This window comes from Podarcis raffonei, chromosome 5 (assembly GCF_027172205.1).
Source record: "Podarcis raffonei isolate rPodRaf1 chromosome 5, rPodRaf1.pri, whole genome shotgun sequence".
Taxonomy (NCBI): domain Eukaryota; kingdom Metazoa; phylum Chordata; class Lepidosauria; order Squamata; family Lacertidae; genus Podarcis; species Podarcis raffonei.
The window spans coordinates 4,702,195-4,990,552 of NC_070606.1; the positions used below are offsets into that span (position 1 = coordinate 4,702,195).

Here is a 288,358-nt window from a genome sequence, read left to right on the forward strand (position 1 = left end):
GACCCTCTGAATCCCCTCCTCTGTATTTTTTTTATAAAAAGAGCTACATTTTATCAATAGTTCAGTAATCTAGCCAATTCGATATGTCCTTGCTAAAATCGTCATCAACAACAACAACGTTGTCACTTGACATTGCAGGAAATTAAAATACCCAAGAAAAGGGAGGGGAGTCCTTTTAGCTCTGTTCAAACGTTATGGAAATCTAGTGGCTGGTATTAATGGTAATGACCTGAAGGGAGTGGAAAAGGCAGAACTAAGGGTTAGATGAGCCTGAAGGGAAAGGGGAAAAAAGGCACATACAAAAAGTTTTCTTTTAGTCTGTGCCCAAGGAGGGGGGGTGAATCCCTCTTAGTGGTTGTCAAGGAGATCTGCTGTTGCGTTTGCTGGACTGTGGGCTTCAAAGATTCCTGCCTTTAGCTTGAAGGGAACCATTTCTTTGCAAATCAGGCAGTCAAATCCTTGCAGCTCTGAAAATGTTGGAGGCTGCAATCTGAGGCACATTTTCTAGGAACGGCGTCCCAATGACCACAGCAAACACGCCTAGGCCAGGCTATAAGGCTCATTGAAATATGCCGGCTGTGCACCTGAGGAGGGAAGGGGGAAATTATAATAATAATAATAATTTATTATTTGTACCCCGCCCATCTGGCTAGGTTTCCCCAGCCACTCTGGACGGCTTCCAACAAAGATGAAAGATACACTAAAATGTCACATATTAAAAACTTCCCTGAACAGGGCTGCCTTAAGATGTCTTCTGAATGTCAGGTAGATGTTTATCGCTTTGACATCTGATGGGAGGGCGTTCCACAGGGCGGGCGCCACTACCGAGAAGGCCCTCTGCCTGGTTCCCTGTAGCTTTGCTTCTCGCAATGAGTGAACCGCCAGAAGGCCCTCGGCGCTGGACCTCAGTGTCCGGGCAGAACGATGGGGGAGAAGACGCTCCTTCAGATATACTGGACCGAGGCCGTTTAGGGCTTTAAAGGTCAGCACCAACATTTTGAATTGTGCTCGGAAACGTACTGGGAGCCAATGTAGGTCTTTCAAGAGATGGGGGTCAAACTTTTCGCCTCAGGAAGCAAGAAAAATAAAAACGGCAGTTGCTGGAGACGGCAGCCACTCTCTGCCTACACAAGGGACCTTTAAGGCTGTGCACCTAAGCCAGCTTCCAAGTTTGGTTAGGGTGGCACAGCCAAGTGTCCACAGCCATCCAGAGATTATGACCTTGAATGTTTGGTAAACATTGTCACCGAGACCCACCTGATTTAGAGAAGCTGTCCCAGTTTCTGATTTGATCCCGGAATGTCTTGCTTTTCCTTAGGATGTCCCTATTTTTATTAGAGAAATGTTGGAGGGTATGGAGTTATCTGACCCCCGAGCTGTCTGAAGGCAACCCTGTATAGGGAAGGCTTTTTAATGTTTTATTATGTTTTTATATATGTGGGAAGCTGCCTAGAGTGGCTGGGGCAACCCAGTCAGATGTATGGGGTATAAATAGTAAAATTATCATTATGGAATGGGACGTCACTATTTTCACTGGAGAAATGTTGGAGGGTATGCATGTTTCTTTCTGCCTTTATTGGCATTTTGGTACTGTTTCCGCCACTGCTAACAACAACTTTATTTGTACCTCGCCCATCTGACTGGGTTGCTCCAGCCAATCTGGTCGGCTATTATTATTTATTAAATTTGTTAGTTGATTTGTCTTGCCTGAGGCAACCCAAAGCAAGTTACAACCAACTACTGTAGGTGATCAACTCTGCACCAAGGACGCTTGGCAGTTATCAGGTGGCTGTGCAAAAGGCATTGGGGGGGGTGGACAGCAAGACTAGCTGACCAGTTGGCGACCCCATTCGTGCACATTATCTAATGCAACCTCTGCAAACCGTCGGGTAAGGCAGCCAGCCACTCTTACCCTCTGACTGCAGGTCAAGGGGCAAAAATGAAGAGCAGGGTCTGCCAGTGAAGGGAGTTTTCTTGGGAAGGAAAGCAAGAGAGTGTTAACGGCTGATACTAATAATTTTAATTGGTGGTTTGCATTTGAGAGAGAAAGAGGTAGGGAAACTTCCTTTTCATTTCACTTCTTATTTGTATACCGCCTTTCTGTGTCGCTGTGCGCAAGGAGGTTGACAAACCGGAGCAGCGACAGAATGATCCACAAAGACGACGCACCTGAGAACAACCCGACCCAGACGAGTCACACTTCACACGAGCAACTTGCATCGAATCAAGCCGTACTGAGCAGCCCATGAGAACAGAGTAATAGCACAATATAGAATATCTGAAGATATTCAGATATCTGAATATCTGAAGAAGTGTGCATGCACACGAAAGCTCATACCAAGAACTAACTTAGTTGGTCTTTAAGGTGCTACTGGAAGGAAAAAAAATTTTTATTATTATTTTCACAATATAGAAATAACTCTCGGAACATCAGCGGATAACGCTGAGGCAGAAATTGCAACCCACCGTTACGCGAATATAATCCATTAAAAATAACATTGCAATGCATTAAAAAAAGATTCAAAAAGAGCCAAGTGAGCAGCAAGGTCACAGAACTTTTCCGAATAACGTTCTCGGAGATATTTTCCGGCGGAGGTGGCAGCGGCGGCAGCAGCGCCCCTCCGCCGCCCAGCCCGGCCTCTGGCCCCTCTGCCCGCCCCGGCGCTGCCCGGAGCCCCATATCCCGAGCCGGCGCCCCTCCCCCGGCCGGGCGATTGGCCCCGCTCCCCGCCCGTCCCGCCCCCCGCGCGGCGCCCCCGCGAATCAGCGGGGCGCTGTGGGCGCGTCCGTTCCTGCGGCGGCGAGTCGGCCAGCGCCGAGCGCGCCCCGGGCACAGCCGCGCACGCCCCACCTCGCGCCGGGTCGCCGCATTGCCATGGGGACTGTGCGCCTGGCGTGGCACTTGGGCTTGGCGCTCGCCCTCCTGCACCCGCGCAGGTTCGCCCCCGCCGCCGCCAGCGGCGTCCCAGGTAAGGGCAGCCGGAGGAGGAGGAGGAGGAGGAGGCGCCGGCTCTCCCCTCGCTCGGGGGCTCAGGTTGGCGGCGGGGAGAGGGGAGGCGGCGGAGGGAAAGCGGCTTCTCCCGGGATGGAGCAGGAGCTCCGCCGCCCAAGAGGGAGAAGTTGCGGGGGGGCGGGGGAGGGTGTTTTCGGTGCAGGACTTTCTTTCCAGCTTTGTTTCGCGCCTCTCAGACTCCCGGCTCCTCTTTAAAGTTGTTTTCCCCGAAGCGGGAGATGCAAAGCCCCCAGTTCGCGGTGTCCGGGGTCAACCTGTCTAGACAGAGAAGTTGAGCCAGTTGCCATATAGCAGCAGCAGCAGCGCAAAAAGGTTAATTATAGGATTTCTTAACTTCACCTTGTGCTTCCTCGCCCCTCCCAGCCAGGCTCCTGCTCCAGCCAAATTTTCACAGGATCCTTCTATTGTGCTTCGAATAGTTGCCTGACCCTTCTTTGACTTGGGTTCTTTGTATTGGGGGGGGGGGAGGGTTCAATATAATGTGGCAAATACCTTAAAGCTATAGGGTTTCTTCTCTGGCCCTCCGCAGATTTCCAGATAGCCTGAACCTGCAGCTGTAGGTGTTAACATGCAAGAAAAATATATCCCTTCTCTTTCAGCAGAAATTTAGAGCATCTTGGTGGTTCTGTTTATGTTTTGTGAGATTTTAACTGGAGATATAATATGTGGAGACCAGCTGTGTCTGTCCTTTGCCTAACAAGTCAGTGATGCTCCTAGAACAGCAGTTTGCAAACAGTGTCCTGCTACTGCGCTGGGAGAAATAACTTCGTTAAATAATTAAATGCTGCTTTGATCATCCAGGTACTCATGGAGGGTGCTGTCCACTGTGTCTCTGCATGATTCACTGCTCTGGCCTTGCCCCTTTTCAGCCAACTTCTGTGGGGGGTGGGGAGTAGGTAGGTGATTCTGCCCCTCTGAATTGTGCATGGAGCTGAGTATTCAATCACTTCTGATCCAGAGGGATGCTGTAGAATTCCCTGACCTTGGAGGTGGCTCAGCCGGGATTGTGATACTGCACACAAACACACAGGGACCCTCTCACATTCAAAAAAGCAGACCTTTTTTTGGGGGGGTGCACTTCAGTTTTACTATTTTTTTAATGTTCTTCTGTCAGAAGTATCGGGAAGATTAAGACAGACCTAGGAATCTAGTTGCATTAATCTTTCCCTATAAGCCAGCATTGTCCCTAAAAATGGCGAGGGGTCAGGGATTAAAAATATAATGCCTAAGCAGCCTAGCAGGAGCTGTGCAGCAGAGGAAGTTTCGCCGTTGGATCTGCCCTTTCCATTTGACTCATTGGCATTCACACGCCTGACTCTCAGGCATCCTCGGTTTGCTGTGAAATGTCCCCTTTGGGCTCAGCGCAGTTTGAGTTTTTTGACGGCATTAGAAAGGAGCCCAGCTGTCACTTCTGCTGAGCTGCTTGCCCCTTTTAATGAGTCAAAAGTATGAACTTAGGCACTTGAAACAAAAGCGCCACCTCCTACTTTATCCCCTGCCTGACTGAATGCATAGTGGCATGTGTATGTGATCTGAACTGTGCCCTGGAAAATTTACTGAAACCTGCCCCCCAACTTTTTAAAAAATAAAAAACCCCACAGCTAGTTCTGAACTGCTTGAGCAGTTGAAATAAATCAAAAGAAAGAAACCAATTAAGCCGCCATTCAGTCGTGGAGAGCAAACTTCTTTCTTTCTTCGCTTTGTTCCGAGCACACCAGCGCGGAAGGGACCTTGCCTGTCTGTGTTTTAAGAATTTTACTTCTTAGAAGGTTCGCCCGAAATAACAGTTCCTCTCTCTGCTTTTTATTCCTTCCCCTTGCAAAGTTCTCTGATGTGTGCCTGGCCACAATATCTGATTATTCCTGCTGCCCCTTAGCAGCCCCCTCCTCTCCCCTCCTCTGTGACTTTGAAGAATCCTTGTTTTATCACTGGAGATGGCTGAGTGAGCATTTCTGAAACAATTAGCGTTAGGATTTCAAGCTAACAATCAAAGTCTTTTTCACTTTGGTGCACCTTTTCTTAGGATCTGTTAATCTAATTGGCATGAAACAAACTGCACATGGATGGTAGAGGAGTCTTTTTCTGCTCTCCCCGTGCCCCCCCCCATATTATAAATTTAAAACTTCACACTTATTGGCTCATGATTTTAGGCAGTTAATTGTTAGCCATATCATTATTACTGGTGGAGGCTATGCAGCCAATAAGATAAAGAGCCCCAGATGGGCCTCTGGCATTAAATTATGAGGAAATCCATTTAAAGGCTCTTCTCGCTATAAGGCAGAGTTGCCTGATTGACATTTAGACAGTAATCAATAGCCTTGGGCCACTTTCTTCCGTGAGCACCAAGGTCTCCCAAGGCCTGGTTCTCAAAGACAAAGTTCTTCCAAAGGGACAGCTGATTCCCAGCGCCTTCCCCCTTATGCAGGGATTGCTGTTTCTCTTGACAATATCTCTCCCTTGCCTGAATTAATGCTGTAAAACAGCATGGATTGTGGATTGATGGGTTTCCTCTTACTCCTTTTTCTGAGTATTTATGTTTAGCTCTTTCTTCCATCAATTTTCTCAGCATTTCGTATCCCTTTTAAAAAAAAGTAGTTGGGGGGCATGGAAATAATAATACACTAGACATCCATTGTATGCCGCTAGTTGTGGAAAATGTTCAGAAGGGCTGCTCACTTGAAAGGCAGTTGGCCCCTTTGGAAATAGACTTTTACACCTGACCCTTTTAAGGGTACAATACTATGCACACTTACTTCAGAGTAAGTTCCATGGATCTCCGTGGGGCCTGCTTTTGAGTAGTTGTGTATCTGATTGGGCGGCATCCTACTACACCCTACTGAGAGTAGTCAGATTGAAATCAAGGAGCTTACGTTAGTTTTGCTCCTTAGTATGAGCCGTCATTGCATCTCTTCATAGAGAGCAGGCTATTCAGCTGGATTAAACTTCACTTTGTGGCAGGTTTCACAGGCTTCTGCAGTCACTTGTCTGCATTGTTCACCTGTTAGAAAGGCTGGCCCAACCATTAGCTAAGAATGAGATGGCTGCTTCAGGTGACAGGTGCCCCTGCTGCTCTTCCTGAGCCTCACAGCCTTGTCGCCTTGTCCTGTGCCTGCTAAGCTAGCCTACTGGTGTGATTTCTGCTTGCATCTATTTTAAAGGGACACACCCGCTAAAAGACACTGCAGGCACATGTCTCGCTTGATGGAGTTGCGTGCATTTTGTACTTGGTTATGCATTCTTCATTGCCAAAAATAATGCAAGAAGTGGTCCCCAGTTTCACGTGATGAATATGGGCAACGTTAGTGTGTTTCTAAGGCAGAAACCTAGTTTGGATTTTGGTCTTCATTCTGTTTCAGTGGCAGGCAACTAGTCAAACATTGCAAGTCATGGCACTGGATAGCTATGCACATTCCAATGGCTTCAAAAGATGCCCAACTATTTTACGGAGAGCCAGGTTATCTTTTAAAAAATCAATTCATGAGGGTTGTTTTCTTTTGCCTACAGCTCTTTTGTTTATGGTATGTATGTTGCAGTGGTGACATCTAAATAATTCTGGGTTGCCTTTGGTGACACTTGGAGCAAACTCAGGTGAACAGATTTTCCAAGTGGAATCTCTCAAAAGTTTTTATGAAATCCCTTGTTTTTCTTTTTTTATATGTTCTGTGATGCAGATGCTGATGAATGCACAGAAGGGACAGACGACTGTCACATTGATGCAATTTGTCAAAACACGCCTAAGTCATACAAATGCATTTGCAAACCAGGTTATAAAGGAGAAGGAAAACAATGTGAAGGTAAGGTTAGCTGCTCTCTTATTTATGTCAAACTTATCCCAACCCCCACCCCATTTTATTTACTCTGCTAGTGCTTCTGTAAATAGTGGAATTCCTGAAACAATTAATGCAGATTTACAGCTGCTTATCCTCAGATCGTGGTGTTTATTGGAAAGAAGCTCCTGCTGCTTCTGTTAATTGTTCTGTATCTAAACTGCAGCATCCTACACTCTGAAGTTACTTCTGGGAAGCCCAAGGTGGCTTTTGTTTAGAATTAGTATGTTTGTACAGACACATGCACACACCAAAGTTCTGCATGCATCATGTGGCTAATTTTCCTTGCCATATACTTGCTTCTGTTTGAGGCTTAGTTGAACCTCTCAGAAATAGTGCCCAGCTAATGGGCTACTTCGAGACAGGCTTTTAATCTGTGAGATTAGAGCGGGGCTATACACTGAAATATGAGCCAATGTTTTGTCATACTTTTTTTTTTGCACTCTACGAAATCGAGGGACAGAACGTGGCAATGGGTGCATACTCCAGCTTCTTAAGAAACACAATTTCTTTTCTTGAATAAAACCAAAAATCAAAACACTTTCTAGATTTTATGGCTACAGAGTTAGGCTAGCACTGTGCCTTCTACAGTCTCAGAAGCCAGAGAGGTGTCTGCAGTGCTCCTTACCTCCCCCATGGCTAGCAGAACTACGACAAATTTTGCAGAATAGAATATATTCTGCAGAGTCGCTTAACGTGTGTTATTCGTATGGTCACAACTTAATTTTTTTACTGCAGAATGCACACAGCTTTGCTGATAAGTAGGATAAAGTAAAATAGTTTTGTTTTAATTAACTTCTAGGAAAGCTTTAATTAACACTAGGAAAACTAAGATAATACTGAATACACGAGATTAGCTTATTGTTGTATTGAAAGCCAGTACAGTAAGCCTGTGTCTTACATGCTTTTAACTTGTGCACATTCAGCTTTATGTGTTTGCCAATTTTATTTTATTTTTATTTAATTAAAAAAGGGGCAGGTGTCCAGGGGAAACGACATTGGCAATCCCACCTGCTGTTGCACCCAATGTGTTTTGAATCATACACTGTTCTGGCTTTAGGTGTGATCCCTGGAACATAACCCCTGTGTAAGTTGAGGGCTTTCTGCAAAGGAGAACACCGAACAGCAGTGTTGGCAATTTTCATTTTTCTGAAGCAAAGTCAAAATGATCCACTCTTGATCGGGACAAAAAGACGTTCTATTTTTGTAAAGAAAGAAAAAAGGCTCATTAAAAATTAAAGGTGGGGAATCAGAAAAATAGTGCTCTTACTAGAATTTACTTCTGGAAGCAATTGTTTTGCATTGCTTCACTGTCCTGCCTATTTTCTCTGCCTCAGCCATTTGTAGCTCCTTCCTAGTGCCCTCCATGCACTATGGATAGTTGCAGATGCTCCTTGTGCCTGCATAAGCAGCAGCAGTGTACAAAATTGAAATAAGTGAGGGGTCCTCTAGAGCGGATCCTGTGTTGGATTCTGAGACATATCTGCTATTTAAAAAAAAATATTGAAAGAGTTGGATTAAAGTGCATTGTCAAAATGACATCCTTGTGATTGTTAACTGAAACCAAGAGTGAGTGGGCTATTGGGATGAAACAGGCATATTTTGTCCTTGGTGAAAATATTAATCCTGTCAGGGTGGCCCTGAAATCTCTACCATTTGTACTGCAAATCAGTAGTACTGTATTTTTCGCACCATAGGGCGCACCGGACCATAGGGCGCACCTAGTTTTGGGAGGCGAAAAACTAGAAAAAATTATTCTGAACCCCAGAAGCCAGAACAGCAAAAGGGATCTGGCTTCTGGGATACCGTGTGGCTGTTCTGGCTTCTGGGATAACCGCGCCAAGCCTCTTCAGGGCAGCGGGATGAAGGTTCCCCCTGCCCAAAGAGGCTGCGCAGGGCTAAAGCAGAAGCCAGGACAGGCGCGTCGCTGAAGGGGCGCTGCACAGTTCTCCCTCTCTGCGCAGCACCTCTCCTTCACAGGAGAGGGAGAAGGCGCATCGCCCCTTTAGCAAAGCTGGAGGCCTCTGGCTTCCAGGTCAGGCGCGTCGCCGCGAAGCCAAGGAGCCTACATTCGCTCCATAGGACGCACACACATTTCCCCTTCATTTTTGGAGGGGGAAAAGTATGTCCTATAGAGCGAAAAATACGGTAAGTAGGTTTATTTGTTTAGACACAACAAAATTACGATTAAACAAATGACAAGTACACCTTCCTTTCTCAATTAGCTATACACTACATTAGTTTCAAAATATTTCAGCCATACAGGCACTACCACAAAAGCAAAAGTAGCCAGCTTTTTTATTATATTACCATCTAAATTACCAAGACACGATCAGGTGTCCTGATTTTACTAGTAGCTGTTTCAGTAACATCTGAACACAAGGGGGGGGGAAATAACCTTGGCATCTGCTTATGACGTGATAGATACTATTGATCAGATTTTTATCACCTTCTTATAAATGGAAACAATAACACCAATGTCCCAATCTTATGGAAATTTTAGATAAGCAGGGAGAATCATGAGCCAGTGTAGAACTGACATACGGTGTGGGCAGCAGGTGGAAAGTGTCAGATTCCCATCTGGCCCTCTTTTCAGTAATGTTATGTCAGAAGTACAGGTGAAGAAATAATTTCTTCTTAGCAGCTTGGCGATTCCTCATAAAATCCAAAAGTGGTAAGAAATTAGACAGTTGGAATATTCTAAGGGTCCCTCCAGACTCAGTATTTTTCAAGAGATTTAACTTCATACAAGAACTCTATGTTTGTACTGAAATGAATTAAAGCACTTTGTTGCCCTGGCACAATAAATCAAGAGGTCCTCTTCCTGGTTTCTAATTCTGCCTGTAAGCTTTGCCATCTGGACGTCGTTCATCAGTTTTGTCTGCCCCTCTTCTTTGGTGGGAGTTGTAGACCCTTAGGAACATCTAGTCCAACCCCCTGCAAAACTCAGTCAGTCGCAGCCAAAGCAGCATGGCTTCAGCAGTACCGGATTTCTGTATAAGCAAAATCCCTTATTTTGGCTGCTGATCCCTTATTTTCGAGGCTGCTGGTTCCCTATTTTCAAATCTGTAAGTTGACAGCTATGGCCCAGAGCAAGGCTTAATGGGGAGTGGGGAGACTCTTCGTCCATCAGTTTAGCTGCCTGCTTGGTGAAGCTCCCTCATCTGCAGCAAGGTTTAATGGAGAGGTAGAGAGACCTCTCTCACCCAACCTGCACCCCCCCTTTCATTAAATCTTGCTTCAGAGGTTTTCAGGTATTGAGTTGGATCGGCATATATTTTGGTAGATCTGTGAAGATTTCAGTGGAGCTGGCAACATTGGAACAGGTTCAGGGCACCAGCTTGCATCTCCCTGTCTTTCAGTTCGCCTGGAGGCCTTGTGTGGCCTTCAGCCTTCCCAGCTCATTCTGCCGAGCTGTTAGGAGCTGTCAGTCTGGGAGTATCTCTGCCCTTACGCTGCAGCTGCTATAAATTGAGAGAAGGCTGGCTGGAGAAGGAAGGATGAGGAACCTGCAGGCTCCGAAGGAATAACTGGGACCTGCCCTGGGATCTATTTCTGAATGGAGAGAAAACTAACAGTGCATCATCTTCAAGACGACGATCAAAGGCAGATGAAAACTGTAGCTGCTGGAATTACTTTTTGGAGTTCCTTCCTGGCTAGGACAAGTGCAAGCCAAGGTCTGGCACTGCGCCAATGATTTCAGTCAGCAATAAGGATAATAATAATAATAATAATAATAATAATAATAATAATAATAATAATAATTTATTATTTGTACCCCGCCCAGCCACTCTGGGCGGCTTCCACAGAAACCAAAAATACACTAAAATATCACACATTAAAAACTTCTCCTGCTCATCCTGCTTTCTTTCACCCCTGAGCCCACAAAACCCCCAAACAATGATACCTTATGGTTTCAGGCGTTTCCCTGTTACCTCTGTGGGCTTAACAGTAGTCAGTAGTCTTGACAGTCTGCACTGCATGACCTGCAGACCATAGTGCAAAATGGACCATCACCAGGTAAGTTGTGCTTAAGGGGCAATATTAGTGAAAGCTGGTGGAGCACAGGGTTTGAGAGGTACCAGTTGTGGCAGCACGAGTTTGATGAGGCAGGAAGGATAGATAACTTTCAGGATGATGCAGTCACTCTTGCACCAGTGTAAGTGAAAATGGGTTGGGATTTACACTGGTGCAAGAGCCATTGGATTTTCCTGTTAGTTCTTTTTTTCCTCCCATGGGAGGATAGAAGTGCAAAGAATGCTTTGTGTGTTTGTGTTTCCCCCCACTGTGGGCATCTGATGGAAATCTACTTTAAAAAAACCAAACTGGTTATTGTTGGTGTTGCAGTGGTACCTTGGTTTACAACCATAATCTGTTCCGGAGGTCTGGTTGTAAACCAAAACAGGTTGTAACCCAAGGCGCGCTTTTGCCATTGGGGCGTCCCAGAAAAAGAAAAAGGGGTTATAATAAAAAAAATGGGTTGTAATCCAAAAAAAGGGACACGCACTGCCGGGTTTGACGTGGTTGTAATCCAAAATGGTTGTAATCCAAAACGGTTGCAAACCAAGGTACCACTGTGGTTGTGATTATGGCACATGTCAAGAAGTTCACTGGGAATTCCCTATGGAGAGGGAAAGGAACAGATGCTTCTGATCTCTTGGCTTCAGATAAGGAGCGCGTTGTGCCGACTCCGAGTAGGCCATATGGTTAGAGAGTAAGTTTTGCAGTTGTCGTTTCTGTTCTAATTTGAGTGGTGGTTATGATGAGAGTTTCAGCAGTTACTGTACAACCATGTTTGGATTTCACTGAGTCCGAAAACCATGTAGGCAAATTTAAAGAGGACATCAGATGTTGGGTCTATCTGCCCTTTTGTAGTTTCGCGTTAGTAGCTTGTTAGGCATTCCCAGCCAATATTCTTCTTGTGGATGAAATGTTTCTACCTTTTGCATTTGACTACTATGATGGAGGGACGCAGATGGTGTTGTAGGTTAAACCACAGAGCCTAGGGCTTGCTGATCAGAAGGTCAGTAGTTTGAATCCCCGTGACGGGGTGAGCTCCTGTGGTTCAGTCCCAGCTCCTGCCAACCTGTGAAAGCATGAAGTGCAAGTAGAGAAATAGGTACCGCTCCGGTGGGAAGGTAAACGGCGTTTCCGTGCACTGCTCTGGTTCACCAGAAGCGGCTTAGTCATGCAGGCCACATGACCCGGAAGCTGTACGCTGGCTCCCTCGGCCATTAAAGCGAGATGAGCACCACAACTCCAGAGTCGTCCACGACTCGACCTAATGGTCAGGGGTCCCTTTACCTTTACTATGATGGTAATTTTTCACAATGTTGGTAAGGTGGACAAAACGGGCTGTGGGGGAGATAATGGAATGTGTCCCCTGGCCAGACTCCTGTTCTCCCACCCCTCACTACAGCTAGTTCTGTTTATTGAGTTTCCTACTGCTTCAATTCTGAATGCAATGTTTTTGGCAAATTTAATGTTCAGCCGCACCAGAACCTAAATCGATAATCTTAAGGTTTGTTCAAGATCTTTATATCTTTATTTATAGGTGCTTCATAAATTACTATTTCAGACTGTGTACGAGTTCCCTTCCCAAACACCTTTTACACAGATTTATCTGCCTGTTGGCAAACACTAATATCAAGGGTGCCACACGACAGTGCCTTGTAAATACGACATGTGGCTTTTCTTTGCTTGTAAATGCTGTTAGTGCTTCTATAAATGTCTTTCTCCTCAGAGGCTGAAACCGTATTGAAATGTTTAGCACAATATAAGATCAGTCTATTAAAAAGTTTAAAGACCTGAAGATTGCTTGCTTGAAGTCCACAAAATAAAATTTTTGAAACTTCATATTCTCCAAGTCAACTGAAAATGTTTGATCAAGTGCCCTTGTACAACATTTTTGTGGTCATCATATTATTTCTGTCTTGCACTCCAACCTGACAAGACATATTTTTTTGAATGTCCACTTCTCAGTGTTCAAGAATCTTCGAACTTCTGTTCTTTTGGAGCCTTGCTACCCTCTCTCACAGAGAACAAAGGCAGAATATTTATGCAGCCTTGCTTACCCACCCACCTCACCCCAGTGTCTTCAAAGGAATGGATTCTACACTCTGGGAAAACCTATTTAAGGCAATAGCTACATGAGGCCGTGTTCCCAGCGTTGAGCAGTGTAGCTGGGCTGGCTGGCCACATCAAAAGATTCCTTGCATCTTAAAACTACCCATATTTTAGAAGTTGATTTCTGTTTAATGGTAGACCTGGCTGCAATCCATGCTTATTTAATGCATACCTTTATTTCTGTCCCAACATACCTTGGCTTACTCAAAATAAGAGGGCTCTGTGAGGATTTAAAGTAAGAGATTACCCTGCAGAAATCTATGTATGAAATGGAATTTGCATGACTAATTTTAAACTTTCACGCAGGATGGCATTTAGCATTGGCTAGTGAATAGGTAAGAGAAGTTGAGCAAACTTGAACACATTCTATATCTGAGATCTTGATTTTAATAGCCTTCTAGGGATTTTTTTGCACGTGTGTGTGAGATGTGTCAGCTTTGTGTTAATTAGGTTACTGCAACATTTCATAGGCGGAGCTGCCTCTGAAAACAATTCAGAAATTTCAGCTGGTAAAGAAGTATATAACGCCAATCCTAGCCCAACTGCACTGGCTGCCAATCAGTTTTTGGGCCCATTTCAAAGCATTATACAGCTCAGGACTGCAATACCTCAAGGACTTCCTCTCCCCAGTAGGAACCATCCAGGACCCTGCAACCATCATCTGAAGCCCTTCTTCATGTGCCCCCTCCATGAGAGGTCTGGAGGGTGGCACTTGAGAACAGGCCTTTTCTGTGGTGGCTCCCTGTTTGTGGAATGCTCTCCCCAAGGAGACTTGACTGACACCTTCATTACATATATTTAGGCGCCAGGCAAAAACATTTTGTATGTACAGTGGTACCTCGGGTTAAATACGCTTCAGGTTACAGACTCCGTCAACCCAGAAATATTACCTCGGGTTAAGAACTTTGCTTCAGGATGAGAACAGAAATTGTGCTCCGACGGCATGGCAGCAGCGGGGAGGCCCCATTAGCTAAAGTGGTGCTTCAGGTTAAGAACAGTTTCAGGTTAAGAACAGACCTCCAGAACGAATTAAGTACTTAACCAGAGGTACCACTGTAGTTGGATTCACACATAACTGTAAGCCGTTGTTAATGTAAACAAGGTTTACGAACCAATAACAAACGATCTCTGTCAAATCAAAAAATAACTTCTGGTTATGTTAAAACACGTGTAGCCCAATCCTGCTGTAATGGCCAGATCTCCCCTCTCCCCTCCCTGCTCTCTGCCCAAAGGCATCTTCCATCCACAGGTGCTCCTATGAACCCTCTAGGAAGCTCAGTGTTTATGCATCATTCCACATAGAATGTCTGGGAGAGAAGGGAAAGGTCTTCTCTCTTACGCCTTTTAAAGCCTCTTCCAGAACTTCAGGTATGTGCCAGACATTTCAGTCAGTGTGCATGTGGGAAAACTGATGCAGTCTGAATCTTATGTGATTGCACCCCTTTTTTCTCCTCTGTCACCCTATAAAAATAGCACAAATTTTTTTTGGGGGGGGGACTTATTTGCAGATGTGCATAGGATTTCAGCATTAATTTAAAGAGAAATTATATTCTCAAATGTGTTCCTGCAATCCTTTTGATGTAGGGCTACTGATGGCTCTGCTCTGCTTCCACAGCTGGAAACCCCAGGAGGGGCGAGTGCTGCTCTAGTGCTCGAATCCTGCTTGCTGGTTTGCCACTGACATCTGGTTGGCCACTGTGGCTACAGGATTCTCGTCTAGATGGGCCATTGGCCGGACCTAGCAGGCTCTTCTTGCGTTCTTAAAATGTACGTTGAGGAGCAAGGAGAGAAGGTCACAAAGCAGGCTGGTGGGAATGGGGGAAGGCCGCCTTTGCTCCACGAGAGAAGACTAAAATTGTGGCCAGGTGGTTGAATTTACCAAACCACAGACAAAAATTGCATGGCAGTATTGATTTCTGCTTAATGCTGTATTTTAAGACACAGACACTTTAGAACCATTTTGTAAGTTGTGGTTATACCTCCGAAAGCACAAAAGAATTCGTTTGGTGTGCCCTTCCAAGTAGGTATCTAAATGCCTCTTAAACCAGAACTTCTGTAAATGAATCATACTGTCTGATTGAGCAGGATTGTTCCAAATGGCTTTCTGGTTTGTTTCCTGTTTTCCATCTAAACTTATGAAAGAAGCAATATAGTGTGACTGGCCAAAGCTTCTTTTCTGTTGCCCATTGTGTTCTGCTGTAGATCCTGAGTGATGTTTAAAGGGTGCATATAGCTGTATAACCTTCCTGGAGGGAGAATTTTCTCTCCACAAAACAAGCCTCCAACAGATTTGTAGTAGTCCGCCTCACCCCCCCCCCCCCGATGATGAATTGCAAGGTTTAGAATTTGTTTAACCAGAGGTAAAGTTTTTACTGAATTTGAGCGGAGAATGTTCACAATAACAACTGCTTGGGCCCTCTTACACTTCTTTTTCAAAAAAAGATGCTGTGTGACATTTGTGGTGAAAGGGGCAGTAAAAATAAGAACATAGCCAACTGTTGAACTTAGTAGAAAATTGTCACCAAACCTACACTGTAACGAGCTAAGGTGTTTTGTGAAGCCCATGGCAGTGATTGGCTGAGTTGCCTGCCTGTCACATGGGGACTCTGCAGGGTGGAGCCTCTGCCTGCTACTGCCTCCTTTAATCTTCACGGTTGCTGGTTGCTGTCAGCTAAGCTGCTCTGATCCTTGGTAGCGGATCTTCTGCCGTTCCCCATCTTAATTGTGGTTAAGTCAACCAGGGTTCTGCCTGCTTAGTCAGGTTAAGGTTGCCCTTAACCATGGTTAGTGTAATTGCTGATGCTAGAGCTGTGCAGCGGCGGAGCAGGCCTCCATGCCGTCTGGGGTGGGGGCGGGGTGCACGCAGCAACCTCACATGAGGCTGGGGTCAAAGGGCACACGGTTGTTGTGTCCCCACATAATAATAATAATAATAAATTTTATTTATATCCCACCCTCCCCAGCCGAAGCCGGGCTCAGGGCGGCTAACAACAATAAAACAATACAAAAGTACAACACAAACAACACTCTAAAATCATTCATTATAAAATTAATTAAATTCAAGCCACTGGCCACCATTGGGCCAGAGCTCCGCAAAGATTGCCGAGGGAGGGAGTCAGGCTGTGCCCTGACCAAAGGCCTGGCGGAACAGCTCTGTCTTGCAGGCCCTGCGGAAAGATGTCAAGTCCCGCAGGGCCCTAGTCTCTTGTGACAGAGTGTTCCACCAGGTCGGAGCCACAGCCGAAAAAGCCCTGGCTCTAGTTGAGGCCAGCCTAACTTCTCTGTGGCCTGGGACCTTCAAGATGCTTTTATTTGAAGACCGTAAGTTTCTCTGTGGGGCATACCAGGAGAGGCGGTCCCGTAGGTACGAGGGTCCTAGGCCGTATAGGGCTTTAAAGGTTAAAACCAGCACCTTAAACCTGATCCTGTACTCCACCGGGAGCCAGTGCAGTTGATATAGCACCGGATGAATGTGATCTCGCAGCGAAGACCCCGTAAGGAGTCTCGCTGCAGCATTCTGCACCCGCTGGAGTTTCTGGGTCAGTCTTAAGGGCAGCCCCACGTAGAGCGAGTTACAATAATCCGGTCTGGAGGTGACCGTCGCGTGGATCACAGTGGCTAGGTCAGGGCGAGAGAGGTAAGGAGCCAACTGCTTAGCTTGGTGGAGATGGAAAAATGCCGCCTTTGTTATAGCTGCAATCTGCGCCTCCATGGAAAGGGAGGTGTCCCCAAGCAGCCTTGCAAGGCTCGGATCCGGGGAGTGTGACGTGAGAAGGGTACGGCAGACTCACACCCCTTGATCCTAGTCTCACCAGCTAAGGTGAGGCTGGGATTGAATGGTGCATGGCTCCCGCGCCCCTCCCCCCTCCCAGTAGCCTTGCAAGGTTCGGATCTGAGGAGGGCAGCACAAGGACACAACAACCACGCCCCCTCTCATGCCACCCTCCCTGAGTGGTCTTGCAAAGCAGTACAGGATTGCTTAGAGAGGGCAGGAGGAGCAATGTGCCCGGGGCAATCACCCTGGCAGTCCCCCCTCCCACTATGCCCCCAATGCTGTGTTAAGGGGGGGCGGGGAGGATTTTGCTCTGGGGTTGGGGTACCCCATGGTCCATTCCTGAGCACTCTAAACTGCTGTGAGGTTAGGCTCTTCCAGTATGTCTGCACAAGATATTTATCTTTGCTGTTGCAACAGTGGCTGCAGGTTCTGCAACTTTTGGAATAATACTGCAATAGCTCTCGTTAGGCTTCCTATTCTAGTGGTGTCTTTTCTAAGAGAAGGTCTTCCTTTGTGATTTCAATTGACGTGTTTGATCTAAATCGGATTTCCCCATCCTGGTGCCCTCAGGGTGCTTTAGATCAGAGCCTGCTGGTGGGGCCTAATGAGAGTTGCTTCAGAGGGCATCCAGTTGGGGAAGGCTGATTTGTTTGATGCCATGGATACAGTAGGAATTCTCAGGTGGCTGGAACCTCCATCTTGGGCTAAAAATATACTTTGCGTATTGATAAGCTTTTTTCTCTTGCTGGAAATTTTGTTTCCATAGAAAATTCCTAGACTTCCTTTAGATGTTATTATGTAGCTGGTTTGAGTTACCTCTTCCTGTACAAGGTCAACATTTTTTAACTGTGGACTGATGATGGACTTAGGACACCTTTTGACACAAGCTGCACTGAGAAAATTTCTGTGTGTACTCTGGAGTCCATGAAGGTTTTTTTAAATGACTTCCGCTTTCCCAAATGGGAGTTATGCAGAAGTCAGAAAGTTGTGAATGAGCACCATGAATCATACAAAAAAGAGTTTTGTTAGCTGGTAATGGCTCAGGGTCCCCACTCCAATCACAACAAAAAATGTGAGTCTACTTTAGTTATTTGAAGTGGAGGCAGACTGATAACACTTATATACAAACAAAATATATACAGTGGTACCTCGGTTTACGAACTTAATCTGTTCCAGAAGTCTGTTCTAAAACCAAAGCCGTTCTTAAACCGAGGTGCGCTTTCCCTAATGAGGCCTTCCGCAGCCAGTGCCCTTCCACCGTTTGGCTTCCGTTTGTAGACCGAGGTAAAGTTCACTAACCGGGACACTACTTCCGGTTTTGCGGAGTTCATATACTGAATAGTTCGTAAACAGGGCTGTTCTTAAACCGAGGTACCACTTCACAGAGTAAGCTCTGAAACCAGGGGTTCCGCACAGTGCTTTTTTCTGGAAGATGGTGGGGGAACTCACCAAGAAGTTTCTTTGTTTCCTGCGTTCCCAGTCACAGTGCCATATCCCCCTCCCCTGGCAGTGGCTAAATGTAACGCAGGCGGACAAAGATCTGAATTAGAAATGGCCACAATTTTATTGATTACAGATATAGGTAGGCATTTGTGTATATCAGTTCCAGCCCCCACAAACAATTTATTTATTTAATGTAAGAAAAAAGGTAAGGGAGCTCAATTCCCCTCAGTTCCTGCTCAAAGAAACTCCTGGTTCTGCAGATTTTCCTTGTGGTTTTGGAACAACGAATCCTCCTTTGTTATGTTACAGGGGCAGTAGGTACCAACTGGCTAGTTCCAATGACACTACTCCATGGATTTGCTTCTAATCTCTGAAATGGGAGATGAATATGAATGTGCATAAATGACTTCACTTAAAAACAAACAAACAGCTCAGATAGTGCACCTGATACATGAAGTGAAAGGCAAGACTGAGGACCATTACACTCACAGATCCGATGTTTCAGTGTGTGAATGTATGCACCCCCATTGCAAAGCTGGGTTCATGCTGCAGCTGGATCTGTCTGTTCAAGAATAGCACATGTGTTTTCAGCTATAATGACATAACCAGTTATAGTTGCTTGTATGTACTGATGAACCCCATGTAGTGATGATGCATGTAAAATCTTAAACGGGGTGGGTTTTTGATGGTAGGGTTCCTGGCGTTTGTAGACATCCAATTAGAACTGGATCCAGGCCATTCTGCAGTCTGGGAACTTCCGCATTGGTTCGTTTCACACACACGGCTAAGAAACGGGTGTGTTTCTCTGTTTGGGGTTGGCACTGTTGGGCAGTTGCTGATGGCCCAAGCAACTCTGGATGATCTATCAATTTTGGTGATATGCTTTTTTTTTTTAATCCACAGGAAAATCTGCCAGCATTTCTCTTAATGCACACATTTTTGTATGCAGTTTTGACTAATGTGCATATTTTTCAATGTTAAGCATTTGTGTATACAGTATAGCATGTGGAATTATGAATACATTTTTTTACCTTTAAGAGCGCTATATTTCTAGAACGTAAAAAAGCTAGGATTTCCTAAACTTCATTGCTTTGCCTTAACATGTCTTGTAGTCCATCACTTTTTCATATTTTACTGTTATCACATGGGAGAACCCTTGTCCAGTCTGTTTCTGGCTCACTGTCCTACTTGCCTCTGAAACTTCTTTTACGTTTCCACTGTGGCACAGCAGAAGAGGCAAACAGCATTTCAGGTTAAATTCTAAGCTTGGCACTAAAAAGCAGACTTTTCTCTCTTCAGGGTGCAGTAGAAACTTTGAAGAACACTTTGGTTCCTCAGCATATACAGGCACCCACAGTACTGCTATTTTAAATGCTTGCTTAAAACACATTATTTGACCCAGGTTTTCCATGAGGGATGATCCAACTATGTTGATACATTAATCTGGCCTACTGGTTTGCAGTGCACTTTGCAACTGTTTTATGAATGTGATTTCATTGTTGATTTCATGTTGTCCTCTGCCATATGATGTTTTTGCTTAATGTTGGCAGCAAACTCCCCCCCTCACATTAATATATGAATGGTTTCTTTTGTTTTTATGAAGATATTGCTTGGGGGGGGGCACCTGTAAATGCAGTGTTTAAGAACCAGTGCAATAAAGTATACCAAATGTGGAATAGCTTAATCACTTCATAAAGCTAATGCCATTTTGCTTTGCTCTTAAGCTAATAATTTACATGAGGTAATAAAACTGCAGGTATAGATTTCAGGGGAGCAAGACCCAAGTACAATTAAGGGGCTGATAATAGGTCTCTTTTGTATGATTACATCTTTGCCCAAATTGATGTTCTTTAGAACATCTAGTTTACAAATATGCTAGTCTTCAGTGAACATTAAATGCAACCCTGTTATTAACAGGGAAACACAAACTTGTTTGAAACATGTGTCTTCTGTTCTGAATTAGTCCCTGACATATCCTCCCCTACTATTATAGTACAGGAGGTGGAAGAGAACCTTAAGTGCCTTGACCCATTTAACCTTAATTGCTTTGTTTTTAATAGAGGATTACTAACTAAAAGAACCAAATTATTGCTTGAATTAGGCTGTTCTAATCTTAATTAAAAGCTTTCCTTTATAATCGGAAACGACCTACAATTTTTTTTAGAAAAAACAAACAACCAGTAAGCCTTTCTTAAATGGGTTGTTTGAAAGCTCAAATACCTTTTAGATAATAATTTAGTCTCCATACAGCTACTCATTACCATAGATGTATTCCAGTTAATTAAAATTTTAAAAAGCCTTCTCTATGTGGTTTTGTCCTGCTTTTCAATTACTTGTTTATTTAGAGGGGCTGTGAGCAACAGATTCTCAAAATGGTTTGTAGTTCGGGTACTTACAGGTTCCTCAATCAGCACAGGAAGCATTCAGCTCTCTGCTTGCTTTTTTAAAAATTGTCCAAGATTATTTGATTATTTACAAATAAAATTAAATTGAAAATGAATGTGAATCTTGTGAATTCACAAGATTACCATAGAAGCTTTTAGCAAGAGAGCCTTGCCTCAGCCCCAAATTCCAGGTTTTTAGAAAAGCAGACAAGATGTTTTTGTTTTCACAAGCTTTTCGATAGCCTGCAGATAATTTCTTTCATGTTTTGAATGAAAATATTGCCTCTCGGTTAGTTATTGATTTGGTAATATTTTGGGCTTGTTTTGTGTGAATCTGGTTTCCAGGGAACGTATTAGAATCTCTTAGCTATGGTCAACCCTCTAAGGCAGGGCCAGTATTAACATCATGATATTTCAGATGTGAAGTGTCTTGAGTTCGAAAGGAATGAGATAGTTGTCTTAGGTCATCTCAGGCCATCTAGGGCAGTAGTTCCAAAACTCCACACTACCACCCCCCCGGACCATTTGAAAACTGCTGAGGGTCTTTGTGGACCACTTAAATTATTTTTCTGCCTGTAGCAAGTGTAAATGCAGTGTGCGAGATGCTGCATGATTTTTTATCGTATTATTGCTGCTTCTTTTATTTCTTATATTTTTAGTGTATTATGATTCGAATTCTATAGAATTATAATGCAATAAATCACAATCCGTAAGAAATAAAAGAAGCAATTAAAATGCAATTAAAAATCAAAATGAATACAGGCAGCAACTGTTTTAGGCGCACCCAGTATGTGTGTGACTGCACACATGGGCATCATGCACAACCCAGAAGTGACCTGATAATGTCACAAACGTCACACATGGGGCAGGGTGGGGCAGGGGTGGAATGCGGTGTTTGCTGGTTTTTTTCAATGGTGTTGCAAATATACACAATTTCACTTAAATGCACGGTGCCTTGGAACTTAACCCCCATGTAAATCAGGAGTTGCCTGTATGTAATGCGATGGATTGTTGCATCTCTCATCTTCAACCACAAATCTACAGCCATGCTGAGGACCACTTGAACGAAGCTTGGTGACCAGTGGTGGCCCATGGACCACAGTTTGAGAACCCCTGACCTAGGGAATTCATGCCAAGGCTTAGCCTTCACAGCTTAGCCACTTACAATACATTCCCTTAAAATGTTAGTTATTTAAGAGACTAGGCTCAGTGTGTCTGCACTGGCTCGAGGGAACATAGAATGCAAGCAAAAATCTCAACTTTGTGCAGTGATCTCAGTGATCTTTACTGTGTTCTTTTGGGCTTAATGCTGCATAAAAGTATGTATGGATTATGTCAGTATATTTTTGTGAGGGAGAAAGTTTTGGTCTTTAAAAACACTGACATATTTGAAATAAGCATGTAATGATCTGTTAAAGTTAGCATTTATGAAATCAGAAGTTGCATCCTAGCTTTGTTTCCTGCATAATTGTGACCTTTAGAAGAACTAAATTTTCAGTCCTATACACATTTACCTGGCAGCAAGCCCTGTCGCACTCAGTGGAACTTACTTTTGAGTAGACAAGCATAATAATATGCTATAAGCGATCAAGGCTGAGATAACACAATGGAAAATTTAGTGCTTGATGTTAGAGGCCTAAAAGACTCGTGGGACATAACTGGAGAATTGTTGTCCTCTTCCATTTGTAATTTTGCACCAGAACTGGCATGCACCTGTGCTTTTTGAATATAATCCTGCAGCCCCCAAAGAGAGAAAGAATAAATGCATGATGGATAGATTAAAAGAGAGCAGGAAGAAGAAGAGAGAGGGGGTGGGTGCTTATGTGTCTTTAGGGTGTGTGTGTGTGTGTGTGTGTGTGTGTGTGTGTGTGTGTAACGAAGTATAGATAATTTTAACCCAAGCATGCATTTGGGCAGGACTTTTTTTCAGCTGGAACTCACCAGAAATCAGTTCTGGCACCTCTCAAGTGGGCACCATTGCCATTCTAAGAGAACAAGGGAGGTGTTTATGGTGAATTCCGGCACTTCTTTTTCTATAAAAATAGCACTGCATTTGGGGACCCATTTGATAATCATTTACCATATATTTGCATGGTGGTGCTCCTGTTGCAACCCAGCTTGGATCAGGTCCAGACCCACCAGCTGAAGACCACTGCTGTATCCAGATGGCAAAGATTCATAGACTCATAGAATTGGAGAGTTGTAAGGGACCACAAGAGTCATCTAGCCCAACCCCCAGCAGTGCAGGAATCTTTTTGCTGAACTTGGGGTTTGAACCCACAACCCTGAGATTAAGAGTCTCACACTTTATTGACTTGGGTCCCAGCTGAACCCACTTTAGGTAAAGGTAAAGGGACCCCTCCAGTCACGAACGACTCTGGGGTTGTGCGCTTATCTCTCTCTATAGACCGAGGGAGCCGGCGTTTGTTCGCAGACAGCTTCCGGGTCATGTGGCCAGCATGACTAAGCCGCTTCTGGCGAACCAGAGCAGCGCACAGAAATGCCATTCACCTTCCCGCTGGAGTCGTACCTATTAATCTACTTGCACTTTGACATGCTTTTGAACTGCTAGGTTGGCAGAAGCAGGGACCGAGCAACGGGAGCTCAGCCCGTCGCGGGGATTTGAACCACCGCCCTTTTGATCGGCAAGCCCAAAGGCTCAGTGGTTTAGACCACAGTGTCACCCACGTCCCACTTTAATGTGTTACAAATTGCAGCTATTTAGTAACAACTATAAGCATTTATGTGTATTTATTTTTAAAGGAAACTGGTACAGTCTCTCTGAGAAGGCAGAGCAGAACATGCTTATTCCCGAATAAAGAAATACTGAGCACTTCACATAGGAAAAAGCTTTCAGCCATTACAGCTGGATAATGGGAGCTCAGGCACAATGTGCTTTGTTCTGTTGGTTTATTTCATTTTATTTCATTTATTTTGTGAGAATGTAGTATGCCATTTCCTAGCGCTCAAAGTAGCTTACATCAGAGATAAACTTTAAACATATTAAAATCAGAGTTATTAGCAACAATAGAAACTAAGATAACAGCGTTCATACAATTCAAAAGTTACCTAACAAAATTCCTAAGTGGTCAATCCAGAAGCAGCTGAAAAAGACTGATCTTGCAGGCAATTCTGAAACCAAATAAGGAAGAAGTGCAACTTGGTCCTTGTTGTGAGAGTACAGAGTGGCACCATTATTCAAGTGTCCCTCTTTTCATCTGTGAAATGCTGGAATTGAGGAAGTCCTTAAAAAACCCTCTGGCTTAGAGAGCTCAATAGAGGCGATGCAACTGCATTAGAATATTAAGTGTTAATTGCAAAAACAATTGTGTATAATGCTCTACAAGAGTATGGTTTGTTTTTATTTTATTTTAGGATTTTGTAGGGCATGTGGTGCATAAAGGCCTTCCCTTGCAAGAGAATATGAGATAGCTTTGCTCTAACTCTGATAATGGGAATACTGGCTAAGAAGAACAGCAGTAGTTTAATCCCCTCTGAAGCAGCAGTGCAAACAGTATAGAGACAAAGTACTTAGCTGCACAAGTTAATGACAGTGTAAACTACTGTTGTTTGGGAAGTCAAATGCAAATGAACACGGAGGTACAAAGAACATTGCAGAGTAAGGAAGGAAAGCTGTAGCTAGGAATAAAGTACTGTACAGTTATTGGTGAATGTTCATTTCCCTTTTGCAGCTCCTTTGTTAAATTCTACCTTACAGGGATGCAGGGAGAGAAGAATGTTTTGGTGCAACTACTAGCCCATCCCTTCAAGTCTATTACACTTTCAGGTTTTCTGTTGAATGAACATGAACATCAAAGCAGAGCTTTTTTGTTAGAAACACTGAAGCATGAAGCGCTGTTTGGAATTTAAGGTTACTTCAGTTTTTGTTGTAAGAAAATAAGTGTGTAAATCAGTATGGTTGAAGTAATCAGAAGTTATCTCCCTATATATGTGGTTAGGGTACCAATCAGTAGCAGGACAGAGTAGCAGTTTTATTTAGTTATTATAAAAAAACTCTTAAAACTGCTTTGTGTTTAAAGTTCTCTGAGTGGTAAATAAAAATATTACTTGTATATGGTTGTTGTTTTGTTTATAAGATTCATACTCATGTCTGGTTAAAGAAGATGTATACTATATTTGTTGTATAAGATTGTCAATAAAGTAATAAAAAAAAGAGGAAAGCTAGCGTTGTATGTCACTGTTCCCAAGTCCCGGGATCTTTACCCATAGAGGCACCCAGTACATTCTCCTGGAACCAACTGCAGCTGTTGCTGAGAAATGATTTCTGATCCAATGAATGTGCCTTCGCATTAAAATCTTCAGATGGGGCACTGCTCTGGTTGTCTTCTCTGTTGCAAGTTGGGGCCAAATTAAACATGATATAATTAAACATGATATAATTTAACATACAGGTTGTTTTTTTCCAAGGGCACACATAGCATCAGATAGAATGGCTGATAATTGTTTTCTGCAAAGGAAAGGCCAGTTCTAGATGAAGGGGAAGGAACAGTTTAATCCACCCCTTAACTGGAAATGCACATTTTATTTCATGTCTAGTTTCACCCTCAGATTGGCATTTGCTGAGAAGAGGAGAGCCTTCTTTGCTTTGGCACCTGACTTGTGGACTCCTCTTCCTCAGCAGCTGTTAATCTCTAATTTCTTCCTGCTTATTCCACCAGGGTTTGGGCCTGTAATGTGGTTTGATTTTTTGGTGTTGTAAACTATGATTCTATATATATTGACTTTTAAATAATTGGTGCTCTTTGTTTTAAAATATTATACAGTAATGATTTTATGTTACTTTATTGTTGGAAGCCAGGGGGTTGCCAAAATGGGGCTGTGGGCGCATGTGTGCCCACAGAAACTTTTCCAGGGGCACACAGGGTCCCCTTTCCTTCCTCTGCTAGTGTTTGGCTTGAGAACTACATCCTATTGTAGCCAATGTAATAGGTTTCAGTGTGTCCTGGTGTGTGTGGCACCCACAACAGCTCCTCCATTTGCAATTCATGTGCCTATTGGCCCCCCAAAGTTGGTGGCCTCTGTTGTAAACCATCTCAAGGGCTTCTGCAGTTAGAGACTGAGTTGATCTCCATGTTAGGTTAAAGGATTACCCACATTGTCCTTGATTGTACCGGCTTGCTTTCTCTAACCTAAGTAACCTAAGTTGTTGTTGTTGTTGTTGTTGTTGTTGTTGTTGTTGTTGTTGTTGTTGTTGAGTGTTTGCCATTAATTCCTGTGGGGAAAATTTAAGTGTTGCTCTTGAAGTAAGATACCATCTGCCATCCATTACTGATGCTGAATGGTCCAGCCCTCTTTTCCCAGCCCTTGGGATCTCCCTCAAAAATCATCTTTGCTTATCAACAGAGTTGGGCATCTTGTTTGATTTTTTTGTTGTATAAATTTATACCCTGTGTTTCAGGAAAATTTCTGACATTTAATATTGGGGAGTTGGGCTTGGAAATTGTTTTCCTTTAGGCATACGGAAGCTGGAGTAGTTCTTTTATCTATTTTTCTATTCTTTTAGTTATTTTTCCTTTGTTCTTTTTTCTCTTTCTCTTTTTTATATAATTTTGTTTTGTGAGGGTTATGAGTATTGTATTCTATTTAATATTTTCTTTCTCTTTATTATTCTTCCTTTTTGATATATTGCTTTTTATTATCTTTTTATAAATGTGTTTGGATTTTAGTGCTCAACATGTTAAAAACCTTCACTAGAATTGTTCTTTAAAAAGAAATTGTTTTCCTTTCTTTTTTTACTCTTCTGCTGTTGATTTTAATTATCTATATATGTTTGTTCTTAACTGTTTTTATGCATAATTTTTATATCTCTTGTGTAAATTGTTTTATTACAATTGTTTTATTACAGTTGTTTTATTACAAGTGGAATAAAAATTTGGTCAGTTAATTAATTAAATATCTTGCCAGTCACACATGTGGGAAGAATGTGGAGAGAAAGCAGGAAAAGCAACAAAGATTCTGTGGCACCTTAAAAACTATGAAATTAATGGTCCCATAAGCTACCATGGCTTATCTGCTTCCTTCGTTTTGAAAAATTCATATGCCACTTAGTCATGAATCTCTCTAAGGAATTTATGCAATAAAATTAGCAAAACTGTTAAAATAATTGTGCATATGATAATCATAAAAGGAAAAAAATAAAATCAGTAAAATAATTTTTTTTAAAAAAGGTTTATTTGAGGCTGGCTGCAATGAAGCATGGGAAGGGAACCTGCCCTCATCAGATGCCTTGGTCTTCTCAGCCGGAAGCTGTGTTTGTAAACACAAACTCACACAAGGAAAGAACCGGCCAAAGGGCCTTGAAATGCACAGCTTGTCTTGTATTAGATAACCTTGCAGAACTACAGAATAATAATAATAATAATAATAATAATAATAATAATAATAATAATCACAAAAACGAGTTCACAAAAGGTTAGTATGCAAAGCAAAACAGTCCTTATTTAGAAATGTGCCTGGCCTTTTGACAGGGTCATATTTACCTCCTGGGACATTTATGCCTCCTTTTCTAACACAACCTCTGCAAGAAGTAAATGGCTTTACTGTCCACTTCACAAGAAGGCCTAGCATGTTGGGGCTTTTAGAGACCCCTCCTGTTCTGATGCAAACTGGATTAAATTGTAGTACAGCATACGGCACAGCAATGTCTTCTTTTATTTGACCTCGGACACAGTGTAACTTTTGTGTCAGTTCAGATGCCCCAACATAGCTTGCTATACCAGCCTTCTCCAGTGGATCCTTCAGGAAGTTTCCAAAAACAAGTCCCAACCATTTTGGGTGCCATGAGATTCTTATAGGCCAGGCATGTCCAACAGTTCAATCGCGATCTACCGGTCAATCGCGGGGGTGTCTTTGATCAATCGCGGTATCAAGTTAGTGATCACCTTTGTGCTCCATTACTGTACCCTCCCCTAAAGAAAGCTCAGCAACTCCTGGCAATGACAATGGGTAGATTACAGCCAGTCTTTTCATACTTGGGAGTTGGACGTCCCTGTTTTATGCTTTGCCTCTCTGTCTGGACCATCGATGGAGCTCCCCAAATACAGTGGTACCTCGGGTTAAGTACTTAATTCGTTCCGGAGGTCTGTTCTTAACCTGAAACTGTTCTTAACCTGAAGCACCACTTTAGCTAATGGGGCCTCCCGCTGCCGCCACGCCGCTGGAGCATGATTTCTGTTCTTATCCTGAAGCAAAGTTCTTAATCTGAAACACTATTTCTGGGTTAGCGGAGTCTGTAACCTGAAGCGTATGTAGCCCGAGGTACCACTGTACATCCTTCTGCCACCCAAAGAACAGTTTGCAATATTCTGAGCAGGGACCATTTGCAAGTGATGGCAACATGGTATCGCGGCGCTGCCATGTTAATTGGCAGGATCTTCTTCTTCTTCTTCTTCTTCTTCTTCTTCTTCTTCTTCTTCTTCTTCTTCCTCCTTTTATCAAAGCAATTCAAGCCCTGGGAAGCACTTGTGCCTTTTCCGCTCGCCCTAATGAAGGCCAGGTTTCCCTTCTCCGACTCTCCCATTTCCATTGCTCACCCTTGACCTTGTCTATAGAAACAGTCCTTAGGCCTTTAAAATTTTTACAGTTTCCTCAGGCACTAGCATCTTGAAAGCATCATGACAACTGGAAGGCAATAAAAAGAAAGAGGCATGTGGCGGGTCTCTAATTGATTTCTTTATAATAATAAAAAAAATCATGTCAGTTGCAAGGCCACAGCGTTTAGAGGCAAAATGCATTCATCTTAACAAAGGCCATGTTTGATATATAGGCCTCTTTCTTGAGCACTGGAAGGAAAGGGAAGCACTGGGTTCGTGCACAGGTTTCTTTGTTTCATGGAAAATCAAATTAACCTTGATATCAAGCAAGTACCTTGTTTATGTCTGAAGGGGGAGGGAATCTCGCATTTAGTACATCAATAAATAAGAGGAAATGATAAACTCTATTTGTCAAGTTGAGAGTGACTGCTTAGCCTGCCAGAATATACTGACTGCTACAGAGGTTCAGGAAATTTGGATATACACAAGGTTGCCTGTTTTTTGTTGCCTGTATTTTGTTCATCTTTGTAGTTAAGGAAAAATCTGCTTAAAATCCTCAGTAAGGTAATTGACATGAGAGGCAGTAGAGTCTCTTCTGTAAGAAAATTAAGTTCTGGTCACCCCATTGCAAAAAAGGATGATTATAGATCTGGGGAAAGTACAAAAACTGCTCAACTCCATAATCCACAGTTGGACAATACCATTAATTGTTTTTGAGGTCTCTAGGACTCTTAACTGGGAAGATGTTACCCAGAGTAGGAAGTGAGGCAGGGGACAGCAAACTTTTTGAGCAGGGGGCCAGTCCACTGTCCCTCAAACCTTGTGGGGGGGGGATGAACAAATTCCTATGCCCCACAAATAACCCAGAGATGCATTTTAAATAAAAGCACACATTCTACTCATGTAAAAACACACTGATTCCCGGACCGTCCGTAGGCCGGATTGAGAAGGCGATTGGGCCGCATCCTGCCCCCAGGCCTTAGTTTGCCTACCCATGAGGTGAGGGGATGTGGGAAGGTACAAAAAATAGGCAGACTGCAACCTGAGCAAGTCTTTCCCAGGTTTCAGAGGCAACAAGTTAGACACCTAGGATTGCTGGATAAAGAAGCAATGGCTGCTCCAGAAAGTGAGGAGGAATTAAAGAACCTTTTAATGAGGGTGAAAGAGGAGAGCGCAAAATATGGTCTGAAGCTCAACATCAAAAAAACGAAGATCATGGCCGCTGGTCCCATCACCTCCTGGCAAATAGAAGGGGAAGAAATGGAGGCAGTGAGAGATTTTACTTTCTTGGGCTCCCATGATCACTGCAGATGGTGACAGCAGCCACGAAATTAAAAGACGCCTGCTTCTTGGGAGAAGGGCAATGACAGGCCTAGATAGCATCTTGAGAAGTAGAGACGTCACCTTGACAACAAAGGTCCGTATAGTTAAAGCCATGGTTTTCCCAGTAGTGATGTATGGAAGTGAGAGCTGGACCATAAAGAAGGCTGATCGCCAAATAATTGATGCTTTTGAATTATGGTGCTGGAGGAGACTCTTGAGAGTCCCATGGACTGCAAGAAGATCAAACGCATCCATTCTTAAGGAAATTAGCCCTGAGTGCTCACTGGAAGGACAGATCGTGAAGCTGAGGCTCCAATACCTTGGCCACCTCATGAGAAGAGAAGACTGCCTGGAAAAGACCCTGATGTTGGGAAAGATTGAGGGCACAAGAAGAAGGGGACGGCAGAGGATGAGATGGTTGGACAGTGTTCTCGAAGCTACAAACATGAGTCTGACCAAACTGCGGGAGGCAGTGGAAGACAGGAGTGCCTGGCGTGCTCTGGTCCATGGGGTCACGAAGAGTCGGACACGACTAAACGACTAAACAACAACAACAAAAGAGAGCAGAAGTAGAGAGAAATGGCAGTCTTTAATTTGGCCAAACCATTCTTTAATGCCACAAATGATCATGCAATTCAAATATCTTTTGATGTTTGGATTCCCCTCATCCTGGGGGGGTGGGGAAAGACAATTTAGGCTGCAATTCACAAGGTATGGTGGGATTTGATGATCATTATTGGCTGTTCTAACTCTTGACTGTCCCTGACCTTCCCGTCCTCAGGTCCTCTAGCACTCAGGACAAGGAGAACAGATTGGTTTCTTACTTTGTGTATTGTTAGAGAAGGCCAGCAGGAAATGTTCCAAGTACCTGTAATGTTTTTCCAACTTTGCTTGTATCACACAATGCAAATGCAAACACCATAATGCTCAAGCATCCCTGTGTTCTGATTTTTTTTCTGAAATGTGGACATCAGACCTCAGTGATATTGATTTATGCTTGCAGAATTACTAAAAGTTGGCAAATGGAGAGGAGTCTTCTGTTATACGGCTTTGGCGCTAATACTTTTTCCCAAATAGTGTTCTTATAAATAGGGGTTTTTAATGGTTTAATCATTTGATTAATTAACCAAAGGTTTGGCAGATAGATGGGAGCCTGGCTTGATCAGTGAGTGCAAATTTGAGGGCTCATTTGTTTTCTCACCAACCCCACTATCATTGTTTATTTTTTAGAATAAACACAGAAAACTCAAATTGTTAGTTGATTCTGCAAATATTCTTCCTTTACACCATAAATTAATTCCATCAGCAACAATGAAGAACAGATTGTCCCCACCTGTAGATTTTAATAGACCTTAAAAAAAGGAAAACAAATCAGGATGAGAGCTTATGCATTGTTTGTAAATTGAGGCTCTTGAGTTCTTTCATCATTCCATTGTTAAATGTCAGTAATTTTCATTTAACTCTGAAGCCAGAGAAAGTTAACTTAAATAAAACCTTTCCAAATAAATAGATCTCGTCTAGTGGCTTGATCTAAATACCGTTATGTGAAAGTCCTTTCTTCTATGTTCTCTCTCTCTCTCTTTTTTTTAAAGAATATTTATTAGATTTTCCAACTTTTTAAACAAACAAACAAAAACAGAGCAAACAAAAACATTATAAAAGACATAAAATTCATAAACCATACTTTTAAATAACAAATTTCTCAGACCTCCTCATACTTCTCCTCCTTGTATCCCAATTAAGGTTATTTGTTCAGCAAATCCTTCATTTAAAGCATTACAGCTTATAACATTACCTTATTTTTCAAACCCTTTTCCCCCCATCTATGTTCCTTTATATCATTACAGCTAGAAACCACTCAATTTCAATCCGACACCATTTAACTTTCCTTAATTTTACAGTATTTCTGTAAATAGTCCTTAAATTTTTTCCAGTCTTCTTCAGCCGACTCTTCTCCCTGGTCACGGATTCTGCTCGTCAATTCTGCCAGTCCCATACAGTCAATCAGTTTCATCTGCCATTCTTCCAGAGTGGGTAGTTCTTGCGTCTTCCCTTTCTTCTATGTTCTCAGGGACAGCAGCATTTGCTGAATGGTTTATCATTTTTGCGCCCCAATACTGTGGCTCCCCCAAACAATACAGCTCTGTTATATTGTTTCTGGAATATTACTGTAACATCTGCTTGTTAAATGATGAATTATTACGTACTTCCAGTATCTCAAAAGATATGGATAGTCTTTTGACTGTACTGATGGTCTCATTGTACATATTGCTATTTAAATTTAATCTATTAATCATTGAATTAGTTTAAGCATTTGACTCGGTTAAAATCTACCACACTGACAATAAAGGAGTTCACTAACTGCTTGCAACATTCTCAGCAACTGCTGCATAATACATATATAAAACAATGGAAAGTTGACCATTTGCAGAGTTTCTTCCCATTCTGAAATACACATGAACTGTGAGCAGGTAGAGGAAAGTCACACTTAATGCAGTTACCCACTTCACAACTAAATGTGAATGAACCACTTCCAAGCCAGGTGTATTGCTTTGCATTTAGACAGGTTTTATTTCTGAAACATCTAGTGCTGAGAACATTGCAGTCAGTTAATGCACTCTTTTATTGTCAGAGGAGAGCCACCATATGCTAGTTAACCTTCAAATACTTTGAAAACATTTTAATTGTACATTTAATTGCTTACATGGTTCTGAGAATCGTTGTATTGTAACAGCATAAAATATGAGCTGCAAAGTGTTTGTTTAAATCTCAAATATAAATGCATTGATTTATATTTTGTTTGCTTTTAATACACATATTTACCAATATATACAGTCGTGCTTGGATGAAGCGTTCCTCCTTCTGTCTCACACAAGGCAGAATGCCTCTTAGAAGAATATATTTATTTTGACTCATGCATGCGTTATCTTTAAGGCAGAAAAATGTGCTTTCTCCCCTCAGAATCATTTTTTATTCATGTTATGTATGCATAACAAATCAATCAGTTAAAATGATTTATCAACTAAAATTTATGGGACAGAATGATAGCCCTAATTATTATTGTTTTAAAGAAAACACACAACATTCTGATGTGTTGTGAGATAAGCATTACAAAATATGGATTATGAAATGCCACATGTTGATAGAACATTTCCAAATCTTTAAGCAACCTTGCTTTATTTCCTCTCCAATACTTCTTCACCGATAGATCATGTAGTTCAAGTTGTGTTCTTTCAACATTATACAGGCATATCTATTCCCTTCAGATGTCTGAATAAATATTTCCATGTAGGCAACTACTGACATATCAGCAATGAAAACATTACATTTTGAGCCATTTTAGTATCCAAACTGTGCTGTATATGATTTCCCCAAGTGCTACGTTTTGCAATTGGATAGCTGATTTAGATGAAAAGATGTTTAAGATTTATGCAGGCAGACAGCTTCCTGATGGCTGTATTTCTACAGAGGTTCAAGAACATAAATTATTGAAAGTCAATTGCAATTTATGCTTCCCAAATTAGTTCCAGATCCAATTGTAAAAAGGCATACTATGAAAGAAAAACATATATTCTGTCCAAATACAGCTCAGGTTTGAAGGTCTGTCATCAGGCAAGCTCAGATACAATTCTTAGGGTAGGGGTGTCTAGACTGTTGTTTAAAGTTATTGTTCTTTATTCTTACGTATGACTCAATTGTAACCATAAAGTGTCCTTAACGTGCATAAAGTTCAAAAACACATGAATTTATACTTCTCCAGCCCATATCTCTAAGCAGCATGTAATAATGGAAAGACATGTTATAATGGCTATATCTTGGTAGGTTCCATCTTGTTTCCCACCTTACCCACCTAATTCCTTTTAGGAGTTCCAGCTTCTACAGTCAACATCTTCAGGGTTTTTTGTTTGGGAATTATTTGCACAGTAATTTTTAAAAGAACATTCTTACTTAACAATGAAAATACAACTCCCCCCCGCTCCGTTTATTAAAGGTAAAGGACCCCTGACAGTTAAATCAAGTCACGAACGACTCTGGGATTGTGGTGCTCATCTCGCTTTAGTGGCCGAGGGCGTTTGTCTGCTCTGCAGACAGTTTTTCCAGGTCATGTGGCCAGCATGACTCAACCGCTTCTGGCGAAACCAGAGCAACGCATGGAAACGCCATTTACCTTCCCGCCGGAGCGGTACCTATTTATCTACTTGCACTTTGTTGTGCTTTTGAACTGCTAGGTTGGGAGGAGCAGGGACCGAGCTGCTCACCTCGTCACGGGGATTCAAACCGCCAACCTTCCGATCAACAAGCCCAAGAGGCTCAGTGGTTTAGACCACAGCACCACCCGCGTGCCGCTCTGTTTATTGCGACTCTGCATCTTTCCTCTTGCTGCCCTTTGTGCTTAAAACTTCTACCCAAAGTACCTATGTGATGCTATTCCTTCGGAACCTTACTCAAAACCTGACTTTTCCACGAAGCCTGTATCAAAACATAATATATCCTCTTCCTAATGAGTAAGGAAGCCAGGCTGGGCAACCCAAGTGGAATTGTGGAACCACAACTGCATACAAAGCCCTGCTACTTGCCTGTTGGTTTTGCTGCATTGGCTCCATGCTGGCACACCTATGGTGTCCACATTCGGCTCTTCTCTAGGGAATGGGAATGGGCCGGCTTACAACCCCAGCAGATCTGTGGCCAGCTTTGCTCCGCCCCTGGCAGTAGCATTTGCTGTGCTTCCGCAGCAGACCGTTAAGGTGGCAGAGGCCTACAGACAGGAATGTCCACTGAATCCTAACCCACTTGACCATCAAGGGTCATTGAGTTAGCATGGCAGCTTCTCTGTGTGTATTTATTTATTTATTTATTTATTTATTTCCCACTTGCGTCTCCTTTCCCTTTGTTTTGTCATCTACTTACTGACATTTAGTTAAGGTCAGGCATCTTTCTTTATGTTTGGTTACTCTGTAAAGTCCCATGTTACTTGGCAGGTTCTAGAGAAAGAAAATAAAAACATTGGCTGCTTGACTTCTGCAGATAAATAGCTAAACACACACACACACACACGGCCTTCAAGGTACATTTTAGAAAACCTGAGGAGCTTGTTACCTAAAATGTAAGCCATGGTTTTCAAGGAAGTGTTCCCACAACGCTCTTTTTCAAGTAGCCAAATGAAGATATCATTTCTCATTAGATTTGCATTAGGGGAATGACTTTATTGCACTCTTGTTAATGGAAATTATAATGTGAGAGGTAACCTAATATTGTAAATCATTTTATTTTTCCCCGCATAAAAGGATGTTTGTCATGCACTCCCCCCCCCAAATTTTTCTTTTTTCTAATCAGAATTGTGGGTTTTTCTCCTCTGTTTTCAGACATTGATGAGTGTGAAAATGACTTCTACAATGGAGGCTGTGTACACGAATGCATCAACATTCCTGGCAACTACAGATGCACGTGTTACGATGGGTTCATGTTGGCTCATGATGGACACAACTGCCTTGGTGAGTTATTGTGAAAGCAAAATGGCTTGGTCAGCGCCTCACCTGCTCAGCCGCATTCAGTATACAGACAAAGCCAGCAATGATGTAGCTATAAGGCTGGGAAAGAGATCAAGATAATTTAATGACTGACCTTCAGCTGAGACCCATTTACTGCATACTGAAGCATCTTCCCCATGTCATTCTGCTTGCAAGGTACTTTCAAGCACAGAGGAGGTGACTTGCTTTATATGAATGGTATTTGTTTATTAAAACAGAATACTACTGAATGGTAATTTAGAGTATTTTGGCAACTACTTCTGTTAGGCATGCCTGCTGTCTACCTTCTGTGGTATGTGCTTGCGTACAACCCTGCAGCTCATTGCTCCACTTAAAAGTCATGCAAATGTTCTAGCAATCACCAACCCTGGTTGTGCAATTGTAGGGTAATATATGTAAAGGACAGCTATCTAGTTCTAGCTGGAAATTGCCCTCCTCTTTCCCTGACTGCTAGATATTTTCTGTAATGATACCTTCAATTACCAAAAGGTTTTGGGTTTTAAAATAGGATGGCACAGAACATTGGCTTGGATCAAAAAATATGCCTGTGCAACTAGTAGGTCATTCCATTTTTCTGCAGGTGTGGATCTCTCACTGATTCCTTCCCACTCTGTCGCCAAAGGTTCCTCAAGATGTCAATCTGCACTCAGTGTGACTGGAGGCAAAGAAGGGATTTCTGGAGTAGATTTTGTATAATTCTTTCAGTTTTGCATTATTTGCTTTGTTTACATTTTAAAGCAAATATTTGTTTAGAGGAACTGCAGAACCCATCCATGTCCAACTTATGATGGGAGCTTTTAAATTTCATTTATCACAGAAGCAAGTACAACTATTAAGCAAGTAGAACTGTTCTTTTAAAAAGTGTTAGAGTTTATGTCATTTCCCTGAAACATATAGAATTGTAAGGGAAAGGGGGGGAAATGTGGTTCAGCAACCTTCAGTAATATCAAGTTGCTGTTTATTTAAGAGAGAATAAAATCCTGTTCCTAGTCATTTTGCATGTGTTCAGTGATCTCAATCTTTGCAGGTTTTATCTACAATGGTAAAAGTATAGAGTGATTTTCTACATCTCCATTGAAATGTATGTATCTAATTATTAATGTTGTGAATGGATGCATATATATTCTACAAAATGTTATCCTTAAAAACCACATAGATTGAAATATTAATGAACATGACTGAAAAGCTGATAAGCTCAATATTTTTTAATGTGGGTTTCAGTCAGATATATTAAATTTATTAGTCATGGTTAGAGATGTGTAAAAACCACTTCCTGGGCTCATCCAAACTTTTTTGGTTTCTCTCTCTTTGGTTTGCCTGTGGAGGAATCTCTATTTATCTTTGAAATGTTGCTGCCTAGAGATTGAAAACCTTAGTTGAACTATGAACAATACCTGAGGTCTGTTGGAGAATATGCACAATCCCAAAAGAATGTGCATAATATGGCCTCTTGGAAATTATTGGAATTGAGCAGGGAATGTAGAAAATGTGGCTGAAATATTTACATGCCCCATGGCCTGTTGAAGAGTATGTATAGAAAACTCTACAAAATTCCCTTTTTATGGACAGATCATGTGCACATTTTCATGAGGCCTGATAAATATGCACAATGAATGGACATTCACATAAATCGCTTAGCTCACATTACCGCCATATACATAGGCTGCAAGTGAAATTGACAACCTTCTCCAAACACTTTCACCAAGTTACCCCCTTTTTACCATAGAGGGAAACTGGAAAGGAATTTAAATCCTATTGTCAGTTTCATTAAAGGATGGAGGAGCTTAGATTTCCTGGAGATCTTGGCCAACTGCTATTCACTTTCACTGCTACTATTTACAGTCTTTCTCTGGGAGTTAGATATGAATTTGTTACATGCTGTCTCAAAACTGGAGGAAAAGCTTCAAAAAGGCTTCCCCTGTTTGTTAGGTTGGAAACCATCTCATGACAATGTGGGCAGAGAAGGGACTCTTCAGTCCATATGCAGCACATTGTGCTTAGACCTCCCAATTCTGTTCAGTTCTCCTTCATCCCAGTCCTGATTCTATCCTTCAAACCCACTTTGACTTGAAATATTTTCCTGCTTTCTTGTGAAACCCAATGAAACAAAACAATAAATACCAGAATGCATATATTCTAAACCCCTTTCTTTAAAAGTTCTGTTCACTATGCCCCCAGGTGATTCAAGACTTCACTTATTATTTTATTCCCTTATTTCACAGATGTTACATCTCACACTACTAAATTGCGATCCCACTCTCACAAGTTTATTTCCCATACATTAAAATCATCTTCTTTTTTCTTCTTCTTTGACGATCACTCATAGCTGAGTAAGATTGTCTTCCATAAACACGGTTTTAACAATGAGTCCATAAGTGACTGTGGAGGCCTATTCTGGATCCACACATCCTTCCACAGTGGGGACATTGGTTTCCGGGAGGGAGTTGATCACGATGTGCATTTGCCAAGCGTGCCTTCCCCTTAGCACGTTTCTCCCTTGTGTCCTGAGTTTGAGTGTCTTCAAAGCCCATGACACTCAAACTACAAGAAAGAAGATTCCACCTAAACATTAGGAAGAACTTCCTGACAGTAAGAGCTGTTCGACAGTGGAATTTGCTGCCAAGGAGTGTGGTGGAGTCTCCTTCTTTGGAGGTCTTTAAGCAGAGGCTTGACAACCATATGTCAGGAGTGCTCTGATGGTGTTTCCTGCTTGGCAGGGGGTTGGACTCGATGGCCCTTGTGGTCTCTTCCAACTCTATGATTCTATGACACCTTTGGTAAAGGCTGTTTTCCAACTGGAGCACTCGCAGGCCAGTGTTTCCCAGTTGGCGGTGTTTATACTACATTTTTCCTTGAGACAGTCTTTAAACCTCTTTTGTTGACCACCAGCATTACGCTTTCCATTTTTAAGCTCGGAATAGAGTAGTTGCTTTGGAAGACGATCATCAGGCATCCGCACAACATGACCAGTCCAACAAAGTTGATGTTGAAGAATCATTGCTTCAACACTGGTGATCTTTGCTTCTTCCAGCACACTGATATTAGTTCGCCTGTCTTCCCAAGTGATGTGTAAAATTTTTCAGAGACACCATTAAAATCATATACACTCGAACGCCGCCAGATTGTTATATTCCCGGGATCGCTTTCTCAGAGGCTATCCTCCATGGAGCCCAGATTGTTTTTCTAAGGTTTCTTCTGCCACCACCTGCTGACTTAGGTAGTAGCAGGACTGTCCTTCGTAGTATTACCCAGTTATCTTTATGCATAAGGTTTGGAGTGAGACACATTGTTCCTTACGATCCAGCTAGACCACAGATCATGAAACATAAAACATTCATTTAGTTTGTGAACATGACAACTGGAACAAGCAGTAATTGTAGAAATGTAAAATTGTAGAGTTGGAAGGGATTCTGAGGGTCATCTCATTCAAACCCCTGCTATGCAGGAATCTCAACTAGATCACCCGTGACAGATGGCCATCCAACCTCTGCTTAAAAACCTCCAAGGAAGGAGAGTCCACAACTTCTTGAGGGAAATGCAGCATTATTCAGGCAGTTGCCTCCCTGCGAGAAGTCAAGTTACAGGGAAGCAGGCCAAGGGCCTTCTCAGTGGTGGCGCCCGCCCTATGGAACGCCCTCCCATCAAATGTCAAGGAAATAAACAATTATCTGACTTTTAGAAGACATCTGAAGGCAGCCCTGTATCAGGAGGTTTTTAATGTTTGATGTTTTATTATGCTTTTATGTTTGTTGGAAGCTGCCCAGAGTGTCTGAGGAAACCCAGTCAGATAGGCGGCATATTATTATTATTATTATTATTATTATTATTATTATTATTATTACATTTTGTAAAGATATGGGTCTCCACATGCATGTGTTGGTGAGTCCCGGGTTTTGAAAATATTGAAGAATGCTGTTTTAAACCATAGTTCATAAGAAATTTGAAATGCTTTCTCCATTTTAATAAGAGGAGTATGGGTTAGAGAAGTTGAGATTGATGGGTCATCTACCCTCTCTTTCCTATTTAAATCTTTTTTCTTTGTACTCTAAATGAGCAAGCTTTCTTTCTGCCCTTTTTGGTTGAGATTCCTTGGCTACACATTTATATTGGAAGAGTTCCAAGTCTGTCCTTAGAGGAACTCAACTCATTTTCTATTTGACATTTTTATTGAGGAATTTCTGAAATATAACAAGAAACGACACAGTGGGGAATTTAAACTATGGTGAGATTCTCATCTGGTTAAATATAATTGCTTTTAGCATTGTAATCACTTGAAATTGCAGTAGTTCTTCGTGAAGATTATTATTTTAAGTTCAGTTCAGTGGACACAAGATTAATATTTAGCCTCATGAAACACGGGTTTCTTTAAGACTTCATTTGAAACCAGTGGTGAAATAAACTTTCTGTTCCTGGGCATGAGGGAAATACTTTGTTTTCTTACAAGCTAGTAGCATGTTTGTCCAGATGTTCTCTTTTGTTTGATTTTCTTTTTCATTGACTTATTGATTAATTGATTTTCCCTCCTTCCTCTCACACTTTGGGGAGTGTGTGTGTGTGTGTGTGTGTGTGTGTGTGTTTGCGTACGTATATGCTGACATTTCCCATCATTCCTTTCCACTGGTGAGGTCAAATATCAGCTGAGCATTGGGGACTCCAGTGCAAAATATGTTAAGCCTTCTTATTTTACACGTAAATGGAAAGACTTAAAAATGCATTCATAAAATCAGCACGATCTGTTGAAGTAGAAAAAAAACAATAGCTCTTCAGTACTGGCTTCTCAGATTTATTTTCCGGGTGCAATCATTTGATGTAGGTTTAATTGATGTCCTTGGGCTGCACAAGCGAACATGTATAGGATTGGACTACATGGCTGCAGTCTTGTGCATATTTGTTAGAGAGAAAGCTCCATTAAGTAACCATGCATAGGACCAGGGTATTATTTCCAAATCGGCAGTTCCGATCAGTCCTTAATATGATTTTTTAAAATTCTCTGCTTATAAAGAGCAAGAGTATTCTGTTGTTGCATTGTTGTCACTGCAGTATAAGAATTGATTGATGCAAACGTTATCATTATTTATTCAGCACTATTGATGTGCATAGTGTGGTAAAGCATGAAAAGGCCAAGGGTCTTAGTCTAAAACAGCCTTTTCCAACCTGACACCACCCATATATTTTGGACCACAACTGCCATCATTCTTGGCCATTGGCCATGCTAACCAGGGATGGTGGGAGTTCTGTTGAGAGCTGTAATGTAAGACATCTGAAGACTGCCACGTTGGGGACTGCAGTAACATAACATTTGTGGGAGGTTTAGATTGCTAAGTATGCTAAAAACCATTGGTTTTAACAGGTAGGGTAGGATCCGCTGTCTTGTCAGAGCCTGAGGAATTGCAACAGCAGCACTATGACCATACAAATATATGGTTAAACAAAAAAAAACTAAGAAACTTTAGTATTCTTTTAGCAGCACATCAACTGCTGGTAACTTTGTCTTCATTATTGTAGTTTATGTGCGCTTCACATCTGTACATGGGAAGGTTATTTGCTGCTTCAAAACCTTTCACAAAATAGGCTTTACCTGACTTCTGGCACTTTTAAAGTGAAGCATTGCAATAATTTCCAAAACATCAATTGAGAGAAGATTTACAGTTTTGTAGGAAATCATTTCATAAACTACCAGATGTGAAATGTCAACAAGTTGTAGCATTAATTGATTTAACATTGCATAATCACTGCTGTGATTAAAGAGAGCAAAGCTTTTTTCTTCCATTTTGACTTTTTTAGCTTTGTTTTTCTTCTTTCTTCGGACAGCTGTGTGCAACGTGTGGGTTATAAGAACCCCAAATGAATGTTTCTGTTGCTGGTGTTTGTTTGTCTTTTTATTATCCAACAGCTCAACTTGGGTTTTTCCCCCTGTGTTAAAACACGGAATGTTGTTAACAAAAACCAAACAACTTTGGGAAAGATTTGTGCGTTGTATAAACATAAAATATTTGTAAGAGGAAATGAAAAAAAGAGGCCTCTTGCTTAATTCTCCTTCTGTACAATACTTTGTTTCTGATTCATTAAACCTGATTGATGAGAATCCCACAACCTAAGTGTGACTGACTAGACTCATGGTTGCCTCAGCTATGGTGTTTTCGAAAGCATGTTTAAATTTCAAAATATGGATGACAAACACACATAAACACTGCTGTGTGCATCCCTGGTCAATTCAGTGCGGTTGGGACTCCCAGGATAATGTTTGAGGAAGTTTGGAGATGTGCCCTTGTCACTGACATTTCACCCTTTGGCCAGGCTTCCCTGTTGATGATTTTATTTCAGAAAATGTCATGTGCGGTGCATAAACGACCCTGGAGTGTTAATGAAAGTCTGAGGTACCCAGTCTCTAAGCATGTTATTAGCAAATGACATTTCTAGATGTACGAGAGAATCCCAACAGTCATTAAACATCAGGTAGTGGTGGGGGTGGCTAGATAAGCTGTTTGCTGCGCATAAGAAGCACCAGAAGCCTCTAAATCAGAGCATGGGGGGCCTGACCTGTGGCCCTCCAAGTGTGGCTGGAGTCCAGCTCCCATCATCCTTGGTCATTGGTTATGCCATCAAGAACTGGAGTCTAACAAGATCTGGAGAGCCACCAGCTCCCCATCCCTGCTCTCTCTATTTGCTTAGATTAAAAATAAAGCCACAGGTTCACACCTCATCCCACTGTGTTAAAGGCTCCCATGCAGGCTGTGCCCCATTGCGAGAAAGATTCTCCAAATCAAGCCTTGCAAGTGTGTTTCTCTTCTCATTCCCAAGAGCCCACTCAGCTAGAGGGGGACATCTAGCAGCCCATTTGCCATCTTATTTCCCAAACTCCCTTCCTTACAGGACTTCCAAGAGTAGACAGGGAGAGGCCAGGTGCACCAGCTGGGCCTCAGGTGAGGCAAGACAATGTCAGCTGGATGGTCTCCGATTATAAACAGGAATGGTTCCCCTGCTCCCTCCTGTTTCACTGACTTCAAAAATTGTAATCCTAATGGTGGCTTTATGAGATACCTTTTAATTAGATATTTCCTTAAGGCAATCACTAAAACCTGTCACACCCTGTCATAACTAAGTAAAGGAATGAGAGGGAAGTAACCGAAACTGAATTAAGCATTTTACCACCTACTCTAGAACCTGAAGTGACACAACTGATTTTTAGCAACTGAAGTCTAAGAAAAGCTGGGCATTCACTATTGTGTTTTAGCCTGTCACATCTTTAAATATAGTTGAAGTAATAAGTTACCTTCTACCTTAAAGATCAGGCTTTACAACTTTTAAAAGTAATCTTTTAAACTTGGCACTTGCTCAGAAAACCATCAGAAGTTTTAGAGGTCATTTGGGGACAATCGGCCATTATTAACTACTTTAAGCCTGTAAACAAGTCCTTCTCCACTGTTTGATACCACATTGACTCATTTACTATTTTCTAAATATTGTTACTCAGTTGAAACTAAAAGGAAATAAGTGGCTAATGTAAAAGAAGGGCTTTGCCAGAAGTACTAGACCAACACTGCAAGCAGTAGTTGTTCTAAAAGTCAAAATATTACCTTGCTGAAGCAGAAGACAAATCTTGGGTTCCTTGCCTTGATCCACATAGTGGCCAAACACAAATAAAAACAGGTTTCTGTTTATGTAGCCTTGGCTGGATGGGGAACTAGAAACCAAAACACCAACACATCTGGAGGGCACCAGTTTGGGGACGCATGCTGCAGAGCAAGGGTGCAACTAAGAACATAAGCAGAGCCCTTCTGCATCAGGTGAAAGACGCATTCATTCTCCAAAGGGGCGAACCACGTGCCTTTAGGAAGCCGGCAAAGAGGACCTGAGTGCAATAAAGCTGACCCCTCTAGTTTCAACTTGATTAATTTTTATTTTTATGATTGAGTTGTGGCAAACATTGTTATAAGAAGCTGGATGTAATTCAAGTGGATGCTAAGCAGACAGACTGAACAGCTTTTACAGTCTGCAAAATGGCAAGAACAAGGTTTTTCATTACTTAGGGCAGTGTCAATATCTGTAAAAAGATGCTTCCATTTATGTATTGATTTTTAAAGTGCTTCAGCAATACCTATGCCTTTTTAGCCAGTGCCTGAATGATCCAGAAAACAATTTGCTTCCTCAAATAGCCTCACTAAGTGAACTTAAATTGCCTAAATTTGAAAGGCTTGGGGTTAGGACTGTGAAAAGAGATGAGTACCCAATTACATTATTGTGACGATGACAGATAATTTCAGGCTAGTAAATTCAATGCACTTTACATTGGATAAGCAATTGGCTACTGCTTTTAACATACCATGGAACTTTGCTTTCCAAAGGTTATTCCAGGTTGTGTAAGTGAAATACATCGTGCTGAGAGCAACTCATGGATGGTCAAGTCCACCCCAAGTTTAAGCATTGTTTGACAAAAAGAAGACACTTAATTTAACACTTAATTTAAAGGCCACCCCAATGTAGTTAATCAAAATCTAGAGGTCAGCATTGGGTTTGAGATTTAATTGGTTTTTAAAATCATCTTAAAATAGGGAAAAATTAAATTATCAGTTTAGGCCTTCCTCCTGTGTTAGGATTGGTCATGCATAGCTACGCATTTGTACTACAAACCTGGACTTCTTCAGTAAATGTGGCACTTTGGGGACTTAGGAGGGGAATGTGTTAGTGGATAACGGCTCTTCATGGTATCTTCTCCATCCTGCCATCCACTTCCTGGCCAAACACAGAAGTCATGCAAATAGTTTTTTAATAGAAGAGCTCGTGTGGCTCTGGGAACATCATCTTCATGCCCAGCTTGTAAATACCAAGTTCTGTTCCATTTGCAGTGCTGAAAGCACAGTGAAGAACTAGGTGGGATTGTGGTCTAATCCAATAACACATTTTTAATCTGTAAGAAAAGTCATTGCTATTTCCATTTTACAAATTGTAGCAGCACTGTAGCTCTGAGTTAAAGGTGGAAGATGTCTGGGAGAAAGGGAAGGCCCCGAATTTCAAAAGAATCATTACTTTATGTATTACTTGAAGATGCCTATCTATATGCCTTCAAATTGATCAGAGTCCTTAGGCCTCACCCACCAACCCTAGGTCTGCTTATCTTACAAAAGAATCTCTCAAACCTTCTGCTCAAGACCTGGTGAATTTTTGGTTCTCCAAGATCAGAAGATTAATTGGGGCTCCTCCCTAAGCAGCCATGTTTTGATCTGATTCTGCCTTTGTATTGAAGAACAACAACAAAAAAGGCTGCATGATTTCCCACTTAGGATGTAGTGTGAAACTGTTGTTTGACAAACCACAATGTTTTGCATTATGACATGGAAGAGAAGGTCGGAGGCACTTGGGCGCAGCACTTGTTCTCACTTTATCAAACCAAGGTTGTTATATCTGAATTGGGCCAGAATGATGATTTGCTGGGTTCTGACTCTAGACATACTCTTTCTCCATGTTTGCTAACACCCCTTATTAAAATACCTTTCTTTAGATGTTGACGAATGTCTGGATAACAATGGTGGCTGCCAGCAGATCTGTGTCAATACTATGGGAAGCTATGAATGCCAGTGCAAAGAAGGCTTTTTCCTAAGTGATAACCAGCACACCTGTATTCACCGCTCCAATGGTAAGTTTCCAGTCAGTGATCCAGGCAACAATTCTGCCAGTCATAATTCAGCCATGGTTGTACACCATACTAAGTTCATTCTGTTGGGTCGTTAAATGTTTGGTATCTCTAGTGACATTTCCCTTTTAAAAATATTGTTATGGACCTTTTTGCAGTAGTGAGGTGTCCACATTTATATACACATGCAGGGCCTGTCTAGGATGACACCTTGTTAAGAGTTGGACAGGTCTGTTTTCCACAAGAAGGTATAGCAGAAATTGCCAATCTCTTCGTATGATCTGACCAAGTTGCATTGTCATGAAAGTGAAGCTTTTTGCAATTAATTGCAGGAACCTAACTGAGAGAAAATCATGCAAAATAGCATGTGGTGAACATATTGTCTGTGTGCTGTTAGTTTCTTACCCTAGATATATCATAACACCATGTTGATTTCTGACAATATATTGTGTTGGTTTTATTTTACCACTCTTAAGAGAGAGTGGGATACTAGTTTATCATACCACCATGGAAACTGGAGGGGGGGAGGAATATGGTGTGTTTAGTGTGTTGGTAGAGTAGTTGTTTAGTTTCCTATCACAGGAGTTTCATGATGCCTTTAAGACAGATGAACTAGATACAATATGATTCTATGAATATTTCAGATGTCTTAGGGACCTTAGGCCGTACTCCACAGCCCTTCCCTGTTGAACCAGCCAGCTTCACATCTGGCCTATCTAATGTCCATTGAAACTGTATGCTTGGCATTGAATTTGGATTGTAAGTATAACATCCAAGAGGCCCTTTCCCTACATTTTAATAGGATGACTTCCTAGGGAGGGGAACTTGGCGGGGGGTGGGGGGGAGTTGACTGGTCAGTATGCAGAAAATTCTTAAGTTAATAGCATCTAGCATTTCAGAGCATCTTTGGTATGGAGTTTTCCATGCATCAGATGTGAGCGGCATCCAAACACACAGAAATACATGGGGAATCATGGTTCCCTGGTGCAGTTCCCCACACATCTGAAGGCAACATCTCCCTTTCATAATTTAGCTGTGTATTGTACCAAACATCAGTGAAATACCATGTAGAATGTGACACAGCTTCAGTTACCTTCAGGATTAAACTGAAGATAAATGCATGAAATTATTATGCAAGAACTGGTTTATGTTATATAGGAAAACTGGGTTTGTGGACCTAATGGATGCGGAAAACATAGAAACATTTGAGTGTGGGAGGTCCAGGTAACTAAGATTTCTTTCTGCCTGCAGGCCTTTGAAAGGTACCAATTAGCAAATAGCGAAATGATGGCTATGAAATAATAAGGGCTGGTAAAACTGCATACAACTTGCATTCAGAGAAAATATATGCTGAGTGTAATAATAATTCAGAGCGAGGTCATGATTATGATAAAATGGGATGTTGATGATAAACACTATGACCGCTGTAAATTTCCACTGGACTTGCAAATAGTGTAATTGTACATCATAAAAACTGAATCGGAGTATTTTGTTGAGTGTACCCCTTATTATAGTTGCCAATCATCATACTGATTGACAACTTCCTGGTAAACAATCTCTCCAGTTTGTATTTTGGGCACTGTATATTTACCTAAATGACATACAATTACGATGTGAATATTTGAAAACTATTATAAAGAGTGGATGAGATCTGTGCTTTGGACTTGTTACTCATCAAACTGAGGTTTTATTATTTTTTAATGACATTTTAAAAAACAGACAAAACTAGGTAAGCAGAAACATTGGTGACCAAAGCCCTAAGCCCTTATTTCTTGTCACCATTGCCAGCTGAACTGCCCTTCACTTGGCTCTGATACCCCCCAAACCTTCTGCCATCTGCTCTAAGATTGCCTCCCTTCTCACCAGGGTCTCCACAGAGATTGGGATGCTGTTGAGGTTTGTGTGGAGATGTTTCGTGGCCAAAGTCAGCCTCCTATTCCAGTGGCTGACTAGGCTATCAACAGAGCAGTCATCAGTATCTTTCAGTAGATCCCTTAGAGCTTTCTGGAACTTAGTTGAATCTCTTGATAATAACTGATCTGTCCCTACAGATAGACTGCAAAAATCTGGACCTTCTCTAGATAATGATTTATCCCTGGGAAAGATAAATCATTACATTCACCATAGCCCTATCTGTCTCCAGGACAGTGCAAACCAAAAAAATAAATCCGTATGTCACGCCTGTATTTCCCAGAAAGAGCCCTACAATTTTTATGGCAGTCAGGAAGTCCTGAATAGCAACCAGTTAGGGAAGCTAGATAGGAAAAGAGCTGGTAGGGAAACAGCTAGCTACTTTAATTGATTTCAAATCTCCAGGGTCTAATGAGCTGCACCCAAGGGTACTAAAGGAGCTTGCAGATATAATATCAGAGCCACTGTATATAACCTTTGATAATTCTTGGAGAACAGGTGAGGTCCCTGCAGACTGGAGGCGAGCAAATGTTGTCCCCATCTTCACAGATGTCTTCTAAAAGTGTATAGTTCTTTATCTCCTTGACATCTGATGGGAGGGTGTTCCACTGGGAGGGCGCCACTGCCAAGAAAGCCCTCTGCCTGGTTCCCTGTAACTTCACTTCTCGGGGGGGGTTAGGGGTATACTGGTCCGAGGCCATTTCAGGCTTTAGATGTCAGCAGCAACACTTCAAATTGTGCTCAGAAACATACTCATAGACGGGGGTGGGGGAGAGAGACCCAGGTAACTACTGACGTCAATACCAGGAAAAGTCCTAGAGCAGATAATTAAAGGGTCACTCTATGAGAACTTAGAAAAGGATGCTGTGATTACTAAGACCCAGCATTAGTTTCTCCAAAACAAGTCATGCTAGATGAGACTACTCTCATTTCTTTTTTCGGTAAAGTTACAATCTTAGTGGATCAGGGGAATGCTGTGGTTCTAGTGTATTTTGATTCAGTAAGACTTTTGACAAAGTCCCTCATAATATTAACAGATTGGAAAGCTAGGCTGAAACTAACCAAATGAATTAGGGTTCTACACCTAGGCAGGAAGAACCAGCTGCACAAATATAAGATGGTGGACACCTGGCTTCCCAGTAGTACATGTGAAAAGGATCTAGGGTTCTTAGTACAGTGGTACCTCGGGTTAAGTACTTAATTCGTTCCAGGGGTCCGTTCTTAACCTGAAACTGTTCTTAACCTGAAGCACCACTTCAGCTAATGGGGCCTCCTGCTGCCGCCGTGCCGCCGGAGCCGGCTGTTCTTATCCTGAAGCAAAGTTCTTCACCTGAAGCACTGTTTCTGGGTTAGCGGAATGTGTAACCCGAAGCGTATGTAACCTGAAGCGTATGTAACCTGAGATACCACTGTATACCACAGATTTAACATGAGTCAACAGTGAGATGCAGCAGCAAAAAAGCTAATGCTATTTTTTGCATCAGCTGGAGTAGCGTGTCCTAATCAAGGGACGTAATAGTCTCACTCTATTCTGCCTTAGTTAGACCACACCTGGAGTCCTGTGTCCAGTTCTGAGCATCACAATTTAAGAAGGATATTGACAAACTGAAACATATGCAGATGATCAGGGGTCTGGAAACCATCCTTAGGAGGAACGGTTGAGGAGAGGGGGGATGTTTAGCATGGATAAGAGGAGTTTGAGAGGCAATGTGATAGTGGTAGACTCTCCTTCCTTGTAGGTTTTTAAGCCGTTTTTCATGCGTGCTTTATTTGAGATTCCTGCTTTGCAGGGGGTTGGACTAGATCTCTACAGTTCTATAATTTTGCGATGTAGGTGTTTGCTCAAAGAGCAACCTGGATTGGATTATAACTCCCACCATCCCACGCCCCATCCTAGCTGGGGCTGGTGGGAATTGTAGTTACATCTGGAGGGCACCAGACTGGGGAAGATTGATTTAAAATATTTATATAGTGCCTTCCAATATAAACATTCATATAAACATTTAAAACCACAAAATATAACTAAAACAATGTGATTTCTAATCCATGGGTTGCACGAAGTCCTCCAAGAGTCAGTTTCTGGAACTTCAGTACTATGTCTGAGCTTACCTCAATATGCTTGGCTGGGGATGGTTTTTGGTACAGTACCAGAATATCTCCTATCTCTGGAATGTGGAGGATGGTACCTACTTTTATCTAACAGATTTGGGGTTACTTATTTATCATGAATTGTTCACATTTTTGTCCTGAATACTAGTAGAAAAATATCCAATAGAACAGGAAATAGTAGATTGGCGTCTTAATGAAAACCACTTGCTGAGTACTGTGATAAAATCATTATCACAATTTATTAAGGTGGACGATGAAGTATTCCTTCATGGCTCTTATAGCTTCCTTAATTTTGGTTGTCACCATACCAACATCCTTATGCCATTGGTTGGGCCTTCGAGCTGAGCTGCTATTGTTGTTGCTTTTGATAACTCCAAAGGATTTGGAGAGATTTGACCCTCTTGACTCGCCCTTTCAGCTCACTTGTTTTAGCAGTCTCCTCATTTTCAAGGAACTTCTTTCCTCTGTAGAAGTTTCTACTTTTGAAGTCAAATTGTTATTGGCACAAATGAGAACTCAGAGCAGGTCTCCTTTGTTAATAAAAATGATGTGGGGTTTTTTAGACATGGAGTTTTTGAGCAAAGAGGAATAAATAAATGTAGAGCCCCAAGTGAATTAGGGCCAAAACACTTGGATATAGCAGACTGGTCTTCTAAACAACATGATAAACAGTTTCTGGATTTTTAAAAGGCGTTTTGACATTCTACTTCTACAGGATATTTGGCAATCTGAAGCCATAGTGCTTAATAGCATGAGGTGCCACATTCTGGCAGCCCCTCTCTGTAGTAAGAGAGAGAGTCCCACTGAAGGCGTAGCATGTTTTCTTTCAACAAATGTTAACACAGTTATAACACCTATGATTCCCTGTAAGCCTGCTAAATTTACTGTACTTACTGATCTGATGGTAGTCGGTGACTACATTCACACCACACTTTAAAGCACACCCAAATCACACACACACCCCCCCCGAATCCTGAGAACCATAGCTTGTTAAGGCTGTTGGGAATTGTGGGTCTGCGGTGGATAAACTACAGTTCCCAGAATTTGGGGAGGGGGCATGTAGTTTGAACGTGCTTTAAAGGTCTGGGATGTATGCAGAGAATGCTTGCATGCCACGTTATTCTAAAAAATCAATTGTAAACAATACTTGGACAATATTAGAAAAAAAAATTGCAATCTTCACGTCCTGCTGCAGTCCTAATTTTTGCAGGAGGTTTCAACGCATGTGTAGGAGTCAGTTTATATGCCCAAAACTACTGGATTTTGGAGTTTGATACTTAGGTCGATTGGAACATTTATTGGTTCCTCAAAGATTCCAAATGCAAACAAGTGGGGCTGCATTTAGCAAAATGTGGAGAGATTTGCAAATAGTAGAACATATACATATACCAAATAATTATTATTTTTAAAAAATCGGAATTAAGGGGTTTTCTCAGGACGGTTGAGAACACTTGCTCTGTAAGTGTGTGCGTGCAAAAATGGGGTCAAGGAGGGTCAGTTGGAGGGACAGAGAAATGTCTCTACTTTCACCTGAGCAGTGTTGGAGGGCATGAAATGAAGGGTCCCTGCTGAAGAATAATAAAGCCACGGGAATAGATTTTATATCACCATCATTTTTGAAATTTATTGTTAGCTTGTGGGCTCCTCTGCTGGTTGCATTTACGTATTACGTATTCAACAGCATTGTAACTGAGGCTCAGAATACGGTGGTAATGGGGCCCCATATTTAAAAGGGTTCTAAAACTGATCCAGCAAACTTATCACCCAGACAGCTTGTTCTATGTAATTGGCAAGCATTGAGCAAAAAAGCCTTCACAATAAACTAACTGACTGGTTGGAAGAGGCAGCCATTTTGCACAACAGCAGCAAGAATACTTATTGCAAAGTACTGGAAGACACAAGATCTACCCACCCGGGAAGAATGGCGGATGAAGGTGATGGACTATATGGAATTGGTGGAAATGACCAGCAGAATCCGAGACCAGGGAGAAGAGTCGGTGGAAGAAGATTGGAAGAAATTTAAAGTTTATTTACAGAAACATTGTAAAATTAAGGAATGTTAGAAGGATGTTGGAATGAAGTTATGTGGTTTTAGCAGAAATGTTATAAAGGATTAAGAAAAAACTGACTGTTAATTGGTGAAAAGAGGGAAAGTAAAGTTACATTATAGTAAGATAAGGACAAAAATTGGAAAAGATGGAAAGGATTTGCTGAAATAGCTAACTGAACTAGAATACAAAAAGGGAGGTGTGAGGAGGTCAAGGAAACAAGTGAATGAAAGATAAGTTATGGGAAGGTTTGTTGTGTTTTTTTAATTGTGTTTATTTTTCTGTTTTTTTCCCTTTTTTTCTCTTTTTTTCTTTTTCATTATTGTGATGTGTTGTTTTGTTTTTGTTTAATATGGTGTTCTCTATTTTTCTCTTTTTGTAACCTTTAAAACTTTAATAAATATTATTTCAAAAAAAAAGGAAGAGGCAGCCATTTTGTCAGATGAACCTGCCGTGTTTAGATAGATTCACTATGAATTATTCTCTGGTTGTAAACAATTTGATTGACAAATAAGCAATAATTTTTTAAAAAAGCAAATATGGGATTGCTTTGTGTGCAGCATAAAGGTAAAGGGACCCCTGACCATTAGGTCCAGTCGTGGCCGACTCTGGGGTTGCTGCGCTCATCTCGCTTTACTGGCCGAGGGAGCCAACATACAGCTTCCGGGTCATGTGGCCAGCATGACTAAGCCGCTTCTGGCGAACCAGAGCAGCGCACGGAAATGTCGAGGCTCAGGAACGGATCCTGGCCGCAAAACGAGGTACGACTGTATATAAATGACATGGCTGAGTTTTTATCGTCTCCAATTAACCATGTCCCCAAGTTGGCTGCAAAAAGTATTTTTTTATGGTTTGAAAATATTGTGACAAAACCAAGGTAATTGTGTTTTTAAAACAATACAGACTTCCAAAATAGTATTTTGATGAACAACTCATCAGACATATGAGAGTTCTTAAATATTTGAGCATAGTTTTTCAATCCTGTACAAACGTGGTCAGCTGAACAAGATGTGGTAGATAAACCAGTAATGAATATTAAAATTTAATGTGTATCTTTACATAATTTCATACCTGCTGTGCTCGAGGTTTCTAAAGCCAAACCTTTAGCTCAACTATTTTATGGATTTTTTTGGTTTGATGCCAGTTTAAGTCCACTGGAAGCTGTCCAGTCTAAATTCCTTAGACAAGTTTTCTCCATACCAAGATGTGTTATGAATGCTTCAATTGGAAGCTTGTTTTCCCTTCCTTTTCACACAAGTCTGGATCAGGACATTTAACTATTGGCTCTGGTTGAATATAACCCTTGCAGGCTTGCTTTCCTTAATTCTTGATTTGCACAAAAGAAGTTGAATGAAAGCCATTAATTTAAGGTTATGCTTTCTTGACTTTCCACCACAACATTTACCTAGTTTAATCCTATACATAGTTTCCTGGGAATAAGCTCTATTGAATTCAGTTCTGCTTGTTTCTGATGGCATATGTTCGACCTTTCAAATCCATTGAGCTTTAACAAAAGGTGACATGCATCCTTTAGCTTTTAACTGGAATTGCAAAGAGACTTGCAAAGTGTCACCACTTAAAACAGCTAGCATGAAGCAGAGGCTCCCATCCAAAGAGAGAGATATCCAGCCTCTGCTTGGATTATTTTCCTGCTGTTACAAACAGCAGTCAAACTTGAAGGCCTCGTCTTTACTTCATTCACTTGTCGGCGCAAGGAGAGTCCCTCAGGTACCGTAGCAGCCTGACGTAATTGCTGCTAATATGAAAAAAGTCCCAAATCTGTGCTCAACCCCATTCCTGCTCTTCTATACCACTGCACATAAGAATTAATGCTTTTCTTTTGGATCTCTAAGCTTTTGGGGGTGTTGCAGATTCTCCTACAAAATGAAAATATCCATTTGTGTGTAACAGAGATTCAGAATCATAGAATTGTAGAGTAGCAAGGGACCCTGGGGGCATCTAGTCCAACCCCCTGCAACTCAGGAATCTCAACTAGATCATATATGACAGAGCAGTTACGGTAAATATAGGAAGGTACAAAAAAATGTAAATCCAGAGGCTGTTCACTGTAATAACTTAAAAGTTGGGTTATTATTGGGAAATAAGATCACTTGGAATTTCAGGAAAAGAATATTTTTCTTTTTTAAAAAAACAAAAACCCCAAACCCTCGAAGTAGATAGTCCCAGATGTTTAGAAATATCATATTTTCCTCTTTATAATGGAGTGTGGTACGTATTAGCTTTTATGTTGGGATTTGGTACTTACCTGTTTGAGTTACAGAGTTCTAAGAACTGGGGGTCAATTTCCAAACCGTTTCCAGATGCTAGAAAGCAAATATCTAATCTTCATTGCCCCAAGTGTAATGTCTGAAATAACAAAAGAAGCTGTAATGGGGCCTTGGCAACAGTATCTCTTAATAAACTCCCAACTAAATATCCCTGCAAACTAATAGGAAGAAGACTGTCAGGATTGAGGAAAGGAAAATCAACCTACCAAGTGATATTTTCCCCATTTCTGAAAGGTTCATTGAAATCCTATAACACTATAGCTACGGAATAATAAAGATGCTGGGGAGAATTTTGTTATTTTAAGGAGATTTTCAGTCCTTGATTTACTGATTTAAATTTACTGTGCCCAGCCTACACATTGAGTGTACTTGTTCAAAATGATTCCTAAATTCAGAGGCTGAATTTTGAAAAAAATAGTTTGATACTTAGGAAGTTAGATTTAAAGATCAGAGTCCAAACCTGAGCTGCCAGTGAGCCTGCCTTTTCATCCTGCTGGAAAAGCTTCTTGAAACACGTGTTCAATTGTTTCTGGAAAATACACATTGTAGGCACCTGTTGTACCTCAACAGGGATATTTTCTGCAGAACACAAGCAGCCACGCTGAAAACCCTGCCCCAAGATGGAGTGGGCTTCTGATATTTTAGGAATTGCAAGGAGCAACTGCACCACAGAATGCAGGATAAGGCAGCTTGACATTTCCAGGGCAGTTCATGGGTGGAAGGATCCTTGGGCCTGATCCTTGATCCTTCAAAAAGGTAAAGACAGTTAAGTCCAGTCGCAGATGATTCTGGGGTTGCGGCGCTCATCCCACTCTATAGGCCAAGGAAGCCGGCACACAGAAACGCTGTTTATCTTCCCGCCGGAGCAGTACCTATTTATCTACTTGTACTCTGATGTGCTTTCGAACTGCTAGGTTGGCAGGAGCTGGGACCAAGCAACAGGAGCTTTCCCCGTCACAGGGATTCGAACCGCCGACCTTTCAATTGGCAAGCCCAAGAGGCTCAGTGGTTTAACCCACAGCACCACACACGTCCCTTGATCCTTCACAGCACCACCCTGTTAAAGTTGGAAGGTGTACTGAAGCTCTGCACCCCAGCTGGATTAAGTAATTAGGGGGGCAGTAGGGGTCATGATGGCCTTATATAGCAGCTGCCTTTAATTTGGTTATGCAGTCTGAGCAGCTAACAACCCAAAGTAGTTGCTCTGCAGGTGCCTGTCCTCTTACCTTATGCCAGTCAACATCATAAACTTTATTTCACTAGCCAAAGGGAACTAAAAGAAAAGCAACAATAACCATAAAAACCATAAAAACATCAGGCACTGCAGATACAATAAACCACAATCACATCTCCTAAAAATTATTTGTTGCATACGATAGAATAGCAAGGGGTTCTCAGGTAGAATGTGCCAGCTTAAATGTCCGAATCACCTTTGCAATTGACCGCTATTTTATCTAGTTCTTTTCTCCTGATCTTCTTAGTTGCCAAGGCATATAGTGCTACTTTATAAGTTATGAAGTCATCAGTATCACTCAGCCATTTCACCCTTTCTGCCCTGTTCGAGTGTGTTCCATTCGTGAGCAGGGGTTTTATAAATCGGTCTCTTGGTTCTATATATAGCGGGCATTGCAATAAATAGTGGTGCAAGGTCCTCTACACGAGGTTGCCCACACAGGCAAAGTCTCTCCTTGTACTGTACTTTGCCGTACCAACCATCCACCACCTCCAAAGGCATCGATTGGAGTCTTACCTTGTGGAGCTCAGGTACCTGCTCACCTGCCCATTGTGGTTGACATCCTTGGCTTTTGGCTCTTTGGTGCTTCAGTTGCAACCTTTGGAGTGTAACCTTCCCTACTACATTACTTGCCTCAAGTGCCTTGGGTTGCTTTATCTGGGGGTTTTGACCCATACCTGCTTTCCTTGTTTCCCTTCGAAACAGTTGAGGCCCCACACTCATGCTTCGTTTGCCCATTGGTATAACTGGCCCAGTTGGGTGTGCCTGCTTTTCCTTACCCTGAAGAAGAAATTGTCGTCAAGGAAGGGGCACATAGGGCTGTATTCAGCTAAGTCCTGCTCAGAATAGAGCCACTGGAATTAACGAACCTAAGTTAATCATGTTCATTAAAACTCCTATGGCTCAACTCTGAATAGAATTAGCATGGAATACCACCCACAGCATTTTGAAAAATTATACAGTAACTGTGAAATCATGGTAGAACATAATACCTGATTATTTCATAATATTTGCATATTTCGTGACTTGAGGAATAGCAGAGGTGGGGTCTCCTACCTTATAAGAGTTAGGTTGGCCCTGACTTGGAGTTTCTGGTGACTGTCTACATTTTGTAATATTAAGACTTACATATCTCAGTCTTCACATAAATTATTTTGAAATTAGCTTTGAAGCAAATGCCATTATTGTAGCATTAAAATCATTTGACTTTGGGGTTTTGCCATCAGTTCTGTCTAAAGCACTTAATTTGGTTAAATGATCTGACATATCTCTGCCTATAGGGGAAATTCAAGGAGTCAAAATACATTAGTTCTTGGGTTTAATGTGTAGGCATAAAGCTATACTTTTGTGTATTCTGGGACATAGTACCTTGAGGCATATCACACTTAAATGGTTTAGAAGAATTTGAGTTTTAGACTGTCAGAAAACCTGACAAAAATATATTGGATATTTAAGTCCAAATACTCAACTTGAAAGGTTATTCAGTACATAGGAAATATTTTAAACTTCTCATCAAAGTTTGTCAACAAAGATGAACCTCTTACAGCTGGAGGAAATCAGGATGCATGAGACATAGACCCTTTCATCTCTTGCCAATGAAATCCCCAATCTTGAGTGGAATAATTCACTAAATAAAATATGGACCAGTGACTTCTAAATTGTGATTAGGTATCACAGGACACCCTGCAAGCTCACTGGGGTTCCTCAGAAATGGTCCTGGTGGATCATCTTCCAGAATGTGCAAACTTGGGGAAGAGTTGGGTGTATTCCGGGGAACGATCTCAATTTTCTAAGCCTATGGCGAGTGTAGGAAATGAAAGTCTGCCAGAGAATCTGACCAGAATCCTCTACAACATGCAAGGGTTCTGCAGAGAATTTCGTTGGAAGAAAGATTGATATGGAGGTAGAAAGTCTGAAAACCACTGATCTCGAAGAAATGACTGGGGGCTTTTTTCTCCTTAGTGAGTTAAAAATGGAGGTAGATGAATGATATGGACATTATGGTACTTTTGCAAGGTTTCAACGTAAAGTACTTCTTATGGAGGAGCTGAAAGAAAGATGTGTCAGAATTCATGCTGCTAAAGATGTTAAGAAGTGTCTTATGAAATGAAGCGCTGTTTAAAACTGTGACCAGGCAGACGTGACAGGCAGACTGCCTGCCAGTGAGAGAGAGAAGGGAAGTCATTTTTTTAAAAAAAAAAATCTCTCCACACCTGTGTTAAAATAAAAATAGTTGAACAGTCTGCAGTTCAACTACAGACTGACTGGCAACACTGACGAGAATAGAAAGCTCTACGCATGGGTGGGAAAATACACTGGAAAACTGTTTTCAAACAAGGGGGAAATATGTAAAATTCTAGGGGAAGGGGGCTTCATGCTCAAGTCACTTAAGACTGGAAAAGTATCAATATTTCCTGTATAATGCATGCTCATGGTTATTTTGAAAGAAGGGACATAAAAGTTTGGAAACCAGCATTTAGAAGCCATCTTTTTCAGATGAAAAATATTCAGCTTTAAACCTGGGTGTCCTTTTCTGCCAAGAAACCTAATTAAATAAACTATTTGTATATGATACAGTAATAATTTTAATGTATAATTCATTTGCAAGAGTGATTTAATTATATACTGCATTTTGCACTTTGAGGCTGCCCCCCAAATTTTACAATGAAAGGGCCTCCCCCCGCCCAAGTTCCATGGCGGCATGCTGATGTCATGCATGTCCCGGGTCATATGACGTCACGCGGTCCCAGGCCACCTCAGTCATGTGGACGAGGTAGAGCGCGTGTTTATCAGAAATATTAATATCACCTTTCATTTAAAGAAAAATGCTTTAGGTGAATTAGAATTTTAAAAGAAAAATGGCCTGCCACATTCCATGGCCTCTGCATCTGAGTCTCAAACGTCTGCTCCTTCTAAATATGGAGGCTTCATTGAGTTGCCATGGCTAATAGCTGCTGTTAGAATCATCCCCCATGAATTTGACTATCCGTTTCAAAAAGCCATTTAAGCTAGTAACAATGACCAGATCCTGTGGCAGTTAAATATGCGCTTCTTGAAAAAGGATTTCCTTTTGCCTCGTCAGTTTTATTAGGTAACCCTGAATCTAAATTCTATGAGAGAGAGAGAGAGATATCTTTCTCCATCCTTCTTTCCATACCATGCATAAACTTGTATAAAAGGTAAAGGTAAAGGTACCCCTGATCGTTAGGTCCAGTCGTGGACAACTCTGGGGTTGTGCGCTTATCTCTCTCTATAGACCAAGGGAGCCGGCGTTTGTTCGCAGACAGCTTCCGGGTCATGTGGCCAGCATGACTAAGCCGCTTCTGGCGAACCAGAGCAGCGCACGGAAACACCGTTTACCTTCCCGCCGGAGCGGTACCTATTTATCTACTTGCACTTTGACGTGCTTTCGAACTGCTAGGTTGGCAGGAGCAGGGGCCGAGCAACAGGAGCTCACCCCGTCGCGGGGATTTGAACTGCCGATGTTCTGATTGGCAAAGCCCTAGGCTCTGTGGTTTAGACCACAGTGCCCCCACGTCCCATAAACTTGTATACAATTTTTTAATCCTATCAGAGAATCTTAGAGTTGGAAGGGACCCAGCGGTCATCTAGTCCAACCCCCTGCAATGCCATCTTTTCTCTAAACTAATACAGTGGTACCTTGGGTTAAGAACTTAATTCGTCCCAGAGGTCTGTTCTTAACCTGAAACGGTTCTTAACCTGAGGCGTGCTTTCGCTAATGGGGCCTCCTGCCACTGCGCCGCTGGTACGCGATTTCCGTTCTTATCCTGGGGCAAAGTTCTTAACCTGGAACAACCACTTCCTGGTTAGCGGAGTTGGTAACCTGAAGCGTCTGTAACCCGAAGCATCTGTACCACTGTAAAATAAAGTGAGCAGCTATCTCGCTGCTTACTCTGACTCCAGATCTTTTAAGTTGAAATGCAGTGGAGCAAGCCCCTGGGGTGTTTCTAGGTGATTATGCACTGTTATTTTGTCATCAATGTCCATTGCAGAATTTCTTCACAGAAATTCATAGGGGGGAAAGCAGCTCATCCCTGTCCCAAATAAGCTTACAAGCTAAATTCCAGCAGTGGGGAAGAGAAAAAAGAGAGGGGAGGAGATTAGTTCAGTTTCATGATTGCAAGGATGTTATATGTTCACACTTGAGGTTTTCTTTAAGTTGGAAGGTGCTGACAGTGAGAAAAGGCAAATGATAATCCTTGAATCAATAATGACTGCTCTTTCTAGGCTATCATTCAGTCCATCTATGAGCCTCAACATAAATGCATGGTCTGCCAATCCTTTTCAGCACCTGAAGCTTACAGGGTAAAACTGCTATTTTGCCTCCTAAATGCTTACAAATTGGGCAGTGTTTCAGAAGAATGGAATATTTTATGACACTGCATTATTTGTGTTCTGTTGAGGGAGACCAAACTACCCCTTCTGTTTGAGACCCAGTTATCGTACAGGGGCACACAAACAACAGTTGACATAATCACATGTGGGGTCTGATTTTAAGGGCCAGCTCCACAGCTCTGTTGAGCTGGTGCAATGCCAAACAACCATCTCAGGTGGCCTAAGTCCAGCAAAACCCAGGCATGAGCTGGACTAGAGTATCTTGAAGAAATCCATTACTCTTCAAAAATAAATTTGAGATGAAGTTATTTTCACTGTATTTGTAGGGGAAGTATACAGATGGATAATGGAGCTACATTAAGTAGTCTTCAGAATGTGCCCTAATGTGCTAACTTTCAATATCTGCTAGTGTCTAAGAGTCAAGTAAAAGGGATAGTATTTATTTTTAATTAGTGTAAAAGGTAAAGGGACCCCTGACCATTAGGTCCAGTCGCGGACGACTCTGGGGTTGCGGCACTCATCTCGCTTTATTGGCCAAGGGAGCCAGCGTACAGCTTCCAGGTCATGTGGCCAGCATGACTAAGCCGCTTCTGGCAAAACCAGAGCAGCGCATGGAAACACTGTTTACCTTCCCGCCAGAGCGGTACCTATTTATCTACTTTGATGTGCTTTCGAACAGCTAGGTTGGCAGGAGCAACCAAACAACGGGAGCTCACCCCGTCGCAGGGATTCAAACTGCTGACCTTCCGCTTGGCAAGCCCTAGGCTCTGTGGTTTAACACACAGCGCCACCCGCGTCCCTTAATTAGTGTAGATCCTGTTAAAATAGCTGGCTCCCTTTTCACCCTCTTTTCACTGGAAGTGGACGTGGCCTGATGTTCTTTCCAGTTCATATCCAAGCTCAGTTTGAGGAGGGAGGATTTGCATGGACAGCTGTGCCTGGGAACTCCCTCTCCTTCCCATGATCTCTGCCTGGGTAGTTGTGGGCTGGTGGCAAGCTCAGCCCAACTCTGCTCTGCAAGAGGGAAGGGGTGGAATGAGTGGTTGGCAGAAGTCCTAGGAACGACTCTTTTGCCACTCAGTGCTTAACTGTTGAGCTACAGTGGCTCCAAGAACAGGCTTCCTTGTACAGGGAAATGAAAATACCCTGCTTTTCAGGAGGTTGTGTAGGAGAGGGAGGGCCTTCAGATTTGCAGCTCTTCATTAAAAGAAGACCATTATACATGTCTGCCGTGTACCATCTGTTTGGCTGCTAGAGACGGAAGTGTTCTGTTCAATGTGTGCATGCACACTAACATGAATTCCTAAAATGCCAAATTAAACTGGAGTACCAGCATATATCCCTGAATTAAAATAAAAACTCTTTGGGTGCATATTTTTTTAATGAAACATCGAACATGATGTGTACACTTTAAGAAAGATTGCCTCATCTTTATATTTCATGTTCTCTCTAGTGCTTCTAGTTTGTTTTGCTTTAATGTTTGCTTCCTAATAGTTTGTAGCTGGTGAAATCTCAGTGCGTACAATGCGATGTATTGTAGGGGTGCTGTTATGCTACTAAATTGAGAACTTGGCAGTTTTCCACCCTTCAGGTAAAAAAGGGGCATGGGATAATAATGGCTCTTCTTGATCCACCTCAGACTGTGAAGTATTAAACAAGCCATGACTAAGAAAACACATTTCCTCTCTTCTTCATTTCTCTGCAAGTGCTCATTTTTCTCAGAGGTCCACATGAGGAGAAAGGGAGTTACTCATTTGAACAGGCATTTGTTTGGAAGTTGAGACCTGGAAAAGCAACTAAAAGCCAAGGCTGGAAGCAATCATAAAAGTGCGTACTGCAACTTAGCACCGAACAGCACATTGCACACAAATGTGGGCATTTCTTTCTATGGGGAAGCAACGTTGGGGAGAGGGCAAGTTGGAATACAGAAATGTGGGGTGGAGATCCTTAACTCTTCCATGTCAGTTTCCCACTAAAAATGATTCCTCTGTAACTACTAAAAATTGGCATCCTTGGTCTTACAGATACCTGTTTCCCTTTAGCTTCTACGAATCCTTGGATTTTCCTTCTACAATAGAATAGGGTATTCTTTTTTACTTATTATATTATTTCATAAAATTATACACCACTTGTCAGGGAACTGCCATCGGCAGAACTGGAGAGGAAGGGGCTCACAGAGGTTGGCAGAGACTTGTCAGCTGAGGAGGGAACCAGCAGGGGGAGAGAAGGAGCTCCAAGGGATAGTGAGTCGGAGGGAAGGCTCAGAGACACCTCCAGCAGTAACAGCGGGGAGGTTTCAGGACCTCCCATAGGGGGGTCCGCCCACTCCTCGCCGGAAACTGTCGCGTCGAGAGTCCAGAAGGCGCATTTCCGTTAAGGAGCTTTTATGCCCACTGTCGGATTCTGCCAGCGACTGACGGAGCCATGCTTAGGGAGCTCCGTTACAGACAGAGGTTTGTGCACTCAGCCAAACTCTGAGGGACTAGGAATTTCACGCACAAGCAGCTAATCATCCCATCACAGCAATCCGACAGTCCCTGAAAGCAGCTTGTGCAGAGCGGCATCATGAGCAACCCAGCCGGAACCGGAGAAGCAGGAAGAGCTGGAGCGGGTCCAAGCCTGGAAGAAAGGTACCGGGTGTTGGAGGTCCAGCTAGCGCTGCAAACGGCGAGGCTCGATGAGAGGAGGGTGCAGGATGCAGAAAAGGCAAAGGCCCCCCCACAAGCAAGAAAGATGCCAGGATTGGTGCAGAAGTTTGGGGGGGATCCCAGGAACTATCAAGCCTTCAGGACAGAGATGCAATATGCTCTCAATCTGCAGTTTGATGACTTTCCCGACGAGGAATCGCGAGTGGCGTTTGTGGTTAGCCATCTCGAAGGGGGGGCGAGAGACTGGGTTAGACCCCTGATGGCAGGGAATAATGAAGTCTTGAAGGACGCAAGGAAGTTTTTTCGCGCCATGGACCTGATGTTTTCCAGTGACATTGAGCAGGGAGTGGTGCGCAGACAGTTGATGGCTTGTAAACAGGGGAGCCGATCTGTCCGTGAGTACTGGACTGAGTTTACCATGTTGATACATAAATTGGGGTGGGATCTATCAGCGGAACCCATTCAAATGCTTTTCGAAGAGGGACTTTCTTCGGCTGTGAAAGACGAACTTTCCCGGGCGCCCAGGGCGGAGTCTATGGACCAGCTGACCAAATCAGCGCTGGCCATTGGAGCGCGCCAGGAGGCGAGAGCCTTGGAGAAGCGGGAAGGGAAAGGGGAGCGTTGGAGGGATTTCCGCATTCCAGAGATTTCGGAGCCAACTTTCCCGCCCGGAGAACCGATGGAAATTGGTACAGCGCGTGCGCGCGCGGTTTCAAATCCCAGTGAAGGGAGGAAGAAGGAGGGGAAGAGCGCCAAGAAATGTTATCTCTGCCAGCAGCCAGGTCACTTTGCCAGAGTCTGTCCACAAAGAAAGGAATGGCAAGGGATGGCGGGAGCTGTTGGGGGAAAGGAGGAGGAAGGGCAGGAGCAAGTAAAAGCCAACGCCTGGCTGCCAACTTCAGGGCACAGCAGCCAGGCCAAGGAGCAGTAAAAGTGCCCACGCCGGAACCTCCAAGACCAGCCCTAGTGATAGAGGTGTTGCTAGAGCTGCCAAACGGACATCCATTAAAGATAAAGGCGCTATTGGACTCAGGCAGTTCCTGCAATTTTATGAGTAAGGAGTTTGCAGCTGAACACCAGATACAGACAATCCCTTTAAGTAACCCCTTGCAGGTGACCACGATTGATGGGAGGGAGCTGTTAGGAGGAGATGTCAGCTTACAGACTGTCCCAATGATAATGAGGGTGGCCAGGCACACCGAAAGAATAGCGTTCAATGTGGCCACCTTGGGAGGGGCTCCCATTATTTTGGGAATGAGCTGGCTAGCGCTGCATGATCCGCTAGTGGGCTGGCATCAGAGAGTGGTCTCCTTTGGGTCAGCACATTGCCTAGAACACTGCAAAGAGGGGAAGGCTCTGGAAGGGGCAAAGGCCTTTCTAGCAGGGACGGAAGTAACGGACAAAGGGAAGGTGCCCAAACAATACGCTGACCTAAGCAATGTCTTCAGCGAAAGGGAAGCAGACAAACTACCGCCGCATAGGCCCTTTGACTGCCAGATCAATCTAGTCCCTGGGGCCCAGCTCCCAGTGGGCAAGCTGTATGCCATGTCAGACAGGGAAATGCAGGAGTTAAGGGAGTTTATTGATAAAAACCTGAAGCGAGGTTTCATCAGAGAGTCCAGAGCGGTGGGGGGCAGCCCAGTGTTTTTTGTGGACAAAAAAACACACGGATAAACCGAGACTTGTAGTGGACTTCTGGGCCTTGAATGCGGTGTCGGAACCAGTGGCTTTCCCCATGCCCAGAATCGATGACATTTTGACCAGGGTGAGGAAGGGAAAATTTTTTACCAAACTGGACCTAAGGGGGGTGTACAACCTGATACGGATAAGGAAGGGGGATGAATGGAAGACAACTATGTTCACCCATCTAGGGGCTTTTGAATATCTCGTTATGCCCTTCGGATTACAAGCAGGCTCAGCATGTTTTCAATCGTTCATGAACCACGTCCTGGAACCTCTGCTCTACAAGAATTGCGTGGCCTTCCTAGATGACGTGTTAGTATATTCAGAGAATGAGGAGCAGCATGTAAAGGACGTCAGGGAGGTGTTAAGCCGACTGCAAGCAAACCAGCTGTGGGTGAAATTGGAGAAGTGTCAGTTTCACACCAAGGAGGTGGAATTCCTGGGGTACCTCTTGTCAGACAAGGGATTAGCCATGGATCCAGGCAAGGTCCAGGCGGTGCTGGAATGGAAAACACCGAAAACGGAAAAGGATGTGCAGAGATTCTTAGGGTTTGGGAACTTTTATCGTAAGTTCATCAAGAACTTTGCCCACTTAACGGCTCCCATTACGGACTGTCTCAGCAGCAAGAAGAAATTTGTTTGGACGGAGGAGGCGCAGCAAGCATTCGAAGATTTGAAAAGGGCATTCGCTTCGGAAGAACAACTCCTGCATGTGGATTTACAAAAACCAATGAGAGTGGAAACTGATGCATCAGACTGGGCGGTGGGGGCGGTGCTTCTTCAGCCGGGAAAGAGTACGTCGGAGTGGAGACCGTGTGCCTTCTTCTCGCGTAAGCTAAACAAATCCGAGAGGAACTACACGGTATATGACCGAGAACTACTCGCCATTCACGAAGCGTTCCGGAGATGGAGACACTTACTAATTGGTGCACAACATAAGGTGCAAGTATGCACGGACCACAAGAATTTAGAGTATTGGAGGACGGCACGAGTGCTCAACCAACGGCAAGTGAGATGGGCACAGGAGTTTTCCAAATTTAATTTTGAAATTTGCTATGTGCCAGGTCCAGAAAACGTCAGGGCGGACGCTCTCTCACGCAAACCTGAATATTTGGAGGGGGAGGGAGCACCCGAAGAGAGACATATCATCCCAGAGGACCACTGGGTGTGTGGGGCGGCGTTGGTGGGGCAAAGGGAACTGGTAGAGGAGACGGAGAATGATGAATACGCCCAGAATAAGCTCAGAGGTCTCAGGAGGGAGGGAGAAAACCCCGGAGGTTTTGAAGAAAGAAACGGGGCATTGTATTACAAAGGGGCACTATATATACCCGAAGGGGAATTGAGAGGGAGAGTTCTCAAACAGCTGCACGACAGCCCCACAGCGGGGCATTTTGGGCAACACAAAACCATGTGGTTGGTTACCAGGGAATTTTGGTGGCCCAAGGTGAGGGAAGATGTAAGGGAGTATGTAAGAGGGTGTGACCAATGCCAGAGAGCCAAGGGAGAAAGGAGGGCGCCGGCGGGGTTATTAGAACCGTTACCCACACCAGAACGACCATGGGAGGCAGTATCGATAGATTTTATGACTGACCTACCTAAATCCAAGGGGAAAACCGCCATCCTGGTCGTAGTAGACCTGTTAACTAAGATGGGCCACTTTGTAGCTTGCTCACATGCAGTCACGGCTGAAGAGACAGCCAAATTGTTTGTAGAACATATTTTCAGGCTGCATGGCGCCCCCTTGAGGGTGGTCTCAGACAGAGGCAAACAATTTACGTCCAGGTTCTGGAGGAAGCTCATGAGCTTGCTGCACGTAGAGGTTAATTTTTCGACGGCCCAGCACCCTGAAACCAACGGGCAGGCGGAAAGAGCAAACGGTATCCTCCAACAATACCTGAGGTGTTATGTCAATGACAGAGAGAACGATTGGGTCGAAAAGTTGGCGCTGGCGGAGTTTGCCTACAATAATGCGGAGAATGTGTCCACCGGGATGAGCCCCTTTTTGGCTAATTATGGGTGCCACCCCAGGGCATTTCCAGGGGGAGGAGGGGAGAGGTGGAGCGTCCCGGCCGCCGAACATTTTGTAGAAGAAATGGAAGCGATCCATCGTCAACTCCAACTCAACTTAGAAAGGGCCAAGGAAGAATATAAGAGGCAGGCCGACAAGAACAGAAGGGAAGGTGAAACCATAAGGGTGGGGGATCAGGTATGGCTGTCAACCCAAGGGTTGCCGTTCAAGGGGGGTTGCAAGAAATTGAGACCCAAAAGATTGGGACCTTTTGAGGTCATTCAACAGGTCAACCCAGTGGCTTTCAGGCTCCGGTTACCGAACCACATGAAACTGCATCCAGTATTCCACAGGTCATTACTGTCACCATATAGGGGGGGGAGTGAAGGGGTTTCCACACGGGGACCAGTCTTAGAAGAAAGGGAAAGCAGCAACCATGTGGCGGAAATCCTCGACTCCAGGTGGAAGGGTAATCAGGTGGAGTATTTGGTAGCGTGGGAAGGGGAACCGGAGTCAGAAAACACCTGGGTGGCGGCAGAGGAGGTGAATGACGAGATCTTGATCGAAACATTCCATCGAAGGTTCCCCAGGAAACCTCAGCCAGTAGCGAGGTTCCGGAGGGAGTACTTTGGCACTACCGACGAGGAGGAGGAACTGGAAGGGTTCGCAGAATCGGAGTTGGAAGAAGGAATAGACTCCGAGGAGGAGGACTACTTAGAAACCAGAAACAGCAACCGGTGGAGGGAAATGTTTGAGGCTTCGGAAGATGAGGGAGGTTCTTTCAGGGGTTTTGCTCCCTCGCCTCCCTCGCCTCCCGCAGAGGAGGGGAGAGGAGGGGTGAAGGGGGCCCTGGAGGGGAGGTGGATGTCAGGGAACTGCCATCGGCAGAACTGGAGAGGAAGGGGCTCACAGAGGTTGGCAGAGACTTGTCAGCTGAGGAGGGAACCAGCAGGGGGAGAGAAGGAGCTCCAAGGGATAGTGAGTCGGAGGGAAGGCTCAGAAACACCTCCAGCAGTAACAGCGGGGAGGTTTCAGGACCTCCCATAGGGACGCCCACTCCTCGCCGGAAACTGTCGCGTCGAGAGTCCAGAAGGCGCGTTTCCGTTAAGGAGCTTTTATGCTGGAAGAAGTTCCGCAAACGCCCACTGTCGGATTCTGCCAGCGACTGACGGAGCCATGCTTAGGGAGCTCCGTTACAGACAGAGGTTTGTGCACTCAGCCAAACTCTGAGGGACTAGGAATTTCACGCACAAGCAGCTAATCATCCCATCACACCACTTGACTGTAAAAAAATGTTTTAAAGTGGTTTACAAAAGGATAAAATAATAAAAAATTATTTAAAACGTACAAAAGTTAAAATACTCAAACAGATTCCCTCAACTTTCTAAGCATCTAGGTAGGTTTCTATCCCACTCTTCTACCAGGAAGTTCTGGCCAACATACATGAGTCCGTACATGTTACCTTTTAAACAAACTCTGGAAGTTGAGTTAGGCTGAGAGAGAGAGAGAGATTGGTGCAAGTGGCTCTCGGTCATTCAACACTCTTTCCAGCTTTTCACCTGGGCCCCTCCAGATGTTTTGAACTACAACTCCCATCCCTCCTAGCAAGCACAGCCAGACTGGGGCTGAAGAGAGCCGTAGTCCAAAACATCCGAAGGGCACCATGTTGGGAAAGGCTGCTCTAGCCTCTAGCCTCTGCCCCACATTGGCTCTAACCACTATGCCACATCGTCACACTGAGTCTTGTCTTATACTGCATTGAAAGCTGAACTTTTATTTAACTACTTGCCTGAAAGATGTTTGTTCTGGCCCCGTCATCTTCCATAACTGAGATTTAATTAAGATTTTGGGAGTCCTTTACTTAATTGTGTGAAAACAAATACATTACTTTCCCAGCTAATATATATGTTCCTTGCTCTGCAAACCAGATGCTTTTACCCATATATACTATGGGAGTGTTTTGGTACATGTCAGCTATCCTTTATATTTGTGTGTTACTTTTAGACCTCTCCATTTAAAACGTGGCTTTCTGTGTGTGCATTTGTCAGTACACTGAGGAAGAGGAAGTGGATCCCACTAAGAGGCGTAGCCATGATTGGTACATACCAGGACAAGCGGAAGAGGGGACAGGGGAGGTTGGGGACTTAGGAGGTCTTGAAGGGACATCAGAGGACATTGAAGGGGCAGCTGCCTCTTCCCAGGAACCAGGACACACATCACCAGAACCAGAGGTGTCCACGTCTCCACAGACTCAGGTTTACACGCCATCTTCCAGTCCAGAAGCCCTTCTCCATAATCCTTAACGCCTGAGAACTTTCTGTAGTTAGTCAGTGATGTGAGGAATGTTCAGTGATTTCTTCTCATTTCTTCTACATATGCTCCAGGGTTCAGTTCTGGCATTGAAAAGAAACAACTGGGCCAAGGAAGAGCCCTGGCACAAATTAAACCCCGCCTATGGAGACACCCAAATTATTTTAATTCGTAGACATTCTTAGGAAAATTTCTTACATTAACACGAGTCCCTAGAGGCTCAAATAATCAGAAAATTCAAGGTAACTGTGGCTCAAAAGTATTTGCTTCGTTTTCTGTGTTCTGGATAGCTAGTGATAAACTTAACCTTTGGCATAATATAACATAGGAGACTTGCAGTCTCGTCCACTTCTGCTTCCCTAACCCTTCACATGAGCAGGATCTACTTGTACAGCTGTAGGCTCTGATTCACATTCAGAATTCCAAATGCAAGCTGGCAACGTAGTTGGGGGCTTATATGGGTGCAACCTAGGTAAAGGTGAGGGTAAAGGACCCTCGGACTGTTAAGTCCAGTCAAAGGTGACTATGGGGTGCGGCGCTTATCTCGCTTTTCAGGCCGAGGGAGCCGGCGTTTGTCCACAGACAGCTTTCCGAGTCATGTGGCCAGCAGGACTAAACTGCTTCTTGTGCAACAGGACACTGACGGAAGCCAGAGCACACAGAAACACCGTTTACCTTCCCATTGCAGTGGTACCTATTTATCTACGTACTTGCACTGGTATGCTTTCAAACTGCTAGGTTGGCAGAAGCTGGAGCAGAGCAACGGGAGCTCACCCCGTCGCGGGGATTTGAACCACTGACCTTCCAATCAGCAAGCCTAAGAGACTCAGTGGTTTAGACCACAGTACCACCTGCTCCCCTGTGCAACCTAGATGCCGGGGCCATGAGTGATGTTGGGAGAGTAGATTTCATCATCATCATCATTATTATTACTACTATTATACCCATGTGGCCCAAGCCACTCTGCACAGCTTTCAACATATATAAAAACATAATAAAACATCAAACATTAAAAACTTCCCAATACAGGGCTGCCTTCAGATGCCTTCTAAAAGTTGTCTTCTTTATATCTGATGCGATCTGATTTAGTCCTCCTTACAAAATGTCAGCATACCATGGGATTTTGGATGGCACTTTGTTAGTGCAAACATCTTGTTGAGTGGTTTCCAATGCTTTTGCCATAAATCAACACGTGCTGATTTAGGTATGTGATAGTTCCGCTTCAGTCACAATAGATGGTTTCATCATTTCAGCAGAGATGTTCCTAATTGGATTTCTGTCTTTGAAAAGTTGGTTGCTACTGATTCCTTCATTCATTAGGTTGGCAAGTTTCTCTGATCATCATGTATCTTGATGGTGTTTCCCATGCTTGGACACGTTAGCTTAGAAGTCTTTTACTGGTTGGCTAGTAGACTTTGTAGCTGTTAAGTTTTTGCTGTGTCTCATCTATGCACTACGATCCCTCTGATAAGGATCTTGCATAAATAAATGTTTTTTGCTGTAAGATCCCAGAATTCTTCGCAGTAACTACTTTCCTAAGTGATATAGGGTAGCCTTTGACATAAATTGGCATAAAAACCTTCTACAAAATCATAAGCAAGTGAGTCATATATGCAGAGGGGGACATGATTGACTGGGAAGTCTATATCAGCAGGTAGCTATCCTGGAAGTTCTTTAGATCAAGCGACCTCAGAGTGATAACAGTAGTTTTGAAGCCCAGGAAGGAGGCTTCAAAGGAGCAAAGGGCAACCTGTGAGTAGGAATTCTACTGAGAGCCTGGGGAGTTTTAGGGTCTGTGTAGACCACAGGTGAAGTATTGTGTTGATTTATACTTGTCAGAAGACCCTCAAACAAAGAGCTTAGTGCAAAAAGATAGCAACAGTTTTTAAAGCTTTGTAGATGTTTTCCAAACTCACGCAATAAATGCTTAGGCACTGAACTGCAGTGGGAGCAGTTTGAATGCACACTTGGTGCCTTCTGAAGTATTTGTTTTCAGAGAAGTGAAGGTGTCTTCAAATCACTTCCACAACTCTTAAGATGTTTCATCTGTGTTCATTTCTACATGCTGTACATAAGATATGTAACAAAGGATCTTCATGAAAATTATCTATATGACACAATCTCAGTATACTGTCTCAGGAAGATTGAAGCATGAGTGACAGGAGAAGATTCTGAAAGAAAAGTCTGCCACCTTCTGGCCAACAGAAAATGGAAAAACAGACAGAACATAAATGATTCCTAATTGATGGGGATTTAGTTCCATCCCTTTTTGAAAATCATATATTTATTTCATAAAATTTATTCATCTCTTGACTGTGAAAAAACCCCAACCTCAAAGTGGTTTACAAAAAGGTAAAACAATAAGATCAAGAAAAGTTTACAACTCTATTTTAAAACATACAAAAAGCTAAACTACTAAAACAGATTAAAATTACCGCCACCTTCTAAGCATCTGGGTAGGCTTATCTAAATAAGAATGTTTTAGCAGGTGCCAGAAAAAGTGCAGTGAAGGTGTCTGTTAGTGACTTAATCATTAACTCCACTGAAATACTAGTGATTAAGGTAATTAATATAATTCATGTTACCTAAAGAAGGTTAAAAGTATTGGGAGATCTGATCTTATCATTAGTTACAGAAGTTTGAAAAAATAGGTGGAAAACATGTATTTGAAAAAAACGCATTGGAAAAAGGCAGGGATTAATGATAATTTCTTGCAGAAATTTGGGAAGAGTTGGAGTTTCATTGAACTGTCGATCAAAATTTACCAAAAATGCTGTTCTTAGGTATTGGATGGCCTTGATAAGCCTTTGTTGTTCTCAGAGACATAGCAATTAAAATGATGGAGTGCTTGAGGTTTATAAAAAATGATGAAATCATATGGATTTCACAGTTCACATTTTATAAATGCACCACCAGAACTAATATATAGATCAGAATGTAATTATTATTTGGATTCCACAGTTAATCCATTTTTGTGATAGAGTTTTTGGCTCAGATAATAATTTTTTAGCATACTGGGGTACATGTCTGCAGAGGCGTAGCGTGGGGGCTGTGGCCCTGGGTGCAATTTTGTGAGGGGGCGCAAACAGGCACTCCCACAGCAGGCTCCTTCATCGGAGCCTGGCTCTGCGCAAGAAGGAGCTGTGCCTTGGCTGCGGCACTTGTGCCTGGTGCAGCTCCACTCCTGGGTCAGGTCTGACCTGGGGGAGGAGAGCAGGTAAATGGGCGGAAGCGCTGGCGCCCACCCTCCTCGGCCGTGGCACACCTTGCGCCCAGCTGCAACAGCTCTGCTGCTGAGTCGGGTCCGACCCAATGGCGGAGAGCAGCTTTCCTCGGCCGAGGAGACCTCTGCTACCGAGTCAGGCCTGGAGGAGAGTGGGTGGCAGTTTTCCCGCTCCTCTCCTACCCTGAACTGTGGCATGCGGAGGGTGCCCTCTGCGCCCCGCCCCACTCAGGGGCATAGTCCGTACACCTGTCCCGAGCAGCGCGGGCATACGCTCTGTCACTGCATGTGTGAGGAACATAATGCTGCCATAAATGAATAAAATTCTCTCTTTGTCATTAGATGGGTTTGTAAAAGAAATCCATTGCCTCCTTCATCACGTATACTTTCTAGTCTTATTTAAATGCTGTTATGCATGGCTAGAAAGAGGGACACAGGTGGTGCTGTGGGTTAAACCACAGAGCCTAGGGCTTGGCGATCAGAAGGTCAGCAGTTCGAATCCCCACTACGGGGTGAGCTCCCGTTGCTTGGTCCCTGCTCCTGCCAACCTACCAGTTTGAAAGCATGCCCAAACGTGCAAGTAGATAAATAGGTACTGCTCTGGCGGGAAGGTAAATGGCGTTTCCGTGCGCTGCTCTGGTTCGCCAGAAGCGGCTTAGTCATGCTGGCCACATGACCCGGAAGCTGTACGCCCGCTCCCTCGGCCAGTAAAGCAAGATGAGAGCCGCAACCCCAGAGTCATCCGTGACTGGACCTAACGGTCAGGGGTCCCTTTACCTTTATGCCTGGCTAGAACAGTTTGAATAATATTAACATCTTTTATGTACAGAATTAGACACATGAGAAATTATCTCTCTTAATTTCAACTACGTTTTGCATATTAATTTCCCCACGTTAAGATAAATCACACCTGTCTGCACCACTCCTCTTTGCTCGTTTACTTCAGGTATTTTCTGTTTCCAACTAAAGGCAGTCATGGTTGGCTTTAAAAGAGAATTGGAAATATTCATGTAGGATAAGCCTATCAGTGACTCCTGGCCATAGTGGCTCTGCTCTGTCTCCACAGTCAGAAGTGGTAGTGCTTTTGAATCCCAGTAGCTGGAAGCCACAGGAGGAGAGAATGCTCTTGCCCTCAGAGCCTACTTGTGGGTTTCCCATGGGGACATCTGGTTGGCCACTGTGAGAACAGGATGCTGGACTAGATAGGCCATTGGCCTGATCTGGCAGACTTTTCTATGTTCGTAAAGGTAAAGGTACCCCTGCCCGTTCGGGCCAGTCTTGACAGACTCTGGGGTTGTGCGCCCATCTCACTCAAGAGGCCGGGGGCCAGCGCTGTCCGGAGAAACTTCCGGGTCACGTGGCCAGTGTGACGAAGCTGCATCTGGCGAGCCAGCGCAGCGCACGGAACACCGTTTACCTTCCCGTTGGTAAGCGGTCCCTATTTATCTACTTGCACCCGGGGGTGCTTTCGAACTGCTAGGTTGGCAGGCGCTGGGACCGAGAAACGGGAGTGCACCCTGCCGCGGGGATTCAAACCGCCGACCTTTCGATCGGCAAGCCCTAGGCGTTGAGGCTTTTACCCACAGCGCCACCCGCGTCCCTATGTTCTATGTTCTTACGTTCTTTCAAATAAGTATTGTATTAGACTTTTGCTTTGATAGTTCTCACTCATGGTTCAAAAATGTGCCACTTTTTTAAAAAGGAAAGGTAGTGTTTTATCGTAAAGTACTTTTTTGTAATGAGTGATAACACACAGCTGTCCTGTGCTTGCTGGGGACCTTCCAGATAATCAAGGCTACCATGAGCAGACATCAGCCACATCCAAGGCCACCCTAAGGTCCAATTCCAGGCAACTAGTGGTTCCAACAAGTGCTCAGGAAAGAGGCAAATCAAGGTCCAAGCAAGCAAGCAAGCAAGCAAGCTGAGGCAAAAGACAAGTCAAGGGGCATCCAACTTTTAGGCGAGCAGAAGGCCAGAATTGCGTATAAGACACAGTAGCAGGACATTGTTACAGCAGCTTTCCTAGCTTTGCATTTTAAGCCAGAGCTGTCAGAACCACACCTGGGCCCACCTGCAGCCTCTTAGGAGTTTCTTCAGAGACTCCTCCTTGTGAAGAGTGCCCTGCTCCCTCATTAGTCCTTAGGAGTCCTCTTCCACAGCTCCTCTTGACAACGAAGGTCTCAGTTTGCCTCTTGAGGGGCTCTTCCCTTGCTTCAGTCACCAAGCTCCCTCTCTGGATCCTTGCCAGTGCCCTCTTCAGCTGTTTCTGAGTTTCTGGGGCTCAAGATCATCCCTGACCAGATCCTCATTGGAAGAGGAATCATCTGGCAGGAGAGGTATGTGTTGTTTGCAGCCAGGCAAGATGGAAGCATCTAGGCTCTTCCTATGCATGAGTTGGAAATATAATGAGTCATAGAATCATAGAATCATAGAATCATAGAATCATAGAATGAGTTGGAAGAGACCACAAGGGCCATCAAGTCCAACCCCCTGCCAAGCAGGAAACACCATCAGAGCACTCCTGACATATGGTTGTCAAGCCTCTGCTTAAAGACCTCCAAAGAAGGAGACTCCACCACACTCCTTGGCAGCAAATTCCACTGTCGAACAGCTCTTACTGTCAGGAAGTTCTTCCTAATGTTTAGGTGGAATCTTCTTTCTTGTAGTTTGGATCCATTGCTCCATGTCCGCTTTTCTGGAGCAGCAGAAAACAACCTTTCTCCCTCCTCTATGTGACATCCTTTTATATATTTGAACATGGCTATCATATCACCCCTTAACCTCCTCTTCTCCAGGCTAAACATGCCCAGCTCCCTTAGCCGTTCCTCATAAGGCATCGTTTCCAGGCCTTTGACCATTTTGGTTGCCCTCCTCTGGACACGTTCCAGTTTGTCAGTGTCCTTCTTGAACTGTGGTGCCCAGAACTGGACACAGTACTCCAGGTGAGGTCTGACCAGGGCAGAATACAGTGGCACTATTACTTCCCTTGATCTAGATGCTATACTCCTATTGATGCAGCCCAGAATTGCATTGGCTTTTTTAGCTGCCGCGTCACACTGTTGGCTCATGTCAAGTTTGTGGTCAACCAAGACTCCTAGATCCTTTTCACATGTACTGCTCTCAAGCCAGGTGTCACCCATCTTGTATTTGTGCCTCTCATTTTTTTTGCCCAAGTGCAATACTTTACATTTCTCCCTGTTAAAATTCATCTTGTTTGTTTTGGCCAAGTTCTCCAATCTGTCAAGGTCGTTTTGAAGTGTGATCCTGTCCTCTGGGGTGTTAGCCACCCCTCCCAGTTTGCTGTCATCTGCAAATTTGATCAGGATGCCCTTGAGTCCATCATCCAAGTCGTTGATAAAGATGTTGAATAAGACCGGGCCCAAGACAGAACCCTGTGGCACCCCACTAGTCACTCTTCTCCAGGATGAAGAGGAACCATTGATGAGCACCCTTTGGGTTCGGTCAGTCAGCCAGTTACAAATCCTCTGAGTGGTAGCATAGTCAAGACTGCATTTTACCAGCTTCTTTACAAGAAGATCATGGGGCACCTTGTCAAATGCCTTGCTGAAATCAAGGTAGGCTACATCCACTGCGTTCCCTTCATCTACCAGGCTTGTAATTCTGTCAAAAAACGAGATCAGGTTAGTCTGACATGACTAATGAGTTTGATGATAGATTGAAAGACATGTTTAATTGCAAATTCAGCATGAATCTAAGGTATTCAAGAATGATATTGTCTGCACCAAAAATCCCTAAATTGCAAGTAGGATTAATACAGGTCTCTATGGGTCAGAACTGTCAGAGGTTAAAAGTGACACTGACAAGTCCTGAAGCAGCAACAAGGCTGGTTGGGCGGGGGACAACTACGGGCTACCTAACTTGAAAATTCTTGCCTAGTGGAGTAAATGGGAGAGACAATCCATGAACAAATGCATGAGAATTTGTCACAGATTAGAAAATAGACTGATTTGCTGATCTCTGCTCATATATAGTTCTCATTCAGATTACTAGACCTGACCAGCTTAGTTTTTTACAGGGTGTGGTGTTTTAAATGTCAAATGACCTTTAATTTGTTGCGTTTATTACAAATACTGGCTCTAATAATGTCCTTGGTTCTCTGCCAGAAGCAAATTTTACCTTCTATTTCCAATTTATAGGTGATTTTAACTGAATATACATTATCTTTCCCCTTATAGGTTTGCTTTTTACAGTTCTATCCTAGTTCGAACCATGCAGAATTTTGTACAATGGTGATAATGAAATTGTACAAAGGTGATATGTTGTGAATAGAGGGATAAATAAGTGTTTTCTGTAATAAGTGAATTAAACATAGACCACGGGGATTCTTGATTTAGAAAGGTCTATTTATTTTACACTTTGGAAAGGCACATAACTATCACATATGTGATGAATATTTCACCACAGCAGCTGGCTCTGAGCAAGCTGATGCTATTTTCTTTTTATGCTGCTAAACCTTCCCAATGAATCACTGTGCTGCAACTGGGCACCAAAGGACTAAAACTTCTGCTTGATAAAGGAGAAACATGGCCTGTAATCATTAGCACAGCTTGGCAAAGGTACCTGTGGGATAGGTCAAATAATTATTCAGTATTAAGCTAGGTAAAACCGTGATCAAAAGCCTTCAGAAAACCAGGAGCTGGGGGGGAAAGAGCAGTGGGCAGGGAGCATGGAATATCTTCCTGGCTCTTATTGGAACCAGAATACTCGGCTATTTGGTCCGATGCAGCAGTTTTACTTTTGTTCTTTTGTGTTCCTTTTTGGTTTACCAATGTCTCACTAGAAAGTTCATCTTCAGAGAGTCATGAGTCTCCTTTTCTCTAAGGAATAGAAATTTACTGACCTGAATTTTTGTTCTGTCCATATTCCTTTAACCAGATTCCTGATATTGCTGGAACACAAGGTGAATGTTGTTGTCTTCCCCTTGCAGTGAATTGGCCAGCTTATCACACATTTCTTTTGGACGCTACTGCAGATACCCAAACAGTTGTAACTCATTGAGGGCCATTTTTTATTAAGTTATCCCAGTTTGGGATTTCTTTTGCTCCTGGAATTTTCTAATGTTCCTGAAGACCCTGTCTTCTTGAATTCCAGGTGCAGTAGCATACTTTTTGAAAGTTTCCCTGTCAATCTAGCAGAACCACTGTGCCTTCCTGGCATACAGCTGCAGGGACGGATTTCAGTAATCTTTTATAACATGGCGCCCTGTGCAAGAGCAAAATTTGGGGCTCCCAAATGGATCATTTCAATTGTGGGACCCCTCAGCTTGGCACACCGCCCTAAATTTGGTTCTGACAGCTATACCTACCAAAATGTTATTAAAACATTCAGGTCTGAAGGCCTTTGAAACCAGCCCCTCCAAATTGGAAAAACTAGCGTGCTGCCATTGTTATGAAGAGATTCCAAATAATGCCCCCACAGGGTTCTTTTCATATGCAGCATTTTAGTTTACCATAGGATTACATGACAATCATTCATCTATATGCGTGTACTTCTGGTGCTTCCTTTTCAGTTTCGACTCATGGGTTTATCAACCCTATGCTGAATCACATTGTGGACCAAATGGGAAACCTAAATGGGGAGACCTAAATTGGCCAAAGGGATGGAAAGGGTCTGTCTGCCTTCATCTCTATCCCAGATTGTATCCTAGAACTTAATGGGAGCCAGTGGGAGGGAAGGCATATCATGCTTTGTATTTCTTGATCACATCCAAGTGTGATGGAATCTTGGGAACTGCTTTTGTATTAATGAGTAATGCTATAGTTGCTTCTACTTTTCTTTCATTTGAAAGTTTATTTCATCACAAACCTACGCTCGTCCCCAAAGAGCTCAAAAAAAGCTTGGTGGGTAATTGGAATATTGGCTCCTTAGTGAATTGCACTATTCCTTGTCCTGCTGAAAGCAAATGAACACCCAGCCAGAAAAATATTAGCACTTGCCAGCAGTTCACCTACCACTTTCCTTTTCCTTTTTACAAAAGGTGAGAAAAGAAACACAGTTCAGTGACAGGAAGCAACATCAAATACACGTCAAAGTAAACAGTGAACATAATTAGAAATATATTATAAAACACATTTCCTTTTCTTCAAATACACTTGTAAATACTTTACAGAGTCCTGAATCTTTGTGGACGAAATGGCTTTGTTGAAGAAGAAAAAATCTCTTGGAGCAAATAACTTTCAGCTGGACAGGGAAGTCTAAATTTTCTCCTTCGTTTTTCAAAGGTGTAGCTGCTGTTTCTCCCTCATTAGTGTGAGCCTTACAGATTGTTGTTTTGGTATTTTTCCCTTTCTGTCTCTCACTCCAGGGCGAGTCTTTTGGCAATGGAGTTGTGCAAAGCTATGGCACGTGTTTAGTGCAGTAGTCATTTGGTATCACTTTGCCCATTAGGCCATTAGGTCTTCTATGTTGTGATTCATAATTGCTTTTGATAGGGCTGCCATTCATCTGGAAAATCAGAGACAACTTTGGCCAAAACTAAAAAAAACAACACCTCAACAACTTTGTGGCAAAGCAAACAAAATAGCTCAACACTTTCACTTTTTGAAATATGGCAGCCCTACTTTTATATAATGTTAAATGGCAGATAGTGCAAGTATCATAAATGGACTACAGTGGAGGTGCTTTTCTTCAAATCAGGGATGTGGTGGCCAGTTAGTGTGTGACCTCTGAAAAAAATTGGATTACAATTTATCTGTATATTTCATTTTATTTAACAAATAGCACATACCACTTAACAGAGGAAATGACCTCCAAGTAGTTTACAAGACAGCCTGAAATATTCACATAAAATAATATTAAAATATTTAAAGCAAGTTACATAGATTTTCAAGGTATATAAAATAAGATCAGTAACTTTAAAACACTTGCACCTGCTAAAATCATGTGCTTGGGCAGGCTTGCTGGAAATAAAGAAAAAAGTTTGTTTGTTTATTTTACAAAACTCTTCTACTGTTTACTAAAATGAAAGAATAAAGGGGAAAGCTTTTTCTTTAAGGCATTTCTTTGCATTCTAATGACTGGTGGTTTTTAATTTGTTTTTCCATCACAAATTGCTATAGATCAGGTCCAGGAGCCAGTGCAGCCCTCAAGGCCTATACAGTGCTCAGAAATCTCTTCAGGCAACACTCCTCACTCGTCCTGATGCCTCACCCCCCAAATGGAATGTGTACTGGAACCGATGTGTATATATAGCTCAGCTGGTTAGAGCAGGGGGCCGGTCCACTGTCCCTCAGACCTTGTGGAGGGCCGGACTATATTTTGAAAAAGAAAGAAACAATTCCTATGCCCCACAAATAACCCAGAGATGCATTTTAAATAAAAAGACACATTCTACTCATGTAAAAACTCGCTGATTTCCGGACTGTCCGCAGGCCGGATTGAGAATGTGATTGGGCCAGATCCGGCCCCCAGGCCTTAGTTTGCCTACCCATGGGTTAGACCCTTAGAGCATGCTGCTGCTAATGCCAAGGTTGCAGGTTCGATCCCTGTATGGGACAGCTGCATGGTCCTGAATTGCAGGGGGTTGGACTAGATGATCCTTGGGGTCCCTTCCAACTCTATGATTCTATGATATAAACATGAAAAAGTACAGGGTGAGTCTTTTAGAAGAGGCCCCGTGGAACATGTGTACTCACCCTGTACAAACAACAAGAAGAATGGAAATATGCAGAAAATAATAACCCCAAAACAACCCCTGGAGGAACATAGAGAATCGAAGGACAAGGAGTCACCAAAAATCAGCCCAAATAATCTATATATGAGCTGTTGCCTTGTTTTTCCTTCTAGTCCGCAGTTCATGAGTTAACTTTTTCTATTAAGGCCATACTTCAGACCTGGGAGATCCATTCTGTAAACAGATCTCTAGTCAGGGATTTCCAGTTCTTAGAAATGACCAGTCTGGCTACAGTCACAAGGGTCACAACAAGAGTCTTAGAACATGTTTTTTATAACAGCTGAATCGACCAGTCTTGGATCAGGGAATATGTCATATTTTACAATGTTCGAAATCTCTCTCACACACACAAATCTAGCAGCAATTAAAAGCATAAGGAGATACCCACTCATAAGGTAATATGATCATGGGGTTACACATCTCCTCCAGCACTTATCACTTCCACTTCCCAAAATTCTGCACGACCTCTGTGAGTGCACATGCCACCTGTGAAAAAGTTTCAGCGGATTTTTTTTTACATGCTCAGAGATTGACTTTACAGTTAGAGATAAGCACATACCAGACCATTTTTCTTCATGAATCGTGTTGTTATATCAGCCTCCCAGCATTTCCGCAAGCCTATAAAGGGTTGTGTAAGACAGAGCCTTATATAGTTTGGAGATTTAACCAGGGTCAGTGGTTTCATTATTAAAAATGAGAGATTCAAAAGAACTGAGAGTCTGAGCTGCTTGACTTTTGACCTCAGGATGATTTATTGAATGAAGAATCTGATGTATCAAAAACCAGGGAGGTGAAATAGACAGACCCTTACTCTGGATGGCATCTCCCTTTAAAGGAGTTGCTCCTCTCTCTCATTGTGTAGTTAATACTGTAGTGTAAAACCTAAGCTTTTTCCATTGACCACAACTTTGTTTATTAAATGGATAGTGAAACAAGGGAAGGTCTATGAAAGGTGACTTTGGAGTCACTGGAGGAGCAAGTGTCTTGGCTCAGTATCTCTAAACAGACATGTCCTGTTTCAGAAGAGGGGTGGATAGAATTAATAAATGTTCCAGGCAAGGGTTTTAAAAATCCTTGAATCTTGATAACGCCTCTTACTTGCCTGGATGGGCTCTATGTGGGGCTGACCTTGGAAGAACAGCATGTATATCTAGAAAGTCTTATTTACTTATATACTGAAATCTTGGTTTATGAGAGAGTGAAAATAGTTATTTCTAGAAAATGGATTATTCTAATAAGTGAGCATCATAATCAATTTAATTAAGAAACTGATTTAGGCCAATCAGGAGAACATATAGTGCAACCCTGCATGTGTCTACTTATTTACTTCCAAATAAGTGCATATAGGATTACAGCCTTAAAATAGTTTAAAAGCTTAATAGTTTAATTCAGCTTTAAGAGGTTTATGCATAGCATTTCAGTCATCCTGAACTTTTTTGGTGGGTGAAGAATTGTCAGTACTTTGTTGGATGTGCCCAATATTCATAACTCACTTTGCTTAACATTACTGACACCCAGTATATTATTATAACATTATTGGCTCTTAACATTATTACATTGGCTCCCAGTACGTTTCCGAGCACAATTCAAAGTGTTGGTGCTGACCTTTAAAGCCCTAAACGGCCTCGGCCCAGTAGTCCTGAAGGAGCGTCTCCACCCCCATCATCCAGCCTGGACCCTGAAGTCCAGCTCCGAGGGCCTTCTGGCGGTTCTCTCACTGCAAGAAGTGAGGTTACAGGGAACCAGACAGAGGGCCTTCTTGCCACAGTGCCCACCCTGTGGAATGCTATGTGGTTTTTAAAAGACATCTGAAGGCAGCCCTATTCAGGGAAAATTTTAGGGTTTGATGTTGTATTGTGTTTTCACTATGTTTTGTTGGGAGCTGCCCAGAGTGGGTGGCATGTAAATTAATCATCAACAACAACATAAATGCATCATTAGACCAAAGCGAGTAACAACCCTCTCCTTTTTTGTCATGTTCAGGTACAATGTATAGTCTTAATGGAATGACATAGGTGGTCTCAGATCAGATACAAGTTGACCGCAGATCCTGTTATAAAGCCACTAGGTGTGGGACTTCCGGGTTAGCGCCATCGGCTAATGGCGGATTCCCTCCGAGCTCCGGAGGGAATCGGCTCCACAGGATTAGGGTCTTACCGCTGCGGCGACGCGGGGACCCTTAAAAATCACAGGCAGTGAAGCCTGTGAACCTGGTGACTCGGCGGGCACCATTTGCGCCCCCCCGACCTGCGAAGGAGCCTTTTTAAAGGCTTCGGAACGGGGGACGGGGTGAGCGGCGAGGTCCTGAGAGTCGACTGCTTCTCCTGCAGAGCGAAGCCGCGCTGCCATGGCCGGAGAGCACTGACTTCTTCTTGTGATTTGGACTTTAAAATAACAACCCGTGAGTATTACGGAAATTGGATTTCTAAGGAAATTTTTCTTTTGTGAATTAGGCACGATCGGGGAAGGCGTAAACAGGAAGTCCGTCTCCCCTTCCTGTAAACAATCTAAAGCAAGGACCTGCTAACTAAGGTCGAGAGAATTCTTTCTTTTATTATTGAGTAAAAGACATTAATTTCACGATTTGGCACTAGAAGAAATTTTACTGGAGGATAAGAGCTAATTTTGGGAGCTGAAGTGCCACCCCCCCGGACCCGGGAGTGATCCGCGAGAGAGCCTGTTGAAAAGACATCGAAGAGTTTGACAGCTGTCAAATTAGCTGTCAAGACGGAAAAAGAGAACTTTGTTTCTGCTGCTTCTGCTGGCTATATTTGTTACAATTTGACTATACTTTGTTGAAAATAAGGAAGAACTGATACAAACTAATTTGACTTTTGGATTTGAACTGGAAGGAACACTAAGTAACCAAAATCCCTCTAGAGGGGATTTTGGGACATTACAAGAATGGCTGAAGGAGGGAAAATTCAGGCTGAATTGGACAGAGTGTTTCTTCTCTTGGGAAAGCTACAAGGCCAAATTGATGTTTTGGCTACAAATGTTGCAACTCTGGACTTAACAGTAAACAAATCCATTGAATTTGATAAGGACTTGACTCAGGAAGCCCATGCAGCTGGACAAGAAGAGAAACTTGAGAGTTTTGAGAGTGTGAAGAAAGAGATATATGTTGTTTCTGAGGAAAAGGAAGGAGGAGATGTAATGTTGCAGATGACAAAGGAGAGCCAGAGGCCTGACATGATGGTTACAAAGGAAAATAAGAACTTGATGGTGAAAATTTGGTTTGAATTGGAGACTGAAGAATGGAGAGATCTCCTTATGTGGAGATCGGAAGACCCAAGGATTACAAATCTGATTAAGGTGGAAGTTGGAGCTTTGGGGACATTTGGACTTGAAAGGAGTAAGAAACAAGATTCAGGCTCCACTTTTAAGTATGGAGGTCTGGCTGGAAGAAACATGGACCCTATTGGACTAGTGCTTCTCCGAGATTTGGTGCTTAATACCAAGGACTATCAAAAAAACCGGCAGAGAGGAATTGAGAGAGAATTAAGAGCCTCGGACGTGAGATCTCCAGGCTGATAGTAGATTGATTGATGGACGTCTGTTGGGGATTGAAACCGGGAAAGAGGGGGGTGGAGTTTGGGAATCCAAAGGGTGTATAATTATAATCTGTTTTGTTTTTACTTTTGCTATCTGTTTGAGAATCGAGGAAATCGTGGAAGGGAATTTAGGCCGACTTTAGAAAAAGGTTTTAAGAATAAGCACTGTTGTATTATTATTGATGTTTATAAGGCAAAATTGGTTTTTTAAAATGAACTAAATATAAAAAGGTTAAAAATTAGGGATAAGAACTTGTTGAACCAACAATTTGAATTGGAATACAAGAGGGGGAGGTGTGGGGAAGTCAGGGAAATATGTTATTGAAAATAAGGATTGTGAATTCTATGTGTTTTTAAACTTTTTTGTTTTTTGTTTTTTGATTTTTTAATGTATTACAATGGAAAATCTTAATAAATATATTTTTAAAAAAAAATATAAAGCCACTATGTGTGATTTTTGTGGAACTAGCCACCATGGCTTGAAAGAAGACCAGAGCCCAGTGAGCATAAAGAATAAATTATTTCTTGCTCCTATAGAGGGTCCGTTGAGGTCGGAGTTGAAAGTGTTGCCAGGCCAATGGAGGGAAGCTTCCACTCCAGCTGCCTGGATTGAAATTAGACTGGATAAATAGAGGAATACAGTTCCCAGGACTGCCAACTCCTTAACCTTCATTAGTGCAAATATTTGCTCAGAATTTTATAAACGTGACTTTTTCAATGTCTCCTATTGTATTACATTGCAAGCACAATACACTGTTCATGTTGAAATTGAGATACTGCTTTTTATGCACTCTCAGCCCAGTTTAGGTGTGCAATCAAATGTTGCAAAATAGGGCTTTCAAAAAATGAAGTTTTGTACGATTATTCAGAGCATTTCCTCCTTTCCCATTGGTGTCAGCATATAGTAAAAAGTAGCCGGGACTTTCTCTTTAAAATAAGCTGCGAGGCCCTGGGGGACTCGCAACCCAACTTCAAAAACCCACATTCTTAAACCACTCCTTACGGCTGACTGGAAGCCCCTGGAGGTCTGAGCTAGTCTGTGGTCTTGGCAAGGCTTTCTCCTGGCCCACCAGGTCTGATGCAAGCACAGGTAGTTCAATGCATAAATAACTCTCATTTTAATGGAAAAGATTTATGTAGTCATAAAGAAAACGTCTCCCACTAAGCCAGTCTAAGCTACCAGCACAAGCACAGTGACTCAGTGTTGGAGTCAGTTGGGTTTTTGGAAAAAATATCCTGCCATGTAAACAATAGAGATATTCTGTATAATAATATACTTCTTGTACTCTGTTTACCTAAATAGGTATTTAATGTCATTACGCTTATCAACAACACACATTTGGTTTCCTTGAAATTCCTCAGATATTTTGTATGAGAAGGAACTTCCAATTTCACTTCAAATGTTCCTTTTTTTATTGAGGGGTTTTCACGCTGCTCTTCTATATGAGATAACAAAGGCTACCTAAAAAAGTCATCGTTATAATGTAAACCTGTAAAATGTACATCATATTATATATTTATTTAATTACAAAGAAATTTTCATAGGTTGGCTTCACAATGAAAATAGAATAGCAACAATAGAATAAAATTTGCGTACAACTCCCCCACCCCCAAAGAAATAATAGAAACAGAAGCAGCAGATAACAGAGCAGCACCATAACTAGTTGCTAGAAATAACACTCTCCAAGCTAACCTCAGAGATATATTCACCAGGTACCCTGGCTGTAAATTATGAAGGGCTTAAAATGCAAATGCATACTAAAACACATAAATACATCTACAATGAACACTTATCAACAAATCTATTTAAAATGATTTCATTTATTTTATTTTTATTTATTAAATTTGTATACTACCCTTCATCCATAGATCTCAGGGTGGTTCATAACAGAAAAATACAATATGAAAATACAAAATGCGTGATAAAAACAAGAAAACGCACACAAGTCCCTCCACACAATTGTTCTTCTTCTTTGGCGATCACTCGTAGCCAAGTAAGATTGTCTTCCATAAACAGGGTTTTAACAATAAGTCCGTAAGTGACAGTGGAGGCCAATTCTGGACCCATCTCTCCCCACCTCCTCCCACAAACACTTTAAAAGAGGTTGATTGGCAACCATATGTCTGTTAAAACAAATGAGTCCTAATTGCCCTGAAAAAGATGGGCAGGGGTGGATCCTGCTGGATGTTCGGTGTCACGGCATTCCAGAGTCCAGGCACCGCTAGGGGTAAGGCCATCACAACGACTCACCTCCAGGACACCTGGGGGAAATGGAGCCAGGCCCCTGAAGCTTAGCTTCATTTTTGGGCAGATTTGTATGGGAGAAGAAGGTTCTTAAAGTCTTTAGAGCAAAATCTAGTGACTATTTTGGACAGGTGAACAAATAAGTATTTGTTGAAACAATTTTGACTTCCCCTAATATCAGCCAGGAAATGGGTCTCCTCCAGAAGCCCAGCATGAAGGCATGAGAGCACAAAGTGTTCTGGGACCTGAGGAGTTCACCTATTTGATCACCATACTTGATCTTCGCGTTTTGAATATGAAGATCGGAAGGGGACTTCTAAATCTAAAGCTGAACACACTTCATAGAATTGTAGAGTTGGAAGGCACCCCGAGAGTCATTGGCCCAACCCCCTGCGATGCAGGAATCTCAGCTAAAGCATCCATGGCAGATGGCCTCGCAAGCTCTGCTTAAAAACCACCAAGGAAGGAGAGTCCACCATCTTCTGAGAGAGTCCATTCCACTGTCGAACAGCTCTTACTGTCAGAAAGTTCTTCCTGATGTTTTAGTCAGACATATGCTGTTGGGAAAGATGGAGGGCACAAGGAGAAGGGGACGACAGAGGACGAGATGGTTGGACAGTGTTCTCAAAGCTACAAACATGAGTCTGACCAAACTGCGGGAGGCAGTGGAAGACAGGAGGGCCTGGCATGCTCTGGTCCATGGGGTCACGAAGAGTCGGACACGACTAAACGACTAAACAACAACAACATGCTTGCAGTTTGGGAGCCTGATAAGGCAAGGTTTCTGATCCCACGGAGGCTTCTAAGTGCAACTCTGTTAAACATCTTTAGAAACCCCCTTCAGACCTTCACACTCCACATGGAAAAGTAGGGGTGGCGTGGGGACTGGATGTGTATCTCTGCCGCCTAAATACTTTGTCCCCTCACACTTTCAGGCTGAACCCCTGAGTAGGCATACTGTTTTCTAGTGAACAGGGGTGCAACAGAAGTGGCAATCTCTTGTACTGTTTTTAAAGAGAATCCTAATGGTTACTACTGGGATGAATGAAACCTCTTTGTTTCCTGTCAAGGGATAGAATTTGTTTAATTTTTTTTTTTAAGAGAGACCTTACAGGCCATTAGTTCATTGCACAGGATTTCCCGTAATACCATTCCGTGTAAATATGATAATTCAGTCTGTGTTATTAACCAGCCAAGTACTTGTGTGTCAAAACCACACTGTTAAATTAGCAGCTGTGCCAGAATGATTTGCTTTGACTTGAAACCTGCAGCCCTGAACAGCAGATACCCTACGCAGTTTGCTGCCACATTAATCCTATAAATAGTAAAGTTTCATTTATAGACTATTAAAACATCTCGCATGACAGAGGGCACAATGTGGTTCTTTCTTCTGAAAAGCTAATGAACTAAAAGCAAAAATTACATGAAGAAAAATCTTCTTCTATTAGGAAGTGTTAATATAGATGCAAATCCTACGGGTAAGTTGGGAGGGCTGGAGGGATTTGCTGTTATGACATTAAGCGCAGCCAAGTGCAGCCAACTGTGGGTTGTGAGGGAGGCTCCATGCTCCTTGCTCTCTTGCTGCCGTGGAAGAAAGGATGGGGTGCAATAGTTAGGGGTCTGGATCTCGATCTGGCCAATTTAGGGGGGTTAAATTGTAAAATCAGATTTTGTACTTTGGTTGTACAATGACTCAGATTAAGCTTAGATTCAGGTAATCAGTTACCTTTGGCCATAATTCACATATGTTCAAATCTTTATCAAAACTATCAAGCAGGTTGTTATTGTTGTTACTCTTACTATTATTGTTGTTAATTTATATACTGGCTTTCCTCCTGATGGGTCCCAGAGCAGTAAGCAACATAATAAAAAATACAGTAGTTGTACATACTAATTCAAATGCATTTTAAGAAGCAGTACAACTAAAATAATATCAGTATACAGCAGCACACTAATAGCACTTTTAATGACCTGGGCAAAAATTGTAACACAAAAGCCCACAACCTTGTTTTAGTAGACATTTGAAAATTAACTATATGGGGGGTAATCAGACTTCTTTCAGGGAGGGAATTCCACAGAAGGGGTGTTGCTACCCAGAAAGACACAGTACTGTATGTTTTTAATAGTTATTAGATAGATTGATAGATTAAATTCTATCAGTGTTTAATTGCTTTTTAATTGTTTTTCTTGTATGTTTTTTGCTGTTTTTATTTTATCTGTAAGCGGTCTTGAGTGCCTGTCAGGGAAAAAGGTGGGGTATAAACCAACCGACAATAATGATCTCAAGTCGCCACAACATGGGCCATACATTAAGTGATTAAAATGTAGTTGTAAACAAGCGCCAAGATTTCTAATATTTTCAGCTCCATTCAAAACAAACATATACACATTACCATGCAATTGTGTATAGCAATTGTGATTTATCATATCAACCTCTTTTCCTTTGCAATTGGGTCTCCAAGTGAATTTGCAGTTGACAGTGGTCTCTCCATCAGTTTCAGCCCATACTTTCACTGCACAGCATCCTTCATGTTGAAGGGCGTTCTTTGGTCAAGCTGTTCTCGGCATCACTCTGAAAAAGTGTGAATGCATGGGTGGGTTGGAGTCAGGTGTAGGTCATCAACAAAGCAATAACTCACCTGAGGACAGTGAAGTTAACTCTTTATTCTAGGAAACAATCACTGCTCTGGCCTAGTGGTCTCAGCAACTCTTTCTAGGAGGTCTTGCCCCAGTGATGCAGTTGCGAGGACTGAAGGTCTCTGCCTTCACAAGTGCCCTGTGACTAAGACTCCTTTTCCCAGGATCTTCCATCTCATGCTGCATCTGTGCACAACCACCCTCTGCTCCGCCTGTTTCATTTCTCTGCATGTTCTAGGAGACCGGGGGGGGGGGAGCTGGTTGCAGCAGGAGGGGAGACTCCCTGGATTCTTCAGGAGCCTGTCTCCCCCTGCCTCTTGGCCACCCTCCCCTCCACCCTCTGCTTCATCCTCGGAGTCTGAGTCTGAACTTCTCTGCCACAGCCTCTTCCTGCTCACTAAACCCTGTCACCTCTTCCCAGCCTGCTCCTTCTCCCTCTGACCACTCATCATTTTCCCACTACCAATCCCCTGGCTTGGAGCCCTCTTCCTCTGGGAGTTCCCTAGGGGGTCCCCGGTCGCTGCCTCCCGCCACTCATCTGCATTCAGCCAGTTCATGACAGGGTGTGCATGTGCATATGTGGATGTGTGTGTCCCGGAACAAAGCAAGGAGCTGTGAACGGCTTATGCTAAATATCATGGAATATTTTCCAGCATTGAGAATAATGTCATGGACTTATCTCCTACAGAGAATGCAGGAAACCCAATAGCTAGATATTTGCACTGACCTGAGTAAAACTTAAAAACTTCACAGTGGTACCTCGGGTTAAGAACTTAATTTGTTCTGGAGGTCTGTTCTTAACCTGAAACTGTTCTTAACCTGAAGCACCACTTTAGCTAATGGGGCCTACCACTGTCGCCATGCTGCTGCTGCATGATTTCTGTTCTCATCCTGAAGCAAAGTTCTTAACCCGAGGTACTATTTCTGTGTTAGCGGAGTCTGTAACCTGAAGCGTATGTAACCTGAAGCGTATGTAGCCCGAGGTACCACTGTATATGAAATGTCAGGAATAGGAAAAAGTTGTAGGCAGTAATGACCTAACACCTGCAATTATCTCCTCTAATTTCTGTCATTCTGTTTGCGTAATTATTTTTTGTTGTTTATTCTGAGGTTCCCTTTCATTAAAAGGCCAACTTCCCCAATGTCCTTTACAAAAATATTTAGAGACGCATAAGTGTATTCTGTGATTATTTCATCTAGGGCTTCTAGGCAATGCTTCCTTGAACCACAATTGCTCTTGGTCATATCAAAATGAATTGCCAAATTTCCACCCTTCTCATACTCTTCTTGGTTACAAGTTTTTGTCAATTATCCTTAGCCTTCCTGTTCAGATTTCAGTTCACATGCACCACTGGTTACAGTTTTTGAGTTGATAAGACTGCCTTTGAATCCCACCTCAGTATCCACTTCTCAATAGTCTTCTCAAGCCTTTTCCAACCTGTTGTCCTCCAGATGTTGATGGCCCTGACCACTGGCCATGTTAGGTGGGGCTGGAGGAGCTGTAGCCCTAAGCACCTAGACGGCATGAAGATGGAGACGACTGGTTTAGCCCAATTGTTTGCAACCTTTTCAGATCTGTCACCCATATCTAGTGCAAACTTTCAACACTGAAAGTACTTCTAAATTCTCTTCCTCCACCCCCCAGGGGTTTTCTCTCTTATGCTCCACTCTGATTTCAGTAAAGAATTTTTTTGTTGCTTTTCTTTACTACGTAAGTGCAGGATTTCCGCTTCTGTGCCCCTGGGTACTACCTTCTCCCATGTCATTGCTTTGTATTTTGTTATGTAATAGCTTTGTATTTGTATATTGTTTAATGCAATGGTAGCCATTGTATTGCCTTCCAGACAGTGTGACCTATAACACCCATCAACCCTGAATTTTGGCTATGATGACTGTGCCTTTTGAGAGTTGTAGCCAGTGTTCTTTTTTCCAAGAAAAATAGGTGCTAGAATTCACCATGACTCCAGCCGCTTCCTGTGGCTGCAGGCACAGCCTCCCGAAGGCACTTTGGTGCAACCCTTTTGCGATTGCCAAGGCTCCTTCCAGGAAGGTGCTTTGGCGGCCATAAAAGGGCCACACCAAAGCTCCTCTGCTCTGGTGTGACTTTTTTACATTTCTGGAAGGTGCTCTGGTGATTGTGAGAGTCTTGCCAAAGCACCTCTAGGAGGCCGTGCCAGCAGCTGCAGGAACGCGGCAGAGGTTTGGAAGGAAGAGAGCGAGCAGGTGACGGGCAAGCGCCGGGAGCAAGATGGTGGGGGGAAAAGGTGGCAGTACGGCATGTACTGCCTCAAAAAAGCACACAATATCCGGGGTGCATTTTGTTTGCTAACTCTGTTGTCTCTCACCTTGTTGATCCTTCAATTGATAGGCAGATATAAGCCAATAAAAACAAAACTACATGGAATGGTAACTATGGGACTGTTGCCCGAAACAGAGAAGCCTTTTGTTGAGTCCTTCATGGTAAAGTGGAGGAAAAGTTGTGTCTTCGTGCCAAGTGTTTCTTATCCCTGCTGCTTACTACTGGTTGTTGAAGTTGGGGAAATACATCATGGTGGTGGCAGAGAATGGAGTAAGTTTCTGCAGTAGCATGGATTGTTATCATCTGTGTTTCCACCCTCGCTCCTCTCGTATGCAACTCTCTCAACTCCCAGGTGAAATCAGAAATTGGGATCAGGAAGCCCTGCTTCCAAATTAGTAATTTTCTTATGCACGAATCCTGGCTAAGTCTAAACCTAGCTTTTTCCATGTATGCCATTAATCTGGCATGATTAAGGCCTATGAGTTTCAGCAGCCGGATATGCTACAAGGCAGCAATTAGCAATTTGCAGCTAGAGGAGCAGGAGGCAGCTGTTTCGTGTGAGAATTGGCTTAGATTTCATCCACAATATCACATGTTTTAGTCACTTGGCCTCCTCATCAACTGCAGAATGGGGCAATACTGTGAATGTCATCTTGACAAAACAAAACAAAGCTGGGCAATTATATATAAAATGTGTATATTCCCCCCCCCAACAACAATAAATTTTACATTTAAAAAAAAAAAAGATTCTTTTGAAGCACTCTTCTAAGATGCTTACCCAGATCTTTTCTGTGAACCGCCCTGAAACCTCCAGATACAGAGCGGTATATAAATTCAGTAAATAATAATAATGTTTACATTAGACAAGTATGAGCATCAGATAACTACATTCTCAGTTTTGAATTTTTTGAAGTCAGATACATAGTTATCTTTTTGGGTAATTAATTTTATCCACTGGCAGCTTTGAATGGAAGAACAACCCACCCACCCACCCCCAGAAAAAAAGAATTCACTGGGAGTCTAGACACTGCCAACATTGCCTGCATGCTCTGTGAAAATGGGCATTGGGGGGAAGGAGAAGAAGGAGTGGGCAAGGAAGCAAAAAACAGAAGAACCTGCCTCTTGTCTGCAACTATTTTATTTACTGATGTTTTTCTTTGTGGGTCCGAATTGTGTTGTTTATTAAAAATTATTTCAAATGGATTGAATTGTGAACTGCCTTTAGGGTCTGCTGTAGCCAGACGTGTTACCTATTTAATAAATAATGGACTGTTGTGATTGAACATTCAGTATTCATACATGCTAGACCAGGGGTCACCAACACAATGCCTGCAGACACAGTCATACCTCTTGTTACGTTTGCTTCAGGTTAAATCTTTTCAGGTTGCATCCTGCGGCGACCCGGAAGTAACAGAATGGGTTACTTCTGGGTGTCACCGCTCGCGCATGTGCAAAAGCTCAAAATGACATCACGCGCATGTGCAGAAGCAGCAAATCTGCCCAGACGTTGGTTGCATTCTGCTCAGGTTGCGAACGGGGCTCCGGAATGGATCCTGTTCGCAACCAGAGGTACCACTGTACCTTCTAAGTGTCCTGATTTTCCAAGGACAGTCCTGAATTTACAAAAGTCATCCCAGCTTCTGATTTGATCCCAGAATGTTCCTTTTCCCCCTGCATTTTCCTGAGCCAAGTGACACATCTCTTATCAGAGCTCAGCTAAAATAAAATTGCCTGAGTGAGGTAAGCTTCAGGAGCAGGAGAATGTTCCACAGTCCTCAACTGGGTTCCCCTTGCCGTTAGAAATGGATATGATGGGCTTCCCCAGAGCGGCTGGGGAAACCCAGCCAGATGGGTGGGGTATAAATAATAAAGTTGTTGTTGTTGTTGTTGTTGTTGTTGTTGTTGTATCTTCTTGAATGCGTGGATCTGCTGCTCTAACATCATTTGGCCCTTGGTTGATCTCAACAAGGTTCTGAAAACAGCTACTCCAAAGAATTTCAGCCATTTTATAAAGGGTCAGCGGGTCTGGGATATGCTTCCTGCCAAGTCTCATGGCGAGGGAAGTTACGTGCCATTCCAATTTGCTGACTTCTGGCACCCAAAATGTTGGCCTTTAATCTTTGTTTTCTTGGCAGAACAAATGAGCACACATGTAAGGCTGGTTCTTCCAAATCAGTAAACATAGGCAGCCTAAAATAAGCACTCTGCTTTCTTCTTTGGCTGGACTAATATAATAATTGTTGAGCAAAATTCCTGGTATAGTATAAATATTTATGGATATGGATTACCAGCAAATTGGATTTAAAAGTCTATGTATCCCTCTTTATTAGCATTGCAGAAAGTGAGGTTTAAGAGCTGCAGATCCAGTCTTCTTACACTGAGTTTTTTCATGCACTGCACAGCAAGAAACTTGAATTTGAAACGGAGTGTGCACTCAGCAGGGTGCCACTTTAAATCCAAGCTTTCTGATAAATGTACAATATGTGTTTTCAAACACAAATTTGTCCACATTCCCACTTCACATTTTAGGCATATCCTTAATACACTAGTTGTATGTCTTTAAAAAGTAAACTGTGAATAGAGGTCCTTAGTCAGGAATTCTGAGGTTCATTACTATTTTATGTATTATACCATAAGCAGAATTAACTTATTGGCGCTCATCACTCCCACCCTAATCTGTCCCCTGCTGGGACATTATAATTTATTAGTGCTAGGGTAGTTCAATTTCCTCTTTCTTCCTACCCCCCTTTACCCTTTTCTTCAGATTCCACTCAATAACATTTAAGGTATTGTCATTCAAATGGATGAACTCAGATGATCTTTTCAAATTCTAGTTCATTTTCACTCTCCCCCCCCTTTTTTTTGTCCCCAAGGCAGAAAGGAAAATTATCCATAGAAAGCAATGGAGAAATCCAAGATTTTAGCATAGCTGTAATTAGGAAGTAGCATGTCCTCTCCCAAGGGTGACTGCATGCTTTCAGCATTCGAAATGTTTCGCATATGTTCTTTTGGTAAACCTTATACAGACATTTAAAACAGATTCAGCTGCACACCAGTATTTTAGCTTAACTGTGCATAATGTGTTTAGCGCTTGGAAACAGTAATATTCTATTCAGGAAAACAATTTCAAATCCACCGTCAGATGTGACTTGATTGTAAGTATGAAGGAATCAGATTAATTAGTCAGAAATAAAAATAACTCTGTGGTTTTCTTCTCTCTCACACCGACACCTGCTGTTTGCCCACCATGTTCTTTTCAGCTTGTACAGGCCACTGCAGTTGCCCTTTGCAAACTTTAGCACTGGATTGCAAGATTACATAATCAATCCCAATAGTTGCTTGGGCAGGGGACATTTTGAGGGGTGAAGTTAAGCAATAAGTGATCCCATTGTTGACAGGGTGTGTTGGGTCTGACGTTAGCCCTGCTGCTGTTCACATGGTGAAGGAGCTGGTATAATTTGGTAGAAAGATTTGGCCCGTGTTTATCTTTCCGTGTGGAGCTTTCACAAACTCTTAAGTTAAACTGTGCTTGTTTGAGCTGGTGGATAGTGACAGAGTAGAATAATAGCACATTTGCATTGCTTCACGTGCATTGTCTTGCTGCAATCTTTTTGACAACCCTGCAAAGTAGGTCAGTTTTTTACCACCTTTCTGCAAATGAAAGGGGCTGGTGCTTACCTAACATCACCTTGTTAGTTATGGCAGTTTTAAAATCTGAAACTTCCTGATGCTTAGCTCTGTTTCTTTGACACTATGCTCAATCAGATCAACTGACATATTACCCATCCTATGCCCTTGAATATGTTGGACTATAAATCAAAATTGTAATTATATCTCTTAAAGAGTTCTTGCAATAAGCAATGTTACGATAAAGCACTAACTGTTCACTACCATAGTGAGATCTACTGACTGGCCAAAAGGGTGGTGAAAATTTAATAATAATGAGTAATTAATTTGTGGTTAAGGCACCTGGTGTGTAAAGTCTGAAAAGGGGAAATCCCATGAAGGAATCAGCATATGCCAGGATCTTTGCCATTTCATCCCTAACCTTGTGATTCCCAGAACAATCCAGTTCTAACTACTAAGTTTCTTTGAAATGTTAATGAAAATAACACAAGTGCAGTTGCATATCTTCTGTTGTAATTCGCTTTTCTTCATCTGTTCTGTATAAAATCCTCTTTTTAAAAAACCTCACATCTTCATTTAAACCACATACAAGCATGGTGTACCTGCTTGTTCCGAGTTGTTACTGATTTTGCAACTAGCATCATGGCTTTGATATGAGTGTTTTATTTAAAGTGTCCTGGGTTTTAAAAAATGTAATTGCAGCAGATGTTGCTCTGGATTTTCTCTCTCTTTCAGGCACTCTGAAGTTTTACTTGTCCCCCCCCCCCTTTTCTTTCTGCCTCCTGGACAGGTACATGAAAGGGAAATCCTTGCATAGTCAAATGTTTGTTTTACTGTCTAAGGCTGACAAAGGGCCCTTAGCCTGGGCTGATTTCTTCTTGAAGAGCTGTAATTATTCATGGGAAGGGAGGGGAGGGAGCCTTTGTCACTAATAGGCTTCTGGGTGCTTCTTGAAATGGGCTTTTATTATTCCTTTCAACATAATTTTCTACTGAGGAGGTTAAAAAAGAAACCCTCCTTCTTTGCTGTTGAGCGATAAAAGGTAATTGTCCTTTCTTGAGAGCTCTGATGCTGCTAGGTTCCTTATGTGTTTTAAAGGAGGTTGCAGGGGGGGGAAACGATGTTCTCGGTGGAATTGCCATGACAACAGTCCTTTAGAAATAAACATTCTGGCATTGTTATTCCAGACACACAAATGTGAGGGGTGGGGGAGAGCAGCTTTCTTTTAAGTACAAACAGATTGTGCCCCTTTAAAATGCACTTGTGAACTTTGCTTTTCTCAAGATTTACATACTGGTTTAGGGCAGAGAAGATTCCAGCATCTTTTACATTCTACGTACATCCCATTACGATACTAAGTGAAAAAATGGTGGCAGGGGTGCGGGTGGGGAGAGGCAGCAGTGGTTAAAAAAGACATAAACATATCCTTACCCAAAAGAACAACAACAAAACACACCTTGGTAGATATCTGAGAACTGACTGTGCTGCAACCAACAGTAAAACCACCGGTCATGAGGCAAAATGGAGAGGACATCCAGTCAGTTATGCGCTAACAATGGCTCCTAAGGCCACAATCCTGTGCACAATTATTTGGGAGTAAGTTCAGCCGAACTCAGTATGACTTGCTTCTTGGCAAACATGCCCAGGTCTGGACATTAGCTTTCAGGAGCGCTACATAAAAAACTTCTAAATGGACTTAGGTTGAAAATTAAGCACCTGTGTCTATACTGCATTTGCAGTGGTACCTCGGGTTACAGACGCTTCAGGTTACAGATGCTTCAGGTTACAGACTCCGCTAACCCAGAAATAGTGCTTCAGGTTAAGAACTTTGCTTCAGGATGAGAACAGAAATCGTGCTCCGGTGGCACAGTGGCAGCAGGAGGCCCGATTAGCTAAAGTGGTGCTTCGGGTTAAGAACAGTTTCAGGTTAAGAACAGACCGCCGGAACGAATTAAGTACTTAACCTGAGGTACCACTGTACTTTCATCTCCCAGTGGTAGAGGATGTGATTTGCATGCAAAAGGTCCCAGGTCCAAGACAAGGCAGCAAGGATTAGAAGCTGATCTCGGTATAAATCAGTTTCCTGGGTTCCTAACAAGGACTGACCGTACAGGATTCACCATTTTCAGCAATGTGATTCCCACCTCCACCCTCTTTTAGAGGTTTCTGAGGACTTGCAAACATTCCCATGTACTTACTAACATTGCCCTCAGTCACACTCAATCCTGTAGCCAAGTGGTCACCACACTTTGGGGCCACATTTTGAAATTTGAGAAAGCGCCGGTGGTGATGGTCACAAAATGAGTGCCATGGAGGGGTGTGGCATAACACAAAATTAGAGAGACAGCCACTCCTGTTAACCTTATGTTTATCATGGGGAGTGAAGTGTGTCCTTCTGGTCCCAGTTATGGAGCTCCTCCATCCCTCCCATCACCCTGATGCTGTTGCTGTCTAATAACAGCAGAGAGCGTTCCTCAGTAGGAAAAAAAATGTACTGAGGAACACCAGTCTCATTCCACACAAATCACCTAGAAGGTACCTGTACATTTTGCCCCATAGTGTTCTTTCTAGAGGGCTAGAAACTTACTTTTTTTAAATAAAGAAACAGGAAGAGTCTGGAGTACCTGCTCAGGGGCACCACTAGACCTGGGCGCCATGGCATCTATGGGCAACTGGTTGGGGACCCCCTGATGCAGGCAAATCTAATTGGCTTTATAGCATTATGACATCACCCACCCACAGGTCCCTGATTAAGTGGGACTGTCCATGTAACTAATTCAGGAAGACCGAAGAAGAAGCAGGTAAGAAAAACAATTGGAGACAAACAGACTCAGAAAAAGGTGAATATGTGGACAATATGAATATAAAATTCTGAGGAACAGAATTTTCATCTCACCAAACTGCTGAGCACCAAAACACTGGGTGGTTTTTTTCTTGGCGTCTGATGTTCTCAGGAACACAATTTTTTTTCTGATGTCAGTGGCAAGATTCAGCAAATAAGATTTCTTCCTCTGGTTCATTTCCGGCATCTTACAGTTAAACCCCCAGGCTTAATTTTGCTCCAGTTATTCCGTAAACAGTTCTCATTATTTGTGATTCACATCAGTCCCCTCTTCCTAGCACAACTAGGAATGGGAACATAAAGGCTCTGTATAGGACACCTGGTTATCTTTTATGTCCCACTGTGGTCTCTAGTCTGATTCTGCATGTTTCAAGCAGTAGCTTGATGATGGCGGCTAACAGATTGAGGTTGAATCCTGACAAGACAGAAGTACTGTTTTTGGTGGACAGGGGACAGGTGGGTGTGGGGGATTCCCTGGTCCTGAATGGGGTAACTGTGCCCCTGAAGGACCAGGTGCGCAGCCTGGGAGTCATTCTGGACTCACAGCTGTCCATGGAGGTGCAGGTTAATTCTGTGTCCAGCTACACCTGGTAGGCAGAATAAGACCCTACCTGCCCACAGACTGTCTCGCCAGAGTGGTGCATGCTCTAGTTATCTCCCGCTTGGACTACTGCAATGCGCTCTATGTGGGGCTACCTTTGAAGGTGGCCCGGAAACTGCAATTAATCCAGAATGCGGCAGCTAGACTGGTGACTGGGAGTGGCCGCCGAGACCATATTACACCGGTCTTGAAAGACCTACATTGGCTCCCAGTACGTTTCCGAGCACAATTCAAAGTGTTGGTGCTGACCTTTAAAGCCCTAAACGGCCTCAAAGGCCCAGTAGACCTGAAGGAGCGTCTCCACCCCCATCGTTCTGCCCAGACGCTGAGGTCCAGCACCGAGGGCCTTCTGGCGGTTCCCTCCCTGAGAGAAGTGAGGTTACAGGGAACCAGACAGAGGGCCTTCTTGGTGGTGGCGCCCACCCTGTGGAACACCCTCCCTTCAGATGTGAAGGAAATAAGCAGCTATCCTATCTTTAAAAGACATCTGAAGGCAGCCCTGTTCAGGGAAGTTTTTAATATTTAACGCTGTAGTGTTTTTAAGACTTGATTGGGAGCCGCCCAGAGTGGCTGGGGAGACTCAGCCAGACGGGCGGGGTATAAATAATAAATTATTATTATATTATTATTATTATTATAACTTGTAAAAGCCGAAATGAGCTCCCCTCAGCGCAAGGGGTATTTCTGCAATAAATATGTATAGAATTTGTTGTCATCTGGATTGTTTTCAGAATTTGTGCATTTTCTTTCTCTTTCTCTTTCTCCAGAGGGTATGAACTGTATGAACAAAGATCATGGGTGCGCACATATCTGCCGAGAGACACCCAAAGGTGGGGTTGCCTGTGAATGTAGGCCTGGCTTTGAACTTGCCAAAAACCAGAAGGACTGCAAATGTAGGTAGATGCAGACTAAATCTTAACTACCCAACATGCCTTAATTTCCATATTGCTGTTGTTTTATAAAAATCAAGGAATCCATTTCATTTCATTGACCTGTGGGTTTGTGTTAAGTATTTCCTGCCCATCTCGTAATCAGAGGCAGCATGTGTTGAATTATTCAATGTATTTAACAAGCATGCTGTACAACCACATGCTGATTTGATGGGTGAAGAAATTTGTATCCATTTCTTAATTCTCTGGTGTTAAATAGAACTGATAAATATTATAGGAAGTTGTTTCAGATTGCCATTTGAGGGTTGTTGTTTTTAGTAAAAATGAAGTAGGAATGGATGAACACTACAGTGGTGCCCCGCAAGACGAATGCCTTGCAAGACGAAAAACCCGCTAGACGAAAGGGTTTTCCGTTTTGGAGGTGCTTCGCAAAACAAATTTCCTATGGGCTTGCTTCGCAAGACGAAAATGTCTTGCGAGTTCCTGCGGGGTTTTTTTTCCTCCCCCCCTTTTTCCCAAGCCGCTAAGCCGCTTATCAGCTAAGCCGCTAAGCCGCATAACAGCTGATCCGCTAAGCCGCTAAGCCGCTTAACGGCTGATCGCTAAGCCGCTTAACGGCTGATCGCTAAGCCGCTTATCAGCTGATCCGCTAAGCCGCTAAGCCGCTTATCAGCTGATCCGCTAAGCCGCTTATCAGCTGATCCGCTAAGCCTGCTAAGCCGCTAATAGCGCTAATCCGCTAATGGGCTTGCTTCGCAAGATGAAAAAATCGCAAGACGAAGAGACTCGCGGAATGGATTCTTTTCGTCTTGCGAGGCACCACTGTATTAGGGAAATTCTGTGAATCAGTCTGTCTAATAACCGGCTCCCCTTTGAATATTGGTGCAGGAGTTATGCAGACCCCATAAGAAATTTTACTAAAAACATTGGTTATTTGACCCTGGTTGACCCACTTTGCTACTTTTTCAGTCACCCGGTCACCAGGTTCCTCAGTCTCCACAGTGCAGCCCGAAGGCTTTGCAAAGGTTCTGCATTCCCTCATGTATGCATATTGTATTCAAGTTTGGGTGGCATAACTGGAACTGTGGTTGATAGACCCAACATGGAACTCACAGACATATAGTGCAGAGCTTTCCAAACTGTGTGTTGTGACATGTTAGATCGTTGGCTGCAGTGTGTAGGTGTGTCTCCATTCATTTTGTTATTACAGTTTATGTATATGTCCGTATTTCTTATAAGAGATTAGTTTAAACTCCAGTTTGCTAGTTAAACTGAATTACTGTGTCACCAACATGAAAAGTTTGGAAAGCTCTGATACAGTGAATTGAATAGGGTGAGCCCTGAGAAACATGCACCATGGTGTGTTTTATTGCCATGGAACTGGAGCATATATGTGATGGACATGGATAATTTTTCTATCAATTGACTGTATTAGGATTCCAGATCCTGTCCTCAGAAGGCCTGTTTCTTAAAGAGTTTTGAGGTGGGGAGAGGCAACACAAACATAGTTTTCCCCACTGCAGTGATGAGAAAACCTGCACCTGCAAAGAGTCTGGAGTTTCTGCATTACTGGAGATCTAGAATCATAGAATTGTAGAGTTGGAGGGACCCCAAGGGTCATCTAGTTGAACCCCCTGCAATGCAGGAAACTCAACTAGATCACACATAACAGGTGGCCATCCAACCTCTGCTTGAAAACCTCCAAGGAAAGAGTCTCTTGGGAGTATGTTCCACTGCTGAACAACTCTTACAGTCAGAAAGTTCTTCCTGATGTTTAGTTGGAATCTCCTTTCTTTTAGCTTTAATCCATTGGTTTGGGTCCTAGCCTCCAGAGTAGTAGAAAACAAGCTTGTTTCATCTTCCATGTGGCAGTCCTTTAAATATTTGAAGGTGGCTACCATATCTCCTCTAAGTCTCCTCTAGGCTAAACATACCAAATTCCCTGAACTGTTCCTCATAAGGCTTGGTTTCCAGACCCGTGATCATCTTGGTTGCCCTCTTTTGTACACATTCCAGCAAGCTTGTGCTCTACTAAGTATCTAGTACGTTCACATGTACTACTGGCAAGCTAGGTGTTCCCCATCTTATATTTGTGCATCTGGTTATTCCTGGCTACATGCAGAACCTTACATTTGTCCCTATTGGAATTCATGTTGTTAGTTTGGGCCCACTTCTGTCTTCTGTGGCATTAGCTAACCTTCCCAGTTTGGTGTCATCTGCAAATTCGCTGAGCATCCCACCAGTAACTTCATCCAAGTCGTTTATAAAGACATTGAACAACAACGGGCCCAGGACAGAATCCCGTGGCATCCCACTTGTCACTTTTTTTACAGGCTGACAAGGAACGATTAGTGAACATTCTGGGTTCAGTCGGCCAACCAGCTACAAATCCACCTAACAGTTAATCTCATCCAGCCCACATTTTACCAGCTTCTCTGCAAGAATATCATGGGGGCCTGGGTCAAAAGCCTTACTGAAATCAAGATACACTACATCCACAGACTTCCTTTGATCCACCAAGACTTTAGAGATTTGTCTGGCATCACTTGTTTTGGAGAAACCCATGCTGGGTCTTAGTAATCACAGCATCCTTTCCTAAGTTCTAGGACCTTACCTGGTATTGACGTCAAGCAGACCAGTTGGTGGTTACCTGGATCTTCTTCTTTTTCCCTTTTGAAGATGGGGAAAACATTTGCTTGTCTCCAGTCTGCAGAGACCTCATCTGTTCTCCAATAATTCTCAAAGATTATAGACAAAGGCTCTGATATTACATCTGCAAGCTCCTTTAGTACTCTTGGGTATAGCTGATCAGACCCTGGGGATTTGAATTCCTCTAAAGTAGCTAGGTGTTCTCTTACCACCTCTTCTCCTATCATGGGCTTCACCTCCCTCCTTGAATCACTTATTCTGTTATCACCAGGTTGAGCACTGCTTTCCTTTTGGGTGAAGACAGAAGCAAAGTAGGAGACATTCCACCTTCTCTCTGTCCCCCAATAGCATTTCTCCATCTTCTGCACGCAAGGGACCTACTACTTGCTTGTTCTTCCTCTTGCTTCAAGCATTACCAAAAAAAAAAACCCTTTTTTTATTTATATTTTTAACCTCTCTTGCAAACCTAAGCTTTGGCCTGCCTGGCCTTCTCCTTGCAACTGTTGGCTATTCGTGCATACTCTTCCTTCGTGATTTGGCCTTTCTTCTGTTTCTTATATATGCAGCCACACTGATTTCTTTAGGTTCTTCCCACTTCTCTTTCTTCTTGGAATTGTCCTCCTTCGTGCCTTCAGTACAGGAGTTGGAACTAATAGACTAATGCAAATGCATGAAGATGCCTTATAATAATGTATGTGGCCTGGCAGATATACCAAGAGGTGGAGACTTGCCCAAGGCCATAGCCAGATAAGGATTTGAACCTTGGTTTCACACAGCTAAATCCAATGGTCCAATATACCACAGGGGCCCAGTATTACCAACCTCTGCAGCCACTTGAGAATCTTTCAACCTGGAGTAAAGGTATTGTTGGGCTTAACCATGTGGCTGGACCCAACGTGTGGCTGCAACACATTAGGTTTGTAAGCAGCTGCTGTGTGACTCCCCCTCCTCTGAATCTGTTGTGATGGAGGCACAGATAGGCGATCCAGTGGATTGAGTTTTGGATATTATTCTGAACGCCTGACTTCAAGTTCTCACTTAGCTGTAATTAAGTAGATAGTCTCTGGGAAAATCATAATCTCTAAGCCTAATCTGTTTCAAAAATGGGATAGCAGAGAGGGCAGCGGACACTGTCAAACCTTGATTTTAAATCAGGATTTGGGAAGCTTTTCCATTTTGGATTATCTTAGACTTAGACCATCAAACCTCTGCTTCCTGATAAACCAAGTTCTTATGTTTCCCAGCATTTTGAAACACATGACACAAGGATGGCAAAGGTGTGTGTCCCTGCTGTGGCCATCGTTGGGAAAGGTGCTGCCCTGGCCAGCTCCTTCCATCTAATAAACAGTGTGCACACACCAAACCCTGAAAATACTGTATTTTTCGCTCTATAAGACGCACCAGACCATGAGACGCACCTAGTTTTTGGAAGAGGAAAACAAGAAAAAAAATATTCTGAATCTCGGAATCCAGAACAACAATAGGGATTGCTGTGCAGTGAAAGCAGCGATCCCTCTTGCTGTTCTGGCTTCTGGGATAGCTGTGCAGCCTGCATTCGCTCCATAAGACGCACACACATTTCCTCTTACTTTTTAGGAGGGAAAAAGTGAGTCTTATAGAGCAAAAAATACGGTATGTTACAGTACAATGTCCAAAATTCATTGAATGCACATTCTTATGGTACCTGACAGACCTAAAACAATATTGCTAATGTCCAAAGATGCACTGGGTGATATACAGTCACCTAAACATAATAGTTAGCATTCAATAGTTTGTATCCAACCATAAGTAGATGGGGAAATAAACATTTTCAGACACTCAGACCTATCAAAGATTGTCAGCAGTCTCACGTGCATGTTGCCCTTACTCCCGCTAATATCACTGAGGAAGTATGTGATGACAAATTTGGAGCCAAAACATTGCCACTGAGAAACAAGTGGGTATCAACATCCTTGGGAGACCTCAATGTTTTCAGAAGTACAAAACATAAAAAGCCTAGGCAATAAAAATGTCTCAAAGCCATCCAGCAGCTAGAACCATAAACAGGAGCCCTCCTGTTTCAATGCTGTGCAGCATTTTGTGGAAGGTCCTACTTATCTGCCAAATTTTAGACATTCACAGCAAAAGCTAGGTGGACTGATAGATTTTCAATAAACTATATTCCTATTGAAAAAAGTAAGCTATATAAACACATATGTTAACTGAATTTGAGTGCGGAAAGCAATGCATTATTTATAACAATTAAGGCTGTGATTTTTCTAAGCTATTTTAAGTGTCAGAAGTGCTTTGTATATGGTGCATTTTTTCTAAGTGCTCAGTTTTCTACATGCAATTTCTGAGTAAACCTCACAGAACCCCTTTCAAATGGTATTATTTTCCCGTCATCACAGACGTGTGTGGGTTTGAGGCAGAGAATAAAGATACTTAGGGAGTTCATGGCAAGATAAGATCTGAAGCAGCTTACACCTGAAAACTCTACTTCGCCATTTTCTCTAGCTTATGCATGTCGTGGTAGCAAAAAGGCATAGTGTACAAAGACAGCACATTCTGTTGCCACAGGCCATGCATTCTGGCAACCACAAGAAACTGTCCTCTCAGATAGTCATTTTGGTGTTGCAGGAAAAGGTGTAAATGCACAACCTTTGCCCACTCAAATTTGGAAGTTGCTAAATAACCATAGGTTGGGTCATCAAACCATAAAAAGAAGAGGTCTGGTGGTGGCAAAGTTAACTGCCCCAGTTAGTTAGTTCCTTCGTCAGTTAGTTAGTTAGTTAGCTAGTTAACACTGCCTCATTGGTTTTTAAAAGCTTTCATATTCTGAAAAACTAACAATAGAAACAAATTTCAAATCTGGGCTATTTTTCTACTGTGCTCTAGAGAACTGATTTCTGAAGCTATAGGTTAAGTCACTGCTGGAAAAGAGCAACACCTTCCCCAGGACAGGAAAATCTACCCCCCGCCCCCGCCCCCGTGCTGTATTGAAAATTATTAATGGAAATGAATAATGGAAAAGTATGATGGCCTCAAAGTAACGGTAGCCCAGTGCAAACAATCACAGTGTCTAGCTGGGGTGGCGGGGGGGGGGTGCAGATCCCTCACTGGACACAACCTTTCTGCATTCAGGCTCCTTTCTGCAAGGGGCCTACATGCTTGTGTTCCAGCCTGCAACCTAGAACAATAATGGGCATGGACCATACGTTCGGAACCTGTATGAGTTGGGGCTTTTGCACATAGAAACTCTGAACATGTGGAGGTTTGCCATGGGAAGGGATGGACTGGTGGGCACAATCCTGATCTGCTTACTCCCACTTGTGCATGCGACACACTTTGACCATCTGCACAGGGCTACCGGCTGCTTGGAATGTCGCTGCTTACCAAGGGTAGGAGATTTTGGAAATAACTATTTTGTTGTCATGTGTATTGCTTTTTTAAAACAACAACAACTTGAACTTATTTTTTGTGCCTAGAACTCCTCAAAACTAATTGGTTTCACTGTTGTTTTATTCATACATATATATACACACACATTTTTGGGGGAATAACTAGTAACCTGTAACTATGGGAATGGAGGCTGCCAGCACACCTGTGAGGACACAGATACGGGACCTGTGTGCGGTTGTCATCAAAAGTATGCCCTACACTCGGACGGCCGAACATGTATTGGTAAGTACCCTCCCTCTGAATTGTACAAATATGTGTGTGGAATTGAAATGTTGCTTAAAAGAGTGGATCATAAACTCCTGATCTTATCTAATAAGTTTAAATTTGAAAAAGTGATAGAAGGCAGCATTTGAAAGCTGTAATACATTTGTTGGTTAAGGATTTATCACTTTTTAATAGCTTGATATGTGTGCATGTGTACACAAACCCATATATGTGTATTCTTCCCTGGTATTTTGTATACTACTGGATGTTGGAAAAAAGCAGCTGCAATCTCTTACACTGGCTGTTCATATAGAGGAAACACGAACCAGAAGTTTTTATCTGGACTGTTCTGCTATCCACAGTATTACATTTTGCTCCTTTTAAAAATTCAGGAGTGTAAATGATGCTCATTGCGATAGAAGTTTTTAGTAATGGTTTCACTGGGAGAAAGTGATAGCTAAAGTCATTATTTTATGTTTAAAATACCTGTTCAAACATGCCATATATATAGCTACCTATTCATATTACAACCATGCAACCAGAATTCATCACCTGAATCCATTTGTGTGGGTGACTCCCCACATGGTTCTGGTGGAATGGGACCCATGCAGTTGCTCAAATTGAGACTTTTTCTAATACCCCCAAGCATATCTGCTCATTGGAAAAAATGGAGCAGAACATGCTATTAATTAGATTCTTTTTTAAAAAAAATCTGTTTTATGCATATTGAGCATGCAATTATTTCAGCCAGTGTGTAGTGTATTCATGGTGAAATTAATGCAATAGCTGCTGACTGTACTGAACTCCATCCTGGAACCTGAGCACTAATGAATACAGCCGGGGCATCTGGGCAGTGTGAGAAAGGGAGTTCAAACTTCAAAAAGAAGTGATTTGGTGAGGACCAGACACATGACAGATTGTGAATGGAGTGGAAGAAGAGCTAGAATTATATGGAAAGAATGCTTTCTGTCATGGTGTTGTCACCTGGACAATTTTGCACCACCATGGGAAGCAGAATATATTCTTTTGAGATGTTCTTTTATACATGTTTTATTGTGGTTATAAGCACAGAATCCAAGAATTTACCTTTCTCCCTTTTTTTAAATGTATGGTGGGGGAGAATGTGGGGGAGAATTGCAATTGTTTCAGTTAATAAGAAGCTGTTTTAATACTTCCTCTAGATTTTACAACAAAATCTAGAAGCCCTTTAAATTTAAAAATTCATGGAACATAATTCTAGTCACAGTTACACACTTTAACATCCCACTGATTTTAGTGGAGGCAATATGTGCCTAACTTTCTGACTGAAATCTGAGATTTACAGTTTTGGCATGATCATGCTGTATGGTACTTAAGTTTTTGTGGGATGGGGGGCGTTCATTAGTTGTATTTTTCTGTACTTTGTGTGTTTCAAAGCAGAGAAATACTGTATAACAAACTGAAGCATTCTCAAAGGGCATAATCCAACAAAGGTAAGATCTCTAAGTGCTGTTAATTTCAGTGGGAGCATCAAGCATGGGTTTAAATAGCCCCTATCCAAAGTAAAAGATTTTGTCTTAATTGTGCCCATAATCCATATAATTTAAAAGCATTTTTCTTTGGATAGATTTTGCTCATAAGTTACAATTAGTTGTGGCTGAATTTGATTTGGCATTTCCAGAATTATGTCAGATAAGTTGTAAAAGTATTTGTCTTAACCTTTGATTGCAAGACTTAACGATTGTGAAAATTAGAGAGCTCAAGAGAAATTACTATGTAAAATTTGACTCTAAAACATTAAAGAAGTCCTATTTTCCGTGATCCACATCTAATTGTACAAAGTGAACAAAATTTAGATAAATGTTTCCCAACAAATTTTGTATAGTAAGCTATCACTATATAGCTTAATCAGCAGTCATTAATTTTCTCTTTAAAGCTAAAATATTTATTCCTTAATTAAAGGTGTGTGTGAATGTCTGTGGTGAATCTAACATATCTTAACATATCTTGTGGATAACTGTATAATTCCATCGATCTTATATGTGTATTGAAGTCTTTTGAGCTGATGAAATTAAATGTCTTTTTAATGTGCTTTGATTATGGACACCCTAAAGTCTTGATCCCGGGAAGGAAACCATTCAGTTAGCCCTCAGTGCTAAGCATATGCTCCGTACAATCAGCTCTCTGGATGAAATTAACAGATTTGTCTTAAAGATTTAGCCCCTTGTACATTTATTAAATGCAGTCTAATTGTGATTACAATATAGCTGTTACAATATTCACTGCATACATCTTATTCTTGGGTTTCTTCTACTTTTATTTTTGAAAGCACCATTAAAACCTTAGAGAGCCATTATAGGGTTGGAAATCTTGGTACAGTTTTTATTGAGAGAAGTGATAATGAGTAGAGCATGCTCTGATTTCAGGGCGATGCTTATTTGGTCTGGCATAGAGAAAAACTGTTGAACTGTTGGAAACTGTACTTTCCCCCTCCCTTTCTGCAAAGTTATTGTATAATATGACTTTATATTACATTTTCTGTTCCTGTAATTTAAGTCGCATATTGCTGCTTTTGTTGGGTCCTCCACTCTCCTCTTCCTTCTGAGTAGTCCTTTCTCTTAGATATTTTTTAAACTTTTGTTTTGTTTCCATTTTTATTCCTGCTTTCTGGTGATGGTTCCTGATTGCCTGTCTTGTCTGATACCTGATGTTCATTAATTATTGAAAAAAATATTAAAAGAAAAATGAAAAACCTCAAAACAAAGCCTCTATTGCAGCCTGATCCCATCTAGAACTTGGTTTCTTCTTAGAACAATATCTTGTTACCCAGCCATTTAGTGTTACCACAAATAAAACCTGCCAGCTGCCTCCACTTCTTCTGATTCCTTCTCCTATCTGCCTCCAGTTTGCTGACTTCAGTGGTGTCTGTAACTTGGACATCACTGCAAATATGCAAATGTCTGCAATGGCACATAAGTAGCCTTTCGTCTAACCCGTTTTGTCTTTGTTTTCTTGACTTATCCTCTTATTTTATGTCTGCTGCATGTGAAAAGTCCCCACTTGTGTTTCGTATTTTTCTTTTTAAATGCAATTCTCCATCCCATATAAATTATTTTAATCGCTTAGCCTCTGCTCCCTGTATTGCTTCCCCACTCCCCATGTATGATACCTTTCATTCACCTCATCATCTGTTCCCATCCTTGCAAACGGATTGTTTAGGTATATTTCTAAGTATTGCATAACTTAACTTCTTCTAATGCTGGATAGGAGCTTTCCGTATAAAGGACACCAGAACCTACCTGCAGGATGTCCTGTGCTAACAATGCCCCCCGCTTAACTGCATGCTGCTAAAAATGACTAGACTATTCTTGTGACATCTTTTTTCTAGCATTGAATGTTTAGCTAGTCGTGTTCCATAGACAAGCAGGCAACCAGCACTGCCCAACTTAATTGTTTTGGTTTTTTATATTTGTGTTTGTTTTTACGGTTTTTAAAATTTGCATGCAGTTTTTGTTTTTGATACACTGTGTCAACATGCACAAAGCTGTCATGTTCCCATGCCCATCCATCACCGGATTCTTTTAGCTCTCTTCTGTGTTCAGTATCCTTGTTGCCAGCTGTGTTCAAAAGCTGCCACCTACCTCTCCACCTTGTCCTTTCTCCTTTTCTTTTTTTAACAATGTGTTGAAATTGAAACCTTATCATTTAAATTTCTTAATTAACACCGATCTGGGGCACCTTCTCTTTTGTGTTTGTGTTATGGCTGGCGTGAGACCAGCTTAATATGTGTTTGCCGGCTAATTACTTTGTTTTTCATCATCATTTTCTTCTCCCCACCCCCCTCCTCCACTCCCTCCTTCCCTCCAGCATACTTTTATTTATTTCTGGGATTTCAAATGGAATTAACTCTCTAAATGGGGTTTTAGTGCTTTCATGCTTCTTGGCTTTGGTTGCACCAGGCTAAGAAACTTTCTTCAGCAGTGGAAAATTGGGCTTTTCATTAACCAACTGCTCCATGTTTGTCCCTTACTTGTGTTTTAGAGAAGGATGAGGCTGCAATTGAGAGTTCTGAGTTCAATGCCACGTCAGTAGCTGATGTGGACAAGCGGGTGAAACGGCGGCTACTTATGGGTAACACTTTTCTTCCACTTCCTTTGATGTGCTCTCAACTTTTGTCTCTTGTGTGTATGGGGGTGTGGGGGTGTGTTTCGAGTATTTCTGTTTTTAATTTGTTCATCTGTTTGCTGAGGTCACAATTCGTTTTAGAATCCTGATCTTCCATCGAACAGTTCATTTCCCATTTTAAATCTATTCTCTCTCCAGCCAAACCCCTCTAATACTGTAGCTTTAATGTTGAAAGACTTTGGTGCAAAGAAGAGAGTCTTTGCCACTAACCTTATTTACCTTTTGCAAGTCTGATTCTCACATGTGGCTTTTGTGTTTCTGCGAGTACAAATCGACCCGAGTGGGTCAGCTTCATCGTTTAGCGTTACCCTTTGTAGCAAGTTCCAATGGTGTAAAATGCTTGATGTCATTCTTTTTGTACTTTTGGTTTAAAATATTTATACCCTTGCTTGAAATAATTTTATATCCTCATGGTTTTGAATTGTTGGGAGTATTTTCCCCTTCCCCATTACGGAGCCCTTGGGCACTTTTCTTTCAAAAATTAAAAAAACACACCATACAGTGGTACCTCCGGTTGCGAACGGGATCCGTTCCGGAGTCCCGTTCACAACATGAAAAGCCCGCAACCTGAAGTGCCATATCTGCGCATGAGCGCAGTGTGATCTGGTGCTTCTGCATGTGCGTGAAGCACGATTTAGTGCTACTGCACATGCACAAGCGGCGAAACCCGGAAGTAACCCTTTCCGGTACTTCTGGGTCGCCGCGGGACACAACGTGAAAGAACGTAACATGAAGCAGACGTAACATGAGGTATTACTGTACATTTAAAAAATAGAAGCAGCATTTTGCAGGATTGTTGATCATTTGAAATTGATACCTGCATAGGCAAGTAGCTCTGTGCTACCTGCCAAGGTTGTGTTTCTTCCCAGGTGAAGCTGAATCAAAGGTTTTCATGCCTCTCCCTTGGCCAATCTCACATGGATGGAAACAATGGCCCAGGGTAGGATGAATGTGTTGCTGGCCTCGTGTTTCTTTGCTCCAGAACACATAATATCGGAAATGAACAGTTTTGTTATAACATAAACCCATTGTGTTGCTATTTAATGAGGTGATTGGTTAATGAAAACCTTCAAGAATTGATCATTCCTTATTCAATTTGTATTCTGCCGCTCAGTCAGAAGGCTCTCAATTGATGATTGCTCCTGCGATTTGTTGTACAAATAAAAAGGGATATTCCTATTTGTTTGATGAAAGTGTGAATTGTGTGTACAATCCATATGTCGTTTCTTCTATCAGCTTGCCTTTTCTAGGTTTAGCAAGAGGCTCACCACATGCTTCTGTCAAACATGTATTTGCAACTGAATTTGGATTGTTGATTGTAGCCACAGATTCTTTTGTGGGGGACCGACCCCCTTGAAGTCTTTCAACACTGTGTTGCTGATTTTAGTTACAATTTCTACACATTTTCTGAGGAGCTCAATCAAAAATTGAATTGAGCATTTCCTTACTTGTAGAGTCATAGAATTTGAAGCAAGTGAGGGTGCAGCACAAAATTATTATTTTTTGTACCTTCATCTTATAAACTTCAAGCTTTTTGCCAGTTAAAAGAAAAAGGTTAAAAGAAGCCTCCTTTCAGTTGTTTGGCAGGCACTGAATGGCCTTTCTGAATATTCTTTGTGATACAGAGAAATAGTTGCAAGTAAATTGCATGATTGCAAAATATTTTCCCCCATTCTTTTTAGAGCCAATGTACACACACTTTGCACCGAGTGAAACGGTAGAATTCTGAACCGTACCAGAATTCTATCACCTCATAATACATCGATTTCCTAACTATGGGCCGCAGTTGCAATACAAATGTTTGATTGCAAGTCCAGCAGCCTAAATACTTATCATCTGTCTGAAAGGTAGGCTGGTCTTTAGTTATGTGAAATATTTGATAAAACAGGCGTTTCCCCTGTCCTAGTAGGACCATGCCCCTATTATTACTATTATTATTGCAAATTAAGCCTCTTACCGACATGATAAAATCCACTGATTCTTTATACATAGATGTTTCATTTTAATAAGGATGAGGAATTTGTAGGAAGGCATACAGATGAAGAAATATTTATGTCTATTCATCATTCAAGGTGGGAGTTCAGCTGGCAACAAGTTTAGATGGGTAGGAATGTATAGCATATATCATCTTCAGAGGCGGGAGCTAGTGGCTTCAGTTTTTTAAGTTCTCAGAGCAAAAATTTAAATTTAATTATTGCTGAGGAATTGCAAAGAGGCAACAGTGGAGAGGATATGAAGTTTGTTCTAGACACTCATGTTTATTTATTTAGTACATTTATATACCATGTTTGTCTTCTAAGGATCCCAAGGTGGCGTACAGGGTTCTCCTCTTCCCTGTTTGATCCTCACAACAAATAGATGTGACAGTTGACTTTTACAGTGTAATCCTATGAATGTTTATTTAAAAGTCCCGTTGCATTTAATGTAATTTGTGCAACCTTATGATGAACTCAGATTGAAACGTCGCTTTATTAAAATGATAAATAAGGCCAAGAAACAGATTCCAAAGCTTAATGCCTTATCAGCATATCCCGTAATTATATAACTTTTGCACATGGATTGACAATAAAAACTGCTGCGGATTTTGAATACCGGTATATTCCAGAAGGCAACCATTTTTAAAGGGACTTTAGAACTCTGTCCAAATAACAAGTTGTCTCCTGAGCCCCATAATGCTTTGAAATAAATGGCACAGTTGACACACACAATAATAATGAATAATGCAATCCATAAAAATGTACGAATCAGGTCAGTAGCTCATTTAGCTCAGCATCTTGTTCTCACAGTGGCCAACCAGGTGCCCGTTCAAAACCTGCAAGCAAGACCAGAGCCCAACAGCGCTCTCCTTTCCTGCCTCTGTAGTTCACCTGTGTGCTGTGTGAACTGTTTTCTCTGAATCTGCCCACATTCAGCTTCCCTGGACATCCACAACATCCATTTTCACTGGATGTTCACTTTCATTGGACGTCCATCTTGATTTTCTCAGTCTGCTTTCTCCACACTGTGCATAATTGGATACACTTCTTACTCGCATCTTCTCTAAATCAAAAGCCTTTACAGTAGAGGTTTTCCACAGCTGCAGCTACTGAAGTAGTCAGAAACCTTAACAATCCTCCTTGCTATCTTTTTCAGAAGACTCTTTCTTATTATTTCAGGGACACATTACCAGTTTATGACGAGGTAAATCTGGGGGCTTGCCTGCTTCTAGAAATGTGTGTAAGAGTGCATCAGTACAGGTGACCAGGAATGACTGTCGCCTTTTGTGGTTTTCATTACTCCAGTCCTGGCCATGGAGAAAACCCTTCCTTCCTTGTACTGCCATATTGCTTTATCACTACTCCTTGATCCTTCATTAGGGAAGTAGATGGCAAATATATTCTCACAGTCCTAGAGCATTATTCATACTGATGGTGTCATTTCAAAGAGGTCAGTACAATGTTTTCCCCATATTTGGTTTTGTTCTTTTTCTCTTAAAAAGAATATCAAATTGCTTTTAAGCTGACAAAGTCCTCTGCTGCAGGACTATTAAACCTGCAAAACAAACTGTTGTGTGTAGTTTCACACTTTAGAATTCCCCTTGTGACAGAATTCACACAGAAATGTACCGTAACTTCAGGGATGTGACTACAGATTATTGTTTTAAAATCAAAACAAAAAGTTGAGGCGCAAGTCAGCAATAGGCTGGTTATTAGGGTTAAATTTACAAGATCTTGCTATTGGCTGGAGCAGGACTCCTTTTAAGTTTTTCTCTCCTGCCCCTTCCTGTTTCTACCCATGTTCATACCCGGTTTCAAGCAACTATCAGCCTGCAAATATTTGTTGTTGTTTAGTCGTTTAGTCGTGTCCGACTCTTCGTGACCCCATGGACCAGAGCACGCCAGGCACTTCTGTCTTCCACTGCCTCCCGCAGTTTGGTCAGACTCATGTTTGTAGCTTCGAGAATACTGTCCAACCATCTCGTCCTCTGTCGTCCCCTTCTCCTTGCGCCCTCCATCTTTCCCAACATCAGGGTCTTTTCCAGGGAGTCTTCTCTTCTCATGAGGTGGCCAAAGTATTGGAGCCTCAGCTTCAGGATCTGTCCTTCCAGTGAGCACTCAGGGCTGATTTCCTTAAGAATGGAGAGATTTGATCTTCTTGCAGTCCATGGGACTCTCAAGAGTCTCCTCCAGCACCATAATTCAAAAGCATCAATTCTTTGGCGATCAGCCTTCTTTATGGTCCAGCTCTCACTTCCGTACATCACTACTGGGAAAACCATGGCTTTAACTATACGGACCTTTGTTGGCAAGGTGATGTCTCTGCTTTTTAAGATGCTGTCTAGGTTTGCCATCGCCTTTCTCCCAAGGAGCAGGCGTCTTTTAATTTTGTGACTGCTGTCACCATCTGCAGTGATCCCTGCAAACATAGTGAGTGGGAATTTTATTTATATATTATTATTTTCTCCAAAGCATACTTATATTAATAAACTTATATTAATATTTTACAGTAACTCACAAAGTAGCAAATATGTACATCTTTTGAAATACATGAACACTTGGAATAAAAATCTCATGCTTTATATTTAAATCTAAAGCCATGGGGGGAAAGGAAGAAGGACAATCGGATGTGAGATACCCATGTAGCGGAAGTTGCTCCCAGTTCTGTTCACAACACAGAGGCAGCTTAAGGTCCAGAATAGTTTACTACTATAGAAGATAAGGCTTCAGTAAACAGTTCCAGACATTGATATATACATACAACTTGTAGGCTTTGCAGATACAGATATATACAAGTACAGAGTACTGGTATTTCTTGCTCCAGCAATTCAAGACTTCAGCTTACTTCTCAGAATTGGCCCCAACACTCAAAAGGCCCTGGACCCACTGAGCTGATATGCATTAATCACTTACATAGTTGGCACTGTGCCATTTTCATAGCAACTGGCTTGGCTGACCATGCACCTGCTGGCTTATCACCTACACTGAGTGATTTACAATCATGAAGGAAACTAACCCCTTCCTCCGTGTCCAGTTACGCCAACACGGACATGTCTACCACACAATGACATTTGACACAGGTTGATAAAATTCAAAGGAAGAATCAGGAGCACAGGAGTGTGTTCCCAATTCGTCCCTTCTCCCTTTGCAGGAGCAATTTAAAGTCAGGCCACAATTTCCATGTCAAGGTAACAGAAAAAGGCACCAAATTCAGAAAAACACTGAATCCTACCAGAAGATGGAAAGGGAGAATTGCAAGCGCACTTGGGTGAAATAGGGAGGCGTGGTAGGCCTCATAAGGCATGTGGGCCGGGGGTCCCCAGTGCTGCCCTAAGTTAACATAACTACCCAAAGCAGCAGCACACCCTTGCCCCTGACCCCAGCTAGCGGTGAAGGGCAAGGATCCGAAGGGCATGATGTTTAGTGCCAACTCACAAGCACCTTGTCAGCATCACCAGGCTGTGAAAACTGAAACAGATCCCACAAAACATAGCTTGGTGGGGCTTTAGAAACCTCCCTTGGGACTGTATCAGTCATCGCATCTAGCTTGCTACGCAGGCAAGGGATTTTGTTCTCAAAGTGCCCAATAAGTGACTCACAAAGGGTCCCTGAGGTGTCCTAGGCTCCATCGACCAATACAGGTGTTAGCACCCTGTGGACTACCCTGAAGAGTTCTGCAAGGCCCCCTTTGTTGCTTTTGCTACCACAGTAGGAACAATTATGTTCTCTAGCCAATGTTCAGTCATCTTCACTGTGGGACTTCTACTACCTGTGCTGTAGCTGTCACCTGGCCAGTTTCATCACATATACCTCCCCATTATACCTGGGAGTGATCCAGTGTCAGAGAGGGTGCTCAGGAGTGATAATTTCTCCCACCCTCCTTCCAGTCCCATAGGGAGATGAGGCCCTCAGCATCCACCAGTTCTAGCCACCGGAAATTCTCCAGGGTATTCAGCAATCCATTGGAATCCATAAATCTATGGTCATCCTAATTTCCCCCCTACTACTATGGGAGAAGTTGGTACTGCTTGCCCAGGAAGTGTTCTGATCATGACAATGGAGTCACAGAAACCTCCTTATTTCCAGACTGTCAACTGGGGCAAAAAACAAATTGAGGATATGACCTGCACTTTGGGTTGGCTTGGTGGCCACTTGAGACAGCTCCATGGTTGTCACAGAGGCCATGAAAACTTGAGCCAGACCAAACACAGCATCTTCAGTGTGGACATCAAAACCCCCCAGGACAATAATTCAGAGACCACCTCTACCAGCTCAGTCAACAAGGTGGTTGATAGACCAGTAGCACTTCCAGTCTTTCTCTTTAGCCTGACACCAGACACAGGCCCTCAGATGATGAGGTCTCCTGATGAGCAGAATAGAAGATCTGAGGACTATGCACAGTGGCTTCTAAAACTTGGGTCCCAACTGTTGTTGAACTACAACTCCCATCATCCCTAGCTAGCAGAACCAGTGGACAGGAATGATGGGAACTGTAGTCCAATAGCAGCTGGGGACACATCTTGGAGAAACACTGGACTATGTCAACACACAGTTGACCTTCCAATCTTTGCATATTCTGCCCTGAGTACATAGGCAAGCAAGGCTGGGTAAGATTCACTCCTCCCAGCTTACCCACCCAGGTATTGGTGGTAAATACTAGGTGAGCTCCTTCATCCACTATCAAGTTGTGGATGAGCAAGATGATATTATGAACCAACTTGGCTTTCACTAACAGATCAGTCAAACTGGATGGTGTTATGGTTGTAGAGCAACCAGGAGCTTGATGCTGCAGGGTGAAAAAGAAGAGGGACCCATGTACAAGCATCTCTTATTATGGGATTCTCTCCCCCCAGGGCCATACCTACCTCAACCCATGATTGCTGGGATAGAAGAGGCACCCCCCATTTCTTCCCAACCCCACACTTCCCAGACACATAGCAAAGATACAAATTCATTATCACACAGCCATCTATGAAGTACCAATATGTCTTCTACTAATGATAAGCCAAAGCATGGGTTAGTTCCCGCTAGGAATAGAGGAGCAAAGTGCCTATGATTTTTCTTCCTCTGTACCAGCATACACACATTCACATTCAAACCATAGTTCAGCTTAACGGTGGTTTAAAGTGGTGTGTGAACGAGGCCAGTGGCTGATTTCTTTACATCACTCTGAATATTGAAAAAGGATTGCAACTCCTTTCAGATATTCATCCCTTAATTCTAAATGTGTGGAGATGGGGTGAAATAGTCAAACTTAGCATTTGTATGCTTCTTCAGAGCATTCAAAGGATTGTACAGTTTGAACGTTAGCAAAGGGAGAGGCGAGAGAGAGGTGGGGGAGGAAAGGTTGAGCAGCGGCGACAGCAGAATAAAATGCACTGATGCATGTAACATGGTGCTACTTGAGCCTGGAGTTAGAAATGTGGGAGAGACATTTCAAAACTAATAATATTGGTGATTCATTTCACTCCAGTTAGGCAATAACTAAAGGTTCAAGGAAGGGGTTAGTTTTGAGGAGAGATTTGAAGAAAATGAGAGAGGGCAAAAAGTACAAATTCTTCCCTACTTGCCTTTTGAATTTAATGATGATAAGGGGGAATCTCAAGTATCTTGAGTCCGATGCTCCTGCTTTAGCCGTTATAAAATGACAGCATTCTGTGATAAATGTGAATTTTCTTCCAAATTAAATAGGGCCTCATTGTTAAAAGTTAAAATGTGTTGCTTGAGCTTAACATGTAGTTTGCCCACAAATATTGATGGTGCCAGACTTCAAGAATGATAAAACAAGAAATTTTGGCAGCTTCATTGCTGTGTGAACCTTTTGCCCAGTTTTGCTGGATGCTTTGTGGTTTTGTTCCATTATTGGTTCATGTCTGGTTTCAAACTGCCAAAGCAAGCATTCGGGAGACTGCTTTTCACTGGTTTCTGAAAAACCATAAAATCACCTCAAATTCTCATGATTGTTAGATCAAAACCACAGAAGATGGATCCAGATAGGCCACATTCAGCGTTTTCAGGCCATGCACATTTGGAAGACATTTCAGTTGGCTACTTCTGCAAAACTGAGATCTGGCTATAGCTTTCTCTCAGCCTTGAGACTTCCCATAACAAACATAAGAAGAGTCCTCCTGGATGAAGGTCAATGGCCCATGCACTCCAGCCTCCTCTTCTCCCAAACGCCTGTGGGAAGCTCGCAAGAAGGCCTCTGGTTAATAGGAACAAACTGCCTCCTGCAGCCATTGTACCTAGTAGCCACTGACAGCCTCATGAGTTTGTCTAATCTTTTAAAGCCATCCTAGTTGATAGCCGTTTCGATCTGTTATTGAAGCAAATTCCATAGTTTAACTAGGCACTGCGGAAATAAGTATTTTCTTCTGCCTGTCCTGATTGTTCCAACATTCAGCTTTGTTAGATGACTCTGGGTTCTGGTGTTATGCGCGAGAGAAAGAGAGAGAGAGAGAGAGAGAGAGAGAGAGAGAACACTTTCTCCACACCATGTGATAGAGGTGCACATCTTATGCACCTCTATCATGTACCCCCTTTTTATCTAAAGTAAAAAGACCCCAAAGTTGTAAGCCTTCGTTGTAGAGGAATTGCTCCACCCTCTTAATCATTCTGCTTGTGCTTTTCTAAACTCTTTCCAGCTCTACAATGCCCTTTTGGAGGTTCAGTCTGCAGAACTCCTACTGTTCTCACATCATAGATTGGTACAATGGCATGATGAAATCGGCAGTTCAATTTTCAATCCCATTCTTAATGATCCCTGACATAATTTGCCTTTTTTGCTGCTGCTGCTAAGTTAGCATCTTCATATACACACACACACACACACACACACACACACACACACTTTTATTGGTTTTTTAACATATCATTTCCAACAATCATTTAACATAAATTCTTACCTTATACAATATTTTAGACTTCCGTCAACCACCTCTGAAGATTTTCCGTTCTTTATCACTTGTTCTGCATTTCTTAATTTCTCTATTACTTTTAATTATCATTAACTAATAATGATATGATTAATAATATCATTAATTAATTATCATTAACTAATAATTCTTTTCATAGTCTTTCTTGCAATATTTCAAGTAGTCCTCCTTACAGTACTTCTTGCAGTTCATGACAATTGCTTTTCAAATAGTTCAAATATTTACTCCAATCTTCTAAGAATCTCTGGTCCCGCAGGTTTCGAATCCTTCCTGTTAATTTATCTAATTCTGCATAATCCATTCATTTCATCTGCCATTCTTCTTTTGTCGGTAATTCTTCTTGCTTCCATTTTTGTGCCAATAATATTCTTGCTGCCATCATTGCATATAAAAACAACTTACAATCCTGTCTATTAATATCATCCCCTACAATGCCAAATACAAATGTTTCTGGTTTTTAAATAAATGTATACTTCAACATCTTTTTCATCTCATTATATAGCTAAGTTAGCACCTTCATGACACTATCACTGCGGGTTCATCTCTCACTAACATGTATGGGGAATTAAAGAGTTTGGGGCCCAGGTGTGCATAACTTTACACTTGTTTACATTGAATTTCATTTGCTGTTTTACTGCCTGTTCTCTCAGTTTGGACCGATTCTTTTGGCCTGCCTCATAATCCCTTTTCGCTTTAACCACCCTGAACAATTCAGTACCATCAGTGAACTTGGCTACCTCTCTGTTCACCCTTCACTCTAGATCCTGGGTTGCCAATGCTGTGCCCTTCAGATGCGATAGGACTACAACTCCCATCTGTCCCTACCAGCATGGACAAGGGTCAAGCGTTGTGGGAGTTGTAGTGCAACAACATCTGGAGAGCACCGTGTTGGCTACACCAACATTTATCATTAATGAACAATTTGTGTGTGGAATAACTCAGCCTCTCATCATTGATGATCTTTTTATTATTTTTGTAAACCGCTCTGGGTGTTAATTTTCTTTACAATCAAGCGCTGTATAAATTTTACAAAAAGAAAATAAATATATATACTGTAGAGATTTATAAACGTATGCTTTTCCCGCAAATAGCCTCCACCAAGGGGCTTACAGAATAGAACAGCCAAACAAGTATAGACACCTTATAAAACAATACTGCAAAGCCTCATAAAAACAATTTGAAATACAAAGCACAGTTGCAGTGCATTAAAGGTAAAGGGACCCCTGACCATTAGGTCCAGTCGTGACCGACTCTGGGGTTGCGCGCTCATCTCGCTCTATAGGCCGAGGGAGCCGCTCCGGGTCAGGTGGCCAGCATGACTAAGCCGCTTCTGGCGAACCAGAGCAGCACACGGAAACGCCATTTACCTTCCCGCCAGAGCGGTACCTATTTATCTACTTGCACTTGGCCGTGCTTTCAAACTGCTAGGTTAGCAGGGGGTGGGACCGAACAACGGTTAAGCAACATTAAAAACCCTCAGTAAAGACCAGCAAAGATAAAATGCAGAACAATCACACTTTCAAAACTCCAGAACAGCATCAGCAATTAAAAGCAGATTGAAATAGGTAAATATTTAAAAGCCATGTGAAAGCGACTAAAGAGGTGGCCAAAATCACACCCGGGGGGAGAGGGGAGTTCTACAAAGTAGCTACAAGATTACTACTATTTTCTCATTTTGTATCTAGATCCCAAATTAAAACCTGGATTTCAAATGCTTCTAAAGGTATCGAAGTCTTTGGGGTATGAGCAGGTTGTACCACGGCTGCGTACACAACACCCTGGCATCTAAGTGCAGCAGACCAACCACACATTGCAGTTTACAAGGCTTTCAACAACTCTTGCTTTGTAGAGTCTGGCAAAGGCAGCAAGAGTTTCCCACACTTCATATTTCCCCCACCCCACCCCACTCAGCCGCTCAGCTTTATTCCCTTTCCCATGCTTTCTTTTCAAGTCAAGGCTTATTGTTACATTTATTGACCTGCAACTGCGGACAGTATCTCTGATTTCTTCCCATATTGTCGGCATTTATTAAAGGCATAAATCCCTCTGCTTTAACAGAAGAGGGACGTTTTGTGAAATTGTTAAAATAAGAGGCGCTTCCTAGAGCCCCTTCTCTTTCTTTCTTAATCAGAATTACTTTTACTTACACACTAGCTGTTACCCTTCAGGTCTACTTATATATTCTGCCAGGGGATCAGGGGAATATTATTGCACCTACTCATTTTCTCTGGCTGTCACCCAGCAATCTGTAACATCGCTGCTTAAGTCATGTTTGACTGATACCGATGAGTTGTCATAAAAGGCTTTTCATAAACCATAGGTAATCTATGAGTGTGAGATTTACTGCTGGTTGCAGTTCTATGCCAAATCCATAGCTTATTGTGTGTTTTTTAATAATGTAGTCATTTGACATTTCTAATCATTCTGTAATGTTAAACTGCTGGTACTCCCAATAAATTGCTTTAGGTAGAAACTTTTTTTAATTCCCTGATTTTTGTATACCTGTTTTTTCTTAGAATTTATTCAGCATTATGTTTGCAATCTATTATAGCTGCTCATGGAAGACGCCCCAGGAAATTTTATTGCATATTCACACATCAGAATTAAATATCAAAATAGTCTTATTTGCAAGGTTAAGGGTGACCTACTGAATAAACCCTTTTAGTGTTAAAGTTAAGCCCTTTTAGTGGCCCACTGATTAGGAACATGTTCAACACCCTCTCATTGAAATTCTTGGAGCTTAAACCAATGCTTAAACCTTGACTAGATCTGCTTTCTCAAGATAATAAAGAGTAGGTTGGTGTCCATATTTCAGCCACGCAGGCAAAAGCAAAAGGTGTCCCGTTATCTTTTAAAATTAGAGAATTCTCTACATGCACATCCTGGTTCTATATTTTTCCACTTTTGAGCTCTCGCATGTGTACTAAATCTGCTAAATTGGGGATTTTTTGGTGGGGGCGTGGCGGTAACTTATACTCATGTCAGAAGTATAAAGTGGATCACAAAGGTCGAGAATGGCAAAGAGGTTCAGTTTTGTATAAGATCCGTCTTAAGCCCATGTGCAAATCAATGAACTGAGCCCTATGTGATTCTTCGTGATAAAGCACTTGGCTGGGAAGAGGCCTGCTCAAAGAGCTGCACCTTTAATGAGGAATTCTAGGGTTTCTCTCCTCGCCCCTCTTTCCAAAGAGTCGATACTCATGCCGTTGAAACTCTATTTAATTTCAAAAAGTGGTTTGCATGGGGCCTTACTGTTCAAGAAAAACAGGCTCCGAACCTTGTTATATACTTCTCTGTATTGCCCTATACTCCTTCTTGTTATATCCTAACCTGAACAAAAATTTTTTTTTCTTTCTTGTAGCACCTTAAAGACCAACTAAGTTAGCTCTTGGTATGAGCTTTCGTGTGCATGCACACTTCTTCAGATACACTATCCTAACCTGGATTGTCTGATCAGATACCTGCCAAATAGGTATCTTTATCTCAGGGTCATGGATTTGAGTCCCACGTTTGGCAAAAGGTTTCTGCATTGCAGGAGGTTATGCAGGCCATGTTTATTCATTTCAGTGGTGTACTCTGAGTAAAACTCAGTCTCAAAATTGCTAGCAGCATATTGGCAGGAGGTTAGACGTAGATGACCATCGGGATCCCTTCCAACTCGGCAGTTCAATGAAACGTGTTGAGTTTGAGCCATTTCAATTCTGTCTAAGTACAATGGAATGGAATGGAATGGAATATACAAAAGACAAGAGGGCAACACTGATCTGGAACCCCCATGTGGGGGTTGGCAGGGGAAACATGTTGGATGGGGAAAGCGTTAATAACCTCTACTGCGGATCTCTACATTTCTCCTCCAGATTGCCTCTCCTGAAGCTGCTTCACCGTAGAAGTGATTGTTAGAGTTTTATGTAATACGTTGGGTCATAACGTAGTTCAAGTCTAACACATCTTGCAGATAATGCAAATAATCCAAGAATCTTTTATAAACATGAGTGAGCTGTTAAGAATGGCTTTATGGAAAGTCTTGGGATGATGAACTGCAATCAGTCACCTTCCAAATTTCCTCTGCCACACATGGGAGAAACTTAGAAATGCCTTCCACGGAAGGTAGCATTCAACTATGTATCACTCAGAGCAACTTATTGAAATGAATGGACATGCAGTAACGTAGCCATGTTTATTCATTTCAATGGTGTACTCTGAGTAAAACTCAGTCTCAAAATTGCTAGCAGCATATTGGCATTTATGGCTCTTGTACGGTCGGAAGTAAACATGATACCGCATCCTTTGCTAATTTCTTCTTGTAGCAATCAGATTCCTATAGCAAAATGTGTGTCAGAACATCATTGTGCTGAGTTTCCCTGTCCCCACCCCCTTGGCTGCCACTTCTGGCAAAAGGGAAACTTGAAGCACATCCCATCCCATGAATTGTTTTGTAGGGTTAAAGGTAAAGGGACCCCGACTGTTAGGTCCAGTCGCGGACAACTCTGGGGTTGCGGCGTTTATCTCGCTTTACTGGCCGAGGGAGCCAGCGTACAGCTTCCGGGTCATGTGGCCAGCATGACTAAGCTGCTTCTGGCGAACCAGAGCAGCGCACAGAAACACCATTTACCTTCCCGCTGGAGCGGTACCTATTTATCTACTTGCACTGATGTGCTTCCGAACTGCTAGGTTGGCAGGAGCTGGGACCGAGCAACGGGAGCTCACCCCATCATGGGGATCTGAACCACCGACCTTCTGATCGGCAAGCCCTAGGCTCTGTGGTTTAACCCACAGCGACACCCGTGCTGTAGGGTTAGTAGGTGTTAATAGGGAAGAAAGGAAGAGGAGACGTGGGAAGAATTTCTTGTTAAGGACCAAGAAACAACTACTAGATAAAAACACAGTTCAGCCCAATGAGTAAAATCAACACAGTTACTGCTCTTGTTTACTGATTCATTTTACTGCTGCTTATTATTTACTTCACAAACACTATACACTTGCATGCATTCTGCCATTATTATTATTTTATTTTATTGTAATGAAGTTGCACTTTCATGGAATGAGACCTAATACCCATTCCTCATTATTGCAAAAGTTATAAAAAAGTGTTGCAGCTTTCCCTTCCCTGTGTTTGCCCAACCACCATTTGACATCCTACAAGCACTGGGAAATTTCAATGACACAGCTTGGAATGGGTTCAGTGACCTCAATTATGCCCTCCCCACCCACTCCAAACTCCTTTCAATTTGCAAAAAGCTTTAAGTGGACAAAACCCAGATGCCTTTTGCTTGTAGTTCAGTAAGAACAGATTGGGCATGTAGATTCCTGTCAAAGTGATGTATGTAGTTCATTTTCCATTAACTCTTTCTGTGAATGAAAGGATTTGAAAATTTCAATTTCAAGTCCAGTGCTGTGCTTTGCTTTTCTGTGGCTCCATCCCTCCCAATAGTGTATCAAGAGCAATATCCCCCACCCCCCAATGAATATTGAAAAGCCATCTCTGGATAATGGCTGATGAGCCATTAAAATATAAGCTCTGCAGAAATTGCAGGGTCTTGGCTCCACATAATATGTTTTGGGTGGGGTATGACTGCTTGAGTCTGTTTTAAAATGTAATATGTTGTTAGCTGAAGCAGTAGCCTTTCAAAATCTGCATTTAAAAATCTTCCTTACTCTCTTCTTTATTCCTCATTCTAAATATGTCTATTGGAAGTAAAGCCCATTCATTTCAGTGGGCCTTTCCAGTAAGAAAACAGTTCTTGCAGTTCTTACCCATCAAATTCGTTGGGACTTATTTTCAAGTCAACATGCATACAGTTTGCAGTAGAAGTTTAAGACAGTCATAAAGCCCTTGTGATAAACATAAGAGGCATATTGATGTTGCATGCTTAAGGACAGATTGCTTACATGGCTTTGTAACATTATGCAGGATACTTAGAGGACTACAATGTGTTGTGTTATTCTCTCCCTCTTTCCCTCCTTACTCCTTCCCTCCCTACTCCTTCTCTCTCTTTCTCTGTCTTTCTTTCATTTCTCAGAAACATGTGCTGTCAATAATGGAGGCTGTGACCGCACTTGCAAGGATACAGCAACAGGAGTACGCTGCAGCTGTCCGGTTGGATTCAACCTACAACCTGATGGGAAAACATGCAAAGGTCAGCTTCTGTTTGCTTTTCAATGCATCATTTCCCTTTAGCAGTTTCAGTACCAGAGGTTAAATGTACAGATATATAATTGACACACAGACCTGAAGGATCTTAACCATGGGCAGGCAAACTAAGGCCCGGGGGCCGGATGCGGCCCAATCGCTTTCTCAATCCAGCCCGCGGACGGTCCAGGAATCAGCGTGTTTTTACATGAGTAGAATGTGCCCTTTTATTTAAAATGCATCTCTGGGTTATTTGTGGAGCCTGCCTGGTGTTTTTGCATGAGTAGAATCTGCCCTTTTATTTAAATTGCATCTCTGAGTTATTTGTGGGACATAGGAATTCGTTCATTCCGCCCCCCCAAAAAATATATATAGACCAGCCCCTCACAAGGTCTGATGGACAGTGGACCAGCCCCCTGCTGAAAAAGTTTGCTGACCCCTGATCTTAACACTGCAATAAGCAATCACAACTTGACCTGCTATCTCTGGTTATTTTTGTTACAAACTGTTTTTTTGTGTTGTGTCCCTGATGTTCTTTTAAATTATCTATTATGTCCTTTGGATAATTACGTTGGTGGGTGAAGAATTACAATAGAAATCTCCCTATATTTTAATTTTTGCATAATGTTTCTGACACCTAGTGAGGGTTTTTTTTCTGATGAAGGGGAAATGATTTGAAGGTATAGAACCCAACTTGGAAAACTACATATTTGTGCGAATTATGTAAAGTCTGAAAAATAAAGGCATTCAGAAGGTATTCATGGCCAGTTTGAAACAATAAAAAGTTGAGGCCAAAGCTAAGATTCTTAGAGAGCTGTATGACAAGTAACAATATGTGTGTGTGTTTGAGTGTACACAGACAGATATTCATAAATTTATATATTTGCTACTGTGATGGAGAGTGGCTCACCAGGGTGTTCAATGGAAATCTTTCCTAAACTTGCTAACTAGAGATTCTTCTAGCTGGAGATATCAGCGAACAGGCTTGGCACCTTCTGCTTACAGAAAATGTGCTCTTCCACTGGCCTCTGTAGGCCCTCTGTTTGCCACATCTTGAAAAATGTGGGGTGGTCATCACAGTAAAATCGATAAGTGAATGGCACACATCTTGAAAGGTTGCTTATAGCCCTGTCTGCAGACCTACTGTATATTTATCAACATATAAGAGCTTAGGGTGGAATTTACTAACATCACAAAGGGGTCACATATAATGAATGATGGACTTCTATGATCATTTATAAATTGATGTACAGGTGATTGGCTCCTGTGCTTCATTGAATTTGTGGTTTTTTAAAATAATAATATTGTTTTTGCATTTTCCATTTTCCTATTTACACATCATACTTTACCATCCTACATAATTTCTGTGCAGACTTCCTAACCTGACCTTCCATGGCATTCTTGATAAACCTAGCAATGCTGTTTATCAGTTTATTAGTCCACCCTACTTTTCCCATTTTAATCCCTCATTGTATTTAACTGTTGTTCACAACATTATCCCTACTTGTAGTTTGATTTTAGTAATTTTTTTTTTTAATATTCCGCAAAACTGTCCCTCTCATCCTTTGTCTTTTTTCATTTGGATTCCTTATTTTGACAGTCATATGTGCAAGTTCTGCGAGTTCTGTCAATTTGTACAGCCATTGTTCTTTGGTGGGGGTTTCTCTTTATTTCCAACTTCTAGTATACACTATTCTGGCTGCCAAAGAAATAACTTGCATAAAGAAATAAGCTGTGTGTCTTCCTAGGGATCTCATTACCAATTATTGCTAATAGAAAGGCTTCAGGGGATTTTTTTGGAAATGTGATTTGAAGAATTCTTTTGAGCTCATCATAGACCATCTCCCAGTATTTTGGGGCATGTTTCCACTGCCACCACATATGTATGAAAGATCCCTTAGCCTCTGAACATTGCCAACACAATTTGGACCCTCTTTTGTACATTTTAACAAGTTTACTGGGAATTAAGTACTACCTGTAAAACATTTTTTGTATTTTTTTCTTTATCAAATAGCAAGCTAAAAAGTTCATAGCTTTCCCCCAAAGTTTCTCTCAAACCAAAATGTCAATGTTCTGTCCAAGAGCTTTAGCCCAGTGTGTCATTATGGCCATGACCATTTTGTCTTTGGTCTCCTGTTCTAGTAAAAATTTGTAAAGTTTGGATATTAATTTTTTGTTGTTTCCCAATATCGTTTCCCATATTCTGATCCTCCTTCTAAAAATCCTTTTTCTTTATCTTTTCTTGAAAATATTGAAACCAATCTGAGACATACCGGTAATTTTGTACATCTTCTCTCTTTTTTTTAGTCCTCTAGTACCCTCTCTAAGCTCAAGGAGGTCCTTGTATGTACCCCAGTTCTTATTCGTGTTTACATTCTTAGCTGCCACTGCCTCAATGGGGGATATCCACCAGGGGCCCTTCCTTTCTAGGAGGTCTTTATATCTTGCCCAAACGCGGTATAGGTTCTTTCTTATCACATGGTTGTGGAATCCCTTGTGCACTTTAGTTTTGTCATAATATAGGTAAGTGTGCCATCCATACACCAAATCAAATCCTTCTAAGTCCAGAGTATTTACGTTTTTCAGCTCCACCCAATCAATCTTGCATCCAACACAAGCAAGCCGCCTCATAGTACATTTTCAGGTCTTTGTGGTATTATAATTTGTTGAAAGCAACCCAGAGTAGCTGGGGCAACCCCCCGCAAAACCCTACTTCAAAACCCTACTTCTAGCCTGGAGAAGAGGAGGTTAAGGGGCGATATGATAGCCATGTTCAAATATATAAAAGGATGTCATATAGAGGAGGGAGAAAGGTTGTTTTCTGCTGCTCCAGAGAAGCGGACACGGAGCAATGGATCCAAACTGCAGGAAAGAAGATTCCACCTAAACATTAGGAAGAACTTCCTGACAGTAAGAGCTGTTCGACAGTGGAATTTGCTGCCAAGGAGTGTGGTGGAGTCTCCTTCTTTGGAGGTCTTTAAGCAGAGGCTTGACAACCATATGTCAGGAGTGCTCTGATGGTGTTTCCTGCTTGGCAGGGGGTTGGACTCGATGGCCCTTGTGGTCTCTTCCAACTCTATGATTCTATGATTCTAAAGGTTGGAGGACTCTGGATCAGAATGGCATGTTCAGTAGGGCATAAACTGAGGCAAGGGATTTAACCCCTAATCAGTTTCCCAGACTTGGCATTTTGTATGATATACAGTAGCTAGTATAGCATCCTTTAGCTATGGTGTTTTTCTACAGTCTTCTATTCAAAACATGGTCTTTCTGTCTTGTACAAAGCTTAGCTTTGATTTCATTGCTGATCTTCGGATGGAAGATCTTTCCTATAATTGATCTGATTCTTTAAGGAACACCTGTAGTAGGAAAGGACATCAAAGATCCCGGTATTATTGGTTGTCTTTTAGGACTGGCATATTGCATAGGGACTTGATTCTGTACTATGCTAAATAGAAGACAATGCTGTAATGATTGGTATACTATTTATAATCAAAATTTTGGCTTAGTTGAAGAGACAAGGGGCTGATTCATGCCACTGTGTACATCATAATGTCTTAACTTGTCTGTGATTTACCGCAACTGAATGGGTGAACTTCCTTTGTTGGAAAACATGGTGTTTGAGATGAAGTTTGGGATGTATGAAAGCAATGTAAAACAACTAGAAGTTGTTTTATTCCCTAAGCAAGCCAAGGAATTAAAGTAATTGTAAGTGCACACTGAGACAGGGAAGCTCAACTTCATGTATCCATTGTTGGGGTCTAGGCAGGCCATGATTGACCTGAATGAAGAACTTGGGCTTGTGGTGCATAGCTCTGTGTTGATCCAGTGTGTGGCAACTATAAAAAAGGGTTGCTGGATTCCATGTTATATTAGGAAAGGGATTGAAGGTAAAACTGTCAATATCGCAATGCCTCTGTACAAATCCGTGGTGCGACCGTACTGCTGTGTCTCTCTCATAAGAGATACTGCAGCACTGGTAAAGGTGCAGAAAAGGACAACCAAAAGGATCAAGGGAAGGGAGCAACTCCCTTGTGAAGAAAGGGAGGGGGGGACATAACAGGTATATAAGATTATGTATGGTGTGGAGAAAGCAGTTAAAGGGATGTTTACCCCATCTCTCATAACATTAGACCTTGGGTCGTTCAATGAAGTCAAGCCAGACAAAAGCAAAGACTCGTTCACATACAGTTTGGAATTCACTGCCAGAAGATATGGCAATCAGGATTAGAAAAAAAAATCATGGAAAATATGTCTGTCCGCAGTTATAAGTCTTGCTTCCTGGAGGCACCAGTTTGGCCGCTGCAGGAGAGGATGGTGGGCGAGGTGCACCTTCTGATGTTCTCAAGTCCTCATCCATCATTTGCAGGAACCCAAGCTGTGGAACAGAATGAATTGCATTGGGTGACATCCATGTGTTTTCATAGGGGGTTAAACAATACAGTTGATCCTGTTTATTGAAAAGGGTTGTCACTGCTAGCTCTCAGGATTTTCGAAATAAATTGTACCTTGGATTTTCTTGGAAATTGATACTTATTGTGGTACATTTTTCTTATATATGTTTTATTTATTTAGGATAGAAGTCAGTTATGACCACCAAGGGGCTCTAGTTTATGGCAGAAGCCGTCCTGTGGAATGTAAGAAGCAACCAAAATGGGGCAGAGCAAGGGAGGAGCACATTTATGCCTAATCCTATTCCTGCCCACCAAAAAAACAGGGTTGAGCAATGCCCCTCCCCCGCACTGCCACAACAGAGTGTAGGATATATTGTGGATCAGCACACAAGTTATATAAATCCCACCCACCTGCAGGGAGACCAGAATTCCGATACAGTGGTGCCTCGCAAGACGAACGTCTCGCAAGACGGAAAACCCACTAGGGTTTTCCGTTTTGGAGGCGCTTCGCAAAACGAATTTCCCTATGGGGTTGCTTCGCAAGACGAAAAAAATCTTGCGTCCCCCCGCGGGTTTTTTTCGCTTTTTTCGCCCTTTTCCTAAGCCGCTAAGCCGCTTATCAGCTGTTCCGCTGATAAGCCGCTTAACAGCTGATCACGAAAAGCCGCTTGACAGCTGTAGCGCTAATCCGCTAAGCTGTCAATGGGCTTGCTTCGCAAGATGAAAAAACCGCTAGACGAAGAGAATCGCGGAACGGATTCTTTTCGTCTAGCGAGGCACCACTGTATTAGGTGCCTCAAGTTGTGTACAGCCAGAGTACACACAGGAGAACTCTGGGGATGGGAAGCAGAAAGAGGGAGCCCTTTGCACAAACGGGCTTTCTTCGGAATGCTCGGAGGAATTCGAACATGTGACTAACTCTTCTCTGCCTAGAACCCTAACAGGTACCTGCCCTTCAAATGCCAGATGCAAGCACCTAACCACAGCCCCGTCCACAGAAAGGGACAGAGTGCCGCATACAGGTAAGCAATGGGAGGGAGCAGCCGTGCTGTGGTGTACAATTGCAGCAACCCTGTCCCATGTTCTGCCCTTTCTTTTGCCCAAACTGAGCTGCTGTGAGACTCTTCTCCCCAAAGAGCTGGGAGCAGGGGCTGTTAGGCAGGGCGAGCCCTCAGCGTCAACCGCTCATGAGCAATTTTGCCTTGCAGAACCGCAGCCCCGACCCGCGGAGGAGAGCGAGCTGTCACAGCATACGGTGTTCAGCTGCAATCACCAAAGGAGAATCGTGGCCTTAGTCCCTGCGTTTCTCAGGGACTCAGAAGGCGCTACCCTGCTCCCTCCTCACGAGAGCTGGAGCCACGAGGGACTCTGCGCCTGCTCCTCTGTTCCGGGTTGAGCCGCTGTCCCAGGCATGGGAGCCCTGCTGGTGGTTAGTGACCCCGTATGTGTGCCTTTCCCTTTCAGGATCTCCTGCATCCTGGATGCTGTTCAATATAGACTTTGTCTCTGCCACTTGTCTTGTTTCTTTGTCGCTTGGGGTTGGTAGGGAGGGATCTTTCTCTCTTTCTTTCTCTCTGACTTCAAAATGGGACTCAGAGGGGGAAGGTTGATGCTGTCAAGGCCAGTGGCCCCGCCACACTCTCCTCATGCCCACTGCCTGGTCTGTGAGGGACTGGACCTGTTAGAGGAGTGGGTACTGTTCGCATGGTCTCTGCATGTGGGGTCCTTCCTCACCATTTCTGGCAGGGAGTCATGCCCTGGAATTGAAACATGGACCCCCTGTTCCACCAGGCTATGACTTTCCTTGCGGCGCAGACTCTCAGGGTGTTGATGACTTAGTTTGTGGGGAGACAAATGCCCCGTGGTGTGTCTGCTATGGCTTTGTTCGTAGGACACACCTGTTCTTTCTGCAATATGGCTATGAGTCCAAGGAGCTCCTTCTCTTTTGCCTCTGACAAGATGGTTGCTGGCCAGGCATGTGAAAAGTAAGTGTGGCCTGCACAAAGTGCACACCTGTCCCAAGGGAGCTGTCTGGGTGCTGTGGCATCTCTCATTCCTTCCCTTTGTGTGTTGTGTGTGGTATGCAAGGAATTATCCATATGTATGCTGGGGTGCCTACAACGCTTGGGTGTTGTTGTCTTGCTGCCTGTGTCACACAATGGATGGTGCTATGGCATTGTTATATCTGGTAATTTGCAGGTTGTATTTGGGGTGGAGTGGAAGGACATAATGGGATGTCTGTCTCACTGTCAGCATGAGTGAATCGGCCGGATCCAGCTGACGTGGGGCACCATTGCCATTTGTCCACTTCCTCTCCACTTTATCTCCAGAACATGACCACACTGTGATTGGTGCTGGGTCCTGGCAGGGTTGGCATGGGCATGGGAATGAGGTGGGGTTGTTGTCAACAAATCCTCTGGGTCCTTGAGCTCACTGGAAGCAGACACCAATCCAACTCATACAGAGAGCATACAGAACTGTCAATAGCTACAAAAGAAGTTGTCCCTGCAAGAAGCTGAGAGTCAACAAAAGCCTTGTGTAGTCTGGTGAGGCCTGTTGTGTGGCATGCTCCGGCCCTTTCCTGATTTTGTAGACTGCGACACTTGTTTGAGGCCGGGGGTGGGACAGAGGTACTGCGGGGGCGTCATCCTTTGAGTCCAAGGCAGGCAGAAGAGCGCTGACCTCTGGCCAAAAAGGTTTTGAGGAAGTAGGCTGAACCTCGTCTTACCTGAGTTCTCAGGTGTGCATAGCAAGGTCCCAACTCCATGGGTCATGGTGGTTGCACCATTCTGTGCTTTGCACAGCTCTATTTTTCCCTGTCTTGTTCTGGGCTGGATACATGTAAGGCATGGCAGGTGTTGCGTTAGCATGACGACATTGGATTACTCTCCATAGTGTATTGGAGCATATGATTGCCCTATTTACTTATTTGCTTGTTTAATTAAAGTAGCTTTATATCCACCTAGGGTGGTTATATTTATACCTTGCTTTTCAGCCAAAGTGGCTTCAAATCAAAGATACAGTGTTAGATGCTAGGGACACTTGGGTGTATGTATGACATTTTCTTGTCAGAATGATGAAGGGGCTGCATTATAAAACTATATTTTTGAGGTCATCAGAGAAAAGATTTATCGCCAAGTAAAAGGTATAGCTCAGCTTCTCTCTCTGTGTATATGCAGAGATGGTGATATTTATGTGATATGACATCAATTTCTTTTGGATTCATCAGCTTCAGAGTACACAACTCCTGGGTTGTATGTGGAGGGGAGTTTGTATAAAGTGTGCAGGGTAGAGTCTGTTCCAGACTGTGCAAGCATAATAATTTTTCACAAATGGCCTTGGACAATGAGCGCCTCCATCTGTCTTCCTCATCTAGACCATGGTACTAAAACTGTGTCACTACCATCCCCAGTATTCTCCATCTCAGGACAAATGCATCCTGTCCTACAATATCATCAATGTGGTACATTCAATTGATTCATTATCAATTATTCTCCCAGTTAGCGATGTTCCTGAGTAAGTGTTAGTCCTAATGTAGCCAAAATGGCTCCACACATATAAAAGAGCAAACTATCAACAGAATTGAGGGGATCCCACGGTTTGCAGAAGGACAAAATACATTTAGGGGGGAAACATAAGAAGGCAACTTTCCCCTGCCCTCCGCTGAAAGCCAAGACAATGAAGATTGGACATGCTCAGTGGTAGCAGAATTCTTACCTCCTGGGGAGGGGAAAAGGAATGTAACTTCCTGGAGGATGGCCTGGCTGATTGGCACTCCACACCACAACATCTTGTTGCAGATTGAGATGTTTAAGTAACGTTCAACACAGTGAGATGTACTTCTGAATAAATATGCATAGGAAGAGGTTGAACTTTATGTTTTGTCTTGCGGTGGCAGGGTGAAATAAGGCAAGCTTTGGAGTTCGCGGCCTACTGCTGTTCTTTAGTAAGCAATGGGCTTTCAAGGGGAAATAAAGAAGGAGGCTAAACTGCATTTTGAAGTAATGTGTAACTATATATTTATTTTGGTCAATGACCAGTAGAGAAATTGAAGCAATGCACATCAACATCTAAATGGGAGACCCTGTATGACCAAAAGGTCCAGAACCTAAAATTAACTGCCAGAACGTAGAGCAAGTAACATTTCTGATGGGGAATCTCTTGAGCACTTTGGACAAAGCAACAAATATTGGAGAAATATTGGAAGGGCAGATTGTGAACAACCGTCTTTTCAGAAACCTTACAGGACACCAGAACAAGAACACCCAACTTTGGCTGCAAGGATCGTGCACCCCAAAAAGGTAAGCAAGGGAGAACTCCATGCCTCTAAAGGATGACTGTTATAAATTTCTCCCATATACATAAGACCCTGGCAGCATGTGGCTGAACAACCCTTCCTCTCTCAACAGCTACAGCTGTGTTTCAAACACAAGGAACAGAGGTTAAGCATACACTGCAAAAGAGACATTGCATGCAAGTAAGCTTTCACTACAAACCAGTGAAAGCAAGTGAAACCCTGCTGTCTTTCGCCACAAGCACAAGAGACCCCACTGCTGCTGACTAATCCCTTTTGCTATAGGAATGGAATTTTCTGAAAATCTCAGAGTTAAACTTACCTGCACTGGGTTGTTTTTTGTTTTTTTCTAATTCTGGCCCTGCTCTTGGATCTCAACAAAAAATGAATTGTTTTTACTGGTTCTGCTAAAAACATAAACAATTCTTGGATTATTATACATATTCATACACATCTACACATTGGGGTTCCCAATGTAACCGGCACATAACAGATACAACAATGAACATAACTGCAAATTCCTGAAAACAGAGAGGGGAAGGAAAGAAGCTCCGTCAGTCAATGCAGTCATCTCAGTTCCTTGTTAACCTGTGGCAGCCCCCACCTCTTTTGACACTTGTACTTCCAGCTTAGTGGGCATTGATCCACAAATTCTTGGCTTCTGTGCAAATTCCTTGCCAGGTGCTGGCTTCATTCTTAATCTGCCCTGACTGAAATATATAGAGTCTAATCAGTTGAGCATTTAATCACATTAGACACAACATGTATAACTGACAGAGCAGGAGATTTATTGGATATAAGCTGATTTAAGAGTGGAAATTCATAAGCTCTGAACACAGTGAGATTGCAGTGCCAGCAGCAGCCTCAGGAAATTCAGAGCTAGGTTTCCTCGGGCATTAATTTGGGCAAAGGAGGGAGGTGTAATTGGTATCAATTATCCTTATTGTTCTAAATAAGATTATTAAGTCGTTTGAATAACTGTGATGTTTATTAACTTGCTTCTCTTAATTCCTGGCTGCTTAGAACGTCCTGCAGTCATGTTCTGAAACTGTTTTTTCTCTCTTTTATGGGCTAAATGTAGACTCATTTTCTCAGGACCAGCCTTGGATTGCCAGGTGGAGGTGCAGGGGGTGCTTCTTTTCCTGACATCTTGGCATATGTCCTGGGCAGAAAGAGAAATTAGAACTTTGCATCTTGAAGTTGCCAAAGAATATTTGAGTTATGAAGCTTCCCTCATCGGAGCAATATGTAGTTGAGTTTTACAAGAATAAGTGCTTGTGTAATATTTTCCTTCTAGCCCATCCTACGCATGTTTTTCCTAATAGAAAAGAAATCAGTTGATCTTATACTTGTTTAGATGTCTCAGCTACCCTTTGTGCAACCATGGACCTCAAAAGCTACCGCATTTTGTTCTACCCGATTAAGAGCCCTTCTTAACTTTCTCATATGCTGTTTAACCATGGGGGTGTTGCTCTCGGGTTGCTTGACTGAATGCTCTTCTAAGCAAACATTTCTTGTTCTTTCTGTCTCGTTGTCATGGTAACCTAGCTGTGTGATACACTGCCTACTTCCTTGAAACAAATCACACACAGAGGAAATACTGTACCATTTGTGTTTTCAAATACCTGAGAATGCATTTACCGCTTGTGTGTGCCTGAATGAGACACAGAATATCTGTTATTTCCCAAGGAATCCCACAGAAACATAGCTATGTATATAAATCTAAGGACTGTATCCAGCTAAACCATACTCCAATGAGTCCCACTGAAATCAAGGGACTTCCTAAGTTAGTCGTGAAGTCCATTGATTTCAGTTGGTCTACTCTGAGTGGCTTGGTTGGGTACAACCCGTCCTCTCTCCAATGCTGGCCATGTGCCTGGGACCATGACTGTGGTGGACCAGTGCCTCTTGATTTGTATAGGGCTGCTCCCCATGAGTTGATGTCCTGAGCACTCATGTTTGGCAGGCTGCCCCAATGCTGGCATGCTGCCCAGTGTGGGGTGCAGCCGTGAGGTGAGCAAGCGAATGTGGCTGCCTCATGCCACTCTTAATCGTTCCTCCTGAATAGCCAAATGGGGTTCATGTCCTTGCTTCTTCATCTTGCACTTAGTCACTTGTGTTCTTTTAATTGTTAGTTTGATGGTTTTATATTTTTTAATCTGCTTTGAGTGACTCCTTTTGGAGTGGATAAATAAGTAAATAAAGTCTGGTGGCAATTAAAGCCATGGAGGGACTCTGCCAACTGACTGGGCCACAAAGACTCAAAACTAATAACAAAACTAAACAGTAAGAGAAATGAAAGCTTGTTTAACATATATTCCTCAGGTTGCTGGTAGGATACAACTACACACTTCAGTTGTGCTATCACAAAGGAAGTGCACTTGTGCATTGCCACCAGTTGTGCCCTGAAAGCTGTGGTGCATGGAAGAGGAGAGCAGCAGTTGATCTCAAGGGAAGAGGAGATTCATGGCCAAGGAGAGGGTCCCTCAAGTAATTTGGCCTCAAGCTGCTTAGTGCTTTGAAGTACCTTGAATTGCAGTCAGATACAGACTGGCAGATGGTGCAGCTGATACAATAAAGGACTTGCATGAGCCAACACTTTGCCCCAGTCAAGATTTTAGCAGCAGCATCATTCTGCAGTCATTGAGCTCCACATTGAATGCGTTACTGTCGCTCAGTCAAGATGCAATTAATATATGTAAGACCACGGCCAGGTATCAGGATTGAGTGCAGCTAATCTGGGGTGGGACCCAGGTAAGGAAGGCGCACGTCTGATAGTTAACTCTTTATTGGCAAGAGAAACACTAACAACAGCTTTCATGGTGCACCAGATACCCACGTAGCCTCTAGACAGGTTTAGGTCATATGGCACAGCTGCTGCAGCAACAGTGGGACACCTCCCCTTCTCTGCTTTATACGCGGCTGGCACTGTGGTCTAAACCACAGAGCCTAGGGCTTGCCGATCAGAAGGTCAGCGGTTCGAATGCCCGTGACAGGGTGAGCTCCCATTGCTCGGTCCCAGCTCCTGCCAACGTAGCAGTTTGAAAGCACGTCAAAGTGGATAGATAGGTACCGCTCCGGCGGGAAGGTAAACGGCATTTCCGTGCGCTGCTCTGGTTTGCCAGAAGTGGCTTAGTCATGGTGGCCACATGACCCGGAAGCTGTACGCCGGCTCCCTCGGCCAATAAAGCAAAATGAGCGCTGCAACCCCAGAGTCAGTCACGACTGGACCTAATGGTCAGGGGTCCCTTTACCTTTACCTAGGACAGGTTGCGTACCCACCACCTGAGACTTCTCCTGCACGGAAGTCATCACTGCTCTTCCCTTTTCAAGCACCTCCTGGTTCTAGGAGACAGTGGGGCAAGGGAAGGTGGGGAGTCTACTGACCTATCCCTTGCCTAAACCATCCGTTCTTCGTGCTCCACATCCTGCCCTGACTCTCCCTCCTTCCCTGGCCCCTGGCTTGCAAGTGCCCCATAAATCACTGGTCCCCTCTCCTGGGTCACTTCCCCGGTCAACTGCCTTCACCACAAACTTTTTGGAGCCCTTCCGGTCCCTGATATCAGTGTACAAGCTGGAAATATGCAAAAGCCGCTTGTTAAAATGAACAGCAGTTCTGGGGATACCTGCACCGTCTGCAAGATTTAAACCATTGTGATATGGGAAAGAAACATTTTACAATTTTATAGTGTGCCTTTTACAATTATATTTTTGGATACAATAAGAAAAAACCTAATAATATTTTGAAAACTAGATATGACAGCTCAGTATTTTTGCACCTTTTTCTAGCAGTTACATCATGTAGTTATCATGCCATAAATACAGTGGTATTCTCTTTAGTTTCATAGCACCGAACTAGCAAATTTTTTAAAAGCAGAATTTCTCAAAATTTAAGAGGCAAACTTTTCACACCTGTGCAACATCAACATTTTATATCTAATCTCTGTATGAGATGCACTTTGCATTCACTCCTTTTGTCTTGTATAAATCTAATAACCTCTAACAATGATGTAAGATATAATAGATGTTTGTTTTACAAGGTGACTGATCTTTTGGCAGCCTTGAAGGCTTTTTAAAAAAATTGATTAGCTGGTGGATAATGTTCAGAGTGGATATGCCCAGAGGGAAATAGTTGACACCCAAATCCATGTGTGACAGATTACCATTTGTATTTCAAAGTAGACTTCTATGGGAGAAGGGAGAAAGTGACATGACAGAAATTTGTTCAAACCTGCCTCAGCCTTTCTGTGCTCAGATAGCATTTGCACACAGATGAGTGCTTTGCAGGAATCATTTTATGTTGGATACAGACTGGGAAACTTTATTTAGCCTATTTGCAAAGTTTGTTAATTAAGGAAACAGTTTACTTGATTACATGAAAAAAATATCCCGTAAGCTGTCTTTGATTTCTTGTTAGGAAAAGATTTCAAAAAAATATATATTAAAGAGGAAGCTCAAGTGAACAAAAGGGCACCTTCAGATGCACCAGTGAAATATGCTACTGCACATAGGCAAACAAAGGGAATCAATGTACTTTAAACTATTGGTCCTTGCTGATCAATCCCACTTGATTCAAAAGCAAGTGTCCATTCCCAACCAATTATTGTGCAAAATTATTTTGGTACCCTTTGCACATGTCTATTATTGTTGTTACTATTAATTTCATTTATGAATCACTTGCTATGAAGCATCCCAAAGCAATTTCACAATACAGTGAAAAGATATATGAAACAATTGCTTGCAATGAAAACAATTTCTTACACACACACAAAATTCAAATCCAATACAGATACCAATTTTGATTTTTAAAAAATCTCCGCTTAAAGGGGTTGTTGAAAGTGGAAAATCTTCATGGTGCTGAAAAGACAGTAGAAATGGTGCTTGTCTGATATATAGTGGGGAAAGTCCCCTTGTCCCAAGCAGTGTAGAACTTTCTACACCAGAATCTTGAACTTGGCGCAGAGGCCAAGCTTTAGATTTATTGCCATGTCTCTGAATGAAGGAAGTTCTAAGTTTTACAGCGATTTTATCCATTGAGTGCTTTTTTGTAATCTTTGTGTGCGCTACTTAGAAACTTTGACAATTAAGCAGTATAGAAATAATAAGACTTTCTACCTGTATCACTTAAGACTCCAGCTGAAGTCACTGATTCTGCGGAGCCTGAGCTGGAACTCCCACTTTACTGGTTAAGCAAGCCATGGCCCAACACACATTAAGCACAATTTATGATGGAATTCGAAGGCAAAACGAACTACAAATCCTCAATATCTACATCAGTGGTGTAATATGGCCACTTTCTCGCCTCCCTACATCCCCATATTACAGGTAATTTGACACAGATTATTGTTGTCATTTTGTATTCTTGAGATCCCTTAGGGTGGTAACTTAAAACAAGCCATGGGGTTGTGTGCCTCCCTCATTAGTTGGCATGCTCTGCTGTTTGGCATTACGGTGTGTAGTGCCTGCAAATTGACATCCTCAGTTGGAGGATACGGGAAAATTTAGCATTTGCACAAGGGACGCTTTCACAAGATCATCATAAGAAAATATTGAAGAAAAGGTTACCTAATAGAGAGATTTCTACCTTAAGAATGGCTATATGAATAGATCCTGTGTTAGAGGATTGAATATTTCTTTTTTTCTTTCTTCTCAATGCTGTTCCTTGAGTTGAGGAAGTTTACTGTGACAAAATTTGGAAATACCTGACTAAAACGGCTTGGGGAATCTGGGTTCAGAGCCTAACTAATGCATTCTGCTTCTAAAAAATCTTATGTGATGCATTTCACGCTTCTAATCTAAACAAAAATCTGAATTAAAAAACCATGCAGATTATTCCACATTCTTTTAAAGGCGCAGGCACCTTTTAAATTTTAGCAGGTTTTTAATTTGCACTCATACTAATAACTTATTTAGATTTTGCGGTGTGGGGAGGAAACAGAAGGTTGGTACAGTAGCAAACCAAGCTGTAAGAAAGACAGAAAATAAATGCATTCATGCTGATTTGTGACCCAGACTAGGTGAACAAGAACGGCTGGATCTTTGCAGGGGTGTGTGTGTCAGAGTGGAGAGATTTTCTTAGAGGAAATGTTTCTGTTCACAGTCGCTGCTAGCCAGCCATGACATTCTCCAAGATACAGGGAATCCCCCATTTACACACATTCAGTACGTGCACAACTGCACACATGTGCATCGCACCGAACCCAGAAGTGACACAAAAATGTCACAAAAGGGAGTGAGTGTTTGCGGGCTTTTTCAATGGTGTTGCGAAAATATGCAATTTCACTTAAATGTGTGGTGCCATGGAATGTAACCTCCACAGTAAACGTAATATTTTAGGAGCTCAGCCTGGGCATTCCACTTTCCCCACCCCAATTTTCCGTGTTGTTGTTTTTTCTAGTTGTCTCTCACTATTTCACGACTGTGAGCATTTCTCACTGAACTTTCTTCTCCAGAGGAGGAAACTTTGGTTTTGCCATTTCTGTCAGTAATCATATTTTGAGCTCACTGTGGGTGTCATTCCTGAGTTATACTGTAATGATGGCGGGTGCTCCACACTGCATGGGAATTTTTAGAAGCCAAAAAATATTGTGGTTTTAAAGTAGATATTGTAATATGTGAGTTTGGACCCATCATGCCAAAAATTGGGTGAAGTCATGGCAACATCATGTTTCGGTCAGCCATCTTGATTCAGTATGGCTCCTGGAATCCTAATGGTGTTGCAGTCTGCTTCCCCCCACCCCACCTCAGGAACCCTTGTGCCAAAGTTGGCAGTAATATCTCAGACAGCCAAACCCGTGCCAACAAAACAGTCACAGTCTTGCCAAACCTATGCCAAAGTCATGTTTCAGTCTGCCATTTGATTAAATATGGCGTCCAAATGTTGACACAGAGTGCCACCCTCACCTTGGGAATCTGCCATGTCTAGCGACCATATCTTGGGAGGTCCTTGGATGTATAGAGAACAGGTAGACAGACAAATCGCTTTCAAAAATCTATACTAGATGTAGCAGGACCTTTCCTGTGGAAGAAAAGAATGTAGCCTTCTCAAAAGGAAAAAAAATATTCATTAGGGAGAACCTCAGCTGAAGCAGTAGCATCACTTACACAGGTTTTGAGGCAAGAAGCAAGTGGAATGATGGAAAGCAGTAACATGAGAAAATGCAGTCAGCTAGGTTATTTCTCTTGTTTCCTTTATTCTTCCCCACCCACCTCCAAAAACAAATGCAAAAGCCACAATATGCTGCTGTAGAGGAGGTGTGTAAAATAATGTTGTTGTTGTTGTTGTTGTTGTTGTTGTTGTTGTTGTTGTTGTTAATCCCACTTATCCATCATCAGTAAATGCTTTAATGGTGTGATGCTTCTGTAATAATTTGAGATGAATCTTGAAAACTGTTGCTTTTTTCAGTTTCAGGGCTTCACAACATAACTCTGCCTAACTTGTAATTTAGGCAGCCATGCCTGGCTTCCAGTTTAGTCTCTGATACAAGGAATATCTCTCAGTCCCCTTTGATTAGACACCTCCACCGCTCTCACCTAAACTGTGAAACAGACAATTGGCCCTTTAACCATACACACTCCCACATAAACTGCAACAGAGGCTTTAATAGAGTTTTCTCTGCTTGGTCTTTGTGGAGCCAAACTAGGGAGTAAGGTTTAACACTCCTCAGCTCCATGCCCTCCCCTGCTTTCTGTGCGATGGGACAGACTTGCTGCCATCATTGGTTATCACTCCTATACTGACAAATCGCTCTTTAACCCCCAGCTCCATGGCACAGTGCTTTGGTAGAACTCTCCTCTTATGTAGTTGCATGTGGCTTGTTGAGCATCACTCCCCTTTCAGCTGCTTTTACCCCCATAGAGGAAAATGTGTGAGTTGTGATATCTTGTCCTGAGAGGTAGTAAAAACAGCTTGGAGTGATTTTCCATGGGGAAAGGTTAAATAAGCCCCTATTGTACCCCTGGCAATGCTGAACTTCCACTTCAAATCATCATTTCTGTGACTCCATGTTATAAAAACAAAACATTTCCCTCAAAAAAATATTGTGGAAGTACATGTAAAATTTATTTCTATCCTTAGTTGCCAGGGCTGTAAATTAAGTGTGCATTTATTTGAACAAAAGACTGAAAAGGCACCACTTTAATGTGAGTAGTGATCCTGAAAAATCCATAATGTATAATGTCTTCCTTACCATTTCTTTGCAGACTTGGAACACTTTATAGGACTTGTGCATGAATTCGCATGCACACCCACATACACCAAGCACACATACACAAGTCTGATGCAAACCAGGTCCTCCCAGACATTTGAGAACCCATGTCATCAGTTACACTGAGCAAATCTTCCTGGCATGGCATTAAAACGGGAAAAAAAGAACTGTCGCTTCCTTCTTGTCAATGTGCAGCCATGCAACTTATCTTAAGACACCTAGGTTTTATGTTCGCCTGTTTAAAGCTTCTGAAACAATAGAGTATTATCTGAGGCATAAGCCAGCTCTGCATTTCAGAACCCTTCTTTTTTGCCGCCAACATTCCTCTAACTTTGCAATGCACACATTTTCAAAGCATTGTTATGCATACAACAAAATGTTTTCCTAAAGTTAATGTATGTCTAACTTGTTCACCTTCCCCTGTTAAACTTCCCTGTCCTTCTTGCTATCAGCCTGTTGTCTTTCTCTCCTCATCACCCGCATCTTAAGAGCTTTATGATTTATGATTATTATTTACATGGCATTATTTACTTATGTACGCTTGTCAGGCAATAACAATATTCTTGTAACTTCATATAGTCACAAGGGGAACAAAAAGATCTCATGAAATAAGGGACTGGTTCACACATTCATGTGACTCACACTTCCATGAATACTTGAAATGAAAGCTTTAGTTGTGGTGTGTCATCTGTAAAGGGCCATTCACACACGAGTAATCTGTTTTTGTAATCCAATGATGAATATGTGTTTGTGAACAAGACCTAAGAACTGGTTTTCTGCCTTTTGCCATTATGTGAATTTATGGCTGTAAGGGCAGGTATATGTTGAAAACAATGACTTAGTAAACCTTATATTTTGACTATGATAAAACTGGATTCCAAACTACACAAAGATAAATGAGGTCCAGATTCTTTCATGCTGTGGGATCATTCATTTTCGCATGTCTCATAACAAGACTTTTATTTATAGCTATGGAAAGAAAAATAATGGGGGCCATTGACTTGGTTAGAGGTGATACACTTGGATCCTGTTCCTTTTCAAGTGAAATGCAGCAACAGTCTGCCCTCCATAGAGTGAAATAATTTTTACATGCCTTGTCAGTCTCGCTACAGCCATGGAAAGAAATACGTGCAAACTGAGACGTAGTGTTATTTATATTGCTCAGAATGTTTTTGCAGTTAACAACTTCCACCTCCCCCCTGTTCTAAAGGCCTTAGTTTCACATAGCCCCATTTACAATTTTGATCCAAGCCTTTTCAGTTGCTGTCTAATTAGTAATTCCTTTCATGGAACATTGTCAGTTTATACCAACGAATATCATAAAATCGTAAATTGGTAGAGTTGGAAGAGACCATCTAGTTCAACCCCTTGCAAAGCAGGAATCTCAACTAAAGTATCCATGACAAATGGCCATCCAACCTGTTTTTTAAAAAAACTTCCAAGGAAGGAGTGTCTACCACCTCCCAAGGGAGTCCATTCCACTGTCAGACAGCTCTTACTTTCAGAAGCGTCACGGTCCGGTTTACGGGCAGTTGAAGTCCTGGCTGAGGACATTGGGACCGGGGGGAAGATGGCAGGGTGGGAGCAGGAACGGGAGGTCAGGAGTCAGGAGTCAGGAAGCCAAGGGTCTGAGGATCAGGAAAACAGGAGCAAAGGATCAAGAAGCAAGGAGTCAAGAAGCCAAACACAGCAAGGCAGGAAGCGTGTTGCTGTGACAAGGAGCCAAAGGGAAATGCTGACTTTATATCCCTTCCTGGCTCTTGCTACCTGGTGCTGTGAGTTACCAGTTGGCCTCACCTGTGCGGCTGCACCTTGCCTCTTCAGAACAAACTTAGGAAAGCCCCAGTCCTGCAAAGCCCTACTGGTCACAGGGCCTGGCTCCTGCATGCACTCCTGACAAGAAGGTTCTGTCTGATGTTTAGTTAGAATCTCATTTCTTGTAACTTGAATCCATTGGTTCAAGCCCTAGCCTTCGGAGCAGGAGAAAACAAGCTTGCTCCATATGACAGCCCTTTAGATGTTTGAAGATGGCTATCATATTTCCTGTCTCCTCTTTAGCAGGCTAAACATAACCCAACTCCCTCAACTGTTCCTCATAAGGCTTGGTTTCCAGACCCTTGGTCATCTTGGTTGGCTCCCCCACCCAGTCTAACCCTACAGCCCAATACAAAAGGGGTTTGGATTGCTCTACAGCGGACCAGGGCCAGTCATATCATTAGGCAAAATGAGGCAAATGCCTAAGGACAGGAAGCAGCAGAAAAATGCTGAACAGTGTGTGCCACTTGACCTGTTTCCCCTAAATTAGCCTGCTGCCCTCAGGTGCAGTGGAAGGGTGTATCATCAACATGTTACCAGAACAAAAGTCCAAACGTTGTCCCATCCCAGCAAATAAAACGAGATACAGCAGGTGGAAAGGTAAAAGAAGAGTTTATTCTGGCTGCAGTCCAGAGTCCTGTTATGGATCACTCCAGAAGGAACAAGCCCCAGACAAAGCAGGTCCAAAGCATTTATACTTTGTATATTGTAGCAAACACAGAGACACATGATCTTCTGTGTCACTGTTGGCGAGGAAAGCATGTGATCAAGGCATGCTTGAATCCGGTTCTTCTACTTGGCTTCAAGACAAGTATTCACTGACCCTTATCTTGAGTTTAGGCCTGCTTGGCATAACTGGACTTGCAGTTGCAACTGTGGACACATCTTGCGTAGTCATGGAGACATCTTGCCTTGGGAATGTGTTTCTGCAGACTCAGCACTTAGCAGGCTGAAGTCAGCTGTGCCTAGTTCTTGAGGGTTGTTAGCCTGCTGGGCATGGGATGTGGCCAAAGTTCTCATCAAGCCAAGCAGAAAATAGTCTGCCCTGTGATTCGGGCCACTTGTCCTGAGATTTGATCCTATCCCTTGAAACTCAGAACAGGTTAAAACCTTAACCTTAAAAGGGTAAACCTGCAGGTGCAAATGAACATTCAGATACACATTTGCTTGTGCACATGGAAATCAACTGTATATTACACCTGTTAAATTGGCTAAAATGTATAAGGTAAGCAATAAATGTTGGAAATGTAAAGGAAATGTTAAGAAAATCAACTGCTCCAAAACTACATCAATCTACCCCATTGGATTTTTGACGAGAGTGTTTCATTTGTAAAATTGTGTATCATTGCATGAGGGCTTTGCCAGCACACAAATGACCATGACCAGGAACTGACCTTTTTACTGTTTTTCCTTTTTGCCTTATTACATGTATTATCCATTTGATTACCTATGGTGGGACTACACAGGACTGTAAAAAAAGATGCAACAGAATCCATCCCTTCATAATTAAAAATTGAATTCAGTCCAGTTACAGATAAGTCTCCCTAGCCATTTGATTTTGGAGACATCTAAAAAGTCACATTATTCTATGGGCTATGGACTTTGCCAGACCCGATTAATGTAGCCACAGTAGTACATGCTCTGGTGACTTCTAATTTAGACCTGCAGCGTGCTGTTTGTGGAACTGCCCTTGAAGATAGTTTGGAAGCTATTGCTAGTGCAGAACATGGCAGCCAGATTAGTGACTGGCACTGCAAATTTGGATCATGTGGCACCAGTCCTGAAGGCTCTGCACTGGCTGCCCATTTGCTAATGGGCCCAATTTAAGGTGTTGTTCTTGCTGTGTAAAGGGGCACCGCTCCCGTTATCTGCTGACTTGTGCTTTTAGATCCATGGGAGAGGCCCTGCTTGTAATTCCATCAGTAACGATAATTCATAGTGTGACAGCTCAGAAGAAGGATTTCTCTGTTAGGTGCAGAACTCATTCCCTTTGGAGACACAGTTGTCCCACTCATTAATTAATTTTCGGTGTCAACTTAAGACATAACTTTTCCTTCAGGCATTTGGGGAAGGCTGAAGTGAAAATTGGTCTCTTCTACTGCTGGGTTGCTGATTTTTTATATTGGTCCTATGGTTTTATGTAATAGTGTATGTTTTATATTTCAGTATATTTGTATTGAATTCTCTTTTGTACTGACTGCCCTGGAACCTTTGGGTGGAAGAGCAGGTTATAAGTGGAATAAATGAATAAATATTTGTGGTACTAGGTTTTCTTGTTTTCATTTATTTGTTTTGAAAAATATCCTGACACAGAAGTCATTTGGACCTTCAGAACAGCTCACCACACAAGTTTAAAGCAGCTGTGATACAAAAAATGTGACTACAACATACAAGACACAGGAAAGTAGCTAAAACCCAGGAAAGAAATCCAGGACAGTGGTACTGTAAGAGGTCAATTTGCAAAACAATCAAATAAAAATACACACGTCACCAAACATATATTAAAACAGTACAAACACCTTATCAAACAAATTGCAATCCCAAGCAAATAATTAGACAGGTAAGGCCATCTAAAATCAGGTCAGTCAGCAACTTCTAGAAAAAGGATGCCTATTGTAAGGTCCATAGCAGAGCAGCCCTTTCTAGGGAGCAGATTCCAGTGTGTGTCACCAGTGATGAAGGGAATTCCCCTTTTGCAAGGCAGCCTGACCTCAACCAATCGTCTGATAACACCAAGGTTGCTGGTTCAATCCCTGTATGGGACAGCTGCAAATTCCTGCATTGCAGGGGGCTGGACTAAATGATCCTCAACATCCCTTCCAACTCTACAATTCTATGATTCTGTGAAGCCTAACTTCAACCAAAGCTGCTACAACAGATCACCAGTTGTTTACTTCGTTGTGCAGAAGAGCCCATAAAGGAGAAGGTGATATCTATATTTACATAGGTTTACAGTGGCATGGACCAATAAAGGAGGGGGAAATTCAGATACTTTGGTGGTTTGGACAACACAAGTTTTCTTTCTTATAACATTTTAAAAATTATGTTAAAACTTTTTGTTTTACTAATGTCTAAACAATTATCTGCCAGAAATATTGAACTGCTCTTATTTGCAATTATGAATGCTGAACTAGACTGTTTATAATACAGTATAACTGGAATTGTGTGCTTTCAACTATGGCCCATCCTTTTGCTAAACATTTTGAAACTGATGCAATCTCCTCCAAATCTTCCTGGATATTTTCTAAATTCAAAAGTGACACCAAAAAGAAGTGTTGTGTGACTAGAATGCATGCATGTTAAGTTAGTGCAGCTGTGGCAAACATAGTCACTTTGGAACTTTATGCTTTGATCTTATTTTGCAAATAGTTCTCTTTATAGACAATGCCTGTTTGCAATCTAGGCTCTGTATAAACATTTCTTGCACCTTATTTCCTTCATATGATAAGAAAAAACACCTCTGTTTCCAGCTGTAAAAGGGAGATCAGAAGAATTGCACAAATATTAATATGTTGTTGGCATCATAGCACTGAGAGGGCAACCACCAGTTGCTGGATGCTGACAGAAAAGGAGTTTCTTACAGGTTATTGAAATGTATGTGGAAGGCTGTCTCTTTTATTTGACTGCGGCTATGATGAAGCATTTTATAAAGCCAAGAGCAAATAAAACCTACACTATTCTCACTGCTGGCATTTTATGTGTTTTAAAAGATCGGAATAGTGATTGCAGTGCCTATCAGTGTATGTGGTACGTTGCATAGAATAAGACAGGTCACTGCCCTATGAAGCTTCCAGTCTAAAGTTTGACACAGAGGAAAGAACAAATTAGGGGGAAGAAGAGAGAATTATATACTATTGTTCTATTATATGTGCTATTATATATTGCAAGTTTAGTTGCAGTGCCTAAGGTTTTGTGCCAAAGGCTTCTTGGAAAAAGTAGACTGGTTGGGGGGAAGAAGCAAAAGCGTTGATAGCGTCATGGAGGTGTTCTGGGAAGTAGTTCTAGGAATACAGGGGAGAAAGGGTGGTGTCTTTGCAGGCAGAAGCAGGAGAACTTTGGATGGCTGGGGATGGTAGAACTGGTCAAGGTTTAGGGTTATATAGGGATATAAGAGAAGAGAGACGAAGGCTGCAAGGCTACAGAGGATTTTGAAGATAAGAACAACGGTCTGGTATTACATTGGGAGCCAGTGTAAGCATATTAAAAGGGATGCAAGTTGATCATGGAGATGGGATTAGTGAAAGGATTGAGCAGAAGAGTGCTAAATAGATTTGAGGGGATCAAGGTGAGACAGTAGGAAGACCCAAGAGGAGAACTCTTCTAGGGAAGAGAGAACTATGGAAGGAACCAGTGGTTTTTGCTGGCAGGACAGAGGGTAAGGGGTGTATTTTTGCAATTTTGACTTGGCAAAGGACTGGGGGTGGAGAGTGGATAAAGGCAAGGCCACACACTGTTGAGCAAAGTGGATGGTGACAACTGCTAAAAAATTAAGAGAGTAGAGGGTGTGGAGACAGAGGTGTGGTCTTGGGTATATTGAGATTGAAATGACAGTGAAGACTAAGGCCTCCAAGTTAAGTTTGTTCAGGTAGAGAGAAAGATAAAGAAAAGTAATTATACCATTTTAATTTTTTTAAGATTCTATCTTCACAGATGCTACAAGTATACATTAATTGATTTTTAAAAAAATCATTGTGGAACATTTGGCAGGCACTGAATTTATGAACTTACAGGGTGGAATATGATTGCTGAACAGCAATTCAGTTTTTCTACAGCTGTTTTCCTCAATATTTCCCCCCTCATTTTGCCATAGTTATGTTGATGAAGAAGTTCACACAACTAATTTCATAGCCAGTTAATATTCTTTAAAACTTTCCCCCTCCTTCATCCTAGTAGCATTGTGGGCAAGTATAGTGCCAGTGATAATCTAAGTTCAGATTTTTGTGGAAACAGGCAAAATATTACTTTTCTACCTCCCCCACCCCCCAGGAAGAAGGTATATTACTGATTTTTGGTTCAATTTCTTTCTCTCTTGTTTCTAACAGATATAGATGAATGTCTGGTAAACAATGGTGGCTGTGACCACTTCTGCCGAAACACTGTGGGAAGCTTTGAGTGCAGCTGCCAGAAGGGATATAAGCTACTAACAGATGAACGAACCTGCCAAGGTAATTCTCCTTTTATCAAAGCTTGTTTATTTTTAAATTAGTAATGTGATAAGCTTGAATCATTCAGTGCTAGAAATACAAGCCCATAATATTTATATCTAGCATAGAGACAGAGATATTTCGTAGAGAAATTGCTATAATTCAATGCTATAATTATTCTCAGAATATATGTAACATTCAGATAGGATGTTAAACCCAACTCCAGTTGAGGGCAAGAAAAATGTGATTTACAGGTAGAACCAGCAAAATGTTCCAGTTGTTTAAAGCAGCAAGAACGCCGGAACTGAAAGTCTTGAGTGTGTTCAGTGATTATCACCTAACTATGCTTTTGAATTATGGTGCTGGAGAAGACTCTTGAGAGTCCCATGGACTGCAAGAAGATCAAACGCATCCATTCTTAAGGAAATCAGCCCTGAGTGCTCACTGGAAGGACAGATCGTGAAGCTGAGGCTCCAGTACTTTGGCCACCTCATGAGAAGAGAAGACTCCCTGGAGAAGACACTGATGCTGGGAAAGATGGAGGGCACAAGGAGAAGGGGGCGACAGAGGACGAGATGGTTGGATAGTGTTTTCGAGGTTACCAGCATGAGTTTGACCAAACTGCGGGAGGTAGTGGAGGACAGAGGTGCCTGGCGTGCTCTGGTCCATGGGGTCACGAAGAGTCGGACACAACTAAACGACTAAACAACAACAACAAGCTCTAGCCTTTTGGATCTCCTTCCTTTAAACAGAACTAGGTCTTGATGTAGAGGCTAAACATTTGCCTAACACTCAGTTTAAGACCCATAGGGAAATTATGTGCTCTCAATAAGCAAATGTCTGTATATGTTTCAAATTTGGGAAGTGAGACGTGTGCTTAGTTTGCTGAGGTACCACTGAGCAACCTGTTGACCGGATTCTCACCTTTTAGGTTTTCATTTTCAGTTAATATCTGGCATTCTTGGATAAGGTTTGCAAATCTTGCTGTGCGGTTCTTGATCCATGCTGACACCAAGGTTTTTGGTAGTATCTCAGCAAAGCTAATTGGAAAATACAACCCATTTATTCCTTATTACATTTATATCCCACCTTTCCTTCAAGGAGTTCAAGGTGGTTCTCAGGTGAATCCCCACTCAGGCGGGGGTTACATTCTGAGGTCCCATGCAACTCGATGTGAGTTGATTGTGCATAAGAGGGGGGGAGCCTTGCATGGTTCTCCCACTCCTCATTTCATCTCTACAACAACCCTGTGACTAGTCCTAGGTCACCCTTGGAGCTTCATGGTCAAGAAAGGTATTAGAACCTAGGTCTCACAGGTCCTCATCCATCACTCTGCACAAGAATGACCTATGGGATCCTGTGAACTGAGCTCAGGATGTATTTACTGGATACCACCAAGCTATTTTCATATGAGTTGGGGCTTTAGAAATACTCTTATAAATAAAGAAATGAGTGGCCCCGTGTGGGAGAGTAAAAGCCCAGCCAAGAAGCAGCTTGACCTAGCAATACAAACCCTGCACAAAGCATAGATCTGACAGCCCATACACTTAAATAACCACTCCCAAAAGTTGTGGACTATTCATCTGCAGAGTGATCTGTATAGTACATGATTTTCCTGTACAGAACTTTGAGATGGAACGTCAAGAAATCTTGTAGAAAACCTTGTTTCCATCCCAAATTTAATCTCACTTTGGTCTGTTGACATGAGATGATTTTCACAGCCATTGCTAGAACAAGGTGCACAGGTTCATTTGATATGCAAAAGTTGTTTCAAAGTTATATGCTTTTTGAACATCCCACAAAGGGAAATTTATATTTCAGAGAGCAAAGAAGGAAATGTGAAAAGAAAAATGTGCTTGTTGTGTGTCCTTTAGGGGGTTAATTTCAAAGCATCAAGAGCACAGTCACAGTTTTACTTTTTTCTGATTATTGCAGTAACTATAGAAGGCTTTTATTTAATGAACGCATCTGAACACTTTGAATATTTGCAGACTGTGTGAAGTGTTAAATGGGGAGGGGGGTATTTTGAAGCATTGAACAATTCCTCCTTTCCCCATTCTTTATAGAATGTGTGGGAAAGACCTTGGAAAATAAAAAGAAAGAAAGCTGAGCATACGCTGGCACAGACAGCACCACCTGAGTGGGCAGAAACAGCACTGGAGATTTAGTCTGGCAGATAAGAGCAAGTTGGGAGGCTTGGCAGTTGTTAGAATAATGTCAGCCCTGATGTTGCACTATAAGGTGACAGGGTCTTCAGTTCAGGGTAATAGAACACGATGTTTAAGCCAGACACCATCTCTCAGCCTAACCTAATTTACAGGGTTGTTTATGAGGATAAAGGAGTTAAGGTGGAGGAACGGGTATTTTTTAAAAATATGATGAAAGAAAACGTGATGGAAGAAAATGTGATTAATGAGAGAATGACAGTGACTTTGGTAAAAAAAAAATTATACTTGAGGAGCCATTATATGAAAAAGCACCCGCATGGGAAATAATATTTACCTGAAATATTGTCAGTCAAAAAAATTACATGTTTTGAAGACTTGCCATGTGACTTGTCTATGAATAGCAGAGAGTAGTTGAACCGCTGAGGCCATCGCCCTGAGGCTTCAAATGGCAGCCTGACAGGAAGCACAAATGCCACAGCCAGAGGCTCACAGCATCTCTCTTTTGTTCAGCCGGGGGAACCTCAACATTTAACAACAGAAGCCACAAAAAGCTGCAGAAAATGCAGACATATTGATTCATAGAAATGAAGTGCAAGTATTTTCCTGTTTCATGCCTGAGGTACTTCGGGCTTCCAGACCAATAGCAGCTATATTGTTAATAGCACCTGACTCACAAAAACAGGTGGTTTCTTGGATAATTTAGCTCCTGTCTGGTGTTTTTAAAGGTAATTGGTGAACTCAAGCAGTCAACATGACTGCTGCTGCTGCTGAATGACAGAAGGCTAATGGAGATCAAGGAATGAACAAAGTGTGAATCACCTGTATTTTGTTTCTTTCCTTACTGACATAATGTCATTGGTGTCTCTTGTATTAAATGGAAGGAACAAGAGTGGTTTGAGGTTACTGGCCATGTCAGTTTATAAATCTCCTGCAGGCCTCCCCCTGTGTTAACTCGTGGCCAAGACATTTTTAAAGTGCTGTGGAGAGACTTGTGGCAGGTTATTTTTGGTGTTTTAATCCTCCCACAGTCTGTTTCAGAAACATTTAATTACATATTTGTTGAGAGATGAGGTAGCTGTTCATATTGTTTATGTATTTTTGCATCTGTTTTTATCCAGTTCACAGCTTCTGTTTATTTTAATTCTGCTTTATTTGGCAGCTAAAGAATTGCTTAAATTTGTGGAACTCTGATTTACATGCTCAGGAAACATGTAAATGTGGCACAGCTCACTTGAGATTCTTCCGCTTCAGAATGCAGGCAAAGGGCTATTCAGGCAGTCAGATATAGGCTGCAAATGTATGGAAAGACGCAGAGCCTGCTCAAGGAAAACTAACATGTCAGAGAGCAGGATTTCAGAAAAATCTTCTCCTTTAAAGTATTTAGGTTTTTTAGAAAAATCAAAATGAAAGGCCACCTAAAAAATATTTAAAGGTTTTGCAGTCAGCCAAAGCATGAAAAAGAAAAACAACTGTTAAGTCTCACCTTTTGAATGCATGGGGAGGAAGAATTGGAAATTGAGCTGAAGCAAAGAATAGTCTCCACACCTCAAAAGAAAAAGATTAAGAATATAAGCAGAGCCCTGACTGATCTGGCCAAAGGCCTATCTAGTCCAGCCTCCTCTCCTCACAGGAGCCACCCACATGCCCATTTTGGCATTTGCATGGTCTCCAACTGCCCTGAAAATGCTAGGACCTTCATGAAAACCCTTAAGCCATCATGGCCTCTCACTTTGTCATGCACAGTCCCAAATTCCCAGTTGCAAGCCTTCCCTCCCCCTCCTTGTAAAAAAAACCCCACCCAAATCTTTCCCCACCTTTTCATTCATTGCTTCTTCCATCTCCTGGCCAGGGAAAGAGAGAGGCAGCAACCTACCGTATTTTTTGCTCTATAAGACTCACTTTTTCCCTCCTAAAAAGTAAGGGGAAATGTGTGTGCGTCTTATGGAGCGAATGCAGGCTGCACAGCTATCCCAGAAGCCAGAACAGCAAGAGGGATTGCTGCTTTCACTGCGCAGTGATCCCTCTTGCTGTTCTGGCTTCTGGGATTCAGAATATTTTTTGTCTTGTTCTCCTCCTCCGAAAACTAGGTGCGTCTTGTAGTCTGGTGCGTCTTATAGAGCGAAAAATACGGTGCTTCGGGTTCTCATTTGCACAGATTTACCAGCTGCTCAGCAACACTGCACACAATGGGGAGGGTCTGCTCTGCGCCCAAACCTCTCAGGTCCCGGCCCAATTTGTTTGCATTGCTGCCTCACCTTTCCTTGCCAGTTTCATTTGGGAACCTCAAGTGTCACTGAGGTGTGTTGTGGGCATTTCCTCTTTGGGGTCTTGCTTTGAAAAAGATGCAGAGAGATCTGATCCTGCAACTTGTCCCTCTAGTCCCGGACTAGATTCCCGAAGTGTAGGGGCATTTAGGGAGATGGGGAGGGGTCTTCCGGAGCAAAAACCCCTTTCCATCACTTGGATGGGAAAAAGACATTGATTTCTACCATGAGCTGAGTTGGTGGCGCCTTCTGAAATCTGACGAGTCTCCCCATTTTGTGCATTTGGGTGAAGGAAAGTCCCAGAGTACAGTGGTACCTCAGGTTACAGACGCTTCAGGTTACAGATGCTTCAGGTTACAGACTCTGCAAACCCAGAAATAGTACCTCAGGTTAAGAACTTTGCTTCAGGATGAGAGCAGAAATCACGCGGCGGCAGCGGGAGGCCCCATTAGCTAAAGTGGTGCTTCAGGTGAAGAACAGTTTCAGGTTAAGAACGGACCTCCGGAATGAATTAAGTTCTTAACCTGAGGTACCACTGTAGCTAGGGGAGGGGATGCCTGGAGTGGGGGTGTCTTTGCAGCTGATTCAGCCAGGATTCACCCCAGCGGCAGCGTTCTGCAGTTGCTTTCGCATTCCTAAGTTGCTCAGAAGTTTGAAACACTAAAAAAAGGAAATTTGTATATCTCTGAACCATAGGAGCCAACTCCTAGAGGCCAAGGTCCCTTTGCAACACCCCCAATAAAATATTTAAGGGGACCAGCCCCCCCCCCCGGTTGATGGGTGTTGTCATTCAAATGCTGTGTGTGTGCCATGTCATGTGCTCAACTATGTGGAGTGGCGCTTACCCCTGGGGGCCCCCAAGATTGGCACCCCTGCCCTGAATTCAAAAGTGTATATGTCCCTGGACTCCAAAATAAACATTGGGACACCCCATATCATACACCTGCACAATCACAATAATAATGGTTATTCAAAGTTATCATGCTTCTAAGATACTCATAAGTGCATTATGTCATTGCATAGTCTCCACACACAGTGGCACCTTGGTTTAAGGACAGCTTAGTTTATGAACAACTTGGATTAAGAATGCTGCAAACCCAGAAGTAGGTGTTTTGGTTTCTGAACTTTGCCTTGGAAGCAGAACAAGTTTTGCTTCCTGTTGAGTGTGTTCCATTTGTAAATTGAGTCCCCCGCTGCTATGGGAAAGCACGCCTTGGTTTAAGAATGCTTTGGTTTAAGAACGGACTTCCAGAGTGGATTCAGTTCGTAAACCAAGGTACCACTGTATATAGTTAGTTGCATTTATTGATTTGGGGTTTTCTTTTCCTCTCAGCCTTCCCTAAACACAATATATAAATTCAAATATTTCTGTGCTTAAAAAACTGCAGTTTTGTCCTCTAATAACTTGTATTTGACCAGAATGTAATGCCGAAGCAGTGATACTGATGCAGAATAGAATGTCCCTATTTTCATTTCATGGAGACTCTACATTTGGCAGAATACTGTCTCCAACAGTGGAGATAGAACACAGCCTTTGCAGCTTGTAGCCATTGATAACCCTATCCTCTGCAAATTTGTTTAATCCTTTTAAAAAACCACCTTGTTTTTACGTAAAAACCAGAGAGCTAGTGAACCTGGCTCTTTAAAACAGAATATTGTTGTCTCCTTTCACTATTTCACCCAGCTGTAAATGAAACTATTTTGAGACCTTGTTGTGCAAAAGGAATGGCGATTGGACGTGGGTTGGGTTATAAACTTGAAGTTCAGCAGGAAGATTTACTGAGCTTTCCTCTTTCATTTGTAGATGGAAATGTGGTGAGCAATATTAGGCAGATGCAATCCTCAGAGGCCAAGCAAGAGGCCATCCAGAGGCCACCACAAGGAAGGTTACTCAGGCTATTTTCACATAAAAAGATTTTATCTCCAAACACAAAAAGATTTTAAAATAGCATCTTGCCCCAAGCCCACACAAACCCCATGTTTGAACTGGTGTCCTCGTGGTCAGGTTTGAGAGAAGGGTGTGAGGCTGACTTCAAGGTCCAGTCTGTCTCCCAGAGAGGGAAGGGAACACCACAAACAGTGGAGTCCAGTCAGGGTTTGGAAAGCCTCTGGAAGGTGGAACACCTACAATTCCTCCATTCGCACTTCATCCCTGCCTCTATGTGCTTCATATTCATGGCAGAAGATACCAAGAGCTCAAGCAGTTTAAAAATACCCCGATTTCCAGTCTCATCTCATCCAATTTCAGCTGATATAAGTGTGAAGGGAGATGCTAGCATTCAATATAGGGAAGGTTCTGGGACTCACTAGGCATGCACTGTTTTTGCTTCTATGGGGGGTGGGGAGTTCCCAGTACCGCTAGGGAGATGATCTTTGGCAACTTTACCTGGCAGGGGAACACTTAAAGGAACTGCTTCTCTGATTGCTATGCAAGAGTGCCGTGCTTATTGTTCAGAGCAAAGTCACAAATAAACCCATTGTCTTGGGGCACGTGCAGACTTCCAGCTAAACTGGGCTTCTCAGTGACACACCAGCTTAGCTCCCAGAGGTCCATTGCCCACTCTTCAGCTTCTAATCTTGGCAGGATATGCAAGAGGAAGAAACTGCTGCAGCCTCGAAAGAACGAGGGGGAGCAATTTGCAAGGGGGGTGTTGAGAGCAATAGGTCCTTATCTCACCTTTTGCTAGCCCTCCTCCCTTTGAAAACCACAACTGAGGTCAGCTTTGAGGTGATGGGGACTATTCTTGGCCCCAGCTCTCAAAACTGTAGGTCCAGGGGTGAGGTCAAGTACTACCCTCATACAGTGTTACCAATGCCTCCTCTTTGTTTTCGCCACAAGGGAAACCATTCACTTCTATGGGAGATAGTAAAGTAAAGGTAAAGGTACCCCTGCCTGTACGGGCCAGTCTTGACGGACTCTGGGGTTGTGCGCTCATCTCACTCAAGAGGCCGGGGGCCAGCGCTGTCCGGAGACACTTCCGGGTCACGTGGCCAGCGTGACAAAGCTGCATCTGGCGAGCCAGCGCAGCACACGGAAACGCCGTTTACCTTCCCGCCAGTAAGCGGTCCCTATTTATCTACTTGCACCCGGGGGTGCTTTCGAACTGCTAGGTTGGCAGGTGCTGGGACCGAGCAGCGGGAGCGCACCCCGCCGTGGGGATTCGAACCGCCGACCATGCGATCGGCAAGCCCTAGGCGCTGAGGCTTTTACCCACAGCGCCACCCGCGTCCCCATGGGAGATAGTAAATGCCCCTAATTAGACACTCATTCATGTGTCTCTGTCCCTGAAGAAGGAAGAGACAACAGAATGTTATGTGGAACAGTAGATCCAACAGGCAGGAAGGTTAGTTGTGGTCCACTGGTTGAGACTTGGTGGGTACTGAACGCATCTTTATGATTCCTTTTATTAAAATATTTCAGAACTGTTTGTCATAATCTATTATACAAAGGAGTCTTAAGAGAAACAATGACATTTCCTATTTTAAATAGACCCTGATTTGTTTTGCTGACAGTATGAAGTTCAGCTTTTCAACTTTATGTTTTGAGGCAGCAGAAACTGGACTAATAAAAAGTACCATGTTTTATTTTTTTGTTTTATTTTTTAAGGATCAATACATCAGTAAGTCTATTCCAAGAGCTAAAGTGGGGGAAGCAATTAGCCAAAAAGTCCTAGGGAAAACTGAATAATAAAAAGACTTTGCATTTGTTTCCCTTTCTGGGGATCATTTGGATAATCTCCAGTGCACTATGTCCAACAAACACAAATGAAAATATGGATGCAAACCAAAATGCTTTACTTGACCTTACTTTAGTATTTTTCAGATTGGACGTTTCCAACAACAAATGTCATACAGACAATCTGAGAACAAATTTACAGAGCTACAAAATAATCATTAGCTGGATTCAAAGCAAAGTGAACATATCATTTTTAAAAATATTGTCACTCCACCTCTTTAAATAAATTCCAAAAATGCTTTTTAATTTTGCCTGGTATTGTTCAGTGATTATGACCTATTGGAGATATAATGATGCCTGCCTCCCAACTGTAAACCAGGATATACAGCCATTGAATACATACTTCCTCCGCATCTGTCAGTTTTTGCCCAGCTCCAGATCAGGTTTGGATATCTGGTGGTGGACCTCTTTGCAACAAACCAGAATTTCCAGCTCCCAAGATATGTCACAAAGTACCACATGGAGGTACCACAAGGGCACCAATGTAGCCCAATGGGCTACTGTACATTTTTTTCCTGCTCCTCTCCTGGGATGAATTCTCTGGAACCTATATTCAGATGGTCTTGCTGGCACCCTAATGGCCTCATTGGCCATGGTTTTCAAAGCTCCTCCAGCTCTCAGTGGAGAAGCCATGGTGCTACCCATTTGCCAGTTTGGCATCTCGACCCCAAGTAGCTGCACCTGACATCCTGACATTTGAGTGGTGCTGTCTCCAAAGGTGGTTGCTATGATCCTAGCCTCTTGTTGCTCATCAGCCAACGGAGCACATGGTCTGTCATTTCCAAGTATTGTGGGTCCAAAGGGGTAGCATCGTGCAAAGTGACTGTGCCTCAAGTCCTGTCTTTCCTTCACAGAGGCTTGAAGTTGGGCTAGAAGCAAGGTACTCTTCATCAACAGGTCTCAGCTAGATAAAAGAGATTCAGAAGTAACAACAGGCTGCCAAGCCACTGTGAGTCACTTGGAAAGACTTGAGAATGTCATCTCACCTTCCCACAACTGCCTTTTCCATTATTCTAGCACCTTCTCTTCAAGACCTGACTCCACAATGTGGGAGAAGAGGAGACCAAAGACAAACTAGGTTTATTTCTCCCTCACTGCAATTTTTCCCCTGAGCAGGCAAGGGGAGAATCACACAAGGAACAAACGTCAGCTCTCTTCTCTGCCTCAACCATGTCTCAACAGCATCAGTCAAAGAGAAGTCTCTCATATTTAGTGAATCTGAGGTGGAAATTGTGGCAGGGAGGTGAGGAAATCAGGAGGGAACACTCAGAGGTATACTTTCAGCTTCTCTACCTACAGCCACACCCTCAGCTTTTGCAATGAACTAGGTCTTCTCCAAGGGTGGCACTGTGGTCTAAACCACAGAGCCAAGGGTTTGCCAATCAGAAGGTCAGCGGTTCAAATCCCCACGACGGGGTGAGCTCCCATTGCTCAGTCCTTGCTCCTGCCAACCAAGCAATTCAAAAGCACGTCAAAGTGCAAGTAAATAAATAGGTACCGCTCCGGCAGGAAGGTAAACGGCGTTTCTGTGCGCTGCTCTGGTTCGCCAGAAGCGGCTTAGTCATGCTGGCCACATGACCCGGAAGCTGTATGCCAGCTCCCTCGGCCAGGAAAGCGAGATGAGCGCCACAACCGCAGAGTCGGTCACGACTGGACCTAATGGTCCGGGGTCCCTTTACCTTTACCTAGGTCTTCTCCAGCTCTTCACCTCTGATTATTTCCTTAAGGACTCCTGTTGCTCTAACATCAGTTTCAGCCTGTAGATGGTGGCCATCCCTTGCCAAACCAATGCAAAGCCAAAGTGGACTTTAAGTCAGCTACGCTGGTCCAGGCTGATCTCCAAGGAGCAACTTACCCAAACCCCAGTCTTCATGCTTGGCTGGGTCAGAAGAGTCCTCCTTCCTTTAGGAGGCAGGGAAGCTGTCAAACTGACAAAAAGAGAGTGCCCACCTAACACACCTGATGCTACAGAAGTTCTCTCCCCACACCCCACAAATCATGTTCCAAATGAAGTTGCAGCTCTCTCCTCACCGACTGATTCCTGGGAAGATATGCCCAAAGATTCTTGAAGCAAAAAAAGACCTCATTTTCTTTTGAACGATTACAGCCTGATTGCAGGTTGCAGGGCCAATTTGGTAACCTTCCCGAAGAATCCAGCTGCCTAGAAGTCCATGCATCTCTGGCAGTGAGACTTCTGATTCAGATCTTTAGACTAGAGGCTACTCTTCGGCTCTCCATCGCTGTCGGCCCCCTCTAATCCCCTTGATTGGACTCCCCTGTCTGCCTGTCCTGGGGCTTACCATCCTCTGCCTGGCGTCCCCTCAGTATTGTTCTGCAAAGACGGTTGAATGTGCTTGTAGGCTTCAGGTTCACAGTATGTGGACTTGCTCTGGGTTTAATTCCTCAGACAAACTCTGGCTCTAGGGCTGGGATTCTGTCAGCAGACTCCTCATGCTTTCTCGCTCTGTGCTTTCTAAAGCACACGGGTTCATTTCCTCTCTCTCCCAGTGAATAAGTCTGTTTCCTTCAGCCCCAGTAATACCTGGACTAAATAAACTCAGATGGCAAGCTGGTTTTACTGATCCTTAATTACTGATCCTTACCAGAACCTTGTTATTGTTCTCATTAGTTATTCTTGATGAAGCCCTTGGCTAAACGATGTTAGCAGTCAGTAGGAAATGAATAATTAGCAGAATAAATAGCAGTCATGATCATTATTTTGCTAAAGCAGAAAATTAAACAATTCTGGTCACATCATTGAAGAGCATTCTAGTTGATGCTGGACCTACACTCTGCTTTAAAAAAAAAGTGTTTTTGTAATTTCAGATAGTTTTGTCAGTCTATTGTTTTGGCCATATAGACAAGCCAGTATAGTACACTGGGCAGAGTGTTAGACTAAGACCACAATCGTGACCTCTGGGCCACCAAATCTGGGCCCTGCTACTTGTGCCAACCAAGGGAGAAGAGAGGCAGGAAACGTCTGGATGTTTTCTGTGTGAAACTGAGAACCAGCTGCCAAATCAAGCAGCTAAAAGGAAAATGGTGGGCTGGCCCTACAGGTGTTGTAGGCTTGTAATTGGGTTCTTTGTAAATGATGTTCAAGAGTGTCAAATTGTTCTATGTGGTTTCCTTTTTTTAAATGGGGTCTAGATGAGTATGCTCTTGGTTTCAGCTAATTGGTAATGGTATTTAGAGGCTTCTGTAAGCAACAACAAAACGAAAACAAACAAAACAAAACAAAGTGTTCTGGTATGCAACTTGCTTATTGAATTTGGTTTTGGCCACTGCAGCTGCCACGCTTCACACTAGTTCAGCCCTCCTAGAAATCAAGGCTGGATTGAATGGCTATGAAGGTGTATGACAAAGAAATCAGTATGTAGCAATTCATTTGTCTTACACCAATACACAAAATCTCAAAGGTTTTCTGTTGTGGTATGTCCGTTCTTGAAAATGAATAGGATGAGAAGGGTGTTGAGGCCACATTTTAACTTGGCAAAGTATGGATTGTCCAGTCCTATCCTATTCAGAATAGGGCAAGGCAAGGAGCTCTTCAAGGGCTTGCAATGCTTCCTTCTTTGGCAGTGCAGGGCACCAAGTGTTTCCCTGCGTTATGCACATACACCAAAAATTCCCCCTTTTTCCCTTCACATGTTTAGGGAAACCATTTTTGGCCTGAGGGCCACTTTCTCTTCCAGGCAGTCTTCAGGGGGCCACATTCCAATGCAGAGTGGGGCTGAGGAAAAGGCAAAAGTGGGCAAAGCAATGAATGTGAATTTTACATTCTCACTGTTGGCTGTGTTATACACACACTTGCATATCCTTCTTGGATAAAGGCTCTTGCTTGCTTGGATGGGCGACAGCAGTCTAGGGCATATGGTAGCCAAGCAGAACCACAAAAGGGGAGTGAAGCAAGCTAGTGAGAGTTGTGACCTGGTGAGAGTTTGTGGCCCTAGGGGAGTCCCAAGGACCAAATAGAGAAGTCTGCAGGGCCAGATTTGGCCCACAGACCTGAGGCTTCCCACCTCTGCACTAATAGCTCTTTCGCTGTAGATTGAACTGAATTAAAAGACACATCCTGTCAAAGAGATGAATGCCTCATCTCTTTACAGCTGCCCATTAGAATTTCATTTATTGTGAGAAAATAATATATTTTATGTTTTTTTATTTAAAAAAAGCTTGATTATGTAAGAAACTTTTATTTTAAAAAGTTTTTTTAAACAAAGGAAGTACAATTATTAGAAATTAACTTGCCTGCCAATAAAAAGGTACATGTGTTATTTCTCTTTTTTATAATCCACCAGACCCAGCAATTTGGTTTTTATTTTGTCTATTAGGCCTAGAACTTCCACTGGTTATGGGAGTGAGTGCCTAACTCCTTGTGCTACTATGGCGGCTTATACACTGAGGAAACTGCTAGTGCATTTTCTGTTGTACTGCAATGCACTGCAAATGGGTAGAGGGTGTTATTGCAGCAATTGATCCAGCAGGGATTAGCGATACAAGAAAGCAGCTACAGTGTTACCTCGGATTAAGAACTTAATTCGTTCTGGAGGGCCGTTCTTAACCTGAAACTGTTCTTAACCTGAGGTACCACTTTAGCTAATGGGGCCTCCCACTGCCACGGCGCGATTTCTGTTCTCATCCTGAACCAAAGGTACTATTTCTGGGTTGGCGGAGTCTGTAACCTGAAGTGTATGTAACCTGAAGCGTATGTAACCCGAGGTACCACTGTAGTTAGCTTCTGGCTGTGTAAATCTGGCACTGAGCCAAAATAGTGCATAACAGGTGACTTCAGGCACTGACCTGCCTCAATTCTATGTAAAGTGAGTATTTTTGTATTATGTACTTTTGTGTTTTTATATCATAAACCTCCCTGTGATCCTCGGGTGAAGGGCAGTATAGAAATTTAACAATTGCTGGGCAAGCCTTAAGTCTATTTGCTTGACGGTAATCTCCATTGAGCGGGACACAGGTGGCGCTGTGGGTTAAACCACAGAGCCTAGGACTTGCCAATCAGAAGGTTGGCTGTTCGAATCCCTGCAACAGGGTGAGCTCCCGTTGCTCGGTCCCTGCTCCTGCCAACCTAGCAGTTCGAAAGCACGTCAAAGTGCAAGTAGATAAATAGGTACCACTCCGGCAGGAAGGTGAACGGCGTTTCCGTGTGCTGCTCTGGTTCGCCAGAAGCGGCTTAGTCATGCTGGCCACATGACCCGGAAGCTGTACGCCGGCTCCCTTGGCCAGTAAGCGAGATGAGCGCCGCAACCCCAGAGTCATTTGCGACTGGACCTAATGGTCAGGGGTCCCTTAACCTTTAATCTCCATTGAACTCAGTCGAACTTTTTTTTTATGCTGTGTTAAATGAAGAAAAGGAGGAGGGATGTGAAAAGATGGCATCAAGTCTGGGAATAAGGAGACGTTTCCAACTTTTTGTTGTTTTGTGGGTTTAATTAAGGTACAGCGGCAGCTGTAGTTGTCCGGGGGTGTGGGGGCATCACAGGCTAAAGAGAGCCCACCTAGGAAGTAGGCAGACCAGCCAAGGACAGAGGGATGTGTGTTGGTTCACCACAAGTAGCCATAGTTGTTTCCATGTTACTGATTTCCAAAGGTGTTTGAGATTAGCAGTTTGCCAAAAAGGAGGGGGTGGAGGGTATAGCACTGGCACAGAAATGTCTACTTTGGCCCTGCTGGGGACTTATTGATGTATCTGCAGCCACAACAGTTTGTGATAACTGATAAGGCAACCCAAAAGTCTAGATTTACATTTGCTCACACTGTGTTTGTCTCAATCCACACAGTGGTATTTGCTTAACAGAGTAAGCTGTGAATCACAAATGGTGTGCAAGGTGCTAAACGAAGAGGCTAAGAGCAGGAACAGAGGGCCTTTCACTTTTGAGACAGTGGTGGGACTCCAGACAAGTTTTGGGACTGGCCAAAAATCATTACTGTCTCATGGCTGCTTTGTGGCCTGAGCTCTCAGTCCACAAGCAGGAAAGTGTCCACATCACCAAAACCACCAGCATAATTAGTGTTGCTGCAATTGGAAATTTTGAAAGCTTCAGTAAAAGAGGTTCAAGGTCATGTACTTGGATGGGCATGAAAAATGAATTCTACCCTCTAGTTCATGGCTACAGCCCAGCCACATAGAGAAATGTGCAAGAACTGCCTTTGTCCTTGCAATATACTTTCCTTTCTGTTGTGTACAGAACCTCTGCCAACCACCCATCTGACATAATATCCTCCTCTTTGACAAGGTTCAGAACTGCATCTCAGAATTTGGTAGGGTCATAACCCATCAGTAGTTTTCAGTAGTCTTAAGTGTCGTAGGAATTGAGGACATGATCCAACCCGATAGGTACAGGCTGGGAGGCTTGTCACCTGTGTCATCACCATTAGAGACTGGAAGAGGGGAGGCATCGCCCAGTCTCAAATCTGCCATTCTTGGGCAAGGTGATTGAGCGGGTGGTTGCTGAACAACTCCAGGCACGCCTGGAAGAAGCGGACCATTTGGATCCCTTCCAGTCGGGATTCAGGCCTCACCATGGGACTGAAACTGCCTTGGTCGCGCTGGTCGATGATCTCCGGCGGGCTAGGAACAAAGGTGAGAGCTGTTTCCTAGTTCTGCTGGGTCTCTCAGCAGCCTTTGACACCATCGACCATAACATCCTTCTGGACCGTCTAGAGGGGCTGGGAGCTGGGGGCACTGTTATACAGTGGTTCTGCTCCTTCCTCCTGGGCCGCCGTGTTCAGAAAGTGGTGTTGGGGGATGAGTGTTCAGACCCCTGGGCTCTCACTTGTGGGATGCCTCAGGGTTCTGTCCTCTCCCCCATGCTTTTCAACATTTACATGCAGCCGCTGGGAGAGATCATCAGGGGGTTTGGGCTGGGTGTTCATCAGTATGCGGATGATACCTCTCTACCTCTCTTTTAAATCAGAACCAGTAAAGGCAGTGAAGGTCCTGTGTGAGTGTCTGGAGGCGGTTGGAGGATGGATGATGGCTAACAGAGTGAGGTTGAATCCTGATAAGACAGAAGTACTGTTTTTGGGGGACAGGAGGTGGGCAAGTGTGGAGGACTCCCTGGTCCTGAATGGGGTAACTGTGCAGCTGTTTACCAGCTCCATCTGGTACGCAGGCTGAGACCCTATCTGCCTGTGGACTGTCTCACCAGAGTGGTGCATGCTCTAGTTAGCTCTTGCTTGGACTACTGCAATGCGCTCTATGTGGGGCTACCTTTGAAGGTGACCCGGCAACGACAACTAATCCAGAATGCGACTGGTGACTGGGAGCTGCCACTGAGACCACATAACACCGGTCTTGAAAGACCTACATTGGCTCCCAGTACGTTTCCGAGCACAATTCAAAGTGTTGGTGTTGACCTTTAAAGCCCTAAATGGCCTCAGCCCAGTATACCTGAAGGAGCGTCTCCACCCCCATCATTCTACCCGGACACTGAGGTCCAGCGCCGAGGGCCTTCTGGTGGTTCCCTCACTGCGAGAAGGGAAGTTACAGGGAACCAGTCAGAGAGCCTTCTCAGTAGTGGCACCCGCCCTGTGGAACGCCCTCCCATCAGATGTCAAAGGAAAAAATGACTACCAGACTTTAAGGGGACATGTGAAGGCAGCATTGTTTAGGGAAGCTTTTAATATCTGAAGGACTATTGTATTGTGCTGTTTTGTTGGAAGCCGCCCGGAGTGGCAGGTGAGGCCCAGCCAGATGGGCGGGGTATAAATAAGAAATTATTATTATTACTATTATCATCATCATCATCCTCTCAGGGCAGAGGAGGGGCATGCTGGGAAACACAACGCTTAGAGCATTTGCTTGTAGCCACAGATGCTCCAGAGTGCTTTCTGAAAGCTAGCATGGGATGTGATGGGCAGCCCTTTTACCACAACCCCAATAGGCTCATTCTAAGCTCTGAACTGACTCCTTTCAGAACCTGCACACAGCCCGTCAGAAGTAATACCTCTCCTAGATGTGCTTTTGTCATAGACTGGATAATACCATTTAGTAACAGTTAGGGTCTCCAGCAGGGACGCAGGTGGTGCTGTGGTCTAAACCACTGAGCCTCATGGACTTGCCGATCAGAAGGTCGGCGGTTCGAATCCCCGCGATGGGGTGAGCTCATATTGCTCAGTCCCTGCGCCTGCCAACCTAGCAGTTCGAAAGCACGTCAAAGTGCAAGTAGATAAATAGGTACCACTCTGGTAGGAAGGTAAACGGCGTTTCCGTGCACTGCTCTGGTTTGCCAGAAGCGGCTTAGTCATGCTGGCCACATGACCTGGAAGCTGTCTGCAGACAAATGCCGGCTCCCTCGGCCTATAGAGTGAGATGAGCGTGCAACCCCAGAGTCAGGGGTACCTTTACCTTTAGGGTCTCCAGTCATGGTTGCTGCTTGCCAAACTGGAGGCAAAGGCTCCAGTAAGATCTAACAGGATCACTTAGTCAAAGATCCTGGGCATAGGCCACAAATGTTGTCTTAAAGCCACCATTGTCATTTACCACCATAGACTGTCCACCTCTTATGCCATACAACATGTTTGTTCAAATTCTTTTTGCCCAGGATTAGCAGATTGCACAAATAAATGTTCAGCAACTGCTGAACATCCATTCTAGTAACTTTGGTGAAGTCAAATACACCAGCAGTCCTTGCATACCAGGAGGATGATAACTTGAGCCCTGTTGTTTGCAGAACTTAAGCAGGGTAAACGAGGAGAGAGGGGAGCCGAGCAGCCTTATAAACTGACAATCAAATTCCCGACTAAATCAAAGAGCTGCTTGAAATCAGCAGTTGACTGAGAGCGTGTATCTGAAGAGGGCTGCAAGAGAGAGTCCAGTGTCCTGCCATTCCCACACAAGAAGCTTCCTTTTCTGCAGAACAAGTGGCTGAAATAGTTTTCTCTTTTCTACGGCCAGTGCTGAATTTCACAACGGACTGGTGATTCTGTAGAGGGGAGATTACCTGGTGTTCTGCATTTTCTGCATAGCCGTACCTGGGGCCCTCCAGGCTCCTGTTCTGTCGCGAGGGTATTCTGCAAGATGCTTTTGACGCAGTATTTGTGCACTTTGTTTGTTTGTTTAGTAGCGTCCGACTCTTTGTGACCAGAATCCAACAGGTGCTTTGTGCTCGCAAAAGATGTTCTCAGTGATGGTTAAACCTTGTGCACCAATGCCTGTGTGACACTTTGCACAATGTCAACTCTAAAATCTCCTGTGCAGACATTATATACATCAGTATCAATGGAAGCTATAACTCTAATTTTTAAGATTCCTGAGACTTCTGTGCATCAGAGTCATCATTATGTAGCATGATTACACAGTAATTTATGTAAATTCTTACAGCTCCTTTTTTTGTAAGTCACATTGAGACTTTTTTGTAAAAAAGAAGAAGAGTGACTAATAAGTGGAATAAATAATAATGACTAATCAATAATAATGCTTAGAACCCTGAAAAGACCAATTTTCTTTAAAGCTATATACACTAATTAAAATTTTCATTTTAGAGTGTGTGACATGCAGTTAATGTTATTATTCTGCTCATGTAATAAATATAGCAATGATGCTATTGATATTTTTGTAGGTGTGGAATGTCTGTCAGAAGATTCTAGCTTATAAAGGGCATATTAATTCTCAAAAGTGTTTGTGACTTATTTATTTAGGTATTAGCATAAATCTCTAAGCATTGTACAATTTGAAAAACCACATATCATTCAAACGAAATCTAAAACCAATAAAATACACAAAATCATATGCACACAAAAGCATATAAAATTGAGTAAACCAGAAATTCAGAATGTGGGCGAAACACATTGACCAGCACAATTTATAATATCAGCGCCCTGAATGCATTTGGGCCATGGGATTGCCTTAGTGAGGACTATTGCAAAGCAGAGAGAAATTCAGTTCTCCTTCTGAAACCCACAAATGCAAACTGCTGCCTGAAAGACATTTCACTCCTGATGCACTGAAATTCAGTGGTGACACCCTGTGGGCAAAATGGGGATTGCAGCAGGAAGACATTGTTTCAGCTTTGTAATTAACTAAGGACTGTTTCATGTGAGCTTTTTCTCACCTGGAAACCATACCTGGGAATGCAAAGGCAAAACATGCACTATTGGTTGGCATGTGGGAGGCATGTGCAAGCTTTTCCTGTAGGCAGCAAAAAACTGTGTTGCATGTCTTGTCCTCGACTTGTATTGATCCTTATGGATAGGTTATTGAGGTACGTTGATTATTTTGAACTTAGATGTCAAATGCACAGTTTCTCACATCATCTCCCCCTTCTGTTCCAAATCAAGATATAGATGAATGCTCCTTCGAAAGGACCTGCGACCATACCTGCATCAACTACCCTGGGAGTTTTGAATGCCTGTGTCATAAAGGCTACACGTTATATGGAATGACACACTGCGGAGGTTTGGAGAGTTTGATTCATTTTTCATTCTTTGCTTAGTGACATCTCTCCATAAGGCTTTAGAATTGCAGAGTTAAGAGGGATTACAGAATCATAAAGTTGTAGGGTTGGAAGGGAACCTGAGGGTCATCTAGCCCAGGCATGGCCAAACCTGGCCCTCCAGCTGTTTGGGGACTACCATTCCCATCATCCCTGACTGCTGGTCCTGTTAGCTAGGGATGATGGGAGTTGTAGTCCCCAAACATCTGGAGGGCCAAGTTTGGCTGTGCCTGATCTAGTGCAACTCCCTGCAGTGCAGTACAGTCCTACCTTGGATTCCGAACGCCCTGGAACTCATACGTTTTGGCTCCTGAACGCTGCAAACCCGCAAGTGATTGTTCTGGTTCTTTTGGAACCCGAACGTCCGATGGGGCTTCCACGGCTTCTGATTGGCTGCAGGAGCTTCCTCCTACAAGTTGGGTGGCCATCTGCTATGGATGCTTTAGTTGAGATTCCTGAATTGCAGGGAGTTGGACTAGATGACCCCTCCCAACTCGACAATTCTGGGATTTTGTGACCGGGAAACCATCTGGACCTGGCACCTGCCCCTTCTTTATCCGCTTAACAATGCTTCTCATTTCTTCCACCTTCAGTGTCTCAGCAAGGTAATCTGCCTGATCTAGGGAGAGCAGGCCAAACTAGGAAGAAAACCCATCATCTCTGGTGCCCAACAGGGCCTCCAGCGTTGATGCAAAGCAGAATATAAGTTCTGGAACTAGAGATTCATATCTGTGGGCCTGGTGTAATTCTTGTCTTGATCACCCTTAATTATAGGGGCGTAGTTCCTAGTCTGTTGTTGACTTAAAGAGTAGGCCAACAGCAGGCTGGGCTGCTGTCCTCTTTCCCTTAGCACTGCTTTAAGTAGGCCAGGGGGGAGTCGGCCTTAGAGGCAAAGGGCAAATTCAAATCACACACAACTGAGCTCTGCATGCAGCTGTCATGGGCTGGCTGGAGGCAGAGGAGTGGCGGGAGGCAACAGCTGGGGAACCCCCAGGGGAAGAAGGCTCAGAACCCAGGGACTGGTGGTGGGACAGTGATGAGTGGTCAGAGGGAGCAGACTGGGAGGAAGAGGTGTCAGAAGCAGAAGAGGCAACAGGGTTTAGTGGGCAGGAAGAGTCTGTGGCAGAGAGTAGTGCAGAATCAGAGGCCGGAGAGGAGTGGGGCCAGTAGGCAGAGAGGAAGCAGGCTGCTGAAGAATCCAGGGAATCTCCTTGTCCTGCTGTGACCATCTCCCTTCTTTCCTGGTCTGAGGTATGAAGCGGGCAGAGCAGAGATAGACAAGGTGTCAGAGACTCAGGCTGGATCTAGACACATCAAAAAAGCGTTTCAGGAAAACGCGTTGTAAACCTCATAGTGGGAAATCATGTTGGCGAAAGATGGAACTCCACAGCACCATCTGGTGTCACAGTGTAATAACACATATGCAGTGGAACCTCCGGATACGAACTTAATTTGTTCTGGGGGTCCATGCGCAACCTGAAAAGTCTGCAACAAGAGGCGCTGCTTCTGTGCACGTGTGTGGCGCGAGCGCTTCTGCGCATCTGTGCACAACGAAACCCAGAGGTATACACCGTGTTCGCAAGCCGAAAGTTACGTTACCCAAAGGTAACGTAAACCGAGGTACCACTGTAAAACACTTTTTCTTTACTAACATAGCTGAGTCCTCAGGTTGCTTGGGAAGGAACCTGATTGGGGCAAGACCTACTGGGAAGAGTTGCACTAGGCCTGAGCTGTTTTGTTTCTTTGAACAGAGAGTTAACTTCGCTGACACCTTGTGAGTTATTGTTGCCCAGCTTCCAACACCTGCCCTGACAGCTCTTTGGACAATATTAAACTACAGTTTAAACCTTTAATGAAAGCTGTCTTCTACTAGCAGCCAGGGTTTAGAATACCTTTCTGACAGTAAGAGCTGTTTGACAGTAGGACGGATCCCCTCAGGAGGTGGTGGGCTCTCCTTCCCTGGAGGTTTTTAAGCAGAGGTTGGGTGGCCATCTGTCCTGGGTGCCTTAGCTGAGATTCCTACATTGCAGGGGGTTGGACTAGATGACCCTGGGGTTCCTTCCAACTGTACAGTTGTATGGTACTATGATTCCTTGAGGTGTAAGCTGTTGCAAGCAGAGTTTTGACCTTTCCTTCAAGGTCCATTTCTTGAGTAGGCTTCATTTTCTTTCTACGCAATGTCACGGCCCCCCTTAAGGCCTTACCAGTCTCTGATTCTGTCAGCAGAAAAGCCATAGAACCCTCATTCAGTTCTACAAGCGTCCTTGCCATTTGTGAGGGAAAACGTGGGTCATTCAGCAGAGAAGTGTCCAGGTGTCAGGTCTTGATTTTTGCAAGGATTGGAGGGAGACAGAAAAATAGGCATGGCCCACAATTACTATGGCACCAACTCTGGAGTCCACAAAAAGGATGAACATGGAATCAGGAAAATAATAGTCTAAATTAAAGCGGTTCTGATGGACCCACAACAGGAAGGAATAGTCACACCTAATAGTATTTACTTACAGTACAACACTAATTCCTTTAAATGTACTTTCAGATATTGATGAATGCAGTATCAGCAATGGGAGCTGTGACTATGGATGCCTTAATACAATGGGAAGTTACGAATGTATATGTCCATCGGGGAAGAAGCTACACTGGAATAAAAAGGATTGTATTGGTAGGTAACATTTTGGAACAGGGCGACTTCCTCTTTTTTCACTTCTTTCACTGATGAGCAGCTTATTGATATATTAAATATATAAAATTGCATGTCAGAAAACTCCAAGGGCAACAGATGTAATGTTACCCTGATTAGGAAACCCAGTCCTTGCAATTCTGTAATTTTAGATAACACAATTTGAGAAAGATATTTCCGAGGAGTCTGCTACTTGTTTAAATAGTTAATTAACCTTCAGTGAGTTAGGGACTTTCCCTGCGTGTGAAGACAGGCTGTGGAGGATTGAGTGAAGAGCTCAACAACTTTCTGCTCTCTCCCCCCCCCCCCGATTGTCCAGATTTTCACTTCTATTTTAGGGTTTTGTTTTCTTAACTTTGGTTTCAAAAAAATAGGGGTCGTTTTATACGTGGAAAAATATGGTCATTTAGTTCATCTGTACAATATTCTCCAAGCCTAGACAGTTGTCTTTTTAGACCTGTGTAAAACAAGAACCATATTGTCTGTATATAAAAGAACAGAAGTCTTAGGAGGTCCAGTTGTAGAGATTCAGCCTTAGAATTATAGCTGTGAGGAAAAGGTTGAAGCGCATGGGAGTCAGAATGCATTTTTGTTTAACTCCTTCTTTTATTGGAATTGTATTTGTCAAAAGAGCCTGAGAGTCCTACTCTGATTTTAGAAGTATTGCTAGAAAACTCATGGAGCAGATGCAAAAGATGTTTATATTAGCCCACAAAAGCCACATAAAGATGTTTTAGGGTCCTTAATACTTTGTTGGCTAAGACTTGGTTTAGTAGCCATTTAAGAGTTTGTGTCAAACTTGAAACCAATTGCAGAGTTGAAAAGGATAATGAAAACAATCACAATTTCAAGTAGCTTTAATGCCCTGTATCAGTTTGTGTCTATTTAATTCCATTGCCTGAGGATACAGGTGACATCTTCTGGTTGGTTCTCAGAAATGCATATCACTTTTTAATGCACACATGTGTTAAGATTTGAAATGGAAATGTGTTATACCATCTTGTATCCAGGGTTGATTGGCTTCAACATAAATTTTTGTATTTATGAGGTGGCTTTATAAAGGAGGAGATCATCCCTGTCCTCAAGCGAAGGCCTCAGGCTTACATGCCCCCTCTGCTTATCCCTTCCTCTGCTTCCCACCCCAGTCTGAAAAATGAATGAGCTTAACTGGAAGATCCTGCAGACGTTATCTGAACCAGTGATTTCCTGTTTCTTCTTCCTCAGAGATGGTGAAATGCCTTCCGAATGCCAAGCCAGCTCCAAAGGCCCAGTTGGTCTGCAGCAAATTGGGAGGGATGGAAAGCTGTTTCTTATCATGTCCGTCCAATACACTTTTTCTCCCAGGTTGGTATTGAAGAGCATATTGTTTTTCTTAAATTCCATTCCTGGCTTTATTGAAGTCCAAAGAAGGTAAAAAAATAAAAATATGCTGAAGGAAGGTCTTTTTAGATTAGTATTTATTTGCATGGGGAAAAACAGATAAGTCCCACCCACATAATTGATCAAGGTGCTGTTTGGATGGTAATGCCCATCAATCAATAAATAAAAGTTCTGAGCAATGGACAAAGGTTGGTCTTAACTCAGATGAGTAAATGAAAGAAAGGCCTTCCACCATCTCAGTATATTTCATGGTGTGTTCTTCTTTTCTTTTGCTCAGACACAGAGAATAGTTATTCAGTAAGCTGTGGAGTGCCAGGGCAGCACGGCAAGTCGCTTCAGAAACGCAATAGCACTCTTCCTAGCTGTGCAGGTGAGTATTACGCCATAGAATCTGGTGAGAGATGTAACTCCCAAACCCCCATTGTCCTGATAGGATCTTATTTATATCTTCTTCCATTATGTGTACAGTGGCACCTTGGGTTACAGACGCTTCAGGTTACATACGCTTCAGGTTACAGACTTCGCTAACCCAGAAATATTACCTCAGGTTAAGAACTTTGCTTCAGGATGAGAACAGAAATCATGCAGCAGCGGTGCGGCAGCAGCGGGAGGCCTCATTAGCTAAAGTGGTGCTTCAGGTTAAGAACAGTTTCAGGTTAAGAACAGACCTCCGGACCGAATTAAGTTCTTAACCCGAGGTACCACTGTAGCTGCTTTCTTGTATCTCATCATCACCCCACTCGTACTAACCATCCCAGGGCACTCAACCACTGCCACAGTGTCCTTTCTTCTATCAGATCAAAATGAGCAGATAGCAGCAAAGGTGGCCAGGTTCATAGCAGGGGCAGTCAGAATGAGGGCCACTAACTGACGGCTGATTCAGGACTTTAAATTGTGCTCTTATATCAAATTTCCTTTTCTGCGTATACTGTAATGTTTTACTGTTGCTGTGGCCATTGGTTAATGCGAATAAAGTTTTATCTTATCTTATATATGGTTAACCTGAGGTACCACTGTAATTATACAGAAAGGATGGGAACCACTGGCTTGAAAAGTTGCTTAGCCTCCAGGATTCCTCTTCTGGCTCCCAGCACAACCTTTGACTCCAGCCCTCCTCACCCTTGCTATCAACTTTGGCTGCATTTCCCCATGTGATCTGAGACAGAGGAAAAGGGCTCTTTATCACCATCTTCACCATCACCGTTTTATTAGTTGAAATGATGCTCAAGGCAGGCTTACAACATGGAGAGATTCACATAATTGCAACGGTAGTCATAAGCTATAAATAGAACATCAAAAGGTACACAAGCAAATAGGACAATTCCCACATAACATTAATAACAGCAACAAACTCCACTTAGCAACGCCCCAGCCCAGGAGTCTGTTCAGCAGCCTGATATTTTGTAGCTGGAGTCACGGCCCACCCAAGCCAGGTGGGAAAATTATTGTTATTATTTATTGAATTAATATACCGCCCTATACCAGGAGGTCTCAGGGCAGTTCCCAGAATAAAATCAAAATATAAAACCACAAAATACATAGTCAAAATAAAAACAGCAACCCAATAACCCCCCCCAACCCCCCCCCCCCCACATTTTTAAAGGACATAAAAGGCCTGCAAGGCAGGAAACTGGTCTTCCAGGACGCACAGTCAAGGTTATTCTTATTGTATTATTATTTATTTAGGTGTCTACCATCCTTCATTCGCAGATCTCAGGCAGTTCACAACATCAATTTACAATATAAAAAAACCACAAAATACATAGTAAAAATAAGAAGAACAACAGCCAATAATCCCTCCTCCCCGGGTGTCTTTCCTGTCTTCCATATTGTGATTTATTCTGATATTTCTGAAGAGGTGGAGCATTTTTCAGCTGCTGGGCTTCTTTTAGAACCCTCTTCCATTTTCACATCCCCTGCATCTAATTGTACTCCTGGTAGGAATTATTCTTCATGCAGAAAAGTAGTCTCTCTAACTCCATTTTCTGTGGTAGGAAACCTGTGAAGTAATTCAAGACAGCTTGTTGTTGTTTAGTCGTTTAGTCGTGTCCGACTCTTCGTGACCCCATGGACCAGAGCACGCCAGGCACTCCTGTCTTCCACTGCCTCCCGCAGTTTGGTCAGATTCATGTTGGTAGCTTCGAGAACACTGTCCCACCATCTCATCCTCTGTCGTCCCCTTCTTCTTGTGCCCTCTATCCAACATCAGGGTCTTTTCCAGGGAGTCTTCTCTTCTCATAAGGTGGCCAAAGTCTTGGAGCCTCAGCTTCAGGATCTGTCCTTCCAGTGAGCACTCAGGGCTGATTTCCTTAAGAATGGATACGTTTGATCTTCTTGCAGTCCATGGGACTCTCAAGAGTCTCCTCCAGCACCATAATTCAAAAGCATCAATTCTTCGGCGATCAGCCTTCAAGACAGCTTATATCTCGTTTAATCTGCAAAAAACTAAATATCCAGGCCTGTCTTCAGGTTATCTTAAAAATACAGTGCAACTGAAAACTTTTAATTTTATTTCTCTAGACATATTAGTACCACCCATCAAGCAGAAAGCTCGTTTTAAAATCAAGGATGCAAAATGTCACTTAAGACCTCGCAGCAAAGAAAAAATTAAAGATGTTGGAAATCAGCAGGCTGTTATAGGTATGTGGGGTCCGTGAGCAGAAAATTCCATGCTGGTTTTTCTCTATTCGGCAAATAAATAAGAGGATGGGCAGTAACTTTTGAGCTACATTTGCAGCTCAGCTTTTCACCTTTTGGATGTGATTGGTGATTTACCATGATTTACTATGTCAAGATGGGACGCGGGTGGCGCTGTGGGTAAAACCTCAGCGCCTAGGACTTGCCGATCGCATGGTCGGCGGTTCGAATCCCCGCAGCGGGGTGAGCTCCTGTTGTTCGGTCCCAGCTCCTGCCCACCTAGCAGTTCGAAAGCACCCCTAAGTGCAAGTAGATAAATAGGGACCGCTTACCAGCGGGAAGGTAAACGGCGTTTCCGTGTGCGGCTCTGGCTTGCCAGAGCAGCTTCGTCACGCTGGCCACATGACCCGGAAGTGTCTCCGGACAGTGCTGGCCCCCGGCCTCTAGAGTGAGATGAGCGCGCAACCCTAGAGTCTGTCAAGACTGGCCCGTACAGGCAGGGGTACCTTTACCTTTACCTTTACTACGTCAAGTGCTTGTTTTGCTGGAGGGCCTTTCTAAACAAATGTCATTGCTGGGGGAGGGGGCTGTAATTAGGCCTGAGCAATGCAGTGGTGGAGAAAGGGGGTGCGGGGAGTTTGGGACGCCCCAGGTGTCATCACTGAGGGGGGGGTGACAAAATGACAAAAATGTGAGTTTTTAAAAATAAAACATTGGGCTCACGAAACTTTTTAGTTCAGCCAACAAATGTAACGAACCGCGTCTGGCGCTGGGCGCCACACTGCGGGGGCTGGCACTTACCGCGGGGCCTGTAGCGTGCCCGAGCCACATGTCTCTCCTGAGAGTGATGTGGTGGCTTGGGCACCTGCAGGCTGGGTGCTGCATGAAACGGCAGCGTGGGGCTTGCGGCTGCCCACTGCCTCTCCCTCAGCCGCCCTACAGCTGAGGGGGAGGCGGCGGAGAGACTCCACACAGCGTGCCACACCCCCATAGGCGGCTCACCCCGCCCCGGCTGCAGGACGCGCACACCGCACCAGGCCCCCAAGTAGCTAGCTACACCGCTGGGGCAATGTATTGATACATCGTCCAGGACCAATATTGCTGGGGCAGACTGCAATGGCAGCTTCACCTGGTGGGATGTAACAAGTGAAACCAACACCGCTCCTAAATCCAGCACCTCTTTCGACACTGGGCCGCTGGAAGCAGAGGAGCTCAGGAACAGTGGCTCTGTAGAGGGAGGAGCAAGGTGTATTTACAGGCTGAGTTCTATTTATTAGTAGGCATAAAGCTTCTTTTGGGGCATTCACTGAATAAGTGGACGTTTCAGATACCTGAGGTTTTGATAATCAAGGTTCTGCTGTGCAGGTGTTACTGATGCAACTGCAGCCATGCTACTTTGCCCCTTGATTTCTTTTCCATGTTGCTTCTGTTGTTCAAAGGAGGCCAATTCCCTTGTACAGACAACTGCCAGGTAACCTTTGTGAACCTCAAGTGCGATTCCTCTAAGAAGAAACGCCGAGGCCGGAAATCGCCATCCAAGGAAGTGTCCCATATCACAGCTGAGTTTGAAATGGAGATGAAGTCAGAAGAAGTCTCAGGTTTGTGAAAGACCATCTGCATTTAGCATATGTTGGACTTTTAAAAAATTGCCTGCCTGCTTCGTGCATTAGCAACAACAAAAAAGAATCACTTCTGTGGCAGATTCACTCTAAATATGCAATGTTTTTATTATGATTATGACTATTATTTATAATATACTGTGTGACATGCTTTTTTTAACAAACATTTTGCACCCTCTGCGGGATCCCTTACTAGTAAAGGATGAACTATCCTTGTTCTAGGGTGGAGATTTGCCCCAAGCTGCAACGTTATTCCCCTTTTCATTTTCCCTTAATCTTGGATGGCAACCTTTGACTTATATGGAATAAAGGGGTCTGCTGTTGGACATGGGTGAGAGAGCAGGACTAAACCTGGTCCTTGCCCCCTGGTGAACCCCCCCCCCACGGGGAATAAAGCCTCCTAAATGTATAATAGTTTCATCCTTGCTCCTTGGTCACACTAGATGGTGCTTTTCTGTGGCAAGATTTACATAGTCTAAATCATGGGTAGGCAAACTAAGGTCCACGGGCTGGATCAGGCCCAATTGCCTTCTGGATCTGACCTGTGGACAGTCCGGAAATCACTGAGTGGATGGCCAGCACACACGTTCTTTCCCTCTCCCTCCCTCTCCCTCACTGCGGCACCACCGCCTCCCTCCCTCCTCCTGGCTTCTCCCCGCCCTGCCTAGAGGAGGAAGGGGGCTGGGCTTTGTTGGTGCCAGCAGCAGCAGCAGCACTTGAGCAGCCGCCATTTTAAGCAGCCCCTCTCCAGAGCCCTTTCACACGCTGCTCATTGTCCTGCCACCAGACCCTGCTGCTCGCAAGACACAGGTAAGCAGCCACCGGTGCTCGTGGGGCTCTTGCATCATTCCCCCCCCCCAAATATAGTCCAGCCCCCCCCACAAGGTCTGAGGGACAGTAGACCGGCCCTCTGCTGAAAAAGTTTGCCAACCCCTGCTCTAAATAAAAATGCCACGCTTGTGTTCCTTTATGATTGCTGCTGTGGTTGTAACTTACTGATGCTGCAGTGACAGATTCTTTCTTTATTTAAACTATTAGCCACTCTTAAATCTTACCTCTCAGAACAGCATTCAGCATAAGATATTAGAAAAATGAATGCAATAACACAGCAACAAATTGTCCAGGGTGATTAATAGTCCAAATAAATAAGTATAAATGGGCAAAGCACCAGCTTTAAATCCTAGGCATCTTTTAAATTAAACAGCACCAAAGGGAAGCTAAAAGACAATGCTAGGCTAGCCTCTCTAAGAATGAAGTTCCACAAACCAGGCGTCAGAGTTGAAAAGGCCCCATCTCTTGTCACACACACCCCTCTTATTTCAGGTTGGCATATTTAGCAGGGCCTGTGACGTCATTGCAGGAAAAGGTATAAGAAATCATTTTGTCTCATCATTTGACAGTTGAGCCTGATTCACACATGGAACGTCCCACAGAACTTGTCACATAATATAACAGGATGGACAAAACTCAGCCTTGTCAAACATTTCTGGGAGTGGTTCCCCTTATGATGTTTCTATATTTCCTTATCAGGATAATCTAACCATTGCTGCTGCAGAGACATCTAACATACTTTAATTATTGTGTCTGTTTATTTCTCCCAAGTCATACTAGGGTGTCTGTTCTAAATCTGGATTTGGTTTCCTTACCGTTTCTCCACTTAGACACCTGCAATGTCGACTGTTTGAGGAAAAGGATGGAGCAGAAGCTGCAGTCGGCAATCAAAACCTTGAGGAAATCTATTAACAAACAGCAATTTTACATTCAGTTTTCGGGGACAGAGTATGAAGTGGCTCAGAGAGCAGCTAAAGTCGTTGCTGAAGGACATGATGCCTGCAGTACAGGACAAGTGCAGCAGGATGGGAAATGCGGTAAGACCCAAGTAAAATGCTACAAGCCCAAGCGCAGAAACGTACTCTGTTACAACCTTCGAAGGTATGGAGGCTGGAAGCTAGGAGGAAAAAAAGCCTGGTATAGGAGTCCAAACTCTGGACTAGCAGGCAGAACAGTATAGAGGGCTGGAGAGGCGTGTTACCGGGAAGGAGCACATTGCAAACTCAGTATTGAAATGCTTCACCTGCCATATTGCAATTTAAGAAAGAAGGTTCAGAGCTTACTTGTAATGTTAGTAGTGATGCTTTGTGACTGTACAACATCTAAGAGTTTGGCCTAGAGATTGCAGTGTCTTGTTGGCCTCCCTAGTAGTGCTGTGAAGACAAATCATAATCATAATACTAGAATAAAGGTACTTAATATAGATTCCATTTTTATTTTTCCAGTTACCTGCAGCACAGGCACCTATTATAGTGGAGAACATAATCAGTGCATTGCTTGCTCACCAGGAACATATCAAGACACAGAAGGTCAACTTTCCTGTGAACCTTGCCCAAGCAATGATGGACAGGGAGTAGCAGGTGCACGGAATGTGTCAGAATGTGGAGGCAAGTTTACTTTGATTCTACATGTTGCGTGCAGGAGTTGGGTATCAAGGCTGAGAACAGGGAGAGAAGGAAATCTGTGGTGCATCCCATTGTTAGCGTTCCATTTCAGCTTGTCTGCTTCAGGTAGACAGTAGCAGGTCAGAAGATTCTGGGATGTGTTCTCGGGTAGCCTTGCCAACCTAGTTCTCATTTCAGTGGTGTAGCAAAGCTGTGTCTGAGCTGCATCACTTTAGGCTACTCCATACAAACAAACTCTTTCCATGTAGAAAATAACCTGATATTCAGAATCGGTGTGGGAAAAGTCTGGGACTTCCCAGAAACTTCTCTCATAATCAAGAATATGATGACATCAAAAGGCCTGTGAAACTGCCACTTCCCTCTAAGCATGGGGAGCAATTACAATGTTGTGTGCACAAAAAAGCTTGGGAATCAGGATATTTTGTCATTAATCTGGAAAAGATTAATTGTAAGCCCACTTTCAGTCTGACCTGATATGAACTGGGCCAAGAAGGTGGGTCTTCCTGTCTCTCTGTTTATGAGGCATTTTTTTTATTGAGGGAGTTACTACAGACCTATTTTAGTGGCAGCATCTATTGTTATACATATATAAAATGTTGAGAGGACCCACTAAGGTTGGACTTTTTTGTCCTATTCATTCTGCACCTTGGACTTTGTATCCTAAATTCCCATTCATGAGAACAGTTCATTTGCATCTCCAATAGATGTTTGGAGGGTGGCAACGCGTGAACAGGCCTTTTCCGTGCTGGCCTCCTGATTGTGCAGTGCTCTCCTCAGGGAAGCCTGCCTGGTACCAGTTTTGTCATCTTTCCGGCACTAGGTGAATAAGTTTTTATTCTCCTGGAATCTGGGCACCATTGCTGATTGAGCTTTTGGTAGCTACTGGTTTTAGATTACTATTTCTTTGGATGAACACTTTTACTATTTCATATTTGTAGTGTTTTATTGATTTTGTTAATGTATTTTGTATTTTTTAAATTATAAATTGCTTTAGGACACTTCTGAATGTGTGAAGTGACATATAAATATAATTAAAATAAACCCATATTGGGCATGTTTAAATTCTATTAATGTAAGTGAGAAACAGGAGTGCCAACTTGAATAAAATATTGGGGGGGGATAAGCCCTGCCCCGCATAATCGATCACAAGAAACACACTCCATTTGAATGGCAATGCCCATCAACTTTGGGGAGTCCTGGCCCCCTCAAATATTTTATAGGGGGGCAAAAGGACCTTGGCAGCTAGGAGTTGGCTCCCATGGTGAGAAACAATTAAGCATGTGCAAAACTGTCGTAATGAAATCAATGGCTCCCTCAGCTGCAATTATATATATGCACATTTACCTAGGAATGAGTCCCACTGGAATCAATGGGACTCACTTTTGAGCATGTTTGGGGAATCTTTGACTTTCCAGGTGCTGTTGGAGAACAGCTTCCATCATCTTTGACCACTGGCTGTGCTGGCCAAGGCTGATGGAACTAGAGTCCCACAACATCTGGAGGGCCAAACGTTCCTCAGCCCTGCTTTAAAGGATATGTGCACAGTCAGGCTGAAAAGAGCTTAACTTTTTTTAGATCATTCCTGTTTCAATAGCTGCAGAGTCCACACATTCACAGACTCTGCACTGCTCACTTAATAGATTTAAGTAAGCAGAGAGTGACTGGCGCTGCTGATCTCTCATCTGAGAGCTTCGACTAGTCCCGTAATCCTAAAGGACCACTTCCAGTTTACACCAAAGAAAGAGCAGGCAAAACTTTCGTTTCTAAATGTTTCTGATAAAAAAATATTTTTGCATTTCCGTAGAGAGGTAATAACACAGTAGAACTTCTCAATTTCTAGGGCAGTGTTCTCCTGGATATTTTTCTTCTGATGGCTTTAAACCTTGTAGACTATGTCCCCTGGGCACATATCAGTCTGAACCAGGAAGGACCCTCTGTTTTCCGTGTGGCGGGGGACTGGTGACAAAATACGAAGGCGCAATGTCATTTCAGGACTGTGAAACAAAAGGTATGTTTTAAAGCTGACATAGGCAGCTGGGTTTCTGGGAGCTGAGTCTGTCCCTCTTGAACTTTTCATCCTAAATATAGCCATTCCCCCAGCCTTTATCTTCCATTCATGTCCAGGATTTGGTCAAAATGCTTTTCAGACCCTCTTTCCCATTGTATACACAAACAGATGCTATTTGAGGGTTTTGCCCTAATGCCACCTAGCATTTTTCTTTCACACTACCATTTTTAATTTATTTCCCTCCAACTAATCCCTCTCAAAATCTAACATATTAAAGTACATATAAAATATTACTCCTGTCACTATATCTATCATCTATCTATCTATCTATCTATCTATCTATCTATCTATCTATCATCTATCTATCTATCTATCTATCTATCTATCTATCTATCTATCATCTATCAATCATCTATCATCTATCTATCTATCTATCATCTATCTATAATATTTATTATTTTTAAAAATCCTCTGTGTAACCTTTTGCGGTGAATGAAACTGCTGCCTTTATCGCTTACCTTCCGCAGCCACCAATCATTCCTGGTAAAATCTCTGTTTTCTCTGTAAGAGCCAGGTTAACCTCTAGGCATAAGACAAGATTTTATTTTCAAGTTGAAGGAAACTTATTTACAACAATAAATTAGCAGACTGGATATTAAAACTCAGTGTGCTGGATAGTAAACAGGCATTGTTCAGTGCTTGCTTACAAGTTATTATATCTTTGAGGCAGTATCTTCCCTCCTGAGCTAGTTTACTTCCCTAAGCAATACTATTATCAGGTTGCCCTTATCTTAACTCCTCCACAGCAACTCTATAAAAGCAGCATCCAAAAAAATGGGTCAACAGAAGTAAGAAGATTAAAACTTTTAGTTCCGATGGATTCATAAGAAATGCAAGGAGTTTGTCAAAACGGCACCTGCAGTACCACTTGCCTTGTGTCCAGGTGTCATTTTGGTTTGTTCCTCCCTGCGCTCACTGCCAGCAGCTAACCAGGAAACTCTTCTTGCAAATGATGCTGTGACTTAAGGTGCTGCATGGCAGGCAGGGGTTCTGCTCAGATGGTTCTGCTGTTTTTGACAAGACCCCTCTGCGCCTTATATGCAGCATGTAGTCGTACCCTAACATGTCTAGTGCATCATCCATTCTTTGTGTCTTCACCTGTAATATATTGAAAAAATATAACATGCCTTTATACTACACAGTTCATTGTTCTCCTGGCCACTACTACAACTCTACAACCCACAGATGTATCAGATGTCCTGTTGGAACTTATCAGCCTGAATTTGGTCAGAACTACTGCATCACCTGCCCTGGGAATACTAGCACTGATTTTGATGGCTCTACTAATGTTACACACTGCAAAAGTAAGTCATATTTCCTTGTGAACAGCTGAAGTCTATAAACTGCCAGTGCTTAAGCCTGTCATATAGTCATAGTCTGTCTGTCTGGAAGATTTTGATTTTGATTTATTTTTTTTACAGTCTGGTGACAAACTAATCACACATAATTTAGGAAACCTGAAAGTCTGCTTTTTTGGAGCTGCCCCTACATGATAGGGGCAAAACACAGAATTTAAACAGATCACTAGTTTCAACCAATCTACATATCTGGTCAGAAATTAGCTTTATTGGAAGGCACTGAGGAATGGTCTCCAGCCCCTTCAGAGTAGACTGCTGGCACATCTCAAGGCGGCTTCGCCCCACAACTCCCTCTTGCTGCCCTTGATGGCAGTCTGAAGGACCCAATTTAGCCTGATGGATGGCACTTGTGGACCCCTAGTCTGAAGCCTGGAGTGTTTAAAACTGAAACATTGCAGTCCTCTTTGTGCATACGTGTGGATTACCTGTCTATATATCTGGACACAGAAAGATAAAGGCTTTCAGATGATAGCATAGGCAGATTTGTACTTTTGAGATCCAGATCACGAAGTCACTCAGATAAGTTGCTGTAATTGTTGTTGTTGTTTATAACCATTTATGAGGCACTTCTTGATATGCAAAATGGGTTACGATCTTCTTCCTTTTCATTCTCAGAACAAGCTTATGTCATAAAAATTCCCATTTCAGAAACAGGGCATTGAAAAATTAATTAGGCAGCTCACAGAGTCCGTAGCTCAGTTTCTTACCATTCCTTCCCCTGTAGATCGACAGTGTGGTGGAGAACTCGGAGACTACACTGGCTACATTGAGTCTCCCAACTACCCTGGAGATTACCCAGCAAATGTTGAATGTATTTGGAATATAAGCCCACCCCCAAAGAGGCGGATTCTCATAGTGGTCCCTGAGATATTTCTTCCTATTGAAGACGAGTGTGGTGATGTTTTAGTAATGAGGAAAAGTGGTAAGTTGTTCTGCTGTCCTTTGTTGTTGTTGTTTAGTCGTTTAGTCGTGTCCGACTCTTCGTGACCCCATGGACCAGAGAACGCCAGGCACCTCTGTCCTCTACTGCCTCCCGCAGTTTGGTCAAACTCATGCTGGTAACCTCGAAAACACTATCCAACCATCTCGTCCTCTGTCGCCCCCTTCTCCTTGTGCCCTCCATCTTTCCCAACATCAGGGTCTTCTCCAGGGAGTCTTCTCTTCTCATGAGGTGGCCAAAGTACTGGAGCCTCAGCTTCACAATCTGTCCTTCCAGTGAGCACTCAGGGCTGATTTCCTTCAGAATGGAGAGGTTTGATCTTCTTGCAGTCCATGGGACACTCAAGAGTCTCCTCCAGCACCATAATTCAAAAGCATCAATTCTTCGGCGATCAGCCTTCTTTATGGTCCAGCTCTCACTTCCATACATCACTACTGGGAAAACCATAGCTTTAACTATACGGACCTTTGTTGGCAAGGTGACGTCTCTACTTCTCAAGATGCTGTCTAGGCCTGTCATTGCCCTTCTCCCAAGAAGCAGGCGTCTTTTAATTTCGTGACTGCTGTCACCATCTGCAGTGATCATGGAGCCCAAGAAAGTAAAATCTCTCACTGCCTCCATTTCTTCCCCTTCTATTTGCCAGGAGGTGATGGGACCAGTGGCCATGATCTTCGTTTTTTTGATGTTGAGCTTCAGACCATATTTTGCGCTCTCCTCTTTCACCCTCATTAAAAGGTTCTTTAATTCCTCCTCACTTTCTGCCATCAAGGTTGTGTCATCTGCATATCTGAGGTTGTTGATATTTCTTCCGGCAATCTTAATTCCGGCTAGGGATTCATCCAGCCCAGCCTTTCGCATATGAATTCTGCATATAAGTTAAATAAGCAGGGAGACAAAATACAGCCTTGTCGTACTCCTTTTCCAATTTTGAACCAATCAGTTGTTCCATATCCAGTTCTAACTGTAGCTTCTTGTCCCACATAGAGATTTCTCAGGAGATTTCTGCTGTCCTAGAAAAGGCATTAAAACACTACAGCCAATCAGAAGCTGCGCTTTGGTTTCTGAACATTTTGGAAGTCGAACGGACTTCTGGAATGGATTCCGTTCGACTTCCGAGGTACGACTGTAGTGAGAATGTACATTCATAACTAAGCCAGAAGTGAACTGAACCTATTTCAGTGCTACATGGTGGCTACTTGCAACTTGGTTGCACTGACTAGATGGAGAGCTGGCGCTCATATTTGCTATTTAAACTCAGTAAATTCTGCAGACAGGAAATTGGAGTATGCAGTCGAGAATGTTATTTAAACAACATACTCTTACACAGTTATATTTTAAAATGGCAGCTGCTCCTGATTTCTATTTCAACGGAGTGTTCCCTGGAACAGTTTCTTGCCACATTACCTCCATGAGAACTTTTCAGATTGAACTATCGGTTACAAATTTCCCTGCTAATTCATAGCATTCAGCCATGCACTAAGCATAGCATTGCCATTGCCCAACCCCAGCTCCAAATGGATCCCCCAAGAGGTGCATGTAAAATTGTCTGTTTGTCAGTTGAGCATGGCATGCACATTGGGGGCAGGGGGGACGTGCTTGGGGCCTGACCATCTACTGCAACAGGAGACTGTTCTGTATGGGGTTGAGCATATTCATGATTGGTGTCATTTGGTCTTACGTGTACCAGTGCCTTTGGCCTGCCATCAGTTCTACAACCTTTATCAGCTTCAGGGTGGCAGGCTGTGGGTTAGAGAGCTAATCTCTAATTGGGGAGGGGTCTTAGCTCAGTGACAGTGAACCTGTCATATGAAGAAAGTCCAAGGTTCAGTCTCCAACACATCCAGCCAAAATGATCTCAAGGAGGAGAGCTGGGAGAAACCTCAGAGCTGCTACCAGTTGGAGCTAATTGTACTGGTGGAAAGACCCAAAGGTCTCAAACGGTACAAGGCAGATTCACGTGTCCCTCTACTGAAAATTGTACCGTTTGGAATGCCTGGTGTTTAACCCTTTCCCAAAAAATCTGCTATATGTTTGTTTTTCTTTTACAGCTTCACCCACATCTATTACTACATATGAAACTTGCCAGACCTATGAAAGACCGATAGCCTTCACCTCCAGGTCACGAAAGTTGTGGATTCAGTTCAAATCAAATGAAGGAAACAGTGGCAAAGGATTCCAAGTCCCCTATGTAACATATGATGGTGAGGCTTCTGCCCTTTCTCATCTCTGCAATACATGCAGGAAAGTAGTAGAGGATAAAAATTAATCTCATATTTTGGGGGGCTTTCCTCTGCTGTTTTGCTGGCCAAACATTTTTTTCCTTTCTGCTTTGTTCCAGTATTTTTCAGCAATTGTATTTATTTTTATTTATTCATTTGTTTTTATTATAGTTAATAATCTTCCCTGCTGCTATATACATAATTATTTAATAAAGGTATAAGTATATCTTCTTCTAACAATGGAAAACCTTTCAGCTACTTTTGCTTTGGTTAAGTTGTTATGGTATGAATTGATTAGATTCAATGGTTTTAGGTCTGCATTGGAATGATTCCATACCTTTTAATAGTGAAGTCATAAATTCTAATAGCAAGCAAATGAAATTCAACACATTGGCTCAATTTACATAGAAACATGCCCCCCCCCTTTTATATATACACAAAACATTGGGTGGAAACTTGAGAATACCTTTCTGGTAGTTTCTCCCAGGGTTAAGAACTCTTTGCCAAAGAAGACCCAACTAGACTCATCTCTGATTATTTTTTATAGCACACAAATACATTTTTAGTTAGACATGCCTTTGGCCCATAAGCTGATTTGTAAATATGTAATAATTGTTGTTTTTTATTGATGTTTTACCTGTCTTGGTTTTTTAAACTTTGTATTGTATTGTACTTTAGAATCATAGAATTGTAGTGTTGGAAGGGATCACAAGGGTCATCTAGTCCAACCCCCTGCAGTGTAGGAATCTTGTTCTCAACATGGGGCTCAAACCCACAATCCTGAAATTAAGAGTCTCATGCTGACTGAACTATCCCAGCCACTTAAATTGTAGTTAGCCACCTTGAACAGCATTTGGTGGAAAGGCAGAATATAAAATTAACAAATAATAAATAAATGAGCTGAATAAATCTCATTGGTCCTTTTTTTCATATAACACCAAACCACTGTTTATTATTATGAGATTGAGTTTCAGGTTCATGTACTCCTCTTTCTCCTTTGGCACAGCTACAAAGATGAGACAGAAAGCTAATCAGAGTTCCCCATTATGTTTGAAGTAGGAGAATTCTGATTAAACTATGGTTTGTTAACAAGCCCGATCATAAACAATGGTTCGATCCTGGCTTTGTTGAGCAAGCCCAACTTTACGTGGTTTCCCTGATTTGGACATGATGAGGAAAGTGAAAGCATTCGACCTCTTCCTTGTGACTGTGACAGAACTGGTTTGCAAAATATGCTTCAGTATAAACTTCATTTAAACATAACACTAACCACATTTAATCCCAAAAAAGGAAAACAGAGAAGCTTGCACAAAAGAGGAGATTTAGACCTATAACTTTGATTTTATGAGTTGACCCACAACCTTGCATACACGTTTTCTCTCTTCCCCCAGCCTCCTTATGTTCTCATTGAACTGGACAGTTATGTGAGTATATAAAAAGGTTGGCCGATTATTTCCTTTACCCACCAGCTAATATGCTTTGCCTCGTTTCCGACGTGTTTAGGTTGAGTTGAACCAAATAAGGAGACACAGTTTAGTTCAGGATAATAAGATAGTCTGATTGGTATATAAAACCTTCTGTGAACTTGAGCCGAGCGCTGCTCACTAGTCCCTGGACCCTAGAGACTTTCTGTCAGGTTATCTGGTAGTAAAAAGTTGCTAACTTGTTCTTTCTGCTTGCTTTTCAGAGGATTATCAACAGTTAATTGAAGACATTGTTAGAGATGGACGTCTATATGCATCAGAAAATCATCAAGAAATTTTAAAAGTTAGTAACCTTTTCTTTAAATTGCAATGTCCAAGCTGCTATTTTTCTTTCATTGTTTAGCTCTAACACTGTGCATAAGTGATTGCAGTACTCCTAAAAAGCAGAATCTTGAAGCCAGAAGCAATTTCTGAAAGGGAAGTACAAAATGGAAATGTGCTCAGCAGAGGGCGCCATTCAAAATATACGGTATATTTGCTTTCTCTTTCTTTTTCTCTGTCCCTGCTTGCTATCTCTTTCTGTTGTCTCCCACAGGACAAGAAACTGATCAAAGCGCTTTTTGATGTATTGGCACATCCACAAAACTATTTCAAGTACACAGCACAAGAATCAAAGGAGATGTTTCCAAGATCATTTATAAAGCTACTGAGATCAAAAGTTTCCAGATTTCTACGACCATACAAATAGATTCCTAGTGCTTTTCAAAAGAAAAAATTGTTCTGTTGCGTTCCTGTCAAATATTGTATTGTCTTCAACAGTAGGAACATTTTTGCTATTTTGAAGACTCATTGGCAGTCTTTATCTTAAATTGTATATTGAAGAATAACTATAATGTTTTATAATCTCCAATATTTTGAATGGGATTTTTTTTTACTTCAAAGAAGAAATCATTTTGGATTCCAGAATGCACCCAGTTGAAGATCCAAATTTATTCCTGCACTAGTTTATTCTTGAAAAGCATTTGTTCTAGAGAACGTATCTCTACACCTTTTCTAGAAGAGAAAAATGATTTCTTCTAAGCAAGGAAGGAACCTGGTCAAAGAAACTACCTGCAAAGAAGAGTTACGATATAAAGGAGTCTGTAGTATAAACTAATACTTGGATTTTGAATTGCACTTGAACTTTATATGTGAGATTTTATGGGGGAAATCTAAATTTCATTGTTTCCCATTGGTGGTTGTGGAGACTTTGTTCTAGGTATAAACCAAAAAATACAAAGAAGGGTAGGGATAAAATTGGTGAGTTTACTATTCTAATATTTTGTTGGCCCGGTCACAATATTTCAAAAGTCTACTAGTGTCTAATCCTGCAGATACAATTATGGAATTGTAGATAATTTGGTTTCACCAATGTTTTTTACAATAGGATGGAAGAGACTTCGGGGGGGGGGATAGCCAGTTTTCTTGCCCTTAATCTAAATAGGTACACTACTTCTGTCTGAGGGTACTTTAGGATTGCTATCTGAAGGTCATGTAAATACCCTTCACATCATAGAATTGTATCCAGCTAAGTCATACTCTGAATTAACCCATTGAAAATAATGACTCTGACTAACTCAAAGCCATACCTTTCAGTGGATATAGTCTGAGCTTGACTTAGTTCGATGCAACCCAGTCTCTCCCCCCCCCACACACACCATGGGTCACAATCCACAGATCTTCTTGTATGTGGTGGTAGCCCTGGCAGTGAGGAAGGCTGTGGAAAGGGATCTCTGCCAGTGGCACTTTCACCTTCCACAGTCAGCAGTGATTCAGTTGCAGGATTGGGGCCAGGTTACCAGATTGTGGCTTTGCTGTTGATCCACAGTAAGTTTCCCAAATTTGGAGTAATCTTGACATCGTACGATAAGAGACTTTGATGTAGTCGGAGCAGAAAATGCTGGTTTGGGGGTGAACCTATAAAATAGGTAGAAGTTGTTACTTTGTTGTTTCCGATATGCTGAATCCATCGATTGCTGGCTCATAAACCTTGGTCCGTTTTATCTTAATTCAGAGTGGCCGGCCTGCTATTTTCCTATGTATGCATTACTTGATTAGTCAGTCAGTCAGTTTTATTGCACATAGCCAAAGGCTGCCGCAATGTACACAGAATTATTTGACAATTAAAAGAAAATATAGTGAATTGGTAAAAAAAGACTTAAAACATTTATATTATTAAAACATTACATACTCTAAACAAAGCTATAAAAGTACCCCAATGTACAAATAAAAACATTAAACAGTAAAATTCATAAGCTAAAATCATCACATGGTCACAAATGTTAAAAACAATATCAATTAATACAGTGTGCAATTTATACTCAGAGTTTGGTGACAAAGATAGAGCATAGCCTGAGGTAGATAGATAGGATCAAATAAATTCATCTCCTTTACAGTTAATGGCTACCTTGGCTATATAATTTGCTCTAATTTTCCTAGCAGCAGTTGCAAAAAGTGCTACCCGCCAGGTCACATACTTATCTGTGTCTGCAAGGAGATATAACATCATATCAAGGGGGTTCTGGCCAGGGGACCCTGTCATTATAGGTACCAAAAATCTTTTTCTTGCATCATTATATAACGGACAGTGCAAGATATAATGCATAAGGTCCTCTACTTCAGAACATCCCCTTATGCAAACACGTTCGTTTTTTGGTGTGCCTCTATGTCTCCCATCTCTATAAGCAGAGCTTATTGTATTTAGTCGTAGCTCTGTAAAAGCTTTTCGAAGCTGTGCAAAAGTCAATTATGACCGCTTTAGAGAGATTATGACCGCTTTAGAGAGCAGGCTCCCAGCAGCACACCTCTTACCAATGTTTGTATTGACAAGTGTTTCAAAAGAAATATTACAGACTGCACTGCATTTTTTAAAAAAATGATTTATCCACATACATGTATCATAAACACGGAAAAGCAAAGAAAAAACCTACTTGCAACCTCATTTTTCATCACCCAAATTGCAATGTTTAATGGATAGAAACAATCCTCTTGCATCACTTTGTCCCCCGCCCCCAATTCTTGCAGTGTTGTGCCTACCACCTGTCAGATTATTGAAACAGTTGTGGTCAGTGGGGAAGGACCATAGTCTCCCAGCAACTGCATCACGACAGTGGAGTGGAAAAGCAGTGGGCCATTGGTGCTGTGCAGGACCATTCCGTTGGCTCCGTTGGTGCACAAGCGCAGCACTGACTCTTAACTCTTCCCACCAGCCCCCTTTGGTTGAGAGGTTTTTGCCTTTCTCCCAGTGGGCAGCCTGTGTTTGCTTGGCGTTACACACAGCTGTTTGCCACAACTTGTGCAGAAATGGCATTGAGTAGGATCAAAACATAATGGGCAGAGTGGAGGCCTGTCCTCAGCCTGAGCTTGGCAGGGCCTGTTGCCTCTCATCCCAGGTTGTCAGCGGGACCCAGTTCTGCTGGTCAGCTCCCATGGCGTTCCCCAACCAAGCAAGCTGGGATGGTGCGTTGGGCTTAAGATCGGAAGTCTTCGGGGCTAACAGATCCCCACCCAGTGCCACGTCAACCGCACTTGCCTCGGGAGTCAATAGAAAGCTGTGGCCTGGCTTTACCAACACATGAGTCCCGCGTGTTGCATACCCGCTCTGATGGCCTCGGAGGCTTCCACAGTGCGCCTGCCATGTGACTGGGTCCAACTTACTGTCTTAAGAGGATTGTCTTTGGGGGTTATTTTCTTTTCTTTTGATTCAATATATTGCCTCAGGTTTGAGAGTGTGGTTTTTCATGTGTTTACCTTCCTCTGTCCTGGTTGGTGTGCAGTTTGTGTGTATCTATGTCTGTGTCCTGAGTTTTCCCGATCAGGGACGCAGGTGGCGCTGTGGGTTAAACCACAGAGCCTAGGATTTGCTGATCAGAAGGTCGGCGGTTCGAATCCCCGTGACAGGGTGAGCTCCCGTTGCTCGGTCCCTGCTCCTGCCAACCTAGCAGTTCAAAAGAACGTCAAAGTGCAAGTATATAAATAGGTACCACTCCGGCGGGAAGGTAAACAGCGTTTCCGTGCGCTGCTCTGGTTCGCCAGAAGCAGCTTAATCATGCTGGCCACATGACCCAGAAGCTGTACGCCGGCTCCCTCGGCCAATAAAGCGAGATGAGCGCCGCAACCCCAGAGTCGGCCACGGCTGGACCTAATGGTCAGGGGTCCCTTTACCTTTACCTTTTCTTCTCCTTAGAGCCACAGCTACTAACTTAGTGTTCAAATCTACTTCCCTCTTCTATGGGCTGGATTAGGAAAGGTTGCAGACCTCCAGAGACTACTTCCCTTGTTCAAATGTTGTTGTGGAATAGTTTAAACACTTGATGCCTGTTGCTGCCTAATTTTCCATATTTCTGATTCTCCGCCTCCCACAGCAAAGGTTTTGAATGGCTTGATGAGCATTTCTGTTCAGGGTGCATGACAAAGATGACCAGAGGCAGGATTTGTTTTGGTTATGGCATCTCCACATTGGAATGCTTGCATGCTCCCAGTCTGATTTTTCATTTTATTTTTTGGTGTTGGAGAAAGTTTGTGGGGTTTTTTTCATTTGCCAGAGTATTTCATCGTGCTGTTTTAACTGCTATTTTCTGGTTCTGTCCACTTTTATTGCTGGTTGCTGCTGTTCATGTGTTTATCTTGTTTTACTATTGAACTTTTTGTTGTATAGATTTATTTTCTTGATTGACACCCCCCCACCCAAGAGACTTCTGCTGAAGGCGGCTTATACATTTCCTAAATAAACAGAAACAAACAAGTAATCCTTCTTTCAACACTTATTCTGTATCTGAAGTCTTCATCCGTGCACTTGGCAGTCTGAAACAGGCGACAAGCATGTGCATGCCTCCCAGATATACATAAATATTGAAAAGTTATCTGGGTAAACTACCTCTCCCGTTATATGATATAGCTGCTAGCCTGTTGTGAATAATACGATTTCTTCTCCTTTATGTTCAACATTGTACCCGAGTCTGTAATATATTGCTTTTGAAAGATTGCTTAAAAAGAAAAGAGATGGGCAAATGTCATTGTGTCTCAGGTTTGTGCCTGGAAGCAAATACAGTCAAGGAACAATATATAACAACAGAAAGATTATTGCCCAAAGGCTGTAAGGCAGCACTTAAGACATTTGTAGTCAGGGCATCAAAAGTATATAGAATCAACACAAAGAAATAAACCTTTACTTCTACCTGTTTTCAATGTATACTTCTCTCATGTCTTGAATAACGTCAAAGGAATCAGATGAATAGTTGTTTCTTGTCTGAATAAGAACATTAAGTTTCAAATAGTAATGAGAAGACCATAGATTACTTGTCAGTTTGGGGGCTATGAAAATACCTTTGGAGTTTAATTGTTGCAGTCCTTGTTGCTTACATGTGTTTCCAGTTGGCTTCCAGTTTTCTTTTATATACATAGCCTTAGTCCTCAGCTCTGTTGACCTGATGTCTCACAATGTTTTTGCGTCTTTCTTTTTTCCTTTTCGGATGCGAATGAAATGGCCAAGTCTTTGGCCCAATCCATGCATTCCCATGGCACACTGGAGGGAGCAGGCTGCTGGGTGCAAATGACTTCTTATGTGAGCTGGATGGGAGCACCTTGTGCACCTAAGCTGGCAGCATGCCTGGAGCCACCCTTCCTCTGCCTCTCCTCCAAGACAGCCTCAGCATCCTCATCTGCTAGAGCCTGACCTACAGGTAGCTCCTTTTTACATGATGAACGTAGCTCCCTACCTTTGCTTCACTTCCACCGACTTGCCACCTGCCATTTTGCGGGGGAAACTTGAGTGCCACAATTCCCTAACCTCTATCCCATCCCTCTGGTTACAAAGACAGCTCAATAGTTTTGGAAAGGAAATGTGCAATAAATATTTTTTTAAAAAATGCTATCACAAATTTACCAATTTAGACAGCCTGTTGCCATTTGCATTTTCGGAAACAACAACAAACCCAAACATTGAAGTAGCCTATCAGCTCAGGGGTCCATCATAACAAAACAGTTTAACAGAGTTTTGATTTGATTTTTTTAAACGTTCCATTGATTCACCACCTGTTCTTTAATAATGAATTCATAAAATTTAATTACATAAAGCTTTAATACAGGTGCCTTTTGGAGATACTGATATACATGTGAGAGATTACCATTAAATACACCACAGAAACCAGCAGTTCCTCGTTACAAGGGAAAGCCATCTGACTCTTTTATAATTCTCAGGCTCACTGATTAAAATTTGCCCTCATGAATGAGAATCCATGCCAGTAACAGTGTATGAACCAGGACATTGCCTGGGCATATAATTCAGAAATCATGGTATGGGAGAAAAATGGTCCTGTTCACACCGCTGTTAATAATAGTAAAAATAATAATTAATAATTCATTTGTTAGCTATCTGCACAAGCTTCTCAAGGCAGTGTACAATAAAAATAGTAAAATAATAACAATGCAGGTGTATTTTAAAAAAACAATACAACATAGACAGCTGTGCCCTCCCCACCCAGCTAGAAGAACCTCTCTGATGTTAGGATGCAGAAAGAAGTTTCTGGTTCACACCTTCACCCTCTTATGTTATTTTCCCAAAAATTCTTGATTGATATAACTTTGTTGTTATCACAAATACTTGCAACCCTGGAAATAGTTATATTGGATAAATGAAATAGCGGGTGGGTGTGCGCACACACACACAATGCATTTTTACAAATTACAACTTGCAGATAAAAATCGTAGCTTATATCTAAATAGAAAATATACCTGGATCTTATTTAAAGAGCAAGCTCTTGCTGTGTTTATGGTTTCACTGATTTGTAGAGAACAATTAGAAATTAATTTGTGGAGACCTCATAAAAAGCCCTAACAAGTTGGTTGCTAAATTTGCAAATATTGGATTACAATGCAGCTATGCTAAGCACTTGAAAGTCCCATTGTTTATTGTGGATTAGGCACATATGTAGCTCTCACATTTAAAACAATAGGACAAAGCATTTATTTTTGCTTGAATCGTGCCCGTTTTTTAAAAAAGAAACCTGTAGCGCTTAATTTTTCAGCTTCGCCTTCCTTCCACTCTGCACTTATTGCTATCTTTTAAAAATATTGTTGTGATTATTTATTAAATTTGTATACCCCCTTCAGCCAATGATAACAGGGCAGTTCACAACACAAAAATACAAAACAAGAACACAAAATACATAATAAACCAAAAGCAGAAGCAAACCAATAAGCCCCTTCCCACAAACACATTTCAAAGACCATAGATTGTTAATGAGCCCAAGGCCACGTTATAGAGAAATGTTTTCATCTGGCTCCTAAAATTATGTAGCGAAGGCGCCAGGCAAGCCTTCCTGGGGAGAACATCTCACAGACGGGGAGCCACTGCAGAAAAGGCCCATTCTTGTGTCGCCACCCTCTGGAGCTCTCATGGAGGAGGCAAACAAAGAAGGGTGAAGTCAGCTACTCCTTGTTTTGTTAATTATCAAGTCCTGCTATCGGGAAACAGTTAATTGATTACCAGACTTGGAAGCTGGAAGACAGTTGATATCAATACTCACAGATTTTTCTGCACACTAAAAATTGTGGGTTTGTGCATACAAGGCTATATGAAATAACAATTTAAGTCATTTTTAAATATGCTTTCATCCTACACATTCATCCTGATTATTATTGCTTCTGTTGGTTTTTCAGAACAAATCCAGCTGTTATTTCAGAAGCTAACACCTGCCATCACCCTTTTAATGCAGCCATGGAAATCATTGCCATAAATACTGGCGGTAGATACAATTCTAAATGAGAACTTTCAGGATAGTTTTTTTTCTTAATCTATATAATGGAGTTTCACCCTAATTTCTGCAACAATTGTGCATCAAATTTTTCCCTCGCCGACATTCCTATACCACTACAGTCAGACGTTTTTGACCCATTCTCTTCTGAAATATTGTATAGTCAACGCCCAGTTTTAAAAGTTTTTCTGTCGTGGATCTAAAGCCATGTTACCTTGTTATCGGAAGTCACACTGCATGTGAATTTAGTTGACATCTAGATGAATATTTTAAGGAATGGTCTCATGCATCCCATGTTATGTTCGACCGCAAAAAGTAGGGAGGGGAATTGAAGGATGAAGTAAGGATATTGTGCAGTGCAGATTGTCTGTTCTTTGGGGCAGGAATCTGTTTTGTATGTTCATGTTACGGATGGACGTTGTTTCAGGAAAATATACAGTGGTGCCCCGCAAGACGAACGCCTCGCAAGACGGAAAACCCGCTAGACGAAAGGGTTTTCCGTTTTGGAGGCGCTTCGCAAAACGAATTTCCCTATGGGCTTCCTTCGCAAGACGAAAGCCCATAGGGAAATCTCCGGGACAGCGGGGAAGCGCAGCACATCTTCCCCACTGTCCTCGGACCTCCTCCGAAGGCTGGCGGTGGGGCGGAGAGACCTTCTCCCCGCGCCAGCCTTCGGATGGCTGTCCTGAAGACTTGCGGTGGGAGGAGGGTTTTCCTTCCCACCGCCAACATTCAGAATGCTGTTCTGAATGTTGGCGGTGGGGAGGAAAAACCCTCCTCCCACCGCAAGCCCCGGGAACAGAGGAGAAGCGCTGCGCGCCTTCCCCTCTGTTCCCGTACCTGTCCTGAAGGCTTGCGGTGGGGAGAAAAGCCCTTCTCCACACCGCCGGCCTGGCAAGCGGTCTCCATAGGAACGCATTAATTGATTTTCAATGCATTCCTATGGGAAACCGTGCTTCACAAGACGAAAAACTCGCAAGAAGAAAAAACTTGCGGAACGAATTAATTTCGTCTTGCGAGGCACCACTGTAGTTCCGAATCAGATTGACAAAAGGATTTTCAAACACCCCCATAAGCAGTCTATTCAGCACCTACACCTTAAAGATTAAGTGCCACCTTGGGGGGGAGGGGGAGTATGGTTCCGCACAGATATTCTATACATACTGACAACATGGGTTTGTGTCCCTCATTTTCCCATTTCAGAACAGACACAGTGCATACACAATAAACACACACCATCATGGTAACACATCAATAACCCAAAAGCACACACCCAAACGCTCACTGATTATATATCATTTTAAAAATAAGTGATTAATTCATTTTATGATCTCGCTATAATCTGAATTCAGTTTTTTCCTGAAAAGAATGGTGAAAGCTAGCTTTAAAAACTTTATTTCATGAGGAATTGCTTTCTGAAAACACATAATGCATTGAGTGTATTTCAGTGCACCTTTGCTTAACAATTCATCTCCACAAGCCACATTCCCTCAGATGAGAATTCTTCATTTGTCCCTCCTCTGTATGTGGGGCAAAACCAGAGTCAGTCCCAGGAGTAGACTGCAACAACACAAGGCGCAATTTCTTTTCTCTGCGCCACCTAATTCTTGACGTACCTGTCACCATATCTTTATTCATGCCAATCTGAGATTAGCACAGTTTTGTGACTCAGGAAAGCATAGATAGGCAGTTCACTGATGTTCTCTTCTCCTCCCCCCCTCCAGACTTGCCATTTCCTAGTTACAGCTGTATTTCTCACGGTTTCTAGGCTTGCACACCCACACCCCCACGTTAAACCCCTTAAAGTGAACTGGGTGCTGTGTACAAAAAACACAGAAATGTGCCTTTTCTCACAGCAGGGCCTGTTCTGGGATCCCATGTATGTGCAGAGGGTTGATCTGTGGCCCCACCATATAAACAAGAGTCTTGTGCAAATCAAACCTCAGAAGCAAATACTTAAGCATGTTTTAAAAAGTAATCCAGGATAAAAGAAGAACATTCTAAGCACTTGAAAAGAAAAATAAGATTTTCAGCCTACACCAGAAGTGGAACCCTAATTCTTATTGCAATAAAACCATCTTCAAAATTAGATTGAAAAGAATATTGTTTGGGTTGTAGTTGTCCTTTAAGTAGATAGATGCACAGGAAGACAAAACTATTCAGCAAAATCATGTTTATCTGAGTACCTACACTTCACAATTGCTCTTTCCTTTATTTATTCTGCTTGTACCATTCTGCTTTTAAATCCTTGATGTCATGTAATATATAAACAATTATATCGTGTACATACAGAGATACCTTTTAGGTATTCTAATTAGTTTAGATATTTACAATTGTCAACACAAATGCCAGAATTATTCCAAATACCTTCATAAGATATTTTACCGCATTGTAATTCAAGTGTCAGGGCTACAATTAAGAAACAACATTATTTAAGACTTGTATTTCTCATTCATTTACTAACTTAGTACTCTTTGGAACATATCTGGAGATGTTGGTACCACGAGGAAAGTGGCTTGATTTGCATATTAGGAAACCATTATCCATGAAACGTGCTTTTTTTATATATATAAAAAAAGACTGAAAATATTTTAATTTTTTTCTACTTTAGTGATGTAAATAGTGTTCCATATATTGTACTTTACACTGAGGAATAAATTTTAGGACATTGGATATATATGCTTCATTGTGATAGACATTGAATATTACTCCTCTCTATACTGGTGGGAGAAAAGTTCCTGGTGGGTGAAGAGGCAGGAAAGTATTTTTTAACATTACTTTGAATGCCTGTATCCCTGGAGCGGAGTGGGCCAGAGTAGCTTTGGGTGGCAACCACATGGATTATATATATAATCTGCTCCTCATCTCTTGCTCTTGAGCACTTTCCTCCTTGGTTGAGCAACTGTACCAGAATTGAGCTCAGCTAAGATAAAAGCACTTGGGGAAGCCACTGGGGCGCGTTGCGCTTTCCTCCTTGCAGGGCTGCTACCACCATGTGTATTTTTACTCCCAGGCCACAGTGACAGCCACCTTGGGCACATTGAGGAAGTGCGATAGGATTGTGCATATATTTGAAAGGCAGAAATAAGATGGTTCCTTTCCTAACGTTAAAGATGAAATGATTAGGTAGTTTGGGGTGGGGTTTTTTGAGGGGTTGGATAGGATGTGGTCAGGTAGGCTTAAAACTGAATGGGTTGCACCTGTTTGAATGTGTGTGCATATGTAACTACACAAATTTTGTTAAAATCAACCTAGAGTAAACAAATCTAATAAATGATCATAATATTGTTTCCTTAACAATACTTAAGATCAGTACTTAAGATCAAGTACTTAAGATCAAGTAAAATCAGCATAATGAAAATTACACAAATCCATTTTTGGTCCCTCTTCAAGTACCAGGAGTGAGTGCCCAAAGGGATGAAGCGATCTGGAGTAAATACTATCATCTGCGGCTACATGGGGGAATGCAAAATAGGTCATGCAATAACATAAATTTCACCTGCACCATTCCAGAAATTAGTTCCTCTATCTGAAATACCTTGAGAAAACACAATAACTCTGATTTGTGTAGAATAGTAACAGTTCTTACCCGACAAAACTTCTGTGAGCATTCGGTAGAAATCTCTTTGAAATGTGACTGCCAGTTAAGTTACCCATTTCTGTGCTTTGTAAATATTTCTTTTAATTATGCAAATTCTGTGAAATGGAATCAACTGGTCTGACCTGGAAATCAACACAATCAATGCTTTGGAATTAGAATTTGCTCCCCCACAACACTCTCTTGAGTGAGAAAGACCCCAGGCAACTGTATCTGTTAAGACATCTGCAAAAAATTGCCCATTGCGTTGTACTGAAAGGGAGCAAGAGGGAAAAACACAGGGTGGGTAGCAGGAGAACCAGCTAAGTGGGGACACCATTCAGGAGCTTTAGCCTAGTTCATGTCGCATAAAATGTAGCTAAATACATTACATTTTCCTATGCTGTTGACTCCAGGTGATCCTCCTTTCAGGAGGCAAGGTAAGGTTGCTACCTCAGGATACTATGAAGCATAATAAATTTGCCTTAAAAATAGTGGGCTTAACATGTATTTAAAGCTGCCAATGGAGTGGCAAATGAAATGTCTCTGAAATAGTGTTGGGCCAATCGGCTGGAGGGGTTTTCCTGGGGGCAGTCCAGTGCCCTCTTGGCAGCTGTTCTTTGTTGCCATCACATCAATTGTGAGTAGACGTGTGGGATGTTATAGAGAAGGTTGATAATGGGAACTCGGCTAAATGGGAGAACAGAAGGTTAAGGCTAATTTCAGCTATTAAGATCGGGTGAGGAAGTAAGGAAGAAAGAAAAAGAATGAAACATCAGGAAAGATCTGCACAGAACAATTGCAGTGGGAATAGAGCTATCTGGCAGGTTCCCAAATCTTCACTCATGACAAAAGTACTGTTGTACCTACTGGAAAGGTAGATTAGTTTGTCTGGTACAGATACCTTGAGTTACAAACGCCTCAGGTTACAAACGCTTCAGGTAACAAACTCCACTAACCTGGAAGAGTTACCTCAAGTTGAGAACTTTGCCCCAGGATGAGAACGGAAATCGTGTGCCACCGGCGGCGCAGCAGCAAGAGGCCCCATTAGCAAAAGCACACCTCTGGTTAAGAACAGTTTCAGGTTAAGATCAGACCTCCGGAACGAATTAAGTTCTTAACCTGAGGTACCACTGTATAGGATTAATGGGGCCCCACTCTGGCATGGCCTGCAACACCTCTTCCCTCCTCTGTCTCCACGGTTGGCTTTCAGTTAATGATTCATTGCAGAAAATAGGTTAACATTATTCTGAGTTTCAGTTCCAAACTGTTCATGATTGGCAGGTATGCAAAACTGAAGAGGGTACCAGCCTATTTCCTGTAAAAGCTACTCGTGCCTTCATCCACTAAAGATGCAAGGAAGCTCAACCCAGTGATGCTACACTGGCAAAGCAAAATTTACTGATGCCTTGTCTCAATAAGGTACATTAAGAACTTAACCGTCCAGGGGTCCTTTACCTTACCTTTACATTAAGAACGTCCATTACTCCTTACAAAAGGCGTCCCACCAGGACATGCATTTTTCTGGGTTCCTATCAATTACTGGGCATGAATAAAAATCAGAATTAAAACCTTTGTAGATGCTGCTGGTACTTCTAAGCTTTATTTTCAGTGTAAATTATGTACACATTGCTGTTTTCCACAGGTACTGTATCATGGTAGGTTAGAACAACGATAGTGAATAAATGTATAAAGTTTGGTACTTAGAATATTATTTTTTTTAATGGTCTGAGCTTTACCAACATTTTAACTACACCGCCCAAAACTGTCATTGAAATGGTTGTTGTACATGTACCTTATTAACTCAACATCTCTCTTTACGTCTGTATATGAATAGCTTGGTTTCTACGTCAGAGCTCAAAAGGAAGCATGTAATGATTTTTGTTGTTAAATCGCTTTCATAATAAATCTAAAATTAGATAAAAGGTCTTTGGCATTCTTCATTCTGCTATGCAGGTGGTCTGGATAATCACCTATTAATAACTGTCATTGTCAGATGAGCACCACCAAGAGGCCGTGGGAAAGCGGACTAAATTTTGAACAGTGGGAATTTAATAAAACCGAGCTCAATTCCTTCATCTAAGTCATTTAAAGAGAGGTTGAACAACATTGGGCCCAGGACAGAACCTTGCAGCACCCCACAGTCACCTTTTCCCAAGGTGATGAGGAACCATTAATGAGTACTCTTTGGGTTCGCTCAGCCAGTTACAAATCCACCCAACAGTGAAAGTGAGGGTGTTTCCTTTGCTCCTGAGCTGGCCTACCCCTCAGTCTTTTCTTACACATTTTTCTCCCTCTATTAATCTTTTCTTTCTCTTTGCACCAACCTTTTCATTCTTTCTCCTTAAAGCTCTAGTTGGGGCTTGCAAAAGAGCAACAGACTTCCTCAAGCCCTCTCTTTGCTATTGGGTTCACTCCCCCATGCCATGCAGTGAACACTCTCAACATGCTCAATGCCCAGTATTTCATCAATGAGAAAAGTTGGTTGTCTATGTTTTTTGCTTTCTTGAAGAAGTGCTCCTCTTGTCATCTGTCCCTGCCCTGCACATTCAGAAGAGACAGAGAGAGAATTTCAGCTGGGAATGAGGAAGAGGAGCCAGTTCAGAGAACTACTACACATGTCATAATCCCTGTTGGTTTGGGTCACAAAACTCCTCCATCTCCTAGTCTGGTCTTTCAGATTAACCAGAGCAGTCATAGGCCTGGACTGAGTCTGAGCTAGACTGTTGAGAAGCCCTCTGGAAAACCTTCAGGGGTTGCCATTTGATTCTGCAGACAATACAAAATATTCTGGCACAGGGAAGTGAGCAGACCGTCCTGCCAAGGGCAGAGCACGCTGAACACAACTGCTCATCTGGCTGATTCTGCTCTGACTCCACTGAGTCGCCCGGCTAAAGGAGCAACTTGCACAGAGTTTTGTTGTGGAATTTAAGTGTGTGTGTGTGTGTGTGTGTAAAAGGCAAAACTATAATTTTAGCAGAGAACTGGCAACATTTGAACATTTAGTGGGGAAAGGGGAGAAAAAAACATTTCCTAAACTTTATAAGATAATAACAGGAAAAAAATGATCACATTTCAGAGATCCGATACATAAAAAATGGAATAAAGATTTTCTAATGAACATTCCTGAAGGAGAGTCATCTTTAAACTGCATTATTCTTCTCTATGTAAATCAGCTCTGAAGAAAATTGTATTAAAATGGCTGAGTGGCATTGGTTACCCTCGAAGTCAAAGACTAAAAGGGAGGTAGGAGATGAGGACTGCCCTGTGACATTTTTCTAAACAGAGAGAGCTACTGTAACAGCAAATTGTCATAAGAACCTAGCATTCTGAAGGGCTGAGCAAGAAGACATCCAAGGGCAAGGAAAACTGTCACTGCTAGAGATACAATTTGGAGCTCCTTGCTTGCCACGACAAGCACGAGCCAAGCTTTGTGTCTGATGCTACAGCAGGAGCGCCTGTCCTGTTTTGCCACCCGAGGCCTGCCCTGCGGGATTATGCTGCCTGAGGCAGTTGCTTCAGTCTACCTTATGGCTGGGCCAGCCCTGCTGCACAAGGATGTTTTCAGTCAGGAATGTGGGAGGAGAGAGTGGTTACCTTGCCACTTTTCAAAAAGCCCGTTAAGTATGCCCTTCACTCGTGAGCCCACAAACCCTGAAACACTAACACCATATAGTGTGCATAAAGACCAATTCTCTCTTACACAATTCCATTTTTTCTGGTGTTCTTGGTGGCTGTGGGTAGCAACTCTCGTGATTATGGCTTACACCCCTTTTGTATTGCAGCCACCACCGCTATGGGCTTGGCAAACATGACTTTGACATCAAAGGCATTGACAGGTGGTCAAAAAAGGCACCATGATTGGTAATAAACCATATTTATACCAAGCTATATAAAATCTATCCTAACGTTTGCTTCTTATGTGGGGTCCACATTTTGGTAAACAAGCAAGACCATGTAGGATGTACAGTACATTAAAAACATTTTGGATACACCATCCACTTAAGATCACTCTGTGCAACAGAAACATGGGTTAAAAGAAAGATGGATTGTGCCTGGCTAAGTGGGAGACAGTGCAATAATGTTTTTGTGTGGCTCCCATGAATTTCAGCAGAGTGGGCTTAGACCTAAAGGATGACAACCCGTCTATATTGGGTAGCTTTCAGCAGCTTCAATGTCAAGCTGACAATCGGCGTATTTTGAAGGCTGTGATATTACTTAAAGGACAAGATAAGCAACAATAATTGGCTATTGATTAGATTTGAGATTGCACCAGAAAATACACATAATCCATGAAAAGAGATTGGATAGACAATCTTGGATCCAGAAGAGGATTCCGCAAAACTGGGGGGGGGGGCGGGGTAGTGGTGATTTTTAAAAACAATTTTCCTTTCACAAAAAAAGGGATTTTCTGGGCCTGTATGTAGATTGAACCATCTGCTGCCAAAGAAGACACAAATTTGCATAACATTTGCATATATTTTATGTGACATGCAAATTTCTACTCTCCTTTACAAGTGGGGCAAAAAAAAATGAGGGGCAACAATATTAATATATCTGACAGGCTAAATATAAACCCGTCAATCTTTCCTCATAATTGTAGTCATATGGAAACCGAGCTTTATGAGGGACTTTGGGATGCTTAGCCTGGAAAAGAGGAGATATGATAGCCATCTTCAAATATCTCCAGGGCTGTCCCAGGGAAGAGGGAGCAAGCTTGTCTTCTCCTGCTCCGGAGGGCAGGACTCAAACCCATGGCTTCAAGTTGCAAGCAAATAAATTCTGACTGAACATCAAGAGCAGCATTCTGGTGGTAAGAGCTGTTCGACCGTTCTCTGATTCTATACGACCTGGGATTTATAATTTCACTGCTAGTTCTTCCAGAAGTAATCACTGGCAACAGAAAGCCCCTTTCCTTGTGAGCAAAACCAATATCCTTCCGAGTTCTCTTACTCTCTGACTGACATGTTGCATTGGGACTTCCCTGATCGCAGGGCTCAATGTCCGCAATAAAACCCTTAAAGGAACATCTATTTTCTCCCAGTCAGGGTTTGTCAGAAAGGGCAAAGACAGTTGCCCCCTGCCGCCTGGGGGAGGAGAAGGTGCTGCTGCTTTAAAGCTCCGCTGGGCCAGGCTGCTTGGCTTCTGCACATCCTTAGCTGCAGATTCTTCGCTGGGTCTTGGAGCGACTGCCCGGCTCGGCTGCAGGTGAGTCAGGCGACGGGAGGCGGGTCTCTTCCGACGCTCCCATTCTCTTGGACTGCCTTTCGGGCTCGCCGGGGGGGGGACCAGGGCCGAACCACCACCCGCGGAAGAAGCGCGCCCCGTTGCTGGCGCGCAGCCCAAGGAAGCCGCCGCCGCCGGGGCCCTTTAAGAGCCGCGCGCCCGCCCGCCCAGCCGGCCTGGCGGAAGGAAGGGCTGCGCCCGGAGGAGGAGGAGGAGACGGAGACACCGCCTTAGCAGCATGGAGGGCGACTGCGCCGACGACTACAAGGCGTTCGTGTCCCTGCACGGGCCGGCGCTGCGCGCCTCGGCGGTGCCGCCCCGCTACTGGCAGAGCCTGTGGCGCAAACTGGAGAGCGAGGTGGGCGCCGCGGGCGGGGGAAGCGCGCGCCGGGAAGGGAGGCGGGCGGGCAAGGCTTTGGCGCAGCCTCGGGGGTCCTCCTGGGGCGGAGGCCGTAAGAGGAGCAGCCCGGCTGCTGGATCCGGCCCACGGCGCCCTTTTCTCGCAGGCGCCTCTTGCGGCAGAGCAGCGCGCAGGAGCTGAGCCCCCGGCAGCCCCTCTCTCCCTCCTGCGCTTTCCGGCATCCAAGGGGCAGGCCGGGCCGGGCCCGCGCGGCTCCGCGCCCCCGGCAGCCCTTCCACGCCGCCCCAGTGGGCCTCGCCGTGTCCTGGGAAATGCTGCTTCCTTGCACGTCCCCGAGACAGGGAGGAAAACGATGTTTCCATCCTCTCTCCCACGCCGTGCATGGTTTTGTGAACTGCTATCATGGAGCCTCTTCCTCACTTTTTCTGTAACTAAAAAGTCCCAAACGCTGCACAGCCAGATTTTGGTAATATGGCACCCTCAGCAAGGACAAAATCTGGCCACTCTCTCCCCCCCCCCCATTTTTAAATTTTATTTTCCCAATAATTCCTTTTGGTAGAGTTTCCTTTTATGGGTTTTCTCAGTAGGTACTGTACCTGCATAAATACAGAGGGAAACCAACTGCACCACCCTAAATCTGGCGCTGAATCCTGCAACCTTTCTTCATAGGGGAGTTGCTTAGCTGGGAGTAATTTGAGGAGGACCTGTTTCTCTCACTTGCACCTGCTTCAGCCTAAAGGATCACGGTGAAGGACTAAGCCAGATTTTGGGAGTAAGCATAATTGATTTGAAATTGGTTACTTCTAAGGGAGGATGGGGACGCAAGTGGTGCTGTGGGTTAAACCACAGAGCCTAGGACTTGCTGATCAGAAGGTCGGCGGTTTGAATCCCTGTGACGGGGTGAGCTGCCGTTGCTTGGTCCCTGCTCCTGACAACCTAACAGTTTGGAAGCACATCAAAGTGCAAGTAGATAAATAGGTACCACTCTGGCGGGAAGGTAAATGGTGTTTCCGTGCGCTGTTCTGGTTCACCAGAAGCGGCTTAATCATGCTGGCCACATGACCCGGAAGCTGTACACCGGCTCCCTCAGCCAATAAAGCGAGATGAGCGCCGCAACCCCAGAGTCGGCCACGACTGGACCTAATGGTCAGGGGTCCCTTTACCTTTAAGGGAGGATGCTTTGGGCTGAAATACTAACCGTGCCCCCTAGTTCCAAGACCCATTGCATTCAATAGGGTCTTAGGTGAGTGTTGTTGTGTTGCTTCCTTGGTGATTGGTTTTAGAATCGAAGGCTTGTTTGATCTTCCCCTTTCTGGTTTTCAAAAGAAGACTGAGAGTTGAAAGTGAGTTTGATGGAGGGGATTCCCTACCAAGTTTTTTGAGCAGTTATTGGTAATTAACTTGGGCGGGGGGGGGGGGACTGTTTTGAAAGTGGCTTGTGTTTTTCTTTGTGGAGGTGGCTTAATTTTGTTCCCTGGTTCTAAATGCTGCGTTTAGATGTATGTCTCTTTGACGGAACTGATGAGACGAACAAAGAGGAGGCATTAATTCCAGTTAGGAATCATGTTGGCAGTGGAATAGAAACTTGATACCTTTGTTTATGGACAAGTGATGTCCATGTTTTTTAACTGCAGGGTAAAGGCTTTCGGTAATTATGATAAAAATATAGTGGTGTTCAGCAGCTCTGTTTGGAAGTACAAAGCAATTGTTCTTGTGCAAAACATGTGAAATTGGAGGGAGAATGAGAAAGAAACTAGTCCAAGAGCAGACGTGACAAAGAATTTTAAATCCCATCTGCAGAAAACTTGTTCGACTCTCTACTTTCACAGTTAATAATTCTTTCAAACACTACCGTGTTTTGAAATCAAGCGGTAAGTGTAATACTAAACATCCAGCATTTGGGCATTGTCTCAGTTAAGACGTGCAACCAGCCAGGGATTGCCAGCCTTTGGGGACCTGTGGACACATTTGCAAGCTGGAGAAACTCACAGCCCCCTCCACAAAGCACACACTGCATCCTGTGCTATTGGCTACAGTAGAATGGATGCATCTTTCTTGCCAAATTTCAGCAAGCAGGGCACCAGGAAAGGCCACTGTGAGTGTGTAGGTGACCATGGCTGTTAAGCTGACAATCCCTGCCATCAACCATGGTTAAGGTAGATTAGGCTGCCATCGTGTACCCACTTGCCTGAGTGTCAACAAGGGCTTGCCGCCCTAGAGCTACATGGCTAAAGCGTGAATCGGAATGAAGCAATTTAGAAAGCTGTGGCTTATGCTGATTGTGGTTTGAAGTGACGTCTGTGGGCTATTGCTGCTCTGTCACTGAGACTGGAATGAATTTATTAGTCTGAGTTCTTTTAAGATCCATTTTATATAAAGAGATCATGAAGTTTGTACGTATAGGGGTGGCCAATACTGTATAGTCCATGTAGGCTGTGTTGCCCCCTTAGCAGCAGAAGAAGAAAGTATGAAGTTATATCTACTAGTTGTCCCAGTTTGTGCAAGGACTTCTGCCAGTGCAACAGGACTGCCCCCCACCCAAAATGCTCTGGGTGGTTGAAGCCTCATAACAGATCTGAGAGGGCGTAGGAAATTCTGTTCTGGGTACAACCCATGGATTCTGCTTTTGTTTTTAACCTGGTTGTTCTTGTACTGTTTTAACAACTGTTTTAGTTGTTTTTAAGGGCATGTTTGTTAATCACCTTGGGATATATATATGGAAGGCAATTCACACATGAATGAATAATAATACATGAAATGTGAGTTACTTTGGATAACCTGCCCCACCCAGTTCCTGTACCGCCCCCAGTGAAGCCTTTGTTGTAGGCTTAGGTTCTTAACTTGCTTTTCTTGCTTTCCCTTATTCCCCATTCATTTTTTTCCTGCTTTATCCCAGTGTGTGTCATTGCCATGCATAGCTTATATAAATACCTTTTTGTCTGTACTTGTAAAAGCAAATCTGAGCAGTGATTTTTTTCTGCTCCATGAGTTAACGTTTTTCACATCGTTTATAACCTGTGGACCTTTATAACCCTTCCCATCTTACTGTGATGACTTCGGAAGAGCAGTTTGACTCTTTCATGGTTCTGCAGTGGCCTAGCTTGCTTTCTAAATTGCTCCGTGTCCAACAGAATTTACCTTCTGCCTCTCCAAATACAGTGAAAGGAAAACTTCCTCCAGAGTGCAAGACTCAAGACAATGGTGTTTTGTTTTCAACATTTCTACCTAGACAAGTTTAAGGAACTGCTCAGTATTGCAGATGATTTTTGGTGGGGATGTTTGAGTTGAGCATTCAGTTTACATGGGGCACTGGGCATGCCAGTTAGACATTGCTCCAGAATGCTTCTGATACTCTCTGCAGCTTTACAGTGTATCTGGGAATTGGAAATAAAGGACAATATGATTTTCAGATAGGGGCAGCCAAGGTTCTCCTGATCTTTTCACTGAAAAATACCCAAATAGCTTCTAGGGAACACGGGACAAACAGTTTGAAAACCACTGCTCTGTGGTGGATTTAACTTCCTTTTAAAAATTCAGGAGGGGGCACACACTTGCAGTCAGCTAAGGAAAACTTTTCAAATAAAGATGCAAAACAAAAAATGTGGATGTCACTGCACATGTATCCTTATTTTCTATTCTTTGGCATGTTTTTACCATGGCATTTTTTTAAAAAAAATGCTTTTGCAATCCATTGCCAACTCTTTCTAAACAATTCAACAATAGTAAGTTGCTTCTGGGGTGGCAGCTGGTTTGAGAATAGCGCATCCCCTTTAAACTGCTGAGAATCATTTTTGACCTTCCCATTAAGTGTATATATCTGAACAGTAGGACTGTTTCCATGAGGGTTAGTTTCATATGATTAAAATGGTAGTTCTGAAAAGCAAGAAGAGCACTTTGCCATATTGGAAGCACGGTGCAATGTCAGGGACACAATCGCACTTCTTGAGCTAGCACCAGGAACCAAGTGACCAGGTTTTCTGCTAAGGCCAGCTATAATCGGTGAATCCTTGAGAAAGGCCATTCTAATGTGACTGCTGGCCATAGTTTTTTGTAATAAAACATGTTTTAACTTTTTAAAAAAATGCTGCCCTGTTAATTGATCAATCCACAGATCGCTGCAGCCCTTCTGAGTAATCAGGTTATTTTCTTAGTTTTCTGTTATATGCCAGCACTTCGGTTTTATTGTTTGGCTTCCTCTTTTATGGTGGATTACTAAGTCGGTTTGCAGGTTGACACTTGATTTGCAACCTGAGAGCTGTAAGTGAATTCAAGGCTGATGGGAAGCTGGCACAAATGAATGTGTTTTTGTGTCTCCTGCATGTATGTTTTTCATCTCCTATTGGAGTTAAAAGTGATATTCTCCTGCCATTGTGGATGAGATCACTTCTCAGCCATTGGAGAGTGAACTAAATGGCAGAGATAATAAATATTGAATAACACAGCTGAAACTTCCTGCTGTTGAGGTGTGAACAAAATTAGTATTATTTTAAAAAACAGTGTTTTCGGAGATGTGTGACAAGTTCTAGGTGCTAACCATGATCCCTGTGCTGCCTCACTAATATCTATGACAAGCGTTTGTGTATTCAGTGTTGGTGTGGTATATTAAATAAGGAGCATGCAAGTTGCATGTAAATGGCCGAAACCGTTCTCTAAGCCCCAAAAGCCACTTTTGGATGGAGGAAGTGGGAGGGAAAGGGTTCTTGCCATTCACCTGGCAGTTGCTTCTCCACCTTTACCAAGGCTCCAGCAGAACTTTTTGAATGTTGTGAAGGGATGATTTGGAGCAGAGAAAGGACAAGTAAGAGCAGGTTTAAGTACCTCTTGCTTCCCCTGATTCTCCATTCTAAATCCTCACCTCCCAAAGCAGCTCTTAAAAAAAAAAAGAGGCCTAAGTTAAATATGCTTGAAAGGAACAAGTATTTAGCCCCAAAGAACAGGAGTGAGCAAATCTCTGAACCCTGATCTCTGGAGCCATTATTTTCTCAGCACCACCTGCAATGTACGGATAAGGATAGTGACCATCTTTACAATGGGGTAGTGAAATACATTCCCAAATACAGGTGCCTCTCCACTTACAGACTTAAACTCACTGTACTGTGTAGTTCACCGGAATAATATAGTGGTGAACTCCTACTTGATGCTTAACTTTCAAAGCGTTTTTTAAAATACCATGCTCAGTCCGTTGGGTCTAGTTTAAGGCTTTGCCCCTTCATCCTTGTTTTCAATTTCAGGTGTTTGATGCTGGGGAGTATTTTGGGATAATGCAAGTGGAGGAGGTGGAAGAGGAAGAAGACGGCGATGAAGAACTTGAGGGAGAACTGAAAAAGAATTCAAATCCTGGAAATGAACTCTGCTACAAAGTGATAGTGACAAACGAAATGGGACTTCAGGCAGCAAATTCTAACAGGTGAGTCATTATTCTGAAGCCGACCTGAATGTTGTGTTTGCAGGGTGCCCTTATGCTCATGAGCTTTACAAAGTATGAGAAGATAGGTCCCTGCCCTGAAGGGCTTACAATATATGCCAGGCATAGGCAAACTCGACCCTCCAGATGTTTTGGGACTACAACTCCCATCATCCCTGACCACTGGTCCTGCTAGCTAGAGAATATGAGCGTTGTAGGCCAAAAACATCTGGAGGGCCGAGTTTGCCTATGCCTGATATATGCAATCATTGGAGCAACACAAGCAAGACAGAGCAAGAAGAGGCAACAGAAGGCGCACAGGTAGATCATGCAGTTACTTAGTTACGTGTGCTTGGAGTTAGTTACAATATGGGGGATTCTGGGATGGTTCTGAAGGATCTATGGAGAAGGTCGGTTCTGAGGAGAGATTTGATGGAAGAAAAAGAGGTGCCTTCAGGTATTCTGGAAGGCAGTTCCAAGCATATGTAGCAGGAAGGGAGAAAGGAGAGAGGTTATTTTTGGGAAGCAAAAGGGCACAGTTAAGGCTATATTGGGATACAAGAGGCCATGGAGGGTTTTGAAGGTAAATATAAGATGCCTGTCAGGATCCGGCAGCAGACAGGAGAGTTATGGATGAATGTTGCATGGCCAAAGCAGCAAGAGCGATGAATAGTTTTGGCAGGAGAGCACTGATGGCATCAAAGATGGCCAGGTGGAATGGGAGAGGGGGAGGTGGCAGTAGTTGCAGTAAGAGGTGACCATGGCGTCAGCAGTTTTAATTTGGACTGTTATTAGGGCAGAGTTTTAGAATGTCTTGTCTATAGTCATCATCATGAACTACCTGCATCATCATGTGTACCTGTGTTCTGTGTTTTGCTCTTAACCTGGCCTGTCTTGCCTTCAAAGCATTTTTCTCATTGACCATGCCTGGACGTACCGCGTTGAACATGCCCGCCAGCAGCTTCTGCAGGTCCCTGGTCTGCTTCACAGAATGGCCAACCTGATGGGAATAGACTTCCATGGAGAAGTGCCAGATGAGAGAGCTGTCACTCAGGTCTTGGAGGAGATGTGGAAATACAACCAGACCTATCAGCTGTCACATGGGGTATGGCCATAGTAGGAAAGCTGAAACTCACACTGGGGTCTAGCTATAAAATTAAGAGATTGTGAAGAACAAGCTTTTAAAAGCATTTTCCAGGTGCAAATGAATGATACTTGACATCACAGGCACAGATTTAGCACTTTCTGCTTCTGCTTAATTTGTTGAAATGGAGAACTAGTTGGGTATCATCTGCTTATTAAAGACACCCCACCCCAAACCTCTGAACAACCTCACTCAGCCTTTTATGTAGATATGAATAACATGGGGCAATAACAGAGCCTGTGAGACTCCATAGCGTAACTGCCAAGGAGTCGAGCAGCAGTCCTGCAGAAACACCCCCTGAAGTCAGATGTTACAGTCATTTTTATAACACATGACTGAGTTTGTTCTTCTTGTGCAGACTGCAGAGGAGAAGGTCCCTGTATGGTACATTATGGATGAATTTGGATCCCGAATCCAGCATTCAGATGAGCCCACTTTTGCAACAGCCCCCTTATTTTACATGCAGCAACAAATTGCTTATACGGTTCTCTGGCCCTTAAGGGACCTTGAGACCGGAGGTAAGTGTATCTGTGCACTAGGTGTCCTATCTGGGTAAGTCAGTATTCTCTTTGCCTATAAGACTTCCGTGCAAGACGCTTCTGCGTTGTTGTTTTTTAAGAGCAGAGGGTGATGAAAAGGATCTGGTGACTGTGCCAAATCCTGAGCTTCCCCATGGACCACTTATCGGTGCAGCTACCCAACTCTCAGTTTCGTAACATTACCATGACTTCAGGTGACCCAACTTCAAAGGAACTTCAAGCTGGGTTACGGAACAAGATCCCTGCCAAAAATGGGACTCGTAGGCTCCCCTTTGGAAGGGATCTGCTGTTCTTGGGGAGCTGCTGATTGGGAACACCCTAGTGTAGTTGATACCAGCCGAGTTTCCTATCAGTATTGATCAGATGATGATTTCAGCAGGTGGCCATGACTTGGGGAAAGCAGTCTTGCAAGCCAAATCAAGCCTACATTGGCCCAGTGACTGTTTCAGAGGACGGGTGAATTAGTAGTCGAGGTTGTGTTGTGATTTTTTGTTTGTTTTAAATGTATGGAAATTTTCTGCAATTTTTATTAATCTCCGTTTATGCATAGCTATTGCATATTCATAGCGACAACACTGAGTTGATAACAAGTGTACAAAAAATACCTACAACTTTTCATTTTCTTACAGAGGAAGTGACCCGTGACTTTGCCTATGGGGAAACTGATCGCTTAATCAGGAGGTGTCGGCTGTTGCCATGGCTACCCGATGATGTTTTGGAGATCAACTCTTTTACTGCAGAGCCATCAGATGATCACTACCAGGTACAATTTTTTATCTTTAACCAGATTGGTTTGTTACAGATAACTACTGTAACTTGCTATCGGTATCAACTATTTCTGCACTTATCTGTTATACACATAGGCTCCATTACTACTCACCAGAAGTAAAATTAAAATACTGGGGACTAAGGCCAATCTCCTGACCATAGTTATATCGGCCATGAAGGGGGAGCAGGAAAAAACTTAAACACGTAGCAGAGATTCAGAAAAATAGACCAGAGGCAATTGTACGTCATCCATCAGAGCTTTTACTTGCTACTGAAGCCAAATGAGCATAATGGTCACAAATCCAGAATATAAGAAATCCAGTTGCAGCACTTACAATAAAACTTACAAACTTATAACAAGACTAAACCTTAACACCAGCATACAAAAAAACAGAACACAAGAACAAAGAGAGATAAAGAGAGAGAGACCCAGGCTCCTCGTGGCCAGACTATTATAGGCAGCACGACCTTGACAGAAAGGATAACAAAGCCAGCTTAAACCAGCTGTACTCAGCTTCCCAGCAGAAATAACCCAAACAGAAACCTCCTTCCTGTTTCTTTCACATAGAAAGAAAACTTTCTTTCACAAAGAGAAAAAACCTTCTATATAACCCTCTTGAACTAATCAGAACAGGAAAGGTCTCTACACATCAGATCAATACTTTCTATACTAAGAAATGCAAACTGACAAGTTAAGAGGTGGGGGCTCACACGTCCCCTTCTTCACGGACGTAGCATTATGCAGACGTGCGGTTTGTTTACATCTGTCCTTAAATTTGTTTTAGATATTTTATTGCCCTGTGTTGTTTTTAGATCCCTTTTAATACTTCAAATGTGTTTTTATTTTATTTTTAGTGTGTGTGTTTTTAAGTACAGAGGTGTTTGCCTTCTTGTCTCTTTTAAAAGAAAGAAGGTGGGTGGTAAATTTAATAAAGGAATAATAAATAAATTGCATCTCCACTGGTGCTAATCCAGTTGTGTACGTTGTTGCGCCATACTCAGTGCAAACTACAGAAGGGAGAGGGTTTGCAGAACTCTCACTCTCCCAGCCATTGTTCGGAGACCGCTAGCATTATAGCTGCATGAGGTGTAACAGCTTTATAGGTTCAGAAAAATGCTTGGGGGAAATAACTGCTGGGATGATATACTTCAGACGGCTGGTGTAGGATTGCATTTGTGTGTTGACTCCACACACAACGTCCTCAGTGCTCATTGAAAACTAGCGCAGGTCTGAGAGAATGTCTGGTTTAGTATTCATTCTTTATTCTGCTAGTTATCCATGTGCAGGGAGACATTTACATGAGAAAGCATTCAAATGTGTGGTTTCCCTACTTGGACCAATCCCAGAAGGGGTCTGAAGTTGTTATTGATTAATTGTTATTTAATACTCAGCATTTAAATCACAAAATGCTGACGTCCTTTCTCCCTAGGACTGGGGTGAAGCACCTGTGGCCCCCCAGAGTGGTTGAGCTCCAGCTTCCATCAGCCGCAAAAACGAGTCAGGGATGACAGATGTTCAGCAACATCTGGAGGGCCGCAGGTTCACCACCCCAGTATTCCTGCCATAGAGGGTGCCTAGATTTATTATAATAAAAAATACAATACTAGGAAAAACATGGGGGGAAAACAGCAAAACTCAGGTTACAAAAGTGGCTCCCTGGTAAGCATTTCAGTACAAAAATTAAAGCAGTAACAACAAGGAACTTGCTTCTGGTGTGAATCTTGACAGCAGTTTGTTCAAAGAAATTCATTGTCCATTTCTGGCCTATTTCATCTTTCTGTGATTTAGCTAGCTATATATGTCAAATAAGAAACTCCTCAGAGTTCCAAAACATTTTTTTAAAATAGTGATGAAAATAACTTCCTTGAAGGGCTTCATGAAGTGTAAATTACTGCACTTGTTATTGTTTAGTCATTTAGTCATGTCCGCCTCTTCGTGACCCCCTGGACCAGAGCACACCAGGCACTTCTGTCTTCCACTGCCTCCCGCAGTTTGGTCAGACTCATGCTGGTAGCTTCGAGAACACTGTCCCACCATCTCGTCCTCTGTCGTCCCCTTCTCCTTGTGCCCTCCATCTTTCCCAACATCAGGGTCTTTTCCAGGGAGTCTTCTCTTCTCATGAGGTGGCCAAAGTATTGGAGCCTCAGCTTCAGGATCTGCCCTTTCAGTGAGCACTCAGGGCTGATTTCCTTCAGAATGAATAAGTTTGATCTTCTTGCAGTCCATGGGACTCTCAAGAGTCTCTTCCAGCACCAAACTGCTAAATAATCCAAGCAAAATTTGTCTGACGGGTTTTTATACAGCTTGATAGAGTTGGAAGAGGGTGGATTGAGTGAGAGAGGAACTAGATGAACAAGGAATTTAACTGAGGTGTTATGTCAAAATTGATCTTTAAGTTTCTGACTTCTGCGCTTTGCTACATTTCAGTAGGACTTACCTTCTGAGTCAACACATATATGTGAGAATCAGCCTGCAAATTGTCCTCACCACGATTGAAACTGTTGTGTCTTCTACAGTATAAATTATCTTCATAACACTGGTGGTGTTTTCTGTTTTAGGCCATCTTAAGTGAGAACAAGGAGACACTTCCTGTTCCAATAAAGCTTCCTGTTTATGACAAAAACAAAATCTTCAAGTACGTATTTCCAAATGGTGTGTTTTGCAATAAACGTATGACTTCTGTGGGTGGTTTTCCTGCAGTGGAGAATTAGCTCCATTTATTGTATACTGTGACATTTAGCCCTGGATTCTGCTGCTTATATAGGAGAAGTTCAATGTGATGCAGAAAAGAGAGGAATAATGTTGCTTTCAAATAATTGTAGTGGATGAGTTTGTGTAAAATTGTAGAGATTATAGGTTGTTAATGTGAATCTTCATGTCCAACCCTGGAGAGAATAATAACAAGAAGGTAATGCATTTTAAAGAGAGGCTATATCAGTAAGCAATACTGTACTAGCAAGAGAACCATTTTAATTCTTGCAGTAAAAACAAGGGAGAAGATGAGTCATTGCAGAGAAAGGAAAACATTACTAAGCCTGCAAAGTTCGGTGTGTTTGTTCTGCAGGAGGGGTGCCAATGTTTTGCTTCCTAGTTAACTGAAAAAACAGCAACAATGAGAGAGAAGGTTTTTTGAATACACAACTATGGGCGTTTGCTGCTAAGTAGAAATATAGTATGTTTGGATAGTGGCCTAGCAAGCCGCTGTTGTAGCCAGAACGTCTTTTTCCTTCACTCTGTTTGGAAATCTGTATTCCCTATTCACAGCTGTTAAGTGGTATGTGCTAGATTGAGTTAATGCAAATCCATCTCTCTTCTCTCCATCAGACAGGCATTCTTGTACATTTGTGTGTTTTTCAAAGACTGAGTACATAGGTTTTTAGGTTTTAATGGAAATATTTTTATAGAGGCATGACTGTATTCTTCTAAATAGACTAGAGACCTATTTGCACATTGCACTAAGTCATAATTTATTTTCAACAATGGCATTTTATTTTATTTATGTTATTTTATTTATATACCACCCTTCATCAAAGGATCCCTGGGTGCTTCACAGAATAAAATGCAAGATAAAACACAAGTAAATAATTAAACCAAAACAACAAAACCAACCCCCCCCCCGTACATTTGTGAACATGCTTCCCAGTCCCTTGGACAGCTTCCCCCACCCCCATGGTTTGTCATATTGTCCAAAGTTAAGTTTGTTTGTTTGTAACAAACCCCAAGAGGGGAAACAGAAATAGGCCATGGTTTCTTATTGTGCTATAAGGAACACTTGGGGGACAACACATTCATGGTGAAGTCATGTTTAAAACAAACTATTGCTTAACATGACAGGCACACTAGTTTACTGTTTTGGCTAAGAGCAAGTGGGAAATCTAGTGAACTTTCCTTGTTTTGATGATGTGATATTGTGAGCAATGTGATCTCATGTTAAATTTCCAGTAACATATTTCTGCTATTCGATGAAGGTGGTACTTATATCTTAACTGGGGCCTCAATTCTTGGTTCCAAACTCAGCGATTCCAAAAGTGACTTTTAGGTTTATTTAAATAAGCAGCTACCTTTTGGATAAGAATGTTTTTGAACGGTATTACCTAGGTACAACTGGCAGGTGTTGTTGCTTTCATATTATGCCCTCCCCTGCTTTTAAAAATTGGTTTAACATCTTGCCTAATAAAGAGTTCTGGGGAACACAAAAGCTTGCTCGCTCTTTTGTGACATTTCGGTTAGTCTCTACCCCTTACTGTGGGTTTTGCATCCAGGTAATAGTGAATTTTGAAATCGTGTTTGTGTGTGTGTGTGTGTGTGTGTGTATGGATACTGGTGATTTTTTATTGCTGTTTTAAATTGATTGTGTTGTGTATTTGATTCTCATAATGATAAAGGTTGGCATATAGATGTGTCAATAAATATGTTTCTATAATTGTCTAGAAAAGACAGGAATGTGTGGCTTGGGTAGCAGGATGTGTGGGGGCTGAAAAGTCTCACAAGTGTGGCCCTTTCCCTAGTGCCAATGCAATACTTCTCAGGAACTTCAACAACGCTATTTATTAGAGTCTCCATATGCCTCCCTCCTGAGAGCTGCTTTCATATATTTTCTTCCTCCCCCCCCTTTTTTTTTTAAACCAGAGTTTACACAGACCTCCAACAGGTCCTTCAGAATCTGACTCACCCCCGTTTTGAATTTACGGACTCTGAGCAAGAAGCTGACATTCTCTACAACTTCTCTCACTTCAAAGATTTCAGGTTACACAGCTATTTCCCTGCAAGTAACAATTTTTCTTACCTGTTCAATATGCGTATATTCGGCTGTGCAGCTCTCTGTTTTTAAATGCATTCCTTCTCTTGTAGGAAACTGAGTGAGGAAAGGCCTCATGTGATGCTGAATCAGTTTCCTTGCGAGAACCTCTTGACCGTGAAGGATTGTCTGGCATCCATCTCAAGGCGCATTGGGGGCTCAGAGGGGCCAAAATGGCTGCCCCGCACCTTTAATCTTCATACAGAATTACCACAGTTCATCAGTTACTTTAAGCAGCGCGAAAGGAGGTGAGTCCAGCTCGCTTCTTGCACAGAAATAACAATTTGCATCTGTAGTCAGTATCCCTAATTTTATGTGCCAAGATAAAGTGCAATAGTGGCTGAAATAGTGGAAACTATAGTGGAATCCCAAGGGTGGCGCTGTGGGTTAGACCACAGGGCCTAGGGCTTGCCAATCAGAAGGTCGGCGGTTCAAATCCCTGAGACTTGGTGAGCTCCCGTTGCTCGGTCCCTGCTCCTGCCAACCTAGCAGTTCGAAAGCACAAAGTGCAAGTAAATAAATAGGTAGGTACCTGGTACCTAGAACCCACGTACCTACGGGACCGCCTCTCCTGGTATGCCCTGCAGAGGACCTTAAGGTCCACAAATAACAACACTTTGGCAGTCCCGAGCCTCAAGGAGGTTAGATTGGTTTCAACTAGGGCCAGGGCCTTTTCAGCACTGGCCCCAATCTGGTGGAACGCTCTGTCACAAGAGACTAGGGCCCTGCGGGACTTGACATCTTTCCACAGGGCCTGCAAAACAGAGCTGTTCCGCCTGGCCTTTGGTTTGGACTCAGTCTGACCCTTATGTTTCCCTCCCCTTATGGTCTTGATTTATCAACTATTTTAAAATGAGGCTGCATTTTAAACTGCATTTTAACCTGTATTTTTTTTATTTTAAAAATCCTGTTATGTTTTTACTGTGATTTTATTGGTGTTAGCTGCCCTGAGGCCGGCTCTGGCTGGGTATAAATAAAATTTAATAGTAGTAGTAGTAGTAGTAGTAAATGGCGTTTCCATGTGCTGCTCTGGTTCGCCAGAAGTGGCTTAGTCATGCTGGCCACATGACCCGGAAGCTGTACGGCCAGTAAAGCGAGATGAGCGCCGCAACCCCAGAGTCGGTCACGACTGGACCTAACGGTCAGGGGTCCCTTTACCTTTATAGTGGAATCCCACCCTCTTTGCCTGCTCTGGCTCTCTGGGTCACCCCTGTGGGAATCACATAACTGGGGGTGAGGGAGAAGTGAGAGGTGGAGTGAAACCACCTCCACCTGTTGCTTTGCTCTGGCCTCATCTGTTGCTGGCATGCAGATCCACCCTCAAAGTAATGTGGCACCAGAGAGGGAAAAGTGACCTTCCCTTCATACTCCTGAACGAAAGCTTTTAGTACTTAGTTATTTGAGAGGGCCAGTTTTAATTAGGGAGAACAACTTTTAATTGCTGGCTCTAAGAGTAGAGGAGTGTCCTGTAATGGAAAGGTGGCTGCCTTCTTCCTAACCATGAGTGGTAGCCTTTATGTTTGCATTGTGATTAATACTTCTTCGGTATCTCTAAAAACAAAACAAAAACCCTAACCTGAGAAACACATAAATTTTGGCAATGTGTAGATGTATCTCAGTTCAGCTTGTTTGTTAAAAGGGTGGTGGCTGAAAACTTCTAATTGATTTGATCAGTTTTGTTTTTATAGTTACTTACTTTAATGGCCTCACATTCTCCGTATGATGTATAGTAAAAAGCAAGAGGAGTGGGTGGCGCTGTGGTCTAAATCACTGAGCCTCTTGGCTTGCCGATCAGAAGGTTGGCAGTTTGAATCCATGCAACAGGGTGAGCTCCCGTTGCTCTGTCTCAGCTTCTGCCGACCTAGCAGTTCAAAAGCAAACCAGTGCGAGTAGGTAGTGCTGTGGTGGAAAGGTAAACGGCGTTTCTGTGCGCTCTGCCACTCGCCATGGTCCTCCGTGCACCAGAAGTGGTTTAGTCATGCTGACCACATGACCCGGAAAGCTGTCTGTGGACCAACAGTAAGAAGTTGAACAGCACTGTTATTTTATTTATTTCTGTGCTCAAATTCACCTAACACAGGGAGAACTAAATCAGATGATAGTCTCAGTTTAAACCAATATAATATAATCATTGGGTGTAAAGAGGGCTGCCTAACTTGTGGTCCACACAGCCCACCTGCTATGCCTGTTGCATAGCTTGATGAACCCATTTCTGTTGGGCATCTTTCATCCATTTGTGCTTTGTGCCTCTTCCGTTGGGCATCTCTTGATCAAAGAGGAAATGTGGAGGACTAAGCAGAACATGCATTTGTCTTGGTGAATCACAAGTTGTGCAGCCCAGGGTAGAGTATTCTTGCCTGGGAATGTTTGCATTCAAACATGCAATGGACAAACGCCTGCTCTTTCCTTCCTTCCTTCCTTCCTTGGGCCCACTGTAGGGAAGAGGACAACCACTGGATATGCAAACCATGGAACTTGGCCAGGAGCCTGGACACCCACATCACAAAGAGTCTTAACAACATCATCAGGCAGAGAGAAAGCATCCCTAAGGTCAGAGCAAAACAGGTGGCTTCTTATTCGCTGGAGCATCTCACTGTCGTTTTCCTTTTACATTTAAAAAGGTTCTCGGTGTCTTTGCTGTGACGTGATCTTCGTTGTTCATGTTAAACTTGCATACAGATGTTTAGCAATGGTCATTGCATTACAACATTTGAAGTGTTTTTCCAGTGGCTCCTTTCAGCCCACGTGTCTGTACATTTTTGACGGTAATAAACTGCCACTTTATGCCTTAGCTACCACACTGTTTGCTGAGAAATAAGATACCACTTAGGTATAAACATCAAGAAGTGTTTTGCTCCTTCTTCCTAGACTGGTTATTAAGTTTACAGCATTAAATTTTTAATGCACACCTTTTTCAACTCAAGTATCTTAAGTACCCTTTTGCAGCCCAAGGCAACCAGGTAATCTTACATCATATTGTTTTCATAATTTCTGGTGATACTTGGTGATATATTCGGTTTGTTCCTTAGAATCATAAGTTCTTTTTAAGTGCAGTGCGAAAAATCACTCTTGAGTCAAAACTACATGAAATTCTAGCATAGAATCATAGAATTGTAGAGTTGGAAGGGCCCCCAGGACCATACAGTCCCACCTCCTGCAAGGCAGGAATCGCAAGAATCCATGGCAGATGGCCATCCTACCTCTGCTTGAAAAACTCCAAGGAAGGAGAGTCCACCACCTCCCCAGGGAGACTGTTCCACTGTTGAACAGCTCTTGCTGTCAGAAAGTTCTTCCTGATCTTTAGTCGGAATCTCCTTTCTTGTAACTTGAAGCCATTGGTTCGAGTCCTACCCTCCGGAGCAGGAGAAAACAAGCTTTCTCCGTCTTCCGTTTGACATCCCTTTGGATATTTGAAGATGGCTATTATATCTCATCTCAGTCTCCTCTCTTCTAGGCTAAACATACCCATTTCCCTCAACTGATCCTCATAAGGCTTGGTTTCCAGATGCCTTGCTTGCTTTGATAAAAAGCAGAACAACAGCTTAAAGGAAAACAAAACTGAAAAAAGGAAAGCACATTCTTTTTTTATTTATAAGCCATCTATGCCTGAAAAGAGAGAGGTCTACATTTGGCAGGTTCATTGTGAGGTGGGGAGATTGGATACTCTCACTGTTGTGTGTGAAGCACCTTTACTTTGCTTTTAGTGGTTGATCTCACAATTATTCTTAATCGTGTTGCAGTTTTTTACACGGCTTGTAATTGTAAGCTGCTTTGAGGGCCCAACGTTGGCCAGAAGGAGAGGTACAAATATTTGAAGGTACAAAGTTGAAATTGTCTGACCTGGGGTTTCTTATTCTTCTGTCTTCAGGTGGTATCCAAGTACATTGAGAACCCAGTCTTGTTCTTTCTTGAAGATGTGGGATTAGTTAAATTTGACATCCGTTACATTGTGTTGTTGCGATCAGTTAAGCCACTCCGACTGTATGTTTATGATGTGTTTTGGCTACGGTTCTCAAATAGGTAAGAAGGCAGCTTCTACCACGCATTGAGAAGGGTTGGACTTGTGGCATTGCTGAATTTTATGAAGAATGAATGTTGTGTTTCATCCATTTTTCCTTTTCAGAGCATTTTCACTTGATGACTTGGATGATTATGAGAAGCATTTTACGGTCATGAACTATGCTTCTGGAGTCTCGTTAAAACAGGTGAGTAAATTATGCAGGAAAAGGAGAGCTTGGTGGACCAGATGGTGGACCAGATGGCTTGGAACGTGGCCCATCAGCCCCTGACTCCCTTTAGCCCACTGGCTTGGCTTTGCTACATGGTTGTTTGGCACCCTGGGCTTCTTGGGGAATTAAGGGTGGGATAGAATTGTAATAAACAACAAATTGCAGTCGTACCTTGGATCCAGAACGCCTTGGTACTCGTCCGTTTTGGCTCCCGAACGCCGTAACCCCGGAAGTGAGCGTTCCGGTTTGCGAATGTTCTTTGGAAGCCAAACATCCGATGCAGCTTCTGATTCCGTGCAGGAAGCACCTGCAGCCAATCGGAAGCTGCACCTTGGTTTTTGAGTGTTTTGGGAAGTCGAACGGACTTCCAGAATGGATTCCGTTCAACAACCAAGCTATGACTGTAATGATAAATCTGAAGCCACCTTCTGCAACAACCTTACCAAAGCTAACTAAACACATATGAATTATTGGGGGGGCACCTGGAAACTCCCATAGCTGCCTGGAGCAAACGCAGGATTATAAATGCAATCCCCGGCCACTGCAACTGCACCCATGAGGCAGCGGCGAGGGCTCAGGTGAAGCCGTGGCGAGGCTGGTAGTGCCACAATGACAGGGCGGATCTGGCACCTGAGGCAAATCACTTTGCCCTTCTTCATGCAAGCACCAGCCTTGCTTTTCACCTATTTAATGGAGCCTTATGTGAGCCTCCATATTTCCAGGGAAGGGATTTCCAAAACCCATTAGCTTAACAAGAGCCTATATTGTTGGAGTGCAGGTTCTCCATCTCTGGAGTTCACCCTCCGCCTTCTGAGGCTGACAGTTTCCCTTGGAGACTTAAGTTTTATGGGCTCTTACGACAAGAGTATTCAGAATGGGGTGTGGGAGAGAAAGCAGCCTTCAAATATGGGACGGAAAATTGCAAGAACTGGACCCTAACCTGTAGAGGTGTTGTAAGGAGGACAGAGGTGAAAATTGGTAAAGTTTTGTGATCATGCTTAAAAGAATACCTTGCTAACCAAATGGTCTCTTCTTTTTCAGATCCACTATGATGAATTTATCCCTCTCTTTGAGAAACAGTATCCTGAGCATTCTTGGAAATCTGTGCAAGTAAGGCACCTGTGATTCAGTAATTTAATTTTTTTTCTCCCAGTGGTAAAAAATTACCAGAGCTTCATTTTTCTGCCATAGATTGCTTTATTATCATGATTATGTCTCTCACACATAGGTCATTACTCCATAAAATGGGCCACAGGTGGTTCTAATTATACGTACTGAGATTATTTTCCCCCTGTGGCTTCAGTAGTGGTTCAAGATTTCACTTGGTTGCATCCTGTGTCTAGTGCTAATTTGGCAGGAATAGTCATCAGTAAGGTCGCTTAGACTCAGTCACTGCCTCCCTTTCAAATGCTTCTGTTATTATTTGACAAGTGTTTGAGTTGAGCAAAAGGAAGGAGTCTCAACTTAGTCCGAGAGCCGAATGCTTTGTGTGAAACGGGTCTGGGTTTCATTCCCCGCCATCTCCAGTCAAATTACCTCGGAAAATAATGTTAAAGTTTGTTTGCTCTTAGACCTGCATTGATTCTAAATGTGACTTTTTGTTGTTGCCAGGACGATATTTTCAAGGCATTTGCTGAACTGTTCCAAGCGGCTTGTGCAAAGCCTGCACCATTTGGCATCTGTGATTATCCATCCTCACGAGCCGTTTATGCCATTGACCTGATGCTTAAGTGGGATACATCCAGCAACGGTAATTTCTCCTTCTATCTTGTCCTTTTTGTATTGCATACAGTGGTACCTCGGGTTACATACACTTCAGGTTACAGACTCCGCTAACCCAGAAATATTACCTCGGGTTCAGAACTTTGCTTCAGGATGAGAACAGAAATCGTGCTCTGGTGGCAGTAGGAGGCCCCATTAGCTAAAGTGGTGCTTCAGGTTAAGAACAGTTTCAGGTTAAGAACGGACCTCCGGAATGAATTAAGTACTTAACCCGAGGTACCACTGTATTTTTAGGGCTCTTCAGAAATTTGGGAAACCAGAAAAGAGATTTAATTGCTTTTATTAGTGGCCATTATAGCTTTGGTGTAGCTAAAGAGCAGAACCTTTTTCAGCACTTCCTGGGATTGCCTTTAAAGGGATCACTTTTTGGACAAAGGCCTTTTCACTTATCAATGGAAAGATACTGCTGCGTTTCAGAGCAGCGAGTCTTCAAACGTTGTGTGTAAAGGGGTTCATACTGAAAAAGTTCTTCACTGCCAGCTGAAAGGGTCTCCTGGAGTGCAAGTGAATAAATTGGGATGTGCAGCAGGTGGGAAGCTTTCCTTCTCTGCCTGGCCCTCCTCTCTGGGCAACCAACCACCATCCCTGCCACCTGGAGAAGGTCCCATCTCTCGGTGCCTTTGGGCCTCCTCCTCTTCCTCCAGCAGGAGGGCTCCTCATAAGGGTCCTCTGAGAGCTGTCCAAGGTGCTATGCAAGTGCTAAGGGCAAGAGGAGAAGGTGTGTTCCATGTTGGAGAAGCCTCTTTGTGTTTAACACGCGTATCTCAATAAAACTACGTTATCTCTGTCTGTCTTCCAGGCAAACGGTTTATGCAGCCTCAGATTCTGGAGGTGAATTTTAACCCTGACTGCGACAGAGCCTGCAGGTATCACCCGACTTTCTTCAACGATGTCTTCAGCGCCCTCTTCCTGGACGAAGCCAAGGATTGCCATGTGACTGCCATTGTCTAGGGCTTGTCTTGGCTATTTTGCGCTTCACAGTCAGACGCTTATAGTTTCAGTTCTATGAGCTGCTTATGCAAGAATCTTTCCTGTACTAGCAATCAAGACAGAAATCTACTCAATCAGGTGGAACATGCATATAATGTGCTTGTAAGCAGTTGTCTGGGTTGCCTTAAAAAAAAACTTTTTTACTTTCTTGCCTGTCTCAGTTACTTTATCGCTAGTTCACTTTCACAAAGTGTATGTTTTTATTGCATTCTGATGCTCACAGAAGTGCAGTATCAATATTTTTTTTCCTCAGTAGTTGGTATATTTTGTTGGTTACAAAGAAGTATCCGTACAGCTTTTCCCTATGTCCTTTGTGTTTTTATAACTTGCTGCAGATTTACTGAGGCCATTGTTTTTCTTAAGACCATTGTGCTCCCGCATCTTAAAAGGCTTTGTTTTACAAATGAATATGAAGCAAATTATTTGAAAGCCATAGCTGGCTCCTATGCCTGCAGAATTTCAATAAACTATGTCCCCACAAATACCAGAAACTGCCTTTGAAATAACACAAGAGCATCTGTAATTTTTGTGTCTTGGTGTATCAGGTCTTCACCTTGAGAAGTCACTTCAGTTTCCTTGTTTTGCAACATAAACCTTGCTTGCTTCCAATATTTCCATTCTTTATTCTAGCAAATAAAATGGTTCAGCCACTGGCCTTCCCCCCTGCCTCCACCCACACCTTAAAAAAAGAAGCAAGCATCACCTTTACATGTTCATTCTTTGCCTGACTGCTGCCCTCCCTTTTAATGAGCTCTTAATGTATTTGAGTTGCAGCACTGCTTTGGGGAGAGAAGTTTCCGATATCCCAGGCTTTTGCCAACAGGGATGGTGGTTCAAAAATATTTGTTAAGAATTCACGTTGTGACAGGAGTACATGTGTTTTAAAGCAGCAAGCGGACTTCCATCTCTTGCTTACCACAGCCCATCTTCTGCCAGCTGGACAACTCCAGCCAGATAAAATGTCCCCCCGTAATACAGTGTTTTCTTCCGTACAGTGGGGTCTCCAGTATGGCAGCAAAGTAAAAAAGTTTTGCTTTGAAACTGAGTCTTGTCTCGCTGGTTTTACGTACGGCCAGAATCAGGTTGCCTGTCAGCCCCTTGACAAATTGCTATGCTCTGGTCTTGTTTGTCCATCTCTAAAAATGAGCAAAATGCCACATCTGGCATGAGCACTTACTGTGAAGCAGCATTAGACGGGAATATAAGGGATTGGTTGTTACTGAGCTGCAGGTTTTCAAATGCTGATTTCTGCCAGCGCTCTTTTTGCCAGATAAGGTGCTATTAGATCGCTTCATATTCCTGATGGATAGCTTCTTCCTCCACTACTGAATACCAGTTGCAAGAAACTGCAGGAGGGGAAGAGTGCTGTCATGCTCAGATCCTGCTTGCAGGCTTCCCACAGGAATCTGGTTGGCCACCATGAGAACAGGATGCTGATCCAGCAGCCAGTCTGTTCTTACATTCATACTCCTATTTCTAATGCTTGGATGCGCTCCTTCCACCCAAGCCTGGCTGGCTGGTATCTGCTTTGTTTATAGCATCAACAAGTCTCATCAAGAGTTTCTACCCAGCTCTTAGGAAGCCCAAAGGGTTTCCTAAGTAGGCTGAGAGACTCAAATACAGTGGTGCCCTGCAAGACGAATGCCTCGCAAGACGAAAAACTCGCTAGACGAAAGGGTTTTCCGTTTTTTGAGTCGTTCCGCAAGACGAATTTCCCTATGGGCTTGCTTCGCAAGGCGAAACGTCTTGCGAGTTCTTGCGAGTTTGTTTCCTTTTTCTTAAAGCCGCTAAGCCGTTAATAGCCGCTAAGCTGCTAATAGCCGTGCTTCGCAAGACGAAAAAACCGCAAGACGAAGAGACTCGCAGAACGGATTAATTTCGTCTTGCGAGGCACCACTGTACACAATATATTTTTCTATTAAAGGTAAGTTAAAGAAAAGGTCTATAGTTTCGCTATAAAAATCTCAGCAGGAAGAACTTCTTGAACTTGAAGCTCAAGAATTCCATGACCTTTTCTACAGCGCTATTCTTTAGGCTAGTTCACCAGTGCGTGTGGCTACCAGAAGGCTGCATCTGCAGGTCAAATGTGCATGCCGCCCCAAACACAGTGCTTTCCGAATGAAGACAGCTCATAATCCGACTGCAAACTCTCTTGTGATGAGCAAGCAATTAGGCATACGTATGTGTGTCAGTTTTAAATCAAATCTTGCCAAGTGCAGATCCCAAATTAAGGACAGCCTGGCTACAAATACATTAATAATCACGATTTCTGGGTCCATTTCTGAAGTTTAAGATTTATTAAGCAATAAATCTGAGACAGCATATGGTTTAAGCACTGGGGTGGTGGAATTGGAATCCAACTTAGAAAATGTTTCTTAAAAAAAAAAAAAGCCCTGGAAAAATGTGTGTTACAGGTGTTTCTTATTGCGATTGTCTTTCCAGATACGATAGTTCAGCACAGAGGCAAAAGTTAGCCAGGCTAAATAAGGGTACATCAAATACGCTGCTGTTTTGTTGACATGGTACCAGACAGTAGTTGTAGCTGTTGCTGCTCCTGTGGTGAGCAATATAGTCACCAGCCCCTGAAAAAGAAATGAATGACGTTAAAATGAGTGCTTTATGGGGTTCTAGAGCAGAGAGGGCTACAAAGAGGCTCCTGCTGCCAAGGAGTGTGGTGGAGTCTCCTTCTTTGGAGGTCTTTAAGCAGAGGCTTGACAACCATATGTCAGGAGTGCTCTGATGGTGTTTCCTGCTTGGCAGGGGGTTGGACTCGATGGCCCTTGTGGTCTCTTCCAACTCTATGATTCTATTCTATGATTCTATGAAAGAACTGCAACTTCAGCCACACACCCCTTTGCCTTGTTTTTGTGCTGATTACACAGCATTTACCCAATGTAGTACTTGACCCCTTTAACAGCAACATACCCAGATATCCATGGGCTTTTGTAAAGCAAAAAGTCAAATGGCCAAAGCTCCAGGGATTTTGGTTGAGCATGCCAACAATGATCTGTGCTCATTATTGCTCACATTCCAAAGTCCTTATTGTGGGAACTCTGCACAGCAGAATCTCCTTCCCTCTGCCCTACATGAAGGATCATCCGTCAGCAACTTCAGATGTCTCTGAAAGTCAGATTTCTGGCCAGACTTCACGTGACTCATAAAACTGGACCCCATTATTGTTGAATGTTGCTTTTGGATTGTATTTTTGTATACTGGTTAGCGATTTATAAATATTAAGCAGTTAAAAATGCTTTAAAATTAATTAAAAACAAATAAGCATTCCTCTGACAACTCTACAACACATACAAGTTTCCCAGCCTGAAAAGAATTCCCTTAAGGCCGAAAGCTGGCAAACCACTGCTCTAAGCCACAAGGGCATGGACTGACACAGAGCATTGCCCCACTTACCCAGCCTGTTTGGTGCTTTCCGAAGAATATGGGGACCCATGACCAATTTAATGCCAGGTTTCCTGCGTACAGCCCAAGGGGAACCAGGGATTTTTCGTTGAAGCCTCCTAATTCCCTCCACACGAGGTAAGAGCCATATCTGAAAGAATGAAAATGGACTGGGTGCATGAGGACTTTAACAGAAATCCTAAACTCCATACTGAGAATAATGCAAAAGTCATGAGACGCTAATACTTGCATACATTGCCAGGGTTCCTGACCCATTAGAGAACACTGGAGTCTCCTTATTCTTCTCTACAAAGCCACCAATGCCTATATATTGCACAGTGTTACTGTAACTATTAAGTGTATAAAATTTTACAAACCTGGCAGAGTTTTGAGAAATTAAAAGACAAAGTGCGAGATTGGCTTCATTATTATCAAATAAGAGAGGCCTACAATTTGGACAAAAAAATTGGCTTCCAGGTGGAGAAATCAAAATTGGAAACAGAACTGTTAGAACCAAAAACTAAGATTTTGTCAAAGATGTATAACTTGCTGTTAAAATGGAATACACAGGATGAAACGGTTAAATCAGCGATGATTAAATGGGCGCAGGACATAGGTCATAACATTATGTTTGCTGACTGGGAGCAGTTGTGGACCACCGGTATGAAGTTTACGGCATGCATTGCCTTAAAGGAGAATATTATGAAAATGATTTACAGGTGGTACATGACCCCAGTCAAGCTTGCAAAAATTTATCACCTGCCTGACAACAAGTGCTGGAAATGTAAAGAAGCTGAGGGAACATTCTTTCACCTTTGGTGGACGTGCCCAAGGGTTAAGGCTTTCTGGGAAACGATATATAATGAACTGAAGAAGGTATTTAAATTTACCTTTCCTAAGAAACCAGAGGCCTTCCTTTTGGGCATAGTTGGCCAACGGGTGCCAAAGAAAGATAGAACATTTTTTATGTATGCAACAACAGCAGCAAGAATACTTCTTGCCAAGTATTGGAAGACACAAGATCTACCCACCGTGGAAGAATGGCAGATGCAAGTGATCGACTACATGGAGATGGCTGAAATGACTGGCAGAATCCGTGACCAGGGAGAAGAACTGATGGAACAGGACTGGAAAAAGTTTAAGGACTATTTACAAAAACACTGCAAAATGTTTGAGTGTTAACATGATGTGGGAAGTGAAGGCAACAGGGCTTGTGGGATTTGGTTAAATGTGAATGAAAAGAAGAATGTTAAAAAGGAGAAGGGGGTTATGAACAGAATAAAATTATGTCATAGTATATAAGATGAGGAATGGGCTAAAATAATGAAAATTTGGGACATAATAATTAGAAGAATATAATTTAAGCATGGTTTGAATAAGGGTTTGAACTTGCTGAATTTGATTGTAATAAACAGGAACACAAAAAAGGGAGATGTGAGGAGGTCAGGACAGAGGGGTATGGAATTTTGTAATTTTAAAAAAGTGGATTTTTCTTTTTTCTTTTTTTCTTTTTTTGTTATATATTTTTGCTTTTTTGTTTTTTCTGTGAGCTTTATTTAATGGAATGATCTATGTGAAATGATGAACTTTTTGATTTGTAAAACTTTAATAAACATTTATTTAAAAAAAAAATTTACAAACCTGTTAACAATAATCCTAAATAACCCACCCCACCCCAAAATCAGTTGAATACTCATCACAATTGTTAATGTCGCCATGTTTTTCATAACTATGTATGTTTCCCAAACTTCCGTTATTAACCATAACTTGCTACCTTTCCAAAACATTTCAACAAATTGATAATAGAAATTCCGTTACTGGGAGCGTCACAACCAAGGGGGTATTGCTTACTAGAGTGTGAAGACAGTTGGCATAAATCAGGAGACCAAAGCTCAAATTCCTACTTGCCCTTAAACTTGCTCAGTGACATTTGCAGCCAGGCTCCTCTGATAAGGATAAAAACGAGTTTCTTAGAGGAAGGGTCAAATACACTGCATATGTGAGAAGTAATAAATAAATGTGAATACATTAAAAGATGAGGTGGTTCAAGCAGCAAGGCTGTTCCTTTACATTTAAGTGTACAGTGGTGCCTCGCAAGACGAAATTAATTCGTTCCGCGAGTTTTGTCGTCTTGCGATTTTTTTCGTCTTGCGAAGCACGGTGTCGGGAAAGTTTTGGAAAAGCTTCAAAAATCACCAAAGTCTTCAAAAACCTCAAAAAAGGCTACCACACCGCGTTCTATTAACGGTGTTAAGAAAAAGGAAACAAACTTGCAAGATGTTTCCGTCTTGCGAAGCAAGCCCATAGGGAAAATCGTCTTGCGAAGCAGCTCAAAAAACTAAAAACCCTTTCGTCTAGCGAGTTTTTTGTCTTGCGAGGCATTCGTCTTGCGAGGTACCACTGTAATGTACAATTACATGCGACATTTGGCGCATGATTCTTCAACATCAACTTCGTTGGACTGGTCATGTTGTGCGGATGCCTGATGATCGTCTTCCAAAGCAACTACTCTATTCTGAACTTAAAAATGGAAAGCGTAATGCTGGTGGTCAACAAAAGAGGTTTAAAGACTGTCTCAAGGCAAAATGTAGTATAAACACCGACAACTGGGAAACACTGGCCTGCGAGCGCTCCAGTTGGAGAACAGCCTTTACCAAAGGTGTCATGGGCTTTGAAGACACTCGAACTCAGGACGCAAGGGAGAAACGTGCTAAGAGGAAGGCACGCTTGGCAAATCCACACCGTGATCAACTCCTGCCCGGAAACCAATGTCCCCACTGTGGAAGGACACGTGGATCCAGAACTGGCCTCCACAGTTACTTATGGACTCATTGTTAAAACCGTGTTTATGGAAGACAATCTTACTCGGCTATGAGTGATTGCCAAAGAAGAAGATGTGTAATCTTAGCTTGTGAAAACTAGCTTTTGCATTCTCTTCCACCAGGTGGCACTGAACAATGTGGAAAACACTTTGCGGAAGCAACCTGTTCAAAACAGACGGGATCCCCTCCCTGTCCTGCTAGCTAGGTCCCAGTGGCAGGGCTTCAAATCCCTGCTTTTAATAGGCAACCCAGTCAGATGGGCAGGGTACAAAAAATAACATTGTTATCACGATTGCTTGGGTATGCAAATACCGAGGGGCAAGGCTACCTAACTTCCTGTACAGCCATTCCCTAAGCAAGTTCTCAGCTGCAAGCCACACTCTGCAGCTCTGAAGGAAGCTGTTTCTTGCAAGCAAATGTCAGGGGTGCTGTCAGAAGGTGAAGCAGTGATGCCACACTAAGTTATCTTATGACTGTCATGTGGCATTGGAGGAGAGCAGATGTTTTGCATACAAAAGGACCCAGGTTTGATCCCTGGCATTTCCAAGTATTGCTGGAAAAGACCTGTTTGAAAGCAGTCAGTGAACACAAATGCTGATGCACCTGGAGCAATGGCCTCACTCGGCCTAAGGCAGCGTCATACAGAGCGACTGCACCCACCCCAGCATTTGTACTAGCAAATGTGCATGCTCCACCATTATTTATAGGTACGTATATTTATAGGACTAGTACCAAGTGATACAGTGGTGCCTCGCAAGACGAAATTAATCCATTCCGCGAGTCTCTTCGTCTTGCAGTTTTTTCGTCTTGCGAAGCACGGCTATTAGCAGCTTAGCGGCTTTAAGAAAAAGGAAACAAACTCGCAAGAACTCGCAAGACGTTTCGTATTGTGAAGCAAGCCCATAGGGAAATTCGTCTTGCGGAACGACTCAAAAAACGGAAAACCCTTTCGTCTAGCGAGTTTTTCGTCTTGCGAGGCATTCGTCTTGCGGGGCACTACTGTACATACCTCAGCCTGTGCCCTTAAGTTCTAGATTGCAGACATCAAAACTTTACATCTCTGTGCAAGTGCTAAAAAACCCCCGGAAATGAGCTTTTGCCACAATCTTCAGGAGCATGAAAATTCTGAAACTTCATGTTGCTAAGAATCTCTACTTTCATTTTCTTTTTAATAAGCAAGTTTTCTAGCCCATAGGGTAAAATATGGGCGTAATCCCTTCAGATATCCAAAACCAGAAGAGAGCTTGATGGGATTTACTTAGGCAAGTTCAGATTTCTTAGTGTACATATTTTTAAAGGCTGTAAACAACTATATTGTAAATATAAGACTACATACCCCATTGACGAATATAATGCTCCCCAGACAGGTGGGAAAACCCAGTTGGGGGGGCGCCAAGATGGCTTCTCCAGTGATTCATACCACGTGGGCAGTTCTTTCTTGACAATCCTACCTCCCCAAATGCTCCCGGCGTTTGGCAAGAGTGTGAAAGCAACAGCAGGAGCCCACGAGGGAAGCGCTTCCATTTCTGAAACAAATATGCAAACTGGGTGAGAGTTGACTTTGCAAAGTGCAGTTTCACAAATACCAACAAAATATTAGCAGTGCAGAAAAGGTGATAGTTGGGCCTATATGCCTTTGCGTGCCAGTGGCTGAGGGTTCAAAAGCAAGGAAGGGTTGCTGCCCTGCTGCAGCAACAAACTGGCCGCCTCAAATGGTTTACAAAGACTGAAGGTGGGGAACTGATTCTATTGAACAGTGCTGCGTGTTTTCAGTTCATACAAAAAACTCTGTAGTGTTTGATTGGTGAGTCCCAAACATGTAGAATCATAGAATCGTAGAGTTGGACAGGACCTCTAGGGTCATCTAGTCCAACCCCCTGCAATGCAGGAATCTCAACTAAAGCACCCATGAACCGGACACAGAATTCCAGGTGTGGCAGAATAGAGCAGGACTATTACTCTCCCCTTGAGCTGCCTGTGGTTACCCAATCTGTGTGTGCGTGTGTGCAATTAAGCATTTTTAAAAGTGCAAATGGGATTCAATTAGATTTACCATATTTTTTGCTCTATAAGACTCACTTTTTCCCTCCTAAAAAGTAAGGGGAAATGTGTGTGCGTCTTATGGAGCGAACGCAGGCTGCACAGCTATCCCAGAAGCCAGAACAGCAAGAGGGATTGCTGCTTTCACTGTGTAGCAATCTCTCTTGCTGTTCTGGCTTCTGAGATTCAGAATATTTTTTTTCTTGTTTTCCTCCTCCAAAAACTAGGTGCGTCTTGTGGTCTGGTGTGTCTTATAGAGCGAAAAATATGGTAGGTGGAAAGAAGAGGGTAAAGTTGCAACTTTCCTAGGAGAAAAGTATTCCAGCAAACATGGTAATGGAAGCATTACCTGCGAGGAGGCCAAGCCTTATAAACAGCATCAGACACAGGAAGGTGTTACAGAAACCCGTATAACTTGTTCCAATTAATTGTTCTAACTGTTGCTTAGCATACTTAGAAAAGGCTCTTTTTGGGTGCAGCAAGGTAAAAAAAGCTCAGAGTTCACATATACTCCACCTGCCTGTTTTATGAACCTGAATTTCTGGACATGCTCTATGGTAGCAGTCCTAACCCCATTTGCCTGGAAGGAAGCCCCATTGAATTCAATGGGACATACTTCCGAGTTGACATGGTAAGGATTCCACTGTACTTCACTAGGTTATCCTTCCTGCCATAGTCAATAAGTTGTTTGTGCAAATAATTAGGGTTTTTTTTATTACAACACCAGCAGCAGACCAACATGCAAAAGGTAAATGCTTCCCATCATGTTATCTCCATGCCAGGAAAAAATGTTGATTGTTTCATTTCTCTATATCCAGGTTCACTATGAAAGGCACAGGAACATCAGAGACAGGGGTTTTTAAAGATATTGACGCCGCCAACCACGGGAATGAAATTAATTCCCTACTGGAGGCAAATGTGCTAAAGGAAAACGCCCATCCTCCTCTCTTCAGTGTAATTTGAACTCTCTACATAATACATTTGGTAAAATAGGGCAGAGGTTGTGTAAGTTATTACAATGCTTCTACAACAAGCCTAACAGGAAAAAAGTGGCTTCCAAAGTAAGAGACGTGATCAGTTAAACAAGTAGAGACCTTTCCACTCATATCAAGTTGTCCTGTGAAATTGGACTTGTTTCATAATGTTTGCAAAACTTATCACCCTTTTTATGTAATCTCGCCAGGTAATGGTTGTGGCTGAACTGCAGCCATTTTACACATTCACTCTGTTTTGTAATAGCTAGCTCAAGTGGGGCTCGGGAAGAAAATGGGTATAATAAAAAGCCCCCACCCCAAGTAACGTTACCACCCAAAGTTGTTCATTTGCAGAGTGGACTGGCTGACATCAATTGACAAGCCACCCAAATCCATTTATTTCAGTGAATCTGCTTAATTTGGATAGGCATCACTCACTGGACATAGTAGGGGTTAATTGCTACGCTTTAACCAATCCAGGAGCAAAGAAAGTCTATGCAGGTTGGGAAATTCATTCTGGACTAAGAATCCACCCAAAAAGAATGTGCCTTGCTGACTGGGAACAGTTATGGACCACCAGTATAAAGTTCACGGCATGTAATGCCTTAAGAGAGAATATTATGAAAATGATTTATAGGTGGTACATGACCCCAGTCAAGCTTGCAAAAATTTATCATTTGCCCAATAACAAATGCTGGAAATGTAATGAAACTGAAGGTACTTTTTATCACCTTTGGTGGACGTGCCCAAAGATTAAGGCTTTCTGGGAAAGGATTTATAATGAAATGAAAAAGGTGCTTAAATGCACTTTTGTGAAGAAACCAGAAGCCTTCCTCCTGGGCATGGTAGGCCAATTGGTGTCAAAGAAAGATAGGACGTTTTTCATGTATGCGACAACAGCAGCAAGAGTACTTTTAGCAAAGTACTGGAAGACACAAGAACTACCCACACTGGAAGAATGGCAGACGAAGGTGATTGACTACATGGGACTGGCTGAGATGACCGGCAGAATCCGCGACCAAGGGAAAGAGACGGTGGAAGAAGATTGGAAGAAATTTAAAGTTTATCTTAAGAACTGTTGTAAAATTAATGAGTGTTAAAATGTTTTGAGTAATGCAAAATAGAATTGCAGCGATAAACAACTGGACATGAGAAAAAGGATTTAAAGGGAGTGTTATAAGTAATTAAAATCAGGGGTTGCTGGAAAGATTTAAAACAGGGATGCAGAAAAAGGAGGTATGGGGAAGTCGCTGAAAGAAGGCTTAAGGAAAAGAAGGTTAAGAAATTATATGTGTTTATATGTTTGTTTGTTTATGTATTGTTTTGTATTGTCTTTTAATATGTGTTGAAAAATTAATAAAAAATTTATTAAAAAAAACAAAAAGAATGTGCCTTTAACAGCCGCTTGGCAGGCTAGAAATTAGCAAGTGAAGTGCCCCCACCCGGTCACTGAGACTCTGTGAACTGCCCTGAGACCTCCAGGTATAGGGCAGTATATAAATTCTAACAACAACAACTGACCTGAGGAAGTGAAAACTGCACGCTCTCCCCTTAGCTCTACTCTGCTGAGTTAGGATAAATTACTTCATTTTCTGGTCCCTTGTGTCCTCACATTTGTTTTTGTTCATTTCTGTGTTCTAACTGTTCATCGGATAAGGGAGGATATTTTGGTCTTTGCCCTATTAAACCCTTAGCCGCAGTACTTCTGCAACAACTAACAATTTAATTGGAAGAAAGTTAGGCTACTGTTAAGGGCTCAAAGGCAAGACCAGAAACAAAAGGGGGCAAGTGAACAGATTGCCTCCTTTTGTTTCTGGCCTTTAATAGCAGCTCCACATTTTACATGTGAATTTTTCTCAGCACTTTTTCTGCAGGCCAAGAAAAGCTTTATCTGCTGAATTCCATGCTGGCCAAGGGAGAAGAGCAGGGCCAGGTATGGCGGCCAAAGAGGGTGACATCCCTAAAAATCTTCATGGAGATTTGCCAAAGGATGGTAAAATGTGTTGCTACAGAACGATAATCACAAAACATTTAATCTCATGTAAATTAAATTCAGGCAGTCATAACTTTCAGTCTCCAATGCAAATCATCATTGAAATCCATGCTATTCCATTCAAATTTTTTAAAACTGCTTCAGGGTAGTGTGGGAGTTAAGCATGTCAGAATCAGGACCTGCTCTACCAGTCAGATTTCTGCTTTCTTTAGACACTTAACCCCTACAACTCCTGCTTGCAAACTTGCTTTGTTATAGCCAAGTACCGACTCCTAGTTGCGAAGCTAGCTGCTGTCTAACATGTGTCTTTAAAGCTGAACGGCATGCAGAAATTCAACTGCTGAAACAAAGTGTTGAAAGAAATCATCCACTGAATTAACACACAGCTATGAAGGCCTCTAGAGCCCTGGCCTTAAAAAGGCAGCAAGAGAGGCAGATTTATAAAGTTGCTTCTCTCCTGTTGAATGCTCTGAGCCAGTGTGGAACTGTAGAAGAACCCAGAGCAAGGTTAACTTTTCAAGAAAAGGCACACATCACCAAACAGCCCTAATATGCAATTGATTCAGCCCCAATGACCGTAGCCCATTTAAATCGTGGGTGCTAGGCAGTTACTTTTGGGTGAACAGGCTGGTGAAGGGGGGCTGCTTTGCTGTAACTGCCCCCACCCCCTAAAAAAACTTTGAACAAGTTATAAATACAGCTCTTTATTCAATTGCTGTGGTTTATCAAGGCATTGGGCAAATGGTTCCAAGTCTCCAGGAGGGGGTGGAAGAGATTTATCTAGACAAAGAGGACCCCCTGCTCTTTTGGAGAAGCCTGGAAGGGGGGAGCTGGGCTAGCACCCCAACCCATCCTCTGCAGCAAGCTGTGGGGTCTGCTTTCTCCTGTTTAGTTTCTATGTTGGCAGCTGAGGAGACCAGGCGCCATCTCTCCAGCTTCCGTTTTCAGTCCTGACTTCTACAAACTTGCTCGCCCGCGGAGGTGGGGATCGCCCAGGTGGGCCGCGGGAGATGCGCTGCCAGGATTTCACGCCGCCCTTTCAGCGGTTACCACGTTACCTGCTCAGGGCAGCCAGGTAACAATATCTCTGGCAACAGGAGGACCATCGGGGATACGCGCCCGACTCGGCGGAGCCCCTGCCTTCCTCGCAAGCCGCGGGTAACGCCCTTCCCAAGTTGGGCACAACCTCCTCGTGCCTTTGCCTTTATATGGACTCCCCCCCCTTCCCTTCCTTTCCTTTCCTTTCCTATGATCCTGTAGGTTTTTAAGCAGAGGTTCAGGACGGCTCAGTCGGGAGACCTTGAAACTCTTAGCAAGGTCGCGGGTTCGAACCCCACGTGGCAGGTTCGTGCATTGCAGGGGGGGTTGGACTAGATGACCGGGGGATCCCTTCCAGCTCTACAGGTCCGAGGAAGCTGCCCACGCTCCTAGTCCTCAGTGTGCATCTGCTGGAGCAAGCGCTCTCAAAGGCGTTAGATCCCGTACCTGCGTCTGCTGCTGCTGCTGCCGCTGCTTCCTCCGCCGACCTCGCTGCTGGGAGAAAGCGAAAGGGTTGTGGGGAAGGAAGCGAGGGAGCGGCCCACGGGGCGGGCGGGAGGCGGAGAAGGGAGCAGGGGGCGCGCCCAGCTCGATGCCGTGCGCTTTGGAAATGCTTTGGGAAAGAGAAAAAAGCCACTCCTAGCAGCGCCTCATTTATAACACAGAACGCAACCATTTCATCATAGGACTACGGGGCAGCCAGAAAGTATAACACAATGCGTCTGTTATGCACGAGCCTCTTACACAGGTGCCTTAATCGAAATAAATTTTTTTAAAAAAATCTTTCCAGTAGCACCTTAGAGACCAGCTAAGTTTGTTATTGATATGAGCTTTCGTGTGCATGCGCACTTCTTCAGATGCTTCTTCAGATACAGGTGCCTTAAGTATGGCTGAAAACTTCAGTGAGAGGCCTGAGTTTGCTTTTGCCGGGTCATCTCATTGACATTAGGTCTACTTTGAGACAAAGAGAGTCTCATTTCCTTTTTCTCTTCAGATCTTTCATATTTGAAAATCCCTTCTCGCAACAATGTGTCGTGAACTGTAGAATAGCCAATGCTCTTAAAAAGAGGCGTGGATACAGTTTCTGGTTGTGTGTCCAACAAAATTATTTTGATGGCATAGTATACAAGACTAAGGGACGCGGGTGGCGCTGTGGGTTAAACCACAGAGCCTAGGGCTTGCCCATGAGAAGGTTGGCGGTTCGAATACCCACGACGGGGTGAGCTCCCGTTGCTCGGTCCCTGCTCCTGCCCACCTAGCAGTTCGAAAGCACGTCAAGTGCAAGTAGATAAATAGGTACCGCTCTGGCAGGAAGGTATACGGCATTTCTGTGCACTATTCTGGTTCACCAGAAGCGGCTTAGTCCTGCTGGCCACATGACCTGGAAGCTGTACGCCGGCTCCCTCGGCCAGTAAAGCGAGATGAGCGCTGCAACTCGTCGGCCATGACTGGACCTAATGGTCAGGGGTCCCTTTACCTTTACCTATACAAGACTAGGCTAAAATGTCTAGATGTTTCTTTGTCCTTCCACACTTGCCATTTTCTCCTGCAACACCCTTGGAGAACCACTGCTTCAAAACTTGGTTCTTTGGTGGAAATGGCCTTTTCCCTTCTCTCTCTGCCACATCACAGCTGAGCCAATGCGTGCTTTTTATTTTATTTTATTTTATTTTAGGAACTGCAAGAAAGCCCTCCTAGAAATTCTGAAGGTTTAAGGCAAATGCGGGAGACAGAGGTAGCAGAAAAGAGAGAGGCTCCCAGGTGATAGCCTATGGCTTTAAGCAATGCATATTTTCCTTTGCTGTAAGTCGCTTGGAGACCTTCAGGTGACAGCTGTGGGGGGCAAGGTGCTTGAGAAGATGGTGGCAATTCAGCTGCAGGCATGTTTGGAGGAAATCGGTTATCTGGACCCACGACTCCTCACTCTTGATCCCACCATTTAAGCTAAAACTAATTTTGAACAGTATGGTCCTGAAAGAAAAACACAAACTTTCCTGTTTTATAGTTGCCCTTTATTTTTTTTTTATTTTCAGCAGTATAAAGGTGACTTCAACACACAAACTAAGCTCATCAGGCCTTAACTTCTAAGCAGAGATGTATATCTAATTGCATTTTTAGATGTGAAATTTAAGAGAACTTAAGAGGTAAATAAATGCACACATCAAAAGTTAACCACCAGAATGTCTATGGGGATTAGAAATGTCTATGTTGCAACAAACAAAAAAAGTTGTGGAACCTTAAAGACTATCAGATTGGATTAAGATTCAGGTAGCCATGTTGGTCTGACGCGGTAAAAATATATATAAAAAAATATTTAAAATGTCCAGTAGCACCTTAGAGTTTGTTCTTGGTATAAGCTTCTGTGTGCATGCACACTTCTTCAGCTACCAAAGATTAGATTAAGGTGTATCTATCTCCCTTAACATCTTCACACTTTAAACATACCCGAATCTAGAAAAGTCTGTGTCTCTTTAATTCTGTGACTCACAGCACACACACGCAACAACCTGGCACATATGTACTCCTCAGAGCCATACGTGCCATGTGCCTCTGTGTTTTTGTGGTAGATACGTGTCTGTGGATTTGTGCCTCTGTATTTGCTGCTAACACCCATGAGCACGTGTAGAGAGAGGGGGGACCTTGGGTGGGGTGGAACCCTCTTTTCTACGGCTCGGGTTTCCAGGCCGCGGCGGGGGAAGCTTTTTGCTAACGGACCGGGCCTTCCATTTTTCGCTTTCCAGCCCCGCACGCGGAAGGAGACTCCCGTTGCCATGGCGACCTCCGCCGCGCCGCGCCTGCTGCCGCCGGGCCTCTCCGCAGGCCGCGCTCTCCCCTCCCCGGCCCTGCGGCGATGGCTCAGCCGAGGCGGAGCCCCGAGGCCCCCCGGCGCGGGGGAGGCGGCGAGCGCGGCGGGGCTGTTGCGGGACGCGGCGGCGGCGGAGGACGAGGCGCCGCGGTCGGGGCCTGGCGGGAAGGCGCGCCGGGCTCCCGAGGAGGCCTCGGTGCTGCTCTTCCCCGGCCAAGGCAGCCAGTTCGTGGGGATGGGCCGCGGGCTCCTGCGCTACCCGAACGTGCGGGAGCTGTACCGCGTGGCCGAGGGCGTCCTGGGCTACGACCTGCTCGGCCTCTGCTGCGAAGGGCCCGGCGCCCAGCTGGAGCGCACCGTGCACAGCCAGCCCGCCGTCTTCGTCAGCTCCCTGGCCGCCGTGGAGAAGCTGCACCAGGAGCAGCCCAGGGTGAGGGGCCGGCAGGGCCTTAGAAGGGGGCACCCCGGGGTCATCTAGTCCAGCCCCCGGGGCCAGGCAGGAGTCTCAGCTAGAGCATCTCCCAGGGCTTCCAGCAACAGGCATTCAGAAGCACCCACTGCCTCTGACTGGGTTGCCCTCTCCTCACCTCCATTTGTCTAATCCAGGGGTGTCCAAACTTTTTTCAAAGAGGGCCAGATTTGATGAAGTGAACATGCCTGAGGGCCGACCAAAGTTATTGACCTTTTTTAAGGATTGATGTTGTGCTTTTTCTTAGATTTCAACCCCCCCCCCCGGAAATAAACTGCCAGAGGCCGGATTAAACCAACCGGCGGGCCGGATTAGGCCCCAGGGCCAGACTTTGGACATGCCAATCCTCTTTTAAAGGCCGCCACCTCCTGTAGGAGGGAGTGCCGTAGTTTGACTACGTGAAGCACTTGGGTTTTGTCTGCCCCAAACTCTCCCAACGTTCAGCTTCCTGGGATGCTTCACTAGAGTTCTATGTTAGGAGAAAGGGAGGGAGACTTTCTTCTGCCCACTTTCTCTGTGCCAAGGAGAAAGAAGCAGGCTGCGCCACAATTGACAGTGCACACAGGGATGCCTGCATTTCTCACACTATGTGAACTGTGTTTCTGGATCACTTCCACTTGTTACTTACTGGAGACCTCTTAAATTTCTACAGGTGGTGGAGAGCTGTGTGGCAGCTGCTGGATTCAGCATTGGAGAATATGCAGCCCTTGTTTTTGCAGGAGCCATAGACTATGCAGAAGGTATCAAGCAAGTACCCTTGCACTTTCATATTAAATGTTTATCTAAAATCTTTGCAATGCAAGGATAGCATGTAGCCGGGGGGCATGGCACGGGGGGTGAAGCCCCAGGTGCACCATTTGGGGGTGGGGCACAAACCAGGCACCCCCCTGGCATCCCCATCCTGCCCTGTCTGCTGCTGGGGGTCTCTGGGCCCTGAGCCCAGCCTCACTGCTGCATCTCCAGCCCCCTTGCTGAATGGCTGCCTGGCCAGCATTGGGGGAGTAGGATTCACATGCCAAGGCTCTTTTGCTGGGCTCCTCCTTTTGCAAGTGGGGAGGCAGAACAGCATGGCCCTGCTTGGTTCCAGTGGTGATGGCTGCCCACGTGCACATGCACCCCAGGTGACCACCCCACCCCTGCCCACGTGCACATGCGCCCCAGGTGCCAGCAGACAACTCGTGTTGCTGACTCTGGCGCATTAGTCTTGGCACACAATTCTTTGTGGTCCTCTGCTAGTGAAGGCAGTGGCCGAGCTTCATGCTCTGGCACCGGGAGGGGGGCGGAGTGCAGGCAGGGGTGGGGCACACCGCCTGCAGGGTCCTGGTGCCCAGCACGGGCAGGGAGGCAGCCACGATGGAACCCCACCAGGATCGCGCTGCCGGGGGCGGTGCGCTCCCCTCACACTCCTCTTCCTCCGCCACTGAGTGAAGGGTATCTTAGTGTCCAGCCATTTTATTTCTTCCTCAACTTTATGTGTTACATCTTTGTGCTATTTAAGTAATAAGTAAGTAAAATTGAAATCCAGATCAAGTCCATATAATGTGTACAAAAGTATAAAGTATAACCAACTTTGCAGTGGATAAAATGTGAGGATTTCTTGTATTAATATCTTCATAGACATATTGGGAATGAGTTGTAAGATTCTGAATTTAAATATCATTGCTTGCAGGAAAGTTGCTTCAGCTAGTCTGAAGTCTAGCTTCTGTTGACATAAATACAGTTTGGGGCAGACAGTAGCTTAGTTGAGCATTATGCGAAATCATGACTTGTATGAACTCTATTAACTGAAACCATGGTTTGAGCTTCCAAACACCCAAAAGGCTTGCTAAGCCATGGATGACAAATTCACTTCAAACCGTGGTTTCTGTTTGTTGGCTTGTTAATTCAGATGTGCAGAAGCATAGACTACATTGGACATCACACTGAACTATGTTTTAGCATAGCGTGCATGAGCCCAGCTTCTCTGGCTTTTGTGCCTCTCCTTTCCCAGCTCTGGTGACATGGGAAGCAACATTTACGGGTGAAACTCGAAAAATTAGAATATCGTGGAAAAGTTCATTTATTTCAGTAATTCAACTTAAAAGGTGAAACTAATATATGAGATAGACTCATGCCAAGAGAAAGATGAAAGACATGAGACCGAGCAATGCAGAAGAGCTGAAGGCTGCTATTGAAGCATCCTGGTCTTCCATAACACCTCAGCAGTGCAGCAGGCTGATAGCATCCATGCCACGCCGCATTGAGGCAGTAATTGATGCAAAAGGGGCCCCAACCAAGTACTGACTACATATGCATGCTTCTACTTCTCAGAGGTCCAATATTGCTCTATTTGCAATCCTTGTTTTGCTGATTTCATTTAATATTCTAATTTTCTGAGATTGTTAATTTGGGGTTTTCATCAGCTGTACGCCATAATCATCACAATTATAACAAATAAAGGCTTGACATATCTCGCTTTGCATGTCATGAGTCTATCTCATATATTAGTTTCACCTTTTAAGTTGAATTACTGAAATAAATGAACCTTCCCACGATATTCTTATTTTTCGAGTTTCACCTCTAAATAAAAGCAGAAGTGAACACTTCAGTGCTCTCCTCGGCTGTGGGGACTGTACAAGCCTAGGAGGCTAGACTTGTTTATGCCATGCTAAATGAGAGTTTGGTGTGATGTCCAAATGACTAAATTTCCTTAGGCATGGCTTGGCATGTTATGTGAATGCAGCCTATCTATGTTAACCAGAGTGAAAGCATGAAAAAATATACATATGAGTCCCTGTTGCAAGAATCCAAATTGCCAGCCCTTCATGCTTAATTTTCCTGGATACTTAGGTTCTGGTCATCTTGAATCTACATTAGTGGTGTTTTAGGGAACCCCTGAACTCTGTGGATGTGTATCAGATGTTCTTCAGTTGTGGACAAGGACCACACAGCTGCATGGGTGTGTTCCGTGGTGTGCTTTCTGTTCATGGCAGACAGCAGCCTAGCCAGTGTTCTTTATAACTGACTGTGCACTCTGGAACAGGTCCCAGAATCTTCTGCACCACATGCAAGTACTGTGGTGGTCAGTTTGATATGGAAAGGGTTCCCTGGAAGTAAAAAAGTTTGAAAGCTGCTACTCTACATCACAGAATACAATATTATTTCAGAGTTTTCACCTCTCTCTCTATGAAATCATTACATGGAAACATGCATTTACGTTTGTAAAATCACAGCCAATTTTCTTTGTAGCTTCCATTTATCTTATGCTGAAGTTAAGTCCTCTTAGAGTTTCTTTCTTTTCTCTAGCCTTATATGCAGTGAAGGTGCGTGCTGAAGCCATGCAGGAGGCATCGGAAGCTGTTCCAAGTGGAATGTTATCTGTTATTGGCCGGCATAATTCAAATTATGTCACTGCTTGCTTGGAAGCTCGTGAATATTGCAAGTCATTGGGCATTGAAAATCCTGTATGTGAAGTTTCAAACTACTTGTTTCCAGGCAGCAGAGTCATTGCAGGACATTTGCAGGTATTATTTCAAAATAATGGTTCTGAATATCTGGAAATTGGCGGGGTTTTCAGTAGCACTGCTGACAGCCAAGAGAACAGTAGTACTTAGTCATATTCTGTATTTTGAGGGGAGAAGTTTGCTTGCTTGTTATATGAATTGTATTTTTATCCTGCTTTTTTTTTACATGCAAAGTACCTATACTAATAGCCATCAATTGATATATTTCATTTTTAAAAATAATAATAAACACATTTAAAACCATTTCACAATAATAAGAACAATAGTAATGAGAATAGCAGAAGAACAGCATTAAAAATAAGTTAATGTTTGAAATCAAAGGAACAATGAAAAGATTTTCACTGATTTCTAAAGGGCGGGGAGTACAATAGATTTAGGCAAACAGGTCTTACAGACAAGCACATTTGCAGTGGGAAAAGGGCTGCCCTCCTCAGACAGAGATGATATCAGGGCCAGATGACCTCATAGTGAAAGGGGCTCCCTGGTTTATCCGACTAAGTTTTTCTAGCTTTAAAGTTAAGCATCAGTACCTTGAATTGAACATAGGCACTGACTGGTGGAGCTCCTTAATATTCCCAATGCATGCTGTTCTGCTAACCCTGGTCAACAGCTGTGCAGCTACATTCTGAAGTTTCTGAACAATAATCAAAGGCAGCCGCTTGTAATTGGGATTAGAATTGAAGCCTGTCACCGGGCAACAGGATCTAACTGACATGCAGTGATGATGTAAAGCACATGTAGCAACCTAGTGCTCTCCAAATGTTTTGAACAAAGCTCTCCTCAGCCCCAGGCAGCATGGCCAATAGGGATGATCAGAGATGTATTCCAACAACATATGGAGAGCACCACATTGGCTACCCTTGGTATAAAACAAAAATGGAAACGCAACAAATGCAATTAAGGTATAAAAGCCACCCGCCAACATTTGGGTAGCAAAGTCTAAGCCAGTACGTTTCCCTATAAAGTTTTAAGTCTCTGTTGTATGCTTTTTATGTCCTTTATTTTCTTTCTCTTGGAGGCATGCGTCCTCTGACTTGTAGGCCACAATGAATTTATAGGGTTTTCCTAAGAGCCAAATGACATTAACAGCAGTTCTAGATTGAAGGCAGTAACTCTGTTTTTGTGGTTCAGTGTTCTGTTTCGTTTTTATTTCAGGCTTTGGAGTTTTTGCAGCAAAATTCGAAAAAATACTCATTTGTGAGAGTGAAAATGCTGCCAGTCAGTGGTGCTTTTCATACGCAGCTTATGGAACCAGCAGTGGGACCTTTGTCTGAAGCCCTCAACTCAATTAATATTCAGAAGCCTCTCATCCCTGTCTATTCAAATGTGGAAAACCGGAGATACACTGAACCGAAACAGATCCAGCGCTTGTTAGTGAAGCAGTTGGTTTCACCAGTGAAATGGGAGCAGACGATGCATGCCATCTATGAAAGGAAAAAAGGAGTAGGATTTCCTTATACTTATGAAGTGGGGCCTGGGAAACAGCTAGGAACAATCCTAAAAGGCTGCAATTTGAAGGCCTGGAAGTTCTATAAACATATTGATGTTTCAGAAGATGAAAAAGCATAGAGATGTCTGTAGGAAAAGTTTTCATTTTAATGGATTTATTGTTAGGTAAAAATGAAATCATGCAAGCCCTGGAGGAAGACACAACATAGTCTTTTGGAGAGGGAGCTGTATACCGTTGTGCCATTGCTATTTCCCTACACAACTAGCACAGAAGAATTGCTTGTTACCTCAGAGGCCACTCTGGCTCTCACTTCTTCAGACAAACAGATTTGACCATGACTCATCAATTACTTTGCTACAAACTTTTTAAAGAATTGTTTTATATAAGCTTGATCAATAGTACCTGCATTGGCCAAAGAATCGTGGTGACTTATGCTCAGTGTCTTGCTTTAACTTTTAAGAATCAGTGAAATAATAATAAAGTTAAAATGTTTTTCTTTGTTTTACAAATCATTTATTGTGGGTGAGAGATCTGCATTTGGTGTATAATTGGTAACTGTAACTCGCCCCACTGAGATAATATATTGGATGCAGTGATTGTGTGACCCATTGTATGCTATCTATGCATAATGTCCCATTAGTTTTTTAGAATACTCACTCACACTATTAAGGTCCCCATTTTGCAAAGTACCTCATCAGTTTTCCTTCTGGACATGAGTAAAATTATAAATCGGGTGCCACAGGTTTTTGGAGAGTTGGGTCTTATTGACTGGATGCAGAAAAGGCTCTTCTAAAGACCATGTGCTGTAGACAACTGAGTGGTACTCAGAATAGACCCATTGAAATTAATGGGCTGAAGTTAGCCGTGCCTTTTAATATCAGTGGATCTTGTCGGAACATGAGCTCCTTCTATGTAGCTGGTAACAGCATTGGTGTTTAAGCGTCAGGAGTTTTTCTTGAGACATCCCAGGCCACTCTCAACTTACATGGGGATTGTGTTCCACAGAGAACACCTATAGCCAAAATCACATGTAGTCAAAGCACATTAGTTTCAACAGCAGGTGGATTGCCAAAGTTTTTCCCCTCAGATGCCCATCACCTTTTTAAATCCCCCCCCAAGCGCATAAAGCTGATTGTGCAAAGTTAAGTGTGTAAATTGCAAGTTACCTGTACTCTTGCTAACAGCTTTCCAATATATGTTTGCTTTTCAGTCAAAAGTATAAGGGTAGTGCAGCACTGTGTTGTGTTAAGTGGCTTACAGTGCAATCTTCTGCCAGTCTGAGAAAAGACAGGACTTAAGGGAAAACACAGGATATTGGTCCCATGATTATATCATGAGGATGCTGCATAAAAAGCGAGTGAAGAAAACGTTACCATCCCACACTGAACACTTGCTGTGGAAGCACTCCTAACAGTGGATGGATTTTAGATATTCTTTCTAGAATCATCTCAGGTAGTCTGCCAGAGGATGGCAGCAGTGTATAAATCATTTCTTACAGCTGAGATAGGTAAAAAAATTGCTTTTTTTGTAGCAAATACAAAATGTAAGCATGCTTTTTGTTTGTACGACACGTGTGGGTTGAAATAAATCTGAGTGTCCAAAAGCATTGAACTGCAATAAAAAAACAGTTCCTGGATCTTCCTCAAGTCACAAGTCAGTGAGTTACAAACTGAACGATATACATCTTTCAGAGTAAATTATATTTTTTGAAACGTCGGGATTTCAGTTCTAATAAAACCAGTGCATTATGTCAATGTAGTTTCTTGATTCTTGGCTATTCAACAACTACAAACCACTTCTAGATGTGAAAATCCACTCTTAGAGCTGAGCTCTGCTGCCATGATTTGCAGACATGGTATATTTCGGGCAGGATCTTATTGGTGGATATGAGCCAGCAGTAGAAGGTTTAGGTAAGCTGGCACAGGAATATAACCAGCATTCAGTGTTATCTACAATAGCAGCACCTTTCTGAAAGAAATAGAGGTACAGTTTCTATGAAGAAAAAGTTTCTATGAAGAAATTGTTCATCGTAAATCTGAAACTGATTTCCTTCTAGCCTGTCAGGACAAATTCCGCTCTTGATGTGTGTAAACATTAACTACAATAAAGCCCAGAGGAGGCCTCTGTATACTTTAGCATAAGGGTGTGGCATATTGTCTGCTCAATGTTCAAATTCCTGTTTTGAAGCTAATTCTTGTTTTTGATGCAAGAGGGTGTCCTACAAAGAAACACTGATTCTTTGCTTTTAGAATCTGATTGCTAAAAAGGGCCTTGCAAGAGCCCCAGCAGCAGCAAACTGGTGGAGGAGGCCTGAAAGGTGTCTTCTAAAAGTTCTGTGTCTTTCTGAATGTTTTCCTGGCAAACTTTTGTCAGTGTTGTCATTATTGGCATATATATTAATAGCAATTCCCATCATCCAAGTGCTGGTGCATAGGTAGCCAAAACCCACATATAAGAGATTGGTATTTGCAGAGTTGGGGAAGCTGTGAGGTGGCAGAAATAGAAAACAAAACAAAAAAACCGTTTTAGGGGGGAAAGGCTCAGGGAAGACTGACGATCCCTGCAGCCTAAGATGGCCTAAGGATGCCAGCCCCAGATCCTGCATCTTTTAAGTGGGGCTTGGAGATTCATTTCTTTTCCATAGCTTTCAATGCGAAGTCATAAATACGGTAGTGGCTGTTTGTTGAGTTATGACCAAGTTTTCTTAATGTCTCTCTTAATTTTCTTGTAATTAATTACATGTTAAAGTTTTTTATCAGTCAAATTTATATTTAAAAAAAACATAGTAAGCCACTTTATAATCCACAAATTCCTTAAGTACTTAATCTTTCTGAACTATAAGCTTTCTGTCTACCCATGTTAATTTATGTGTTTCCTATCTTCCTCCAAGGAGCTTAAGGGAAAACATACAGGTTTTTAGGTATTTTATTTTTAGGGATTTTCTTGTCAAACATGCAAGCCCCCTCTGCAGTCTGAACTGGTAAATATAGGTCACTGGAACATACTATTGTGCTAACAACAGCATTTTCAAGTTTTGTCCTGATAAATTTTATTGAATACAGGTGGCGACCAGAGCCCCTGCACACATTGGCCGAGCACACCTTGCCCCCATTCCGTTCTCAGAGTCCACTATATCTTATGACCAGCATCCGAAAGTAAACCCCACCCCACCCCCACTAATTTAAGTCTGTCTTTCTTCAAGCAGAGGACCAAACCTCATGAGGACCTTCAGAGGCTTCATGCAACCCAAGACAATGGTACACTGTAAGAAATCAGTATGTATGCCATTAAGACATTGTCAAAAGCTACCAGCCAAAGGAGCTCAAGAGTGTTATCAACTTCAGATGCCAATTCTACCATATATCCATATAAAGCTTGAGAGAATGACACTAGGGAGAAAAGAACCAACTGTAAATGGGCGTAATACTAATATCAGCAGTCTGTGGCAAAGCAGTCTCTGATGTACGTGGATGAAAGTAGAGGAGAGAGATGGCTGGATCCGTAAATGGGATGTGTGCAGAATGGATCACGCTCAAACATACGTGGAAGGAAATAATGTAATTAGATTTGGCAATTAGATTTGGAACATCAGTTTTATTTTTCAAGTCTTTTAAGATCTCCAATTTTCATTAGATATTTTACAGTGCAAGTGTTAAAAAGGATGGCCAGCATACCCTTCTGTCAACTCTCCAAATTCCCTTTTACAAAACAAAAAAACCCCTCTCTTTAAGTATAAAAGTCAGACTTGAATCACTTGAACATACATATTTCAAAACAAGCAATTCAGGTAGTTATCCAGCAACAACCCCATATCAATATTTATTTTAAAAGTATGAAAACAGCAGTGACCCAGCACTAGCCTACATTTTAAATAGAAAAAAGTTATCCATAGCCAACTTCTTAAAAAACAAACAAAGCAAATGCCACCTCCTGGGTGAGTTGAAGATTGGTCAGAGTCCAGCAGTGACCTTCAATTGGCAACTCTTTCGACTAGTCCTGCAGTCCGTAAGTGACCAGACCCCACATCAAAATAGCAAGCAGCATGGCTGGCCACCATTTCTGGCACACGCAGTTCAGAGGGACCCAAAGAATCTGTTTAGGAAAAGAATAAACAAACTGATTAAAAACCACAAGAATTAGAGAATGGGAGCAGGAAAAAATCACCTGCAGTAGTTCCAGGGTGGCTGACCTGCAGCTCTGGTTTTGGACTCCAATTTCCCTCAGCCTCATAACAAAGGCATTTTTGTTTAAGAAGGCTTCCCCGGAAGTGTGTCCCAGTCATTTACAAAATATTAATTGCACAACTATAGGGATGCTTTTATGGCTTGTAGGAATGCTTTCAATGCTTTTTTGAATCTGCTTGTTTTGCACATTATCTTCTCAACACTGCACTGCTTTGATTCCCTCAGGCTGTGGAGTGGTTTATCAATTTGTAAAATAAATGATGGGAGTTGGAGTCCAGCAACGTGAGCACCATGTACTTCCTCAGCTGCACCACTTCAGAATTCAGGAGCAGCAAAATGTTTCTTCTTCACATCTTGGGATTCTCTCCCACATGAAAAGCTCCCTGTTTGCGCAATGCTAGTGCTGCTTTAAAAAAAAAAATCATACGAAATGCCTTTGTTAGGACCAACCAATTTACCAAGTGTAGTTTGGATGGAAGCGTTCCCAAGCTTAATGGAAAGGTAAAGCCTTTGCTCTTCTTCACTGCTGGGGGCAAGGGCACAAAGTGAAGAGTGAGTAAATTCTCAGGGACGATTCACACCCTGGCCAGCACCTCTTTAATCTTCTACCCTCGGGAAGGAGATATAGAAGTATAATCAGTCGTAACAACGGCTAAAAAACAGTTTCTTTCTGTGGGCTGTTAGGCTGCTGAACGGAAAATAATATAGGGCAACTGACTTTCGGGGTTGGTGTGTTGTGCGACAAGCACACAGAGTGCAATGAGATTGAGTGTTGGGGGGGGGAGGCTTGGTTAATTTCATTGTGCACAGGTTGTACATTGACAAGAAAGGTATGATGATGATGATGGGCTTAGGCAGTGCTGCGATGGACACCACCCATAACCCCTTCAAGAACCACTCCAAGCTTCACAAATAAGAGTTTAACTTTTCTAAAAAGGTAAATATAGAAAGCCTACAATCATCATCATTTTTTGCTCCCTTGGAAATCTAGGGAAAGTGGAGGAGGAAAGAGTAATTAGTTAATGCAGGATCTGCCAGCACAAAGCATAACACATTAGGTTGGATTTTGTACCCATCGAGACTGATGTGAAAAGATAGCCATGACTTAAGTCCCGTTGATTTTAATGAGAATTTGAGTGCAAGATTGTACCCCTATCTGGGAGGAGATCTCATGGAACTCAGTGGGGCTTACTTCTCAGTAAGCATATCAGAACAGACTGCCTCTCTGGATCCAACCCATAAATCCTGTTTTGCACTAATTTGGGGGTTACAGGGAAGCACACTTTTTTCTGGCATTCACTGGCTATGGTCTATGCATTTATATGGAGGTCATCCTGACGCGGGTGGCGCTGTGGGTAAAACCTCAGCGCCTAGGGCTTGCGGATCGCATGGTCAGCGGTTCGAATCCCCGCGGCGGGGTGAGCTCCCCTCGTTCGGTCCCAGCTCCTGCCCACCTAGCAGTTCGAAAGCACCCCTAAGTGCAAGTAGATAAATAGGTACCGCTTTATAGAGGGAAGGTAAACGGCATTTCCATGTGCTGCGCTGGTGCTGGCTCGTCAGAGCAGCTTCGTCACGCTGGCCACATGATCCGGAAGTGTCTCCGGACAGCACTAGCCCCGGCCTCTTAAGTGAGATGGGCGCACAACCCTAGAGTCGGACACGACTGGCCCGTACGGGCAGGGGTACCTTTACCTTTACCTTTTACCATCCTGATTTGTGATTACTGTAATAGTTCTCAAGAAACACAAGCAAAATTGGGCAGGAACCTAATAGCAGTATAAGCCACAAACCTTTATAGTTCAGTTCTATGAAAACCATCAGGCCAAAGCACAAAAGTGGGATGCACTGCAGGCTGACAATGCAATTCTATTTAACTTGGGAGTGAGCTCCATTGAACTAAATGGAGTTCAGCTTACAAGGAGACAAGCATAGGACTGCACTGCAAGATTCCAAATTCCCTTTTACTACATTTTTTTTCTTCTTTCCAGCCCCTCAGTCGAAAAATTGCAAATGCAAAATAATATGAAATTTACCCAGTTACAGTCGAGAATCTTCTTTCTCCAGCCACTGTTCAAAAAACTCCCAAAGGCTTTCATAATACTTCTAAAATTACTCCAGATGCAAGTGTGAAAAACGTTGGCTGCTATCCTATTGAGAAACAAAATAGTTGGGAGAATTAGAATTTAGTTTAAAATTAAATAGGCATTATGGAAATGAATCCTGAGCTCCAAATCAAGTATTAAATGCTTCTAATCAAACAATGCTTCTAATCAACAAGCAGGGACGTCGGTGGTGCTGTGGTCTAAACCACTGAGCCTAGGACTTGCCGATCAGAAGGTCGGCGGTTCGAATCCCCGCGACGGGGTGAGCTCCCGTTGCTCGGTCCCTGCTCCTGCCAACCTAGCAGTTGGAAAGCATGTCAAAGTGCAAGTAAATAAATAGGTACCGCTCTGGCAGGAAGGTAAGCGGTGTTTCTGTGCGCTGCTCTGGTTCACCAGAAGCGGCTTAGTCATGCTGGCCACATGACCCGGAAGCTATATGTTGGCTCCTTTGGCCAATAAAGCGAGATGAGCGCCACAACCCCAGAGTTGGTTGCGACTGGACCTAATGGTCAGGGGTCCCTTTACCTTTACCTAATCAAACAAGCAAATCGGAAACTGACTTTGGAAAGTGTGACTTCTTCCCTCTCTGAAGCAAATGACTTTTTGAAGCTGTTTTATTTGTGAAGGCTGCCATTGACATTCTCAGTTCACTTTGCAGAGTGAATCTTGGATTCTGTTTCTTGATTGTAAACTAGACTACAAAGGAATGATGGGAGTTGGCCAGACTAGAAGTCACATAACATTAAATACATCCTTGGTGGTCTCAGCAGGTACAAATAAGAATTTTCCCCTTCTGCAATCCTGAGCAAAATAAGAATCCTTTTCCCCTTCTGCAATCCTGAGCAAAATCAAAATCTCTCCTCTGAAGGTGCTACTGGCATTGTGAGGAACACACACAGACACACACACACACACCTCAGTGCAAAGAGAACTTCTGCAGGGGCAGAAAGGCTTAAACACCCTCCCTGTCTTCTATGACTCCATAATGATCCCTTATAATGATCTTTTCCAGGTTGGTACTATTAGCCATTAAAAACAGAATTGCACATTAAATGCAAAGTTACATTTAATGTCACATATAGTTTGGTCATAGATATGTAGCATAGACAATATAAATATTACATATAAATCCAGTTTCTTACAAGTCAAACCTGTGCCAAATGTGAGCACATGGATGATTCAGCTTTGCAGACGATCAAACAAAAATCGGCGGCAAAGAATTGTAGTTGTCTACGATGTCTATAAGCCACCTGGTGGCTTCAATGTGAATGTAACAGCTACTTTTTGAAGCCATCCTAGCTTCTGGTAGAGTTGCGGGTGGCGCTGTGGTCTAAAACCACAGAGCCTAGGGCTTGCCGATCAGCTCCTGCCAACCTAGCAGTTTGAAAGCACGTCAAAGTGCAAGTAGATAAATAGGCACTTGCCAGAAGCGGCTCAGTCCTGCTGGCCACATGACCTAGAAGCTGTCTGTGGACAAACGTCGGCTCCCTTGGCCCGTAAAGCAAGATGAGTGCACAACCCCAGAGTCGTCCGCGACTGGACTTAACGGTCAGGGGTACCTTTACCTAGCTTCTGGTAACAAATTCCATAGATTAACAATGCTCTGCTCCCTTTTTGTGTGCCCTTAATTTTTCAACATTCAGCTTTATTGGACAAACCCAGGTCTAGTATTATGAGGGAGGGATAAAAACTATGCTCACGTTATCCACACCAGGGATGCATAATGTTTTTTGATGTCCTCCCTTTACTCCTTGACCTTTTTCGAAGCTTAAAAGCCCCACCACTGTAGCATTTGCTCCTGGGGGAATTGCTCCAGTACCTTCATCTGCTTGGTAACCCTTTTATGAACCTTTTCCGGTTCTACAACATCCTTTTTGAGGTTCAGCAACCAGAACTGCATGCAGCATTCCAAATGCTTTCAAGCCATATACAGTTATATAAAAACATTGTGATATTGGCAGTTTTATTTTCAAACTCTTTTCTAATTATCCCTTACATGGCATCCACATTTTTCATAGCAGATGCACACTGGATCAGGCATAGGCAAACTCAGCCCTCCAGATGTTTTGGGACTACAACCCCCCCATCATCCCTAGCTAACAGGACCAGTGGTCAGGGATGATGGGAATTGTAGTCCCAAAACATCTGGAGGGCCGAGTTTGCCTATGCCTGCACTGGATCAACATTTTCACTGTGATCCACCAGAATCCAAAGATCACTTTCCAGCTCAGTCACCTCTTGCTCAGACCCCGTTAGTATTTTTTGCCTCAATGTGCACTAATTTACATTTGCTTACACGGAATCACACTTGCCATTTTAATACCTAGTTTGCAGAGATCCCTCTGAAGTTTCTCTCAATTCATTTAGTTTTTACAGCCCTAAACAACTGGGTATTACAAGCAAACTGCAGATCATTTATGAACAAGTTAAAAGCACATTAAATAATGGGCGTGACAGGAACTCACAGAATAATGATTTGTTCTGCACCCTGGTCAAGTGGCCAACTGCAATCCTGCAAACAAGTGGACACCTGGGCACCATGAGGACTCTTCTAGGCACTGAGGCAAAGGGGCAACTTATTCCCTTCTGAGGGAATAAAGGTGGGAGGATGGAACATAACACTTGCAATTTCAGGTTGGGTAGCTCATTTTTTATGTTCCTCTACATTTAAAGATGAAACACACAATGCAAATAAAAAGTAGCAACACTTACAAAGAAAGTTTATTGCCTTGTCCACGCCTTGCCATGCGCATTTTCTACTTGCAGAGAGGTTTTGTTTGTTTGTATGAACTGGTGAGCATTTTAAAGGCACTTGCTATTGAAAGAGGCATTTCAGAATTAGAATACAGAATAAACCCCTAGGCGGACCTTACCCCTTTGCAAGATGAAGCAGTGAATCCTCCCGTTTCCCAGTGTACATCCTGTTACACTCGTCCCCTATCATGGCAAGCTGATGTCCAACTTGGGTTGCAGCCCTGGAAATGTTGAACACACATGAAGATCTGTCCCAATGCTGAACAAATTAACAGGCAAACAGACAACTTAACTGATAAATGACTGAACATAGATAATGCATAAGCAGCTTGTGGTTACCCTCTCAAAAATGATATAAGGGAGTTGAAAAAGAATTAAAATGGTCAAAAGGTTGGAGCAACTTTCCTATGAGGAACAGCTAAATGTTGGGACTTTATAGTTTTTTAAAAAAGGAACAGCGATGGGAGACATATAATTAACTGATGGAACTCATTACCATCTGATGGGGTGATGGCCGCTAGCTTAGATGGCTTTAAGTGGCTATACTCACTATATGAAATGTTCAGATACTGAGGCTAGATGCCTCCAAGTACCAGATTCTGGAGTTAAGTGTATTCATGCTCTGGTTACTGCCTGGAACTGAATACTGGATCAAATGGACTTTTGACCTGATCAAGCAAGGCAGTTCTTGAGTTATTCCAAGCTTCCAAACAAAAATACAGTTTTAATGAGAGAGAGAGAGTTTTATGCACTGATCAGTAGGTTAAGTAGCATTAAAATACAAGGTATCTAGAGAACGCAGTGAAGATGACTTTGTCAGCTGCTCTTTGCAACAGCTGGGCTTCTTATGAATGTCTGTTATTTGTGACCTGGAGACGGGAAAGACTGCTAGATAATTCATGACGAGGTCTAGATAACGCAGATCATCAGAAATGATAACACTGGATTTTCACTCTAGTTACTCATCTAACATATATTGTAAGAACTGACCTCATACAAGCTTAAAAACCAAGCAGTTACCAGAAGGAAAAACAGAATGTTAATACCATGTGATACCTGATATTCATCTCCATTTGCTCTGCGATGTCTACAGATCTGTTGTGACTGTTCTCTTCTGCATTGACATTGTTGTGGCTGGAGAGAAGGAAGTGTCTGGAGTTTTGTCCCATTTCGGCCATGGCTTCTTCTAGCTGTAGAAGCTGTAATAAAATTAAACGTAATCTTTTAATATTGGTTAACAATGCCTTCGGCACACAGCTACAGCTAAAACGAACAAACATTTTTCTCTGAATACAAGGCAGGTATCTAGCATTTAAGGTTAGACTCTGCAGCAGAACCCAAGAATGTGTTAATGATAGTGGTTAGTTTCTTTGGGCTGGATTCAACTAACTACTTGTGCTCATGGGAGCCAGAGTGAGTCCTACTAGTGAATGGTGCTCCCCTCCCCTTTCCTACCCCTGCATCTTCCCCAAGTTGGCTGGGGGGCTTGGAAGAACCCCACAAACAGTGGATAGGGGTGGTCGCTCCATCAAGCAAGCAGAAATGCCTGCACTTGGAGAGTGATCTCCTTAGCGCTATTGTTAATTCCACCCATTAACTGCATATTTCAGTTTTGCAAAACGAATAATCTTTTCAGGCATCCTTAGCTGTTGCTTAGCAGTTACCATTGACAGTGTGAGTGTTCTGTGGGTCTCTGGTAAGACACTGTTTGCTTGTCGCTTTAACTGTTTTGCCAGGCGTACACCTCTTCTTTTCCAGAGGCTAAATTCTTTTTTTTTATATATATATTTTTATTAAAGAATTTTTTATGATCACGAAAACATAACATAACAATACAATAAACACAACAGATACATAAACAAACAAAAACAAAAACAAAACAAGAAACAAATACCATTTCATATCTTAATTTCTTATACCCTTCTTCCCCGACTTCCTCATGCCTCCCTTTTCTGTATTCCAAATTCTAATCAATTACTCAGCAAATCTTCCCTTATTTTAATTTAAATTTAAGCTAATCTTTCTTATTCTCCTTGTCTTAACCATTCCTAATAGTAACCCTTTACTTTCCAGTCCAACATCATTCTAACTTTCATTAATTTTGTAATATTTCTTTAAATAGTCCTTAAACTTTTTCCATTCTTCTTCCGCTGCTTCTCTTCCCTGGTTTCGGATTCTGCTCGTCATTTCTGCCAAACCCATGTAGTCAATCACCTTCATCTGCCATTCTTCCAGTGTGGGTAGATCTTGTGTCTTCCAGTACTTCGCAATGAGTATTCTAGCTGCTGTTGTAGCATACATAAAGAAAGTTATATCCGTCTTTAACACCCCTTGGCCGACAATACCCAAGAGAAAGGCCTCTGGTTCCTCAGGAAAGGTATATTTAAATACCTTTTTAAGTTCATTATAGAGCATTTCCCAGAATGCCTTAATCTTCGGGCACGTCCACCAAAGGTGAAAAAATGTACCTTCCTTTTCTTTACATTTCCAACATTTATTATCAGGCAAATGGTAAATCTTTGCAAGCTTGACTGGGGTTATGTACCACCTATAGATCATTTTCATAATATTTTCTCTTAAGGCATTACATGCCGTAAATTTCATCCCGGTGGTCCACAACTTTTCCCAATCAGCAAACAAAATGTTATGACCAATGTCCTGAGCCCATTTAATCATACTTGATTTAACCGTTTCATCTTGTGTATTCCATTTCAGCAGCAAGTTGTACATTTTTGACAAATTCTTAGTACTGGATTCTAACAATTCAGTCTCCAATTTTGATTTTTCCACCTGGAAGCCAATTTTACTGTCCAATTTAAACACTTCATTTATTTGGTGATAGTGCAACCAATCTCTCACCTTCCCTTTTAGTTTCTCAAAACTCTGCAATCTCAGTTTGTCCCCTTCCTTTTCCAAAATTTCCCAATATCTTGGCCACTTCGACTCCATATTTAACTTTTTAACTGCCTTAGCTTCCGTTGGCGACAGCCACCTTGGAGTTTTATTTTCCAGCAAATCTTTATATCTGATCCAGACATTTAGTAGTGCTTTTCTGACAATATGGTTTTTAAAACTTTTATGTGCTTTAACCTTGTCATACCACAGATATGCATGCCACCCAAAAATATTATTAAAACCTTCCAAATCCAAAATGTCTGTATTTTCAAGAAGCAGCCAATCCCTTAGCCAGCAGAAAGCTGCCGCTTCATAGTACAGTCCAGAGGCTAAATTCAGCCCCCTTCTCGACACTTTTGTCTTTTCGTTGCTAAAGCTTTTTGTTGACAGAATGGCTGACCTGAATAACACCCTATATGAGGAACCATCTGAGATGCATCAGTGCCGTTGGCAACACAAAACCAACAGGTCGTTCATCTCACGCAGCTGAAATCAGCTTGAAGACATCTGCTGCAACAAGCTTGCTCTTAAATATATCCAAAGAACCACCCAAATTCCAGTGGCAACCCAGAATAAACTGGTAAGCTGAGCTCTGGACTTCAAGAGTGCATCCGTGCTACAGCATCTGCTTATCCGTGTCTAGCTAGCTCCTCAGTCTGAGCAATCTGCTCTAGTTTGAAGACACTGCCCAGCTGGCATCTTCACCTCTGCTTGACTTGATGACAATTGTGTCCTTTGGCTCCACTGCTTCCTGTCTGCTGCAGTAGACCAAGGGAGAGGAGGTCCGAATCTTCTTGGGATCAGCCTCAGTGATCAAATTCTTCTATTTTCGAAGGCCAGGGTAAAAAGGTGCATCTTCAGCAACCTATGGAAGCTAGATGCTTACCATCACCATTAAGGCCTCCTCACAAGCCACCCGCCTCGAATCTCTGGGATCACTGGGTCACAGAGCGGTGGCATATTTTATTGTTTCTGATATCAAATTAGACTTTAACTTAGGCCTCTAATTTTCTACAAGGCAAAGAGCCATTTTTGCAGCCTTGTTCCCATGTCACAGTGGCTCCTACTTTGCAATGTGGTCAAAAAGCTCAGCTCAAAACAATGAGCTCCACTCCACTCCAGCTCCAGCTTTGTTAGACACTAGTTTGCTTATAGCAGCAAACCAACTTTTGGCTTGTTTCCTCCCAGACACGCTGAAGAAAGGAAAGGGGAAGCAGCAGGCAGCTCTACGTTGCTCATTCACATTAAATCACTTCAAACTATGGTTTAACATGTTCTGCAAAACGGGCCAGTTAGAGTGTTGGCCTAGCATCTGAGAGACCAGGGTTCAAATTTTCACTCACCCATTCTCCCATGCCATTCCTTTTCATAGTGATTTTTTATAATCCCCTTAAGTGTTAAGGGACGCGGGTGGCGCTGTGGGTAAAAGCCTAGGGCTTGCCGATCAAAAGGTCAGCGGTTCGAATCCCTGTGGCGGGGTGCGCTCCCGTTGTTCGGTCCCAGCGCCTGCCAACCTAGCAGTTCGAAAGCACCCCCAGGTGCAAGTAGATAAATAGGGACCGCTTACTAGCGGGAAGGTAAACGGCGTTTCCGTGTGCGGCTCTGGCTCGCCAGATGCAGCTTGTCACGCTGGCCACGTGACCCGGAAGTGTCTGCGGACAGCGCTGGCTCCCGGCCTCTTGAGTGAGATGGGCGCACAACCCCAGAGTCTGTCAAGACTGGCCCGTACGGGCAGGGGTACCTTTACCTTTACTTTAAGTGTGTTATTTATTTATTTATGATGTGCAGGTGAGAATATTCTGAGACTCTTGCGGGAACATTTTAAAAACGTGTTTAAAACAAGAGCAGAAATGTCTGTATTTGTACAAAGCCAAAACTGTTTTCTGAAAAGGACTGAGAATAAGCCCACGTGCCTCAGAAATCAGACATGCAAACAAGTCCTACAACATCCGGGCAAAACTGCAAAGCGCAACATATGCCAGCTCACACCTGTTATGGTAATATAACCCTCCCTTTGGCTAATAAACCAACAAAGATATTTGCTTACGCAGTCCAGAATTCAGCTGCAAGTTAGCATGTGGTTTTCCAGCCAACTTGTTTAAAATGATAAAGCAAGGAAGATATAAGCCAGAGGAGATGCAGATTTATGATTCCAAAGTGGCCAGGTGGCCCCGTTTAAATGAATGCTGATAGCATGGAAGATAAATGCTTTATTTGCTTCTGGAATTAAGCCAAACCATGTTTTTCTCCCCCCCCCCCGCACGCATTTTTGGAAGGAGGCCTAAACTGGTGCCCCATGATCAATGAGGGTGGAACAGTTTAGCATGCAGAGAAGTGACGCAGCTCGGTGGCTCTGTGTAATCGAGCCAGCCCCCAGTTCTGATCTCACCTCAGCCGGCGACTGAAAAAGAGAACCTTAGAAACACCACTATTCTCTCAGCTGCAAGAATAATAAATTTGTGCAGCTAATAAAGCTGCTCAAATATATTGGGTTGTTGTAAGGACTATGGAGATAATATACGTGACGGGCTTCAAGCACTTTAAATGCATATATCATATCAGTAAGTATATGATTCTCAGGTTCGGTAAAAGTAAAGCTATAGAACAAGAACTAATATTGGCCATGTTGCAGGCCCAGCCTCTCGTGGAACCAAGCCAGGCATGTTGGAAAAACGACTTCCATCCAAGTACTAACCAGGCCCGACCCTGCTTAACTTCCGAGATCGGACGGGATCGGGTGCATTCAGGGTGGTGTGGCTGTACATTTATAAAGAAACCAGAAGTCTTTCTGTTAGGGATATTAGGAAACGAGATAAAAAGAAAAGATTGTAAATTTTTTCAATATGCAGTAACAGCAGCAAGAGTGTTACTAGCCCAGAAATGGAAACAGCAAGAAATACCGACGGTGGAAGAATGGAGAATGAAGCTGTTGGACTATGCGGAGCTGGATAAATTGACAGGAAAGATTAGATACTTAAGAGACCAAAAGTTCATCGAGGACTGGGGGAAATTTGTGGAATATCTGGAACATATAAGTGAAGACAGATAACGCTAATGGGATTTAAAGAAGCACTGTGAAAGATTAAGAAATATTGTCTAAAGGGAATAGAAAGAAAGATATAAATAATGTCAATACAAAATTAAGAAATGCGTAACTTAAATTATAACTACGGATGATTTATGGATAAGCTGGAGGAAGTCCTGAAAAGGAATATGTTGTGAAATTTTGATGTGAAACTAATATGTTTTTTGTTTGTTTTTTCTTTTGATGCAAATTAATAAAAATTTATTAAAAAAAAAAAAAGGAAAAACAACTTCCATGCTTGAAAATGGATTAATTCTTCTCTTACTAAAGACACCCTGCAGAGTGAGAGCGCCCTAAGTCCAGGCTCGTCGAGCACAACTGAACTCCACTTGTCTACATTACTTTTCAGATAACTGTCTGGTGAGATCACTTCTGTATCTGGCGGATGCTATCAAAATATTCAGCACAGCATCTGTTCCGAAATGACTTGACAATTGTTCTGAAAAACTGACTTCTTGCTGGTTCACAATGCCGCATTTGGCAATGCCTTGTGGTTCTTTTGAAGCTTTCCTCCGCCCCGACATTAGGCACGATGCCACGCTATTACCCTAAGCCCCCTTAAGGAACAGAAGATCTTCCAGAGGAGAAGTGCTGTTCACAGCGAAGGAAGCAGAACCGGGACCCGCTGACAGAATCAGCTGGAAGATGTCCCCTTGCAGCAGAAGCTTGGTATAGTCTGCTGTGACCCAAGGATACAGCAGCACTATGAGAGAGTATCTTGGAAGGAAACAGAACCAAGGGTGAAGAAAGGCATAATCTAGTGCATTCTTCACACGCACTGTGGTAAAAGCTTAACTTCCTCACCGTATCTAAATCTGCATGATGGATGTATACACCAGAAAATCAAAGGCTTTAGTAAAAAGCGAAAGATTTATACGATCTGAAGAGAAACCATATATTTTAGTATATGTGCTCACTTCGGCAGCACATATACTAAAATTGGAACGATACAGAGAAGATTAGCATGGCCCCTGCGCAAGGATGACACGCAAATTCGTGAAGCGTTCCATATTTTTACTAAGACTGATGGTCATTTGTTGGGGATTGAAACCGGGAAAGGGGGGGTGGGGTTTGGGAACCCAAAGGGTGCAGAATAATAATCTGTTTTTTTATTTTGTTTTGTTATCAGTATGAAAATTGGGGAATTCGTGGAAGGGAATTTGGGTCGACTTTAGAAAAAAGTTTTAAGAATGAGCACTGATGTTTAAATATTGATGTTTATAAGTTAAAATTGGTTGTTTGTTTTTTTAAAATGAATTAAATATAAAAAGGTCAAAAATTGGGGACAAGAACTTGTTGAATTAACAATTTGAATTGGAATATAAGAAGGGGAGGTGTGGGGAAGTCAGGGAAATATGTTATTGAAAATAAGGATTGTAAACTTTATGTGTTTTTAACTTTTTTCTTTTTTCTTTTTGATGTTTTAATGTATAAAGGTGGAAAAACTCAATAAATATCTTTTAAAAAAAGAAAAAGAAAATCAAAGCCTTTTCCTTTTTTCCGTTTGGAGTGCCACAGATAAGTGTACCCACTTATATTGTCATCACTAGCATTGTTTTCAAAGGGGCTGCAGAGCTGCTCTGGAGGAGGGAGCTATGGGTTCAGAAGCATCAATTAACAGGCATATTCCACAGGTAGTCCTATACAAGCTTGGAAGCCTGAACTGTTTGTATTTAAGAACTTTCCTCCAATGCTCTTGCTCAAAAAAGGGAACTCCCAGAAGGGGATTCCCCATTGCAGACCCCTGCATCACACACACCCAGACACACACCGAAAATCTTCTCCGGAGGGTTGGGAGAACCAGATGAAGGTAGCTTTGCTCACACAGTGCAGTCTCCATCCAATCCTCCCCATGCAATTACCTCTCCTTCTGCAGCTTGCCCCTGCCACATTGCAGACCTCTTCCTGAAAGTCCTCTGCAGTGGAGAGGAGGGGGAGAAAATTCCCCTTGTGTAAACATCATCGAAGGACTGCCGCATTGGATATTGACTGACTTATTTATGGGGCATGCTTTTTGTACTAAAATGGTCCCTGCTCCCAGATTTGCAACGTAGAAATGCATGACATAAGAGGAAAGAGGAAGAGGAGGGAAGAGGAGGGAAAGAGCAAGCTCAACTTACAGTTCTTATTGCACAGTTAGTTAGGTTCCGGTTGCCTTGTGCTTGATAAAGAGCAGCCCCTCCCTAGAAGCACTCCCCAGCCCTACCCAACATCCATCAGATCCAGGAGTAGAGCTGGTGACAACATACAATCCAAATGACATTCCTTCACTCCAGACAGGTGACTTGATGGCAGTCAGAGACCAACTTAAGTTTCCTAGCATCCCAGAGTCATTTCTTTTTTCCAAAAATGCATAGTTTGCGAGTCATTGCAGAAGGCAACTCACTCCTCCAAAACTAGGTACATCTGAATCCCAAAACAGATGCTGAATCCTGCAGAGACTGGGGTGCTTTGTGTCCTCATGTCCTGGAGGTGGGAAAATGGCCTGCTTTGGATGGGATTGCTCTCCCCTGGAAGAAGCAGGTCCACAGTCTGGGACTGCTCCTGGATTCATCAGTGTTGCTGGAGGCTCAGTTAGCCTCAGTGGCTAGGAATGCCTAATCCCTGCTCTGGATGGTCTGCCAGCTATGGCCCCCTTGGGCAGCGATGGCTTGGCCATTGCATCCCATGCTCTGCTAACTTCCAGAAGGGATGGACTGCAATGCGCTTTACATGGGGCTGTCCTGCAAGACGACTCAGTAATTTCAATTCGTCCAAATTTTATTTGTTTATTAAATTCATACGCCGCCCTTCATTCGAGGGCAGTTTACAGTACAGTCGTACCTCGGCTCCCAAATGCCTTGGGAGTCGAACGTTCTGGCTCCCAAACGATCAAAAACCGGAGGCGAGGGTTCCGGTTTTCGAATGTTCTTTTCAAAGCTGAACGTCTGAGGGGGCTTCTGATTGGCTGCAGAAGCCGCACTTTGGAAGTCGAACGTTTTGGAAGTTGAACGGACTTCCGGAACGGATTCTGTTCAACTTCCGAGGTACGACTGTATTAAAATAACAAAAATACACAAGAACAAATGAAACATTCACCCCCACCCCCACACAAGCAGGAAGCCAGCACAGAAAAGGCCTGTTTCTTCTCATGTTGCCATCCTTCCCACAGAGGTGCGTCAGCTTTTGGAGAAAGCTGAAGATGCACCTGCTCAGCCTGGCTTTGGACACTTCAGGTGTATATTTTTAGGACCCACCTTATTTTTGTAGTTTTAAGTTGTGTTAAACTGTTCTTTTATATTGTTAATAAATAATCCAACCTCTCATCCAGGTTTGTCCAGAACAAATAAAAATACAAACAGTGCTTAAGTTTACCCCCTCCGCCCCGCAAAACCACACATACCTGAGCTATTAACTGACATTTAGCAAGTTTAAGTAATGACAGAAAGGTATTTCCATTTTGCCCTTTTGACCGAGTGAGTATTATTTGGTCACGTGTCTTCACAAACCACAAATTTTAATGGGGAACAAACTGAGTGGCTGTTTGGTCCAGGGCATATGCTGCCGTTCCAAAAACATGATACCATCACCAGTTTAGCAAATACAACCCCATTTCATTTCAGAGGGATGCCTTTTTTGAAGAAATGCAGTGGGAAATGTATGGAGCTTCTTGTTAAAAGCACATACTTGCTCCACATTTCTAAGCAATTGCTGTGTTAGTGCCGCACCAACCACTCTTGAAACTCCATGGCTGCTGAAAACATGTTTGTCCAGGCAAGCCTACCCAGACATATAGAAGGCTGACATGGGCTTTAACCTAGTTTTCAGCTTGTCATTGATTTTAATTATTTTTAAATGCTTTAAATAGTTGCTTTTAATTGTTTTTCACTGTTAATGTTACTCTATTCTGTTTGCATGCCACTTTGTGAGACTTTATTACAATGAAGCTGTATATAAATCTTGTGAGATTAAACATACCGTATTTTTCGCTCTATAAGACGCATGAGACCACAAGACGCACCTAGTTTTTGGAGGAGGAAAACAGCAAAAAAAAATATTCTGAATCTCAGAAGCCAGAACAGCAAGAGGGATCGCTGTGCAGTGAAAGCAGCAATCCCTCTTGCTGTTCTGGCTTCTGGGATAGCTGTGCAGCCTGCATTCGCTCCATAAGACGCACACACATTTCCCCTTACTTTTTAGGAGGGGAAAAGTGAGTCTTATAGAGCAAAAAATACGGTAATTAAATATTCCAAATATTATTACTCTCTAGGTACTTTCTGTACAACAGCAAAACCATAAAATCTCAGATGGGGGGGGCACATGATCTTCTCCCCCACCCAGTTAGCTCCCTAAAGGGTCACAAACAGTAATCGTCTCATCCCTTCCTTGTGCCATTTCCTGTGACAAATCAACCTCAGTGACCTTGAAACACTGTTTATATTTAAAACAATTCCTAACACAGCTTGAATAACTCTCAGGCAGATTTTCTTCTGCAATGAACATTCATGCATTCCCTCATTTTTTTTATCTCATCCTTGCTCTGCAGTACTAATCTGGCTGTCATAGGAAATTGATTCCTGCCTGCTTATTACGTGAAGTCCATTCCAATGCATATTTCATTCAGACGTTTCAATGTGCTATTTTGAAGTTCCATGGGACTGCAGCTTTAGGCTGCAATCCTGTGCACACTTGCCAGTAAATAAGCACCACTGAACTCAGCAGAACATCTGAATAGATGACACAAGACTGCACTAACAGAGGGTTGCAATTGACATGTGAAGTGCCCCTCACATCTGTCTACAGCAGGGGTCGGCAACTTAAGGCCCATGGGGGTCGTTTAACCGGCCAATGGACCCCTGCTGCGCGCTCGGTCGGCTCCCGTGCACCGTGCTAAACCGGCGCAGAGCAGCCTTCTGCGACGATGGCCAGTTTCCCATTGGCTGCAGGAAGCTCCTGCAGCCAATGGGAAGCTGCGCACGCCTCCTCTGTGCCGGAAGGGGTGCCGGAAATAGCGTTTGTGCATGCATGCGCGAGCACTCTGGCCCATCGCGCCGTCTGCGGGACCATGAATCAGCCCAAGCCACAAAAACTTTGCCGACCCCTGGTCTACAGCTTGGGCAGAAACCGCCTTCTTGACCTCTGGACCCCACTGTCGATCTCACCCGCTTGGTCCACCAGAGCCTGACTTGGCATACAGAGGCAGTCCCTGACTCCCCCAGGGTCTGAGACCCACTCCTCTTATGCATTTGTTGAATTGATACCCGCAGGTCTCAGGGTGGTTCACAGAATAAAATCAGAATATAAATCCACAAAATACAGAATCAAAATAAAAAACAACCCACATCACACACACCCCCACCCATTTTAAAAGGGCATAGGATGGGGCTGCGCATGGCTACCCCTTACTTGGTTTAGCTGGCCACTCCAAGCCGTTTCCTGGGATTGTGGCCGCTGTCGCCTGCTGGCATCTTCTAGGAGCCACGGGAGAGAACTGAGTGCAGGGTGGGGACCAAAGGTGAACAAACTACCCCCGAAGGAGCATGGCGTGTCCCCCACCAGAGGTACCACCCCTCCTCTAACACCCCATACACCCCAAGGGGGGTTCTTACACTGCCTCAAGGCACTATTTAGAGGGGAGGGGGGACCCTGCCCCCATGTTTCCCATCCATATTTCCAGATATCTCATTGGTTTTACACACAGTGTAAAGCATATTCTTATAAACAGTTACATTGGCCTGTGTAACAGGCATGCATGCTGAAATGCACCAATTCTTGCATTCAGAAAGAAAGTTGCATGACCTGACATGGGAGGAGAAACGAAGGGAAGTGAAACAAGGAGTATGAAACCGCCTTCTGAACTGTTATTTGCAAGGCTGGTCTAATCTATTTACTGAGCTTCACTAGGAGTGACTTCCACCTAACTATGGTGAAGTGCTATTTACTCTTAAGTCACGTGAATATATTCATTTTTATTTCCTGGTTGACTAACACTGGAAGCAAGTAAACATATTTCCCTCAGCAGAAAACATTTTCAGATTGGGACCAACCAACTTCTGTATTTTCGGGAACTATTCTGTTCTATAGGGAGGGGGCCAAAGACAAGCTCAGAGATAGAGTGTGTTGCTTACGGAAGGTCCCAGATTCCAACTGGCGAGATCTCTGGCAGCAGAAAAGGATCTCTTCCTGAGACCTTACAAATTATACCTTTGAAGCCCATTTGAAGCCCATTTCCCCCTTCAAAGAATGCTGGACACTGTAGTTTGTCAAGAGTTGCTGGGAATTGTATCTAGGAAGGGTTAACTACAGCAATCAGAATTCTCTGAGGGCCTTTAAATGTGCTTTAAAGGTACCGTGTGTACACAGCCTAGATGGACCAACTGCCCTACTCAGCATGAGACAACTCTTTATAAACTTCTACGCCTTCTTAGAAGTTCTGAGAAGATGTGCTACAACACTTAAGACAGACCTAGTACTTCAGAGCAGGCGGTCTCTTATACAGAGAGTTTTTGACAATAACTTTCATTTCCATGATTTCCCCCCTAATTCATAAATGCAATGACTAAGTCTCACTAAATGAGCACTACTAACAGCGCCTCGGTCTTATCTGGATTGAGCTTCAGTTTGTTGGCTCTCATCCAGTCCATTACTGAGGCAAGAGACTGGTCCAGCACTTCCACTGCCTCACCTGAAGATGTAAAGGAGAAATAGAGCTGTGCCATCACAATATTCCTGGCAATGTACTTCAAAACTGTGGATGACCTCTCTCAGTAATTTCATGCAGATGTTAAACAGCATGAGGGATAAAACCGAACACTGAGGACCCCCACACTGGAGGCTCCACGTGGCTGAAAAACACTCCCTTCTGGGAACGACCATCCCACTGCAAAGTGGAGCTACTGATCCCTAACTTAGAGAGCCACTCCAGAACGATACCATGGTTGATGGTATCAAAAGACACTAAAAGGAATTAATAAGGACCCATTTCCCGTCTCTCTCCTCGCAGAGGAATCATACAGGGTAATCATCCGAAACAGTTTCTATGCCAAAACCAAGCCTAAACCCTGATTGAAATGGATCTTGAAAATCAGTTTCCTCCAAGGATCTGGTCAGCAGATCCTCCAAGGATCTGGTCTTGGGCACCTGGGGCGGCGGGGGCAGGGCGGGGCACCCATAGGGACGGCATGGAGCACGGGGCGCCCTTAGGGAGGGACGGGACGCATGGGGCCTCAGCCGCCCTACAGCTGGGGGGGGCAGCGGGCGGACAGCTCAGAGCCTGTGGGTGCTGAGACACGTGGCTCGTGCACGCTGCAGGCCCCGCAGTGTGCCACCCGCCATTTTGTCACACACACCCCGTCAGGCTGGCACCTGGGGCAGACCGCACCCCCCTTCTTACGCCCCTGGATCTGGTCCACAACCACCCACTCAAGTACATTGTCCAAGAAGGGGAGACTGGCAACTGGCCGGGAGTTAGGTTTTCCGAATCCAGGGATGGTTTCTTGAGGAGTAGTTTTAGCACTGCCTCCTTCAAGCACCACCACCCCCATTTCAAGGAGGCATAATTTCCCTTACAAACGCTTAAGTCTGACTCCTATTTGTTCTTTTAGTAGCTTGATGTTTCTGCTTTGATGCTGGCGCAAATACTGATTATACTTTATAATCAAATGCCATGCCCTAATTAACAGGTTGGGTTTGTTCTTTATATTTCTGTTATCTCCGTTCTCAACTTGCTAAATGTGTCTCGTCTTCCGTTCTTTCTCATTCCAACTGCACATGTGCTTCACTGTTTCACTCCATACCCCAAAGTCCATCTAAGGTAAGCATAGCATTGCTAACAGTGGCAACTTAGAAACTCATAGGCACATGAACACAGGTTAGCTAGCTCCTATGTACCAGGTTATGTCATTGGTCCATTGAGCTCAGTATTGTCTACACTAGGAACCTCTGAACCTTTGGGGTCTGGGGGCATAGCAAAATACCCATTCCACGCAAGAAAAACTGGCAATGCTCACTACTCCTTGCCCCCCCCTCCAAAAACTTCTCAATTTTGAAAAATCAGGAAGGTCAGGGAAACTTGACGGGCACCAAAGGGTCTGTGACAGGGGCTTTCCAGGATTTCAGACCCCGTGATCTTCAAATACAGTCTTCCCTCAAACTATACAGGAAGGCAACATCCCTTCCGCATTGATTGTCCCCAGAATACCAACCATGGTGATTCAGGTGACATAGAACTTTGGGTCTGGGGCTTCCTATGGAGTATTCAGCAATGGGGAATTACTTAGGAGTATTCTGAATAATTGGAATTGAGCCACACGTTTCAGTCGCAATTTAACTCTTAGGAACCTGCCGGGGAGTCTTGTGCACCTCCTCCCTCCACTGCACACAGAACGTACAGAAGAAATGCCTCCCTAAATCAGGTTCCAAGTAGCCTAGCCTTGCTTATCCTGAAAGTAACCAGAGAGAAGGTTGGATGTTTGCAGCCAATCATGAAGACAACATGCAACCTTGTCATTTTCTCCAGTATCTGGTGGTAGCCTATGGAGGTTTCATTCATGGCCTGCTAATCACTGCTAAGAAATCCATCCTTCATTAGTATTGCTAATCCACTGGTCTTCAATTGGTGGATCAAGGCCCATTAGTGCATTGTGGCCTGATCCAAGATGGGTTGCAACAGGGAAAAGACCATCATGCAAAGAAGATTTAAGAAATGGGTCCCCAAATGCATGCTTGGGTTAAAAGTGGGTCCTGGGCCTGAAAAGGTCTAATCCTTCTAAAATGTCATTTAAGCTAGTGGCCATTATCACATCTGTAGAAGTATCTCCCACTTTAGGTATTGTTTTGTACATGTGTTGTACATGGACTAGAAGATGGCAGGAGAAGAAGTGCAGAAGCTTGAGACCACCTCTCAATCTTGCTAACTGCCCTGTCCCAAGATGAGAACATTCTGGAGGGAAGTGCTTTAAGAACTCCTGCTTTAAGAATTCATCTTGAGAAGGAGAGATTGCAATCTGCATTTTGCATTCTGAAAAGGGCCTGAAGATATACACACTCTACCCTCAAAACACACTCGTCATTTCCCTCAAATAATTCTCGGCACAGTAAATTATCCCTCACAGAGTTACCAGTTTCAGCAACCCTCACAAACTACAGTGCCCAAAATTATTTGGGGGAAAGAATGTGCTTTGAATGTACTTTAAAGGTCGAGTGTGTACACAGCCTATATCTACATTTTCTAATTCTACAAATACGGAAAAGAAGAGGGAGGATGGGAGAGGACTGGACTAGTGGTGAGGCTTGATAAAGCAATTACAACTGATCTTTGGAGACAAGGAAAATACAGATGACCCAAGACTTTCTGGTGCCTGAGGAATAAAATCCAAGTAGTGCCCCAATGATGGTAAAAATATTACAGTACTATTATAATTGGCAATTGCCACCCTTTAATAGCAATAATATGCTATCTGATATTATTCTGATTCTGATTCTGCATAAGGATAATGCTGCACTGGCCATGGAAGAGTTTGCCTGCGTTTTTTAAGCTTTCAAAATTTAGAGTTGCTGCAAACTGAACATTCATCTTAATATGCTGATTTGCTTAGTTCCAAATCTTCTTTACATTAAAAGAGAAGGGTTTGCTTTTGGAAAACCTGCTACCCTGGTTTTCTTTTCACAACAGCAAAACACAAACTGCTAGCTGAAATAGGAACAAATACGTTGTTGTCAGACTCTAAGACAAAAGCAGACCAAAATAATAAGAAGAGCAGGTGAAACTGCAGGAGGTTTCACTATTAGAGGGAGTCGACATGCAGCATTCTCACAAGAGTGTTCTTCCTGTTTTTCACCCAACAAGTGCAAGTGTAATCCAGGAAATAAGAACAGGGCCTGCACGCCACAATTTACCTCCAGGGCAGACTATCGTGGTTTGCTATTCTCTCTAGGCCAAATGGCGTCCGACTGGAGCAGAGCAAAGCTCCTCCACAGCCAGTGAGAGACTGTTTGCCTTTGAAGCGTGTAACATTTGTAGAACTATCACACTAACAAACAAGCCTTAGGGGTTGAATTGTATTGTTAACTGTATAAATTTTAATCTATCTGATCTTATTATTTATACGTTAATTTGAACATTAACCAAGAAAAGGCATTTTGCTTTAATGGCACCTGGCACAGCAGACCTGAGTGTGCAAGAGGCATTCCCTCCTTTCCTGAGGCAGAAAGAAGAATTCCTCTTCTAAGATGGCACCTGCCAGCAATGTTGTTGTTGTTTTGGAAAGAATCACCATCTTTTACAAACTCTGCCGGCCAATTAATCAGGGTGCCCTCTTAGTTGAAAAAGAGGAAATAATTCATATTAGGGATGAAGTCTGAATTTGTTTTTTGTTTAATTTAGTGGTGAGCTTTCTGTGTAACATTAAATAAAGTTACGCTCCGAGGAAGCTCTTGAGTTGGAGCCCAAACTGAGCAGGCTAATCCAGTTTAGGGGTTCAGTGAATCCATCTGAACTATTACCACTCGCTGATCCCCTTTGCAGACAACCATTTCCTGCAGAGGACCCCGGGATCGAAGCAGGAGAGGGATCTGCCCCGCTGGGCGCCCCCGAGTCTTGTCCAGCCTACCTCGCTTTCCCCTCGCGCCCCTTTCCTCCAGCCGAAGCGACAGCTGCCCTGCAGACGGACGAGAAGAGACGTGAGCAAAGGATCGAGGCCATGGCGGGCGGGAGCAGCGGGGAAAGGAAGAAAGCGCCCCAAGGGCTCACTTACCGCAGCGTCACTTGCGCGCACTGGATCCTCCGCTCCAGCCCAGGCGCTTCCCCACCTCCCTCCTCGGCCCCGGAGAGCCGCCCTGCCCGGCCTCCCGGGGGCGGAGGGAAGCTCTCCCGTCCCGCCCAGCCGAGGCTCCCGAAAAGCGAGGAGGCGCCGCCAAGTGCCCCGAAGTTGGGTCTCCCGGGAGCGGAGCAAGAAACTTGCCGCGCGCCATGCCTTGCCCTCCAAAACGGAGGACGCCACACAAAGGAGGGACGGAGCGGGAAACGACCCTCATTAACTACAAACCCCGAAATATGGGGGGGGGCTCCAAACAGGTGCCCAACTTTTGCCGGCGCTTGCAGCGTGAACCCCACGTTTTGCAGCAGCCGCTCCCAAACTGAGTAGCTGATGCATCAAACCCGGTTAACACCCCGAAACCCAACATTGGGAGTAGATCCCAAATCTCGGGGTTCATAGTTTGTGAGGCTGGAAAAATGGAAAGGAAAAGAAGGGGGACGTGTGTTCAGTGCAGAAGAAAGGTATTCAGAGTCAGATGGTTGAAAATAGGGGTTTTTTTGGGGGGGAGGGTTCTCTCCAACCCCTTCATTCCAGTAGCTTGGTTTTTTGTTAAGTAGCCTTAATGAACTATCATTCCCAGGATTATTGTTAGCCACCCTCAAACTGCAGTTCCCAGGATTGTTTTAAGCACTCTTAACAAACTACACTTCCCAGGGGGCACCATTTTCTGGTTTGCCTCAGGCAGCAAAATGTCTTGGGCCGGCTCTACCTCCAACATTTCAGACAAAACTAAGAGACGGGGGGGGGGCACCAATCAAAGTGTTTTAGGGGTTGATGTGGTACCTTCTCAAGGTACATGGTGGGCTCTCCTTCATTTGAGGTTTTCAAGGTGAGGTTGGGTGGCCACCTGTCCGAGATGCTCTAGTTGAGATTCCTGCCTATTGCAAGGGCTTGGACTAGATGACCCTCAGAGTCCCTTCCAATTCTGCAGTGGGACTCCTGAACATGCATACAGCACCATTAGATAAATGGACTAACAAATGTATCTTCACACCTGTGCTAACAACAATAGTACTGCTAATGACAGCAGTTTAATGACAGCCTATTGCTTTGTTCATTTGGTTCATGGTCCATGGTGATCTTTATTCCATGCCTTGTTCCGGATGTAGATCTTCACTCAACCCTTTTTTCTTGGACGTCATTTGTGGTTTGCCTCAGGTGCCAAAATGTACTCTTGTGTCTGCTGCCATCAGGTCTAATTTTGTCCTAAAGCAGTGCTTCATTTCTAGAGAGAGATGGTGTATCTCAGGCCTGCCATCTACTCTGGAGAAAAATCCTGTTTCTTAATTTTAAAAACTGGGCATAGGCCGCATTTGCTCAGTGAGGAATAAAATGAGCTCCATACAGGTTCAGAGGTTTTAGTAAAAAAAAAAATATGGGAGTAGGAATGTTAAATGACATCACTGAAGAAGGAAGAGTAGACTGCAAGTTCACACACCATGACTTGCTTCATACAGCTTTGTTGGCACGTAAGGGACAAGGGACAAAGTTGCAGAATAAGAAATCCCTGATGGATGCATTAGAAACTATTGTCCTAGAATTTGCATCCACTGCCTGTTTAATCAGGATATAGGCAATGCACCCTTTGTTACCAGTGTTCCAGTACCCTTCTTCTGGCAGACGGTCTGGGTTTGCATAACAGCATCATTAACACGGAGACTTGGGAAGGAGGGGGAAGAAATAAGGAAGCTAATGATGACCCCCCCCCCCGCGCCAGTAAGTGTTGTTATAGAGTATAAAAAATTGAGCATTTTATATGTTATTTTTAGGGAACAAGTCTGAGAATTGTGTCATACACATGAACTGCAAATTTGATGCTTCATGTGCTGTTGTTTTTTTTACATAAAAAACCACTCCTGTATATGTATATGTACAAAATAACATGCAACCAATGTGTATGTTGTAGCATTTGATATTCCATACATGTTCTTTTGACATGCACACACTACATTGTGCATACGTGTGAAATAATTGCATGGGAGGAGCTACATGCTGATTTTACTCTGACATGGAAGTATGAAATGTGTAATGACCTTGTGTCATTATGTTTGCTTTTCCAATGCATAATCGTATACTGTGGAGGAAAGGAAAGTATGAAGTCCCAAGTGTCTTACCTATATTTAAATTAACACAGCACCATGCCTTACTTTCCTTACATAAATTTCCGTATTGCGGGGGGGGGGATATACTTTGCAATGTTGAAGCAAGTGTATTTTTTTTAATCAATTGCATATTGATTAAAATTTGGTCCCCTTAAATGGCACATGCCTCCCCGACATTCCAGGGGATTTCACTCACCTGAGCGTTAAATCAAACAGCGTCCTCGATTACCTGTTGGTCTCTAGGGATCTACTTAAGTGTATTTCCACTTTTAAGATCGAGAATGTACAATTTAGTGATCATCTTCCCCTTGTTGCTAAGCTTTCCCTGAACTGGCAGCTGGAGGCTCATAGACATCCGACTCAGATAGTAACCAACGAATCTCTCCAAGTAAGAGGAATCAAATGGTCGGAGACACAGGCCCAAAGGTACCTGGAATTCTTTCAAAAAGAAATCCTCGGGCCCCATCCCAACATAGGCCCTGCCTCAGACGAGCATAGCATAGTGTTGAAGCGCTTCCACCATCATATGACTGATCTTACGTCCTTCTTCAGGTTACCACCCAAAAATTTAAATCGAAACGAGTATACTTACGGTGCCCCCTGGTATAATTCTCAGTGCAAACAAGCAAGACAGCGCCTCCGTGCTATATATAATGTATACAAGACCTCCGATGCATCTACTCTGCCAGCTAGCTATGCACATGCCAAGCAAGTTTACAAATGCACGCAGAAAATTGCCAAGCGTGAGTGGCAACATAATCGTTGGCAGGCTTTGATCACTGCTTCAAAACCACACAGATCCAGGGAATTCTGGTCTTTGATTAACAGAAGGGGGAGGAATTCCCCAAGGGCAGTCATCTCTGCACCGACATGGGAACTGTTCCTGAAGAGATGCTTCTCACAGGCAGATGCTCCCTCCGACCATCTGATGCACCTGTTTACCCACCTACCTATTTGGCCTCCCACCGATCCTGACGAAATAGCCAAGTTAATAGCTCAGCTGAAACCGGGCAAGGCCCCTGGGCCCGACCTGATCCCTGCTGAAGCCATCAAACTACACCCAAAATGGTGGGCCGGCATCTTGGCCAAAACCTTCGATGCAATCAATGCTTCCGGTCTCATCCCCAAAATATGGAAGGAGGCCATAATAGTACCAATTCATAAAAAAGGTTCTCCAACGGAGCCGGAAAACTACCGTAACATCAGCCTCCTTTCGATCATAGGGAAAATTTATGCCAGCTTTTTGCTGACTAAATTATTGCGATGGGTAGACGAGACTAACCAGATTGGTCACGAACAAGCAGGGTTCAGAACTAAACGCTCTACAATCGATCATGCGATAGTTCTTTATCACCTGGCACGGAAGTACTCCTCCCCTCCCCGGGGCTACCTCTGTGCCGCCTTCTTAGATCTAAAGGCAGCCTTTGATAGCGTTCCTAGAAATATTCTTTGGGAGAAACTTGCGAAACAGGGCATTGATAGAAGACTCTTATGGCTCATAAGCCAGCTCCACGAAGGTACCCTTGCCAGAGTGAGACTCACTCCTGCGGGCGACCTCACAAATTCGATACCAATAAACAAGGGAGTGCGCCAAGGATGCATATTGGCTCCCTGCCTATTCAACCTATTCATCAGTGACATGCGAGCACCCCTAGTTAACTCATCTCCAAGTATACACGCGCCTAGACTAGCGGATTACCGCTGTCCACTCCTCTTATATGCGGACGACGCGGTAATTCTATCTTATACACGTGTTGGACTAACCAGAGCTCTGAAGATCTTTGCCACGTATTGTCAACTCAATCAATTAACCATCAACCATGCTAAGTCCAAGATTCTGATTTTCTCCAGAAGCCGGAGATTATACAAATGGAAGCTTGGTGGAGCAAAAATAGAGCAAGTCCTAAAATTTCAATACCTAGGAGTTATTTTTCAATACAATTTGGGGTGGAAAGCTCAAATTCAACACCTACTTAACAAGGCCAAAACCTTGTCATATGCGCTCCTCCGATTCTTCTTTTCAGACGGAGCTTTGCATGTTCCCTCGGCCCTAAAGGTGTTCAAGGGAAAAGTGGTTGCCGTGCTTGCTTATGCTGCCCCGCTCTGGGCCGTGATGACAGATCTTGCTCCCCTTGAGACTCTGCAAAGCCAATTCCTACGTCAGCTCCTAATGCTCCCCCTGTGCGTAAGCAACGCAGCCATGCGACTAGAATTGAAGATCGCATCCTTAGAAACTTGTCTGTGGAAGCAAGTCTTCAATTACTGGTTATCATTGTGGCATAGATTACCAAACCATTACCTTGTCCAATGCTTATGGCGAGATGAATTCTCTAGCCTTTGGACTAGTAGAATTCATGCCAAACTCCTGAGTTATGGAATCTCTCCCTCAGATTCCCTAAAACTAGACCAAATCACTGCTCAAAGATTGATCCGCCAAAGACTGGATGACATCGACTTACAGCGAAATTAAGGGGGGAGGTGTTTGCTCGCCCCAGAACATTGGTATCACTTTAACTTACTGCGTTCCATCATACCTCTCCTCCCTTTCGACTGTTGCCCATAGACTGGCCTTCACCAAAGCGAGGTTTAACGTTTTTCCCTCCAATGTCCTGAGACATAGATTCTCAAAGGGCCAAGCCCCCGCCGTGTGCGAATGTGATAAGGTGACGCCGGAGTCGCTCCAGCACATTATGTTCTTTTGCCCCTTGTTCAATGTGCCACGGGCAAATTTGTTGGGATCAATCATTCAGAAACTAGAGGGTACCCCACCAAAATTCCACCTTGCCCAAATCTTGCAGGACAAGGATACCCACACGACCCTGAAGGTGGCTAGGTTCCTGGTCGCTGTCCTTTCCCAAAAGCGACGACAAGGAGCACTACAAGCTAATTAAGGCGTAGTATGCCTTTCCATCTTATAGTATTTTATTGTTATAGTGGTGTTTTAGCGACTGTTTTTTTGTTTTTTGTTTTTTCCCCTACGGCACAAGCTGTCACTTATGTGTTGTTTTTACCTGTATGGGCCTATGGCCGTAATAAATGAAATGGATAATCAATTGCATAGATCTGAAAGTTTAGCATGTGTCAGGATTGTAGGCCCTTCCCACCCGTCCAGGGGTCCTTTACCTTTACCTTACACCTGTGCTACTTTGGGGTTTTGCTACAACTGAATGCAAGAATAGTGTGGAGCAGAGACATTGCACCCCAGAGACCCTGCAGTGGACTTGGGCGGGGGGGGGGGGGAGGCTCCTTGCATATCTTCAAGACGTGCTTAAGGGGCGGGGGAAGGCAGGGAATAAAAAAATAGATGATGATGACAAACGTTAGATGCAGAAGACACTGGGCTGCTGGGGGCTTGTTATGTACTGAGTTGAATAGGATCCAAACTGCAGCAGTCTGATTGGTAGCAGCAGTCTGATTGGTCCTAGAACAATAGGATTCGGAATGCAGCTGTCTGATTGGTCCTAGAACAATGCAGCAGTATGATTGGTTGGCAGGAACCACCCAATCATGCTCCAGATAGAAGTGAATCCACAACCTGATTGGCTTACAGTAGAATTCCGGAATTAGCCAATCATGTGCAGCCCATTGTGTAAATAATGTATATAAAGCAGATACTTTGAGGGGACTTTCATTCATTCCTCCTCACCACTATGAGCTGAATAAAGAGCATGAAATCACTTTGCGACTCTGAGTATATTTCGGGGGGGGGGAGGTGGATAGACAGATCTAGAACAGTCTTATGTATATATACTGTATATATAGGAGAAAGGCGCTGAAGAGCTCCCTGCCGCGCAGTCGCTACGCCTTTATCTAGCCATCCTCCAATGATGGGGATGGGGAGGGGGGCAGGCCTCCGCCTCCTCCTCCTCCCTTCCCTGGCGTCCCTCGGTTACCAGGCAGCGGCTGGCGAAGCGCTCTGAGGGGAGCGGCCCGCTGGCCTCCTCCTCCTCTGCCGGCTTCTCGGGGGAGAGAAGGCCGAGGCGCCGGGCGAGGAGGATCCTGGGCGGGCCCGTGGCGGCGGGAAAGGCCTCCGGCGGCGCCTCCGCCTCCGCTTCTGGGGCAGGTAAAGAGCTTCCCTCCCTGCCCTCCCCGTCTCGCGCAGAACGGAGCAGGGCTCCAGGGGGGCATCTAGTCGAGACCCCGAGGCCGAGAGGGGCCTGGGGCGGAAAGAAAGACCCAAGAAAGCCAGGCGGCCCCCTCCCGGCAGGGCTTCCCCTCAAATTGCCCCCCCCCCGCCGGCGCCGCATGGAAGCATCCTTCCTTGCGCAGCAATTCATTTGGGTGCAGTTGCTCTTGAATGGATCTCCTCAAGCAAGAGGATCACGGATCATTTTAATCGCGACAATACACAAATGAGTTCTTCTTAGCCCTCAGGCGGGGAGCCGGCTCGGCTTCTTTCCCAGGTGTCCCCTGCAGCTCCTGTGCTCCATTTCTAAAGAAAAGCGGCCCCCCTCCCGGGAGCCAGATGCCAAAGGAGGGACAGGGCCTTCAGGGGGTGATTTGGCAGGAGCAGGTGGCCCTGCAAAGGGAAGAAAAGCTGCCCCTTCCGAAATGCCCAAGTTGGAAGAGGCACAAAGCGTCCTCTAGTCCAATCCCCCTGGGTAGGCAGTCAAAATGTCAATTAAACATGAACTGTTCAAAAACTATTATAAGGTACACGCTTTTAACTTGTGCACAGCCAGCTTAATGTGTGTGGCAAAATTGTTATTAATTAAAAGGATTATATTGGTGAGAGGACTCTTAGTATCTCTTTGCAGATGCACAGTTGTCATTTAATGCATGTGGCTGCTGCATCCTTGTATTCAGAGTTTCCCATTTTCCTTATTTTCCCCCTTTTCATAACTATTTCTTCAGATCAGGGGTAGGCAACCTAAGGCGCGGGGGCCGGATGCAGCCCCATCGCCTTCTCAATCCGGCCCGTGGACGGTCCAGGAATCAGCGTGTTTTTACATGAGTAAAATGTGTGCGTTTATTGAAAATGCATCTCTGGGTTATTTGTGGAGCATAGGAATTTGTACCTATATTTCCCCCCCAAAATATAGTCTGGCCCACCACATGGTCCGAGGGACGGTGGACCAGCCCACGGTTGAACAAGGTTGCTGACCCCTGCCTCAGATCCTTAATGGCCTGGTCTTTTATTGCAGCAGAAATAAAATTTATTGAATGTTTTTGAACCACTGAGGTTTCTTGGGATGCCTATTGCTTTTAGTAGCATGGTACAATACAATTCTACTGTCCACAATCAAATCCCTCGCTCTATAAAGTCCATTCCTCTTCCAGCATCTACGTTTATCGAAGCCGTGAAAAAGTGTTTCCTTCAGTTCTATTTTCTTGATAGGTAAGTGCTCTTTAAGACCTTGCAGAATGCCTCCATCTCTTTTCCAGTATCTGATGTCAGTCACGGACTGGATGAGGCTGAACGAGTTGACAAAACATTGGCGCTCCTGGTCAGTTGGAAGCAGGCTCAGGGAATGGATGGGGTTTCACTCCCCTTGAAGAGTCGGGCTTACGGTTTGGGTGTACTCCTGGATTCGGTCCTGAACTTGGATCTCCACGTTCTCCATATTTATGGCTCATGCGCCAACTGCCCATGGGATACATGCCAGTTGAACTACTGTAACGTGTTGTGTGTGGGGCTGCCCCTGTTAAAACAACTTCACTGGCTGCTGGTCCATTTCTGAGCACAATTCCAAGTGTTGGTTATATGGCTTTGGCCCAGGCCACATGAAATATATTTCGCTGGTACTAAGATCCTTGGGTGAGCGACTTCTCTCGGTGCCACCAGCATCAAAGGCATGGCAAGGGAGAATGTTTTTCTGTGGCTGCTCACTGTGGCGTTCGTACGAAGCCCCCGGTCGTCTCACGGACTATTGACCCGTACACCACTAACCCAAGTCAGTGACTGCTTCACTGGCAAAGCCCAATCTACTCATATAGTTAATTAAAGCAGTTGCCACCGTTTCTGTTTCAATGTTTTGCAACGGAATGGCTTCTGGATATTTGGTTGTGTAATCCACTATGGTGAAGATGTATCTGTTTCCCCGCTTGCTGGCTCTAGGCAATGGCCCTATCAGGTCCAGCCCTAACCATTGAAAAGGGGTTGATATGATAGGCAAGGGGCACAATTTGGCTTTTGTTTTGTCTTGACCGGTGCCTCTTCTCTGACATATGTCACAGGCTTGACAGTATTGTTTTATTTGTTTCCCCATGCCTGGCCAATAAAAAATTTGAGCCACTCTCCGTTTTGTACGTGTAATACCCATATGCGCTCCAAATACACTATTGTGAGCGTGCTGCAGGATTTTGCCTCGGTATTCATGTGGGATTACTAACTGTCTTCTCACTTCTTCACACACACACCCCTGATGGTGGGGCAAGGACATCTCGATATAAAAGGTCCTTGCTCCAACAAAACCGTTCTGGGCACTCAGGAGTTAATGGCCTCTCCAAATTGGCTGCCTCAAAGTACATTTGTAACTCAGTATCTTCTTTTTGCTTTTTGGCAAAACTTGGGAGTTTGACTTTTAGTCAAGGAAACAAAAAGGTGTTTTTTCTTTCCTCACACTGATCATCCCCTTGCTGTCCTTCAGCACTGTCTGCCTCTGCTACTGTATCCACCCCCTCAGGATTAGTTGACTGTGGGCTCCCTTTTGCTCTGGTAACTATGAAAGTACTCTGCACATGTTCTAAAATGCCCCAACTAATGAGCACAGGGGCGGGAATTTCTTCCGAAAGGGCTACCTGCCACTTCCCTGCCCAGTTTTTGAACCTGACATCTATTTCTGCCACCTTTAGGATCTCTGTTTCTTTCGAAATTCCTTTTAATTTCATTGCTTTTCCTGGAATTATGGCCTCATCCTTGATTATCTCCAGGTGGACTATAGTGACTTGTGATCCCGTGTCCTTTAACCCGAGAGATCTTTTCCCGTCTATCCAGATATACTCTCCAGCGTTCTTTAACAAGAGATTATCTTGTTGAATCGCATAACAATGCAGGACTTTGGCCTCTACTACCTCAGCAGGCTCGGGCCTAGTGGGCATGTCCGTTTCCTTGACAACCTGACTAGTTGGGCCCTGCTCCACAGGCTGCATACAATATGTCTGTTTCCGTGTGGTGCTATAACTAGATGTTTCTTTTCCTGTTTTACAATCAAAACTTTTATGACCTAATTTCCCACATCTCCCACATCTTTGGGTCCTGCATAACTTGTTTTATTGACTTTTCCCTCAGAAAACTCTGTATGGGTGTGCGCCTTCTCATGTGGGCTTTTTGATGAGGGGCTGCATCCTTTACCGGTTTCTGAGGTAATCTTTCCTTTGGTTTGCTGAAATTTATTTTTGTTTGTTTCCCAATATCTCCCACCAAATTTTGGCCCATCAAATCCATGGTCCCTGATTTCATGTATTTTATCGGCTCACGGACTATTGACCCGTACACCACTAATCCGCTGCCACCAACCAGGTCCTGCCTGGTAAAATCACTTCAGTCTCATTCAGCTTTTCAATTAATAAAGAAGAGTGTATTGTATTTCAGACACAAACAAAACTTTTACAGCATTCCAAACGTTGTTGCTCTTTACTTTCTTAGTCTTATTTTCCTCTCTCTATCTCTTCTACCTCCCCACACTCAAGAACCCACGGCCCTAACTGTCTCTCTATTACCAGCTGCCTTTCCCAACCAGCCAACCCAAGAAATCCAACCAACTGCCCACCAACAACTCCCAACAAACTCCTCCCAGAACTGCTTTTATAGTCCCACTGACTCCACCCCCTGGGTCCTGTCTGTGCAACCTGTTTAACTATTTCCCCTCCAGCACTCTCTCATATATGTTAACGTCACACTCACATATTGTGGAATTCCCTCCCAGAAGAAGTTAGATTGGCTTCCCCTTTGTTCTCTTTCTGCTGACAGGATAAGACCTTCTTATTCAGACAGGCCTTTGGAAACAAAGGGGCAGATGATGTTGACCACGGAGCTGCTATCAGGGCAAACTGAATTTTGATGCTGGTTTTCAATGTGTGTGTCGTTGCATTTTAACTGTTGTTGTTAACTATTTGGTTTTGTTACTTTGTATTCTAGAATTGGGATGCGGGTCTAAACCACTGACCCTAGGGCTTGCCGATCAGAAGGTCGGCGGTTCGAATCCCCACGACGGGGTGAGCTCCCGTTGCTCCTGCCAACCTAGCAGCTCAAAAGCACGTCAAAGTGCAAGTAGATAAATAGGTATCGCTCCGGCGGGAAGGTAAACGGCATTTCCATGCGCTGCTCTGGTTCGCCAGAAGCAGCTTAGTGATGCTGGCCACGTGACCCTGTCTGTGGACAAACGCCGGCTCCCTCGGCCAGTAAAGCGAGATGAGCGCCGCAACCTCAGAGTCGTCCGTGACTGGACCTAATGGTCAGGGGTCCCTTTACCTTTACCTTTATTCTATAATTATGTTTTGAAAGGTTGTACACTGCCTTGAATCCCAGTTTGGGAGAAAGGTGGGATATAAATACATGAAATAAAATAAAAATAATGAAATCTGCATTAGCAGTATTTATTCCATAGGCACATGTGGGGAAAACCCAACTTCAGGGACCTGCTAAGAGATTTCTCAATATCCTTTCCTGCTAACCAAACTGACGTTGTGATTCTTACATTTGTATTATGGGTGACTTGGAATATTTCATTATCCTGCATGTAAGTCCCTCGATAAATTCAATTTGATGTAGGGTGCTCCCCACAATAGGTTTTGTATAGAATTGCCATGCCTCATTGACTTTATGGGGCTATCCACACCATATGATCGAAGTAGTGTTCTTTTATGACTTCTGGAGCTTATTCTTCTTTCAGGCTGCAGAAATCTGGCATATTTAGAAGGGGGTAAATGGAGGAGGAGTACAATCCCTGAAGGTATGGAACTGTTATTCTTCCTTCCTTCCAAGGGGTATAGTTTTGACAAGAGTAGGTGAATCTTTTGTGACTTGGCACACAGTTGGCACATCATTAAATTTTGTAATTTTTTCAATTAGTGCAGAATGTATGTTGGCTATTTTTTAAAAAAATATTGTTGTTGTTGTTATAACATTGGTAGAGTGAAACTTTAAAAAATGAAAAAGGATTATAGCACTACTTAAAATAAATTATTAAAACACCTCTTCTTTTCCAGCCGCTAGCATTTTACTAATTCCCCCTCCCCAAATAAACTTTCAATCTCAAAACATGCCTTAAAAGCTGTGAGAGAAATTGGGCAGTCATACTTTAATAAATAAGCACTATAGTGCAAATTAAATACCTTTTTTAAAAAGGCTGCATTGGTGAGTTGTACCTTCTATGCCCAGAGTGCCATGTTCTATCCCTGCTGGGCTAAATATAGCAGGATTAAAATGTTCTAATGTTTTATTCCTTTTGCTCCCATTAAATGCAATTTATTTGTGGAAATTATTTCACATACAGGCAGCCCCCCATTTAGGCGTGTTCAGTATGTATGTGACCATGTATGTGTGCATCGTGCTGAACAGGAAGTGATCTGGAAATGTCATAAAGATGTCACTGAAACATCACTGAAAAGGGGTGGGTTGTTGCAAGGCTTTTTCAACGGGTTTCAATTATACATGATTTCATCGACGCATGTGGTGCCTCAGAACGTAACCCCCACGTAAATAAGGGACTGCCTGTATTCACCTGTATCAATTTTCCCCATATAAATTACGATGATTTAAGGAAACAAAAAAAGTGTGTAAATGTTAATGCATATTTTTTTTTACTTTTAGGATAATGGCAGGAAAAGTCAAATGGGTTACTGACATAGAGAAATCTGTGCTTATAAACAACTTTGAGAAGAGGGGATGGGTCCAAGTGTCAGAAAATGAAGACTGGAATTTTTACTGGTAAGCAGTGTGTGTGTGTGTTGTGGAACATGTTGCATACATAATTACACTTATTTGGGAGTAAGCCCCATTGAACTCTGTACCTCCCAATACAAATTAACCTGGACCCTGTGACCATCCTCTGAGGCCCTTCTTCATGTGCCCCCTCCATGAGAGGGCTGGAGGGTAGCAACATGAGAGCGGGCCTTTTTTGTGGTGACTCCCTCCTTGTGGGATGCTGTCTGGGGAGGTTCACCTAGTGCCTTCATTACATATATTTAGGCACTAGGCAAAACACTCCTCTTCTCCTAGGCCTTGGGCTAATTAAACAATCTTTGGCCTTTTAAACGGGGGGGGGGGCGTATAGTTTTTGTTTGTTATCATGGTATATATTTTTGTGTTTTTAAATATATGGTCATCTAATTCCTGTGTATGAGAAGAGCATCTTGTTAGGGTTCAGTTCATCAGTGGTTTATATTCATGCAGATGTCTTCAAGTTGTCTGATGATTTTTCCTTCTGATCATATTTAACGCAAAGGCCAGCCTGATTCCTATCAGGTTGTGAGTTGCATATTTTGGTGGACAATTTGGTGAGTGACAATTTTCTCTTCACAGGATGAGTGTGCAAACTATTCGAAATGTTTTCAGCGTGGAGACTGGTTACCGCCTCTCTGATGACCAGATTGTCAACCACTTCCCAAATCACTATGAGCTCACCCGAAAGGACTTAATGGTCAAAAATATTAAGAGGTACAGGAAGGAATTAGAAAAAGAAGGTAGCCCCCTTGCAGAGAAAGATGAAAATGGAAAATACCTTTACTTAGGTGAGTTGTCTTAGCCAATTCTACTATTTGTATGTGCATTTTAAACACAAGACATGCCTCAGTAGCGTGTATTATATAATAGATATTCAGAAATTTGAATCTTTGCCATCCGGTTCACACATCACATTAAATCATTGTTTAACTTACTGTGGAGCAGGGTGTCTGGCGCAGCTGCTCAAAAAGACCATGGTTCGTTCTCCTTCCCTCCTTTCTGATGGTGAGGAAACAAATCAGAGGTGGGCTAGCTGTTTTGTGGAAAGCAGTCCTTGTGGTTTGCTTGTCTCCTAACAAATCATGATGGGGTTAGTTCTTGGCTTACCATTGTGGTTTGGTAGGCGACAAGGTCTGCTCTTGGCTTACCATAATAGTTTGTTGGGAAACGTGTGTGAACCGGCTGTTTGTATAACGGCAAGCCACCCTCTGGTTTGATTTCTCGCTGGTGGACTGAAGGAACGAATAAAGTGTGCATTTCCTTTAAGCCATACTGAATCTTATACTGTGACTTAAAGTGGCGTCTGAACCAGGCCTGTGGTTTTCCAGTGAATTCTGCAGCTTACTCATCTCTCTGTGTGTGTTGCTCTGCTCAAGGTCAGTGACCACATACACAACAGTTCAGGGGAAATGTAAGCACTTCAAAAGCTCTTAATTGTGTAGAGCACATCTTCTCAGGTAGTAGGTAGTAGGATATATTCAGTGTGAGGGTCTGAGGAACAAATCTATTTCATGAAAGATCCCCTAAAGAGGCAAGTTGAGAGTGGTTTTTTGCCTGTCCAGATTGGGTATGAGAGAGCATTAAGATAAAAATATCAGTGATTTTTTTGAACCACATCTCAGTTAAAATACAACTGAGACATGAGGGCTCAGATAACGTTGCTTTGAGGCCAGTACTAAGCTCAATAGGCCACGTGTCAGTCGTGAATCAGCTGAGACAGATTTCTGAAAACGTCACATAGACAAGGTTTCTGAAGCATATTTTTGCAGATTTAAAAGAGCAGAAGTATTGAACACAGCCTTATTGCAAGTCTTCCTATAGTTTTCCAAGAGTGTGAGAAAAGATGTAATTTGTCCAAAATCGTGAGAGGCTGGTAATGGAGCAGGTGTTTAAAATCATGTTTGGTCTTTCCAAGAGTATAAAAAACAGACATGGCCTTGTTGTGGCCATCAGTTGTCGAGGTTGCAGTCTGATCCTAACCAGGTTGACTTGGGTATAAACCCAGTTGATTTCAATAGGATTGACTTCCCATTATGTATGCTTGGGTTTACAGCCTTATTTGGCCGTCTAGAATAAGACCTTTCCCATAATGCTTTTAGCATTACTATACTATAAGTTGAGAGAATGCAAGTCCATTCTTAATATACTTAGTATCAGTTAAGGTTTATATAGACTTTCAGTAACTCTTGATAGTGAAGTTCTGCAGATACTCTTCAACTCATGATAATTCTCTTAAGATGGCGAACAACAAAAAAGTTATTTCTCTGTCACCTGTTAATTGGTCTAAACCAGGCTTTCTCAACCTTGACCCTCCAGATGTTTTTGGCCTACAACTCCCATGATACCTAGCTAGCAGGACCAGTGCTCAGGGATGATGGGAATTGTAGTCTCAAAACATCTGGAGGGCCAAGGTTGAGGAAGCCTGGTTGAAACTATCCCAGCTTCTTTCTACTCTAGTATTAAACATGGAGTGCAGGTGTTGGAGAGAAGATGAGCCCTGTCACTGCCATCACCTTAACTAACCAAAAATGTAGACTAGGAGAGAATGTGAACAGGGCTGCATTTTCCCCTTTAGTTTTATGTATTGATGTATGTACTGTATTAAATATTTTTAGATGATAAATTCCTTTGGTACCGGTTCTTTGCAAAGCACTGTGTAATTAAATGGCACTCTGTATAACTATGCTATATTAAGTCTTGGTTTTCCTTGGTGTGTTTTAGACTTTGTGCCTGTCACCTTTATGCTCCCAGCTGATTACAATTTATTTGTTGAAGAATTCCGGAAAAACCCTTCCAGTACTTGGATTATGAAACCCTGCGGAAAAGCTCAAGGGAAAGGAATATTCCTTATCAACAAACTTTCCCAAATTAAAAAATGGTCTCGAGACAGCAAAACATCCACGTATGTTTAACTCCTTGTTGCAGTCTAGCATGTTTATCTGAATCTGTGACTTTCTTATTTTGCTGGAAGGTCATTCATAAGCAGTGGCGTAGCATGGGGGTTGCAGGGGGGCCGGCCGCACCGGGTGCAACATCGGGGGGGGGGGGGGCGCACGCTCACACTCGCAGTGCTAAAATCCACGGGTTAGGGGGCGCAAATTACTTGCCTTGCCCCGGGTGCCGACAACCCACGCTACGCCACTGTTCATAAGAGCTTCAAACAGTTACAGATTACAGGGCACTTTATGTGTGTAAGATAAAAATGAATCTAGAAATAAGATGGGGCCTATAAAATTGTAAGTTGTGGCACTGATTGCTTTGGTATAATTGCATGAAATGATTTTAGTGCCCTTTTGAAAGGAAGTGGAAGCTGTTTTGGGAAGCACCAAATGACTATTAACTGTGGTGGATAGAGTTTTAAGAATATTCTTAAAACTTTTTGCCAGTCAGATTAAGACAAAAGCTATAATATTTAAAATCATTTATTTACATTAATGAGTCCTTCGAACTTCTTCCTACAAAGTGTCCTGTAGCTGCAAGAAGCACTCTGTGAGCAGCACATTGGTCGTCCTTGCTTTTAAATGCTTGCGGTCTAGGGAAGTTCTTTCTTTGCATATAGCACTAAAATAAAACTGCCTTTGTTGCTTTTCTAGAGCTAGTTTTACAAATAAAAGCAAACAGTTGAATGCAACTAGCACATTTAAAATAATAAAATATACATTTCCCTAGGTTTATATCTCAGTCCTCTAAAGAAGCTTATGTGATTTCTCTGTATATCAACAATCCTCTACTGATAGGTGGCAAGAAATTTGACCTTCGCCTGTATGTTTTAGTGTCTACTTACCGTCCTCTGAGATGCTACATGTAAGTTGTCCATATTCTGACAAGGCCCCTGTTTCAGGGTGAGAAGTGGTCCTCTGGAAATAAAAAGTGATGGAGGGTAATTTTCATCCAGAGTTGTGAGGAAGTTGTATTTTAACTTGTTATATTTCCCTGTGCATATTGGCAAGCTAGAGGGGAAGAGAGATTTTGAGTAACCCTGCTAAGTTTGTCAGATGACAATCTCCAAAATAATCCCATCTAGAAATTGTTTTATGTATCCCAGCAGGGCAAATCATAAAGAAAACAAACATTTGTTTGTTATTTCCCCCACCCCCATAATTTCGGTATGGAGAATTTGTTTGACCCGATTTGCACTGACACAAATTTGCATCCACAAAGGAACTCCTCCCCTTGGGTTCCCACTGGCCAATCCCTTCACACCTTCCTCCTTCTCCCAGCTTTAAGGTGGTTTTGCTGGAATTCACTTTTGTACAATTTGGCATTGCCTTGAATCTTTTCACTTTCCTTCATTGAAATCTGTTTCTTTGTTCCATATTGGCCAAGATGTCTTTAGAAACTTTTGAAGTGCTTTAGTCTAATCCTGTTGGAATTAATCTTCTAATATCTCGCTTTTAATATTATCTCTGTATTTTGTTGAGAATCTCAAAGACTTCTGAAATCATAGTTTGAAGAAACCGTTCTTATTCTCTATCATGGTTTGGATATGTATACAGGGTAGGAGTTAGATTGCTTAATATGTATTTTAAAAATCAGTCTCCTAACACCAGGTTGTTGTGGGGTTTTGGGGTGGGGAGAGGATCCAGGAAGTAATAGACCAGGCTTCCTCAACCTCGGCTCTCCAGATGTTTTTGGCCTATAATTCCCATGATCCTTAGCTGGCAGGATGATGGGAATTGTAGTCTGAGAACATCTGGAGGGCCGAGGTTGAGGAAGCCTGTAATAGACCAGCAGTCAGAATTCTGCATTCTTTAAGAACTTTAGGATGAATATCATCCAGCCCTGGCACCTTGCTAACTTCTAAATCTTTCCCTTTAGTGGCCACAATATTTTGATGCACTAACAGAAAAATAAACAGGATTGCAAAAAGCATTGAGAAAAATTCAATACCTCCTTAATAACATTGATATTCATCATTATGAAATTGAGCAGTAAAATCCTAATCAAGGTGATTGTGCAGGGTGCAGTGAGGACTGCAGCTGCTGTTTCCAGAATGTACTCAGGACATTATGATGTGTTTAGTTGTTTTCTCCATAATAACTGTTGCTGTAATGTGTCCATTTATTGCTGTAATACATCCATTTATTGGATTAAAAGAAGTTTATTCATTTATTTTTTTAAGAATGCATATGCCAGCTTTTGATATCACTATTTCCAGGACAGTTTATAAGTTAAAATAAATAAATAAATAAATAGGTGAACAATAAAAACTGCCCCCTCCCTTTTTTGCATTTCAGGTATAAACTTGGGTTTTGTCGCTTTTGCACAGTAAAATACACACCAAGTACAAGTGAATTAGACAACATGTTTGTGCATCTTACCAATGTTGCCATTCAGAAGCATGGGGTAAAGTTGGAACATTTTTGTATAATGTATATTTAAATTACTTTAAATACATTTATAAACTGAACATATGTAATAAAAATACAGTTCTTCAGTCCCTTGATTACAACCTCTTTCCCATTGTTGGTTTAGTGGACTTACAGTAAGTACTGTTAATTCCTGGGAGTTCTACCTCTGAGGGGAACAGGGTTCTCCTAGCAGCTCTCAAACCCTTAGCAAACTATATTTCCCAGGCTTTTTTGGTGGGGAGCGGGTAACAATCTGTTTAAAGTGGTACAATTCTGTTTAAAATGCACAGCGCTGATGGGGCCAATGTCTCTGCTTCTCCTGCATACAAAACCTGATTGAAGACCATTGTGACAGCTCCCTTTATTTTTTCACAACAGTATTGCTGTCCTTACTTACTCCAGAGTCTGGCTTGTGAACCTCCTGCTCTATTAGATCAACAAAGGACTGTTTGGAAAATGTTGCGAGTGTCTTTACAGCTGATATCAAATCTATACTTTTTGATTTGACGCCTTGCCTCTGCAGGATGATTACAACCACATCCATGGTGGGAAATGGACGGTGAGCAATCTGCGCTTGTATTTAGAAAGCACTCGTGGGAAAGAGGTCACCAACAAGCTGTTTGATGAAATTCACTGGATAATTGTGCAGTCACTGAAAGCCGTTGCAGTGAGTAGAGAAACAAAAGAAAAATACGTTTTATAATGCTTCCTTCCGCTCTTCCCAGTTTGAATATTGAGGCTGTAAATATGTGTGCTTATCTTTTCGGTGTCCTTTGAAAAAAAAGTCCACAGAGTTTATTAAGCAGGCAGTACGCACATTGTGTACAAATAAGGACTATATAAGAACATGAACGTATCTCTGCTGGGCCAGGTCAGTGGCCCATCTAGTCCAGTATCCTGTTCTCACAGTAGCCAGCCATATGCCCATGGCAAGCCTGCAGGTAGGACCTGATGGCAACCGTATTCTCCACTTTCCGGAAACTGGTTTTCTGAACCATGCTGCCTCTGAGCATTGGCTAGGGGACACCGACAGCCTTGTCTTCTGTGAATTTGGCTACACCTCTTTTAATGCCACCAAAGTTGGTGGCCATCATTTTCCATTGTAGGAGCAAATCCCATAGTTTCTCCTGTGTGCTGTGTGAAGTCCTTTCTGTTGTCTCTCGTGAATCTTCCGACATTCAGCTTCACTGGATCTCCATGAATTCTTCGTGTTACGAGGGAGAAAGACTTTAATTTATCGCCTTTCTGCATGCTGTGACATTTCTATCCTGTCACCTCTTATTTGCCTTTTTTTCTAAACTAAAAGGCTCTATATGTGGAAACCTTTCCTCTTGGGAAGTTTCTCCATTCCCTCTTTTTGGGGGAAGTTTCCTCTTTTGAACTCAAATGTTCCTATGTTGGATTTTCTTGGCAAGTGGCCACTTACACTTTTATTTAATGTAATAGTCCTATGGTCACTCCTTCCTTTCAGTCCAGCAACACTTTACATCTCATACTTGGTCTTGGGTGCCACTTAAGATTAAGTCCAGGGTTGCCATCCCTCTGGTCGGTCCAAGGTCACAGTCATTTAGGGTTTCTATAAATGTTACCTTTTTGCCAAGGCTGGCATGCGTATGTGTGTGAGGGTAGTTGTGTCACCCATTAATGCATGAGTATTTGATCAGGGGACAATAGCATGCCCTCAGAACTAGATAATTTTTTGTAGGATTGAAAAATACTTTTTAAAGAAGTATTACTTGGTTCTTATCACCAGGATGAGGAATACAATCACATGGCAGCTGCAGCCTTGAGCCTGGCAACCACCCCCTTCAATGCAAAGCAAGACTTGGACAGGATCGTTTGAGCTTTGGGGGTTCTTAAAAGCAGGATGATGCCCAACACCTTCCTTTGAGTCCTTTATGGGTGGAGAGCAGCTGGGTTGGTAGCAATAACAAGCAGTAGCCCGTCAAACCTTTTGGACCCCCTTTTCCAGCCCACAATATGATTGTTTGTACCATTTATTGAGGGCATCCCACAGCTGACAGCAGCCTAGCAAAATAGGGAGCATGTAACTCAAATGCCTTGCATATTTATTTCAAGAGTTTTAGTCAGACTCCGTAGCTAGTAAAATTGTACTGATGTTCATTTCTGCTCTCATATCCATTTTCAACTCTTTCAGCCTGTAATGAACAATGATAAACACTGCTTTGAATGTTACGGATATGACATCATCATTGATGACAAGCTAAAGCCATGGCTTATTGAGGTAAGCGGAGTTATCTTGACGTTGCAGGTTTCCTTTGAAAAGCCGTGTGGAAAAGGGGTCCTGCTCATTGGCTCCTAAAGGATTCCCCTTCTCAAGACTCTGAATGGGAAAGTCTTTGCTTTTGAGGAATACTACTCATAAAAAGTTGTCTTACAATGAATCCTGGCCTTTGGTCCATCTAGTCTAGCACTATCTGCCGTAGCTGTTGCTCTCCAAGGCCTTCAACGTCGATATTTCCCAGTGCTGTTTCTGGAGATCACTTCTCATCAGAGATCCCAGGAATCGGCCACTCAGCTATGCCCCTCCTCACAGAGAAGCCTTGCTGCCTCCTTGTATGGGGCATAGTGGATGCTGAGCCACTGAGCTGGGACTCGGGCTCTGCTGGCTCCTCCCATAGGGGAAGTGGGAAATGAAGCCAGGGCAACTATGGGGACCAAACTACGGCATGATAGCACCTGGTAAAACGTCGCAAACTTGGCCGTCTCGATTCATAAAAATCAGCGGTATGTTTCGAGATCTACAACTCTGCAGAAAAGCCTTTGTTAGATGATGGGAAGGGAACCTTTGGCCCTCCCGTTGTTGCTGAGCTAGAACTCCCATCGTTCTTTGTCCCTTGGCCATGCGGGCGCTGAGTCTGATGGAAATGGGAGTTTCTGGAAGGCTCTTGCCTGGCATTTCTTTCCCTGTCTTTAGGCACCAGGCGAAAACCTTGCTCTGTAAGCAGACCTTTGGCTATCTGGACCTTCTGTGGCCCTTTGGTTTTGTTCTTGTTTTATTCCGTATTTTGTGTTCTCGTTTTGAAACCGCCTTGGAACACTGTTTAAAAAGAAAAGCCTGACTAGCTTTTCAGATACCCTTTAATTGAATAACTTTTAGAAGAAATGCCTGAAGTAACTGATCCTATCGTTTGAAGTCTTGTTTATTCAGTTACATTTTACTCCAGGAAAACCCATTTATCCTAAATAGAACCCAATAGGGCCAACAAATATATACAAAATATATGTTTTTTAATGTGATCCCAGTCAGATCCCAATTTTGCAGGACGCTCTTAGAAATATGTAATAATACATTTTTGGAATTTTTAATTCCTAATAATTTTTTATCACTTCAACCATTTTTTTAATTATGTAACTTTAAAATTTAAAGTAAATCCATCATGTGCCATATCAAATTAAAGCCCATGAAATTCTGAAGAGATTGATACTTTTAGTTTGGAAATATCTCAATTCTGAGCTGAGCTTTTAAGATTTTTGTTTAGTCTGGCAAGGCTACAATTGTCATTTTTTAAAAATTTCAAACCCCCACAACTCAAAAACGGGATGAGATAAAAAAGTAAAATTTTAGATTTAAACTTAGTTCTGATCATTCAACAAGTGTTCAAAATTTTAAGAAAACTGGCCGATATGAGGTAAAAAAATCATCAAAAATTGGGCTACTTGTTAGGGAATGACCCTGAGGTGCTGTTGATGATTTATCGTGTTTCTGTTTGTGGAAGAATTGGTGGATGTGAACTATCTATTTTTCTCCCTCCTGTGTGCACTTCGTAGGTCAACGCTTCTCCATCTCTTACTTCTAGTACTGCCAATGATCGTATCCTCAAATACAATCTTATTAATGATACACTTAACATTGCTGTCCCTAACGGGGAAATTCCAGACTGTAAATGGAATAAATCTCCCCCCAAAGAAGCCCTTGGACATTATGAGATTTTGTAAGTATTAATCATAGATAAAGCAACTGTCTGAACCTCTGCAAGTAGATACTTTAGGGCTGCCTTTTGACTAGTATCTGAGTGTAACCTAGTCTTGGTGTTAACTCAGCAAAAACTCAGATAGCACATTCTTACTTATTTCTTTTATGAATGACTTCTTAGAAAACATTTCTGAGCAATTTCGGACCATGACAAATGCATAATGCATAAAAACACAATGGTTCACAAGGTCTGTAGACTTAGTATTGTTTGTTAAATCCTTCCCAAAGCAATCCACAGGGATCTCTACTGCGGAAAGACCATTTTATGGTGGAAAAAAATAGTCCTGTGAAATACTTATGCCTCAAACACTAAGATCACTTGAATTGAGTCTTACTTAGGGTGCCAGGTGACTTAGCCATTCCAGCCTTGTACCCCTGACTTCTGTACTGTACCACACAATTTTTCTTCATTTTATCTGGTTAAATATGTCTGTAACGGTTGCATCCTTCTGTGAATAGCTGTTGAAATAACAGCCATTATTTACCAGATAATCACATTATTAAGTATTTTAGAAAGTTGCAGATCGCTGTAGCAAGTTAC

At 43.0% G+C, this 288,358-nt stretch overlaps 5 protein-coding genes, 2 long non-coding RNA genes and 1 other non-coding gene across 22 annotated transcripts in view; 7 read left to right on the forward strand and 1 right to left on the reverse strand.

The window, feature by feature from the left end:
- The first annotated feature begins 2,815 nt into the window (after positions 1 to 2,815).
- Positions 2,816 to 185,610, forward strand: SCUBE1 (signal peptide, CUB domain and EGF like domain containing 1). 5 transcript variants are annotated; one of them, XM_053387654.1, is made up of 23 exons: positions 2,816 to 2,969; positions 6,685 to 6,807; positions 34,808 to 34,936; positions 44,472 to 44,606; positions 96,687 to 96,812; positions 103,005 to 103,121; positions 107,124 to 107,213; positions 122,199 to 122,315; positions 146,061 to 146,183; positions 164,627 to 164,743; positions 167,321 to 167,443; positions 168,686 to 168,805; positions 169,119 to 169,211; positions 171,362 to 171,481; positions 172,918 to 173,076; positions 174,759 to 174,965; positions 175,374 to 175,535; positions 177,394 to 177,561; positions 178,764 to 178,925; positions 179,704 to 179,901; positions 181,968 to 182,120; positions 183,826 to 183,905; positions 184,158 to 185,610. In XM_053387654.1, exons 1-23 carry the CDS (start codon positions 2,876 to 2,878, stop codon positions 184,308 to 184,310), a joined length of 3,069 nt encoding a protein of 1,022 aa, XP_053243629.1. In that variant the 5' UTR covers positions 2,816 to 2,875; the 3' UTR covers positions 184,311 to 185,610. The 5 variants fall into 5 exon arrangements, with proteins under 5 accessions (XP_053243629.1, XP_053243630.1, XP_053243631.1 ...); XM_053387655.1 differs by having other exon boundaries at positions 175,437 to 175,535; XM_053387656.1 differs by lacking the exon at positions 107,124 to 107,213.
- Positions 185,611 to 186,371: 761 nt separating this feature from the next.
- Positions 186,372 to 188,792, forward strand: LOC128413560 (uncharacterized). The gene is made up of 2 exons (XR_008330371.1): positions 186,372 to 186,845; positions 186,881 to 188,792. It is a non-coding gene; the product is annotated as an uncharacterized LOC128413560 (long non-coding RNA).
- Positions 188,793 to 195,000: 6,208 nt separating this feature from the next.
- Positions 195,001 to 196,857, forward strand: LOC128413561 (uncharacterized). The gene is made up of 2 exons (XR_008330372.1): positions 195,001 to 195,202; positions 195,256 to 196,857. It is a non-coding gene; the product is annotated as an uncharacterized LOC128413561 (long non-coding RNA).
- Positions 196,858 to 200,301: 3,444 nt separating this feature from the next.
- Positions 200,302 to 220,783, forward strand: TTLL12 (tubulin tyrosine ligase like 12). Of its 2 annotated transcripts, none has more exons than XM_053387664.1 (14): positions 200,302 to 200,516; positions 205,751 to 205,926; positions 206,830 to 207,028; positions 207,426 to 207,585; positions 208,236 to 208,369; positions 210,934 to 211,010; positions 213,005 to 213,121; positions 213,227 to 213,421; positions 215,612 to 215,723; positions 217,042 to 217,193; positions 217,297 to 217,378; positions 218,444 to 218,512; positions 219,014 to 219,152; positions 219,984 to 220,783. In XM_053387664.1, the coding sequence occupies exons 1-14, from the start codon at positions 200,397 to 200,399 to the stop codon at positions 220,133 to 220,135; spliced, it is 1,884 nt and encodes a 627-aa protein (XP_053243639.1). In that variant the 5' UTR covers positions 200,302 to 200,396; the 3' UTR covers positions 220,136 to 220,783. The 2 variants fall into 2 exon arrangements, with proteins under 2 accessions (XP_053243639.1, XP_053243640.1); XM_053387665.1 differs by lacking the exon at positions 200,302 to 200,516 and adding an exon at positions 201,042 to 201,291.
- Positions 220,784 to 222,554: 1,771 nt separating this feature from the next.
- Positions 222,555 to 232,988, reverse strand: TSPO (translocator protein). 2 transcript variants are annotated; one of them, XM_053387666.1, is made up of 4 exons: positions 232,885 to 232,988; positions 227,729 to 227,918; positions 223,583 to 223,721; positions 222,555 to 222,756 (listed from the first exon to the last, which is right to left on the reverse strand). In XM_053387666.1, exons 2-4 carry the CDS (start codon positions 227,914 to 227,916, stop codon positions 222,583 to 222,585), a joined length of 501 nt encoding a protein of 166 aa, XP_053243641.1. In that variant the 5' UTR covers positions 227,917 to 227,918; positions 232,885 to 232,988; the 3' UTR covers positions 222,555 to 222,582. The 2 variants fall into 2 exon arrangements, with proteins under 2 accessions (XP_053243641.1, XP_053243642.1); XM_053387667.1 differs by lacking the exon at positions 232,885 to 232,988 and adding an exon at positions 232,458 to 232,479.
- A 2,170-nt stretch (positions 232,989 to 235,158) lies between these two features.
- On the forward strand, positions 235,159 to 241,158 carry MCAT (malonyl-CoA-acyl carrier protein transacylase). Its single transcript, XM_053387678.1, has 4 exons — positions 235,159 to 235,673; positions 236,365 to 236,452; positions 238,998 to 239,215; positions 240,371 to 241,158. The coding sequence occupies exons 1-4, from the start codon at positions 235,209 to 235,211 to the stop codon at positions 240,782 to 240,784; spliced, it is 1,185 nt and encodes a 394-aa protein (XP_053243653.1). The 5' UTR covers positions 235,159 to 235,208; the 3' UTR covers positions 240,785 to 241,158.
- A 15,436-nt stretch (positions 241,159 to 256,594) lies between these two features.
- Positions 256,595 to 256,701, forward strand: LOC128414965 (U6 spliceosomal RNA). The gene has a single exon (XR_008330775.1). It is a non-coding gene; the product is annotated as a U6 spliceosomal RNA (small nuclear RNA).
- A 15,736-nt stretch (positions 256,702 to 272,437) lies between these two features.
- TTLL1 (TTL family tubulin polyglutamylase complex subunit L1) overlaps positions 272,438 to 288,358 on the forward strand; it is a 19,356-nt gene continuing 3,435 nt past the window's right edge. Inside the window, exons 1-10 of one of the 9 annotated variants that reach the window (XM_053387672.1) lie at positions 275,226 to 275,241; positions 276,496 to 276,600; positions 278,338 to 278,454; positions 279,049 to 279,257; positions 281,191 to 281,371; positions 282,139 to 282,273; positions 283,707 to 283,815; positions 284,344 to 284,487; positions 285,979 to 286,065; positions 287,613 to 287,776. In XM_053387672.1, coding sequence (XP_053243647.1) covers positions 276,599 to 276,600; positions 278,338 to 278,454; positions 279,049 to 279,257; positions 281,191 to 281,371; positions 282,139 to 282,273; positions 283,707 to 283,815; positions 284,344 to 284,487; positions 285,979 to 286,065; positions 287,613 to 287,776 — 1,148 coding nt within the window. In that variant the 5' untranslated portion in view covers positions 275,226 to 275,241; positions 276,496 to 276,598. Of the gene's footprint in view, positions 272,647 to 273,078; positions 273,185 to 273,672; positions 273,922 to 275,225; positions 275,242 to 275,753; positions 275,889 to 276,480; positions 276,601 to 277,048; positions 277,265 to 277,457; positions 277,478 to 278,337; positions 278,455 to 279,048; positions 279,258 to 281,190; positions 281,372 to 282,138; positions 282,274 to 283,706; positions 283,816 to 284,343; positions 284,488 to 285,978; positions 286,066 to 287,612; positions 287,777 to 288,358 lie in introns of those variants that run through there. The other 8 variants (XM_053387675.1, XM_053387676.1, XM_053387670.1 and 5 more) reach the window with 8 other exon arrangements.

Bases quoted from the DNA above. Each gene is read 5' to 3' on its own strand.
- SCUBE1 (XM_053387654.1), top strand. From the start codon at position 2,876: ATGGGGACTGTGCGCCTGGCGTGGCACTTGGGCTTGGCGCTCGCCCTC. The intron at 174,966-175,373 runs GTAAGACCCAAG...TTATTTTTCCAG, and splicing joins GCAGCAGGATGGGAAATGCG to TTACCTGCAGCACAGGCACC. The intron at 177,562-178,763 runs GTATGTTTTAAA...TATACTACACAG, and splicing joins TCAGGACTGTGAAACAAAAG to TTCATTGTTCTCCTGGCCAC.
- TTLL12 (XM_053387664.1), top strand. From the start codon at position 200,397: ATGGAGGGCGACTGCGCCGACGACTACAAGGCGTTCGTGTCCCTGCAC. The intron at 207,029-207,425 runs GTATGGCCATAG...CTTCTTGTGCAG, and splicing joins CCTATCAGCTGTCACATGGG to ACTGCAGAGGAGAAGGTCCC. The intron at 213,422-215,611 runs GTGAGTCCAGCT...GGCCCACTGTAG, and splicing joins TTTAAGCAGCGCGAAAGGAG to GGAAGAGGACAACCACTGGA.
- TSPO (XM_053387666.1), bottom strand. From the start codon at position 227,916: ATGGAAGCGCTTCCCTCGTGGGCTCCTGCTGTTGCTTTCACACTCTTG. The intron at 223,722-227,728 runs GTATGTAGTCTT...TCATTCTTTCAG, and splicing joins GCATTATATTCGTCAATGGG to ATATGGCTCTTACCTCGTGT. The intron at 222,757-223,582 runs GTAAGTGGGGCA...TTTCTTTTTCAG, and splicing joins GAAAGCACCAAACAGGCTGG to GGGCTGGTGACTATATTGCT.
- MCAT (XM_053387678.1), top strand. From the start codon at position 235,209: ATGGCGACCTCCGCCGCGCCGCGCCTGCTGCCGCCGGGCCTCTCCGCA. The intron at 235,674-236,364 runs GTGAGGGGCCGG...AAATTTCTACAG, and splicing joins TGCACCAGGAGCAGCCCAGG to GTGGTGGAGAGCTGTGTGGC. The intron at 239,216-240,370 runs GTATTATTTCAA...TTTTTATTTCAG, and splicing joins TCATTGCAGGACATTTGCAG to GCTTTGGAGTTTTTGCAGCA.